Below are 242,921 nucleotides of genomic sequence, written 5' to 3' on the forward strand. Positions count from 1 at the left end.
ACTCAGGAAACATTGTTAATAATAGATTGTTTCAAGTGCTATTTCAAGAAGGTAGATGAACACTAGCTTATTACATGATTCATTATTTTCAGAAATCAGCAGCTGTACATGTACAGGTCTCTGTGGGGTTGTACGTGGGAATTTATTACATCTTCTCTCCATAGAGATGACCAAAGGATCTTAAGGCAGATTTGCAATATAAAAGAAGCCATTAGTCAACACTGGACATGGTGAAATTCCATCCTGTGCAGAAAGGCAGGATGCCTGAGAGCACTGTAACCAGGAACCCAGAGTAAGTCCAAATTTTCAGTCTGGAGAAGAAGGATGGAAAGAGGAATTTTATTCTCAGCAGCCTTTATGTGAACTTCCATGTGAATCACAGGTTGAATAAACTTTGGTTTTTCCATTTGAGATACTATTCAGAAGACCTGACACTTCTAAATGTGCAGACTTCAGTTCTCCCTAAAAACTACGCATTGGACAAAGGAAATTAAAGATCTCAGGAAAGACATTTTTCCTAACTATTCTTCTCTTTAACACAGATGCTTTTTTGCTCCCAAATATTAAAAACATCAGAAGGAAAACTGTCTTAAATTAAAAATTATGAGGTGGTAGAGATCAATTGTTGTATGGGTTTGAGGCAAAATATAATAAAAGATGCATAAGAGCAGATGCTTGGAAACATGTCAACAAGCATATTTCCATAACCACATATGGTACAGAGCTTTCATATACATACTACCTTAGTATTTACACTGAGTTAAATAATTCAAGATGGTGTAACCAGGAAGCCCCAGAAATGTGATAAAACATTTTAAATAAATTGGATTGTTGCCATAACAAATAACCTACGCAAAAGAAACAACAACCAAAAAACAACCCCCTTAGATAAGAGGAGGTGGAGAAGGTCCCAAAATGAAAGGTTCAGTATTTGCTGGCAAAACCTCAACGTACAAGATCATACTTTGTGGATCGACCCACAAATATATCTTAAAGAAGCCACCCAGTCGTAAATGTAAAAATGACTGCTGGTCTTCAGTGTTTGTCACTATATGACTCAGTATTACCCAGTGCCACTGCTAAAAGAGAACTTCAATAAAACTCTCTGCAGAATTTCCTCAAACTGTCCACTCACCTCATAAGAAAATGTGTCCCCTTACTTTTTAATCATGTGTAGATTCTCGTGATGTGCATTGCCCAAATGAACAGGAAGGTGTTGAAGGGTTGAGGATGAGCAACTTCAAATCAAACTGTATTGCTTTGCCAGAAACACACTTTTTTAACAAGGGACAGGCAGCATTGTGATATGCTTTTAGAGGGAAGGAACTGGGGGTGAGGGAGGGCAGAAGGGCCCACTGGAGGAAAAGCTGAAGAATGAGAAAGAAATTGTGGTTGACTTCTACCCCTCTCCAGGAATTCAAAGCAGGTATCAATGTACTAAAAGCTGTATGGAAACACTCCAGGAAAGACACCTGTTTAACTTGGTTTAACATAACCTTTCTCAAACTGACTTGACAGCAAATCCCCTTCCTCACGTAACAACTTTTAACATCCCAAGCCTTCAGGAGGTGTTTTAAGGAAAGTGTTAGCCTAAGTTAGCTCCAAGATGGCCCCTCTGATTCTCACCTTCTAGGAATCACACCTCTGTACAGCCCCTTCCCACATTTAATAGAGCTGACCAATATACAGAAAATGATACTGCAGAAATGAGATAGTGTGACTTCTAAGGCTAGGCCATTAAAGACACTATGGCTTTCACCTTGCACCCTCTTGGATTGCTCATCCTGGGAAAAGCCAGCCACTATGTCATAAGGACACTCAAGCTGCCTTTGAACAGAATCACATGTAAAAGGACTTAGCACCATGGGAGTGAGCTGTCGTGGAAGTGAATCCTGCAGCCTCAGTCAAGCTTTCAGATGATTTCAGCTGCAGCTAACATCAAATTTCAAACCACAGAAACTATGTGAAATCATAGACATTTATTGTGGTTTTAAACTATTAGTTTAGAGGTAATTTATGCAGTAGATAACTCATACAGGGAATATTGGGCTTCCCAGATTGCTCAGTGGTAAAGAATTCACCTGCCAGTGCAGGAGACACAGGAGACATGGGTTCTCTGAGTCAGGAATATCCCCTGGAGGAGAAAATAGCAATCCACTTCAGTATTCTTGCCTGGAAATCCCATGGACAGAGGAACCTGGCAGGCTACAGTTCATGGGGTCACAAAAGTCAGACATGACTTAATGACTATTAATCTAAAGCACTGAGTATTAATCATTTTGGTTTGTCATGTAACCATCATGAAGCTATAGTGTGGAATGTGCTTTTACACTACTCCACCTCTCTAGACACAGTTAACTGATTAAGGGATGGATTCATACCTGAAGTCAAGCCAATCAGGATCATTCCGTAGGATTTCTGTAGCTGCCACTGGACAAAAAGATTTATTCTCTGGTGATGAGGCCAAGTATATGGGACTAAGGAGCTGCCAATGGCAATATTTCAAATTTCAAATTTTTATTTCTAAGGAAAAGAAGTTGACAACACAGAGAGAAGCAGGGTTGAGAGATTAAGGAAAAAATACATAGTAATATTCAAGTTCTTAATTCCAGAGACCCCTGATAGCACCTGCCCTTCACCCTTCTCAATGTGAGCCTTCCAGCAAGTTCTCCTTTTTGCATAAGTCGGTTTCAGCTGGGTTTCTAAACCTTGCCTCCAAAAGAATCTTGACTGATACACCCCGACACAACTTTATGCTTTCTCTAGCACGGCACTGGTGACACTGGGCTGTAACTACTGTTGCTTATCTAATTCCCTGTCCACAGAGAGTGCCTTCAGGTTCACAGCATCTGCCCTTCCCTGCAAACTGCACTCAAGAGTGGAGGCCTCTGACCACCATGTCTGTATTTCATCACCTTGGGCCCTGCACCATAGTTGATTCACTCAAGATGGACCAATCGGATTCTAGGAGTTTGGCACTGAGACCTACAGACTCCGGACACAGAAACCCCTTCACACCAACAACAGCATTCTCAGAGAAGACTGTAACTCTAGCCAGTAAGGTGCCCCAAGCTGCCGTAGTCCCTGCTCCTTCTGTGAAATCTCTAAGAGCCTCCAGAATTCTTCTAACAGTCTTAAGCCTGGGTCACTTCTGCTCCCCAGAGCCAAAAGAAACTTGACTAGTGCATGTTCCCATTACAGAATTCTCCATGCAATCAGGAGAGCTCACAAGTTCATCATTACATCTCCAAGGCCAGCACAGCCCCTCGGATGGACTCAGAACTTGATAAATATTTCATGAATGACCAAATCTCACTGCCCTCAGTGGTATATCCTCTTCCTCCCACCTAGATGGGAGCATCTCAATTCGCTTATTCTCTTGCCTTCCAGGTAATGAAGTCTTCTGTCCTGGCCTTAGTTTTCCCTTGTGCTACCAGCTACAGGGACCAGTAAGTCCTTTGTAGGTAGCATATCACATCCTTGATCAAGGAAATATGTTAGAACTGGAAGTTCCAGACCTCCCATCATCCAAGAAACTTGACCTGTGACTGCACACCCAGGGTCACAAGTCCCACCACTTGCTTTTACTGTGTACCTTGTCTATGCTGACCACATGCTTTCCATGGCCATTGCTGGAGTTATTCTGCATGCCATAAATACAGGTGGTTCTCACCTTCAGATGTTATTACTCTTCTGGTCCTTGTTCCCAGCACTGTTGCTGTGGCTGTTTTGCAGCCCCATGGACTGGAGCCTGCCAGGCTCCTCTGTCCATGAAATTTTCCAGGCAAGAATACTGAAGTGGGTTGCCATTTCCTTCTCCATCCCAACACTGAAAAAGAGGCTTTTTATCATGACCTCACTGCTTTGGGTTGGACAAAATGAGTTCCAAGGAAATTTCCACCTTCTTATAGAACCATCCTTCTAAAAACAGACTTTGTGTATGATATAGAATGAGAAGAATTGGTGGGGAATGGGACAGAACAGAAGGATTATTAATCAAGTTCAAGAACTTCCAACTGCAAGAAGAGTCGTTAAGAAATCATGACTATGGGACTTCCCTGGTGGTCTCATGGTTAGGACTCTTGAGTTTCCACTGCCCCGGGGCACAGGTTTGATCCCCAGTCAAGGAAATTCTGCATGCCATGTGGTGTGGCTAGCAGAGAATAAAGAAGCGAAGTGCAGTGAGCAATTGTTGAGTTGACTACCTAAAACTTCCCCTTTCTAAAAGTACTCAGAGTTTCCTTTGGGGAGCTCCTTCTCTTCTATGCTTAGTGATAGGGGAACTGATACCCCTTCAGCTCCAGACCTAATTAGCCTGAGCCAGTCACCTTTTACCTCAGTGATCTATCATCATGTAGCACTTCTCTGGTCACAGCAATTACTGACATGACCCAAAGTGGTTTAATGAGAATGAAGCCCAGCATTTTATTTGATATTTGGAGGAGAAAGTCTATCTTTCTCTGACACAAAAGTACATAAGTCCAGGAACTATTGACAGTCATCTTGAAACTATATGGGCAGGAAAACTTTGGATAAAGCTGGCACTTGAAAGGTGAACTTGAAAAGTGAACCAAGTCCCAAGTGACATAACTGAGCTCCCAGATCAAACTAACCCTGAAGGCCATTATACCTCAACTTTGCAATGCCATAGAAAAGCAGAGATATTACTTTGCCAACAAAGGTCCGTCTAGTCAAGGCTATGGTTTTCCCAGTGGTCATGTATGGATGTGAGAGTTGGACTGTGAAGAAAGCTGAGCACCAAAGAATTGATGCTTTTGAACTGTGGTATTGGAGAAGATTCTTAAGAGTCCCTTGGACTGCAAGGAGATCCAACCAGTCCATTCTAAAGGAGATCAGTCCTGGGTGTTCATTGGAAGGACTGATGCTGAAGCTGAAACTCCAATACTTTGGCCATCTCATGTGAAGAGTTGACTCATTGGAAAAGACCCTGATGCTGGGAGGGATTGGGGGCAGGAGGAGAAGGGGACAACAGAGGATGAGATGGCTGGATGGCATCACCAACTCGATGGACATGAGTTTGAGTGAACTCCGGGAGTTAGTGATGGACAGGGAGGCCTGGCGTGCTGTGATTCATGGGGTTGCAAAGAGTCGGACACGACTGAGCGACTGAACTGAACTGAACTGAAGCCAATAAACCATCTAACAGGTTAGATGAGTTTAAGTTCAGCTTTCTGTTGCTTAAGACCTAAAAGGTATGAACCAGTTCACAAGGGCTAACTAGCAGGAGCCACAAGCTAGACTCTGCACAAAACTACGGGGATGGTTTTCTATACTTCTCAGCCCTGCCCCTGAGTGGGTAAAAACCTACTGGTTTTAAAAGGGTGGACTTATAGCTACTCTCTCAGAGCTGTGCTTTGTACAGTCTCTTTTAGCAAAGCTAAAAAATGTTTCACCCCCCTGAATCATCTATACTCAGTTTTTAAAAAGGTGTGGTATGTACATATATGCAATGTAATTTTATTCAGCCATTAAAAAAAGAAGAACTCCTGCCATTTGCAAAAACATAGATGGTCCTTTAGGGCATATGTTAAGTGAAATAAGTCAGATAAAGAAAGACAAAGAACTGTATGCTCTTTCTTACATGAAAGTGAAAGTTGCTCAGTTGTGTCCAACTCTTTGATACCCCGTGGACTACACAGTCCATGGAATTCTCCAGGCCAGAATACTGGAGTGTGTAGCCTTTCCCTTCTCCAGGGGATCTTCCCAACCCAGGGATCAAACCCAGGTCTCCCACATTGCTGACGGATTCTTTACCAGCTGAGCCACAAGGGAAGACTCTCTCTTAAGTGGGGAATCTATAAACAACAGCAGCAAATAACCAGGCTCACAGATACAGAGAACAGATTGGTGGTTGTCAGAGGAAGGGGGTGGAGGGTGGAAGAACTGAGTGAATGGGGTCAAAAGGTACATACTTCTAGTTATAAAATAATTAAGTCCCAGGGATGTAATGTACAGCATGGTGACTACAGTTAATAACCCTGAATTGCATATTTTAAAGTTGCTAAGAGTAGATCTTAAAGGGTCTCATCACAAGAGAAAACAATTTTTTTAACTATGTAACAGATGTTAACAACTTATTGCGGTGATTATTTCAAAATATATACAAATATCAAATCATTTTGTTACACATCTGAAACTAATATAATGATAATATACGTCAACTATACCTCAATAGAAAAAAATTTTAATTAAAAAAAAAAGAGCTACCCCACTGCTACAACACAATGTAAAAAAGATAGTCTGTTCCCTGCGAGAAAACAGTGAGGCTCTTTTGCAGTTAACAGTACAAAGAATTGCAGTGAAATTTCCCCTTTAGGTCCTACAGAATAAACATGACACTGGACACTTGTCTCACTAAATTCTACGTTTCCATAATGCTGCACACTTAAGACATGCACAAGTGCAAAAACTACTGGATTTATTTTACTCTTGGACCATTTTATATACTGTCCTATCAAAACTTGAGAACTCTGTATAAATTCAGCAGATTTATTTAGAACACTATTTCTTTAATATTAAGACAATAAAAATTGGATTGTGTTTCCACATTTTCAAGGATTTGAGATGGAGGAAAATATTAGCAAACAGTAAGGAAATTAGAGTAATATAATTTCTTGCAATCAATTTTTCTTGCAAATGGTATTTATGATAATAAATATGTTTCTATCCTGCTCATTGTTGAAACTTTAAAAACAATCAATGAATATAAACCTTTGGAAATCAAAATGCTACTTAGGTTTTGTTTTGATACATAGGTCTTAAGATCCTACAAAAAAGTGTATATGTATATATGTATACATACATATACATATATATGTATATGCATATACATATGTTCATATGTATATGTATATGTTCATATGTGTATATGTGTGTGTGTACCTGTGTGTGTGTGGGTGGGTGGGCTTTCCTGGTGGCTCAGCTGGTAAAGAATCTGCCTGCAATCTGGGAGACCTGGGTTTGATTCCTAGGTTGGGAAGATCCTCTGGAGAAGGAAAAGGCTACACACTCCAGTGTTCTGGCCTGGAAAATTCCATGGACTGTATAGTCCTTGGGGTCTCAAGGAGTCAGACACGACTGAGCGACTTTCACTTCACTTAAATCAACAGGTTACTTAAGAAAAACATATCTGTTTTTCCTCTCTAAAAGGTTCCCTTCTGGATGACTTCCATGACTTAATCCTGGTATTGTACTGATTTCAGCAACCTGGGAGCTTCCTCTGACTCTTCTTTTATTTACACTTTCCAAGTTTTAAAACTTGGTTTAAAACACAAAATCAAAACCACATATTCTCCTTTCCCAGAGCTCTCCTTAAAAATCTCATTTATCCTCAAGGAGCCTGGCATCTCCAAGGGAACTTCCATTTTCCTCTGTGTTGGGTTGTCCAGGAGTGCCAAGCTCTCCCTCATAGATGATGTTGGATAGTCATGTCAGCCCGGCGGCAAGAACTTGCTCTGGGCTGAAGAAATTGCCATGAGGCTGCCAAGAAAAACAGCACTGCCATCTCCACTCCTTCGGGGCTTCTGTGGGCCTGAACCAGAACTGTAATCTGGGCTAGGATCTAAACTTCTAGCTGAGGGCAAACCAAATGCTCCAGGCCAAGCATCTAGAATCTGTCCCACCTACAAGTGACTCAGGAGTAGGCAAGTTAAAAATCCACCAACCTAAAGGCTAACCTAAACCAGGGGCTGCCTCTGAAACCAAACCAGCATTTACTCTTCCTCCAGTGATTTCATTAGCCTCTGAAGTGAGTTATAACTCTACCCTTTTTAAATACACACCCTGAATATCCTATTGGCAATATATACCAATGTTTGATTCAGTGCTATTGTATCACACTAATTGCAGTTACATCCTGCTGCTGCTGCTAAGTCACTTCAGTCATGTCCAACTCTGTGCGACCCCATGGACTGCAGCCTTCCAGGCTCCTCCGTCCATGGGATTTTCCAGGCAAGAGTACTGGAGTGGGGCGCCATTGCCTTCTCTGCAGTTACATCCTAGGATTGATTATTTGATTTAAAATTGTGATTTGCTACACCTGAATTACATGGATCAGAAATTTTAATCATATAAGTACATTTTACTTCTTCAGAGTATAAAGTTTAGAAATACAAACCAAAAGAAATGGAATATCAATGGGGAAACAGGCAGGGTGGGAGGAATTGGGAGATTGGGATGGACATATTTACACTACTGCTGCTATGTATAAAATGGATAATTAATGATGACCTACCATATAGCACATGGAACTCTACTTAATGTGCTGTGGTGACCTGAATGGGAGGCAAGTCCAAAGGGAAGGGATATATGTATATGTATGGCTGATTCATTTTGCCATGCAGTAGAAGCTAACATATATTGTAAAGCAACTATATGCAATTAAAATTACTAAAAAAATTTTAAAGAACTGGAAAAAAAAAAAACACAAGATTTTCTCATCATCCAAATGTACATCATTCTCTTTCTTAAGCATATATAGCAGGATGATATATAAAATATTAACTGCTTTGCTTTCGAAGACTGTGTTTGTTGCTCCTGCCCCCAGCTAGATGGGTAGGCACCCATTACTTTAGAGATTTTTAAGAGAGGTACTAAAAAGAACATACCACAATTTTTAAAGACCAAAGCCACATTGCAGTATAAAACAAAGGATTGGAAAGGATATGTAAACAGCTGAGAAAAGTATTTCCTGGGCACTCCCCCACTCTCCCTCCTACTCCCTACCTGGGGAAGGACCTTGGAGTTGGGAAATGGGCAGGGGCCGGGTGGGGGAATTCAGACATAAATTGAAAGGAGTAGAGAAAACCACTAGGTCATTCGGGTATGACCCAAATCAAAGCCCTTATGATTATACAGTGGAAGTGATAAATAGATGCAAGAGATTAAATCTGATAGAGTGCCTGAAGAACTATGGACAGAGGTTCGTGACACTGTACAGGAGGCAGTGATCAAAATGATCCCTAAGAAAAAGAAATGCAAAAAGGCAAAATGGTTGTCTGAGGAGGCCTTACAAAAGGCTGAAAAAAGAAGGAAGCTAAAGGCAAAGGAGAAAAGGAAAGATATGCCCATCTGAATGCAGAATTCCAAAGAATAGCAAGGAGACATAAGAAAGTCTTCCTAAGTGAACAATACAAAGAACCAGAGGAAAACAATAGAATGGGAAAGACTAGAGATCTCTTCAAGAAAATTAGAGATACCAAGGGAACATGTCATGCAAAAATGGGCATGAAAAAGGACAGAAAATGTATGGACCTAACAGAAACAGAAAATATTAAGAAGAGGTAGCAAGAATATACAGAAGAACCATACAAAAAAGATATTAATGGCCCAGATAACCACAATGGTGTGATCACTCACCTAGAGCCAGATATCCTGGAGTGTGAAGTCAAGTGGGTCTTAGGAAGGCATCACTATGAACAAAGTGGAAGTCATGGAATTCCAGCTGAGTTATTTCAAATCCTAAAAGACGACGCTATTAAAGTGCCACACTCGATATGCTAGCAAATTTGGAAAACTCAGTAGTGGCCAGAGGACTGAAAAATGTCAGTTTTCATTCCAGTCCCAAAGAAGGGCAATGCGAAATAAAAAAATGTTCAAACTACCACACAAATGCACTCATTTCACATGCCAGCAAGGTCATGCTCAAAATCCTCCAAGCTAGGCTTTAACAGTTTGATCACAGAAAAAAACAAGAGAATTCCACAAAAACATCTACTTCTGCTTCACTGACTATGCTAAAGCCTTTGACCGTGTGGATCACAACAAACTGTGGAAAATATTTAAGGAGATGGGAATACCAGACCACCTTACCTGCCTCCTGAGAAACCTGTATGCAGGTCCAGAAGCAATGACCCAGACATGGAACAACAGATTGGTTCCAAATTGGAAAAAGAGTACTTCAAGGCTGTATGTTGTCAGCCTGCTTATTTAACTTTTATGCAAAGTACATCATTCGAAATGCTGGGCTTCATCAAGCACAAGCTGGAATCAAGATTGCCAGAAGAAATATCAATAACCTCATATATGCAGATGATACTGCCCTTGTGGCAGAAAACAAACAGGAACTAAAGAGCCTCTTGATGAAGATGAAAGAGGAGTGTGAAAAAGCTGGCTTAAAACTCAATATTCAAAAACCAAAGATCATGGCATCCAGTCCCATCACTTCATGGGAAATAAATGGGGAAACAATGCAAATGGTGAAAGACTTTATTTTCTTGGGCTCCAAAATCACTGCAGATGGTGACTGCAGCCATGAAATTAAAAGACGCTTGCTCCTTGGAAGAAAAGCTATAAACAACCTAGACAGCATATTAAAAAGCAGTGACATTACTTTGCCAACAAAGGTCCATCTAGCCAAAGCTATGGTTTTTCCAGTAGTCATGTATGCATATGAGAGATGGACCATAAAGAAGGTGGAGTGCCAAAGAACTGATGCTTTCAAATTGTGGTGTTGGAGAAGACTCTTGAGTCCCTTGGACTACAAAGAGATCAAACCAGTCAATCCTAAAGGAAATCAACCCTGAATATTCATTGGAAGGACTGATACTGAAGCTGAAGCTCCAATATTTTGGCCATCTGATGTGAAGAGCTGACTCATTAGTAAAGATCCTGACACTGGGAAAGATTGAAGGCAGGAAGAGAAGGGGACGACAGAGGATGAAATGGTTGGATGGCATCAGCGACTCAATGGACACGAGTTTGAACAAGCTCCAGGAGCTGGTGAAGGACAGGGAAGCCTGGTGTGCTGCAGTCCATGGGTTTACAAAAAGTTGGACATAACTGAGCGACTTAACAACAACAGGAGAGGAAGCAAGAAGCTCAAGCACAGAGTATGTGGGGTGGCAGGGAGCAACTGGGCCCTGCAACAGACTCTGCTGACTGTGCTCTGATATCCACCCTCTTTCTTACTCTCAGAAGCCCAATTCTGTCTGGGTGCCATTTTCCCAAACTTCTTTGCAGTAAAGCATGCCCAGGTGACATAGTACTAGCCAATCAGATATAAGCAAAAGTCTGCTAGCGATTTCTAGGAAATGTTTTACTTCTGTGATATAGACTTCATCTTCTCCTTCTTCCTTCCTTAAGTGCAGACTTCATACCTAGCATGCAGCAGCCAGTTTGTAACCATGAAGCAACAAGCTAACAGGCTAAGCTAGGTTATCAAACAAAAAGATAAAAGCCCAAGATGTACACCGTCCAATAAATAGCCACTTGTTACATGAGGCTACTAAAGAATTGAAATGCAGGAGTTCACATAAACATGTGCTATAATTGTAAAATACACAGTGAAATTTGAAGAATTAACACCCCCAAAACCTAAAACTGACTCCGTAGTGATTTTTATACTGATTGCATAGTGAAATGAAAGCTTGAGGATATGTGGATTAAATTATATTATTAAAATCAGTTTCAACCTGTTTCTTTTGTTCTTTTTAATGTTACTACTAGAAATACTAGAAATTTTAAAATCACATATGCAGCTCTCACTATATTTCTGTTGGACAATGCTGCCCTGGAACATGGACATCATGGAGTCATCGCACAACTCTTGCTTGTAAGAAAAATAAAGCCTTATTGATTTAAGTTGCGGTAAGTCAGGTTCTCTGTTTCTTGCAACCAAAAGCATTCCTGAAAGATATAAGAATCCTTAAGGTAGAATTTAGAATGGGTGGCAATTTTTTAAAAAACATTTAAAATTTGGGGAACCCAGAATACAGAAGATGCATAAGTTAACTGCAAGCTGGTGAGGTACAGAGGAGCAGCAATCAGAGAGAAGAAGGGACAGAGGGGCATGTCCATGTATTAAAGGAGCCCAGTCAGCACCCTGTATCTCCATGGCTCACAGGCTGTCAAGCAAGAGCATCCAAAATCTCACCAGGGCCTGAATGGTGCCTGGAAATAAGCTGAGAGAGGAAAAGAACAGCCCAGAAGAAAAGATCATCTTTCAGCCCAGACAAGAGACCACCACAGTGGAAGGATATGAGAGACTCGCTGCTTTGAGTGTGTGTTGAAGATGAGGCCCCATTTCCAGAGAGATCCAGCATTAGGAAACCAAGTGGAACCAAGCCAGAGTCTTCAGGCTGATAGGTGGGCAGAGAAACATCTGATGCAGGATGTCGTGGGCAAGATGAAAAAGTAGGCACCCCCTTCCTGTTGCTGATAAAGTGGCATTTACACAAACTCCTGTTAAATCAATTAAACAAAGAGGCCATTAGACTGATGTGGCTCTAAAGTCCTGGTGGCCAATGTAAGCAAACTAAAATCTAAGCCTGTAAATGCCTGGTGGTTACAAAATCGGAATGCTATGGACAAGCAATCACAAACAGCCATCTGGGCTTTAAGCTGTAATCAAATAACTTCCTTCCTTCGCTTCTGCACCTTCTCTGTACATCTATCCCCTGGCTCCTGTCCACAGAGAACTCCTAACCACTTTCTGTTTGGCACTGCCCATTCGGATCAGTTTTTGCTCAAATAAACTCTTAAAAATGTTTAACATGTCTCAGTTTTTCTTTTAACACTCCCCAAGGGTTACCATCAACTCCAGGGGTGGTGAGAGGAATACAAAGAGGAAACAATTCTCAGTCTGAAAGAACTTTAATGCTGAAGTGACTGAGAAACCACAAAAGTCAATTGGGTTCATCTGGAAGCAACTAAGAACCATTTTCTGTATCAGGCAGAATGGGCAGAGATGGACTCTGGGGGTGGGCATATGGAGTTAATAGTCAAAAATTGAGTTTTAGAAAATAATTAAGTCATATTTCTAGCACACTCAATTTCTGTGGCCTTGGTATATGATACCCGCTACAGACACATGCATGTATTCACACACACATGCATGTATTCACACACACATATATTGAGTTTTGCATATTCTAAACAAAAATAGAACTGTATTGTACATGCTGTTTTATAATCTGCTTTTCTTGTTCAATAACTCCTAGAACATTTTTACAGGGACCAAATTTTCATGCCAGGTCGAAATGTACTCAATCTCTGGGAGATAACATTTTCCAAAGGGGCCTCAATAACATCTCCCATCCCATAAGCTCTTCTGCAATGTGAGCCAGCCGCTCCACAATCAAGAACTGGAGGCTAATTCCCCCTCCTCTTGATTCTGGGATAGCCTTACTGACAAAAAGCCCTTAGGCTTGCTGAAAAAGGTCCGTCTAGTCAAAGTTATGGTTTTTCCAGTAGTCATGTATGGATGTGAGAGTTGGACTATAAAAAAAGCTGAGCCCTAAAGAACTGATGCTTTTGAATTGTGGTGTTGGAGAAGACTCTTGAGAGTCCCTTGGACTGCAATTAGATCAAACCAGTCAGTCCTAAAGGAAATCGGTCCTGAATATTCACTGGAAGGACTGATGCTGAAGTGGAAACTTCAATACTTTGGCCACCTGATGGGAAGAACTGACTCATTGGAAAAGACTCTGATGCTGGGAAAGATCGAAGGCAGGAGAAGGGGACGACAGAGGATGAGATGGTTGGATGGCATCACCGACTCAATGGACATGAGTTTGAGGAAGATCCGGGAGTTGGTGATGGACAGGGAGGCCTGGCGTGCTGCAGTACATGGAGTCACAAAGAGTCAGACACGACTGAGTGACTGAACTGACTGCCTTAGTGACTCATTTATACCAATAGGATATGGCAAAAATGACGGTTTTGTGACTTCTGAGACTACGTCAGAAAAACCATGCAGGGCTTCCCTGGTGGTCCAGCGGTTAAGAATCCACCTAGCAATGCAAGGGACATAGTTTGAACCCTGGTCTGGGAAGATTCCACAAGCCACAGAGCAACTAAGCCCATACACCACCAACTACTGAGCCTGCACTCTAGAGCCCGGGAGCCACAACTACTGAGGCTGTGTGCAGCAAGCTGAAGTCCGAGCGCCCCTAGAGCCTGTGTTCTGCAATGGGAGAAGGCACTGCAATGTGAAACCTGCACACGTCAGTGAAAAATAGCCCCCACTTGCTGCAACTAGAGAAAGCCCACATGCAGCAAGGAAGACCCACTACAGACAAAAAATAAATAAATAAATAATAAAATTTGAAAAAAAGAAAAGCCACACAGCTTCCCCCTGGCATGCGTGTTCACCATCTGGATGCTCTGTCTTGGCACCCATTCACTCTGCCGCAACAAGCCTAAGTCTCATGCGGAGGCCAAGTGTAGGTGCTCCAGGTGACAGCCTCAATTAAGTCCAGGTCAGGCACCAGACGTGTAAGTAAAAACTCTGCAGCCGCTCACTGATTGAGTCATCCTTAGCTATTCAAGTCTTCCCACCAAAGCCCCAGACACTGGAGAGCCGAGGCAAGCGATCTCTACAGTCCCACTGGATTCCTGGTCCACAGAATCTGGGAGCATAAGATTTTTATTTTCTACCACTAAGTTTACAAGGGTTTGTTCTGCAGCAATAGAAAACCAGGCCACAGATCCAACAGTATCCAGGGGGGCTACGGACAAAATGCTTATGTTCCCCCCAGAAGTCATATGTTAAATCCTAACCCTCAATGTAATAGAATGAGGAGGTGGGCACTTTGGGAGATGATTAGATGATGAGGGTAGTGCTTTTATAAAAGAAACCCCAGGGTTTTCCCTGGTGGTCCAGTGGTTATGACTCTGTGCTTCCACTGCAGAGGGCATGGGTTCAACCCCTAGTTGGAGAATTAAGATGTCTTAACCCTAACCAAGACCCTGCATGTCTTGTAATGCAGCAAAAAAAAAAAAAAAAGATAAGACCACAGAGAGCTCCCTTGCCCCTTCCACCATGTAGACCACAGCCATCTATGCACCAGGAAGAGAGTTCTCACCAGATACCGGATCTGCCACAATCTTGATCTTGGACTTCCCAGCCTCCAGAACTCTGAGAATTAAATTTATATTGTTTATAAGCCACCCAGTGTATGGTACTCTGTTATAGCAACCCAAACTGACTAAGACACAGGGAAAACCTACTGTTACCAGCCTAAAACTAATTAACAAAACAAATTCTTTATAAACAGCTAAAGCAGTACAGTGAAAGCCAAGCCCCAATTTAATGCTTTAAAATTCTTTCTGCTGCCTTTCCCCTTTGTCAGTGTATAGCTTCATCATGTGTGGCTAACGCACATTACATGTCAGACACTTTACTAAAGCACCAAACACACTTAAACCTTTCATTTAATCCACAAGAACCCTACTTCATTTCCATTTACAGATGACAAATCTGAGGCTCAAAACAGTTACTCAGTTAATACATGGCAGAGATTTACATGCCAAACTTTTGGCCCCAAAACAACGCACTCTGCCCACTATCCTCTAAGAGACTTAGTGAAAGGGAAGTTGCTCAGTTGTATCTGACTCTTTGCAATCCCATGGGCTGTAGCCTGCTAGGCTCCTCCATCCATGGGATCTGGAGTGGGTAATTTCCTTCTCCGGGTGATCTTCCCAACCCAGGGATCGAACCCAGGTCTCCCGAATTGTAGGCAGATGCTTTTACTGTCTGAGCCACCAGGGCAGTCCCCTGGGAGAGTTGGCTGTGTAGCAGATGCAGAAAATCTTACAGAGCATAGTAAAGCCATATTTTTACCACTCTCCAAATAATAGAGGGAGGATTTCAGTGAAATTTGGTCATGGAGAGGATTCCACTGCCTCACCCCTAGTTCCTTTTTATGATGGTGTACTCTCACAATGCATCCACTCCTGTTTTATTTCACTGAGATGTTTAGATAAATTAATATCCTTTTCTCAGCCAGTTTTTCGTCAAACCTGTTTGTTAACATATACACAGATAAGAGACTCCCTCCACCAAGAAACACCAAATGTTAACACTGGCAACACCAACATGCATTTAGCTGTTCTGCTGCTGCTGCTGCTAAGTTGCTTCAGTCGTGTCCGACTCTGTGCAACCCCACAGACGGCAGCATACGAAGCTCCCCCGTCCCTGGGATTCTCCAGGCAAGAACACTGGAGTGGGTTGCCATTTCCTTTTCCAATGCATGAAAGTGAAAAGTGAAAGTGAAGTCGCTCAGTCGTGTTCGACTTTTAGAGACCCCATCCACTGCAGCCCACCAGGCTCCTCCATCCATGGGATTTTCCAGGCAAGAGTACTGGAGTGGGGTGCCATTGCCATCTCTGAGCTGTTCTTCTACTTTGATTTTTAAGAGGGCATATGCTAACTTATGGAGAAGGCAATGGACTAAGGTCCATCTGATTCCAAAGTCCACGGCTCTTAGCCCTGTCTGTCCTCTTTCCACTTGGCATATGCCCTCTTCAGGGCAGCCCAGCATCTATTTTACATTCTTTGCAGGTTTGGCTTTTTATCCACATTATAAGCACCACTCTCAAAGGTAGAAATCAGAAACTCACTTTCTTGGCCCTCTCTTGCAGCTAGGCTTGCCGACATGTGACATAGGCTTTGCTAATCAGATACACCCATATGTAAATTCAACTTGCAGAACAATAGGAGGCAACAGGTAGTGTACAGGATTATTCTGGGGGGGGGGGGCGGGGGGGGCGGGGAGGTGCCCAGCACAAAGGCTGCAGATGTCCCAGTGCAGGTGCTCCAGCAGGGTCTTCAGTGGCTGATGCTGTGAAGCAGTCTTCGGTATAATCTTTTCTTTCTGGCTGTGAGGCTACCACTGGTGGCTTAGAGGGTAAAGCGTCCGCCTGCAATCCGGGAGACCCGGGTTCAATCCCTGAGTCAGGAAGATCCCCTGGAGAAGAAAATGGCAACCCATTCCAGTACTCTTGCCTGGAGAATCCCATGGATGGAGGAGCCTTGGGAGGCTGCAGTCCACGGGGCCGCAAAGAGTCAGACACAACTGAGTGACTTCACTTTGACTTTGACCTTTGTGAGGCTACCAAGTCTGACTCGGACCCCCTCAGAGTTTCTCTGAGCTATCAATCAGACTTTAATAAGTTATGTTCCTACTGAAACTGGCTAGGGTAAGTTCAGTTACATGGGACTAAAAACCCAACTTGACACAATTCCTTCAGAACTTCAGAACAAATATTTCAAAAGGAACTACCATAACCTGTTTGTTTGGTTTTTCACAAGCTCCAATCAATTTTATCATTAATGATTTATTTTAAATGCACACAGCTTTTTTCTAAGTGGATGAGTCTTCAAATAATTCATCAAAAGCAGCAGGACTAGCTACCCTCCTCAGCTATGTAGAGAGGTCTACTGACTTTTTCACCAACTGAGAACCATTTCTTTCAAAAGCAGAAATTCCCCCCAAAACTTCAAATGTCCTATTTTCCCCTTTGGAAGTATTTTCTTTCTTGACTTTTTTGCTATTAATATTAATGTGATGTACCTGATTCCAGCTGTGAACTTAATCAAACTCTTACTCCATTGTCTTAACTTTATTCCTAAAGCCAAACTCTGCAACTTTTGCTGATTCTGGTCAGATATTTCATTCTTATAAAATATAATCCTTATCTTCTACCCCTGTTTTACTGATGGATTGATCACTGCACCTTAAATGATGTTATATAATTTTGAGACATTCAAAACACTTTTAATCTGATTTGCCTACTCCCTGTCAACTAATCAAGTCTTCAATGGTATATGTGGTGTGCTTATATCAGGAACATGGCCAACAATGTTGATTGTCTACTTGACAGCCCTCTTTCCTTATTACCTGCAAAACAACTGTATCAGAGTTTGGGCAAGAAAACAGAAGCTACTCTAAGGTACACAAATAGAAACATTTTAATAGAGGGAATCAGAGGTTTATACAACCAGAGTTTAGGGTGTGAAGATCAGGGGAGAAGCCACTGGAAGCAGTGCTTCACAGGACTCCATCTGCAAGCCATGGCTTTAATCGCAACTGGTGAAGGACCTGAGGGCCACCTCTAAGAGCTGAGAGCAGTCCCCAGCAAGAGCCAGCAAGCCAATGGGGATTTTAGTTCTACGGCTGCAAGGAAATGAATTCTGCTAACAATCTGATGCTGGGAGGGATTGGGAGCAGGAGGAGAAGGGGACAACAGAGGATGAGCTGGATGGATGGCATCACCGACTGGATGGACATGAGTTTGAGTGAACTCCGGGAGTTGGTGATGGACAGGGAGGCCTGGCGTGCTGCGATTCATGGGGTCGCAAAGAGTCGGACACGACTGAGTGACTGAACTGAACTGAACAATCTGAGGGTGTGTGGAGACAGAGCTTTCCCCAACCAAGCCTCCAGATAAGGATACAGTCAATCCACACCTCGATTTCAGCCTTACCATATCCTGAGCAGAGGAGCCAGCTAAAACATGCTGAGTTCCTGGCCTGTGGAAACCATGAGATGATAAATGTGTGCTGTTTCAGGCTGTTATATTTATGGGAATTTGTTACATGGCAGTAGAAGATGAACACACCAACCATGGTCTGATGTTTGGATGAGCTGAGGAGATTCCCTTCACCTTACAGAAGGGGTCAGTTTTGATATCCTCTAGAGCAGGGGTCCCCAACCCCCCAGCCATGGACTGCTACCAGCCTGTGGCCTGTTAGGAACCAGGCTGCAGGGTGGGCTAAGCATCATCTATATTTACGGCCGCTCTGTATCACTAGCATTACCACCTGAGCTCCACCTCCTGTCAGATTAGCGGCTCCCACTGATCCTTTATTATGATGAGTTGTGTAATTATTTCATTATGTATCACATTGTATTAACAACAGAAATAAAGTGCACAATAAATGTAATGTGTTTAAATCATCACGAAACCATACCTGCCCCCCTACAAAACTGGTCATGAGTACCAAAAAAGGTTGGGGACCATTGCTCTAGAGAGCCGGGGAGGGGCCATACAGGTAGGAAAGTATGAGAGAGAGAAGATGTCCATCGCCTGACTATGTTCCTGCAGATGTCTGTTACCTGACCTAAACTACTTAAAACTCCACCAGATGGTCCAACTGTGGCATATCCTGTGGTTCCCAGAACTCACTCTTGATCTGACCCCTGGCTTTCCAGAAGGAGCGCTTGGGTTCTCTCAGTTGCTGAAACCAAACTTGACCTGGAGATCTGTTCAGTTTATCTTCTGAGACCCTGCCACAATGACTGCACTTGCCACTCAGCTGTCAAAAATCTGAACAATATATTACCTAATGATACATACAGGTGGTAAACATATAAAGCAAATCAATGGGAAATTAACCCCCAAAAATCAGACTAATGGTTATCTGCTGAGGAGGAGGATGGAAAATACAATCAAAGAAGCACACACACAGGGAATTTCAAGTCACTGCAATGTTTCATTTCTTAACCCAGGTAATGGAAGTATCATTTTGTCATTATTCTTTAAACTCTCCATGTATGTTTTATACAACCTTCTGTGTATATTATACTTGCTACATAAGTGCTTAACAAAAGTAGCATTATTATAAAATGAACAGGTGTAAAGACATGAAGTTAAAGATTAAATTTTCATCCTGACTGCTTTGCCCTTAAATGCCTTTTCCTAAAATTTACTAAAATGTTAATAGTATTGGCTGTAGGAAATTGTTGTTGTTGTTCAGTCACTCACTCGTGTCTGACTCATTGCAACCCCATGGACTGCAGCACACCAGGCTTCCCTGTCCTCCACTATCTCCCGGAGTTTACTCAAACTCATGTCCATTGAGTCAGTGATGCCATCCAATCATCTCATCCTCTGTCATCCCCTTCTGCTCCTGCCCTCAATCTTTCCCAGCATCAGGGTCTTTTCCAATGAGTCAGCTCTTTGCATCAGGTGGCCAAAGTACTGGCAGGTTCAGTGTGAATCTTTCCAGTGAACATTCAGGGTTGATTTCCTTTAGGATTGAATGGTTTGATCTCTTTCTGTCGAAGGGACTTTCAAGGGTCTTCTCCAGCACCACAGTTCAAAAGCACCAATTCCTTTAGGAAATGGAAACCCTAAAATCCAGGAACACTTCAGAGTTTCCATTTTTGAGAAAAAGGTAGAATATTCAATAAAGAGGATTAGATTGGATTCATACCTGTGATGTTATGATTTGTACATTTCTCATATTTATACACTCATATATATTTATACATTTCTCATATATGATTTATACTTTTCTCAAATATGCTTCCCAAATAAATTTGGTCTTCATCCACAATTCCTGGCTCCCAGCTTCCCAAACCCTTGGAATTTCCTGAGCAGTAAGAGCAGTGGGATATTTGATCTCTTGTCCTCAGTTCTGGAAAAGGGGTCAGGGAAGGTGGTTTCTGGATTCCACCCAAGAATGGGGGCTGGTTGTCAGGAAATCCAACCATGTGATTAAAGGGTTGGAGCTTTCAGTCCCACCCCTCAACCTCCAGGGAAGAGCTACTGGCTGGAGACTGAATCAATCAACAATAGTCAATGATTTAATCAGTTGTGTCTATGTAATGAAGCCTCCAGAAAAACACAGAAAGCCAGGGTCCAAAGAGCTTCAGAGTTGATGAACAGGTGGAGATTATGGAGAGAGGCACCCCTGGAGAGGGCATAGAAGCTACAGGCCCTTTCCCCATACCTAGCCCTACTGATCTCTTCATCTGGCTGTTGATTTGTATCACTTAATATTCCTCATGCTGCTGCTGCTAAGTCACTTCAGCCGTGTTCGACTCTTCATGACCCCATGGACTGCAACCCACCAGGCTCCTCTGTCCATAGGATTTTCCAGGCAAGAGTACTGGAGTGGGGTGCCATTGCCTTCTCCAATATTCCTCATACTAAACTGGTAATCTAGTAAGTAAATAGATTTTCCTGAGTTCTGTAAGCCACTCTAGCAAATTAATTAAACCTGAGGAGGGAGTCACAGGAACCTCCAATTTATAATAGGTTGGTCAGAAGCACAGGTAACAACTTGGGCTTGCACCTTGTGGGCCTGAGCCCTTTACCCGTAGAATCTGGTTCCATCTGCAGGTAGATAGTGTCAGAATTGAGTTGAATTCTCAGACACCCAGCTGGCATCCAAGAATTGCTTGTTGATGTGGGAAGTCTCTACATACACACACACACTGAAATTGGATCTGGGAACTCTTTTGGAATACCTCAAATCTCACATCAAAATAAATTTTAGGTGGATCAAGATTTACACGTCAAAAAAAAAAAGAAAACCTTAAAGTACAAGATGAAAATACAGGAGCATTATTTTCCAATCTGGAAGTAGGGAAAGCCTTGGTGAACATGATGTAAAACACAGAAGCTATAAAAGACAAGCTAAGTCTAAAATACATTTTTTAAATTCTGCCTAAGAAAACAAAAATGCCAAAAACAAACTCAAAAGACATGAAGAACTGGGGACAACTATTTGCCTTCCTACAAATCGATAAGAAAAAAGATCACTAATGCAGTTGAAAATGGGCAAAGGATATGAACAGACACTTCCCAGGAAAGAAATTCCAAATGGCTTTTAAATATATGAAAATAAACTCAACCTTCTCCATAATAAGGGAAATATAAATTAAAACTACCAGATTGGCAGATACAGATTTTGATACCACCATGAGGATGGAGGTTAGCGAAACAGATGCTCTCACATATTGCTGGTGGGAGTGTAAACTGGCTCAATCCCTGTAGAGAACAATTTGACAATATCTATCAAAATCTAAAATGCATGTTTTGGCAGGCACCATGAGTTTACACCCCAAAATCATTCCTCCATGTTCCTTGCTAACAGAGTCCAGGTGCTCAGGTGGCAATGGGCCAAGCTCCAAGCACTAAGTTTATATGTTGATTCATTCATAATTATTAAGCACTTACTCTGTATTAGGCACTGTTCTGGGGATACAATATTGAATGAAGTCGACCAAACTTCAGCCTTCATGATAACCCTGCACCTACTGACTGAAATTCTGGAGAAGAATGGCAGCTGTGGCATTTTGATGTATATTTCAAGTAATAGATAACTGTATAATTTTTCACCCAAATCAAGACATTTTTGAAAGCAAATGACACACTATTAATAAAATGTACTGGGACAAATGGGAACAAACAAGGATAGTTCCAAGCAAACTGGGAAATATGGTCACTATTAGTAATTGTGAGATAATGAGGGTTCACCATCAACTCAGTTGCTGTTCTAAACTAACTCCACCAGGAAACTCTGTAAGAAATGTAGGATCCAAACTAGCAACCTCTTTAATTATGAGGAAAACTGGAATTAAGTCAGTAAAGAGATGCCTTGAAAGAACTTGAAATAAAGGATTTAGTCACAAGGCTTTCAAAACATATGCACCTTTGTGTGATTTGAAGTTTCAATGCAGTATGTAATTTTCCAAGCATAAATCTCCAGACATAAAACAGATTAAATAAAACATACTGCTAAATTAAGGAAAAGGAGTAATAAACTAACAGATTTCAGTTAGTAAAAACAGCTCAGAACACTAGAATACTAAAAACCAATATCGTATATGTATGGCTGAGTCCCTTTGCAGTCCACCTTTTTTTATATCACATTTTTAATCAGCTACACTCAAATACAAAATTTAAAGTTTAAAAAAAAATTAATACTGTAATCACTAACCATTTTTGCCAGATAGTTTTCCAGAATGTAACCCAACAGGGATGAGAAACACTGGGAAACAATGGCCAGAGTGCTTCTGGAGAGGCTTTCTTAAGGGAAAATTTCAAAAGGGGAGTTTGCTGGAGTTGCCTCTTCTCACGCTCCAACCCTGAAAGTGGCCATAATGCCCAGAGCTGCAACCATGCAGTGACGATAGTGAAAATGTTACATTAAATGTTGACCAAAGTCACCTGTCTTGGCCAGGCTCGGTAATAACCTCTTGCTTGAGTTGTCTCACAATGGTAGGTCCCAATAAGAAATAGGGTGCTGCTGCTGAAAACTAATGGGGAGAATTCAGGGCCAAAAGCAGGGAGGAGACGCCAGCTCATAATATGTCTTGAAGCAAAACTAACCTGGAAGAATTCAGGAAGGGCCAAAACGAGGGAGGACTCAGGTTCAACCTCTGGCTCAGAAAGATCCTCTCGAGTAGGAAGTGGCAACCTGCTCTCCATATTCTTGCCTGGAAAATTCCCATGGACAGAGGAGCCTGGTGAGCTACAGTACATGGTGTCACAGAGAGTCAGATATGACTGAGCGACTCAGCACACACACATACAAACTTATCAGTCCTTCAGTTCAGTTCAGTTGCTCAGTTGTGTCCAACTCTTTGCGACCCCATGAATCGCAGCACGCCAGGCCTCCCTGTACATCACCAACTCCTGGAGTTCACTCAGACTCGCGTCCACAGAGTCAGTGATGCCATCCAGCCATCTCATCCTCTGTCGTCCCCTTCTCCTCCTGCCCCCAATCCCTCCCAGCATCAGAGTCTTTTCCAGTGAGTCAACTCTTCGCATGAGGTGGCCAAAGCACTGGAGTTTCAGCTTTGGCATCATTCCTTCCAAAGAAATCCCAGGGCTGATCTCCTTCAGAATGGACTGGTTGGATCTCCTTATAGTCCAAGGGACTCTCAAGAGTCTTCTCCAACACTACAGTTCAAAAGCATCAATTCTTCGGTGCTCAGCCTTCTTCACAGTCCAACTCTCACATCCATACATGACCACTGGATCCTTACACACTTAAAAATATTGTCTATATTGATTGGATGGTTGATTTTTGGTGGCTTTTTTTTTGGTTGGTCGCATTTTAGTGGAAATACACTTTGAAAAAAAACATGTAATTTGATGAAAATGCCAAAGAACTAAATTATAGACAAAAAGAACCTTCAATATCAACTTTCACATTACACTGACAAAGGTTAAAGTGGCAGAAATCATTATCAGCAGTATTCAGACCCAGGTACTCAGACCCCTTTCATTGAATTTATTTGCACTCAATTCAAAGTACTGAATTTATGTTTTATTTTTATGTTTTAATTGTAGACAAAATGTGACTTTTTTAACGCGGGAGAAGCAGTATTCGATCCCTGGGTTGGGAAGACCCCCTGGAGAAGGAAATGGCTACCCACTGCAGCATTCTTGCCTGGAGAATCCCATGGACAGAGAAGCCTGGTGGGCTACAGTCCATGGGGTCGCAAAAAGTCGGACACGACTGAGCATCTAACACAGCACAACAAAATGGGACTTTCTTCGTTTTAGACCCCAAACACCTGTGCGGAATGCTTTGAGAATTTACGTTATCGGGTTTTTTTTAAATACCTACTTACATGCCGACTTTGTTTTTCAAAAATCACTTTCCACACCTATGGTTTCAAAGACTAAGCCTGCCAAGCTTGTTGGCGTATGAGTCCTTCCTCTGAGATCCCACACATCTCGTGTGCCGCACGGTCTCTAGGGAGAGCGCCGCGTGAAATGGCCGTGAAATTCCCAGGTTACTGTCTGGCTATACTTCACTGGGACACCAGAGGGCGCGCGGAGGGCCGGCACTTGTTTTTCTTTAAATTCTGAATCAAAGTCCTCGCAGAAAACAACAAAAGGCTGGGAACACGGCGGCCAGGAGACAAAGGGACGAAGAAAAAAAGCCGCATGCCTGTTTTACTGGCGTGGAAATCTGCTTCCTCATCCACCCACCTCTCTCAAGGAACTACATATAAACAACTAACGCTGCAAAATAATGAAATCTTGGACTGACAAGGACAATCAGAGAATGGATTACTTACCCGAGTTCTAAGAAAGACTATCACCAGGTGTGTGTTTGAGCCGTCTGCTTTGCCTCTTATTAGCGACTACCGGCCCACTCCCCGCCCAAAATATTTCTTGTTTTTCTGCGTTCATGAATAATACACGCACATAGTAGAAAATTTAGGAAATACAGAAAAGAAAAAAAGAGATCAACAGCATACTCTAACTTGGATACAATTACTTTGAACGTTTTCACCTATTCTTTCCAAACTTTTTTCAATATTTGAAATGCATAGAAAAATAGTACTCCCTGTAATTTTGTGCTGGCTTTCTTCTCTTTTATTATATCATCAACTTCGTTTCTATCAATAAATTCTGATAACATAAACTTACTAATCTCATGAGTGAATCACAGAAGAATAAGGAATGTAAGAAGGGCTACAGCTTTTTCCCCAAGATACCACCTTCAATGTCAAACCCAAGTTGTGCATATGAGGCAAGAATTTTTCTGTTGCTTTGCATTTAGAAGAGGAAACAGGTAAAGACTAAAGCAAAGAAACAGAAACTATTTCATCCCACCCCAAATAATGAACTTGTCCTTCCCAGTGGTCTGAGGATGAGTTCAAAGGGCCAGGGGAGAGAGTGGGTCACCAAGACCCATGGTCCTGCGGGTGGAGCCAGTACATCCCTTAAGGTCAGACAGATCTGTCTGCACAGCTACTAACCAGCAGGTCAGCAGGTGACCAGTCAGCCCGGGAAAAAGTCGGAAACAGCAAGCTCAGTGGCCTTGGGTCTTGGGGCCAGGGCTAGCAGATGTCTTCCTCAGAGATGGGAAAGGAAGCAGGGACCAGTCTGGGCAGATAACCACCAGGGAGGTGATGAAGATCCAGTGCCCTGGAACAACCACCCCCCACCCCTACTTTTACACCTAATCACTCAGTCCTCAGATTCCCTAGCATTAATACAGCAAGGGGAAAAAAGGGGGGTAGGAGCAGGGGGGAAGAGTGGTGTTCTCAGTCCTGGAGTTCTCTGGACCTCTGTCTCCATGTCTGTAGAAGTGAAAGGGAACAAAAGATCTAAGGTTCCTGCCAGTCCCTCAGAGTCTGTGATTTCTTACCATCCCCAACTGTGCACAAAAATGAGAGATGAAGATGGTCCCCGCCTCCTGCAACCCAAAAGTAGCAGCCCCTCTCTTTCCAGGTGCCACAAGTGGTAAAGGATCTGCCTGCGAATGCAGGAGATACAAGACACACAGTTTCAATCCCTTGTTCAGGAAGATCCCCTGGAGAAGGAAATGGCAACCCACTCCAGTGTTCTTGCCTGAAAAATTCCAAGGACAGAGGAGGCTGGAGGACTACAGTCCATGGGGTTGCAAAAGAGTCGGACACAACTGAGCATGCATGTATATGTATATACGTATAAATCCCCAAACTCCTTCACAAGTTCTGTACTTTAGCACTTAGTGATTCTGCCTTGAAGAAGTGCTGGAAAACATTCCTCCTTTTCTTTCAAAGTTCATCATCGTTTGCACACCCAGCTAGGTTTTTTCCACATACCTGAGGCAGAGGTACTCCTTCCTTCACTGTGATTCCGTACTATTTTGCACATACTTCCATCACTTTCTACCTGTGTAACCGTAGCCTTCCTATCTGTTTCCTCATCTGTAAAAGGGAAGAATTATTGTACCAAACTCAAAGAATTATAATAGGATTAAATGGTTAACAGATGTAAAGCACTTAAAGCAGAGCCTACACTTATCAGGCCTTAAGAAGCATCCCTACGAACAAAGTTAGTGGAAGTGATGGAATTCCAATTGAGCTATTTCAAGTCCTAAAAGATGATGCTGTGAAAGTGCTTCACTGATTATGCCAGCAAATTTGGAAAACTCAGCAGTGGCCACAGGACTGGAAAAGGTCAGTTTTCATTCCAGTCTGAAAGAAAGGCAATGCCAAAGAATCCCCAAACTACCACACAACTGCACTCATCTCACACGCTAGTAAAGTAATGCTCAAAATCCTCCAAGCCAGGCTTCAATAGTACATGAACCGAGAATTTCGAGATGTTCAAGCTGGTTTTAGAAAAGGCAGAGGAACGAGAGATCAAATTGCCAACAACCGTTGGATCATCAGAAAAAAGCAAGAGAGTTCCACCTGCTGCTACTGCTGCTAAGTCGCTTCAGTCGTGTCCAACTCTGTGCAACCCCATAGATGGCAGCCACCAGGCTCCTCCGTCCCTGGGATTCTCCAGACAAAAACACTGGAGTGGGTTGCCATTTCCTTCTCCAATGCATGAAAATGAAAAGTGAAAGTGAAGTCGCTCAGTCGTGTCCAACTCTTAGCGACCCCATGGACTGCAGCCCACCAGGCTCCTCTGTCCATGGGATTTTCCAGGCAAGAGTACTGGAGTGGGGTGCCATTGCCTTCTCCCAGAGAGTTCCAGAAAAACATCTAATTCTGCTTTATTGACTATGCCAAAGCCTTTGATTGTGTGGATCACAATAAACTGTGGAAAATTCTGAAAGAGATGGGAATACCAGACCACCTGACCTGCCTCTTGAGAAATCTGTATGCAGGTCAGGAAGCAACAGTTCGAACTGGACATGGAACAACAGACTGATTCTAAATAGGAAAAGGAGTACATCAAGGTTGTATGTTGTCACTCTGCTTATTTAACTTATATGCACAGTACATCATGTGAAATGCCAGGCTGGATGAAGCACAGGCTGGAATCAAGATTGCCAGGAGAAATATCAATAACCTCAGATATGCAGATGACACCACCCTTATGGCAGAAAGTGAAGAACTAAAGAGCATCTTGATGAAAGTGAAAGAGGAGAGTGAAAAGTTGACTTAAAACTCAACATTCAGAAAACGAAGATCATGGCATCCAGTCCCATCACTTCATGGCAAGTAGATGGGGAAACAGTGAAAACAGTGTCAGACTTTATTTTTGGGGCTTCTAAATCACTGCAGATAGTGACTGCAGCCATGAAATGAAAAGATGCTTACTCCTTGGAAGGAAAGTTATGACCAACCTAGACAGCATATTAAAAGCAGAGACATTACTTTGCCAACAAAGGTCATCTAGTCAAGGCTATCGTTTTTCCAGTGGTCATGTATGGATGTGAGAGTTGGACTATAAAGAAAGCTGAGCGCCAAAGAATTGATGCTTTTGAACTGTGGTGTTGGAGAAACTCTTGAGAGTCCCTTGGACTGCAAGGAGATCCAACCAGTCCATTCTAAAGGAGATCAGCCCTGAATGTTCATTGGAAGGACTAATGCTGAAGCTGAAACTCCAGTACCCTGCCCACCTGATGCGAAGAGCTGACTCATTTGAAAAGACCCTGATGCTGGGAAAGATTGAAGGCAAGAGGAGAAGGGGAGGACAGAGGATGAGATGGTTGGATGGCATCACTGACTCAATGGACATGAGTTTGAGTAAACTCTGGAAGTTGGTGATGGACAGGGAGGCCTGGCATGCTGCAGTCCATGGGGTCGCAGAGTTGGACACAACTGAGAGACTGAGTGATTAACTGAACACTTACCAGGTTCTCAATGAGCCTGGCCTATGCCTCCACCAGAGCACTTAACAAACTGTATTATAACTGGATCAGTCAAAGGGTCTACCTCCTGCATGATCTGAGTTCCTCAAGGTAGGATGTGAGTCTTATCCATATCATTGTCCCCAGTGCCTAGCTCCATGCCTGGCACAAAGAATAAAGCAATAAGGGTCGGTTGTGCCTTTTAATATATATTTTTATTTATTTCACTGTGCTGCATCTCAGTCGCAGCATGCAAACTCATGTTGAGACCTATGGGATCTTAGTTCCCCAACCAGGGATCAAACCCTGGGATTGACCCTTAGTCACTGAACCATCAGGGACATCCCCATGGGTGTGTTTTTAATGAGAAGGAAAAGGCTGATTGAACTACAGGGGGCACGCTTTTGTTTCTCAGTTTTAACTTTGGATTATTTGTTAAATAAATCAGGCCAGGAAAAAGTGAAGTATGCTTTTTTTTTTCCCCTTAATAATCTAAACATGTACCCATCTAGGTCTGTCTTCCAGACCCAAACCATAAACATTAACTTTGAATTTTAATGTTTAGGGAGGGTTAATTCTCATATTTGCATAGGAAGCTCAGTGATTTAATATATAAAAATAATGTTTCTGTGAATGAACGATTATCGAATCCAAAAGCTACCCAGAAGCAATTTAGACTCTTCTTTAATTGTGGTAAGGAGGGTAGGGAAGAAGAAAGGTTGAGCAGTGAGTTAGCCCAAGTTCTTATTTACATTATGCCCAAAAGTTGGGTTGAGAAAGTGAGCATAATAGAGAAAAAAGGGAAGAGACATGAGAAACCAGGTCATGCATGCTATGAAAAAAAAAGTTATTAAAGAGAATAAAAATACAAGACATTGACACCCATATATATCACACATATGTTACTATTTCTCAAGACATATATCAGATACGATATATCTGATAAAAAGACTAGTAATCAGAATGTACAAAAAACTTTCAACAATTCTATAATAACACAACCCAATTCTCAAATGGCCAAAGACTTGGATACACAAATAAATCCATGAAAATATGCTCAGCACCATTAATTAAGAGGGAGAGTCACATTAAAACTATAGTGAACAGAGGGTCGGGGAGGGTTGCATTAGGAACTTGAGTCTAGCAAACGCAAACTATTATATATAGAATGGATAAACAACAAGGTCCTATTCTATAGCACAAAGAACAATATTCAATATCCTGTATTAACATAATGGAGAAGAATGTGAAAAAGAAAATAGATATATGTGTATATATATGTATAACTGAATTACTTTGCTGGATACCAGAAACTAATACAACATTGCAAATCAACTATACTTCAATTAAAAAAAAAATTAACATCAGCATCACAAAAAAATTAACTACAGTGAGATCCCACTACACATCTATTGCTGTTGTTGTTAGTCACTCAGTTGCGTCTGACTCTTTGTGACCCCATGGGCTGTAGCCTGGCAGGTTCCTCTGTCCATGGGATTCTCCAGGCAAGAATACTGGAGTAGGTTGCCATTTCCTTCTCCAGGAACACGTCTATTAGAAAGGCTCAAATAAAAAATACAATAGCAAGTGCTGGCAAAGATATGAGACAATAAGAACTCTAATATACTGTTGATAGAAATGCAAAATGTTACAGCCACTTAGGAAAACAGTTTGGTAGCTTCTTGTGAAGGTAAAACCCTAAGACTCAGCAGTCCCATCTAGGTATTGACCCAAGAGAAATGAATATGCATGTTCACACAAAAACCTGTACACTACTGTTTGTAATAGCTATTTTGATACTAGTCAAAAACTAGAAAAAATGCAAATGTCCATTAACTACTGAGTGTATAAACAAACATCCATACAATAGAACACTAATCATCAATTTAAAAAATACTACTGATACACACAACATAGATGACTCTCAAAAGCACAATGCCAAGTGAAAGAAGCTATATTCAAAAGGCTACAAGCTGCACAGGTCCATTAATATGACACTCTGTAGAAATGAAAATCTGACCCGTGGTGCCTGGGACTGGAGGCAGAGAACTGACTGTAAAGGGCCATAAGATGACTTTCTGATGAAAGTGATGGAAATTGCCCATAACTTGATTGTAGTGAAAATTCATAGAATGGTATGCCTAAAAAATGAATTGTTCTGTTTGTAAATTATACCTCAATAAATCCCAAAAATAATAAATAAATAGTAGTGAATCAGAAAAACATCTACTTTTGCTTTATTGACTACCCAAGGCCTTTGACTCTGTGGATCACAGTAAACTGCGGAAAATTCTTCAAGAGATGGGGATACCAGATCACCTGACCTGCCTCCTGTAAAATCTGTATGCAGGTCAAGAAGCAACAGTTAGAACTAGATATGGAAAAACAGACTGGTTCCAAATAGGAAAAGGAGTACATCAAGGTTGTATGTTGTCATGCTGCTTATTTAACTTATATGCACAGTACATCATGTGAAATGCCAGGCTGGATGAAGCACAGGCTGGAATCAAGATTGCCAGGAGAAATATCAATAACCTCAGATATGCAGATGACACCACCCTTATGGCAGAAAGTGAAGAAGAACTAAAGAGCCTCTTGATGAAAGTGAAAGAGGAGAGTGAAAAGTTGACTTAAAACTCAACATTCAGGAAACTAAGATCATGGCATCTGGTTCCATCACTTCATGGCAAGTAGATGGGGAAACAGTGAAAACAGTGTCAGACTTTATTTTGGGGGGCTCCAAAATCACTGCAGATGGTGACTGCAGCCTTGAAATTAAAAGACGCTTGCTCTTTGGAAGGAAAGTTATGACCAACCTCAACAGCATATTAAAAAGCAGAGACATTACTTTGCCAACAAAGGTCTATCTAGTCAAAGCTATGGTTTTTCCAGTAGTCATGTATGGATGTGAGAGTTGGACTATAAAGAAAGCTGAGCACCGAAGAACTGATGCTTTTGACTGTGGTGTTGGAGAAGACTCTTGAGAGTCCCTTGGACTGCAAGGAGATCCAACCAGTCCATCCTAAGGGAAATCATTCCTGAATATTCATTGGAAGGACTAATGCAGAAGCTGAAACTCCAGTACCTTGGCCACCTGATGGGAAGAACTGACTCATTTGAAAAGACCCTGATGCTGGGAAAGATTGAAGGCAGGAGGAGAAGGGGCGGACAGAGGATGAGATGGTTGGATGGCATCACCGACACCATGGACATGAGTTTGAGTAAACTCCAGGAGTTAGTGATGGACAGGGAGGCCTGGCGTCCATGGGATTGCAAAGAGTCGGACATGACTGAGCAAATGAACTGAACTAACTGAATGAATCAGAGGGCAGTTCTTAACATAGCTTAAGAGACTTTGTCTCACTTCCACTGGCCTTTCAGCCTTGTCTCTTCTGTGACCTTCCTCATGCTCCCTGGTCAAGTTAGCCTTCTTTCAACCCCTATGCTCACCACATTTCCTCAGTTCCTATAACCTCTCCACATCCAGTTCCACCTACCAAGAAAGCTCTTTCTTCTGCATCTTCTTCTTAAAAACTGTCACAGTTGTAATTTTATATTTTTTTGTTGTTGTTATTGTAGTTATTCTGTGTCTCCACTATTAAAATGGAAGCTCCGTGAGTTCAGGGTCTGTCTTTGTTCATCACCATATCTCCTGCCCCTCCACACTGTGCTGGTACAATGACCGGTACAACGAATATTCAACTATTACATTCAACTGCCTTCTGTATGTCTCAGTCTTAACACATCCCAAACTAAAATGCTTCTTCTCCCCCAAAATACCACTGCACTGGCAGAGTTGCCATGTTGCAGAATTCAAGGAACAATGGCCATGGCCACAGTGTCCAAGGTGGCAAGAATACACAGAAGAACTGTACAAAAAAACTTCATAAATAAAATAAATAAAATTTAAAAAAAAAATCTTCATGACCAAGATAATCACGATGGTGTGATCACTCACCTAGAGCCAGACATCCTGGAATGTGAAGTCAAGTGGGCCTTAGAAAGCATCACTACGAACAAAACTAGTGGAGGTGACGGAATTCCAGTTGAGCTATTCCAGATGATGGAATTCCAGATGATGGCCTGCCTTATTACCAGCTGTGCTCCTGACATTGGACTCTCCATATGGATAATGTGCTCTGAAGTTGAGTGTTATTCTTCTTGACTTCAATTGATGGTAACTCTATTCTTTCATCAGGCCAAAAATTTTAGAAGTGTCTTTGATTCCTCTTTCACTCTCACACCTCACAGTAACTTTACCAGGAGATTCTATTGGCTCTGCCTCTAAATTATATCAGCTCTTTTCACATTCCCGACCACTCCCACCCCAGCATGAACCACTATCACTACTGCAATAGACCTCTTGTTCTCCTTGCTGCTTCTCTTGTCCATGATCGTCTACTCGCAACTGAGGAGCTAAGAACCCTTTAAAACATAAACTAGAAACTTCCCTGGTGGTCCAGGGGCTAAGATTCTGTGCTCCCAGTGCAAGGGCCCAGGTTCAATCCCTGATCAGGGAACTAGATCCTGCATGCTGCAAGTAAATATCCCATGTGCCACAACTAAGACCTGGTGCAACCAAGTAAATATTAATTTTTTAAGTTAAATAAGTTAAAAAAACACATAAACCAGACCATGTCATTTCTCTGTTCAAAGCCCCATAATAGCTCCCTATTTCTCCTCAGAATAAAAGCCAAAGTCTACAATGAACTTTAAGGTCCCACAGGCTTCCCAGATAGTTATGTAACTACACCTCTTACTTCCCTCAAGTCTGTTCAAATGTTACCTTCTTAAAATGAGGCTTACTTTGACCATTCTATTTAACTTGCCACTCTCCAAACCCTTTACAGTGCCATTTTTTTCTATTTGCACTCTTGTCACCATCTAACATATTTATTTATGATCATCATCATTTTTGGTCTGTCCTCCTTCTGTTAGAATATAAGCTCCACAAGAACAAACCTGTTCTTATTAATTAAAACCTTGTGCATCTAAAGCAATGTCGGGGACATTGGAGGCTCAATACTGAATGAATAGCTGCAGTGTCTGCTAAGGAATAGAGATTAATAAATATTAGTATAGGAATAAGTGTGACATACAAAGTGATAGAAGCTTTTCTCCCCATGACTCATATTTCTTTGTTAATATACATATATGTGGAACTGTGCAGCAGGGTAAAAATTGCACAAGATTTGCAGTCAAGGTTTAAGTGATTCCTGGCCTCTCACCACTTCCTACCTGTATAACTACACAAGATTCTCTTACTGGAATAAAACACTCGCCCTGCGACCTCACGGGGCTTGTTGGGAAGATAAAATAAATGTGAATAGTTTTGGAAGCTATCCAAACAGTTTAGGAAGGCAATATTCAAAACTTTCAGTAACATCAATTGCCATCACACTGTTTACCTCCAAAGAGAGTTCTGTGCCCTCTGTACAGTCAGTCCCATTTTAGCCTTTACTTTCTCCCAGTGCTGACACTGAGAAACCTCTGAGCTCCCTTACCCTGTTCAGGTTAGTTACCCTCTCTCTTCCTTTCCATTTTAGGAAGATGGACAGCAGGTGTGGAGTTCCCTGCTCCACGACCTCTGCTGACTCAGGCTGCTTCTTCCTGTCCCTCAGGAGGATAAGAGAGGAGCAGTACAACACATGGGTGGCTCCTGGCATAGCTTTAGCTGAGGTGGAGAGGATGGTGTCTTTTCCAAAGGGACAAAGATTAAGGGTCTTCTTCCACAGTGTGGCTGCTGCTGCTGCTAAGTTGCTTCAGTAGTGTCAGACTCTCTGCGACCCCATAGACAGCAGCCCTCCAGGCTCCCGGTGCAAACAGTTCTGGAGACCTGGTTTCCCATTGCCCTGCAGCCCTCCAACTGAGAGATCTGAGGCAAGTCCCTTCAATCTTAACCAGAAAAGGACATCATCATAGTTATCACAGGGCCCTTTGGACTTCGCAAGAGTTATTGGAGGGTCAGAAGTAGGAGGAGGCCCGGGGACACTGAGTTTTATTGAAGCTCTGGGTGTATTTAAGAGTGAAAGAAAGAAAAAAGCGCCAAAACAGGTTTCAGAAATTATCATTTTTTTAATGTGTTTAAATCCAAAATCACTTTTATCAGATGGAAAACACCATGCAACTTGTGCTCTATAAAAATACACTAATTCACAGTACAAGGACTGTGTCTTAAGAGACATAAATTTAAGTTCTATAATAAAAACTTTTAATCATGTAGGTTTGTAGCTATATATTCACTTATTTAGAGTTACCATCAGAAGTTTGTAGGTGAAGCCCTCTTGATTCTCCTGAGAACGGGGTTGGTCCTGTTTAAGAAAAGGCTCAGGATAATACAAATTAACGTTAGTGTACTTTCCTAACTCTATGTTTAATCAATGGCACATCCTTGGTTTTGAATTATTTAAGTGTATTATTATTTAACCATGTAAGTATTTGTCATTTCCGATTAAACTGTAGATGCCTCAGGAAAAAGACCTAAATACAAGAAAAATCAGCGAATACAATTTCCTTTGGCCTACGTGAGTCCTTTTGTGTCTCAAAAGCTCACAAACTGTTTGAAGAGGCACTGGACCATAGAGCAACTCTGACTGCCCAGAACATCTGGCAACCATATGATATTCTTGAACGTCGACTAAAGAAAGAAAATATAAATTTGTGGAAGTAAAGCTCTGCTTCCTGAAACATTATAAATCAACTATACGCCAATAAAGTTAAAATTAAAAAAAAAAAAAACCCTCTGGTTCAACTCACGTATTCTTGGTGACTAAAAACCTAAATTATCAAAACAAAAACCTCCCACCAGAAACCTAAATCATCTGGAAAGCATGAAAAATTCCGGCAAACTATGTTCAACAATTCGCCATCACTAAAACTTGAGGCTCATTTTGTTTCATTTATTCTAAATCATTTACTCTTTTCACTGAGAAAAGAGTCCAAGGTGCCCAGAACAGATGTGAGCAGCGATAGACCGACTATTGGGGGTGTTCACATTTGCAGGTGGTTGGCAGAAGAGAGAGAAATATTACTTTAAAGGAACACTTGTGAGGAACCTAGAAGGCAGCTCCTCGTTAGTATAGTGGTTAGTATCCCCGCCTGTCACGCGGGAGACCGGGGTTCAATTCCCCGACGGGGAGGCTGGTAGCTCATTTTTACTAACCACCACAAATACTTCCCATATTTCAACTGCCCGACACAGCTAACAAATACAACATGCTCTTATTTTCTGTAAGTGCGTCTTTTCAAAATGATAACTTTTAAGCTCACCGTGAAGTAAAAGCCAACACTGAAGGTAAACGCTTTATACTGTTTTCAGAAGGATTAAGAAGTAAATATTTGGAGAACTCCCGCTGCTTGCTTCCAGCAACAAGCTGAGTGGCAAACGCCTGCGCAGTAGCGCCCCGCCAAATTCCAAATGGAGGTCACGAACTCGGCCTACGGAACCAGGAGAGGGTAGAGAGAGCCGAGGCTCCGCCCCTAACCAGGCGGATTGGAACGGAAACCGCTTACAGAAGAAGGGGAAGGACCGGTTTCCTTTTACCCCGGAGATTCGACTAAACGAGAAACTCCATTATCCCGTGTCTGTTAACCCCATCCTAGCCTAGGTAGAGGGCTAGCTATGAGGAAAATCTTGCAGCTAAAGGAATCGGTCTCCGATGGAGAAGCAAGGAAAGAATGGAAGGGAAGGCGAGGCTCTCCCGGAAGAGACGCCATTTTGCCGGGGTCCTAAGAAACTGCGCGAGCTACAGCCCAGCAGGACCTCGTGGCGCAACGGTAGCGCGTCTGACTCCAGATCAGAAGGCTGCGTGTTCGAATCACGTCGGGGTCATGGCCTTTTACTTTTAGGCTTTCTGGTTTCTATGAACTAGATGTATTCAAGCTAGACGTGTTCCCGCCATTTTCTGGAAATGCCTTTCATTGCAGGATTAAATCTTCTTTGTTCAAATGTTATCCCAGTAATCCTTAGTCTGCAAAAAGACAAAGATCACCTTAGTCTGCCAAAAGACAAGGATCACCTTAAAGGTGGTGGTTTTGGTCTTTTTTTTTTTCACCGTTGAGCCTTGTGAATTCTCTGTCATTGAACATTCATAATGCATAGTGATGTGGCTGTTACTGTTGTGCATTAGTGAGCATATTAGCTGATGGTGGTCCGTAACAGGGTACGTACAATACATAAACCGTACAAGCTGTTTTTCCAAAAACAATTTTGACCTGTTTGCCTTTGGAAAGCAAGTCCAACAAGGTACAATTTCTAACACTGTGCAATAGTTTACATCAACATGTGCATGCTGTACACTCTTACAGGTGAAACTGTGGCACACGGAATAGTGACTAACCCAAGACCCTGAACCTGGTGAGTGACTCCTGATCCCAGTCTTCACTATCGTCTATTAAAGTTTGAAACAAACTATTGAAAAAACTGCCTAGAAGCCGTTGGCCCGAAGTGATACCAATGCATCTTTTATCTTTTCACCAACTAATGCAAGTAGTAATAAATTAGGTACCACTTTCAACTATTAGTCTCATAGCAGGAAGCAAAGCTTACTCATTCACCTTTGTAAGTTCCAGGACTCTTAGTACTGAATAGTGCCTTAGAGGCATGTGTCAAATATTTGTTGTACAAAAAGCGAATGGCAAGACTATGAGACATTATTAGATTTGGAGTTTTTTAATTGGGTATATTCTATGCAAGTCCCTGAGTTTTCTTGCTCAGTATTTTGAATATGGCAAATACTAATTTCTTACATTTCAGCCTATTCTAACATTGGACATCATGTTTTTGTGTGGTTCTTTGCTTTCTTTTTTGGTTGGATTGAGATTAGATCATACATTTCAACAGATGTTTATGGACCACTGATACTGCAGTAAACACTGAGGAAGAGATTACACCCAGTAAAAGTGTTTTTTTGAGCAGCAGAAAAAAAGATACCTTAAATACCCAAACACCATAATATATTGGCGTGAGTGGCATGAACAGAGTGGTGTGAGGGTGCTAAAATATGGCCATTAGGTAGTTCAGAAAGTCTTCATAGAGGAAGACCTTGAAAAATAATGAACGCTTCTGTGTGACTTTAAGGCATTCCATCCAGTGGACATATGTGAATGCCTTCCAAGAGTCAAGCACTGTCACTTAATATCCCTGGGATCTGACATCTTCCAACTGTAAAAGTTGCGGTTTATATGTATTAGCTTCCTGGGGCTGCCACAACAAAATACTGCAGACTGGGTAGCTTTTAAACAACAGAAATTTATTTTCTGACAGTTCTGAAGGCTGGAAGTCCAAGATCAAAGTGACAGCACAGCTGGTTTCTTCTGAAGCCTGTCCTTTGCTCATAGATGACAACTTTCTTGCTATGTCTTCACATGGTCTTTCCTGCATACACATACATCCCTAGTATCTCTGTATGTGTCCAAGTTTCCTCTTTCAGGACACCAATCAGATCGAATTAGGGCCCATTCATGGCTTCATTTAACTGAATCACCTCTTAAAAGGCCTTACCTCGGAAATACAGCCACATTTTGAAGTACCAAGGGATTAGGGCTTCAATATATGAATGAAATCAGGGAACACAAGTCAGCCCATAATGGAAGTAATGGTCATTTTTTTCCCCTGGCAACTTTGCATATGCAGCATAACAAGACACTTAATCTTAGCTGGGACTAAGGATGGTATCTCATTTGTACAAAATTATACTCTTGTGAGGCAGACAGAGCAGTTTGTATTACGTTGTAAATCATTTTATTTGGCAGTCCCAGAAAACTAATACAACTTCTTTGGAGAACTACTATTAATAGTTATTCATTATTGCTGGAGAGGAAGAAAGAAGTAAAGCTATAAAGGTAAACAGGAGTCAGATCACCCAGGACCTTTTGTGCCATTCTAACTAATTTAGATTTTATTCTGCAAGCAATGCAGAGTTATTATTTTAGAATGTGACAAGGTCAGCTATGGCTTTACAAAGAACGTGAAAAATAGCCTAAAACTGCTGTTGCTGGACCAGCATCCTGGAAACAAGTTAAAAATGTAAAATTTCAGGCTCCACTGCAGACTCACAGACTCAGAAAACTCTGTGGGTGGGCCTACCAACCTGAGTTTTAACCAGGCCTTCCAGGTGATTCTGATGCAAGCTAAAATGTGAGAATCACAGGCCTAAAGAGCAAGGCTGGACTGGAGGCCCCACTTACCTCACAGAGTAAAGAGAGTCACATAAGATAAAATACACAGGGCTTCCTTGGTGGCTCAGTGGTAAAGAACCTGCCCATCAGTGCAGGAGATGTAAGTTTGATCCCTCATCCAGGAATATCCTACCTGCCGAGGAGCAACTAGGCCTGTGGCCACAACTACTGAGCCTTTTTGCCCTAGAGCCAGGAAACCGCAACTACTGAGCCCACGTGCCACAGATGCTGATGCCCACACACCCTAGAACCCATGCTCTGCAACAAAGAAGCCACCACAATGAAAAGCCTGTGCACTCCAACTAGAGAGTAGCCCAAGCAACAACAAAAACCAGCATAGTCAGAAACAAAAAAATATTTTAAAAAAGTAAAATACGTAAACGTGCCTTCGATGTTGTAAAGTTCATTAAGATATATCGTTGTTTAGTTGCTAAGTCATGTCTGACTCTTTCGCAACCCCTTCATTAATATTTGTATCAGCATCTGCCTGCAATGCAGGAGACCTGGGTTCGATCCCTGGGTTGGGAAGATCCCCTGGAGAAGGAAATAGCAACCCACTCCAATATTCTTGCCTGAAGAATCCCATGGACAGAGGAGCCTGGTGGGCTACAGTCCACGGGGTCACAAAAAGTAACTAATTGGAGAAGGAAATGGCAACCCACTCCAGTGTTCTTGCCTGGAGAATCCCAGGGATGGGGGAGCCTGGTGGGCTGCCATCTATAGGGTGGGGTTGCAAAGAGTCGAACACGACTGAAGCAACTTAGCAACATTAGTAATAGTTCTATAACTCTAAAATAGTCACTTTACATGTTTTAGCTTCTTTCCCAAGGCTGAACATTTGTACTCTTTCACAATGGCCCATTTTACTAACTTGATGTCACTGTGAAATAACCCAAAATCCAGCATGTCGTTTAAACTTCTACAATCATTATATAGGAATGATATAAGGAAAAAGGATCTGGAATACACAAATTGATATTTGAATTCTCAAATTCTGACACTTAATGGCTCTGTGATTTTTGTTCTATTTCATTAACAACTTTCCAGTCTATCATGTATTCTTACAAATGGATTTATCCCCAGTACAGAATGCTCTGAGCATGTTTCACCCATTTAATAAGATAGCTTTCACTTTTGAATTATTTTTAATCAGTTACTTAGGACTGATGTACTTGGAGGAACTGATAAAATGGAGCCTTTGGAAATGAAAACGAAAAAACACGTTGTGAATTGATAAGACAAGTGATTTCCCAATTTCTCATACTAATTCAAAGTAGCTATGCTTATAAATCATAAGTAGTTATGATTACAAAATACAAAAGTAGTTATTATGAAATTATATGTGTTCACTGTAGAAATAGAGAAAAACATAAGAAAAATCATCTGTTCCCATCCTAGAAGAAACGACTATGAACATTCTGGTCTATACTCATTTAGTTTATTTAAATATACACATATCCATACACATCTGTTCTTCATAAAACTGAGATCTTACTCTAATATGGGTCTCTTTTTCTTTTCGTATTTTATTTACAGCTGTGCTATAAACATTTTCTCATATTCTTAGATAAATGTCATGTAGTATTTCATCATCTGCTGTTTCAGGTGACATCCTTAAATTCACAACCAAGTCCTATACAAAACAGGGTAATGAAACATAAAAAAGTCACCTGTATGTTAATAACATTAAGAATTCCAGAAAGGGAGATGAAGTGTTTCCAATTGTTTTAGAAAAACAAAAAATTGTAAGAGTTTTCTGACAAAGTAATTGCATTAAGTCTGTGGCTTCACATAGAAATATCTTTCCATTGTTTCCCAAAGCTTTGGGTATCAGAGCTGTAACATTAAAAAAAAAAAAAATTTTTTTTAAACCTACTACCTGTTTTGACATAAAAGATAATTTAAAATTTTTTTACATTGGATGAATGTAACACAAGATAAAAAATTGAGTCTCTTTTTTAAATTCAGAAATTTCACAGATGACTGAAAGCATCAAGTCCTTGAGGAGAGAAGGCCGAGACCCACAGTACAACTGATAGAATTCACTCTGATAGGACACCACTTCAATTTAAACAAGAAAGATGCAAAAGAAAATGTGTGCAGACTTTGACTATCTAAAGCTGAAGCATTCCCCACAGATGGTTTTTATGTTCTCAATTATGAGACAAGATCACCAGCTAGCTGAAAATCGGGACAAGTTGGAGGAAGGGATGTGAATAATTTGAGAGAGGTGAAAGTATGAATGGTTAATCCAGAGATTGTCAAGTGCTCCTGTGAGGTCTGAGGTCATGAATTAAAACCAGCTGGTGTATGATTTTTTTTTCCAGCCATCTTGGGTGCAAGTAATGAGAAAGCTTGTTCCAACAAGGTTCAGTCCAAGCAAGGCTCCAAGTTCCTCCAAGCAAGAAAGAGACACTGGTGTGAGAGAATTGAAAATGTTTGCCAAAGAGTGATTGTTAAGGATTGATCAGGGAATCTCAATCAGTTGAATTGGAATGATTACATGATTGCAGAAGCAGGAAAAATAGACTTTTTTTTTTTTTAAGTACTGGGGTTAATGAATTGGAGGTCATCGAGAATATGACAAATGAGCTGAGTAAAATAGGCTACTCATTGACCATTGGGATACTTGAAATTGAGATTTATTGAGTTATTGATGACAGGGTTCAGAGTCGTATCACTGGAGTGGATGGATGAGATGGAGTAGAGGAACAAGTAATTGGAGATGAAGAGGTCAAAGACCTAAGAGGCTCAGTGTTGGTGTTACATGGGTCATGCTGAATTCACACACAATGCAGACAAAACCTACAGCAAGGAGCAATGGTCTAATTTCTGAGGGAGAGTGCCCAAGGGGTTGATAAATTTTAGCTGTAAAGATGATAAAGGGATATTTGGCCAGACGATATGAACTTCAAATGTTTTTGAAGGAGGAAAGAGGAGAAATAGTTTGTAACAAGTCATTAGGAACAAAGGGGCCAAACTCTGTAGCCCAACGTCTTGGCCTTAAGGTACACAGAGTATGAGAAAAACAAATAACCTATTGATAGCACCTTACTTCAGAGCTCTACAGAAGAATTAAAAAAGCAAAATTACCTTAGTCACTAAAAACGGTAGTGCTGGGGATATACCTGGATGCATCTAGGCTAATTCCAAGTCTGAATTTGATAACTCACGGCTTTGGGGATGATGTAGAAAGGTAGTCTGACACCTTATGACATCAACCACATTTCTGGAGAAATGTAGAATCTGCAAATAACCTCCTGTTGATAGTACCCAGTGATAAGAAAAGGAGAGACAATTAATGAAAGGGAATGAAAATTATGTTTCGCTCAGAGAACACTGATTTCAGGCACCTAGAATTCAGTTCTTTCTGAATTATATCTTTAATGTTGGCCTATAGGGTATAGATGGAGAAGGAAACGGCAACCCACTCCAGTATTCTTGCCTGGAGAATTTCATGGCCAGAGGAGCCTGGTGGTCCACAGTCCACGGAGTTGCAAGGAGTCGGACCCTTCTGAGTGACTAACACAACATAGGGTAAAGTATTGTCTATTTAAAAGAACTTTCAGGTTTGATGCATGAGACAGGGTGCTGAGGGCTGGTACACTGGGATGACTCTGGGGGATGGGGTGGAGGGAGGTGGAAGGGGGGTTCTGGATGAAGAACACATGTGCACCTGTGACTGATTCATGTCAATGTTTGGCAAAAACCACTACACTATTGTAAAGTAATTAGCCTCCAATTAAAATAGATAATTTTTTTAAAAAAAAGAACTTTCAGAAGACATACAGATGGCCAACATACACATGAAAAAGTGTTCAGTGTCACTAATCACTGGGGGTTCACAGGTGGCTCAGTGGTAAAGCATTCTCCTGCCAATGCAGGAGCCGAAAGAGATGCAGTTTCGGTCCCTGAGTCGGGAAAATACCCTGGACTAGGAAATGGGAACCCACTCCAGTATTCTTACCTGGAAAATTCCATGGACAGAGGAGCCTGGTGGGTACAGTCCATGGGGTAACAAAAGAGTCGGTTGCAACTGAGCACAGACACATCACTAATCGTTAAGAGAAATACAAATCAAAACCACAGTGAGAAAACACCTCACACCTATCAAAATGGCTATTATCAAAAAGAAAAGTATTGGTGAGGACGTGATTAAAGGGAATCCTCGTGCACTATTGATAGGAATGTAAATAGATGCAGCCACCACGGAAACAGTATGCAGGTTCCACAAAAAATTAAAAATAGAGCTACCATATGATCTAGCAATTCCACTACCTGAAAACAATGAGGAAAAAAAGCACCCCTATGTTTATTGCAGCATCATTCACAACACTGAAGATATGTAAGCAAACCAAGTGTCCATCCAGAGATGAATGGATAAAGAAAATGTGATATACATTGATACAGACACACATTCACACACAAACACACACACACTCTCTCACAGGAATACTTAGCCATAAAAAAGAATGAAATCTTGCCATTTATAGCAACATGGATGGACCTGGGAGGTATTATGCTAAGTAAAATGTTAGACAAAAACAAATACCATGTATTTCACTTTTATGTGGAATCTGAAAAACAAAACACAGGAATAAACAAAACAGAAACAGCCTCTCAGATACAGAGAACTGGTGGTTGCCAGAGGGCAAGGCAATTAAGAGGTACAAACTCCCAACTATAAGATAAATCATGGGGGATGTAATGTGCACATAAGTTAATAGTAAAAAATATTTTACCAACTTTGTACAGTGATCATTTCATAATGTATAAAAATATAGAATCACTATGTTGTACACTTGAAATTAATAATATTGTATAGTAATCAAAAAATTAAATAAGACAGCTTTCAGATTCAACAGGTGACTTTTTTTCTTTTTTGGCTTGTGGTAAAAGGGAGGATTAAACTGCCTGGAAATTTTCTAGTACAAAGGCCCTACGGTAAAAAAGCATAGTATCCTGATAGCTTTCCCATATGGCTCTCTGATTCCATCATTGTATTTGCATAGTTTACGTAGGTTTTTATTTTCATGTGTCAGTCAGTGATGCCGCCTCCTCTGAGAAAGCACGTCAGGATCCACTAGCTACCAGAGCCTGGAGATCCTTCTATGATCTACTCTCCTCAGATCAAATCTAGCCCTGGTAACTCTGACCCTTTCAAAACAAAACCTATCTTTTAAAATCTGTAAGTACAGTCAGGCCAAGAGCCAAACCCTTCAACTAGTAAGGTAAACACTTAACAGGATAATTTGCTAATTTAAGTAGGGTAGAATAAACCGATTAATTGTGGCCTTGCAGAGATTATGCTCAGGACTTTTGCTCCGCACATTTTAAAGTTAAGACTCTACGGAAAGAAGTAACTGAACTGTGGGGGGGCACACCACAGACTGTAGTCTCATCCCACACTCACGGAGTACGTTTGTGGGGTTACCAGTCACTGCAAAATCATGGTCGTTTGCCTGTCAGCTCAGTTCACCCTCTTAAGATAAAACACTTGTTTCTGTACTCAGCGAAGCTGGTGGTAGGGGTTGAGGTAACTTTTACACTGCGATCTAAAAATCTTCGAAACAACTTGATAATTAAAACACAATTTTGAATTTGCATTCCTGATCTTAATATTGCTCAAATACATGTAAATTTTAAAAATTTTTAGAAAATAATTAGTAAAATTGTCTCTAGGTTAGAAATGTCTCCATTTCAACAAAATAAAATGGCTTGATTCATAGGAAACATTTTTGGTGAAGGTTCTTTAAATTTACAAGAACTTAACCATGCAGAAATCAGATAAATTTTCTTTTGAGAGGAGCTTATAAAGCATAGTCTGGAGGTCAGAATTTGGGAAATGATTAAGACAACCTAATTCTAAGATCACCTTTCTTTTCTTGAAACATATAAATTGGTAAGGTAGACATGTATTTGTTATCAATGGTATTTGTTTTCAAGAAGACATTTTTATCTTAACAAATTTCTGAGACTCCACCAGGTTTTAACTTGGATCCTTAATATGGCTCTGATTAGTGTTTCCGGCCTAATTATAAAATCACTAGGCTTCCCCTAAGATTAAAATCTAGAATGCACCTATTTCAGTAATCTTAAATTGCCTATTAAGGCATTTCTAAATCATTTCATTTCGCTGCATTATTAAGCATTTAGGTTTAAGTTATGGTTTAAGATACTCACGGGTGGAGGGATCCAACCCATAGACGGCTCTCAACAAAAATGCAGTTGAGCCCAAAAAGCTAAATGAAATTCTTTAGGAATGCCCCAACCTTCTTTAGGTTAAGAGGCAAGTGCAGTATTTGGCAAGACAATTTCGTCACAAATTCAACGGCAGGTTAAAGTGCCCTGTAGTCGAGGTCTGGTTTTTCCTAAATTTCAGGAACAAAAGAAGCGTTCGCAAGCAGACAGGGATTAAACTCCCGCTCTCCCCCCTAGTAAATCAAATCGAGGAAGATGAGCGTCCACGAGCACGCCTCGCTTCTTTTCTTTCCCTTCAGGGCTAGCGTTTGGGGAGGAAAGGCTGCGGCTCTTCTTCCAGGGATTGAGACAGGCCCAGCCCCCAGGTCCTCGCAGCTGCCCTGAAATTCGGCCCGTTAGCGGCGACTGACCCCGGAGAGAAAAACATCTTCTCCAGCAGGGGGAGAGGAAACGGCGCACAAAAAGCAGTGCGACTTGTCCCTTACCGCCGTCTAAGGGTAGGGAAAAAGGAAAGAGAAACGGGCCACACTCAAGGGCTCCCGCCCGAGCGGCTTTTAAACTGCGTTTCCACCACCTCTCGCAGGGCGCCGCGGCTAATGGAACCCGCGCGAGGCGTCCCGCCAATCACCGCCGCGCTTCCTCCGGCCGCAGGCCAATGGCGGTGCGCCTTCTTGGGGCGTGGGCGAAGAGAATCCTCTCCCCTGGCCGTGGTGTGTGGGCTGGGGTTGGTTGCGGACTCCTGGCTTGGCCGCACTGGGCCGCACTTGTCCTGCAGGGGCTTTTGTGTCCGCCTTTGGCTTGGCTTTGTGTGCGCGGGTTTCCGCTGGGCTTCGAGGCGCCAGTCCCGGCCGGGAGCCGTGAGGCTCGGAGGCGGGAACGCGGCGCCCCCCACCGCGGGCGAGGAGCGAGCGCGCCGGCGTGAGCGGAGGGTGTGAGGGCTGCGGGGAAGGGGATTCGCCGCCGAGATGCCGGAGTTCCTGGAAGACCCCTCAGTCCTGACGAAAGAGAAGTTGAAGAGTGAGTTGGTCGCCAACAATGTGACGCTCCCGGCCGGGGAGCAGCGCAAAGACGTGTATGTGCAGCTCTACCTGCAGCACCTCACGGCGCGCAACCGGCCGCCGCTCGCCACCAGCGCCAACAGCAAGGGGCCCCCGGACTTCTCCAGCGACGAGGAGCGCGAACCTACCCCGGTTCTCGGCTCCGGGGCCGCCGTCGCGGGCCGCAGCCGCGCCGCCGTCGGCAGGGTAAGGACGCCCGGCCGGGGCCACAAAGGCGGGCGTTGAGCGGTGGGCGCCCCCTCGGGTCTCGGCGGCGGGATAGGCACCCCACCCGCCCAGGGGGCTGGCCTCTGGGTCTGCGGACGCCCGACTCGGCCTGTTGGCCTCGGGCTCTGAGAGGGGAGGAGCCGGAGCGGAGAGCCCCGAAGTTGGGGCCGCGGGGCGCGCGTCTTGGCCGTGGTGTGTCGTGGGCTGTGAAGTTAGCTTTGCCCTCGGGTTGCGTGCGGACAGGTCGGTGTCCCTGCACCCCCGGCCGTCGGGAGCGGGTATTGAGACCGGGACTTCCCAGCCCTTTTTGAAAAGCCCTGAGAAGGGTTAGCTCGAAACGGCTACAGGTTACGCTCGAGCGTTTTCCCGCTTTATTAACCGAAATGACTGGTGAGCGGATCTCAGAGCGCTCCCTGGAGGGCAATTTGTGACATGCTGATATCTAACCAAATTTTTAAATAAAGAAATTCCCGCCTTTTTATGTTTCTTTGCATAAGGAGGGCTTTTTGAACGATTTGTGTTTTTCCTGTTGGGGTTACTCCTTGCTAGCACCGGGCTGTTTTTTGGCGGGGCAGCATTACTCTAAATTCAGCAAACTTTTAAAAATGTATCTTTGAAAGACTATGAGAGACGCTCAAATATTTGAAAATCCTAGGTACTAATGGTTTGGGAAGGTTGGTTGTTTTGGTGTATTTACATGAAGAAAGGAGAGCCTTTGGAATTAGGAGAAATGTTTATTTCGTGACATTCTGCTTTGTTGGTGTTGCAGTTTGAAATATTTAATCCCGAATTCAGATTGGCTCCAGCAAATGCGCATTTTGTTTGAGAATAGTTTGGGTTTTGTTCGGTGGGTTTTTATGTGCTGTTTTGTTAGTATTAATAAGCCTGGTTGTCACTTCAAATCATAATAGGATATGGTTAAAACTGATTGGTGTAAAGTATAGTGCTTTGTAAAACATTAAAAGTGGAGTTTGGAGTTGTTGGTACTAATTAAGGACTGCTTCTTTCAAAGTTATTTTAACTTTAGTTTTAAAAAACTTATCCAGTGTGTTTTCTGGACTACCTATATGGAAGTGAAGGAAAGGTATAATACACACATGTAGATTTAACTAAATCTTAAGCCTGGGCTTTAGAGAAATTGAAAATCTTATGGCTTAAATCGGTATTTGGCCTATGGTAGTGCCAAATAAATATTGGTTTGATAAATAAAATTAAATCTCAGCTTATTGTTTCTGATGCCTTATTTTTGTGGATTTGAAAAAAGCCACTGTATTTCATAAGAAGAAATTTATTTTTGAAATAAAGGATATCCCTTACCTGTTTTTTCCCAGCCCCTCAGAAAACAAAAGTAATATTTTAGTAAAAATTTGGTTGAAAAATGAAATATTTTCCATTTAAATCAGCACTTTTTTCCTTAATCTTATATAGACTCCTATGTTGGTCTTCTGTACAAATGTATCATTCTTGAATTGTGGAAGTATTTGGTTGTATATGTGTGATAGGATTATTTCCTCTTATTCTGATGATGATTTGTTGTCGACAGAAACAACCATCTCAGTTTTGATGTTTTTTCTCCAACTTTAGAAGAGAGTATGTCCCAATGTGACCTGTGTTTGGGGTATAAGAAGACCTGAATGTAAAAATTTTTAATTTCAGTTCAGTTATCCAACATTGTTGAGTTCCTGTGATGGGCTCTTAACTACAAGAGTTTGTTTCCTGTAGACCTACCAACCACTGTAATTAATTTCTTAGATTAGCTCAGTAAATTACCAACTTTATCCAAATTAGTCAGCACAATGCAAATAAATAGACTTCCCAGGTAAGCTCAGTGGTAAAGAATCTGCCTGCCAATGCAGGAAACACTGGAGACTAAGATTCTGTCCCTGGGTGGGGAAGATTCCTCTGGAGGAGGAAATGGCAACCCACTCCAGTATTCTTGCCTGAAGGATCCCATGGACAGGCTGCCAGGCAGGCTACACAGCCCATAAGGTCGAAGAGAGTCAGAAGCAGCTGAGCACACGCACATGCAGATAAACTGAGTGAAAGAAAGTAACTTTTTAAAAGAACCTTTGTCCAGTAACGTGTATCTCAATTACTGTTTCAATCCTTATAGAGAACAACTGTATCATAGACATAGCTGTAAGTTTTCTCTACCTTGTGCATTTAAAACTCAGAAATGTGTACCCTGGGTTGGACTCAATGGTATCAACAACTTGAGAAGGTTAACAGTGGTAGTTGGTTAGCAACATCATTTTCTGTTTTAAAGCACATTAAGTGAAAAATGAGTTCTATTTTAACTGAGGGGTCTGGTTGATTTTTTTTTATTAGGCATAGGAAAACATATATTGAATTTATAAGAATACTGTATGCTATTTATAATTGGTATATGAAATTATTCTCCTTTTTTATACAATTATTCCTCTTGTATATACAGTGTTTACGTTCCAGTCATTTTTAGCCCTATGTGTAATAACAGTATAGAGTCAGGTGTTTTTTGTTTGTATTGTTTTAATTTTTGGCCCCACCCTGCAGCATGTGAGACCTGAATTCCCCAACCAGGAATCCAGCTGGTACCCCCTGAATTGGAAGGCAGAGTCTTAACTCCTTGACCCACTGGGGAAGTCCTTAGAGTCACATTTCTTAAAAGAATATTTATAACTTAGGAGAAAGCCAAATTTAATGGTGAATTTTTTAACATTTTAAAACAAACTTTAATGTGGATTTGGCCAAGGACATAGTGTATACCTTCTATTTTAATATGGGTTTATGTAGAGTATGTTTAATTAAAGGAGTTGTTTCATTTCAGCCACTGCCATGAGCAGGTTCACTTGTTGTGATAGGACAGAATGTTTACATGTTCAGAATTTGGTTTTTGTTTTTAGTTTTCTTTTTTCTAAGCTTTCTGTGTCATCCATCTTGATGGTAACCAGTATTTTCTGGTGATGGAATTACTGATATTTTCGACAAAAATAAACATTTACAGAGGTGATGGTCTGCCTTTCAGTTCCAGGGTGTAAAACATTGTAGCTATACGGGATCCAGGAGAGCATGGCATTTTTGAATGGTCTAATCTGTTGAATTATGAATTCTTAACAAATACTTAATGACATGGAGCAGAACAGTGAGGAGTATGTTATATAGTAAATGTTAAATCATAAATGGACCACCTACAGGGAGGTGTTAAGGGTACAGGCTTCTGATTCAGAATTACAGATTCAAATCCCAGGTCTGCCCTTATTCAGGTGATCTCAGACAAAGAACAGTGCCTATCAGATGCTCAATTTTCATCTGAAATAGGAATAATCTAATAACTCTTTAGATTGAGGATTACATGAGCTTGCATTTGTGAAGGCATGTAGTACTCAGCAACTGTAGCACATGATAGCTGTTACAACATGGGATTTCTGAATGTTGTTGCCTTTAGTGCCAGAGCAGTACAGTTTTACCATAATACATTGAGAATTGGATGAGGTAAGTTTGTGAAAGTGATGTATACAAAGTCTGCTCAGGTGTTACCATATAACTTAGTATGCAGATTGCTTGAGTTAACTAAACAACTTTGGGCTTCAGTTTCCTTTCTTGTAAAGTGGAAGTATCTATTGCGTAGGATATTTAGGATTCAGTAAGTTGGGCTTCCCTTGTGGCTCAGACAGTAAAGAATCTACCTACAATGCAGGAGACCTGGGTTTGATCCCTGGGTTGTGAAGATCCTCTGGAGAAGGGAAAGGCTACCCACTCCAGTATTCTGGCCTGGAGAATTCCATGGACTACTAGAGAGTCCATGGGGTCACAAAGAGTCAGACTCAACTGAATGACTTTCAGTTTCTTTCAAGTTAATACGTAAGGCACTTAGAACACAATTTGGTATATAAATGCTCAGTAGAATCTGTTTTATAGTAATAAAGTTATATTAATACTTCCCGGGTGGCTCAGACGATTAAGTGTCTGCCTATAATGCGGGAGACCCAGGTTTGATCCCTGCCTCGGGAATATCCTCTGGAGAAGGAAATGGCAACCCACTCGAGTACTCTTGCCTGGAAAATCCCATGAACAGAGGAGCGTGGTAGGCTGCAGTCCATGGGGTCGCAAAGGGTTGGACACGACTGAGCGACTTCATTTTCACTTTTCAGCATCTTTGCTGGTAATGGTAGAGATTTAAATGAGTGGCTCATTAGGTGATATAGAACTTTTGGATTTTAAAGTTAAAAAAAAAATTAGAGATCATCTGGTAGTTGGGAAGAAACTAGAGAGTGGTGCCTGGCACCTAATTGGTACTTGATATTTTTGACCAAAGGAAACAGATTACATACTTACTTAAAGGAACAAAGCTCGTTGGAGGCAGAAATCGGTGCAGCTAATGATTCCTTCTTCCTGGTTGAAACTGCTGGTTTGATAAACATGTATACTGCACTACTTGGTAAATATGTATGCTCCCAATTTTTATATTCTCATTAAATCTGATATTTCATAGAATGGCATTACTTTTCTGGGACTTTTTTTTTTTTTCATTAAAAGTAAAGCTCAGGTGCCGTGATACGAACACCTGCGCTATTTGACTTACCTTATGCCAGTTTATTGGCCTCTTACTCAGAATTTCTTTGTACAGCTGTAGTTTTTCACTGTTTCAGGAAAATGTAAGGAAGCTGGTTTCCTGCTTGGGTTTGCTAAGGCTTTGTTCTTTCTTAATAAGAAATTGATTTTTTTTAAATAAGTGGCTGATTTCCCCTTCATTGGATGGCACTTTGATTCATTCATTCAACGAAACATCTATCAGGTACCTTTTCCTATGTCAGGCACTCTTTTTAATTTCAGATGCTTGGGTTACAATATGACAGTACTCCTGTTTTGTGTTATCCTCTTAAATGCTGCATCCAAAATTATCTAAACTACACATTAGAATAAAGATTCTCAGGCCCATGATTAGGACTCAGAATGGAGTAAGATTTTTTTTAATAGGGGCGACTCTTCCAAAAGTTCTGAGATTTTGCTAACAAACCAGACTGAAGGAGTTTATCATCTGGAAAAAGTAAAGCATATGTGCAGATAACTAATAGAAACTAAGTATTGAATGTGATGAGCACCAAAGATAGAGTTCTTGAAAACCTCAGGCTGCATCCAGACGTTGAAATTCATAGATTTTAAGAGAATTTGAATATCCTTGTGGTTGGAGGAATTTTTTTCTACAAATGATCTATACCTAAAGTATTTATGTTACACAATGGAGTTTTTCTTCCCAATCTATTTGGAAAATTCGAGTAGGTGACAGGATTAGGTCTTTTTGGGTTTTTTTTAAAGCCTTTTGTAAAGAATTCAAGGATTTGATATCTAGAACTCCTAGTGACTCTAGGAAGCTCTTTTGATACCAGGTGTAGGTTGCTTGAGATTTTAGTTTGATGATCCTAGATGAGTACAATTTTAAAGCCTCCTAAAAGTACCCTTGGTAATTTTTCCTGACACTTAAAAAATTGTGTTGACAATTTCTTTTGTGTTGATGACATTGTTCTTTTTATGCTCTTTCAGTTCAGTTCAGTTCAGTCGCTCAGTCGTGTCCAACTTTTTTCGACCCCATGAACCGCAGCACACCAGGCCTCCCTGTCCATCACCAACTCCTGGAGTTTACCCAAACTCATGTCCATCGAGTCGGTGATAACCATCCAGCCATCTCATCCTCTGTCGTCCCCTTCTCCTCCTGCCCTCAATCTTTCCCAGCATCAGGGTCTTTTCAAATGAGTCGGCTCTTCGCATGAGGTGGCCAAAGTATTGGAGTTTCAGCTTCAACATCAGTCCTTCCAATGAACACCCAGGACTGATCTCCTTTAGAATGGACTGGTTGGATCTCCTTTCAGTCCAAGGGACTCCCAAGAGTCTTCTCCAACACCACAGTTCAAAAGCATCGATTCTTCGGCGCTCAGCTTTACTTTATAGTCCAACTCTCACATCCATACATGACTACTAGAAAAACCCACCTTGGCTAGACAGACCTTTGTTGACAAAGTAATGTCTCTGCTTTTTAATATGCTGTCTAGGTTGGTCATAACTTATGCTCTTTATGTAAAGTTATTTCACATTTTTTTTGGTTGAAAAACAAATTCTAATACATTATTTGCCTGGCTTTTCTTTCCCTCTCTGCATCATTGGAAAGTAAACAGCCCATACAATTCTATGATTTTCACCATTTTGCATAAAGTATTTCTAGGATGCAGTATTGACTCTTGTGCCTTAAATAGTAATCTAGGCCTACAGTGACTTTGATATTTGTGGCCATTATTTAAACAACCATTTATATTCAGTACTCTGATGCTTTCTGGGATTACTGAGCCATTTGTGAAGCTATTTGCCACAACCCTAAAAGGTAACCAGACTTTCACTTCCTTCCCCTGTTTAACCTTGGAAGTTTATATAGTTTTTCCAGTAAATAATGCTATTCCTTAAATTATTTTAAAAACCCTTTAAATTTTTTTCTCTGCGTTTGTTCCACATTTTTCAGCTAGTCTTAGTGAAATGGTCATGTAGATTGTGTGGCAACAAAGTAGTAACAGAGGTGATAGGTATTCATAAAGTCTGATTTCCTTCATGTGTCAAAAAACTGGCTACTAAAGTCACTGTATACAAAAAGAATATCCGTTTGGGCTTCTTAAATTCCAGTATGCTTGTTTGAAAGCAATCATTTTTATGCATAACATGATTAAATCTTTATGGTAAAGTCTTAAAGTTTGCTGATTTAAACTGTCAAGAATTATTGAAAAGCCAGTAGTAAATTGTAATTTACGAATATCTGAATGAAAATGTTCAGACCCAGACTTGCTCTTTGAAATTTTTGGTACCATCACCTCTTCTTAGATAAGTTAACCAAAATTGACTGTTTTAACAGTAATAACTAAAATTTGAGTTACTTGCTTGCCTTGTTATGTTTGTATAATTATAATTGAACTTACAAAATACTTTTGAATAATGAGTTGCTTTTGAATTAATCAAATTGCTAAGCCCTACTATAGTATAAGTTAGCCTGAAGATAAATTTGCATGTTTACTATATGCACTGTTATATAGTAAATGAAAATTTCTTAATTTGGAAATTTTAATTAGAAATTGATAACTGGACTTTGTTTACAGAAAGCCACAAAGAAAACTGATAAACCCAGACCAGAAGATAAAGATGATCTAGATGTAACAGAGCTCTCTAATGAAGATCTTCTGGATCAGCTTGTGAAATACGGAGTGAACCCTGGTCCTATTGTGGGTAAGCTGATTAAGTTTCAAGTATCTTTTTATGAAGCAGTCCCCCAAATTGTTTTCCCGTCTTGTCTAGCAGGTAGTTTTTGTTCTAAGGGCCTGTCTGTCATTAATTATTTTTATGACCAGGATTTCAGTTTCCCTAAATGTAAATATAGATGGGGGAAAATATAATTAGATAACTGAACTATATAATCCTCAAGATTACTCTGTTGTGATTGTTTCGTTTTGTGCCCACATCATATTGCTTGGTGAGACATAATGGGTCTTATGTAACAGTTGAGGAAAATCTGAGGTAACATAGCTGGCCAGATTAATCCAAATCAGTAAGTTACTGATAGACTTGTTAATATAACTCAAGTTATTCAGTTCCCAGCATAGTACCCCCTTTTAGTTACCATTAAAAATGCGATTTAAAAAGTCTTATCTTAATTGTAATTCAAGAAGGATACCCTAAAGAACAAACTGAAAAGAGAAAACTTGAAAGTAAATACCCTGGATTTTCATCATTTGGTTATTGTTAAGTCATTAAGTTTGCAAGGCTGATATGCCTTAATTTTGGAGGGTGTTGGCAATAAACTAAAGATGAGAAAGTTCTATTTGATCTTCTAAGTTATATAAAATTTTGATTTCTATAGATTTGTGAGTTTTTATCTATAGGTGTAGTTGCAAATAAGAATTAATGTACTGCTTCCAAATGGATGATAGTAAGCCTGTTAATATAATTAGAAACAGACAATGAATACACTTTTTATATTTTTCATTTAAAATTGTAAAAGGAGATGCTGGAACCTGTGTATTGTGTATCAAGCATATTAAATTACATGTTGATATGCCAGTTGTTTTTTTCCCCAGCTTTATTGAGGTGTAATTGACAAACAGATGTTGTACATATATGGTATACAACTTGCTGTTTTACTGTACATTGTGAAATGATCACCGTAATCAAGCTAATTAACGTATCTGTCACTTCATATGGTTTTCTTGTATGTGTGGTGAGAGCAGAGATCTACCTTCTTAGCAAATTTCAAGGATGTGATACAGTATTGTTAACTATAGCCCAAGCCATACTTAGATTTCTAGAACTTATTTATCTTATATAACTGAAACATTAAGTACAGCTCTCTATTTCCCCTTCCCCAGCTCTTCCTCTTAAGACTGCTTTTATACATAGCATTCTGAGATGCACATTGTTTCTAGAAAACATGTTTATCATTTTATTCCTCTTATAGAAATCAGGGAAAGACATACATTAGTGTAAAACTATTTTTGGTTTTAAGTTGTCACTGATGTTTAAATTATTTATAATCAATTTTATTTTGCTATCTAATTGGTGTGTAATTTCTGTTTATAACGCATTTTCCATAAAAGGTTATTTTTACTGCAGCAGTATATTTATGATTTAACATCTTAAGTTTACTGTGTTGTGTGTCAAATATATTGAATTTTAAAAAATCTGACTTACAGGGCTTTTTCCATAACTGAATGGCCTTTTATAGGCATATTAATCTCTTCGAATTGTGGGGTTTAAATCATAATAGTTTAGAGTACAGTCTGTTTATAAACATTTTTCTACAAAGGCAAATACTACGGTGGCGCTAGTGGTAAAGAACCTGCCTGCCAGTGCAGGAGATGTAGGAGATGTGGGTTCTATCCCCGGGTCGGGAAGACCCCTGAGGAGGAAATGGCAACCCACTTCAGTGTTCTTGCCTGGAGAATCCCATGGACAGAGAAGTCTGGTGGGCTGCAGTCCATAGCGTCACAAAAAGTCAGACACGACTAAAGTGACAACACTCACTACATAGTACTAGAAAAATTACACAAAGTTCAAAGCTTTTCAATCAAAGGTACTCAGTCATATGTGGCTCTTCAGTAGTAGGATGTCCTTAAGAGCTAAATCAATCTATTGTGTATCCCATGCTACTAAAAAGAAAAAAACATTGTTATGTATTAAAATCTCAGGAAAAAAACCTGTTTTAGAAAATACTTTAAGCACTTAAGTTTAGAAGAAACAGCGAAAAGTAACATTTTAATGTTTCTAAAGATAATGTCTAAGCTGAATCTTAAATCAAGACAATACAAGTAATAAAGCAAGTTCTGCCTTAATGCAGGAACAACCAGGAAACTATATGAGAAGAAGCTGTTGAAACTGAGGGAACAAGGAACAGAATCTAGATCTTCTACTCCTCTGCCAACAATTTCTTCTTCAGTGGAAAACACAAGACAGAATGGAAGTAATGACTCTGACAGATACAGTGACAATGAAGAAGGTAAAATTTTGTGATGTTAATAAACTATATAATCAAAAAAATAAAAATTTTTCAGATTCATCAGATATGATAAACATGAAGGAGGTAAAATTTTAAATAATATTACCAAGATATATGTAGATTTTGCTCCTATCATTAGTCCTCCAAGTAATTTAATACTTTTTTTGAGAATTCTAAGAAACAGGAAAGTACAGATGTCTGATTTTTGTCACATAAAATTGCCAAGTATCCTTATCTTTTTTGCTGCAAGTCTCATCTTTCTAAGAGGAAAAAGTGTTACAAGTAGAGACAGTTTCCCCGCTTACCCCTTTCCGAGTAACGTCTCCACAGAAGCAAACACTATCATTAATTTGATCCTTATTTTTGCAGCCTATTTTTAAATACTTTTTCATATACATCTGCCTGTGGTATTATTTTGTACTTTTTAAAAAATCAATGTGGTATCATGCTAAATCTTGCCACTTGTTTTTCTTTATTCTGTGTTATATTACTAAAATCTTTTCTTGATTTATTACATATGTCTGGTTTATTTCTCATATAGCAGTAGTATTTACATATGGCATGTTTTCTCTGTTCTCTATTGATACGCATTTAAATTTGTAATTTTTGCTAGAAGATCTGATTTCAAGACAACTATAGTAAATTTGACATATTTTTTGTGGGCTATTTTAAGGAAAATTGGCCGTGGTATATAAATATTTTTCAAGTAGTATGTGAAATAAACAACCTTTTAAAATATGACAACTTGACACTTAGAAATTTTTAATTCATATGACTTGTTTGTTAACTCATGACTATTTAATGACTCAAATTGCTTATATCTCTATAAGCATTGCCTGTCAGGGCGCAATCTGTCAGATTGGTTGTTCTGAGTATGAAATATAGTCTTTTCCTTCAACACCACTATGTTAGCAAAGAGGCAAAGAGTAGAATCAGATTAAACACAAGTAATGCTTAAACTTCCTGCCTCTTTTGCCTCTACAGGAAAGAAGAAAGAACACAAGAAAGCGAAGTCCACTAGGGATTTTGTTCCTTTTTCTGAACTTCCAACTACTGCCTCTGGTGGATTTTTTCAGGCTATTTCTTTTCCTGAAATCTCCACCCGTCCTCCTCTGGGCAGGACAGAACAACAGGCAGCTAAGAAAGTACATTCTTCTAAGGGAGACCTACCTAGGGAACCTCTTATTGCCACAACCTTGCCTGACAGGGACCAAAAGTTAGCCTCTGGAGGGAGGTTTCTTTCCTCCAAGTCTAGCCATGATAGATGTTTAGAGAAAAGTTCTTCGTCATCTCCTCAGCATGAACTCGCTGCCATGTTGGTCTCTGCTGCAGCTTCTCCTTCACTGATTAAAGAAACCACCAGTACTTGCTATAAAGACACAGTAGAAAATATTTACTTTGGAGAGAAAAGTGGAATTCAGCCAGTATGTACCAAGAGGTCCCATGGTTCAGATCATTCAGTTCTCTCCAGTGAAAGGAAAGCACTAGAAGAGTCTGAGCAATCACAAGTAATTTCTCCACCACTTGCTAGGGCAATCAGAGATTATGTCAATTCTCTATTGGTCCAAGGTGGAGGAGGTAGTTTGCCAGGGACTTCTAACTCTACACCCCTTCTCAATGTAGAAAATACATGGAAGAGAATTGGTCCATCTAATGTTCAAGAAACTGAACCGTCATCTCCTCCACGAAAATTACCGAGATTCAGTGAAAAGTCAGTAGAGGAAAAGGATTCAGGTTCCTTTGTAACATTTCAAAATTCACCTGGATCTGAACTGATGTCTTTTGCAAAAACTGTTGTTTCTCACTCGCTCACTACTTTAGGCATAGAAATGTCTAAGCAGTCACAGCATGATAAAATAGATGCCCCCGAACTATCTTTCCCCTTCCATGAATCTATTTTAAAAGTAATTGAAGAGGAGTGGCAGCAAATTGATAGGCAGCTGCCTTCATTGGCATGCAAGTATCCAGTTTCTTCTAGAGAGGCAACACGGATATTATCAGTTCCAAAAGTAGATGATGAAATCCTAGAGTTTATTTCTCATGCCACTCCACCAGCGGGTATTCGAGCAGCTTCTACTGAGTCCTGTGATAAAGAGTTGGACTTAGCACTTTGTAGAACCTATGAAGCTGCAGCATCAGCATTGCAGGTTGCAACCCACACTGCCTTTGTAGTTCGGGCTCTGCAGGCAGACGTGAGTCAGGCTGCACAAATTCTTAGCTCAGATCCTAGTTGCACGCACCAGGCACTTGGATTGCTAAGCAGAGCATATGATGCAGCCTCATTCCTTTGTGAAGCTGCCTTTGATGAGGTAAAGATGGCTGCCCATACCATGGGATCTTCCACTTTAGGCCGCCGACATCTCTGGCTAAAGGATTGCAAAATGAGTCCAGCTTCTAAGAATAAGCTGGCTGTTGCGCCCTTTAACGGTGGAACATTATTTGGAAGAGAAGTACTCAAAGTAATTAAAAAGCATGGAAATAAACACTAGTAAAATTAATAATAAAAACATCTATGTAATCTTTAATATGGGGAACTTGGCAGCTTTTCTAGGAATTTGAAATACTTTTATGCCAAACTGTCAAACTTCTACCAGTTAAATTGCACTCTAAAGGTAATTGCCTTCATATAACTGCCTTTTTTTAAAGTTGGATATATAGAAAGCCTGAGACTAACAATTTAAAGCTTTTCTAGATCATATTTTTTTTCTCAAATAGTTGTTGTTCCTATTTTAAGATTTTAAGGTTTTCTTATAGCTCTTTAAGAAAATTCCATTAACTAGATTTTAAGTTGAGTCTTCATGGTTTAAATATTACTAAATATCTCTTTGCTTTCCAGAACTTATCTACATATTTTCTCTTCTCACTTGTGTTGTTTTTGCTGATGTCTACAGTATTGTTCATAATATTCCAAATCAATGCAACTCAAAGTGCCAGTCTACGAACTGTTACTTATCCACAGATAAGATAAGCATGTACCAGAATTTGAATCTAGACCAATGACAGGGTTTATTTTTGAGGTAAAATTTTATTGAGAAAGACAGAGTGCTGATTTACATTCCAGTGCAAATGCCTCATTTTTTCATGGACTGGTAGCAAACAGTTGGTAGACCACACTTTGAGAAATACTGCTCTAGACCAATAGTATTCTGGGATACTGCAGTCTCACCATAACTGTAAAACTATAGTCAGGTGAATTAAGAAAGATGGAACTTACACTCGTAAGGTGTATAGTAATTCATGGATGATTTGGCTTAATCTAAGCTAAATTTTCAAAGCAAATTTATTAGCTTTTTTTTTAAGTTATAAGAAATCATACTGTATACCAGTTTCTGTGTGTCAATATAAAGCAGTATATTCTTTGTTTTCATTTCTATGATTGTAAGATGAGAGAGTCTAATTGTAGAAGCACTTGATTATTGAATTTCTTTGTATTTTTATGGAAAATAGTAGATTAAGTATAAGCAAAATGCAGTCTCTTGGGACTTACAGCTATTACTATATTCTTAGATTAACCTGTCCATCTTTGCAGCTTACTGGGAGTAATTTTGTTATTTGTCTTTTGAAATGTACATGTATACATGTACCTACTAAGTACTCTGTGATTTTTTTTTAATGTGTAACTGTAGAATGCTTTTGCAAATTCAATAAAGTTGTTAAATTGGAACAGTTTTGTGTGGTCTCCACAAACATGTTGTATGTGTGTTTTATTCTTGGAGTTGCAACAAGTTAGATATTTGTGGATGAACACAGCTTTTCCATTTCCTCATAGAAACTCACTTGACATTCCAGTGGTATAGCTGAAAATATTCAGATAGGTTTTTTTTCCTATTTGAGGACCGTGGGTTTTTTTTTTTAATTGAAGTATAGTTCATGAGGATCATGTTTTTTATCAGCTATTGAAATTTAAGTTTGTAAGAGAAATTAGTCTGTAACCAGATGACTAATTTGTGTAACCAAATTTCTGCTAACTACTGTTGGGTTCTTTACTTCATGCTTTCTAATTCTTAAGATTCTGAGTTAACGGACAAAAGACTTTGTTAAGGATTGTCCCGTAGATAATAGAGCCATTAATAGAATTACTAGGAAGTGGGGGATGGAGTTAATACGTTAATCCTAAATAAAGATGGAACTATCTGAACTGACATAGTAAAAAGGAAAAATCACTATTTTGGGGAAACTTGAAGTAGACTGGAGTGACTAGTACTAGTCTAAATAGTTAGCAAGGCACATACTTCATGGAAACAAAGTTTTTGTTTTAAGAATTGACTCCATTTCTGTCTCTGATAAGAAAGTAATTATTTTTTTGTTAATAGAAGTGACAACATTAATTTTGTTACACTGATAAATGGCCGCAAAAGTATGGAAGCTACCTAAAATTTTTATCAGTCTCTTGAAAAATCTAGCCCCTCAAATGGTGATAAAATCAAGACTAGGAGAATGGGATTTTGAACCATATAAAAAGATACATGTATTTAAATTCTTATGGTAATAACCATCATGGTGATATGCTTAGTAATATATACACTAGCTTCTCTTCAAAGAAATGTTACTTTATTATGGAAAGAAGGAGAAGTGACTTATGATTGGTTGTACTTTTCTGTGAACAAGATACTTCCTTGGGAAAAAAAAAAGTTACTCACAAAGTGTCCAACTCTTTGCCACCCCATGGACTGTAGCCTACCAGGCTCCTCTGTCCATGGGATTTTCCAGGCAAGAATACTGTGTTAGCAGCTTGATACCATACAAGTTTTTCTCATTCTTCAAATTCTTATAGCACCTTCCCTTCCACATTCTAAATTTTAATTTAAAAACCTTTGTATAGTAATAATGCACTGTATCAAAACAAATGGTAACTATGCATTTTTTAATGTCTTTTTCTCACTTCTAGATTGTTTTCAGTGAAAAGCCTCTGGAATTTTACATTGTTTCAGACTGTTAGTCCCAGGGGAGAAAAAAAGAGTAAATAGGAAGAAGTGGTGATCATATTATGGAGTGGATGACATAAAAATGGAATAAAATAAGGATGAGAAAAGTTTTTAAAGACAGATATTGCAGTTAACCAATTTGGGTCTATTGAGATAATACCAATAGAGTTGTTTTACATATCAGTGAAACTACAAACCAGGGTTCCAAGTAATGTTAGGATGACACAGTTTATGGTGTACTTCGGAGAGTAACAGTTTCTCCAATGTTATTTCCAGACTCTAAAATAGAGCTCAAGCTTGAGAAGAGAGAACCACTGAAAGGCAGAGCAAAGACTCCGGTAACACTCAAGCAAAGAAGAGTTGAGCACAATCAGGTATTTCTAGCTTTATGATCACTGTATTCAGGTGTAAGTAATCTGCTACAACACTTAACTTGCCTGTGTCCCAGCCTGTAGTTAATAGTTGACACCCAGAATCCAGCACATTCAATAATAAAGTATTCATTAAATAACTCTGGAAGACTAAACTTTTTGTGTTCTGTCAGTAGTGTATCCTGTGTTTACTGCAAAAGCTGTGTTTAGCAAATGTCTCATTTGTGTTTGATTCTGTGCTAAGCATGGTTCAGAGCCAGGCATGTTGCTTTTTTAAGAGAAATGCCAATATTTTTAAAAGGTGGAAACCCCTGAGGAATTCTGATATGATAAAAGGCAGGGTAATGGTTTCATATTTGTGTCTGTTTCTAGGTCTTTGATTTTGCTTTTCTTTTTGTCTTATATTCTGTGGCTTTCCCCTTAGTTCTGAAGCTAGTCTGGTCCTAAGACCATACTGTTTTCTTTCCTTATTCTAGATGAAAATTCATTTTATAGGGGAGGTAAGGTGCAGTTTTCCAAAAGGAAAATGTAGAAACTAAAGGAAAATTAAGCACAGATATAAATGAATTCAGTTTACAAAGTATTGACTAATCAAGGATTGATCTATCCCTAGAGTTCTTTTCCTTATCATTTTTCTGTCTCATTGACTGTTTATCTTTTTCATTCTTCCTTTGTCATTTTTTAAGTCACACATCCTCAGTGGAAGTGTTATTGATTTCCTAAGCCCTGTTTCTCTTAGTTTGATGTAATTAGGTTGAATATCAGATCTGTTTGTTAGCAACAAGCTTAGTGACTGTATGGACAATATATAGAACTTTGAATGAAAGAAGATTTTGTTTAATATTGAACAAAGACTGGAATAAATATTTTGTCCTTTTATCTGTTATGGCCAGGGAAAATAAGGAAATAACAAAGCAAGAGAAACTAGGAAGATCTGGTGAAGAGCACTGAAATAGACAGACATGGAGAACTTTGGTCCAGTTAATGTAGGCAAGATGGTTTAGTGCTAACAAGAATGCATTGATTTGTCAAATACCAGGTTAAAAAGAGGTTGAGGTTGGGAGGATGGTATTAAATATGGTTCAAGGGGTAATTGTTTGATTTGAGGCATCTAAATCAAAGGACAGGATAGATAGTGAAAGGAGAAAGTACATTTAGGAGATGGCAGGCAGGATTTGGATGATGGCTTTATTATACGAAATTTAAATTGTATAGAAAAGTAGAGGAAAGAGTTTAATTGACCATTCACAGAACCTCAACAGTTAACATTTTACCAGTTTTATCTTCATCTGCACCCTGCAGTGTTTTTTAGTTTTTTTGGTTTTGTTGTTTGTTGCTGAAGTGTATTAAAACGAATCTCCAACCACCTTTCATTTCACACATTAAAATGTCAGTATTTCAGTATATATCTCTAAAAGATAATAGCTGGATTTTATTTTTATTTGGAATGATAGTGGCATTGTGTGTGTGTGTGTGTAAATAATTCTTTCATATCTGTGTTCAAAGCTCTATACGTTCTTCATACAATCACCTCCAGTTTCAGAAGTGTCTCTTTTATGATTGAATTACTCGAACTAGGTTGCATACAAACTCCACATATCACTCGGTGTTTTAGAGTTTGTCTTAAGTCTGTAGCTATTTCCGCTGTAACTGTTTTCCCTTCCTCCATTTATTTGGTGCTGAAACAAGATTAGTTCTCTACAGAATTTCTCACTTTGTGGATTTGGCAGGTTGCTTCTTCAAGGGTCATTATTTTATGTCCTGTATTTCCAGTAGACTGGGAGTTAGACTTTTAGTGGGGCTATGTAACAGACCTTTCTGTAATGATGGAAATGTGTTATATCTGCTATTCATTAAGTAGCCTCTAGCCACAACTAATACTTGGGATGTGACTTGTATTTTTACCTATATAACTAGAATTCCTTTATAAAGAACTTCCCCTTGTGAATTGCTTAGTTACTTAGAAATAAAATTCATGTAGGAGAGCCAGGATAACTGCTTACATGCCTTTTATTTGCCAGTTTTCAAGTTAAGTGCCCTAGTCATTTTGAAAGGTGATCAATAATATGTTTTTACTAATATGGTTTTTATTTATTTGATACATGATCAATTGCAGTCATTATTTTTTTCAGTGTTCAAATTATGCCATCTGTAGCTGCTGGGAATTACTGAGTTGGTTTCTCTCTTTTATTGACCCCATTTGTCTTTGATAATTTCTTGTTTTCTGGCACAGTCAGAAGTCCTGGGCTCATTTATATTTCCTGCCTCTTATAAGTCAGTCATTTTTTCCAAAGAATTCCTAATCTTTTTAGTGAAAAATATTATTTGGGACCTACCTACAACCTGGATGCCAGGGAGTTCTTTCCTGCTGGGTTGTCATTGTTATGGGCGTTTTCAGTGAGTAGAGCTAGTGAAAGTGTGGAAGTGTTAGTTGCTCAGTCGTGTCCAACTCTTTACGATCCCATGGACTGTTGCCTGCCAGGCTCCTCTGTCCATGGAATTCTCCAGGCAAGAATACTGGAGTGGGTAGCCATTCCCTTCTCTAGGAAATCTTCCCAACCCAGAGATCGAACCCAGGTCTCCTGCATTGCAGGCAGATTCTTTACTGTCTGAGCCACTAGGGACGCCTGAGTAGAGCTAGGAATACTTATTTTTTAGAAAGAGAAAATAGATCATGAGTTTCTCAAGTTGAGAAACTTGAATGTAGGCTATTTTCTAGGTCTTATAAACTTCTGACTCTCTTCTATTATGCTGAGTATCTTGGTTCTTAATAGCTTCTTATGTAATTTTCACTATGTTTCTAAATAACACTATTTACTACTAATAGTAAAACTGCTAATTACATTTTCAGATTGGGGGCAGTTTTTCTTATGTGAAGGATATAAAATCAAAATATGCTTAAAGTCACTTGAAAGAATTTTTTTGTCCTTTGGTTTTTTTTTTTAATTATTGAGAATATATGTGGTTTTATTTGGGCAAAAGAAGAGTCAGAAATCTGGCTTCTGTCTTTGTTCTTTCTATTCATAGGTTACTATTTCTATTAAATTTTGGTTATTTTTTGTTTCTTTTTTAAATACAGATAAATAATACATTTATCTCTTTATTATTATATACACTTGCCTCCTTATAAAAAAGACAGCCTACACTGCACATTTCTGTCTTTCTGTTCTTAATCTGAACACATCCTGGGGAGTCACTTCATAACAGGATATAGTAGAGCCATCCTCTTCATTGCTTTGTACCACTGCATGGTGTTGCGTTTTATTGATTTTCTGTAATTTATTCAACCACCAGCTTTCCTTTTGGTGGATATTTGGATTGTTTTCAGTTATGTGGTATTCTGAATAATGCGAAGGTGAACCAACGAACATGTTTTAGTCAGTTTATGAAATCTAGAAGTGAAATTACTGGGCAGTTTTTCTAGATGCTAGCAAATTCCCCTGTGTAAAAGTTGAAGCATTTTCAATTCCCACAAGTACTGTGTGAGAGTATCTTTCCTTCCTGGAGGAATATGGTGCCATTTTTGCTTTGTTTTTTGATGTTAATATGAGTAACCATATTGGTCATGTTTTACCTAAATCAGTAGTTCTTAGTAAGGTGGATTTTAATTATCCTGATTATCTTTTTTATAAACTAGTTATAAATTTGTTTAGAGCTTGTATTTTTACTGAGTGGGATTTATATAGCCTCCCTTAATAACCTAGTTCCTGCATTCTCATGTGCCTCAACTACCTAATGTCTTCTGAATAACTTTTTACCTGATAGATTTTTTGTTTGTTTGTTTCTTCCTCCTGTTGTCTCCATGATAAATTGACCACTTTCTATAGAATATCTTGCTGTACATAGATGACATTACAATTCTTATCTTGACCACAGAGCATATAGCAGTCACATTAACTACTAATTTTACATAACAATGAGTTTCTTCAGTCAGTAATTATTTGGTCCATCTTACTTGAAGTAGTTATAATACTGAATGTAATTTGTTTTTATTTATACTTCTGAAAGTCACTTGTTTCATAGTGGATTCTGGTAGAAAAAAATTTTCTTTTTTTAGAATTAATCATCTTCACAGAAAACTAACTTTCACTGTGAAAGATAGTGTTCTGTGAAGATGATTAATTCTAAATAAATTAGATAGTGATAGTCAAGAACTAATAAAAATTGGTTTACAGTCCTCAAGCAGAGAACTTAATAAACCTGATCCAGAGAAAGCATAAATAATTTATAGTGAAGAATGTCCTTCCTTACCCTGTTGCCAGCTATTCCCATAGGCAGCCAATAAGTTTCTTGTGTTTTCTTCCAGGAAAGAAAATTTATAAATCTTTAAATGGAACTTGGCCTTTACTGTCAAAGATAACTAATTTTTTAAATGTAAACTTTTTTTTGTATAAACTGTAATAGTTTCAGTAGATGTTTGGTAAAATTTTGATGAGATTATCTCAGTTATTTATTCGGAATAAAACAAATGGAAAGTCCTGGAATTTGGTAAATAACCAGTTTTAAGGGAAAAGGATGATTCTTCACTCATTTACCTTCATGGTTATTGGTAAAATATTTGGTCTTTTTAAAGTACTCTTATTATTTTTATTGGCCTTGAGCAATTAATTGATTATTAAAGCAGTAGCAGTGTTGGAATTAGTTTGAAAAAAAATACTTGACTTTGAAATGCATAATAAGTCAGTTACATTGTCTTAAACCAGTTATTCTCAACCCTGGCTACAGATTAGAATCCCTTTGGAGCTACAAAATTTTGTTAAGCCCAGGCCAGTCTAGAAGCGATTCTGACTTAATTGGTCAAAGGTGGGGTTGGGGCATTTGGTGTTTTTTAAAAGCTTCCTAGATGATACTGTGCCACCAGGATTGAGAACCTCAGATTAAAACTGGTGTTCCATGCTACTCAGATAACCAGAAATTTTAACTATTAAGAAGCATCTATGGACAGAGGAGCCTGACAGGATACAGTCCGTGGGGTCATAAAGTCAGACATGACTGAGCAACAAAGCACATGCACACACATTATATATGTGTAATTTGTTTACAGATTTGTCTTTTGACTGACATTGTTTACATTCAGCAGATTTTTCCTATTGGTAGTAGGAAAAGAAACCCAAAGGTTCAGATTATGAGTCAAAGGGGAAAAGCTTATAAAGTCAGTTCCAAATAGAGATAAATACAAAACCAGGTGTGTGAGACAAAGTGTGTACCTTGTGGTGTTTTGGTAGTAATGCTTCCAGCCAAATGAACTTACTTACTGGATGACTATTCTTGTCCTAAGATAAGAGTTATTTCTGTCTTTAAAATCAGTAGACACTAACTTGGATATAAAAACATCAGTTATCTATATAAAATATTAGCTTAAAAGCAGAAGTGACAATTTAGGCATATTCTAGTATAACTAATCATTTATGGGCGTCCCCTAGTTAAAAGAATTTAAAAGAATCCTCTGGTAATAGAGGTTTCAAAGTTGAATAAGATGATACTTGGAATGTAGACTCTCAAACCTTACTCCAGAGCTACCAAATCAGACTCTACATTTTAACAAAAACTTCAAGTAGAGGCACTAATCTAGTGCTTTTCACGTGATTCTATTTAAATAGTCCTAACCACACAATAAGACTAATGTTTAATCTGTTCTAACAATTATGAAATGTATGTTTTGTTTTTAAAAGGAAATTAGCTTCTTATATATAATAAATGACTTTCTTACAAGTCGTGATCAGCCTGCTTTTTGTTTAGACAGCCAGAGATGCAGCTATGATACTGGAGCCATATAGCGAACAACACATCACAAAAGGAGCCAGTGATAAATTGATGTGTTCCCCCACCCTCACTTTTATTATAATGTGTGAGCTCCTTTAGTTGGACTCTACCATATTTTCAGTGTTTTCTGGTGCCTGCATATCTGTTCAGTCATTACATTTAGTGATACTTGGAAGGCAGAGCGTTATTTTCAAATGCTGGCATTTAGAAACTTAATGGATTCTTAGTGGGCTAATATGGCCATCATTATTAAGGTTTTGATGTTAGAATATGACTTTTTAATGTGTCGATGCTTGAATAGAGCTATTCTCAAGCTGGAGTAACTGAGACTGAATGGACAAGTGGATCTTCAAAAGGCGGACCTCTGCAGGCATTAACTAGGGAATCTACAAGAGGGTCAAGAAGAACTCCGAGGAAAAGGGTGATGCAAGGCTTACTGCCTAGAATTGGGTTTTCAGATTGGTAGGGTCTTAGTGGTTATTTTATATTTATTGTTTTTTTATTTTGTTTTCAAACTAACAGGTGGAAACTTCAGAACATTTTCGTATAGATGGTGCAATAATTTCAGAGAGTACTCCCATAGCTGAAACTATAATGGCTTCAAGCAACGAAACCTTAGTAAATATGTTTCATAATATACAAGTGGTATTTTTTGTAAATTACCCTTTAATTAGAATTGGGGAGGTGGTAAATTTTGACAAACTTCAAACTTAAATGTTTTTAAGCCTATTTTAAATTAATTTCCCCCATATAAATTCTGAATTTTAGAATTTTTCAATATAGCCACTTAAATATGTATATAGTTCATTGTTCAAGAATCCTTAAGTGTTATAAGGATACTTTTTTGCTAACATGTTTAAAGAATGATAAGGCTTCCTTCACATATGAAACACTGAATAGTTATTTTAGGTTTTTATGCCTAAATTTTTACTAAGGGAAAGTTTCAAATATTATAGAAATCAACTATCTTTTTTTTTCTTTTAACGTTGTCTTTGTTTTGTTTGGATAATTCTGAGTCTGAATAATTTGAATCTTGGCAGGTTGTCAATAGGGTGACTGGAAATTTCAAGCATGCAGCTCCTATTCTGCCAATCACTGAATTCTCAGACATACCCAGAAGAACACCAAAGAAACCATTGACAAGAGCTGAAGTAAATGAATAAAATTTAGATCGATGCTATCATTGATCTTTTAATAAAGAAATATTTATATTTGTTGTTTGGAGTGGGAGGGAGTGGCGCTTTCTTAATTGGGTGGGGTGTGTGTGTCTGTATATGTGCATATATTATCTTGAAGGCATACTTTATTAGTGACAGTGAAAAGTAACTAATATAGTATGACATGCTAATACTATCCTCTTGCTACTATGTGCCTCTTTAAGTTCCATTTTTCAAGGGAGTGGTTATTTATGTGCTGCTTCTAATATGTCCTCTTAAAATGGATCTGAGTTGAAGGTGTTAATTGGGCTATGGGGGAAGCTATACTATCTTTCCTTGAAAGGTCAGGTAATGGGACTTTACAGTGCCTTTGTATAATACTTGAATTAACTCTTATAAAATTAAGCTTTAAAGTACTAACTGCATGATATAATTTTAATGATTCTTCATCAAAGGTTGTTTTGATCTGGGCATAACGGTAATTTAGCAAAGCCACTGGGTTGTTTAAAAAATCATTTTGTTTCTTAAGTTAGGAAGACTGGATTGACTGTAGTTAAAAGCATATACTAAAATTTGTTAAAAGATCTATCTTAATTTTATATAATCTATATTTGATCATTTGTTTTATTACAAAATTAACAGGAAGAAACAATATACTTTTAATGCTAATGAAAAGCATCAGAGGGAACTTAACACTGCCATATTAGCTATTGAATTTTATTTTTTTGTTTTTGAATGTGTGATCCCTATTACAACATAAACATATCTTCACATTGAGGAAATTTGAAGAGCTTTGGAAATGCATGGATAATTAAGCAATAATGAATTTTAAAATGGCAGTTGTAAAAGTTGGATAGATTTAAGTGCATTCTGTTCTCTGTAACTTCTGTTTAAAATTATGTTGTAGTCATTGTGCATTTACATTAAATTTTAACTTGTGGTTGTTTGTTTCTTAATAGGTGGGAGAAAAAACAGAGGAAAGAAGAGTAGAAAGGGATATTCTTAAGGAAATGTTTCCCTTTGAAGCAGCTACACCAACAGGAATTAGGTATTCACATACACTGAAACAAGTATATAACGTATTCTATTAGGGCATTGTTATTTATTTATTTGTTCCCACCTTTATTGAAGTATATTTGACACATTAAAATTGTATAAATTTAGGGTATACAACATAATTATTTTATATATTCATATATAATTGGAAATTTTAATTCTTCACAAAATTATTGTGCCTCTGTTCTCAGAAGTAAAATGTTCTTTCTGGGAGCTCTTTAATTCTTCTAAGCACTAACTAGTTCATATTCTTGAAAGTTGAGTCAATTCCAAAATTAAATTTGTTAAGCTGAAGGGTTCTCAGTAAATCAGTTTACCTATTATTTAATTCTTATTTTTAAATCTAAACTGAAAGCAAACAAGAAGGAAATCAGTTTTATTCCTGAGTGTTTCTCTTTACTAATTGAAAAGACTGCTTTTAGATAACTGTTGAATTATTTCCTCACAGGGGAATCACAACCAAACTATCTTTTTTTTTCCTCTTAATCTCGTAAATGTATTAGCTCTGAAAAACCTTTAAAAAGGCAAATTTAGTGACTATTTATAATACTCTGAATACTTATTTTCTAATAAAACATGAATCTAAATGAAAAATGTATAGAAGTTTTAAATAGGTTGACTGATGACAGTTTTTTACTATTACCTCAAAGAATGTGTTTGAAGTTAGGAATGATAATGACATTTTATATTATTTAGGTCATAACTTTATCTAATATTTATTTTTCTCTTCCTCCTTTCACTCCCAACAGTGCTAGTTGCCGCAGACCAATCAAAGGGGCTGCTGGCCGGCCATTAGAACTCAGTGATTTCAGGATGGAGGAATCTTATTCATCTAAATATATTCCTAAGTATGTTCCCTTGGCAGATGTCAAGTCAGAAAAGACAAAAAAGGGACGCTCCATTCCCATGTGGGTAAAAATTTTGCTCTTTGTTGTTGTGGCCGGTTTTTTGTTTCTGGTCTATCAAGCTATGGAAACCAACCAAGGAAATCCATTCTATAAGTTTTTATCCAATGACTCTAAAAAAGTCAACTGAATGATATGTCTTTGGCACATTCAACTTGGTCTCCTATTTTTAATAACTGTATTAAAAAAACATTTGTGTACACTTGTTGACTCAAGAACAAAAAAAATGTGATTTCACCTCAATAAATGTAGTATTCCATTGAAAGCAAGCAAGATATATAAATGGACTTCATTTAATGTTTTGGAACTTTGGACTAGTAGGAGATCACTTCGTGCCATATGAATAACCTTTTTTAGCTCTGGAACTTTTTTGTAGGCTTTATTTTTTTAATGTGGACATCTTTATTTCTTTTTTGAGAAAAATGTATATTGTTTTTGTGTATTTGGGAAACAAGAAGGGCAAAACATGGCAGTATAATGTGAAGCTACACGTTTAAATACTTTGAATTCTTACAGAAAAGATTTTAAGAACTACTCTCTACTGTATTAAAAACTAGAGGTAGGGTAAATGTGAGATTCAGTAAGAGAAAAAGTAACTTGGGATTCTACTTTTTGTAACTGCAACAAAGTTTGATGGTGTTTATGGGGGAAAGTACTGGGATAATCTCTTCTGTAACCTTTCTTAATAGTAATGTTTTTGTTGTACCCTATTGTACTCACTTTTTAAAAGATAACTAGTATCATGAACGTCCTACTTCAGTAAGACCCATTTAAATGACGTTGATTTTAGCAGGAGTCTATCAGTGCAACATATGTGTCTTTTAGAGAACTGTTAGCTAGCTGTACATGTTTTTAAAGACTGTTTGGCTAGCTATAAGGCTATAATTGGAAACTTGTACTTCTTATTTATAAGACATTTATTCTATCAATTCAGTTCATTACCAAAATACTTTTTAGATAAATAAGTGTGTGTGTGTGTGTTTAGAAGTTAGAAATTTTAAACACCAGTCTTAATTTCCATTTGGATTCATTACTGAATTATCTTCTGTTACCAAAAACAAATTTTGCCAAGGTTTTTTGCCCTGTATTTCCCAACATAATTTGATTTGAAAGTGCAAAAAGGATGTGCTTTTAAGCTACATTACACACTTTCCTTGGATACACAGTGGTGAACACATAAATTTATAAACTCTGAAATTGAGGCGGGCATTATGATTTTTGTTTACTCTTTAATGGTTAATTTTATCCTTGTGGTTGATTTATTTTTTTAGCTAAAACTTACCTCATGTATAACTTCAGTAAAGTAGTGGGTAATTGATATTTCTATAGAATCAAGTAAAACAAAAATTTTGATTTAATCATTTGTTTCAACTTTACAGTCATTGACAATAAAGCACATTAAAAATGTAAGTTATTTTTAAATATCATCTGAAATAGATACTTTTTAAAAACAAAAAGCTGAAGATGTATATTTAGATCAGCACACAATTTCGATTTGCATCAGCCCTTGTGTGACATTTAGCTTTTAGATATTTTGTAGTCATTTTCCACTCACTTTGCAGTTGACCAGAAACATTTTCAGGTCTGGTCTCTGCAAAGCCAGTGGGAAACTTACTCCTAGGTGAGAAATGCTTGCCTCTCCAAGTAAAAGTATTTTGAGATGAGCCACAGAGGGAGTACGTTTTATTCAGCGTTGCCTCTATACAGTAATAGCAGTCTACTTTTACTTACTTTGTTTGTAAACTATGTTTCCCATCTTTTGTTTATAATTAGAAATTGTGAGAAGCTGCATTTAATGTTCAGAAATGTGGGAGGATAAATCAGACTTAACAAGTATGTGAGATCAGTTTTCTAGTAGAAAAGGTATGGTCCAAACTAGCAAAAGTAGGACCGGGTAAAACATATAGTCTTTTTTTTTTTTTAATGTGTACTTGGTCTTTTGTCTGTGTCTGTTTAATTCCACTAGAATAAATGTGTCCTTGATGTAAATGCAAAGCATTTCTTCCTGATGAAAATTGTAGATGTAGACTTTACAATATAATTAAATAATAAAAAAATAATTAACCTCTAGTTTTGTCATTGCAATAAATACTTTTTCAAATAGCACAAACTGTAAGGTTTCCTGGTAACGTTTTGTATGTGAGATTTGTGTATTGACTTTTAGTTCTCATTTTAGTCTACTCCTTTATGTTTTGCTTCTAGTTGTAATAATCTGGTCCTCTTGTTCCTAGGTAAGCAGGGTATAGCTATTATACTCACAGAATGATGTAAGGAAGCAAGCTCTCAGAGGTACCTCTCACTCTCTACATAAAGCATTTTGCAATATATTGTCTCTTGATGTCTCATTTCTCTTCCATTCATGTGGTCAGTGTGTCACTTTGAATTAACAGTCATCAAAGGCTGTTCAGAGTTCACATAACATCTTTCCACCAAAGATTTAAGAAGGAAGCAGAGGAGACATGGAATCTTTAGTGTGGGGAGACCCAAAACAGTTTGGTTCTGTTATGTTCTGGTATAAAAGCATTAGTTGAACTGACACTTCATGACATTTATGCTATGTTCACAGCTCTTTGAAATTGCTTATAAGATTTTACTGCCCACTTGAACAAATATATATTCAGTGCCCCTTCTGTGCCATGTAAAATGTTTGGAAGTGGATGAATGCAGTTTTAGAAATATCTTTGGGGAAAGTAGCTTTTTGTTTTTTAAAGGGAAAACATTTGACCATCCAATTAACTAATAGCATAGGTTTATTAGGTGTTGATTATATTAATTGTTCTTTAGCTAATTCCCTTGTAGCTCAGTCGGTAAAGAATTTGCCTGCAGTGCAGGAGACCCAGGTTTGATCCCTGGATTGAGAAGATCCCCTGGAGAAGAAAATGGCAACCCACTCCAGTATCCTTGCCTGGAAAATCTCATGGACAGAGGAACCTGGTGGATTGCAGTCCATGGGGTCGCCAAGAGTCGGGCACAACTGAGCAATTAACACGACACACAGTAATGCTTAACCCTTGTAAGCCAAAGAACCAAAAATTGGTCAGCTTATTTGGAATAAATCAAAGCTGACTATGCAAATACAGTCCTAATCAAATGTATACTATACCACTACTGATTCTATTGTCCAGAATTGAACGCATTGATCTTGTGATAGTGAATAATTTGAAATTGTGAAGCAGTATAAAGTATACTTGTTTTATTTGTTCTAGTGACAAAAATTGTAGTCAGCTTATGGTTTGATTGGGAGAAGAAATAAGTTCTCTATTGCTCAATAGCAATTAAGCAACCTCAAAACTTAGCAGCTTAAAACAATTGTAGTTTGCATGTGTTCAAAATCAGGAACGTGGCTGTGTGGTTCTGGCTCCAAATCTCATGACTTTTGTAGTTAAATGTAATCTGAAGGTTCAGCTGAGGTATAATGTGCTTCCAGGCTCATGGGGTAGTTGACAGGCCTCAGTTCCTTACAGGCTGTGACTAGAGACATCATAGGTTACCTGAGTGCCCTCGTGATGTTGCAACCAGCTTCTCCCAGAATAATCCAAGAAAGTGTACCTATGATTAAAGCCACAACATTTATACAACCTAATCTTGGGAATGATGATACCATCATTTTTGTCATATTCTATTGGTTTTACAGGCCAAATGGGGAAAGGACTACACAAGAGTAAATACACAGAAGGTGAGATGATTGAGGCTCATCTCGGAGTTTGGCTACTACAGCTATCTTAATCTAAGGGGTTATATAGATATTTAACTTGGCCATTCCTTAGCATTTGAAAACAATGTAAAATATTGCTTTGGAATATATGGGGACATTTCTTTGGAGTCTAGTTTGATCTGCTCATCATTCCAAAAAATTTATGTCAAATTAAATATGAATGAGTAGCAGTGAGAACTCCAGAGAGAGATTTATCCTGCGTAGGTAAATTTAACAGACTTGATTGCTTACTAAAATATGGGCAGAGATAAGAAGAAAAATTACCTGCAGGTTTTTTATTTGGCTGGCCTAGTAGAAGGTAGGGCCAGTCATTGAAAGAATTCTAAAGGATGACTAAATATGCAGGAAAGAAGATAGACTTGAGTTTGACTACAGTGACTATTCTGTGAGAAATTGTAGCAACAATATTTGACCCATAGTAAGCACTCAGATACTGTGTGAATAGATCCAAATGGATATACGTTGGCAGTTAGGTAACTGACTAACTGAATCTTAGGAGAAACGAGAGAGTTGAAAGTCCTTAGCAAATAGATACTTCTGAATGATGGGAATATATTAATGTAAGATTATATACAGATTTGGAAGTGACAAAGAGCTAAAGATGAGTATCAATATTGAAGGGATGGTAAGTAAGGAAGACCAAGAGAATGCAGCGTCATTGAAGAGAGTGTTTTAAGAAGAGTGGTCAACAGTTATGCTAAGTAAAATGTAGGCACAGAAATGATACCTACTAAATTTACAGTCAGATGACTGGTGAGAATAATTTCAGTGTTAAGGCAGGGGCAGACATGCAGACAGCTCTAACAAAGAGACTAGGGCAGTAGCTTGAGAGTTGGCAGTATGTCAAGGAAGCCTTTTCTAAAAATGGGAGACCATGCAGCCATACATAGATCAAGACGCCGTATTACCAGTCCTGCAGAGATCCTCATTTCTCTGCTAGTTTCTAGCCCTCTACCTAGAGTAACCACTATGCTGACAATGCCATGGATTTTTGTTGTTGCTTTATTAATAAAACCATACATTATTTTCTCCTTTGAGTGGCTTTGCTTTGTGTTTGTAAAATTAATCCATGTAACTATATATAGTGATAGACTGATCAGTGTCACTGCTGTAGTTCATTGTGTGGATGTAGCGTAACATCTACTTAACTTTTAATGGGCATTTGGGTATAGTTTGAAGGTTGGGCTCTTAGCAAAAATGCTGCTGTAAACATTTCTGTACAGTGTCCTCTGGGTGTATATGTGTGTATATATACACACCCTGTCTCTCTTTTACAGGGTTTACTTATTATGTACCAGGAGGCCATCTTTCATAATGATTTGTAGAAGTTCTTTTGTTCTGTATTCTAGCCCTTTTCTCAGTGTGTCAGATTCTAATCAGGGGGCAAAAATGATATCAGTTACTTGAACAAAAATAATTAAAAGAATTACTGACCATGCAGTTAGGTAACTGAAAGAGTAACAAGAATTTTGAAGTATTATGGAAAGAGCAGCTGCGGTAACTATTAAAACCTAAGGTCGAGAGAACAGAGAAAAGGTTGGAATATTAAAACTTAGAAGTTTGGGCCAGGTTCCCTTGGGACTGAAACTCAGACCTCTGAAGAGGGGATGCTGACAGCTGAAGGGAGAACAGAGTCCATACTGCATTCAGCAGCTGATACAAGAAACTGCAGCACCACATAGAAGAGGCATCACTGAGTTGGGAGAGAAACGGCAAGAAGACAGTCCGCAGGAAAGACAAGTCTTTCTCGAGCCTTTGAGTCTCTAGCAACTGCTGTAAGCAGAGCCTAACAGGAAACCAGTCTACAAAGCAGAAATGTGGTTGCAGAGTCCGAAACAGCATTACAAAGCAGAGTATGGGAGAGATTGCTTTCAGAGCCCAGAGATAAGAATTGATAAAAGGCAACTAACTACAATTAAGAAAATAATAGTACTATATGTTAAGATGAATGTCTAATTGTAAACCACACACATAAGACTCCATGATAGAATTCACTAATGAATTCTAGGGAAAAGATTAACCTTGTCCCCTAATTGACACTATGCAGAAGAAATAATTTGAGATGAATCATGGATCTAAATGTGAAAGCTAGATCAAGCTTCTAAATAGAAACCACAAGACCCCAAAAGCACTAACAAATTGGTAAGGTGGATTACTTAGAAGTTTGAATCAAAAGACACTTCGTAAACAGGTAAAGACTGGCAGGAAATATTCCCAATACATGTATCTGACAAAGGACTTAATCAGAATGTTTTGAAAAGTTCCACAAGTCAATAAGAAAAAGATAACTAAAAAAAAACAAAACCCTGAAAATCTCATCACGAAAGGAAATGCCCAAATAAGCATTTGAAAATGAAAAAGCTAATGGAGCAGCCAGAAACTGGAACAGAATTACGCTGGAATACTATTTGGTGATATCTACTAATGGGGTTTCCCTGGTAGCTCAGCTGGTAAAGAATCTGCCTGAAATGCAGGAGACCTGGTTCAATTCCTGGGTCTGGAAGATCCCTTGGAGAAGGGACAGGCTGCCCACTCCAGCATTCTTGGGCTTCCCTGGTGGCTCAGGTGGTAAAGAATCCGCCTGCAGTGCAGGAGACGTGGGTTCGGAAGATAGGAGGGGGCACAGCAATCCACTCCAGTATTCTTGCCTAGAGGATCTGCATGGACAGAAGAGCCTGGCAGGCTCCATGGGGTCACAAAGAGTTTGAGTCGACTGAGTAACAGCACAGCAGCTAATGATCAACGTGCCCATCCTGTGACCAGGGCAAGACAGAGCCTTTGAAAGTCTCTGTAGAGGAACAACATGGACCTGTAGGTCTGAGCGTCACTCCTCAGCAAAAAACAACTGACTGAAAACCCAACTGACAACCCAATAAACAGAAAACCATTTCTGAGTTTTTCAGAGAAAGAAAATAGAAAATATTTTAATCCTCTTTAAAAATGAATAGAAAGGAAGGAACACAGACCCACTAATGCTCTTGACAGTGATGCTTCCCCATGTTGTTGTTTTTTAATTTTTAATATCTACCTCCATCTTTGTGGTTTTCATTTGTTCTCTTGATTTTATAAGCATCCTTTTGGCTTTTGGCTCAAAATATCCCGTAAATAATTGCTGCACAGATTTTAATAGATAAGGTAGGTGATTCACCTACAGTTGAATGCTGGACACGTATTTTCCTTTCGCTTGGACAAATACTGAAAATGTAACAGCTGAGTCTTATGGTAAGTGTATGTTAAAACTATGAACATTGTCCCACTGTCTTCAAATGACTAACATTTCACAGCCTTTAAAGTACTGCCATTAGTATTGTCAGTCTGTTTTGGCTTGTTGACTAGAAATACAAAAATACAGTCTAAAAGTTGTGACCTATGTTTTATTTGGCAGACTTTCTGAGGACTTAAGCCCAGAAGACAGCCTCTTAGATAGCTCTAAGGGACTGCTCTGACGATGTAAGGGAGGAGCCAGGCTTCATAGGAGTTTTTGCAACAAAAACCAGGGAGACAGAACATCAAAAGACTCAGTTCAGTCGCTCATTCATATCCGACTCTGCAAGCCCATGGACTGCAGCACTCCAGGCCTCCCTGGCCATCACCAACTCCCAGAGTCTACCCAAATCCATGTCCGTCGAGTCGGTGATGCCATCCAACCATCTCATCCTCTGTCATCCCCTTCTGCTGCCCTCAATCTTCCCCAGCATCAGTATTATCCAATGAGTCAGCACTTCACATCAGGTTGCCAAAGTATTGGAGCTTCAGCATCAGTCCTTCCAGTGAAAACCCAGGACTGATCTTTACAATGGACTGGTTGGATCTCCTTGTAGTCCAAGGGACTCTCAAGAGTCTTCTCCAACACCACAGTTCAAGAGCATCAATTCTTCGGCACTCAGCTTTCTTTATAATCCAACTCTCACATCCATACATGACTACTGGAAAAACCAAAGCTTTGACTAGATGGACCTTTGTTGGTAAAGTAATATCTCTGCTCTTTTAACAGTATTTTACTCCTACTCACCTGAAAGATGAACTCCCCAGGTTGGTAGGATCAAAAGACTTTGTTAATTATAGAAAATCTGACATCTCAAGTTAGAATTTAGTGTTTTTCCATGTAGTAGAAGATGCAGATGACTTAACTGTTCAGTAACTCAGTGTGTCTGAATTTTTGTGACCCCATGGACTGCAGCATGCCAGGTTTCCCTGTTCATCACCAACTCGCAGAGCTTCTTCAAACTCATGTCCATCGAGTCAGTGATGCCATTCAACCATCTCATTATCTGTCATCCCCTTCTGCCTTCAGTCCCCCGCATCATCAGGTGGCCAAAGGATTGGAGTTTCTGCTTCAGCATCAGTCCTTCAGTGAATATTCAGGACTGATTTCCTTTAGGATTGACTGGTTGGATCTCCTTGCAATCCAAGGGACTCTCAAAAGTCTTCACCAACACCACAGTTCAAAAGCATCAATTCTTTGGTGCTCAGCTTTATGGTCCAACTCACATCCATACATGACTACAGGAAAAACCATAGCTGTGACTAGATGGACTTTTGTTGGCAAATGAGTATAGGCTTATTGAAATCATTCCTTTGGAATGCACCTTAACTATCCAGGGCCAGTATCCTCCTGTTCTTTCCCATCCTGAATCCCCTTAGGGTACACTGTTAGGGGTGACTGTAGTGGCTAACAGGGCAACCTGTTTGTCTCCGTCTTGAGGTCCCTCAGGGCTCACAGTGAGGGCAGCCATACTGGCTGACAGCTTGATTGCAAATCCTTTGCTGATACGGTAGGCAGCATTCTTCGTCCACAGGCATAGTAGGTATGTAGCAATATCTAGCTGGAGAAGGCAGTGGCACCCCACTCCAGTCCTCTTGCCTGGAAAATCCCATGGACGGAGGAGCCTGGAAGGCTCCAGTCCATGGGGTCGCTAAGAGTCAGACACGACTGAGCAACTTCACTTTCACTTTTCACTTTTATGCATTGGAGAAGGAGATGGCAACCCACTCCAGTGTTCTTGCCTGGAGAATCCCAGGGATGGGGGAGCCTGGTGGGCTGCTGTCTATGGGGTCGCACAGAGTCGGACACGACTGAAGCAACTTAGCAGCAGCAATATCTAGCTGCGGGCTTAATTTCTCTTACTCTGGTGACTATGTTGAACATCTTTTATGTTCTGATTGGGCATTTGTATACTGTCTTTTATGAACTGTTTATTTCAATTTTTTGCCCATTTTGGGGGTTGTCTTCTGAGTTGAAACAATTCTTTATATATATTCTTTATATATATATAGGGTGCATCCCTATTTTAAACACCTATTGTGTCTTCACCTATTACATTACTTCTTTATTAGTCAAGAATATCTGATATTTTCACTCAGGTGACTTCTAATGTCACAATATTGGACAAACAGTTTTCTGTTTTGTGTACAGAGGTCCCTTCTCTACCATTTTATATTATATCTTGAGTTCGGCAGCTCTGAATTGAAGCTCTGAATTAAAACTTATGGATAAACTCAAAATTTCCCAGTTTTTCTTACTATAAACTATGTAAATTTTATAGTAAATTTTTAGAGCAACCAAATGTAACTATTTTTATACTGCAGTCAACTACAGTAGTGAGTTCTAATCCAGCGATAACATGTACAGTGAGAATCCCCCAAAATAACATTTTGCAATGTAATCGAAAAATTCACTTTACTCTGAGCCAACAGAAAAGCCCCACCCCCCCAAAAAAAATCCATAAGTATTGGTAGGCAGATTTTCCTTAGACTGTTTACTTCAGGACTTTATAAATAATGCCTAGTCTTATGGCCACAAGCTATCTCAGAAATAAATCCCACCCTGGAGAAGGAAATGGCAAGAATTTTCCATTATTTTTGCCTGGAAAATGCCATGGATAGAGGAGCCTAGTGGGCTACAGTCCATGGGGTCACAAGAGTGACAGGACTGACCACACACACATACTTGCTTGGCAGGAAAAAGTGTCTGATACGTCATTTCTTCTGTAACAATTGGTTATGTTCTCTTTCAGGCCAAGACTATGTCTGTTCTATTATCTAGATTTGTTTTCACAGATTAATTGGTTAATATACAAATAATATCTTGAACTGTACCCAAAGTAAGTGTTCAGTAAATGGTAAATATCCCAGAATCTAAACAATTGTACCAAAAGGAGGCACTAGATGTCGCTGTGAAACTCACTGTAATAATTCCTACTACCAGAGAGTTTTACCAGGTACTCTCACTTTCCTAAATGTTGAGTTGATACTATTGTATAATGGATGGAAAATACAATTACGTTTCAGTCCTTTTGTTCATATCACTACACGAAAATGAGCATGAAGGTAGAGTAATAGAAAATTAGTAAATAGGAAATAAGTGGCCTTAATTTGAGTTTATTTCCAATACAGCTTGACTATCAAGGTTTAGGATAATCAGTTTAGGATAATTTACTTTGTATTGATAGCACTACTCAACAGGAACCCTTTATGTTACCAACTTCCACATAGTAAAATCTGAAATATCCAGAAACATGCCAGTAATAATTTTGTTTCCTTTTTTTAAAATTAAAGATTTGAAAGAATCTACATAAATGGTTTAAAAGTTTAAATATATAAAAACTTTTCATTGTTTTCCTCCTGCCCCTCACCTCCAGCTCTTCAGTTCTCCACGTCACAGGCAACCAATGTTAAGTTTTGTGTGCATATCTTTTCAGAGATGTTACGTAGACACAAAAAGACATTATCCCCTTTTACACAGATGGTACTATGTTCTTTATATACTTTTTCATTTAACAGTATTTTGCAAATCTTTATACATCAATAAGAAGGTTCCAGTTTTGTCTATCTACCTATCTACCCATCCACAGTTACAAAGTATTCCATGTGTGTCTGCACCATAATTTCTTTTTTAATCATACTGGTATATTTAGTGCATTGTTTCCACACCATTGTCTTGTAAGTAATGCCCCAATGAATCGTTTTGTATGTGCGTTATTTTGCATGTGTTACAAGTGAGACAAAAATTCCTAGAAGTGAGGTGACTGAAACAAAGGCTACATGCATTTGTGATTTTTAACAGATGGACATTGTCAGGACAATATGTCTTGATAGCTAAGGGAGTCTCACTCTCTTGCTCTTCTCTACACCCCCTTTTGTCCTGTGTGTGTGTGTGTGTGTCTAATAAACAAAGATATATATAACCAGGTACCATGTAAAGTTCTTTAGTTCTACGCAGGGCTGGAGCCAGCTGTATATTTTTAGTTCGTGGTGGTTTTATTCTTGTTTTTCCCCTTATTATCTACTATTTGTCCCTCCTTTTGGCTGTCAATTGATTTGTATATAACCATTTCCTAGCTACCCCTTGATTTTCAGGGGTAGGTATTCTGATATTCTGACCCTTCAGTGCCTTAAAAAGCAGATTGACACGTTTATTAGGTTTCTGTCAAGAAAAAAATCAAAACTGCATTTACTAACTGTATGATTTCTCAAACCAGAGACTGAATTAGAATTCTGCTTCAAATTTGTAATCTGAGTTATTCAGCTTATTTATATGTATCTCCACAATAAGACAGCTCTATATTTTAACATTTTTTGAAATCACTGCCTACTTTAACAAAAGCTGAACATAAAGAACTGAATTTATATATGCAACAAATCAATCACATGGGCCTTTAAATGTTCTGACTATAGTATTTTAGAGTTTGTACTTATCAGAATATTAGACTGCTTTCTTTTTTTTTAAGATTTTTCTTTTTTGATGTGGAACATTTGTAAAGTCTTTATTGAATTTGTTATATTTCTTTGTTTTATGTTTTGGTTTTTTGGCTACAAGGCATGTGGGATTCATCTTAGCTCCCTGACCAGGGATCGAACCCACACCCCCTGCATTGGAAGCAAAATCTTAACCAATGGACCACCAGGGAAGTCCCTATATTACAGTGCTTTCAAACAGAGCTTCTATCATTGCTCTTTACCAAAGTAACAGGCAAATTTGGCCTTGGAGTACAGAATGAAGCAGGGCAAAGGCTAATAGAGTTCTGCCAAGAGAACGCACCGGTCATAGCAAACACCCGCTTCCAGCAACACAAGAGAAGACTCTACACATGGACATCACCAGATGGTTGACACTGAAATCAGATTGATTATATTCTTTGCAGCCAAAGATGGAGAAGCTCTATACAGTCAGCGAAAACAAGACCAGGAGCTGACTGTGGCTCAGATCATGAACTCCTTATTGCCAAATTCAGACTTGAAGAAAGTGGAGAAGACCACTAGACCATTCAGGTATGACCTAAATCAAATCCCTTATGACTGTACAGTGGAAGTGAGAAGTATATTTAAGGGACTAGATCTGACATAGTGCCTGATGAACTATGGATGGAGGTACGTGACATTGTACAGGAGACAGGAATCAAGACCATCCCCAAGTAAAAGAAATGCAAAAAAGCAAAATGGCTGTCTGGGGAGGCCTTACAAATAGCTGTGAAAAGAAAGTAAGCGAAAAGCAAAGGAGAAAAGGAAAGATACACCCATTTTAATGCAGAGTTCCAAAGAATAGCAAGGAGAGATAAGAAAGCCTTCCTAAGCGATCAATGCAAAGAAATAGAGGAAAACAAGAGAGATCTCTTCAAGAAAATTAGAGATACCAAGGGAACCTTTCATGCAACGATGGGCTCAATAAAGGACAGAAATGGTAGGGACCTAACAGAAGCAGAAGATATTAAGAAGAGGTGGCAAGAATACACAGAAGAACTGTACAGAAAAGATCTTCATGACCCAGATAATCACAATGGTGTGATCACTCACCTAGAGCCAGACATCCTGGAATGTGAAGTCAAGTGGGCATCACTACAAACAAAGCTAGTGGAGGTGATGGAATTCTGGTTGAGCTATTTCAAATCCTGAAAGATGACACTGTAAAAGTGCTGCGCTTAATATGCCATAAAATTTGGAAAACTCAGCAGTGGCCACAGGACTGGAAAAGAAAGGCAATGCCAAAGAATGCTCAAACTACCGCACAATTGCATTCATCTCACACGCTAGTAAAGTAATGTTCAAAATTCTCCAAGCCAGGCTTCAGCAATACATGAACCGTGAACTTCCAGATGTCCAAGCTGGTTTTAGAAAAGGCAGAGGAACCAGACATCAAATTGCCAACATCTGCTGGATCATCAAAAAAGCAAGAGAGTTCCACAAAAACATCTATTTCTGCTTTATTGACTGTGCCAAAGCCTTTGACTGTGTGGATCACAATAAACTGTGGAAAATTCTGAAAGAGATGGGAATACCAGACCACCTGACCTGCCTCTTGAGAAACCTATATGCAGGTCAGGAAGCAACAGTTTGAACTGGACATGGAGCAACAGACTGGTTCCAAATAGGAAAAGGTGTATGTCAAGGCTGTATATTGTCACCCTGCTTATTTAACTTATATGCAGAGTACATCATGAGAAACCCTGGGCTGGAGGAAGCACAAGCTGAAATCAAGATCACCAGGAGAAATATTAATAACCTCAGATATGCAGATGACACCACCTTATGGCAGAAAGTGAAGAAGAACAAAGAGCCTCTTGATAAAAGTGAAAGAGGAGAATGAAAAAGTTGGCTTAAAGCTCAACATTCAGAAAACGAAGATCATGGCATCCGGTCCCATCACTTCATGGCAAATAGATAGGGAAACAGTGGAAACAATGGCTGACTTTATTTTACTGGGCTCCAAAATCAATGCAGATGGTGATTGCAGCCATGAAATTAAAAGACGCTTAGTCCTTGGAAGGAAAGTTATGACCAACCTAGACAGCATATTAAAAAGTAGAGACATTACTTTGCCAACAAGGGTCCATCTGGTCAAGGCTGTGGTTTTTCCAGTAGTTATGTATGGATGTGAGAGTTGGACTGTGAAGAAAGTTGAGCGCCAAAGAATTGATGCTTTTGAACTGTGGTGCTGAAGGAGACTCTTGAGAGTCCCTTGGACTGCAAGGAAATCCAATCAGTCCATCCTAAAGGAGATCAGTCCTGGGTGTTCATTGGAAGGACTGATGTTGAAGCCAAAATTCCAATCCTTGGCCAGCTGGTGCAAAGAGCTGACTCATTTGAAAAGACCCTGATGCTAGGGAAGATTGAGGGCAGGAGGAGAAGGGGACAACAGAGGATGAGATGGTTGGATGGCATCACTGACTCGATGGACATGGTTTGGATAGACTCCAGGAGTTGGTTATGGACAGGGATGCCTGGTCTGCTGTGGTTCACAGGGTCGCAAAGAGTCAGACACGACTGAGCAACTGAACTGAATTAACAGAATTGACTGTCTCTTGGCTCCAAACCCACTCCTCTATAACTCTATGCCTCGGATTGAGACAAGCAAAAAATATTTTAGGTTCCACTAATAGGGGATGCTAGAATCAAGAGGAGGGACCTCACCGTTGCTCCTGTTGGAATCCTTCACGTCTTGACTCCCGTCACTCCAACAGCGCGCATGCCTGCTCAGTTTTGTTCGACTCTGCACCCTGTAGCCAAGGAGTGTAACCCACCAGGTTTCTATAGGTCCATAGAATTTTTCAGGCAAGCATACCGGAGTGGGCTGCCATGTCCTACTCCAGCAGCAGCACCAGTTAACTCCTGTCAACAGCTTCTAGCATTTCTAGAATTAGCCTCCCTGAGACCCTGTGGGAGATACCAGCAGCAGCCAGGCAAGCACCTTCTCACAGGTTTGGGTTCTGGTTCCACAGAGCCCCTTCCTGCAACTCTTAAATCCTAATAACCCCAGCCTCTTTAATTTGTTCTGAGGCAGGAGGTAGATGGGCTCTAGGCTAGGCATTTGCTACTGGCCTCCTGTTTACATTTCTTGGGACGAGAAAAAAGATGGGCTTCAGGTCAGACATGTACAACTAGCCTCCTGTTTGCATTTCCTAAGACAGGCGATAGGTGGTCTCCAGGTACAATCAGCCTCCTGTTTGCTCTCTGAAATGAAAGTAACAGAAACAGGGTTAATAGCCAGGCTTTGTCTCCTGAGGACACTTGAAGATAACAGTTGTGGCAGGAACAGAGAGGGGCTAAACCTTATCTAAGTAAACGGATCAAGAGATTTCACATTCTCCCTCCTTGGGGCAAGGGAGACTACACAGGCACAGAAAGCCTCCTTGGGGGTTAAAGGTCGGGGGATGCCAAGCCGTAATAAGTCTTGCTTTTTTCACATGCCTTTGCATTGAAATCCATCTTGGCTGAGGGGTACTTGCACACCTAGGGGAAGGTCCTGAGATAAATTAGCTGAGTGGGTTGACGGGGGTGAAACACAAGACGACTGGCCAGAGGGAAGACAAAGACAGGAATACTACTGCTTTATAAAATATTTTAACTTCCCAAAGGCACAATTCTCAAGACTCTCACTGAGTTTGCCCATGTGTTTTCCTGTATGTACTCTGCTTTACTTTCTCTTAAAAACATATCATTTTAAAATCTTTGTTTGTTTGGCTGCACCAGGTCTTCATTACAGCACACAGGATCTTTAGTTGTGGTGTGTGAACTAGCTGCAGCATGCAGGATCGAGTTCCCTGACCAGGGATCAAGCCCAGGCCCCCTGCACTGGGAGCACAGAGTCTTAGCCACTGGACCACCAGGGAATTCCTCCACTGCTTTTCCAATAAACATTTTACTTTTCTCTTTACCTTCTGCCTCCTTGTCAGAATTCTTTCTTGTCAAGGTAGGCAAGGACTGGGGCTTTAAGCCCTAGCTGCTGGCCCCTGGTCTAGCAATTAGACGTCTGGTCAGGGAACTAAGGTCTCACTTCCAGGTACTGCTCACCGCTGTTGTGTCTGAAATCAGCTCCTCCAGCATTGATGGCAGTAACTGCTTTCTGCAGTTATTTGTTCGACTCGTTTTCTTTGTGCCTGTTTACCCAAATCCGATAGTAAACAAATGCTTTGTTAAAATAACTAGTGTTGTTCCTTTTTCCTGACTGACTATGACCTCAGTTTTATCAGAGGAAACAAGCATAAAATACTCAACTATTCATTGTGAATTAACACCTCAGACTTTACAGTACCATCTCAGTCTTCATAAAAAGAAATGACATTTATGGAAACCATGGCCTAGTTATTTAGAAAATCATGAAGACAGGACAGTCTTGAAAAAGGGACACTGAAAAATTTTGGTTCAACTGTTGACTCCTAAAGGTTTCTAATATAATACAAAACATCAAGGTAAACAGAAGGACACGTAAGTCTATTTTAAGCTACCAATCTGTAGCATAAGTGGCCATAACAAATGAATGCAAAAAAATGTAAGCACATTAGTGATCCTTGAACTTAAACCTGGAACTATATCTCAAATAGATTTCTCTTGGCAGCATGTAAACCGTTCAGCAAATGTTTATGGAATACTTTCTTAAGCATCTCTGGCACTGTATGTGCTGAGAACCCACTGATAATCAAAACAGATCCTTGTAGAATTTAGGATCTTACAGAAATGTGAAGGAGGTAAATGCTTTCTCAGCCGGAGCAAATGGGACCTAATTCACTTCTGCAATTAAGACCGTCCAAATCATTTTAGGTTCAATAATGTAAGCCCTTCCTTAAGAAAGGACTAGGTTCCTAAATACTATTACTCAGTACAAGGAACCAGGGATTCATGGAGAAATTACTGATTCAAAGATTGAAAAATGTGGGGAAAAAAAAAAAAGCCAGAATATCTTATCTTGAAAAGTAAGGATGTGTGCAAAAAAGTGATGGGACATTTTAAAAGAACAAGAAGTCATCCTAAAGGGGCTCTCACTAGGATAATTTGAACATCAAAATAACCATAATGTATTATAACCCAGAATCCAGAGTCTATATCAATAGGAAATAATTTTTTTAAAAAAGGGAATCTCATTCTTAGAGTAGAATAGTCAACTAAAAAATGTAGAAGGGAAAATAACTTTAAAAATTACCATTTTTAACTATTGTAGTAGTCTTTGACTCAGGCAAGAATCATCAATGGATGTGAAAATGAGTCGGTATGAGATATTTCAGAAACGGTATTGACACAGTCTCAAAAGTATCTCCTCTCAAGAGAAGGGAACCTTCCTGCACTGTTGGTGGGGATGCGAATTGGTACAGCCACTATGGAGTTCCTTAAAGAACTAAAAGTAGAGCTGCTGTATGTGCGTACTAAGCCACTTCAGTCACGTTCGACTCTGAGACCCCATGGACTGTAGCCTGCCAGGCTTATCTGTCCATGAGATCCTCCAGCAAGAATACTGAAGTGGGTTGCCATTTCCTTCTCAAGGGGATCTTCCTCACCTGGGGACTGAACTTGCATCTCTTACCTCTCCTAGAACACATTGGTAGGTGTGTCCTTTACCACTAGCACCACCTGGAAAGTTCCAGAGCTACTGTGTGACCCTTCAGTCCCACTCCTGGGCATGTACTCAGAGGAAAAAATTGGTCTAAAAGGATACATGCATCCCAATGTTCATTCAGCAGTGTTTACAACAGCCAAGACATGAAAGCAACCTAAATGTCCATCGACAGAGAAATGGATAAAGAAGAGGTGGTGTATAAATAAAATGGAATATTACTCAGCCATTAAAAAGAATGAAATAATGTCATTTGCAGCAACATGGGTGGACTTAGAGATTGTCATATGAGTGAAGTAAGTCAGACAGAGAAGGAGAAATATCATATGACATCTCATATACAGAATCTAAAAAGAAATTATACAAAAGAATGTTATTTACAAAACAGAAACAGACTCATAGACTTAGAGAATGAACTTATGGTTGCCGGGGGGTTGGGGGGTGGGGGGGAAATGAGGAGAAGGGATAGTTAGGGATCAACATGCACACACTGCTACATTCAAAATGGATAACCAACAAAGACCTACTGTACAGTACATGGAGCTCAGCTCAGTGTTATGTGGGAGGCTGGATGGGAGTTGGGGGAGTTGAGGGAGAATGGATACATGCATGTATATGGCTGAGTCCTTTGCTGTTCACCTGTAACTATCACAACATTGTTAATCAGCTATACTTCCTTCCCTAAATGCACAACTTTAATCATGAGGAAACATCAAAGAGGGAAATCTTACAAAATATCTGAACTGTTCTCTTTAAAATTGTCCATGTCATGAAAGATGAAGAAAGACCGAGAAACTTACAGAGTAAAGGGAACTAAAGAGACATGACCCCTAAATGCAATGTGTCATCCTGGATTGGATGTGGACCAAAAAAAAAAAAAAAAAGCCATTACTAAAGGACATAATTGGGATAATTGGTAGATTTTGAATGGGGATTGTAGATTATATTATCACAGTTAAATTTCCTGATTTTGATCATCTTACTGGAATTGTGTAAGAAAATAATGCTTCTTGAGAAATACACTCAAGTATTTAGGTAAAAGTATAAGTCTGCAGCTTACTCCCAAATGGTTCCAATTATAAAGATGGATGGATGGATGGACAGAAAAGAATCTATTAAATCAATTGTGGCAAAATGTTAAAAACTGGTAACTCTAGATGAAGTACACCCTTTTACTATTTCATCTTTGCTGTAAATTTGAAATTATTTCAAAATTTAAAAATAGTTACAATTAAGGAAGGAAGCACAAGGCTGCACCTTTACTACAGTTTTTTAATCCAATTTTCTGTTGATGGGTGGAGCTGTGTTCTCTCCCTGCTATTTACCTGGGGCCAAACCCTTACCCTACTGCTCTCCACCCGGGTGCCCTTTCCCAATAAAATCTCTTGCTTTGACAGCACATGTGTCTCCTCGGACAATTCATTTCCGAGTGTTAGACAAGAGCCCAGTTTCGGGCCCTGGAAGGGGTCCCTCTTCCTGCAACAAATGGCAACTCTGGTGGGACTCTTCTTCACTGAGACTGACATCCTGACCACTTGGGATACTTGGGGGCCAACTTGCCTGCCAATGGACCAGACCCAGCGGCCGCAACTGGGACCCTTTTGTCCCTGGTCTCCTCCTGATGCGGACAACTGGCCAGAGTGCCCCGACTGGTAAGGAACAAAAGACTTTGTTGACCTCTCTCCTCTCCCCTCTCTCTTTCGTTTCCTTAACTGTTCCTATCCTTCCCTGTTTTTCTAGTCCCCCGGTCCTGGAAGCAGGAATCTGGTCAAAGGGCCCTCAGCCTGAGCTGAAGATTGGAGACTGATCACCTCCTCTTGGCAGAGAACTCAAATTCTGGTTCTGGTCTGGTCTGATTTCTGGTAGGGCCGAGTTCCAGTCCTCCCTTCTCTGGAGACCCAGGGAAAAGTCCCATAACGCCTGGGTATCTGTAGCTGGCAGGAGACGTCTGTAAGGCCACCCCTTTCGCCCCACCTCTCCCGCCTCCTCCCCCTTCTTCTTTCAACCTGGCTTCCTTTCCTCCCTTGAAATCTTTGATGTTAGTACTTAGATTCTTGTATTTAAGGGCTTCCCTGATGGTGCAGAGGTTAAAGCATCTACCTGCAACGTGGGAGACCTGGGTTCGATCCCTGGGTGGGGAAGATCCCCTGGAGAAGGAAATGGCAACCCACTCCAGTATTCTTGCCTGGAGAATCCCATGGACAGAGGAGCTTGGTGGGCTACAGTCCATGAGGTCGCAAAGAGTCGGACACGACTGAGCGACTTCACTTTCACTTTCACTAAACTACAGTGGAGGTAATGAAGATAATGGTGAAGTCGCTGTGGTCCTGGTGCACACAAGGTTTGTTTGAGCCACTAAGCATCTCTGGCAGGAATGGAGTTTGATTCTAAACACGAATTCACCCCTCCTGTTGTCTTACTGGGGCTTCTCCTTTGCCCGTGGACGTGGGGTATCTCCTCATAGCTGCTCTAGCACCTACCATCTTACTGGGGTTTCTCCGACTTGGACTGCTAATAATCGAGATACTCACAAGGACCACCAGGAAAGAGTATGTTAGCCTTTGGACTAAGAGTAGCTATTATAGAGACATGATCCTGCTAACTGCTAATTACTACCAACTGCTAGAAAACATATCTTTGAATCAGACAATCCAATAATCAGACCATCAGAGAAACGTGAGCTCACCAAACAAGGATTTCAGTTTAGATTTTGTCTTTACCAAATGAAGTTAAAGGAACAAATGATTGTTAAAGTTTGAATGGAAGAGCCTGCCATTGTTCTTCCACATCTGGTTGCTGCTGTTTACCTTCCTTTGTTGTGTCTACACCTTCATAAGCTTTTCGGCAGGTATATGTTAAACACCAGTTTCATGGTCAAGACAAGTTCAGAGGCCATGGGTACGAACAACTTACCTGTCTGTTTTCTTCTTTTTTCCATGACTATATCTACTGCCTCATCTTGATTTACAAGCAAAACCTAGAAAATCAACAAAAATAAGTGTTTTGTGGTTTATCTAGGAATAATATAGAGAATATTGCTGTTATTTTTGGTGAAGAAAATCAGTTTTGCATAGTTTCAGTTCAGTTCAGTCGCTCAGTCGTGTCCGACTCTTCGCGACCCCATGAATTGCAGCACGCTAGGCCTCCCTGTCCATCACCAACTCCCAGAGTTCACTCAGACTCACATCCATCGAGTCAGTGATGCCATCCAGCCATCTCATCCTCAGTTGTCCCCTTCTCCTCCTGCCCCCAATCCCTCCCAGCATAAAAGTCTTTCCCAGTGAGTCAACTCTTCGCATGAGGTGGCCAAAGTACTGGAGTTTCAGCTTTAGCATCATTCCTTCCAAAGAAATCCCAGGGCTGATCTTCAGAATGGACAGGTTGGATCTCCTTGCAGTCCAGGGGACTCTCCAGAGTCTTCTCCAACACCACAGTTCAAAAGCATCAATTCTTCGGTGCTCAGCCTTCTTCACAGTCCAACTCTCACAACCATACATGACCACAGGAAAACCATAGCCTTGACTAGACAGACCTTTGCTGCTTTTCAATATGCTATCTAGGTTGGTCATAACTTTTCTTCCAAGGAGTAAGTGTCTTTTAATTTCATGGCTGCAACTACCAACTGCAGTGATTTTGGAGCCCCAAAAAATAAAGTCTAACACTGTTTCCACTGTTTCCCCATCTATTTCCCATGAAGTGATGGGACCAGATGCCGTGATCTTCGTTTTGTGAATGTTGAGTTTTAAGCCAACTTTTTCACTCTCCCCTTTCACTTTCATCAAGAGGCTTTTTAGTTCCTCTTCACTTTCTGCCATAAGGGTGGTGTCATCTGCATATCTGAGGTTATTGATATTTCTCCCGGCAATCTTGATTCCAGCTTGTGTTTCTTCCAGTCCAGCGTTTCTCATGATGTACTCTGCATAGACGTTAAATAAGCAGGGTGACAATATACAGCCTTGACGTACTCCTTTTCCTATTTGGAAACAGTCTGTTGTTCCATGTCCAGTTCTAACTGTTGCTTCCTAACCTGCATATAGGTTTCTCAAGAGGCAGGTTAGGTGGTCTGATATTCCCATCTCTTTCAGAATTTTCCACAGTTTATTGTGACCCACACAGTCAAAGGCTTTGGCACAGTCAATAAAGCAGAAATAGATGTTTTTCTGGAACTGTCTTGCTTTTTCCATGATCCAGCGGATGTTGGCAATTTGATGTCTAGTTCCTCTGCCTTTTCTAAAACCAGCTTGAACATCTGGGAGTTCAGGTTCATGTATTGCTGAAGCCTGGCTTGGAGAATTTTGAGCATTACTTTGCTAGCGTGTGAGATGAGTGCAATTGTGCAGTAGTTTGAGCATTCTTTGGCATTGCCTTTCTTACTTCAACCTAAATAAAATGTGAATTTTGTTTAAAAAAGTTAATAAAGCATATAACTAATCCAAAACTGAAATCATTTTTATAGATGACTGCTGTATTTAATAGTATATATCCAAGGGCTATGTATAATAAGTTTATTCATTTTTTTCTCATTGTTATTCTCCAAGAATATTCATCAGGAAGCTACATTGTTATCTAGATATAAATAGAATCTGTGCAAATGTGTCTACATTGGATGTGTTAGTCATTCAGTCCTGTCCAACTCTTTGAGATCCTATGGACTGTAGCCTGCCAGGCTCCCCCGTCCATGGAATTCTCCAGGCAAGAATACTGGCGTGGGTCGCTGCTCCCTTCTCCAGAGGATCTTCCTGACCCAGGGATCGAACCTGGGTTTCCCACATTGCAGGCAGATTCTTTACCATCTGAGCCACCAGGGATGCCCAATGAGTCCTTGAATATCCATATGCTATTACCTCTCTCAATCCTATACATCTGGGTGATGTCATAAGATTATTTCTCCATCAAGGAACATGAGCAGAAGTGATGTTTTCCTTTCATTCTGAGGCAGCTGAGAGAGGGTGTGCCTTTTCCTTGTTGCAACTCTGTCCTTTGGCCAAACCGGCAGTCGTCATGTGTTGAGATGGCATAGCCATAAGTTTAAAGCACCTTTGATCCATGAGTCACCACTTGGAAGAGAACTTCCTGGAGAACCATTCAGTCAGCATTAAGCATTACAGAAGCAAGAAGTAAACTCTTACTGAGTTATACTGATACAAATTTGGAGTTAATTTGTTAATAATGATAGCCAAGGCTGTTTTCCATTCCTCTTCCTCTTCTCCCTATATTTTTCTTTTCCTTAAAAAACATTGGTTTGTGTCTTTAATTTATTGGTTTCTCTTCTTCATTTCAGGTAATCAGGGCCAGTGGGCCTGTAAGGTTTATGCCAGGGAGACAGTGGGCAGGATTGAGAAATTGGTTCCAGAAGAAAGGGATAAGCAAGTAAGAGACTATATCGAAGGTAATGAAAACCAAATAAGGGTACCGTAAATGTGGAAAGAAAAAGGCTAGAATGAATTCTGGGGAATTCTGATTTGGAAGTATTTGTGTGCACTCATGGTTTTTAAAAGAACATATAATCAGGGACTTCCCTGGTGGCTCAGTGGTAAAGAGTCTGCCTGCCAACTCAGGAGACACGGGTTCGATCCCTGATCCGGGAAGATCCCACGTGCCATGGAGCAACTAAGCCTGTGCACCACAGCTCCTGAGCCTGTGCTCTAGAGCCCAGGAGCCACAACTGCTGAAGCCGCCATGCCCTCAAGCCCCTGGTCCACAGCAAGAGAAGCCACTGCAATGAGAAGGCTGCATACGGCAGTTAGAGAGTACCCCCTGCTAACCACAGCGAGAGAAGAGCCCAAGCAGCAACAAAGATCCAGGACAGTCAAAAGTACATGAAAAAATAACTTTATATATATAAACCAGATGAGTTGTTGAAGCAAAGAATAGCAGTTAAAAAGGAAGAAGATATAATCAGACTTCCCTGGTAGTCCAGTGGTTAAGAATCCCCTTGCCAGTGCAGGGGACACAGGTCCATCCTTGGTCCAGGAAGATTCCACATGCCTTGGAGCAACCGAGCCCGTGCTCTGGTGCCCACATGCTACAACTACAGAGCCACATGGCCTAGAATACGTGCTCCACAAGACAAGCCACAATAAGAAGCCTGAGCAAGGCAACCAGAGAGTAGCTCGTGCACAGCAATGAAGACCAAGCACAGAAAAAAATAAATTATTTAAAATTTTAAAAATAGAAGGTATAATCAATGATGGATGGATTGATAGAAATGCGTATGTATGTATGTATGTATGTATATACACTGAGAAAACACCTCAGAACATTAACCATATTTTGCTCCCAGATTTTTGTTTCTGTTATTCTCGTAAACAGAACCAAAGCTCTTAGGAGAAATGGCTGATTCCAGGGCTGGGGTAGAAAAAGTATAAGGTGAGCCTGGAATCTCTTGCTGCACCAGAATGTAACAAAGTCCTCAAAAAATGATGGGGACTTGTAGAAAAAAATGTAAGGTCAGCTTAAAGGGGTTCCCAGTGGTCAAATCTGGGACAAGAGAAGCATTAAAAGAAATAATGTTGGTATTGGATTATAATTTGTTGAATAACATGGGGATCCATTAGTCCATACTGATACAAATAAATGAACTAAATAAGAGGGAAAGGAAAGCACTTCCTAGTAGTAGAATAAATGTAGGACTGATAGAGTTAGAAAATCACTATTTGGCAATTATCACAATAGTAATTGATTCAAGCAATAATCACTGACAAATGTGAAAATTAGTAGTTGAAAGTTTGTTGTAGAACAGAATACTTAGGTAGTCTCAAATGCTGTACTGTGCTAAGTTGCTTCAGTTCAGTTCAGTTCAGTTCAGTTGCTCAGTCATGTCCGACTCTTTGCGACCCCATGAATCGCAGCACGCCAGGCCTCTCTGCCCATCCCGAGTTCACTCAAACTCATGTCCATCGAGTCGGTGATGCCATCCGGCCATCCCATCCTCTGTCGTTCCCTTCTCCTCCTGCCCACAATCCCTCCCAGCATCAGGGTCTTTTCCAATGAGTCAACTCTTCGCATGAGGTGGCCAAAATATTGGAGTTTCAGCTTCAGCATCGGTGTCCAACTCTGTGTGATGCCATGGACTATAGCCCACCAAGCTCCTCTGTCCATGGGATTCTCCAGGCAAGAATGCTAGTGTGAATAGCCATGCCCTCCTCCAGGAGATCTTCCCAATCCAGGGATCAAACCTGGGTCTCCTGTATTAGCAGGTGGATTCTATACCACCGAGATACCAGGGAAGCCCAGTCTCAAAGTATCTCCCCACAAACTACATATTAATTACAGACAAAAATAGTAACCTTACAGTAAAGAAACTGGGCAAATGCCAACTTGATCAAGTGATCAAAGTTTCACTCATCAGTAACACAACAAATCAACATAATGTGCCTTCTGATATGACACTCCAAAAAGAAGAAGGAATCATTCCTATGATGCTCCTGCCCTAAATGTATACTCTAAATCCAGTCCTGAGAAAATATCAGAGAAGCCCAGTTTGAACAACATTTTTCAAAATAACTGTCTTGTACTCTTATAATGCCAAGGGCATGAATGACAAAGAAAGTTATAACTGTCCCAAATTGAAGAAACTTAAAGTGACATGAAAATTAAATGCAGCATGCACCTAGACTGGATAGTGGACTAGAATAAAAGGTATTCTTGGTTAGTTTTTATTATTATTATTATTATTATTTTGCTATAAATGACAGTATTGGAAAATTTAGGTAGGACCTATAGATTGGACAGTAGTATTATATCACTGGTCATATCCTGATTTTGATGGCTTTTCTTTATTGTTTGGGCTTCCCAAGTGGCTCAGTGGTAAGGTAATCTGCCTGCCAATGCAGGAGATGCAGAAGATGTGGGTTCTATCTCTGGGTCAGGAAGATCCTCTGGAAGAGGGCATGGCAACCCACTCCAGTATTCTTGCCTGGAAAATCCCATGGACAGAGGAACCTGGCGGGCTACAGTCCATGGGGTCGCAAAAAGTCAGACATGACTGAGCAACTGAGCACGTACTTTATCTTTTTTGTGAGTAGGCCTCTTAGTTGCTACAGGAAAAACATCCCAAGTGGCGTGAGACTTGAACTGTGATAAAACTACATTTAAATTTAGGTGTTAGATATAGTCTGTACCATCTAAGGATAAACAAAACTATTTCTATTCCTTTTAGTAAGGCTTAGTTCCTTCTTTTTTCTTTGGCTTGCAGGATCTCAGTTCCTCGACCCTGGACTGAACCTGGACCATTGCAGTGGAACCCTGGAATCCCAACCAGTAGGCCTCCAGGGAACTGCATAGTCTCTTCATTTTATACTCATTATTTTTCACATTTGCTATTCTTCAGGTATATAAATTTCTCTCTAAAATTTCCTGTATGTTACCAAGCACGTGGCTGTCTGTATTTAAGCAGCTGATATTCTCCTGTCTCTTTTTATACTTCTCTTACTTAAGGTGCTTGAGTTTTTATGGGGCACTGATGGTGTGCACTGCAGCCTTGCACCTTGCTCTTCCATGTGGAAGATCAAAGTCAACAGTCAGTCTGAAGCAGACCAGCTCAGCAGAGATTCCTTTCCAGTAACTGAGCATTTTACAACCGTGGCAAACTAGATAATTCAAGATGCTGTCACTGCTGGGGCAGGCCCATTTCAAAGGCTCCAGCCTCTCTCTGAATTTCTTAGATCAGCAGTCCCTACACCTGGCTATTTTAAGAATAACCTTGGAATCTTATTTAAAATGGCAGTTTTTAGGACTCTTCATCCAGAGAAGGCAATGGCAGCCCACTCCAATACTCTTGCCTGGAAAATCCCATGGACTGAGGAGCCTGGTAGGCTGCAGTCCATGGGGTCATGAAGAGTCAGACATGACTGAGCAAATTCACTTTCACTTTTCACTTTCATGCATTGGAGAAGGAAATGGCAACCCACTCCAGTGTTCTTGCCTGGAGAATCCCAGGGACAGAAGACCCTGGTGGGCTGCTGTCTATGGGGTCTCACAGAGTTGGACATGACTGAAGCGACTTAGCAGCAGCAGCAGCAGCAGCAGCAGCAGGACTCTTCATCAGACTTATTAAAGTAGAATCTTTTGAGATCTGAGAACATCTGTATTTTAAAAGCTCCCCAGGTGCTTTGATGAGAAACCAGATTTGGGAAACAAATTTGTGATATGACCAACCTAGATAGCATATTAAAAACCAGACACATTACTTTGTCAACAAAAGTCTGCCTAGTCAAATCAATGGTTTTTCCAGTAGTCATGTATGGATGTGAGAGTTGGACTATAAAGAAAGCTGAGCGCTGAAGAATTGATGCTTTTGAACTGTGGTGTTGGAGAAGACTCTTGAGAGTCCCTTGAACAGCAAAGAGGTCCAACCAGTCCATCCTAAAGGAAATCAGTCTTGAATATTCATTGGAAGGACTAATGCTGAAGCTGAAATTCCAATACTTTGGCCACCTGATGCAAAGAACTGACAACTTAGAAAAGACCCTGATGCTGGGCAAGATTGAAGGCCGGAGGAGAAGGGAACAACAGGTTATGAGATGGTTGGACAGCATCACTGACTCAATGGGTATGAGTTTGAGCAAGTTCCAGGAGTTGGAGATGGACAGGGAAGGCTGGCGTGCTGCAGTTCATGGGGTCGCAAAGAGTCAGACACAATTGAGTGACTGAACTGAACTGAACTGAATTTGTAATAACCAAGCCTCATAAAATCTGTCCAGGTGATGAACGGTAGCCACTGAGTGATTAGAGTGCCACGTGGGTGTGCACCTTCCATGTGGACTGTTTTAGGTTCTGCCTTATCTAGGTATGCCTCTCCTCTCTGGACCAAAGCATATTTTATGCTTTTAATTGCAGAAAAAAGGAAATTTCAAGATTACAAGTGATAAAGACTGGGTAACAGGATTCACCTGCCTATTATTTCCTATAAAATAAAACGTCTCTGAATATACAGCTGTAACTTTCACTGTGTTCAGCTGCACACACAAACATGGGTGACTTCAAGAGTCTAAGCCTGGCCAGCGAGGGGCAGGGGCGGGGGGTGGGGGCCACTTTCCTGGTGGCTCAGTAGTAAAGAATCCACCTGCCAATGCAGGAAACACAGATTGGATCCCTGGTCCAGGAAGATTTCCCACATGCCACCGAGCAGCTAACCCCATGCACCACAGCTATTGAGTCTGTGCTCCAGAGCTGGAGAGCTGCAACTACTGAGTCCACATGTTGCAGCTATGGAAACCTGCACACCCTAAAGCCCATGCTTTGTAACAAGAGAAGCCACCACAATGAGAAGACTGTGCATCACAACTAGAGAGTAGCCACTGCTCTCCACAACTAGAGAAAAGCCTTTGCAGCAACAAAGACCCAGCATAGCTGAAAAAATGAAATAAATTAAAAAAAAAATTTTTTTAAGAGTCTAAGCCTAGTCTTCAGAGCTAGGTCTGCTTTCTTGGGGTGCACTATGGTAGTGCTCACAGCTAGTTTTACAGCCAAGGTAATTTAGGCTCAACCAAGGATGCTGTTTCAAAGAAGGGATTTTAAAACTTTCCAGAATGGAAATTACAGCCTCAAAAGTAAAGCCTACTTTAACTTATTTCAGATATGTAGAGACAAACTTCTCTCTACTGTTTATGAAGTCACACAAAAATATGAAAAAGTAAAACCTACCAAAAAACAAGATTTCTAATTAAGAAAACAATAAATAAGTGAATGTCATCCTTTTTTCCTCAGGGTGGATATGAAAATGGACTTTTGTCTTCCTTGCATAATTTTTTATATCTTTTTATTACATGACTGTGCTAGGAATTATTTAAGGCCTTTCTGGTGATTCCCCATGACAGAGAAGATCATCAAATCTATAAAAGCAAACGACTTTTAAATCTAAATTTCTCAAATGTGGCAAAGTTTTCCTTGAACTTTCTCTCTCTCTAGTATCTCAAAGTTTAACTGTTTATCTCCCCATATGAGCCTGAGTTAGGACTGGTCACAAGGGAGATTTGTGCAAGATTCCAAAGGCAGAAGGGAAGCAGCAGTCATCACACTCTGAAGGTCAGTGCAAGACACGAGGTGCTGTGGCCGCGTGTGCTCATTGCTGCTGATTAGCTGGCTCGCCTTAGATTGGGGCGGAAGCCAGGTATGGCGCTCCATCGCAGAACTCCTGGCCCTCCCTGGTTTCTCCTGAGCCCTGGGCCAGATGCATAGCAGCACTGTGCTCCCATAAGCACTTGCGCCATGGCTCCCATGAATACCCACACCACGGCTCCTGTAGGAACCCGCACTGTCGGTGATGAGACAGACTACGGTCTCGTTTGACTTTGTGGGTTCTAGTTTGTCCCTGCTCACTCACACTTCACGTCCAGCTTTCCTGTCTGGCTGTAAGTCCTACCAATTAACAGTAATTTCAGATCCAACCTCAGACATAGAGGCAAATTCTTCTCCAGCTCCCATAATTTCATAAGGTCGAATCCACCAAATAAATCTTGTATTCCATATGACTCAGTGCCTATGCTTCTCTGATCAAACTCTGATATAGACAGTAGGATTGGAAGCAATTCCAGGAGAATCAAACCTTAAATGGGTTTCTTGGGAATTCTCTGGTGGTCCAGTGGTTAGGACTCATCACTTTCACTGCCCTGGTCCTGGGTTCAATTTTTGGTTGGGGAACTAAGATCTCACAAGCCCCATAGCACAGCCAAAAAAAGAAAAGAATGGGTTTCTCTGAATTTGTTCTGAGTTATCTGGTCTTATTGAATTTAAAGGCATTGGTAACCAGTTGTCATAATTGTGACATGGTTGTTCATGGCATGCATTAGCAAAAAAAAAAAAAAAACAAACTTATGATCTGTGGACATCATTAGCCATTGGCTAAATAAGGCAAAACTTTGGGTGACCAAGTAGATGATTCCAGAGAATATTTAAGTGAAAATAAGGACTACAGTGGGGTTGTTTCTTTTCCTAATTATGTTGGATAACTAGGGGAAAGGAAATGATGAACTTAGGGTTTTAAACTCAGTTTAAGATGAGAAAAAGGACCAGAAAACATATATGACTGCCTTCCTATATGCACTTCTAAGTGTGAAAGTCGCTCAGTTGTGTCCAACTCTTTTCAAACCCATGGACTATAGAGTCCATGCAATTCTCCAGGCCAGAATACTGGAGTGGGTATCCATTCCCTTCTCCAGGGGATCTTCCCAACCCTGGGGTTGAACCCAGGTCTCCCGCATTGCAGGCGGATTCCTTACCAGCTGAGCCACAAGGGGAAGCCCATAATCTCTGAAAAAACCAAACCAAACCTGAAATCTAATCCTGAATTACAATGCAACTGAATTTCCAATCTTGCGAGCCTCGTGTTAAAATAAGGTGTGTTTTTTTTATTTGTTTTTAGTAGCGTAAATGGGAACACACAAGAAGATTCAGATGACACTGGGATCATGAATCTCTAAATCCTGTTGAGCCTCCTTTGCTAGTAGAAATAGCCCTTCTTCCCTTACCTGTGCAGCCTAGTTGCTCCTTTCCTCAGAAAGATTGTAATAGACTTCCCTGAGGTAGTCGCCTTGTAGAGTGTGTTAGGCTTTCTCAAAAGCAACTGGCAATACCTCCCACTCCTTCTAGACCTTGATGCAGGAGACCCTAGAAGGTAAGACAAAAAGAGTACAAGATTTATGTTAACAGAAGCCTGGGCAGCATGCCTGGGGATGGAGGCCAGGCATGTCTGTTTGGATGTGTAGTAGTTAACTTCTAGTTAACTACTAGAGGTTAACTAAGTAGTTAACCAATGATCCCCACCTCTCTTCCCACATCATTTTCATCTGCATGACCAATAAAATACAGAAGTGATGCTGTGTCGCTTCTGAGATTAGACATAAAGGACACTGGAGCTTTTGTTGCTCTTTCCTTTTTGAATTACTCACTCTTGGACAGCCATGTCACGAGTAGTGCTATGGAGAGGCCCCTGTGATGAGGAACTGAAGCAGTCAAGTTTGTGGTCTTGGAAGCAGATCAAGTCTTCAGAGACCACAGTCCCAGTCAAAAGCTTGCCTACAACCCCATGACAGTCCTTGAGTCAGGCCACATGGTTAAGCCATATCCAGATTCCTGGCCCTCAGAAAACATGAGCTGATAGTGTTTGTTGTTTTATGTCCCTAGATTTTGAGGAAATTTGATAAGTAGCAATAACTAAAATAAAAGGGAAGGAATATAATGGTAGACCAAGCCAAGTTAATTGATATGAGTACAGTAAAGACCGTGTCCCAGTGCACTGTTTTAGCTCAACCTGCTGAGAGTGTCTCTAAACAGTTTGGCTGAAATTTTAATCCAATGGTGGCCTATATGAAATGAAATTAAAATGCCAGACTGCCTTGGTATACTACAGGAAGGCACGGACGAAGACTCTCTCCTTGACCAAACTGTAGTTACGCTACTCTGAGCCCTTTTTCCACTAAGCCCATACTTGGGCATAATCATAAGGAGCCCAAGTGTAGCAAGAATTCTGCAAATCAGTTTAGCTAGAATCTCCCAAACTTGGTAACTGATTATCCTCAATACCTAATCAAATTCCTCATCTCTCAAGTGATATCCTTCCTTCTTCAGGAATCCTGTTACATCAATTTAGCAAGAATTACCCTAATCTCTTAGTAACTTCTCATCCACTAACACCCCACTCATCCCAACTCTGCTCCTTGGCTAAAAACCTCCACTTTTACAAACTGTTTCACTGAGAACTATGAGAACAGACATTTCTTTTGCTTAAGCCATGCAGTCTGAGGTACTTTGTTATAATAGCCTCTAGCAAACTAATACAGCAGATTTTGAACTAGTGATGAGTGATTAGAAAACCAAACAAATGTTGAAAGTGACAATTATTACCTTTGGAGGATAATAAATTATTCAATATTGGAAATATACCATTTACCATCGCTTACTATAAGTAATAGTCATAAAAATGTGAACACTAAATATTGATCTCACCAAAATTATTACTGAACTCTAGTCAAAGGATGGGAAATTGACAAGAATGAAGCCCCTGATATCTACTTTTGAAAGGTTTGTCCAGTTTTTTTCTTAGGATGCTAGTAGTGAATAATTTTCTAATATTGTAATGCTAATTTTCTATAAAAATCTTGCATGCTTATATAGGAATGGAATTTTAGTCAATATTGCTACCATTAGTATACATGACTTAGCTTAATTTTTCAAGTCCATTTAATCAGACAAAAATGGAAGAAAAAAAAGATACTATCTCACTGAGTTTTCACAAACTCTGCAAGAAAGGTATGACTCCTGTCCAAGACCAGTTACATAATCTGCAGGATCCAGTGCAAAATGAAAAACACAGGGTCTCTTGTTCATTAAGAGTTTCAAAACGGTGACAACAGAAATTAAACCAAGCATAGGTCATGTATAACTGTACAGGTAACGGGCCCATGAGGCCAGCTCTGTTTCTACCATTTAACAGACAGGTGCACAGAGATTAAGTAAATTCCCAAAGTTAGTTTAGCAATAGCTAGGGAAATGCGAGAGCCAGAATTCTAGCAGAGGTTTGACCTCTACTAAATTCTTCTTAATTAAAGTAGGTCTTTGTTTAAATAAAGCTAAAGAAGATTTTCTAAATTTATTAGACATTAAAAATCTGCAGCCAGTCACTTTCACTCTAGTTCACCCTTGAACTCCCACTTGTTAAAAATAATTTATTTAATGCTATCATGTGCGTGCTTGCGTGCTACGTCACTTCGCTCCAATTGGACTCTTTGCAACTCTACGGACTATAGCCCAGGAGGCTCCTCTATCCATGGGATTCTCCAGGCAAGAATACTGGAGGGGGTTGCCATGCCCTCCTCCAGGGCATGTCTTAAGATCATCCCTACCCAGGGATAGAACCTGAGTCTCTTATGTCTCCTTCATTGGCAAGCATTTACCACTTGCCACCTGGGAAGCCCCAGTGCTGCTATATGTTATATACACTATTGTGATGAAGCAGCAAGCAGTCTTAAGAATTCTTATTACACGTTTCCTTTTAAAATACTTTCCTAAAGTCTGATGGAAAATGCAGAAAGTCTATGTGTAATGTCAATGGATGCAACTTAAAAAAAAAAGTACCGTAATGGCAGAAGTTGTGACACAAAATACTGTAGTGACATTCTAACACCGAAATAATGTATCATCATGTATCCACATTTTTTTAAAGTGACTACTATATTGGGACTCATTTAAATGAAAAGAACGGCAGCCAGAGAGACGTTTGAAGGTGAAGGGACAAAAAAAGAAGGTCACAAACACGCTCCCACACAGCTCAAAAACCCAGCCCGGAATGCGCGCAAGCGCAGAATGAATCCTCCTGCGCAAAGGCCGGGCCGGAAGGGCTGGGGTGAGTGGGGCGGGGATAGGGTTGCTAGGAGAACGCGATGACGTTAAGGCCTCGGCGTTCTTCTCCGCCAATGGGTGCTATCTGCCGGTAGTGACGCGCTGTGTGCGTCGCGCTGACGACGCGCGAAGGGCACAGATCTAAAGGCCCGGAGGACGTTCGGCCTCTGTGAGCTGCAGCCTTTCCGACAGACCGGTTGTGTGTTCGCCATCTTAGGGAGTGAGTGTGGTTTGGCCTTCCCCGCTGAAGGTGCAGGGAGCAGAGCCCGGGTGGTGTGCTCCTTTGGCTGTAGGCGCGGTGGACTTTCTCCTTTTGGGAGGCCGCTGTGACCTCTTCAAGGGCGCGGAGACGGGAAGAGGCCAGGCCCGTGTGGGGGTTCCCAGCGTGCAGGTGACTTTGGCGGGCCTTCCAGCCCTTTTGGCCTTTCCTCTCACCACCGCTTCCTCTTCTAGGAAGATGTACTCGTCCGTGGTACACCTGGCGCGGGCGAACCCCTTCAGCGCCCCTCATCTGCAGTTGGTGCATGATGGTCTCGCGGGGCCCCGCAGCGACCCCGCCGGGCCCCCGGGCCCACCCCGCCGCTCCCGCAACCTGGCAGCCGCGGCTGTAGAAGGTGAGGTCAGACCCTGTCCCTATACGGTCGGGAGGTATACTCGTGGCCCCCTCGGCTTTCGTGGCCTGGCCCGGCCTGGAGGACAGGGAAGGACGCGTCAGCCCTTCAGGACGGAGCCCAGTTGCTTTGTCCGAGGATGTCAGCCCTTTCCGCCCTCAGCCTGGTGTCGGATCCTTGGCTCTTCCTCAAGGACGTGGAAGGGCCTAGGCTCTGTTCCTCCGTGACCTCCACGTCCTCGATAGCCCAGAGGCCGTGACTAGCTCCTTCTCTTCTCCGCGGTGAGCCCGTTCGGTCAGCAGACAAAGTATTGGGTAAAGCCTTCTTCCGAACTTCTGGCCGCAGTAGTTCTACCTGTATTATCTGTTCTTTGATTTTGCTGTAATTTTCTTAAAAGTACTCCCTCCCTTAGTTGTTCCTTTATTCCCTCCCTTGGGTGTTCCCGGGGTCTAATACTAGTAGACACAAGCTGCCTGAGATAGCTGAGTCTTTTTTAATGCTCCTGATCTTTAGCCCTGGAGAGACCACAGAAAGGAGATAAGAGTTGATAGGAATACTTTTGATCATCTCGGTTTTCTTGATGCTTAGACACAACTTTATTTTAATCCTTTGTGTATTAAATCCCAGTGGAGTGTATATACAGAGAAACTTGACAACCAAATTGCAAGAAGAGTACTGAAAATGTTACCTACCTTGCACTTGTAAACTGTATAAAGATTTAGTGTGGGTAAAAAACCTTTACATGATCAATTGGTCCTTCAATTTAGAAAGTTAAATCTGTGGTCATTTGTGTAGTAAATGTATTTGACTGGAGAAATTTGCTTATCTAGTTTTACACTATAGGAATCCATAAGTGGGAATAGTATTGGTTAGTGGTTGGGGTAAGAGGTTTGCAAGCTTTTACACGATTTGAGTTTGATTTGTACCTCAGAAATGTGTTCTTATCAGCCAGTAATAATCTGAAGTTTGGTTTTAATTGGAAGAGCTATTAATGATGTAGAAAACTTTCTTTAAAATTAATATGGCATAATGAGAGGGGGATAGTATCTCACAGATAAGAACCTTCATAATCTTTAAACGATTGTTTTGATTTTGGCAGTGGATTTCGTGTTCACACCAGGTGGAAAATTATCTTTGTTTACTTGTAAACCATGGCCAGAGCTGTTAAGTTGTGATTGTACTTTTTCACAAGGAAATGTAGTTTCTCTTGCATTTCCATGGCCTTAGTCATCTCTGAAGAAATACTTACTTGATTCTTTTTTTTCAATCAAACAGAGCAGTATAGCTGTGACTATGGATCTGGCAGATTCTTTATCCTTTGTGGACTTGGAGGAATTATTAGCTGTGGCACAACACATACAGCATTGGTTCCTCTAGATCTGGTTAAATGCAGGATGCAGGTTTGTTTTTGCATGTTGGACTAAATAAAACATTGTTGAAGCATGGCTGTTATCTACTAACAAGCTGTGTGGAAACCTAACTGTCCAGGAGGTAAGTTGATAACCAGTAACATGAGTATTATATTAAAATGCATGGTGTGTCTTGTCTTATTACAGAGTACAGTTGTGAATATGGCTCCGCGAAGTTTTATGCACTGTGTGGCTTTGGTGGGGTCTTAAGTTGTGGTCTGACACACACTGCTGTTGTTCCTCTGGATTTAGTGAAATGCCGTATGCAGGTTTGTATTGAGATGACAACACTGAACATCTCTTTTGTGTATGACTTAATTCCAAATAATATTAAGAGACTTCACAAGTGAGAAGAATTTGAAGACATTACAACTGCCAGAAATTTTAGTAGGAAACCAAACTCAAATTTCTTTTACTCAGTAAGATTTTTACTTTAGTGTTTTAAATCCAAGAAATACCTCTTTTAAGATAAAGCTATGTGTTTTTTTCTTTTTTGCTGCTGGGCTTAATTCTGCCTAGAGCTCTTAAAGGCCTGCTGATTTTTTATGCTCCAAGTAACATTTTATAAGCAGTTATGTGTCGTAGCAGGCTGTCATTCTTTGTGTACTGTATGTTGTGACTTCATATCTCTTATTTATTGATAAGATCAAGGCAGAGAACACTGTAGATTAAAAAAAAGGACAGTGTTTGAGTATTTAAAATTTGCGGGCAAAGCTTCTTGCATACTTACATAAAAAGATTTTCTTTTACAATTAAAATGTCTTAAGTAGGATTATTGAAGCAAAAATAATCAAACATCAAAAATTTATTTGTCCCAAATAGGATTAGAAGTCTACTTACCTAAAAGAGAAAGGAAGTTGAAATATTAGCAGGGAGAGGAAGGTGATGTATGTATATCAGCCCTTATAGTACTGGCAGAAATAGATAAGATTTTTACCCCTGTTAGTTAATAGAGTGAATATTAAGTATCCCTTTGCTAGAGTGTTTTATGCATGTCTCAAAGTGAATTTAAGTCAAAAGAGAATTATGTTGATGTACCTTTTTAATTTGCATTTAATTTGATTGTCTTAAGTTCACAAAACTATAATTAATGAGCTAGCATATTTCAAGGATGTGGACATGATATATTGTTTATAAAGTAGCTTTAAGACTAATTTTTAAGCTGTTAGAAGAGTTGGGTGGTGGAATAATCTCTTAAAGTGTCAGTTTTATTGTGTATTTTTATAGGAATTTTATTCTCTTAATAACCTATTAAGACTTAAGTCTCACTGAAAGCTAGACTTTAATGTACAAAAAGTTACATTTACAAAGATAATTACAGACATTAAGTGGATAACATGGAGTGAACTTGTATTTACCTAACTTTGTATAGTTACTAGAGATTATATAAGAAAAAACTAATAACAAAATTATCTGTGAGAAGTGTTATCCCTTTGGTACATTTAATTTTTTTTTCTTCTCGTTTTATGTAAAGGTGGACCCACAAAAGTACAAGGGCATATTTAATGGATTTTCAGTTACACTCAAAGAGGATGGTTTTCGTGGTTTGGCCAAAGGATGGGCTCCGACTTTCATTGGCTACTCCATGCAGGGACTCTGCAAGTTTGGCTTTTATGAAGTCTTCAAAGTTTTGTACAGCAACATGCTTGGAGAGGTATGTAATTTAATTTTGAAATGGAAAGTTCTAAGCTTTTAATTTAAAGGGTAAGACCAAGGTTTAATCCACCTTGTTTTAGAGCTGAAAAAATAGTCTCAGAAAGAATGAATATGTTTCAAATCATAAGGCTATTTTAATAGAGACAGAATAAGATAAACTGCATTTCACTAGATTTCAGTGCTTTTTTTTTTAATGCTGTGCTGCTTTCCAAGGAAGTTGGATTTGAGTTTAAAAATATTCACAGTGTACTATGGTTGATGTTCAGTTCAGTTGCTCAGTCGTGTCCAACTCTTTGCCACCCCATGGACACCAGGCTTCCCTGTCCATCACCATCTCCCGGAGCTTGCTCAAACTCATGTCCATTGAGTTGGTGATGGCATCCAACCATCTCATCCTCTATTGTCGCTTTCTCCTCCCATCTTCAATCTTTCCCAGCATCAGGGTCTTTTCAAATTAGTCAGTTCTTTGCATCAGGTGGCCAAAGTATTGGAGTTTCAGCTTCAGCAGTAGTCCTTCCAAAGAATATTGAGGATTGATTTCCCTTGGGATGGACTGGTTAGATATTCTTGGTGTCCAAAGTAAACACTAAATACTGAGAAGTATTCAGTGGTGTGTGTTATCTGTGGACTGTGTGATAGAGAAACACTTAAAATACCTGAAATTTACCATTTTCTGGAACTGTGTCTTACTGAGAACAGCCAATGCAACAGCAATTCATGTTCCTCCTTGTGTTTCTTCATTCAGGAGAATGCCTATCTGTGGCGCACATCACTGTATTTGGCTGCCTCTGCCAGTGCTGAATTCTTTGCTGACATTGCTCTGGCTCCTATGGAAGCTGCTAAGGTTCGAATTCAAACCCAACCAGGTTATGCTAACACTCTGAGGGATGCAGCTCCCAAAATGTATAAGGAAGAAGGCTTAAAGGCGTAAGTAAACATTTGCCTAAATATGTAGTATAAAATACTCATTTGATAAAACTGTATTTGTTAGCACATTAACTCTCAACTTAGGGGTTGGAAAGTACCCTTGTTAGAATTCCTGCCATCTGTGTTCACCGTTAAGACTTGGTATATGGTCAGGCCACACATGCTTCCTTAGATCCACCTTTGTGGATGCCAGTCTTGAGCTGAGTTCTACTTGTAAACTTCTGGTTTCTTGTAGTTCCAGTCAAAGAAACATCCAGCAACTTTTTTGGTTGTGTAGTCAAAGGTGCTTGAGTCATTGGCATGTAAGATGAATATACCTGCATGTTAGTCTTAGGTTCTGATAGAAATGACATGCAATTGTGCTGCCATTTTTTACTATCAGGACTCGACTGGTGTGCGGACACTTCTGTTAGTAATGAAAAACTCTGCTAGATGAATATGTGCAACTGAGTGAAATAAGTCTTCTGATTTCCTAGGTTCTACAAGGGAGTTGCTCCTCTCTGGATGAGACAGATACCATACACCATGATGAAGTTTGCCTGCTTTGAACGTACTGTTGAAGCATTGTACAAGTTTGTGGTTCCCAAGCCCCGAAGTGAATGTTCAAAGCCAGAGCAGCTGGTTGTCACATTTGTGGCAGGTTACATAGGTATGAACTACTTAGAACATGTTTGTGAAATGAAGAACAAAGAATCAGTTCCATTCTTGACTTCTTTTGTGAGGGAAAAATATTCCAAAGAAGTTTTACCTTTCTATTGCATTTGATATACTCATAAATACTTGCTAATTAGTTCCTAAAATAATTATTTTGTCGTTTGCATGTCATAATTAAACTTGGGAATGTATTGACTTCACTGCTACACCTTTTTTTGTTAGTTTTTCCAAGAACAAATTTTTAATACAAGAGAAAGTGTTGGTTAAAATCTGAATATAACTTGCAGGGTGGTTGTTTTACATAGGATAGACTGCTTTATAATTTGTCAGTCTTGCTCTAAAATACGGTTTTTTAAAAAACATAAAATTCTACTACTCATGGAAAGGTCATCTATCATGTGAAAAAAGTTTTTTTAATTGACTCCATAATGGGTCATTTGTCTTGACTTTTTTTCAGCTGGAGTCTTCTGTGCCATTGTTTCTCACCCTGCTGATTCTGTGGTGTCTGTGTTGAATAAAGAGAAGGGTAGCAGTGCCTCTCAGGTCCTCAAAAGGCTTGGATTTAGAGGTAGGATTTGTTTCCTCCCCTCTAAAGAAAGAGTAACACTTGGGAGTATGGTTTTCACTTACATTTCATGTTTTATCCAGGAGTATGGAAGGGACTCTTTGCCCGTATCATCATGATTGGCACTCTGACTGCACTACAGTGGTTTATCTATGACTCCGTGAAGGTCTACTTCAGGCTCCCTCGCCCTCCTCCACCTGAGATGCCAGAATCTCTGAAGAAAAAGCTTGGGTACACTCAGTAGATAAAGCAAATATGGACTGAATCTGCGTGTTGATCAGTGTTTGAGGAAAATGCAGAAGGAACTTTTATATATTTGACAGTGTGGGAAGTTGTCTATTCCTAATATAATTACTGTAGTACTCTTGTCAAAACAAGAGTTTCAAACTTAATGTGGAAATAAACCCAACTGTACATGATTTGTCTGTGATTTGATAATTATTTTTAAAGCTAAAGAATTAATTCTAAGGTGGAAAGAATTATGCATACATTAAAACCTCAAGGAAAACTATTTACTGTTGGTTGAATACTGTGATCCCTGTTTGTAAGTTGTCATATGTCTCAAGTTCAGTCACTCGAGAGAGTGCTTACATTTTTAAGAACCATGCCCTAAATTTTTAAAAACTTGATTTAACTATTCAATTTGAATATGGATAAATATTCATTTGTAGTTATTATTTTGACCAACACATTTCAGTATATAATCAAATTTTTACAACACTTAGTATACTTTTAAAAATCCTCATTAGTTTACTAATCCTTATTTATTTGTAAAATAATTTAAATTAGGCTAATTCTGAGAATGATAAAACACCAAAGCTATCGATAGCTAGAAAGTATTTCAGGTAACTTAATAGTCCTTGCACAAATCTGACTTTCTGAGTTACAGAAAGTTTACCTTAAACTATTTTCAGTATAGTTTTTCACAAAGGTACTTACTTGACAACTGGATTAGGTGAATGCTCTTGAGAAAGTAGCACTTTATATATTCACGCATCTGTAATTTGATTTAAACCCAAACTGATTTTTCTAAAAACTACTAAGTTTCCCCTTGTCTTTGGCTAGGAATTGTAAAGCCCAGTCTACAATAAAGTTTGTTTTCAAGTCTGATAACATTTTACCTTGAGGCCTTTGGGTATAATAATCTGAGTTTGCAGCCCCTGTGTAAATTATGCAGATGGGACCTCAGGAAAAAACTTCTAAGCAGTCTAAACAGCAAGAGAAATGTTCTTACTACAAACCCATGTAATAAGAATCAGTGAACTAAGTTTAGAAAACGAGTGTATCTTACTGCATGTTAAACTTCTGTATATTATCATCACCAGGTTTAGTTTAAGGTTCCAGTCTTTGTTTTACCTGTGTTGCAGACGAAAGGGAAGGGTTATGCTTATAAATTTGGACCAAACTGTCAAAAGGTAGAGCTGCAGTCTGAGCTCAAGCAATGATGGCTGTGACAGTTGGTGTCACCAGTGTGTATTAGTTACTGTTGTGTGACTAATCATCTGAAATATATTGGCAAGAGACAATATGATCTCAAGCTTTTTGTGGATCAGGAATTCAGGAGCATCTGTTGGACCCTTCTGCTTCTGGGTTTCTCCTGAAGTTAAGAGATGGTAGCTCTGGGGTCCTCTCCAAAGGGTTTTTCACATCCAGGCTAGGAGTGATTCTTTGAATATCTCCCTATTAGTGGCTGAGCCTTTCTTGAAAGGCAGCTGGACTTATTTCAGGACTCTGAAGCTAGGTCTTTTTTAGGACTTAGTCTTGAAAGTGATCACCTTGGTCAGCAGGTGGTCAAGGTGATCACTATACTCTTGATCACCTGAAGTCATAGAAGGTCAAATCCCAGCTTCAAAGAAAAGGAACACTGACTCCACCTCTTTCTAGGAGGAGGGTCAGTTACATTGTAAGAGCCTGTGGGATTGGATATGTATGAATTGTGTGTGTCCAGTCAAAGGTGGTCTTTGGATTTAGAGTATGTGGTTCAGCCAAACTTCACCATGAGATGGATTTCCACTGCCAGCCTTGTGGGATTCAATTTTTTATTTTCAAGAGAGGAAATAGGTTTTATTTGTGGATATTGACATAAAGTGTGCTTGTTCAAGCTGTCAAGAATTACTTGCTGTTTATAGTTCAGAGATACTTGAGAGCTATTACTAAGGTAAAACCATTTCATCAAAATTCAATTAAAATGACCACTTAAAATATGAATTTCTACTTTATATTTTAAAATTGATTCATGCTGAAAATATTCTAGTAAGGAAGTTTTAATAACATTGTTTTCTCACATTTAGTTTTAATAAAACTTCTGTTCCACAAAGTAGAACCCAGTGGAATGAGTATATATGATTACTAGTTTAATTGGATTATCAGAAAGTTGATTTTTGCTGAATTATACTTGTGGCACAGCTGGTAAAGAATCTGCCTGCAATGCAGGAGACCTGGGTTCCATCCCTGGGTTGGGAAGACCCCCTGGAGAAGGGAAAGGCTACCCACTCCAGTATTCTGGCCTGGAGAATTCCATGGACTGTATGGTCCATGGGGTCGCAAAGAGTCAGACATGACTCAGTGACTTTGACTTTCAGTGATAGATACAATGAAATTGAAGTTACAGTTTAACCAAATCTGTATCTTGTGAAAGTTTTATGAACTGTTTTGATACCATTTGGGGGAGTGTCCACAATATTCAAGTTTGGTGCATGGCAGTCAGTCTTCCTGCCAAATTAAGAGTTATATGTTGTTTCTTTAGCACAAATTATATAATCTTCAATGTTATGTGCCAACTTGGATGGGAGGAGGTTTGGGGGAGAATGGATACATGTATATATATATATGGCTGAGTTCCTTTGCTGTTCCTCTGAAACTACCACAACATTGTTAATCTGCTATACCCCAATACAAAATAAAAAGTTTAAAGTTAAATTATGTAATTTTTTTACACAATATTTTTATTATTTGTAAGATAATTCACAAAATAATTGTTAAAAATCCCAGATACAACGTGGATAAGAAACTGATTTCAAGCTTTGATGAATCTAGTGCCTCTCCTGATACATCAAACGAGATATCTTAATAACTAGCTACTCCTAAACTGAGCAACTGAACTGAACTGAACTGCAACAGCCCTTACCTCAGGTATTACCTGTTGAATCATTTTCTCTTTTGCATGGCAGCCTTGACTTCACATCCTCAGAAGTTATAGAGATGTTGATCTCAACATTGATATGGTTCATGTATCTTGAATTTCCTAGAAAGTAACTAAGGTTTCATGAGTGGTTTTTACAGACTCTGAAAGTGCCGTGCATGCAACAGTCAGGTTGGCTGTACTGAAGGGCTTCCCAGGTGGCCCTAGTGGTGAAGAACCTGCCTGCCAATGCAGGAGACACGAGTTCAGCCTCTGGGTTGGGAAGACCCCCTGGAGAAGGAAATGGCAACCCATGCTAGTATTCTTGTCTGGGAAATTCCATGGACAAAGGAACCTGGCAGGTTACAGTCCCTGGGGTCACAAAACAGTTGGACACAACTTAGCGACTAAATAAATGGAATGGAGTTGGCAGGAAGTGGAGAGAACTAAGAGGGAGATTAATAAGAGGTGCAAACTTCCAGTTACAAAGTGAGTCATGGGTATGAAATGTAGGGTGGGGAATATAGTTAATAAAAATGTAGTTATTTGTATGGTTTTGGAAGGAACTAGACTTACGGTGAGCATTTTGAAATATATAGAAAAATCACTATGTTGTGGACCTGGAACGTATGTAGTGCTGCAGGTTAATTCTACTTCAAAGACAAAGTCAGAGCTCAGATTTGTTGGTATCGGGTGGGGGGGGCGGGGAGCGGGTAGGAAGAGGGGATTAGATTGAGGTATTCAAATGGTACACACTTATATTGTACATGTACATGATGTAATGTACATGGTAAATACAATTAACATTGGTGTATGTTATATATGAAGGTTAAAGAGTAAATCCTGAGTACTCAGCATAAGGAAAAACATTTTTCTATTTCTTTAATTTTATGTTTACATGAGGTAATTAGGTTCACTAAAAAGTGGCAATCACTTAATGAGGTAAGTCAAATCATTATGCTGTACACCTTAAACATACGGTACTACATGTTGAATATATATCAGTAAAACTGGAAGAAAAAAAGGCATAAACATCTTTTTGAGGTAATTAGCTGTATACATCTAGATACTGTTCATGCTAGGCATCTGAAGCTAATGTTTGTGGGTGATTTTTGTTTTTAAGATTATTATATTGTACTTTTTTTCTTTGGCTGTGCCATGGGGCTTGTGGAATCTTAGTTTCCTGAGCAGGAATTGAATCCAGCCCTGGCAAGTGAGAGTATGGAGTCCTAACTATTGGACCGCCAGGGAATTCCCTGTATCGTACCTTTTTTTTTTCCCACAACTTCATGAAGGAATAACTGATATACAGTAAACTGCACATATTTATTAAAGAGTACAATTTGATGAGTTTGACACAAGTATATATCTATGAAACCATCATTGCAATCAAGATATTGTAATAAATATCCTTCACCCCTCAAAATTTGCTTTTCTAAAAAGCTATGTTTCCCAGGCAACCGCTGATTTATTTTCTGCCTCTATAGATGAGATTGGGTTTTCTCATGCTAATGTAATGCTGTTTTAATTATTTTTTAAAGTGGACCATTTTTAAAGTCTACTGAATCTGTTACAATATTGCTTCTGTTTCATGTTTTGGTTTTTCGGCCAGGAGGGCCAGGAACATGTGGGATCTTAGCTCCCAGACCAGGGATTGAACCCTCACCTCCTGCGTTGTAAGGTGAGGTCTTAACCACTGGACCACCAGAGAAGTCACCTGTAAGGCTATTTTAAATGTTAGAACTCCCTTCTTTGCTTTGGCCACTTCTGGTCACATCAACACCATACATGAGTCGTGTTGCTTTGGAGCAGCTTCTGTATGAGACTTGGCAAGCCCTCTGAAATGTACGCTGCCCCCACCTCCCGAACCCTACTCTGAGTTGCCACTTCCCTACCTCATTTTAGGTGCCCTTTCCCTATTTCCTACAGCCATGAAGGACCCAGGAGGGCCTACATGATTCTTTTCCTGCAGCTCCCTGGTTGTTGTGACTTTTCTACTGATGGTTTTGCTGACTCTAAATGGATAATGCATGCTACAGCCCTGATCCTGATGGACAGTTCTCCAGATAAGACACCACTTCACATACCATGCTCCTTGGCAGTCAGTGAGAGCCAAGTGGGCATTCAGATCCTGCCTCATCTTGATTTCCCAATGCGAGACTGGCAGACCATGAGTGTGTGTACATTTGTGTGTGTGTGCACACATACATGGGCTTCCCAGATGGTGCTAGAGGTAAAGAACCCACCTACAAATGCAGGACATGTAAGACACTTGGGTTTGATACCTGGGTCAGGAAGATTCCCTGGAGGGCATGGCAGCCTACTCCAGTATTCTTGCCTGGAAAATCCCACAGACAGAGGAGCCTGGAGGGCTATAGTCCATAGGGTCGCAAAGACTCACACAGGACTGAAGCAACTTAGTATGCATGCATGCATGCATGTAAATGCATGAGTTTGTATATAAGGGGAATGCATAAGGTCCTTGCTATATAAAGTTGCAAACACGTTTTGTATAAAGTTCTAAACATGTTTTAGCACATTTATTTTGGTAAATCAAGTGCTTAGTCCTTCACAAATTTTTATTTTTACTGTACAAAATAGAACCTACTACAAAATAATATTTACTCCAAAATTTCATTATTTCTGGCTGTCAGTCTTTTTATAACATGACAGAGGTCCTACTAAAAAGAGTTATTTCAGTCTACTCTAAATAATTTGTCTAATCCATATCTGAAATGTGTTTTATCTCATCTTTCATATCTTTAATCTCAGCTCGGACTGTTGTTAAATTAGATATTTTCTCTTTTAAGAAAGCAATTTCTTTCTCTCTCTGTTGTAAGTCAGTAACCAGTCTCCCAATGCGTAGTGTTAAATCATTTACCAATGGTTCCAAGCGGGAAAAATCCTTCTTTAGATTATACACCTTTGGTTTTAGATCATTTGCAAAAGTCACTGTCTTCAGGACTTTTGCTCTGTCACTTTCTAAGCTTAAAAACCTATCTGTGTGCTTGTTGAAATCACCCTGTAGCTCAGAAAGTATCTTCTTAACAGAATTAATTCTTTGTGAATTTTCAGACGCTGTCTTTCGGAGCATTGCTGTTCGGTCAATGCTACTTGAAAGAAGGTCACCTATGTTTTTGACTGTATTTTTTTCTACTTCTTCTATTTTATTTTCCAGTTCTTGTACAGAATCTGTCAATGATGTTACATCAGTTACTAAACCTGACATACGTCGTATGTCTGTTTTAATCGTTGTAATCTTGAGACCCACATCTTTTGCCATGGAAGCTGTACTTTGGTCTACTTTTGCAACATCTTGAGAAACAGTCGTCAGATTGTTGTTCAGTATATCCTGCTTTTCACTTATCCTGCTGGACCAGGTTTTCACTTCATAAATTTCTTCCTGTAGATGCTTTAGATGAGTAATTGTTTGAAAAGCCTTCAATTGTTCTATGATAGCTTCAGACTTCTGACACTGTAAGAAAATATAGTACCAGAATAATTAAATTGATTAAAAACTCAACATTTAAGATACAACTTAAATTTTAGGCGACATTTTAAACTATAAAGTTACTACTCTTCTGGAAAGCATTTGGTAAAAGATGCATTGTGTATTGTTAACGAATAGGAAGGAAAACATTAAAGAAATTTTATGTTACTACAAATGGCATTTTCCAGTTCTTTTTGCACCTTCAGTCCTCAGCATAGAGACAAAATGAGGGACAATGATGTTTTTTCAGTTGCTGGAGAAGGGAGGAGGAAGCCACCTGTACATAGGTACGTGTGTGTGTGTGTGTGTGTGTGTGTGTGTGTGTGTGTGTGTGTGTTAGTCGTTCATTCGCGTCTGACTCTGTGACCTCATGGACTATAGCTGGCCATACTCCTCTGTCCATGGAATTCTCCAGGCAAGAATACTGGAGTGGGTATCCATTCCCTTCTCCGGGGGATCTTCCCGACCCAGGGATAGACCCCAGGTCTCCTGCTTTGCAGGCAGATTCTTTACTGTCTGAGCCATCCGGGAAGCCCCTCCTGCAGGTGAGCTGTAGTAAATTTGAAAGGTCATACACTGCGAAGAGTTGACTCATTGGAAAAGACCCGGATGCTGGGAGGGATTGGGGGCAAGAGGAGAAGGGGAGAGGATGAGATGGCTGGATGGCATCACTGACTCGATGCACAGGAGTTGGTGATGGACAGGCAGGCCTGGCGTGTTGCGATTCATGGGGTCGCAAAGAGTTGGACAGGACTGAGCGACTGAACTGAACTGAACACTGCTGACACTATGTATAAAATAGGTAGCTAATGAGAACATGCTGTGCAGCACAAGGAACTCTGCTTTCTACACTGTGGTGATCTGTATGGGAAGGAAGTCCAAAGGGGAGGAAAGTGGCTGATGCATTTTGCTGTATAGTTGATATTACAACTATACTATACTTCAGTAGAAATTAATTAAAAATAAACTGGGGGGATCAAGACAACACGACCTCTGAAACACAAGTTTGTAGGTATAACAAGTGCCAGAATGAAGGGACTTTATTGTCGAATTACTTTCATGAAAACTTTTTTTGGGTATTGAACTAATTCCATTTAATTAGTGATCTCTGGAGAAGGCAATGGCGACCCACTCCAGTACTCTAGCCTGGAAAATGCCATGGACAGAGGAGCCTGGTGGGCTGCAGTCCATGGGGTTGCTAAGAGTCCGACACGACTGAGCGACTTCACTTTGACTTTTCACTTTCATGCATTGGAGAAGGAAATGGCAACCCACTCCAGTGTTCTTGCCTGGAGAATCCCAGGGATGGAGGAGCCTGGTAGGCTTCTGTCTATGGGGTTGCACAGAGTCAGACACGACTGAAGCGACTTAGCAGCAGCAGCAGCAGCAGCAGTGATCTCTAAGTTCCTAGTATGTTGTTAGGCATGTGAAGTCTGAGGGACATAAAGATGAGCACAGCTTCAGCTGTGGCTTCAACTCTGTTCAGTAGTTAAATAATAGAGATGATGGATGTGTAAAAACAAAACAATAAACAAACAATTATCTCCAAGGTTCTAAAATTCCATGCTTCCAAATACAAGTCATTCTCACCTTTTTGGTTTTTCAGTGCCATCATCCTTCCCCACCATCCACTGAAAATTGATGTCTCTAAACTGTTTTGGTTTAACTTGGACACATTAGCTGATGACCATTTTGAGCCACACAACTGCCTGGAAAAACTTCAAGTTGTTATTTTTGTTGTTGTTGTTGTTGTGTATATGTGTTATATAGTGGTTTGGGGGAAGCTGAGTTATTTTATTGTATTTTGAATATTTGAAGTTTTGTTGCATTGTGCTATTAGTTAATAAAGTTAAGAGGAAAAGGGGAAAATTGAAGTGCTGATTATGGTGATAAGATGGGTAAGTATCATGAACAATACAAAATTGAAAATTAAAACATACATGCTCAAAATCCATCCATGTTGTCATAAATGGCAGGATATCCTTCCTTCTGATGACTGAATATATAAATGTATTAAAGTATCATGCTGTGCACTTTAAATTTACACAGTTATATGCCAAATTTATTTAATTAAAAAATAAAACACGTCAGGCTTCAATTAAGTTTCAATTAGAAGATTAACTTACGCCTGTGTGCTGTGTGCTAAACTATGAAGAAAAAAAATTAACAAATTTAAAACATATTTTCAAAGCCTGTGTCCAAACAGATATACACTGTGATTACATTGAAAAAAGGAATTCCATTTATAACATTAAGAGTCAGTTGTTCAACTTTAGCACATTTAACTTTCAGCTTGTTTCCTAGGAAAGCATTGTTTTAAAGTGGAAACTGTCTATCAGTTCAGTTCAGTCGCTCAGTTGTGTCCGACTCTTTGTGACCCCATGAATTGCAGCACACCAGGCCTCCCTGTCCATCACCAACTCCCGGAGTTCACTCAGACTCACGTCCATCGAGCCAGTGATGCCATCCAGCCATCTCATCCTCTGTTGTCCCCTTCTCCTCCTGCCCCCAATCCCTCCCAGCATCAGAGTCTTTTCCAATGAGTCAACTCTTCGCCTGAGGTGGCCAAAGTACTGGAGTTTCAGCTTTAGCATCATTCCTTCCAAAGAAATCCCAGGGCTGATCTCCTTCAGAATGGACTGGTTGGATCTCCTTGCAGTCCAAGGGACTCTCAAGAGTCTTCTCCAACACCACAGTTCAAAAGCATCAATTCTTCGGCACTCAGTCTTCTTCACAGTCCAACTCTCACATCCATACATGACCACGGAAATTGTCTATAGTTTCTTACTAAAAATCAAAACCAGCTTCATTCAGCAACATTTATTTACTGTGCTGATATGTACTAGTTTGATCAGTAGTTTCTGCTTTCAGGAAGTTTGTCACTTAGTTTGGGAAAGAAAAATAATGTAAATAGATTATTTAAAATTCTGAAAAAATAAGGAATAAAAACCAAATATGCAGACTGAAAAATTTTTTAAAAAAATATGCAGTTTAAAGTCAGCAAGTTTTTTCCAAAATAATTGTATTTCTTCGATATGTTTTTTATGAATTGTCTTTCTTAAATTGCATTTGCCTGGTTCACTCAGGTAATCTGCTAGAGTTATTTTGGTGACATTACCTTAATTCTACTTAATGCAAATAAATATTTAATATGCTTGGAATATTATTTTTATGGAGGCTTAAAAAAGGAGCAGTCATATAGTTGCAAAGAAATGACAAGCTGAAATGGGGCAGTAAAAAAGTTAATTCAAAGCCTCAATATCCCCTTTTTGCCCCATCATATATATTTGGTTCCAAAATATATTTTAAGATGATTCTCAATAGTTCTAGGCAGTGTTGATTAGTGGTGGGGAAGGTGGCCCAAAGGTTTTTTTCTTTTAATCTTGGTAAAGAAGTTAAATTGTGAAAATGTTACAGTGGGTTTGACAGTAACAAATAGCCACAGCTAGGAAGGAAATCAAGCAGTAGTTGCAAAACCTTAAGTTTTATTTTTTAGGGGAAATTTTTGCAACAAATTATATTTGCTAAAAGAGATTCTCAAAGGTGAAAGGAGAAGGCTTACTTTCATCTGTTTCATTCTAGGTTATCATTTATTAAAGTACCTATTCTGGTAGAGTAGATGGCACCCCACTCCAGTACTCTCACCTGGAAAATCCCATGGATGGAGGAGCCTGGTAGGCTGCAGTCCATGGGGTCGCTGAGAGTTGGACATGACTCAGTGACTTCACTTTCACTTTTCACTTTCATGCATTGGAGAAGAAAATGGCAACCCACTCCAGTGTTCTTGCCTGGAGAATCCCAGGGACAGCAGAGCCTGGTCGGCTGCCGTCTATGGGGTCGCACAGAGTCGGACATGACTGAAGCGACTTAGCAGCAGCAGCAGCAGACATAACAGTATTAAACAATGAAGACATCTCAGAAAGGGCTAACTTTATTCTTAGAAGTATTAGATCATTAAGAAACTGCTAGTAAGCTTCTTTGTTTCACTTGTCAGCTTTAAAACAGTATATTATGAACTTCTATTGGTCTTCACTAAAATAGAAAATCAATACAGTATAGGAATAGCCTAGAAATTACTTCACTGAATTATGTTTATTATTACACAATGGCTTGTTTAAGCTATTTGTCTAAGATGAACAGTAGAGTTGGAGTCTATCAGCAGCTCAAAAGATTCACCCAGTAATTTAAATATTTACTAATATTCCTAGTCTTATCACATAAACAAGGTACTAAGCTAGATACTTTCAAATTGTGGTGCTGGAGAAGACTTTTGAGAGTCCCTTGGACTGCAAGGAAATGAAATCAGTCAATCCTAAAGGAAATCAACACTAAATATTAACTGGAAGGACTGGCTGAAGCTGAAGCTCCAATACTTTGGCCGCCTGATTAGAAGAACCAACTCAATGCATGAGATCCTGATGCTGGGAAAGATTGAGGGCAGGAAGAGAAGCGGGTGACAGAAGATGAGATGGTTAGATAGCATTACTGACTCTATGGACATCTCTAGGAGATAGTGGAGGACAGAGAAGCCTGGCCTGCTACAGACCATTGAATTGCTAAGAATTGGACCCGACTTAGCGATTGAACAAGAAGCAGCTAAATGCTGCCCTGTAATGTTAAACATTGTCTTAATCTTCAAGCCAAAGCAACATGAGTCAAGGGAATGATTTTTGGATCCAATCAGCCTTCCAAAAACTTTGCTAAAGGATTTTTGAACCATACTAAGAGACCTGAAAATTTTATTGATCTCTAGAATTTAAAACCACTTAACACCAGAAGGGGCTTCCCAGCTGGTTCAGACAGTAAAGAATCTGCCTACAATGCAGGAGACCCAGGTTCAACCCCTGGGTTGAGAAGATCCCCTGGAGAAGGAAATGGTGACCCACTCCAGTATTCTTGCCTGGAGGATCCCATGGATAGAGGAGCCTGATGGGTTATGGTCCATGGGTTCATAAAAGCTGGACATGACTGAATGACTGACTCTCTACACTGTAAAGCCAGAAGAGATTTTAGAAATTATTTGGTACAATTTCCCCATTTTACAAATTAAAAAACTGAGCCCCCAGAGTGCCCCAAAACACGCAGAGTTAGTGGCAAAGCCTAGATTAAAAGATTCCAGTCGAAAGTTTTTTTCTCTTCCACTGCTTTCTCAGTCTTCCTAAATATCTACTGATTCCTTCTTACACCCAAGGCCCACATACTTTTAGGTCACAGTTAAAACTTTTGAGGGACTTATATATAGTTTAATGGCAACATAGTAGTGAACACATTTGGCTGAATTACAGCTTTTTGAATTCTCAAGATAGTGCTACTGATAGCCGATTTCTTCTTTTCCTTCTTGGTTGAACAGCAGCAGGTACAATGGGAGGTGAGCGGCCTCTGGAGTTGGACAGACTCAGCAGCAAGACTGTAAGATTTGGAATCTTTTGATCTGTCTCCTCATTTGTAAAAGGGGTCTCTTAGCTAGCAAAGCTGTGGTGAGAATTTGCAATAACACATGCATAGTGCCTCGCACAGGGACAGGGACAGGGACAGGTAGGTACTCAATATGCAGAGCTGTTAGGATGATAATGGACCGTAGGCCTCCTAGCAGTGGGACACACAATAGGCTCCAGAAGGCTGGTTCTGTCTTCCTCTGCTCTATAAAGCCAGGATGGAGGATTTTGACTTGTGTGAAATTAATAGTTCATAGGTGAACTGAAACAGATGCTGGGTGAATTTGCAGAGCACACCAAATGTGTTTGGTGAATTTGGAGCATCATTAGTTTATAACAACATCATAATAATCTTTGCTCAAGATTATAGTCATACAAAGACCTACAATTAGGTTAAAATTAAAATAATGCTATTGGGAATTCCCTGGTGGTCCAGTGGTTTAGGACTCCTCACTTTCACTGCCAAGGGCACTGGTTCAATCCCTGGTCAGGGAACCAAGATTTCCCAAAAGTCACACAGTATAGCCCGCCCCCACCCCGACCCCCCCAAAAAAAACCAAACCAAATACATTAACTTTGTATCTTACAAATTTAGTTTTCTATCAAACCATACAGGCTAATAAATCAACATTTTTCATTGTAAAATATAAAAATTCACCGTTAGTCAACAGCTTCTCATCTTAACACAAAATTTAAGGAACTATTACTACAAATATACTTTTTTTTTTGCAAACAAATAGGATTTATTACAGAGAAGGCAATGGCACCCCACTCCAGTACTCTTGCCTGGAAAATCCCATGGGTAGAGGAGCCTGGTGGGCTGCAGTCCTTGGGGTCGCTAAGAGTTGGCGAATGAGTGACTTCACTTTCATTTTTCACTTTCATGCACTGGAGAAGAAAATGGCAACCCACTCCAGTGTTATTGCCTGGAGAATCCCAAGGATGGGGGAGCCTGGTGGGCTGCCGTCTACGGGGCTGCACAGTGTCGGACACAACTGAAGCCACTTAGCAGCAGCAGCTATCAGCATAGACATTGAGGGGGGTAAAGAGTCCCCCCAAATTCACTTTTAAACTTAAAAAAAATTAGGTGCTTATTTATAAGTGATTTATATGTGCTAATGAAAAAAGTGACACAGTATTCTAGAAGAAACTGATATAAAATTTATTATTAATTACAAAGATACAAAAATGTGTCTCAGAACATGGTAATCTTCCTTAAAGGAAAGACTAATAATGTAGCTTAATATTTGATACATTAGGGAACTTTCGGAAATTTAGAGGTTAAAGCGTCTGACTCCAATGCAGGAGACCTGGCTTTGATCCCTGGGTCGGGAAGATCCCCTGGAGAAGGAAATGGCAACCCACTCCAGTATTCTTGCCTGGAGAATCTCATGGACAGAGGAGCCTGGTAGGCTACAGTCCCCGGGGTCGCAAAGAGTCGGACACGACTTCACTTTCACTTTCTTGTGTTAAATAAATGAATTTAAGAAACACAGGAAGACAAATTAGGTACATTTAAATCTCTATACTTACACTTTTTAATAGGAAAACACCTGAATAAAGGAATATATACATGTGTACATACATGTGCACAATATTTTCTCAAGAAATACTTGCAGAAGTGTAGCTTTCATATTCCTTGTAACTGTCACTATAGAGCTCAGTGACCACCTTATTTCCATTTTATTTTCTGTAACCATCACTATGACACATATTCCAGTAAATAATAAAGATGTATCATATCTGGTGACATGCCAAAAAATAGGTAAATATATAAAACTGAAGAGTGAAAGAGATCATATCTGTCCTGGCAGGATGGAGGCTGAAACGAAACAGTTTTGGCTAACTTTATAACCTATTTTATGAGTGTGAAAATAAAGAAAACAAATACAATTTGACAGTGCACACAGATAAGAATTTAGACATTTAGAAGTCAAGAAATTTAATGTTAAGATTCCAGAAATTAATGCTATGCTCCTTAATAGTAGCACTCTTTCAGGCTTACTTTTCTGGCTGTTTACTATAAATCTTCCTAATCCCAATGTAGCATTCATTTGGAACTTTTCCACAAATGTACAAATTTACATAATAAAACCACCTAACCACACCTATCGTTTGTAACTGACTGCTTTCACTAATTCCACTGAAATTGCATTACAAAACTGGGACTATAATTGGTTATTAGCAAGAAGAAACAAGAAAGAACTTTACTTCTGTGTGCAATTTTTGAAAATTAACTCAATTTTCAACTCCAACCTTGGACACTTTTTTTTTTTTCAGTTTCTTTCTTTCTTGAAGGATAATTGCTTTACAGAATTTTGTTGTTTTCTGTCAAACCTCAACATGAATCAGCCATAGGTCTTGATACATTAGTTTACCAATAAAAGTCTTATATGCTCCCCCAAACCTATACGTTTCTGATTATCATTATTGCAAAAATCTGTCTAGGCCTCCCCTTAATTTCACTTCAATATGCCCATGTTTTATTCCTTGTGACTCTATTATATAATTTTGTGTAAATTAAAATTTTGTGTATGCTGTACAGTAGAAACTGACACATTATAAAGCAACTATATTCCAATAAAGATTAATTTAAATATAAAATAAAAAAATAAAATCACTGTGTGAAACAAATTTGGTTGGGTGATTGGTTTGGGGACTCTAAATGACATACTTTTAATTACCAAAATTATCACATTATTTCTTATTTTGCTGCTTTTTCCTCTTTAAAATATGCCACAGGTTTACTGGTATATTTTTATTATAAGCAATTTATCTAGTGATCATGCACTAAGCAAACTCAAGAGTCTATAACACAGTTAGAACCTTAAAAAAAATAAAGGTATACAAAGATGTTCCCAAAGTCCATGCTTCAAAGGATCCACACTTAATTCAAAGGGAAATTCTTCAAAAAGAACAGGTTTACTCTTTTTTTAAAAAGTTCTTACAATTATCTGTAACAGTTTAGAACCTTAACAAAAAGTAAAAATGTTTCCCAGGCTCCTCAGTTTCCAAAAAGTGCATTATCATTTCATTGCAAAGCACCCCAGGCATGTTTTATTTTGGACAAAATTGTCTGGATTCTTAGCCTGAAGTAAACTACAACAGAAATTAAGAACTGGCGGAGGCAAACACATTACTGATCAACCTGATGGTAAGATCAGGTCAGTGCGACACTTTTTCAGGTGACAGAAAAGGTATAAGGAAGAGACATTAAGACTTGAAAAATAGCAAACTGAGGTCATTGAGTAAGGACATGAACACCTCTCAATAGCTCCTAGGAACAGTAATATATTTGGGTCCAATATAACAGATGAAATTCCTAATAATGTCCGTTAACTATTAGAAAGGGGATTCCCAAATGATGCTAGTGGTAAAGAATCTGCCTTCCGACGAAGGAAACACAAGAGACTCAGGTTCCATCTCTGGGTCAGGAAGATTCCCTGGAATAGGAAATGGTAACCTGCTTCGGCATTCTTGCCTGGAAAATTCCATGGAAAGAAGAGCCTGGTGGGCTACGGTTCATGGGGCCACAAAGATTTGGACACATCTGAGAGACTGAGCAGATACACAATTATCAGAAAAACATTTAAAAATATTAAGTATATACTTCAAAAAAGCAGAGAAACATTTTTAAAATATCTCTATTTAAAATGGTTAAAATGAAAAATTTTATTGCTTAAAAAGATAAGGTTTGATTATTTGGATAATCCATTTTTGTGGTGTCTCACTTACTTTCTAATAATTTAGGATGAAGTGAGGCATATGGAAATAACTCAAAAGCCTGGAGCTAATCAGCGTGTGCATGATAGTGTGGTTCATCAGAATAAATGCAGTGCATTTAGAAATCACTATCACTTTCTTTATTTTCTAGATTGTATTCTTCTGGAGTCCCCTTTTCTCTTGTGCTTGAATATACTATAAAATCGTGAACTTTTCCTTTGAGAACATCCAGGTCATTCTGCATCTTTAATATGCTATTGTCATACTGAATTCCTTCCAGGGTCTTCTGCATCTCCATGATTTCAGATACTGCTTTCAGCATATCATCTTCCATGTTAAACATCTGAAGGGTCAGGTCTTCCATTTTCTTTTCTGTCCCGATCAGATCCTGAGAGACTCTCAGAACAGAGCGAACAGCACTTTCAATCGTCGGCAAATGTGTCTTGCATTCTTCAACTCTGGGTTCGTAGCTGGAGAGTTTGTTAGTCAGGTCTTCATCTCTGGCAAAGAGAGCATGCTGCTCCTCCTCTAACTTCTCCACCGCTTTTGTGTCGGAGCCAAGCTGCTCCTCTACTCGCAGAAGATCCTCTTCTTCTTGTCTCTGTATAGTTCTAATATTTCTTACTGTGCTATCTTCCAAATCTTTTAGCCTTTCAGTGAGCAATTTTATTTCCTGTTCAGCTGAGTTAATTTGGACAGTGACTTGAGAATGTATATGTTTTGATTCTGATTTGAAAATGTTTGTATTAACGTTCATTTCTTCTAGGCTTCTCTTCCAGAAATCTGTAACATTCTGGAATTTCTCATTAAGGCTTTTCATCTTTTGGGTGAGCATCTCTTCACTGGTTTGAATGTCATGCATGATTCTTTGGAGGGTGGCTACTTCCTGCTCAAACTGGGTCACCAAAGACATGGAGGATGTAGCTTCCTGCAGGATACTTTCAGTAGAGGCAAGCTGCATTTATAACACAAAACAATTCCCAAGGCTACTTAATAACTTTTATATTAGGGAAACACACTTTAGCAACAATGTGCCAAGTTCAAGTTCTGAAGATGTCTAAAATATCCAAGTACATCAGAATCATGCAGACAATAATAATTATTACTTAATAGTTTTTTAAAAAAACATTTAAAACACATTTAATAGATTAGGGCTATGGTATAAAAATACAGCTGTTTCTCATCCCTTGGTATGCACCTGTGTGGGACTGGTTTCCCTGTGGATACTGAAATCCATGGATGCTCAAATCCCTCATATAAAACACTGTAAAATGGCACAGTGTTTGCGTATTATAAACTAAATCATCTCTACGTATAATTCCTAATACAATGCAAATGATATGTCAAGAGTTGCCAGTGAACGGCAAATTCAGATTTTGTTTTCTTAAACTTTCTGGATGTTTTCTTTTCAAGTATTTTTTGAGACATGATTGAACACTTGGATGTGGAACCTATGGATATGGAGGGCAAACTATAAACATTGGAACTTCTAATCCTCAATATTGATTACTTGTACACTTTCAAATATTCCAAATAATGTTAAAGAAGCCTGAAATATACCACATTTCCTTTTTTAATTCCAATGTAAATAAACTTAATTGTCATTTTAAGAGTTACTTGGCTTTTTAGAAACTGATTTAGTTACAAAATTTGTTAACTTTCCTAAGTTGTATGACTCTGGAAGACTTCCTGCCTGAAAAGAAATTTGCTGACTGAGTTTTTGCAGGAAAGGTACCAGAATCAGATCTTATAGCTATCACAAAGGCAAAGAGTGAATTAAAAGATCAGTTTACAGAGACAACTCATGTCAAATAGTAAAGTGTTCTAAGTATCTAAAAATTATGGTAAACAGCAAATATCTAAAAGTATAAATATGTAAATATCTATAAATTATGGTAAGCTCCTGGCATCTGCTACTATATCCAGAATATAGAAGAATCAGGTTGAGGACCTCTTTCTTAGTCTACCCTCACACACAGATAACAGCCTTAGAGACAACAGGAAGGCCTGGAAACAATCTTTAGTTTAGCAAATATCTGCAGCATGATGTTAAAGACATAGCACTGTACAAAACATAGTTCTGCCCTTGCACAGTTTAGTTTAATTGGAGAGAAAGTGAAGTTTACATATGCTTAACAGGGAAAGAGTAATGGAAGCAATTACATAGGGTGTCCAAACAGAACTTCAATGACCAAGGACAATGTTATAGAAATAATATCTAATACCTGCTTCTAGTCACTTCCTCTAAATCATCCTACATACTACAGCCCGATTTAAGATTTTAAAAACTGCTGTGTACATCATGTGTGTGTGTTAGTCGCTTAGTCATGTCTGACTCTTTGTGACCCCATGGACTCTAGCATGCCAGGCTCTTTTGTCCATGGAATTCTCCAGGCAAGAACACTGGAGTGGGTTGCCGTTTGCTTCTCCAGTGCATGAAAGTGAAAAGTGAAAGTGAAGTCGCTCAGTCGTGTCCGAGTTTTAGAGACCCCATGCACTGCAGCCCACCAGGCTCTTCTACCCATGGGATTTTCCAGGCAAGAGGACTGGAGTGGGGTGCCATTGCCTTCTCTGGATGTACATCATGGTACAACATTAAAGAAAACCTCTCTTCAAGAAAATTAGAGATACCAAGGGAACATTTCATGCAAAGATGGGCTCGATAAAGGACAGAAATGATATGGACCTAACAGAAGCAGAAGATATTAAGAAGAGGTGGCAAGAATACACAGAAGAACTGTACAAAAAAGATCTTCAAGACCCAGATAATCATGATGATGTGATCATTAATCTAGAGCCAGACACCTTGGAATGTGAAGTCAAGTGGGCCTTAGAAAGCATCACTATGAACAAAGCTAGTGGAGGTGATGGAATTCCAGTTGAGCTGTTTCAAATCCTGAAAGATGATGCTGTGAAAGTGCTGCACTCAATATGCCAGCAAGTTTGGAAAACTCAGCAGTGGCTACAGGACTGGAAAGCGTCAGTTTTCATTCCAATTCCAAAGAAAGGCAGTGCCAAAGAATGCTCAAACTACCGCACAATTGCACTCATCGCACATGCTAGTAATGCTCAAAATTCTCCAAGCCAGACTTCAGCAATACGTGAACCGTGAACTCCCTGATGTTCAAGCTGGTTTTAGAAAAGGCAGAGGAACCAGAGATCAAATTGCCAACATCCGCTGGATCATGGAAAAAGCAAGAGAGTTCCAGAAAAAACACCTATTTCTGCTTTATTGACTATGCCAAAGCCTTTGACTGTGAGGATCACAATAAACTGTGGGAAAATTCTGAAAGAGATGGGAATACCAGACCACCTGACCTGCCTCTCGAAAAATCTATATGCAGGTCAGGAAGCAAGTTAGAACTGGACATGGAACAACAGACTGTTTCCAAATAGGAAAAGGAGTACGTCAAGGCTGTATATTGTCACCCTGCTTATTTAACTTATATGCAGAGTACATCATGAGAAATGCTGAACTGGAAGAAACACAAGCTGGAATCAAGATTGCCGGGAGAAATATCAATACCCTCAGATATGCAGATAACACCACCCTTATGCCAGAAAGTGAAGAGAAGCTAAAAAGCCTCGTGATGAAAGTGAAAGAGGAGAGTGAAAAAGTTGGCTTAAAGCTCAACATTCAGAGAACGAAGATCATGGCATCTGGTCCCATCACTTCATGGGAAATAGATGGGGAAACAGTAGAAACAGTGTCAGACTTTATTTTTGGGGGCTCCAAAATCACTGCAAATGGTGACTGCAGCCATGAAATTAAAAGACGTTTACTCCTTGGAAGAAAAGTTATGACCAACCTAGATAGCATATTCAAAAGCAGAGACATTACTTTGCCGACTAAGGTCTGCCTAGTCAAGGCTATGATTTTTCCGGTGGTCATGTATGGATGTGAGAGTTGGACTATGAAGAAGGCTGAGTGCTGAAGAATTGATGCTTTTGAACTGTGATGTTGGAGAAGACTCTTGAGAGTCCCTTGGACTGCAAGGAGATCCAACCAGTCCATTCTGAAGGAGATCAGCCCTGGGATTTCTTTGGAAGGAATGATGCTAAAGCTGAAACTCCAGTACTTTGGCCACCTCATGCGAAGAGTTGATACATTGGAAAAGACTCTGATGCTGGGAGGGATTGGGGGCAGGAGGAGAAGGGGATGACCGAGGATGAGATGGCTGGATGGCATCATGGACTGGATGGACGTGAGTCTGAGTGAACTCTGGGAGATGGTGATGGACAGGGAGGCCTGGCGTGCTGTGATTCATGGGGTCGCAAAGAGTCGGACACGACTGAGTGACTGAACTGAACTGAACTGAACTTACTACTTCCTCATACTCCTAGGAGAAAGTGCCAAATTCTATAACCCCTCTATATCTATTTTCCTTCTACTTTGCCTAGCTAAGTTCTTTCCTTTGTTCAAGACTCAGGCCAGGCCTCCCTCAGCTCCTCAGTGCAGCTTTCCATCCTGGCCCTCACTCTGAGAGCCTGAACTCCTGTAGCACCTATTGTACTGCATATTTACCACTTATTTGGTACTTAGCACATATAACTCAAGAATTCTTGAGTGTTCACGCTATACCATACTTGAGCTAGACACTGAATATAAAAATACAGATAAAGTACAGTCCTTGACTTCACAATTTGATAGGAGATATAGTGTTTTGGATCTTCTATGTCATGTATTCTGGATTCCTAATAAGATGTACTGAGTGTACTCTGCTTCACTATTAGGAACTAAGGATATAGAGAAAAAAGACAGCATTTGCTCTAAGGAGCAGTGAAGGAGATAAACGAATTAACAACAACAATACAAATCACAGTAGATGATTATTTGTGCCATGCCAGAATTAGCACGGGGAGAAGGCATGCTTAGAGGAGAAATCAGAAGTCTGGAGGAAATGAAGAGGTTTAGACTCTCAAATCCGACTCTAATAGGCTGATAAATTAAACAGGTGAAGCTATGAAGGTTTCTAAATTCCTTAGAGGAAGAGATCATGTTTTATGCCTTTTTGTAGTGCTCATATCTCAGGGTCTAAAGAACATGTTTCTTGATGTTTAGGAGGAAAACCGTCCAGGAAACCTGAGTCTACCCCAGTCAGGACCTGAAGCAGTTCTAGGTGATAGTACTAGGTGATTGTTTGATTGTTCCCAAACAAGGCACAAACAGTGCCATTCTGAAACCTTGTTTAAAAATTATTTTTAGGTCTGGGGAAGAGGCGGCAGGCGCCATGTCGGGCCATGAAAGTGGCAAGAAGAAGCCGCTGAAGCAGTCCAAGAAGCAAGCCAAGGAGATGGACAAGGAAGATAAGGCACTCGAGCAGAAGCAGAAGGCGGAGCAGAAGAAACTCGAGGAGCTAAAAGCAAAGACCGCGGGGAAAGGCCCCCTGGCCACCGGTGGAATTAAGAAATCTGGCAAAAAATAAGCTGTTCTTGTGCCTGAGGCAATGATGACCGTTAGCTCCATTTCTGTTTAAATACCTGGATTCCCTGCCATAATATCTGTTGCCACCTATAGCTAGAATCAAGTGTTGTCTTGGAACCTATTGTACATTTAAGAATAAACTTTTGTAAAAAAAATATATATATTTTTATTGTACACTTGTAGACATAATGCAAGTTAGTTTAAAAAGCAGTTCTGAGAAATACTTGTACACTGGTAACAGTGTTATGTTTCGTTATCTTATTAGCAGCACTTTGAAGAGACAAGCTTATCTTCATCCAAGGTAATTTCTTGTTTGGGCTTCCCAGGTAGAGTTAGTGGTAAAGAACCCTGCCTGCCAATGCAGAAGACAGAAGAGACACTATTTCAATCCATGTGTTGGGAAGTTCACACAGAGGAGGACATGTCAACCCACTCCAGTATTCTTGCCTGGAGAATCCCATGGACAGGGGAACCTGGCTGGCTATATAGTCAATAGAGTCACAAAGAGTTGGACACGACTGAAGTGACTTTGTACACATGCAAGATAATCTCCTATTTAAGCTGTTCACCAGAGTTTCACTATAACCTAGAGGCAGTATAACCCAGGAGATTCCAAGGACAAGATCAACTTCTCAGGATAATAAAGGTCTCAAGATTTAATCTGCAATTAATGAGTGACTGGTACTCACACCAGTCATGTCTGACTCTTTGCAACCCTATGAACTGCAGCCCACCAGGCTCCTCTGTCCATGGGATTTTCCTGGCAAGAATACTGGAGTGGGTTGCTACATTTCCTGTATCACAGGCAGATTCCTTACCGCTGAGCCACCAGGGAAGTCCTGGAACACAATAGTTAGCATTTATGGGCTGTGAATATATTTTAATAGTTTTTCATTTTTTAAAAAAAGTTAAATTCTTAAATTTATTACTGCTTGAAAGTTTTCAAAGAGTTTGCATATATGTTGTATCTCATTTGATTTTAATAAAAGTTTTGTTACTCTCCTTTAACAAGTGATGAAATGGAGGCCAAGAGAAGTTAAAGTGATTTTTCCCAGGTCACACAGTTTTGTGAGAGCCCATGTCTAGCTGTTTTCCCTCCTACTGTATGAAGCTGGCCTTTAAGGGCCTGCTCTGTAAAGAGGCAGCTATTGTTAAATTACTCCTAGGGCAGATTGGGAGAGAAAGAGCTTTGTGAAGATGGAATATTTCTTGAATCCTAGGATGATAATGGCACCCCACTCTAGTACTCTTGCCTGGAAAATCCCATGGATGGAGGAGCCTGGTAGGCTGCAGTCCATGGGGTTGCTAAGAGTCGGACACGACTGAGTGACTTCACTTTCACTTTTCACTTTCATACATTGGAGAAGGAAATGGCAACCCACTCCAGTGTTCTTGCCTGGAGAATCCCAGGGACGGGGGAGCCTGGTGGGCTGCCATCTATGGGGTCATACAGTGTCAGACATGACTGAAGTGACTTAGCAGCAGCAGCAGGATGATATTTTAAATATCTGCTTCAAAAGCATTTATTTATTTACTTTTAATTGAAGTATAGTTGATTTACAATTTTATATTAGTTTCACGTGTACAATATAGTGATTCAATATTTTTATTTTTTATTTATTTATTTATTTTCAATATTTGTATAGATTATACTTCATTTGAAGTTATTACAAACTAATGGCTATATTTCCCTGTGCTATAAAATATATTCTTGTTTCTTGCAAAATCTTTTTAATTGCTGCCAAATTTTTTCATTTAAAAAGGAAATCTTTGGGACTTCTCTAGCAGTTAAGAGTCTGAGCTTCCACTGCAGGGAGCAAGGGTTCAATCCTTGGTCAGAAATGAAGATCCTACATGCTGTGTGACATGGCTGAAAAGAAAGGAAATCTTTCTTCAATAGCATTTAAGTACATGAAGTTTCTATTTCTTGGAATTTTTCTATCATGTTTGCTCTGATTAGAGGGCCCTAGATAACTATTTTGGAGAAGGCAATGGCACCCCACTCCAGTACTCTTGCCTGGAAAATCCCATGGACGGAGGAGCCTGGTGGGCTGCAGTCCATGGGGTCGCTAAAAGTCCGACATGACTGAGTGACTTCACTTTCACTTTTCACTTTCATGCATTGGAGAAGGAAATGGCAACCCACTCCAGTGTTCTTGCCTGGAGAATCCCAGGGACTGGGGAGCCTGGTGGGCTGCCCAGTCTATGGGGTTGCACAGAGTCAGACACAACTGAAGTGACTTAGCAGCAGCAGTAGCAGCAGATAACTATAATCAGATTTCATCTTGGGCTCTAGGTCAAAATACAAACTCTTGCAACACCTTTGCAGAGGCCCCTAAATTCATGCTCCATGCAATTCACTGGCATGTGTGAGGGATAATTTTCATCCACGATTCTTTTCTTCTGGGGGATTTTAGGCTCATTCTGCGCATCAGGCGGCAGGAACTTAGGCCATCTATTTAATTTCTATTTTGCAACCTCCTTGTGTATCCTGGTGCCAAACACAAGTCCTTTTTTACCTTATGACAGGAGCAAAGGTTTAGTGAATGAATAAATGAAAAAAACAAGCCATATTTCCCAATGATAGCTTGGTCCCTGGTAGCCAGATAAGGCCCAGCTGATGCCTTACTGGTTGCACCTGACCCTCTTTTGAGACAACTAGGTAGTAAAAAATTTATCTGTCTCACATTTCTAAAAATCACAGTAATAATGCATTTACATTTACAGCTTGAAGAACTACAACATAGATTTGGATTTTAATTTTCATGTGGCTATAAGCAATATTGATTTGAGGTTTGTTGTTGTTTAGTCACTAAGTTGTGTCCAGTCAACTGTTTTGTGACCTCATGAACTGTAGCCCGCCAAGCTCCTCTGTCCATGACATCTCCCAGGCAAGAATACTGGAGTGGGTTGCCATTTCCTACTCCATGGAACCTTCCTGACCCAGAGATAGAACCCGCATCTCCTGAATTGCAGGCAGACTCTTTACCATCTGAACCACTGGGGAAGCCCCTTCTTTTAGGTTAGTCATTCTTATATGCATATGAATATGTATATACTTGCCAAGTAGAAATAAAACAAAAACCGGTGGATCTTTGCCCAACAAGAGCTACTCCTATTCTAAGTTTATACCTAAAAATCAATTATATTTTCGGTGCCCTAGACACTTCATATTTAAATAGAGAGTTGAGGTCACATCAATATAAGAAGATTGGTCCTTTTAAACAATAACAGTTGTTATATATTAAGAAAAGTCTTGTCCTTTCAAAATGTAATCTAAGGTTAGCTTAGACTGAAGGGAGAATGTGAACAAGCAGGAAAAACAGCAATGGTTAAAGTACTAATGGTCTAAAAGGCAGGAGAAAATAATTTATGAATGGGGTAGAAGGGGGGCAATGGGGAAGAAAAATGGTAAAATCTTTCCAAATATGTCAATTAATAATTACCTTTTCTGAAATTAAACTGATTTTACTTTGAAGTCCTTGGAATTCACTGGTTTCCATCTTCAGTAACTGGTATTGGTTTTCCACCTTTGCAAACTTTTCTGACTGCTGAAATACAAACCTAGAAAAGGTGAAAAACAGGTCATTACTTTCTAATTCATACCCACTAAAGTCTGAATGTTAAAGCAGTATTTTTGCCCACTTCTGGTATTGCTACTGCTACTGCTAAGTAACTTCACATAGACGGCAGCCCTCCAGGCTCCCCTGTCCCTGGGATTCTCCAGGCAAGAACACTGGAGTGGGTTGCCATTTCCTTCTCCAATGCATGAAAGTGAAAAGTGAAAGTGAAGTTGCTCAGTCTTATTTGACTCTTAGCGACCCCATGGACTGCAGTCTACCAGGCTCCTCCAAGGACAACATAAATTCTGGTGTAGATAGTTTATTTCAACAAACATGAGTTTATTTCAGCAAACATTGGGAGAGCTTGATGTGTAGTTGGGTACTGGTTTAATTGTACATTCAAATAAGAGTGAAACACTGCCCTTCTTCAAGTTTACAGCTCAGTAAGTCAGATGAGGTAACATCTATAATAGAAATTACATGCAAGAAACATTTGGAAGAAAGAAATAATGAATTATTTAGAGTGAGATATGTGATCTCTACTATTTTTTCAAGGAGATATTTGAGTAATATCTAGAAAATAAGTGTTTTACACTGAGAAGTAGGAGAAGCAAAAGTTATCTAAGTTAAAAAAGCATTTAAGATAAAACTATAGGAGGAAAAAAAAAGCAGTGGAGTGGAAGAGAGAGGTGATGATTATTAGAAGTCAAAATATATCAGGAGTCAAAACTGAAAACAGAAATCATTGTCCATGTGACAATACAACACATGGGCTTTTCAAGGTGTATAATATGTACAGTTGATTATACCCTAAATTATGAGCTACAAGTGTCCTTTAGATGCCAGTCTAAAATTGGAATGTATTCTCCATCTGGTAAAAGGTAAAAGCACAAAAAAATTATCCCAATCTTAAAAACAATAAATAATCTTTTGTTTGTAATGGCTTGAAATGACCAGGCACAAAAGGAATGTTTTGGATCTAGCACCATTTTGGTTAAGTTATTTTGACTCAATTCTTTGGGCCCAGAAAAAGTAGCAGCTGAAATTCTTTGTGTATTTATTGTTATCAAATCACCAACTCGACAGACTGAGTCTGAGCAAGCTCCAGGAGTTGGGGATGGATGGGGAAACCTGGCATGCTACAGTCCATGGGGTTGCAAAGAGTCGGGCACAACTCTGAACTGAACTGAGTCATCAAAAAGCAGTGGCACAGGGAATTCTTTAGTGATCCAGTAGTTAGGACTCAGAGCTCTACTGCCGAGAGCCCCTGGTTGGGGAAGTAGGATCTCAAAAGTGGCAAACCCTGTGGTGTGGCAAAATAAAAAAGCAGTGGAGCAAAACCATAGGAACCGAAAGTGAAGTGACAGTCACTCAGTCATGTCCAACTCCTTGTGACCCAGGCCAGAATACTGGAGTGAGTAGCTGTTCCTTTCTCCAGGGAATCTTCCCAACCCAGGGATCAAACCCAGGTGTCCCACATTGCGCACAGATTCTTTACCAGGTGAGCCCCAAGTGAAACCCAATAGGAACTGGAGGAGTGACTTAATCAGAGTATGAGGGTCGGTGGTTCAAAAGCTTCACTGCATATTGGAGACAACTGGCAGCTTTAAAAATGCGTAATGTCTAGGTCCTACCACAGAAATTCGGACTTAGTTGATTTGGGATGTGACTTAGACATTATACATTTTCAAACCTCCCAGCCAAGCTGAGAATGACTAATTGACACTATTGTAAAAACAGTGGAAGACAGAGCGAAAGATAAACATTTAAAGGTTCCAAAACTCAATGGAGAGGTGAAAGACTTCTGACTTCTGTGAGTCAAACTCATAGTCATCATTAGGCTGTTACTTAAAACTGTACAAAACTAAAATGGATTTTTTGTGTTTTTAAACAAATGTTTACAGTGTTGGATGAAATAAATTTCTTTTGATAATGGCAAATATTTATCCTATGAGATAAGTGATTTAAGTAAGCAAGCTCAGGTTGCATAATTAGTACAGATTGACTTCTCCTGTGTGTTAATATGAACTTTTAAACAAAACTTCTAGTTGTTAGAAAACACTATTATCCTAATTTCAAAGAAAGATGTGTAGAAAACTCTTTTCTGATTGGCTATTTCATTGTTGACATTTAAGAGACCAGTAGACAGAGGGGGAGAAAAAAGACCGCTCTAAAGAAAAGCCTAATTTCAGGAATTGGTTTTATCATCCATTACTCCACAGTGTTAACTCATGGATTTTCTCTATAGATCAATATGTTCATTTAGAATAAAATCATTTATAGAGGGAACTTTTTGTGAAGGTTGATCCATTAAAGTTCATTACAGGACTTCTCATTTTATTTAATCTTTTTAATATTATCTCTGCACGTTTCAAAATCTCAAATATTAAGCAAAAACTTGAAAACTGTATTATATGAATGATCATTTCTGATAATTTGCAGTTCTTTTTTCATAGTTAGCTTCTCACCAAAACGGAAAAAAATTCATCATTTCTACATATGAATAATGCATATAAGAAAAAACAGGTATAAAGTTTATTTAGTGTGTAATGAAAATAATCAACAGTGGTCTGTATGATGCTGAGTTAAAATACATTTCTTTTTTGGCCACATCCCATGGCATGAGGGATCTTAGTTCCCCAACCAGAGATGAACCTGAGACCCCTACAGTGGAAGCTCAAAGCCCTAACCACTGGACCACCAGGGAATTCCTGGCTTATTTTTCACTTAGAAGTGCCAGACACTATTCTAAGAGCTTTGTAAATATTAACTCATTTAACATTAAGGAAGAGGATGATTTTCTAGAAGCCAAAAATGTAAACTGAGAGAAGGTGGTTTCAATTCTGAAACAGTAATTTTTGAAACTGGCATCCGGATAAGTGCCCAAGGTGCTTTGTTTCATTTTAGGAATTTTTAAACAGGAGCAGTTCAAAACCTCCTTACTCCCATCTTCCTTCCCTTAGATAAGACAACAGTTAGGGTCTGCTAAGGGATAGAAGAAAGAAAATGACTATAAACAATTCTGGGCTAGGGATTTCTATTTCTAGAATCTTGGCCTGTTTGTGGATTAATACTAAAGGTGGACATACTAAAGGAATACTAAAGGATTCAACATATTGGTTGAATGTGAAGCTGGGCAACTTTGGCACTGCTATTCGCTAGCTGTACAACCACCCTAGGCAAGTTATTTAATTTACCTTTGCTAGTTTCCGCATCTGTAAAGTGGGGATTAGGGTGTTGTAGAGATTAAATAGGTTTTTATTTATAAAGTTCTTACATTTCCTGGAACATAAAACATTAACTATTCTAAGTACCTTGACTTTTTCTTTTGAATTACTTTGTGTACCTGCGTTTCCCATCTTCAGACAAGCCAAGAGTGGTAAAACAGATCAGGGCTCTCTTCTACTTACTCTTGATATCATTACAAGCTCCAGGTCTGTTTGAACCAGCCTTGGGTTTACAGCCAACAAAGGATGGAATGAATGGATGAGATCCACTAAAAGGAAAAGAAGCACTCTCTTACCCTGTGTTTTGAGGCCTCATTTCACTATCATAGTTAAAAGATTTTAAAGGTATGGATATAGAGGAAAAGGCCCTAGATGAACTGGTTACCTTAGTGTAAGCCTTAACAAAAAGAATCTTTCTGACTCCTTCATAATCCATTGCAGTTTACAGAGGTCTCATATAGATTCAGGGCCCTTAGGAATAAACTATGCATTTCCTTGTGTTGGCAGACAGCTAATTGAGGATATATATATACACAGGATTTTCTCTGGCTCTGTTTCAATTAGTAATAAGAAAGAGGCAACCCACAAGAAGCTATTATCATGAACCCTCTGCAAGCGAGGGAGTTCCAGGGCGACTTCTAGGGTCAGTACCCATTTAGCCATGTTTCATACCACAACTTCATTTTTAACATAATACTGAATGTTCAGGAAAACAATGACCATATTCCATTAAAAAAAAATCAAAACAATTAAAGGATACCTCTTTTAAACTCTACTAATGACAAGAAAAGCTGAAAAAATGGAGTTAGCAAAGATTTTGCTGCATAAATGATTTAAAAAGTTGTATTAGTTGATAGAGGAAAAAAAATTCCTGAATTATCTGATTGCTGAAAGAGCTTTTGACTTTTGATATATAATTATCACAAATGCTATGGCAAACTTTTATAAAAGCAATTAGAGAATCTATTTAAATTTCCAGAAGGAACCTAAAATTTTACAATGGAACTTCTAGTTGACTAAATTTCTCTGTAATAAGATAAGCTTTTAAGACTTTGTGTCTTGTTTAGTAACTTCATAACCTTTAGAAACTTTTTGAAAGCATAATGTCTTCAATACTCTTATCTGGAAAATTTCCAAAAAGAATTTATAAATGAGGTATGCAAACCCAGCATTCAGGCCCTACAGCCCTGAGCAACTCTTACCTCTATCTTATTGTTAAGCTGACATAAGATGATTATCAGGACTTCATTTAACTGTGAAATGTTTAAGTACCACTATTTTATTATGCATTGTCTCTGTTTATTTTCCAAACAAGGATCCAAAGACTAAAAGTTTGAAGATCCTGAAACAGAGATGCCTTGAAATCCTCCTCGGACAGTGCCAAGGGTTCAAATCTCTGCCCTTAGACTCACTCCTAAACTGTATTTAGGCGCACATATTCAATTTTGTATTTAAATAACTAGGACAGTCAGTACAGTAAGCATTTTCAATACAACGATCTTTAGGTACTAATCCTAGTGGTAAAAATGCCAGTGGCTTAGTTATAATTCCAGTGTGCTTTTTAGTATTTTCAGATTCTAAATATTTTTAGAAAATTCTTCCTGTCTTAATAATTTGTTATTCCCAAATTTATCACAAATAGCTATTTGCTATCATGACTGAATTTATACTTCAACTCTTGTGGCAAAAGATTTCACCAGAGCAATGACAATTATTGAATTTGTCCATTTTAGAAATAATGTTTGAGCATTGTTTTATTATGTTGCAGACACAGTTCAAATAAAATCTTCCTACTTGAATATAATTGTTTGTTTCTTATTGTAGGCACTAACAGTAAATTCCTGAGCTGAAGTGTCTGCTTTTCAACAGCTTTTTCCTTTATAGATTCCTATTAGTGAGCCTTCCCAGGATAGTAACTAAATTATTGAAAAGCTGAACATTTTCTGAAGTAATTTATCTCATATGAATATGAATTTCTGGATAGTTAATAAGAATTAATGAATGCAGTAACTAAAACCAGTTGTTTTAGGTTCCAGAAAGAAGCAACCTATATATTTTAGCCTACTAAGTTCTAGTTCTGAACAACTTTGCCAGCAGTTTTTGATTTACCCAAAGAAACTCATGCATTTTAAGACATAAAACCAGTTTATTTAAAATAGTAAATTCTGTACATTTAAGATCAAAATATTCAATAAACAAATATACTATATTAGTAAGATAACAATTTATCTCTTTGAAGAGTATTTAATAATCAACATTTCACTTTATTGTATTAGTAACATTTTATTGACTTCGACTCAGGATGAGTGATTAGTATACTTCAAAATTTACTAGCATCAAAAATAATCTAGACGAAAGGACATCTGGGGTCGCTTCTAGAATCCAATTACTCTTGAACACGAGTAACTATCTTCTAAACACTTCAAAAATCGGTGAAAAATGGAGGGAAACTCTAAAGTATCCGTCTCGTTAGTAAAGTGAAAGAGGTTAATCCTAAAGGATATGGTTGAGGAAAATAAGTTGGTTGTAAGGTTATTTCTTAATATTCATTTTTCCTATGACATCAATATATCGCTATTTGCTTGGTTTAAAAACTATATATATGTACTTTTAGGTGAACACAATTTCTATACTTTTGTAGCTTTCCAATACTAAAATTCAGTCCGTAACTTAGGAATAGACTTTGAACGCATGCACATTGATTCAAATATGAGCACTCCTCCAAAATTTGATATCAAGAACGTTGGTTCTTTAAGATCATAATGAACTTTTTCCTTTTCAAGTTGTAAACGTTGCCACAAGGCATTGATGGGGTGGAGCAAATTTGTCCCAAATGCACAGTGGACAGGAAGCAACGTGCTATAAAAACGGGAACGCTTCAGTCGTGAAGAATGCGCTTAATGAAGTTTGGCCGAACGTACGTTTCTTAATAGTCAAAGTGAAGTGAAAGTGTTAGTCACTCAGTTGTGTCCGACTCTTAGGGACCCCACGGACTGTAGCTCACCAGGTTCCTCTGTCCACGGGATTCTCCAGGCAAGAATACTGGAGTGGGTTGCCATTCCTTTCTCCAGGGGATCTTTCCAACCCAGGTCTCCTGCACAACTGGCAGATTCTTTACCATCTGAACCACCAGGGAAGCCTCTTAATGGCTGCCTCATTCTCAAATATTAGCCTCAACTCCAGTTGGGCGATCAGGCACGCAGGCAGTACAAGAAATGAGCGAAAGGGAAAATAAAAGCTGCGCCGTCCCTTCTTTGGGGTTGATGTAGAGAAACAGAAGCGGCAAGTTTGGGAGCTGGAGGTCAGCAGGATGCCGAGCAGTGCGGGGCTGGGGCAGAGGCGGGAGCCCAAGGAGAGGGCAAGCACGGGAGGCCAGACACGGCCCAGCGGCCTCAGACCACTTACCAGGCCAGGCCCAAGCACGTCCCCAGCGACAGCAGGCTCACGCCGGTCCGGGGGTCGGCCCAGCCCCTGCCTCCACCACCCCGAGCCTCGGGACTCTTCCCGCCCTCGCTCCGCTTCCCAGGCTCCGCCGGGGCTCCCTTCGTCCCCGACTTCTTCCGGCTCTTCACCTCGGACATGTCTGGAGGTCCCCAGGACAAATGGAGGGACGCCTCTACAATCTTGGGTAGCGGGACGTGGCCGCCTCAGCCGCTGTGAGAAGGCTCGGCGCTGACCGCGCCCCCTTTTAGACTTGGCACCGCCCAGAGCCAGCCCCCTTTCCCTCCCTCCCCGCCATCAACTCGCTGCTCCACAGCATCTCCCAGCCACCCGCTTTCGAGTCCGGGTAGGAGACATCCCTCCGTCGCCCAAACCTCCGCTTTAGGAATGCAAGCCCGAGGATACCGTGGCTCCCGGGAGCGTACTGGCCGTCAGGACGCCAGGGGGCGGGGCGGGGAGGGGCGAGGCAGGGCCGCGCGCGCCACGTCAAGCGCGCCGCCGCCTGGGCCCTCCCTTCTATGGAGTGCGGAGCGCCAGAGGGGCCTAGCCGCGCGCCCGCAGAGGGTGGGGCGGAGGCGCTTTCTCGTGCGCGCGCGGGCACAAGATGGGGTAGAGCGCGCGCGGCGGCGGCCTTCTCGTGAATTTCCGGGTGTGTTTATTTGCATGCGCGGGGCCGCGACGTTCCAGCTGGGCCGGCAGGCGGGTTTTGAATGCTCTGTGGTCTTGAGGCGGAGAGGCTGCCTTTATTTTTGTGCGGAAGGAGTATGGGAGCCGGCCGTGAGGAGCCTGAGCGGTCAGCGCCCCGCGAGGACTTGAAGTAGCCGCAGCGGCGGAGTCCAGAGTGGCGCCAGGCTCCCGCCCGGCTGCAAGTGCAGCCTGAGGGAAGGAGCCACAGCCCTAGTGACCCTCCTTCCTTTGTGTCTGGGTTGGAGTGATCACCTCGGCGCCGCGGGACTGCGACGGTCGCCTGTGGGGGTGACGGCCCCTTCTCCTCGGGTCGGAGGTTCGCGGGGGGTCTCCAGGTACCCCTTGCTGCGGACGCTCAGGTGAGACATCGGTGAGGTCCGGACCTACCCCGGCCTGTGTCCCTAGCCGGGCATTTTTGTCTGGAAGCCCTGTTGCCTCTGTACCAGCTTGATTTCCCAGTGAGACCCTTGTGCGAAGGTTTGGCTAAGTTTGCGTCTCGCTTTTCTTTCAGAATTGGGTTCTCCGGAGGTTCAGTAGCCAGTTTAAGGGACTTAGAATTCTCGTTCAAGGGATACTTGTTAATCACTCTAATACTGTACCAGGAAGAGAAATGTCTAAAAAGGAACTGGTCAACTGTTACTGTTTTCCTGGATGAAACTGAGCTTTATATTTCACGAGTCCTGACTTTACGTTGATGTGGTTACAAAAGGTGGGACGCTGAGAATTTGTTCATAATGTTTCAATGGGCACAGAGTTTAGGAAAACAACAACATATGAAACTTAATTAGTTTTAAGTTTTCTTTAGTTTTAACTTAATTTCTTTAGTTTTAATAGGGTAGGTAAAGTTGAAAATTAGTTATAAGTGTTCAGTGTCTTTTGCCTTAGTTATTGGAGCTAACCTAAAAAGTTTATTTCTGTTTTTGACAAACCAAATTTTGTTACTGTAAAATTAAGGGACATTTTATGTTTGAGATATCCTCCGTCCATGGGATTTTCCAGGCAAGAGTACTGGAGTGGGGTGCCTTCTCCAAGTTAAATACTGCTGCTAAGTCGCTTCAGTCGTGTCCGACTCTGTGCGACCCCATAGACGGCCTCCTACCAGGCACCCCCGTCCCTGGTATTATCCAGGAAAGAACACTGGAGTGGGTTGCCATTTCCTTCTCCAATAAAAACATAATTGAACACTTAAAAATTACCGTAGCCCTGGTCCTAACCATAGCTTTTTCTTTTATCAGGCAATTTCGTGTCAGTACTGGGAATTTTGTGAATTGACAATAATGGGGAAATGCTTTACTCACCTTTGTATGCAGCTGACACATGTGGTCTTACTTTTTAATCAATCTTGAAGCTTAATCATTATTACTCCTCTTCTGTGTGCTCAAAATTACTTGTGCTTATCTCTCTGCATTCAGTGCATCACATAGTTATCTGCATTTTCCTCTTCTTCCAGCTAGTGAATTCCTTCATGGATATGATTTAATTTCTGTAGATTCAGGGCCCTACACAGGAGGGACTCAAATATTTATTGACTAAATACATTAATAAGCACATTTAGACACTCACTGTAATACATTAGTAGATTCTCTTTAAAAACTTGCAAACATTGTGATCTGGGGTTTATACTCATTGAAAAATTTTCATCATATTTGAAATAAAGTTGGTAGAACTTTGAGTATTATACTATGAAGAGTATTATTCTGTTTTTATGTCCTCCTAATCTAAGAAATGACATCAGAGAATATTTTCTGTTGCTTTGTCATACTTAGCAGCTCAGCTGAAACTCGTGGAGTAAGCCCATGAGAAATGTGTGAAGGCATACCAGCTGACGTCCATCTTGACTGAGAACTAGTACTCAATACTGAGAATGCTCTATTTAGTTTTATGATGGCAAAGAAATCAAGTTTGTAATTATTAGGACTTCGGTATGATCATTGTTTATAAAGTCTTAAAGTAAGTTTTATAATTGTACAAATGATAATGAGTATTGAAAAAAATTAAGATAGTATAGAAAAGAACAGAAAAGAAAGGGGAAAAAGTCCCTAAATCTTGATTCTTGGAAGTAACCCAAACATTTTGTTGAACAGACTTCTAAACATCTCTGTACGTATTTAGATGAGACCAATACATATTTTGTGCTACACATGGGATCATATTTAAAATTTTTTCAGTGATGTGTCATGAGCACCTTTCCATGTCAGTACATGGAGGTGTGTCTTATTTTAAATGGCTGTATAATAGTCCATTGTATATACATACTCTAATTTTTTAAATCCATACTCAGAATAATGGGCATTTAGTTTGTTTTAATCTTTTTAATCTTATCTAAACACTCTTTTAACTCTTTGTGGATATCTTTTGCATATATATATATGACTATCTCTTTGAGGTAAACTCCTAGAAGTGGGATTTCTGGTTTAAAGAGAATACTTACTTTAAATACATCATACATGGCCTTCCAGAAAAGTTGCATCCACTTTGTACTCCCCTCAGGTACTTTTTTTTTAAACTTTTTATTTTGTGTTGGAGTGAAACAGTGTCAGACTTTATTTTGGGGGGCTCCAAAATCACTGCAGATGGTGACTGCAGCCATGAAATTAAAAGATGCTTACTCCTTGGAAGGAAAGTTGACCAACCTGGATAGCATATTCAGAAGCAGAGACATTACTTTGCCGACTAAGGTCCGTTTAGTCAAGGCTATGGTTTTTCCTGTGGTCATGTATGGATGTGAGAGTTGGACTGTGAAGAAGGCTGAGCACCGAAGAATTGATGCTTTTGAACTATGGTGTTGGAGAGGACTCTTGAGAGTCCCTTGGACTGCAAGGAGATCCAACCAGTCCATTCTGAAGGAGATCAGCCTTGTGATTTCTTTGGAAGGAATGATGCTAAAGCTGAAGCTCCAATACTTTGGCCACCTCATGGGAAGAGTTGACTCATTGGAGAAGACTCTGATACTGGGAGGGATTGGGGGCAGGAGGAGAAGGGGATGACCGAGGATGAGATGGCTGGATGGCATCACTGACTCGATGGATGTGAGTCTGAGTGAACTCCGGGAGTTGGTGATGGACAGGGAGGTCTGGTGTGCTGTGATTCATGGGGTCGCAAAGAGTCGGACACGACTGAGCAACTGAACTGAACTGATAGCTAATAAACCAACCCATTCTAGTATTCTCGCCTGGAGAATTTCGTGGACAGAGGAGCCTGGTGGGCTTGAGTCCATGGGGTGGCAAAGAGTTGGACGGGACTGAAGCCACTTAGCACACAGACACATAGTTAATTAACAATGTTGAGATAGTTTCAGGTGGACAGCTAAGGGGCTCAGCTACACATACACCTATATCCATTCTCCTTGAAATTCTCTTCCCATCCAGGCTGTCATATAACATTGAGCAGAGTTCCCTGTGCTATACAATAGGTCCTTGTTGGTTATCTGTTTTAAATATAGCACTGTGTACATGTCTATCACCAAATGCCCTATCTCTCCTCAGGTATCTTAAAAGAATACTAATTTCCTCACATTTTTGAAAGCATTGGATTTTGTTTATTTTAAAAAAATTTTGCAGAAATAAGATTCTTTCTTTATATTTTTCAATACCAGTGAGGTTATACCTCTTTTCATATCTTTATTTGCCTGATAAGAATTTGATGTTTTGCCTGTAGCTCATGGTTGACAGCTCAGAGAAAGAAAAAATTGAGGGAAGATGGATGCAAAAGCTCGAAATTGTTTGCTTCAACATCGAGAAGCCTTGGAAAGGGACATCAAAACATCCTACATCATGGATCACATGATTAGTAATGGAGTTTTAACAGTGTCAGAGGAGGAAAAAGTGAAAAATGAGGTAAAGCCCTCTGAGGCAGTCTATGCTTTCTTTTTGATTTTTAAAAAATTCAGTCTGTACTTTCTTAAAAATTTTTAGAATTTATTTCAAAATTTGTACTGGTGTCCACTAATTTATGTTGCAAATATATTCTTTATAGTATACTGAATTACTTTTTTTTTTTTTAAGCCCACCCAACGGCAACGAGCAGCTATGCTAATTAAAATGATACTTAAAAAAGATAATCATTCCTATATATCATTCTACAATGCTCTACTTCATGAAGGTTACAAAGATCTTGCTGCCCTGCTGCATGGTGGCATTCCTGTCGTCTCTTCTTCAGATGGCAAAGATTCAGTTAGTGGAATAACTTCATATGGTTTGTATCCGTGATGCCTTCTATCACAATGGCTATGTGGCTGAAGTTTTGTTTTATTATAGATGGTGTCTGCTGGAGAGACTTATCAGTTCAGTGAAACGTGCAAAAATTATAGTCTTGTTTTCCAATTCAGATGTTTTTATTTGTGTCCATATTACTTTCTCATTTCCTTACCCAGTGAACTATCTACTGCTGAGATAATAATATACCTTAATTTTTAGAGATAATAAGATAATTTATAAGCCTTTAAATTTTTCTCCAGTTGTGTGTTTACCAAGTTCGAGCATAGGAAAGAGCAAATCTTTAGAAATCTATGTTCTTGAAAGCAATTCCATATTCCTTCCTTTACTCTCTCTTCTCAATCTTTAGTATGAGAAAAAGATTGGAGAGTTAGAGAGGGAGAGGATGAGTAAGGGCAGGTATAAATGGAGATTTTCCTTGCTCTGTAGTCATCTTGAAGGGTGTATCTTTTGTTCTGAGAAATCAGAAAGTTAAAGTTAATATGCTAGCCATGTTTTCTTCTGTTGAAAATTCTGGCGGAGATCTCAACCAGAGATCTTTTTGGTTTTTATGGAATTACTTGAGTAACCATTTCAAAGTTCTCGTCATTCATGCTTGTTTTGTTTTGGATTTCAGTAAGGACAGTCCTGTGTGAAGGTGGAGTACCACAGAGGCCCGTTGTTTTTGTTACTAGGAAGAAGCTAGTGAATGCAATTCAGCAGAAGCTCTCCAAACTGAATGGTGAACCGGGATGGGTCACCATATATGGAATGGCAGGTTGTGGGAAATCTGTATTAGCTGCAGAAGCTGTTCGAGATCATTCTTTCCTAGAAGGTAAGTTTTGACTACCATTGCTGGCTAAGAAGATATTGTTTAGGTGTTGCATTAGCTTCCTATTGCTGATATAACAAATTACCAAAGCTTTTGGTGACTTAAAACACACAGATATTACCGTTGTAGTTCTGGAGGTCAGAAGATCAAATAGCTCTTACTGGGCTAAAATGAAAGTGTCAGCAGTGCTTAACTCATTTTTGAGGCTCAGGGAGAATCCTTTCCCTTCCATTTCCCTCCTTCTAGAGGTGCCCTGCATTCCTTAACTCACAGTCCTTTTTCTTATTTTCAAAGCTGGGAGTACATAACATCTTCAGATCTTTCTCTCTCCTCTGATCTTTGCTTCTGTCATCACATCTGCTCTGACCTTCTTGCCTCCCTCTTACAAGGGCCCTTGTGATTATATTGGGCCAAATGGATAATCCAGGATAATGTCATCTAAAAATCCTTAATTTAAGTGCACTTGCAAAGTCTCTCTTTGCTGTGTAAGGGGCCATATATACAAATTCTGTGGAATAGGTTGTGGACATCATGTGGAAGGGAGGGGCAGTTTTCTACCTACCACAGGGGATTAAATTTGAATTTAATTTTCTACCTCACCTGTCACAATGAGGCTTGACTACCCAGGCCAGTAAGTTCATGTGTTATCATTTGGCACTCATTAACCCTGGAATGCGGAGAAGGCAATGGCACCCCGCTCCAGTACTCTTGCCTGGAAAATCCAATGGATGGAGGAGCCTGGTGGGCTACAGTCCATGGGGTCGCATAGAGTCGGACACAACTGAGCAACTTCACTTTCACTTTTCACTTTCATGTACTGGAGAAGGAAATGGCAACCTACTCCAATGTTCTTGCCTGGAGAATCCCAGGGACGGGGGAGCCTGGTGGGCCGCCATCTGTGGGGTCGCACACAGTCGGAGACGACTGAAGCGACTTAGCAGCAGCAGCAGGAGCAATCCTGGAATGAAACTAGTTCCCTTGTATCTTAATTGAAATTTTTAAAATTTATTTGGCTGTGTAGGGTCTTAGTTGCATCATGTAGTATGTTTCATTGTGGTGCATGGACTCTAGTTGTGGTGCTCAGACTCAGTTGTGTTTCTCAGATTTAGTAGTTGTGGTTCATGGGCTTAGTTTCTCCTTGACATGTGGGATCTTATTTCCTCGATCAGAGATTGAACCTGAGTCCTCTGCCTAGCAAGGTGGATTCTAAACCATTGGACCACCAGGAAAGTCCTTCCCGTTGACTGCCCCCCATCTTAATAATTGAGGGAATTGTATGGTTGAAAAAGTGTCTTGACAGGTTGTCCAGCTTGTATCCTTGCCTTTCAACAGTACTGTACTAACATAGCTTCCTGGCAGTCCAGTGTTCTTGCAGAGTGCTGTAGGGAAGATTGTTGGAAACGCAGTTCAGTTAACGCCTTCCTGGGGTGATTCTTGTATTTGGCATCCTGAATCATTAATATGAATTTCCTTTCTGCAGTTAATTCTATCATTTATTTACCTTTAAAAATAAAAATCTTTAGTAACTTATCTTATGTGTAACTCCAAGAAAAAAAAATTGGAAGTTGACTGTAGCAACCAATGAATTTTTCCAGGCAGGCTTTATAGATTCATTAGCTATCTGGCAACTGATTTTCCTTGCTTCAGATATTCATGTAGTCAGTAAGTGTTTGAGAATCTGTTACAGATTTTGGCATTGTTTTGGGCAAAATCCAGAAAGAAAGCATAGCCTATGCATCTAAGAAATTTACTTACAGTCTGGTAGGAGAGGAAGACAGGTTAACTATGATATATGTGATAAACTGAACATTAGAAACAAGTATAACGTACCTACAAAGTTAGAATAAAGGAAGGACACTTTCCATCAGGGGAGGAGAATGAGCAGGCCAGGATGAGATGACATTTTAGCTGGAGTTTGAAGAATAGAAACAAGTTTGGCAGGCGAACTCAGCAAGGATGGGAGAGTGGAGAAGGTGGGAAGGGAGTTGGGTAGTTACCAGACTGAGGAAGGTCAGACTGTGCTGCAGAGGGCTTAGGACATGTGGCAGGTGCACTGCTGACCCAAATGAGTCCCGGAGGTTCTCAGGGTATTCCCTAGCAGGAATTTCATATAGCGTCCTCAGTCTTTGGTTGCCTCCAGCCATTAGTGAGTTATGGGGAATTTAAAAAGATAGTTCCCGACTTCTAGTGGTTAAGCTATTTGTTGTTGTTGTTTACAATATGTAATCACCAGTTAAAATAGTCTGTGAGGAGGACTTCCCTGGTGGCCCAGTAGTTAAGAAACCATCTGCCAGTGCAGGTGACGCAAGTTTGATGCCTGGTCCGGGAAGATTCCACATGCCGAGGAGTATCTAAGCCTGTGTGCCGTGGGACCTGTGCTCTGCAAAGAGAGAAGCCACCACGGTAGAGGCCTACACACCACGCCTAGAGAGTAGCCCCTGCCCACTGCAGCTAGACAAAGCCTGAGAGAAGACCCAGGGCAGCAGGAAAAAAAAGCAAAGAAAGTTTATGATGAGATGACACAATGAGTGGCGTAAATGGTAAGCACCTGAGAGTTTTAGAAAGTTGGAGGCTGGGGCACAGCTTTTGTACACACCTGGTTTTAATTTATACGTCACAGCCTTTGTTAATGGTGTTGATCATACTCTTGTCAGAAATATGCCTGATTCCTAAACCCTGGATCATACTCTTGTCAGAAATATGCCTGATTCCTAAACCCTGGTTGTTTTGTTTTCATAGAGAAGTTTTAGGTGACTCAGAGCTATGCAAATCTCAGGGCCAAGGATTTATTTATTCACTTTTTTTTAACCTCTCCTGCAAAGTTGATCACCAAGGATATTTCAGGATAAAATTGGTTAAATTTGTTTAGTGTGAAGTAATGGTTTTTGTTTCAATATAATCATAAATTTCCTTTAAAATATACCAATTTTTAGGGTTAAAAGTGCTCTTTAGTGCTATTTAAATCACTCAATATTATTGGGGTGCATTTTTAATTTTAGGGGTTAAAATTGACCAACAACCTATGGAATTAATTACCTAAGAATCATATTATATAAAAGGTAGTCTTGGAATAGATTTTAACCACTTTGTTTTGAGAAAAGATCAGGGATACTGGCAATTTTCTAGTGTATAATGAGCTTAATTTGTATTCCTAATAAGCATTAGTGAGATCTCAAGTACAGAGGGATGAGTAAATCATATTCTTTAATTTACAGCTTATTTTCATATTAAGTCTATCTGAGTTTCTTAGTGTGTACATTTCCTTAAAAAAAAAGTCCCATTCTCATTTCCCTTTCCCTCCTCTAAAGGAAAACGCACTCCTCCTCTGTGTCTCCTCTATGCAACTACAACACTACTTCATTTCTGACACTAGATATATCAGTTTTCCACATATCCAGCAATTCTTCAATACCTGCTGAGAGTCCTATGGTTGAATTCATTTCTGATGCTACCTACCGGAGATAATATCAGATCACACCAGCCTCCCCCACCCCAACCCTTTCAGATGACAGTTGCCAGTCCAGGTTGTTACCTGTGCTTCTGAACTATACCTACTAGATTACTGGTTTATTAGACAAGCATAAGGGGCTTCCCAGGTGGCTCTAGTGGTAAAGAAGCCTCCTGCCAATGCAGGAGATGTAAGAGATGCAGGTTTGATCTCTGGGTTGGGAAGGTCCCCTGGAGGAGGGCACAGCAATCCCCTCCAGTGTTCTTGCCTGGAGAATCCCATGTACAGAGGAGCCTGGTGGACTACAGTCCATACGGTTGCAAAGAGTCAGATGTGACTGGTGGGATTTAGCACACACGCATGCATATAAGCATAAAACTCTGGAACAGCCTGACGGAAGAGAAGTGTCAGGCATGATGTATGGGAAAGGCTGTGGAGTCCCTGTGCCCCATGTGGATGCATCACTCTCTGTGTTCTCCCTGTTTTCACCAACCCACATGCTCTGAATCTTACACTTTTGGTTTTTTATGGAGTTTCCAGTTACATAGGTGTAGTTGATTAAATCATTTGTGATTGAATGCAATCTCTAACCACTTCCTTCTCCCCAGAGGTCTGGAGGTGGGACTGAAAGTTCTAGTACTAATCAAGTGTTTGATTCCCCTGGCAAGGTTCCCCTAAATCCCTGGGTATTTAGAGACTTCCCAGAAATTACTTTATTAACATAAACTCAGGTGTAGTTGAAAGGGGCTTATCATATGAGCATAAGACACCATTTCACTTTTATACTGTGGAACAGTTTCAAGAACTGGGAATAAAACTGTTAAAAGATGCACCTAAGGCTCTCACATGGGAAATTATAAGGGATTTAGAGCTATGTGCTAGGAATAGTGACAAAGATCAAATATATATATATTTAATCACAGAATCATACCTCCCCATAGGTGATCATTCTGATGTATTTAATATATGTGTGCATGTGTGCGCTAAGTCACTTTAGTCATTTCTGACTCTCTTAGACCCTCTGGACTGTCATCGTCAGGCTTCTCTGTCCATGGGATTCTCCAGGCGAGAAAACAAGTGGGTTGCCGTTTCCTCCTCCAGGGGATCTTCCTGACCCAGGGATTGAACCCACATGTCTTATGTCTCCTGCATTGGCAGGCAGGTTCTTTACCACTAGCACCACCTGAGAAGCCTACTTAATCTATATTCTTTGTAAATATACAGGATATATAAATACCAGATTTGATTGCCCTCCTATCTGCATTCCTATCAGTAACATGTGATTACTATGTCCTCACTTCCTAGTAATATTAGGTTATCTTCCATCTTTGAGATTATTGACAAGCTATCAGATGTGAAATGATATCTTAGTTTATATTTCTGTGATAACTTGAGCTTGACCATTTCTTTATAAGTTTTTTAGCTTTTTGAGTTTCCTTGTTATGAAGTTTATTGATACCAGTTGTGATATCAATGATACCACATCTTGCTACCACATTTTTTCCCATCTTGTTGCTTTTAAGGAGTTTCTTGAATACTATAGATAGTAGGACTTACTGGGTTTAGACTTGTAAATACTTTCTCCTTGTATCATCTGTATTAACTTTGTCCTGGATGTCCTTGATAGAAATCTTTAATTCTGATGTTTTTTCCATCTTGTTGCTTTTAAGGAGTTTCTTGAATACTATAGATAGTAGGACTTACTGGTTTTAGACTCTGTAAATACTTTCTCCTTATATCATCTGTATTAACTTTGCCCTAGATGTCCTTAACAGAAATCTTTAATTCTGGTGTAGTCAGATTAGTCAACTTTTTTTGCCTTTTAATTTGTGCTTCCTGAATTTTAAGTAGTCCTATTATCCAGTATTATTATTATTATTATCCAGTAATCAGGTATGGATGTGAGAGTTGGATCATAAAGAAGGCTGAGCACTAAAGAATTGATGCTTTCTAATTGTGGTGCTGGAGAAGACTCTTGAGAGTTCCTTGGACAGCAAGGAGATCAAACCAGTCAATCCTGAAGGAAATCAGCCCTGAATATTCATTGGAAGATCTGATGCTGAAGCTCCAATACTTTGGTCGACAGACTTGAAGAGCTGACTTATTGGAAAAGACCCTGACTCTGGGAAAGATTGAGGGCAGGAGGAGAAGGGGGTAACAGAAGTTGGGATGGTTAGATAGCATCACCAACTCAATGGACATGAGTCTGAACAAACTCCAGGTGATAGTGAAGGACAGGGAAGCCTGACATGGGGTCCATGGGGTCACAAAGAGTTGGACACAACTTAGCGACTGACAGCAAGAGTCCTATTATAGTCTTACCATTCATATTTAGCTCTTTAATCTGAAGTCTGCTTTTGCATATCCACTAGTTCAAGAGTAGATACTTCCCTAAAGGTAGAGTTGGACATGACTGAAAGACAACAACAACAAAGATAAATTTTTATCTCTGGAGTTTATGTCTGTCCTAAAATATATGAATATTAGATTTTGCCATTGTTATAAAACCTTATTTTTTCTTTTGAAAGTGCAGGTAACTGTATGGGTTACAAATTTCATTAAAACTGGTTTCTATAGAAACTGTTACCTTAGGGTGGTGTTCGGTATAAATTGACGAACACTGTTAAGTTCTTAACTCTTTTTGTCTATATATTTTTAAGAAACCCAGTTTCCTTTTGAAAGTTCAGCCATTTAATTTGACAAATTAAAAATTAAAAGAGTTGATGAATTTTTCCACCATTTACATGATTGTATTTCGGTGCTGAGTTTCTAAGGACATGAAAGTTTTCTTTAGAGGCTGGCTGTCTGTTTCCTTCCTTCCCAGGACTTCCCTGATGCTATTAGATTATTAATTGCTACCTCAATAAACCTCTTGTGAGATTAGGATGGGTTAATTTTCTCTGAATAAAGGCAGTTTTTTTTTTTGCTTAAATTTCTCTTGAGTAAATTATAGGTACAAGCCTCATTCAAGGCTAAATTGCTCCCTCTTGTGCCCACAGTCAAGATGTTTGGATTCTTTCTGAAATGTGAAATTTATGCTCCCAGTGATAAGTTTGCAGATCAGTTGGTCTTTTGGTCTTTTTTTTTTGCCCTGACCACACCATGAAGCATTCAGGATCCTAGTTCTCTGACCAGGCATCAAACCTGTGCCTTGGAGAAGGAAATGGCACCCCACTCCAATACTCTTGCCTGGAAAATCCCATGGATGGAGGAACCTGGTAGGCTACAGTCCATGGGGTCGCAAAGAGTCAGACACGACTGAGTGACTTCACTTTCACTTTCCTGCAATGAAAGCAGAGAGTCTTAACCACTGGACCAGCAGGGAATAGTCCTGTTTGTCTTTCTCTCCAAGCAATAATTTATTATTTTTCTTGCATGTTAGTAATGCCCTAATTTACTTCTAAGGTTAGGAGAGAGACCTTTGATGTAGATAGTAGGTATTTTGGAGAAGGCATTGGGAACCCACTCCAGTATTCTTGCCTGGAGAATCCCAGGGACGGCAGAACCTGGTGGGCTGCCATCTATGGGGTCGCACAGAGTCAAACACGACTGAATCGACTTAGTAGCAGCAGGTATTTAAATTTAAATCTGCAGAGTTCACTAGCCAGTTGTGTCTGGCTCCTTTCTTTACCTTGTCTTGAACCCCAGGATGAGTTTGAAAAACCTTGAGTAGAAAGCACAAATTAAAGAAAAACCACTTAGGAGCAGCATGTAGTTTAAAACTGTTTTAAATAGTACAGTAGTAGTATTTTCATTTAAAATGAAGTAAAATTTCTTTTCACTTGTCCTTCTTTCCTTTCTCCTAAATTCTTCACCAGAGGTAGTCATGGTTAACAGTTTAGAGTGAGTTTTTCCAAACTTTTTTTTTCCTGTGCATTTACACACATGTACATACACAGAAGAGCTGGACACAACTGAGTGACTGAACACTGTCACCAACACAGAACACAGCTGTAGCACTAAGCAAGGCCCCAGGGATTTACTGTTTCATAACTGTTGACTTTAAGAAGCCTAGAGAACTTCAATAAGCTTTCAGGAGGAAAGAGTAAGACTTATTGGAATTTCCCTGGCAGTTCAGTTGTTAAGAATCCACCTTCCAGTGGGGTTCAATCCCAGGTTGGGGAACTAAGATCACACATGTCTTGAAGCAACTAACCCCGTGTGCTGCAACTACTGAGCCCTCATGATCTAGAGCCCATGCCCTGCAACAAGGGAAGCCACCCAATGAGAAGGCTGCACACCGCAACCAGAGAGTAGCCCCCAGTGGCCTGCATGCAGCAACGAAGACCAAGCGCAGCCAAAATAAAAAACAAAGTGTGGGACTTGTTGTTTACCTTCATCTAAGACATAGGCACTGGTAATCAAACCATGCCTAACAGCCCTGCCTTACCTCAATTATGTAGAGTTCTTTCTTCTGGTCATTTGTCGTCTTTTAGATTCTCATGTAGTTACTACCCATTTCATTGCCAAATTCTGATCTAGGTCCTTTCCTCTCATTCCCAAGCCTCTGCTGTGCCTTCTAGACTTTGTCCTCTGTGGTCAGGAAACTCCTCTATATCATCAACCCTTCTTAGACCTCCTTGTCATATGTGAAATGGGGCCAGTTTTCCTGAGGATACCTCCTTCTCTGTAGCCTTTTTCAGTGGTGTGGTAACCCTTTTCCCTTTCTATTTCGCATATTTCAGCACCAAGAAATGGGTGGATGCTTTTTTTGCTCTTTGTTGCCTCATCTGGGCCTTTAATACTCCTTTCTCCAGCTAAATTTTTTGTCCTTTGAAGTTCGTTTTTCTAATCTTTCCCGGTTATGTTATAGCACTCTGATTGACTGATAATTGGAGTTCTTAGTTATAAATTTTATAAGTCCTCCTTCTGCTGGCGATCTTAGTGATTTATTTGATATCTATGTGGATGAGTCATCCAAAACCTTGACCTCTCAGTTCCTTGATTTGTGTATCTACAGTGACCATTTTCTTCACTCCTCCCTTCAGCCATATAATTTACTGATCACAGGTTGGATCCTGGCCTTTGGCATTACCAGAAATGATACCACTTTTGAAATCTTGACTATAAAATTCTATTCCACCCTGCCTACCTCCATCTATTCTATTTTTCAAGTTCACTACAGTTTTCTGAGTCTTATCCATTAATAGCATAATATCCTTAGCGTTTGTCCCATCAGCCCCCTCTCAGCCTTGGGCCTAGATTTTTATTGCCTATTATTCAGTTGCTCCTCAGTACATACTCTTTAGTTCTCTCCTTATCTTGAATGAAAGCTGATGCCTTCTCTGTGCTCCCTGTTGCTTCATCCAGACTTTATTTCCGTCTTCTTTGCAGAAGAAAGTCACCTGACTGAACTTCAGTTTAAATTCATGATCATACTTTGGCAATTTTACTTAGTTTATTTAGTAATTGTGTAATCATTGTATTGGGCTTCCTTGGTGGCTCAGTGGTAAAGAATCCACCTGCCAGTGCAGGAGACATGGGTTCAGTCCCTGAGTTGGGACAATCCTCTGGAGAAGGAAATGGCAACCCACTCCATTGTTCTTGCCTGGGAAATCCAATGGACAGTGGAGCCTGGCGGCCTTTGGCCCATAGGGTTGCACAGAGTCAGACGTAGCGACTTAGCACACGTGGCTTGATTAACAAAAATGATGACGATGTCAAGTTGACAGTACCAGTAATAATAATGTCTGTTCTTATTATAATGCTTACTAGTTCAAAGCTTAATTATATGAAAGGTGGTCTCATCCATATCACTAATAATCCTGTCATAACCTTTTAACATAGCCAAATCACATATATATTAATTTCTTATAGTAACTGAAATAGGCAGGGGTAAACAGTCTTTTTTTTTCTTTTAATTTAAAAATCTTTAATTCTTACATGCGTTCCCAAACATGAACCCCCCTCCCACCTCCCTCCCCATAACATCTCTCTGGGTCATCCCCATGCACCAGCCCCAAGCATGCTGTATCCTGCGTCAGACATAGACTGGCGATTCGATTCTTACATGATAGTATACATGTTAGAATGCCATTCTCCCAAATCATCCCACCCTCTCCCTCTCCCTCTGAGTCCAAAAGTCCGTTATACACATCTGTGTCTTTTTTGCTGTCTTGCATGCAGGGTCGTCATTGCCATCTTTCTAAATTCCATATATATGTGTTAGTATACTGTATTGGTGTTTTTCTTTCTGGCTTACTTCACTCTGTATAATCGGCTCCAGTTTCATCCATCTCATCAGAACTGATTCAAATGAATTCTTTTTAACGGCTGAGTAATACTCCGTTGTGTATATGTACCACAGCTTTCTTATCGGTGAAGGTCAGCGTCTCAGATCCTGAGAGACTAGCAAGGTCAGGGGTGGGCAGGCAGGTGCAAGGTTATGTCTTCCACAGACTTGGAACCCTGCTCTGCTCCGGCATTGAGGCGTCCAGCGGCAGCTGATGGGGGGCTCCCGCTCGGGGCACGCCAGTGTGGGTTCCCGGGCTTGCTCCTCAGTGTGGTGGGGGAGCCGAGGGGGTAGACAGTCTTATTCTGGTATTGTATATGAAATTGAAGTTAGTGATTTGCTAACGGTATCATAGCTAGTAAGCAGTAGAGCCAGACTTGAGCCTGACTTCTTACTTGAAGTCTCTATATGAGAACCATAATGAACTAGTCATGTGTTCCCAGGAACCACATCAGTGGTTCTCAGTCAGAGGTGATTTTTTTCCCCCCTCAGGGGATATATGACAAACTTCGGAGACATTTTTGATTGACATAACTGGGGGGAGAAAGTGCTGCTGGCATCTAGTGGATAGAGGCCAGGGAGGCTGCTAAACATCCTGTAGTGCTCAAGACAGTTCCCTCACAACAAAGAATTATCTGGCCCAAAATGTCCAGAGTGCTTCTGTTGAGAAACTCTTACACAGTAATCATTGAGGACACAGGACAAAGATTTGAAATTTTGTTTGGTAAGATTTTACTGATATGTAGCAGATTAACACCAAACTTCAGATTATTCACATCTTCAACTTTTCTTAGATTTGGGCTCTGAAGCTCAATAATAGTCCTACAAACAAAATATATACTCTGAATCAAGAGAAGTTTGAAGATGTGATGAAATCGAAGATTGGAACAAATCTTTACTGCTGCTTATCAGTAAAATCTTTCAAAGGGGGACTCCTGTTTTAAGACCTTAAATTTATTTTCCTTTTCCTCACTAGATTGTTTCCCAGGGGGCGTGCATTGGGTGTCAGTTGGGAAACAGGACAAATCTGGGCTTCTGATGAAGCTACAGAACCTTTGCGCACGATTGGATCAGGATGAAAACTTCTCCCAGAGGCTTCCACTTAATATTGAAGAGGCTAAAGACCGTCTCCGCATTCTGATGCTGCGCAAACATCCAAGGTACAGATGGTTGTATTCAGTTGATGTGTGAAGTCCCAGTGAGACTTTACTGACATCTGGAGAACATCATAACCTTTTGCTCTTGGGTAGAAGACTGAAAGAGAACCATTGCTTTTCTGCTCTTTTTCTTGTATTTAAAAAAAAGAAGTGGTTGCCACTGGCGTTTGCATGATACCTGCCATGTTCTCTCTTGTGTACCATTGTAGGCTCTTAAGAGATATTTCCTAAGTAGGTGGTCTTTATTAGAAAAATGCAAACGTTTTACCTTGAAACCGTTATTTCTAATAGATTAACACAGAACAAAGGGCAGAATAAATGTAGGCGACTTGTGAAAGACGGAGTCAGGAAAGATTTTTATTTAATGGGATCCTTCTGTTGTGTTATTTCAGTTTTGGGTATACATGTAACTCTCCTACGTCCCCACACTGTAGTAGTTTCTTTTATTTCAATACTTTCTTAAATAAATACCATTATAATTATGTGCCAGGAAGTATTACCAGCTATTCCATAATTTTCATTAACCAGAGGGAGACAAGCTTAGTTGTTGCCTTTCTTAAGAGTTAAAGGATTTAGTCAACAATTTGGTTTCTGTGATCTAGCAGCCCTTCTTTCATTTGTTCATTTAACCAACAGTGAGTGTTGTGCCAGGTTCTGGGTCAAGTGCTACAAGTACAAAGATGAATAAAGCATTCCTTGTGAGTGTAACATTGAATTGGGTGAGAATTGGGTAATGGCTCTGAATATTTTTATTGCCCTGATGCAGCTAGTGATGCTGTATGCTTTCATGTGTAACGGGCTGGAGTACGGCAGTGATTCCCAAATTGGTAAGAGGATTCATATCAGGATATTGGGGAAGGGGAATAATTTTTGGAAAAAAACCTCCTAGTGATTATGATCGTACTCACTACAGAGAGCAGACTCTCCTCTCTCTGGTTTCTTTACTAGATAACTCCATTATCTTGCCCTTGCCTTGATAGTCACTAGTATCTGTTTTCATGGAGAAGTAGGATTGAGACCACTAATCACTTCCTTTTTTCTTGCTCAGTAACTTCTTCTTAGTCCTTCTTTCTTTCTCTGCAAAAATAAAAATGATTTCTGTTTAGGAAATTACTGTAACCACTCTCAGATATATCAGACCATGTTATATAAAGGTAGTCATTTTGTTACTCAGCATCATTTTGGTTTATGCTTTTGTAATTTTCCAACCTGTGTATATTCCTAGAGTCTTTTTTTTGTAGTGTATAGAAGTAGTGTGCCAGCCAGATAAAAATGCTAGTGTATAATTATGCTGTCAGGTTTTAGTTGTATTTTTTCTCTATTTGTTCTGGTGAGTATAAAAGAGTTTTTGGAGGGACCAGTTAGGAATTAGCACAGAGGTTCTTTGTCATTATGCATAAACAAATTGATTTCTTGGATGGAAAACAAAGCCCAAGTGAAAAATAGTATTTGCTGATGCATTCTGTTAGGTTGGAACATATGAAATTGCTAATTTTATAGGTAAAAAATGGTCAAATATTGTCATTGTTCTGTGATGCTTTCTAATGCTAACCTAAGCCCAATTCTTGTTTTGTTTGGGTGTTTAAAGTCAAAATTGGAAAAATCTCCTTATTTGGATAGTTCTTTTTAGATGCTAGGAGGCTTCTTTCTAATATTTACATGGTATTCACAGTTCTCTTTTTGTAAGTCCCTTAACTTTAATATGAAATGATTTGGGGTGGAAGGAAGGGGAAGTCTCTAAATCTTTTTCTTATTGGTATATTGTATGAGGGATACCAAAGAGAAGAACAACCAATATAGACATCTTTTTAAAAAAATTTTTGTAAATTAGAAAAAAAACGAAACACACTGGCATGCTCTTTCTTTTTATTTGAAAGGAAGTTTAAAATAAATGTCATTAGTGGCTCAATACAATTTTTTTCTTATTAAGGTCTTTATTGATCTTGGATGATATTTGGGATCCTTGGGTGTTAAAAGCTTTTGACAATCAGTGTCAAATTCTTCTCACAACCAGAGATAAGAGTGTTACAGATTCAGTAATGGGTAAGTATTATTTTCTTTTTATGATGATTCAATTACATTTAAATATGTGGCATACCAAATTTCTTACTATGTCTTGGTGATTTTGCAGGTCCTAAATATGTAGTGCCTGTGGAGAGTGGTTTAGGAAAAGAAAAAGCACTTGAAATTTTATCCCTTTTTGTTAATATGAAGAAAGCAGATTTGCCAGAACAAGCTCACAGTATTATACAAGAATGTAAAGGTATAATTATTTATTTTGTGTATGACGGAGTTAATAGAGATATTAATTTACCCTTTTGTAAGATAAGCTAATGAACAAGACAATTTACTTTTTTTTTTTTTTTTTTACAAAAATAGGATACAAATTCTATTCAAGTTCCCACAGACTATAAACTAAGAGACACTGAGATATACCCAGGGACATAAAAAACAGTACACAATTTCATGGTCTAAAGATATTGAAATCATACAGAGTCTGTTCTCAACACTATAGAATTATGTTAGAAATCAATATCAAAAGGTATTTGAAATAACCCACATATCTTCAAGTGCAATGTGACATTTACCAAGAGAGATCTTTGACTTAGTATTGAAAGTCTCAATAAAGTTAGAAGACTAAAAAAGCAGAGAGAAGGTGATTGCAGAGAAGAAAGTTTTTAAATGAGAAATTAATACCCAAATGAGAAATTAATATCAAAGATATTTTTAAAAAATCCTACGTATTTGGTAATTAAATGTCTACATTTAAATGATGGGTGTATCTAAGAATCCATAGCAAGGAAAATTTAAAATTATTTTTAATAGGATAAAAATGAAAAGAGAATTTACCAGTATTTGTTGCATGCAGCTGAAGCTGTTCAATGCAATTAAATACAGTGTGGAGTCTTGAATAAGCTGTGAAAACAAATGATGGACATTAGCATAAAATTTTGTGAAATTTGAAGAAAATCTGTATTTTAGTTAATACTGTCACGTTAATTTCCTGTTTTGTTTTTTTTTCCGCAATGGTAATTCTTTATCTTCTCAGAATTGGATTAAAAGTTTTCAAGCCTCATTTTGTTTTTTAAATCGCTAATATAATGCATTTTCTAGACTTTTAGCAGTAATTGTTGTTCAGTTGCTCAGTCGTGCCTGAACTCTTTGCAACCCCAGGGACTGCAGCACTGCCAGGCTTCCCTTTCCATCACCAACTCCCAGAGCTTGCTCAAACTCAGATCCATTGATCTGAGTGATGCCATCCAACCATCTCGTCCTCTATTGTCCCCTTCTCCTCCTGCCTTCAGTCTTTCCCAGCATCAGGGTCTTCTAATGTCAGCTCTTTGCATCAGGTGGCCAAAGTATTAGAGTTTCAGCATCAGTCCTTCCAGTGACTATTCAGGATTGATTTCCTTTAGGATGGACTGGTTGGATCTCCTTGCAGTCCAAGGACTCTCAAGAGTATTTTCCAACACCACAGTTCAAAAACATCAATTCTTCAGCGCTCAACCTTCTTTATGGTCTAGCTCTGTTGGACCATGAGTGACTACTGGAAAAGCCATAGCTTTCACTCTATGGGCCTTTGTTGGCAAAATAACATCTCTTCTTTTTAATATTCTGTCTAGGTTTGTCATAGTTTTTCTTCCATAGAGCAAGCATCTTTTAATTTCATGGCTGCAGTGATTTTGGAGCCCAAGAAAAGAAAGTCTCTCACTGTTCCCATTGTTTCCCTATTTGTTTGTCATGAATGATGGGAGTGGATGCCATGATTTTTGTTTTTTGAGTGTTGAGTTTCAAGCCAGCTTTTTCACTGTCCTCTTTTACTTTCATCAAGAAGCTCTTTAGTTCCTCTTCACTTTCTGCCATAAGGGTGGTGTCATCTGCATATCTGAGGTTATTGATATTTCTCCCGGCATCATGATTCCAGCTTGTGCTTCATCAAGCCCAGTATTTTGCATGATGTACTCTGCATACATGTTAAACAATCAGGGTGACAATATATAGCCTTGATGTACTCCCTTCCCAATTTTGAACCAATCTGCTATTCCATGTCTGGTTCTAATTGTTGCTTCTTGACCTGCATACAGGTTTCTCAGAGGCAGGTAAGGTGGTTTGGTATTCCCATCTCTTTTTAAGAATTTTCCACAGTTTGTTGTGATCCCCACAGTCAAAGGCTTTAGCGTAGTCAATAAAGCAGAAGTTGATATTTAGCAGTAATACTAGATGCCAAAATACATGAAACTACCGCAAAGTTTTGAGTGACTATGAACTAGAAATCTAGCATTCTATTCATACCAAGTCAAACAGGTGGAATCAAAATGTCACAAATTTTTGAGCTAGGAAAAAATTCATAATTTTTATAAAATATATATTAATGCATACTATTTATATATGTATACAAAAGCTTTTCTACTATACTTGATAAAGGCTTGAGAAGACTATAACAAAAAAGATGAAATTGGAAAACATAAACTAAGTGAAGTGGAGCACTGAATATGAAATAGAAAAAGTGAAAAACTAGGTAAAAGTAAGAGGTCATCACATAGTCCAGTTGTTTTTAAATATGACTTCTCATTAGAAACACATCTGGAGCTTTGGCGAAAAAAAGCAATACCTGGGCATTTGTATTTTTCAAAAAATTCCTACATAATTCTGATATGTATCTGAATTTTTAAAGTGATTATAGGTTTTTCTATTAAATGGTAGTTTTAGTGATAATAGAATTTTGTTATTTTCTGTTGACTAATCATGTTACAGTGGTATTAAGTGAATAATAGTTACATAATTGCAACAGTAAAAGTTCTTTATCAATTTTCACAATCAATAGCCAGATGAAAAATAACAGATAATTGCAACTGCAAGCCATAGTGGAAACATGATTAACCTAACAATATAAAATAATTACATAAAATTTGGGAGGGTTATGTAGAATGACGTAAGTGCCAATGCATACATGCTCAGATTTTCATCTGCCCAGCCAGTCTATGTCTTTTGGTTGGTGCATTTAATCCATTTACATTTAAAGTAATTATCAGTATATATGATCCTATTACCATTTTCTTAATCGTTTTGGGTTTATTTTGTGTAGGTCTTTTCCTTCTCTTGTGTTTCCTGTCTAGAAAAGTTCCTCTAGCATTTGTTGTAAGGCTGGTTTGGTAGTGCTGAATTCTCTTAACTTTGGCTTGTCTGAAAAGCTTTTGATTTCTTCATCAAATCTGAACAAGAGTCTTGCTGGGTAGAGTATTCTTGGTTATAGGTTTTTTCCCTTTCATCACTTTAAATATATTGTACATTCCCTTCTGACTTGTAGTTTCTGTTGAGAAATCAGCCGATAACCTGATGGGAGTTCGCTTGTATGTTATTTAGCTTTTTTCCCTTGTTGCTTTTAACACATCATTGTCTTTAATTTTCATCATTTTGATTACTGTGTGTATCAGTGTGTTCCTTCTTGGGTTCATCCTGCCTGGAACACTCTGGTGTTCCTGGACTTGGTTGACTATTTCCTTTCCAAAATGTTAGAGAAGTTTTTAGCTATTATGTCTTCAAATATTTTCTTGGGTCCTTTCTCACTCCCTCCTATCCTGGGATCCTTATAATGCTAACATTGGTGTGTTTAATGTTGTCGCAGAGGTCTCTCAGGTTCTCTTCATTTTTTTCCACTCTTTTTTCTATATTCTGTTCTGCAGCAGTGATTTCCACCATTCTGTCCTCCAGGAAATTTTTCCATTCTTCTGCCTCCATTATTCTGCTATTGATTCATTCTAGTGTGTTGTTCATGTCTGTTCTTTAGTTCTTCTGCGTCTTTGGTAAACATTTCTTGCGATTTCTCCATTCTGTTTCTGAGATCCTGGATCATCTTCACTATGATTATTGTGAGTTATTTTTCTAGAAGGTTACCTATTTCCACTTCGTTTCATTGTTTTCCTGGGGTTTTATCTTGTCTCTTCTGGCACATAACTTCTTGCTTTTTCATTCTGATTAACTTTCTATAATGTAGTTTTTGTTTTGGAGGCTGCGAGATTGGGTTTCTTCTTGCTTCTTCTGTCTGCCCTCGAACATGACAATTTAACACATGACATTCAGAAACTTTACTAGAATATTTAGTATTTAGGTTCTTCTGTGGAGAAGGCAATGGCACCCCAGTACTCTTGCTTGGAAAATCCCATGGATGGAGGAGCCTGGTAGGCTGCAGTCCATGGGGTCACGAAGAGTCAGACGCGACTGAGCAACTTCACTTTCACTTTTCACTTTCATGCGTTGGAGAAGGAAACGGCAACCCACTCCAGTGTTCTTGCCTGGAGAATCCCAGGGATGGGGGAGCCTGATGGGCTGCTGTCTATGGGGTTGCACAGAGTCGGACATGGCTGAAGCGACTTAGCAGTAGCAGCAGTGGTACCCTAAATGGATAGTGATATTTTGTTGTTCATTCATTAGTTAAAATAATAGTTAATGAAGACACATATGTTAGGGGTAAGATGAAGACATGGCCTTTGCTCTCAAAGAATGAAAAATATAGTGAGAGTCAAGCTTTAATTTTTTTTTTGGATGGGATTTTATTTCTTTTATTTTTACTTTCTGGCCATGCCTTCTGACTTGTGGGATCTTATTTCCCTGAATTATTTTGCAGGGAGATAGCCCATGCCCTTGGCAGTCAGCATGGAGTCCTAACCATCAGACCATCAGGGAATTCCCATAATTTTCAGTCTTATCCATTTAATGGCAAATCTTGAGCATTTTTCTGTCATTAAAATCTTTTGAAAAAAATTTACCAGTGGCATAATATTGTGATATACTTTAATTTATTCAGTCATTTCCCTGTTATTATTTAAAATTTTTTTACTATCTTGAGCAATGCTGTAATTAACATCCTTAAATGAAATAGTTCTTATTTTTAGTGACTTCCTTAGAATAAATACTTGAAGTGAATCCAAGAGTTATGTATTTTAAGGCTTTGGATAGAATGCAGCAAAAATTCTTTCTTTGAGGACAGATTGATTCTTAACTTAGTGGTAATTTGGAAATGATACAGTATTAACACAGTGATTTTTTTTTTTAGGTTCCCCTCTTGTAGTGTCTTTAATTGGTGCACTTTTACGAGATTTTCCCAACCGCTGGGAGTACTACCTCAGGCAACTTCAGAATAAGCAATTTAAGAGGATAAGAAAATCTTCATCTTATGACTATGAGGCTCTAGATGAAGCCATGTCTATAAGTGTTGAAATGCTCAGAGAAGACATCAAAGATTATTACACAGATCTTTCCATCGTTCAGAAAGATGTTAAGGTGCCTACAAAGGTAATAGATGGATCAACAATCTTTGTCATCCCCTTATTTGTGGCATGTAAGCTTTGGCTTAGTACTGAGGATATTGTTACAGAGGATATCAGCAAGATAAAACCTGTGTGCCTGAGGAGGTAGGGTAGAGGATGTAGAAATCCCAGTACTCTTAGTTTTCTTCAAGGATTTGTTGTTGAACTCAGGTGAGTTGCCTGTTTCTCAGTGATTTTCATGAACCTGGAGAAACATTTGACTTCTTCAGAACTTTCTCTTTTTTATCTTGATGCATATTTGAACTTCTTATCAAATGGAGATATTATTCAGGGATTTAAATACATGATTTTTTTTTGTGTTAATCTCTTATCTGCAATCCTGGTTCACTGTACATTGTGGCACATTAAATGCTTAAAATGATTCCTAGGTGTTATGTATCCTCTGGGACTTGGAAACGGAAGAAGTTGAAGACATATTACAGGAATTTGTTAATAAGTCTCTCTTGTTCTGTGACCGGAATGGAAAATCATTTCTTTATTATTTACATGATCTGCAAGTAGATTTCCTTACTGAAAAGAATCGCAGCCAGCTTCAGGTACTTGCATCTCTGTACATTTCTTTTTTTTTTTTTTTTTAAAGTTTTTATTTTGAAATGATTTTATACTTAAGTCTTACAGAATTTTAGTATAGAAAATAGTATAGTTTCTGTGCATATACCTTTACTTAGCTTCCCTCAGTGTTAACATCTTAATAACTGTAATACAGTTATCAAAGCCAGAACATTAACATTGACTAAGTACTGTGACTTACTTTCCCTGGAGATGGGAATGGCAACCTACTCCAGTATTCTAGCCTGGGAAATTCCACGGACAGAGGAGCCTGGCGGACGACAGTCCATGGGGTCACACAGAATCGGACATGACTGAGTGACTAACAAGAACAAGAAAAGAACTGTTAACTGATACTTTATTTGGATTTCGCCAGCTTTCCCATTAATGTCCTTTTTGTACATCAGATTCAATTGTTTCCCATATTACATAATATTGTCCTTTCCTTAGTTTACTCAAATTTAGGCAAATGCCTCAGCTTGCTTTCTTCTGCGGTCCCTTTGGAAGAGTACTCACCAGTTATTTTGCACAGTGTTCCTTAGTTTGGGTTTGTCTCATGTTTTTTCTTGACTAGAGCAAGGTTACATATTTTTGGCAGTAACACTACAGAGGTGCTGTGTGTCCTTCTCAGTGCATCATACCCAGGGTGTTGATAATGGTTCATCAGTGATAGTAACATTGATTACCTGGTTAAAGTTTCTCCGCTGTAAAGTTATTGTTTTTTCCTTTTGTAATTAATGTGTATCTTGTGGGGAGATTCTCTGTACCTTTTCTTTAATATATAGTTTTATTAATTTTTGTTTGTTTGCACGGGCTTTCTCTAGTTGCAGCAAGTGTGTGCATGGGCCTCTCCTTACGGTGGCTTCTCTTGTGGAGTATGGGCTCTAGGTGTGCGGCCTTCAGTAGTTGCAGCTCATGGGCTTGGTAGTTACAGCTTTTGACTCTAGAGCCGAGGGCTCAGAAATTGTGGCACATGGGCTTAGTTGCTCAGTGGCATGCAGAATCTTCACAGATCAGGGATCTAACCCATGTTTCCTGCATTGGCAGGTGGATTCCCATCCACTGTGCCACCAGGAAAGTCCTGTACATTCTTAAATAGCTTTGGAAGATGGGGTTTCTGTGATGCTTGGGTTATGAAATTGCTTCTGTCTTCTGACATGTTTCATTTGGGTTTCAGGATCTCCACAAGAAGATGGTCACTCAGTTCCAGAGACATCACCAGTTACATTCTCTTACACCAGATCAGGAGGATTGCATGTATTGGTACAATTTTCTGGCCTATCACATGGCCAGTGCTAATATGCACAAAGTAAGATGACTCATTAAGAAACATTATTTTCTTCGGTCTGACTTTTTTTTGTCTCATGTTGAGAATTTTCTTTTACTAGTAAATATAGGGTTATACCCTATGTAAGTAATGTAGTTTTTGTTAACTGTTTTTATCTGCAGTTACCTTAGTAACTGTAGTAAGTTAACCCCCTAAAAATTAACTCTCTTCATACCAGTAACTATCTTTGTGGGTGATACGGATTTGTTTTTAAGTTTTGAGAGGAAATGGAGGCTGGGAAAGTATATTCATTCAGTAAATGTTTATGGAGTGCCTGTTGTGTACTGGTATTATTCTTCATTATGAACAACATACCACGGGCACGAAGTCCCTGCTGTCATTGAACTTACACGCTGGGGAGATACTGATACAGGACAGATAGATTTCTCCCATGTCAAGGGATAGTAGGCGCTCAAGAAGGAAAAAGCCTACATGGAGAAAGGAAATGATGATTTTGGTGTTGGGATCATCGTGATTTGCTGAGAATTTGATGTGTATCATAAGAGAAAGAGGAGTCAAAGATAACTTCAAGCTTGTGCAGTGGAAAGATTGGAGTTGCCGTGAGCTGAGATGGGAATAGCTGTGGGTCAAACAAGTATTTTTCCAGGGATGATGGGAAGATTAGGAACTCATTTGGAATATATTAAGTCGGGTGTACATATTAAGATATCTGACTGAAAATATTGAGCATATAGTTGGGTATACCAACCCGAACCTCTGGGGAAAGTTAGGTTATAAAGATAAAATTTGGGAATCATCAGCACATAGATGGTATTTGAAGTCATATTCAAAATGTTAACATTTTAGAAAACATATGTACTTTGAATAATTTTTCTATGCTAAGGTATATTGTCTCTTGATTATGAATACGGTGTATTGTAGCCTATTTTTTTCCACCTAGCAAAATGGTTTGTTTAATAATCAACATTGGAATGATGGTATTCCAGTAAATATCTGTGCTCTAACTTACTTAGCCAAACTGTAGTTGTTGAACATTTAGGTTGTTTTCAGTTTTTTCCCCCTTTATGATGATGTAATGAAATTCTTGTTTGTCTTCACACCTGTATTATTTCCTTTGGAAATGCCCTGAAATGAAATTACTGAGTCAATGCACCTTTTAAAAACATTTGATATGTATGATAGTGTCATAGTGTCCTATCCATGATAGTGTCCTTTCATTTTTTTTAACCTTTTTTCTTTGGAAAACAGAAGAAAAAATTAAATGAAGATCACAACCATTGCTAATGCTTTTGTGTGTGGTTTTCTAGATCATTTTGCTGCTCAGATACACACACCTGTTGTTTAAAACCAGAATGGGATCTTGATAGGAATATAGTCTTATATTTTATTTTTTCTACTTAATTGTATTTTATGGTTATCTTTTTATGCCAGTTAATATAGACTGATACGAGCTAACATTTTTTATATGCTTAAAAAATTATTTATTTATTTGGCTGTACTGGGTCTTAGTTGCAGCCTGGGAATGTCTTAGTTATAGCATGTGGGAGGATTTAGTTCTCCAATCAAGGATTGAATAGTCTTTAAAAATCTGATAATAATAAATTGTAAATCTTTGTTGTTTCCCTTTGATTATTGGTGAAATTCATGACCATTTGTATTTTTTATTTTGTGAGTTGGCTCTCATCCATTGCCTTTACCTATTTTTCTATTAGAGTGTTTGTCTTTTTCTTGTTATAATTTTTATAAGAAAAGATAAGTTCTCATCTACCATACATTTGTAAATAAATTCTTTTCCTGTTTTTTGTCTTAAATTTTATTTATATTTATTTTTAACGTACTGAAGATTTGAGCTTATATGTAGTTAAATGCATCACGGTTTTTCTTTCTGATATTTTGTTTTGGTGTCATGTGTATGAAAATTTCCTTCACCCCAGGGTTACAAAAATAGTAAATATCTGTATCTTCTGGTGGTTTTTGAAGTTTGTTTTATATTTAAGTCTTAATAGTCCAACTGAAATTTGAGTTAAGCTGTGAGGTTCATTTTCTGTTTCTTTGGAATTATTAATGATATGTTCCGTTTTGTCCTTAAATTCTAGATGTCTGCTAAGTTTCTCTCAGTAGTGTTAGGATAGTGATGGTAGATTTAAAATGCTTTGGTCTCTTTAACAGTGCTCCTGATCTTACTTTCTTTTTTTTTTAAAGGAACTGTGTGCTTTAATGTTTTCCCTGGATTGGATTAAAGCAAAAACAGAACTTGTAGGCCCTGCTCATCTGATTCATGAATTTGTGGAATACAGGCATATATTGGATGAAAAGGTATATATTAATATTAAAAATAAGTCCTTAAAGGACATACATTTAATTCTAGATTTAATATTGGGGATGAGCAAAATAGAAGAGGTGAAGAGCAATAATTTCCTCATGTTAATCTAGATTAGTCTGATTATTTTGCCTACTCTCCTACTGGGAGTGTGGATAGGATTGAGATTTGAAAGCTGGGAAGTAAACTGTTCAGTGATTTTCTTCTTTTTTTCTAGGAAAAAGAATGTGTTAGAGCAGTACTTTGATAATGAGATTTTTTTTACCCTGTGTTTAAAAGTCTGAAGAGGATCACTGTGTATTTGTTACCTAATGGTTGGCTATTTAATTTTAGCTCATATAGAGAATATTTAAGCCTTTAAAGTGACAAGATCACAGAAACAGAAAAATATCTGATCTTGGCTCTGGTTATGTTTCTAAGCAATTCTATTTTGTTCATAGGATGGTACAGACTGTGAGAATTTCCAGGAGTTTTTATCTTTAAATGGGCATCTTCTTGGACGACAGCCATTTCCTAATATTGTGCAACTGGGCCTCTGTGAACTGGAAACTTCAGAGGTTTATCGGCAAGCTAAGCTGCAGGCCAAGCAGGAGGTCGATAATGGAATGCTTTACCTGGAGTGGGTGTAAGTAGGTTAGGAGAGAAACCAGAGGGAGCAGAGTGCTGACTATGTCATTATTTCTCAGGTAGCGAATACATTCACTCCAGGAAGATTTAACTACTTTCTAGAAAGGGCTCGAACTTTTAATAAGCATTCTTTCTTATTGACAAGTTTTAGAAAAGTAACCATATGTTTTCAGAGAGTCTGTTGAAACAGATGCTTGCCTATAAGTTGACTTTTGACAAGTCATCCTAAATATTGGTATAAATGCTTTACTTACTGTAATTACAATGTAGTAGCAAAGAGCATTGTTTTTGAAGCTGCAAACATGGGTTTGTGACTCAGTTCTGGAACCTTAAGAGTTTTGTGATTTTTGAACAAGTTACAGGTTACTTTCCTGTTTCATACATCAAGTAGTGATAACAAACCTTTAAAATAAGTTCTATTTTTGTCACGATTCAAATGAGATATTGGATATAAAGTGATGAGTACTTTGTCTGGCATATAGCCCTTATTGGGCTTCCCTGGTAGCTCAGCTGGTAAAGAATCCATCTGCAGAGTAGGAGACCCAGGGTTGATCGCTGGGTCAGGAAGATCCCCTAGAGAAGGGAATGGCTACCCACACCAGTATTTTTTTTTTTTTTATACAAAATGACAGTTTTATTTTCCACAATTGTAGTGATCTGATTTTTGTGTTTTTTAAATTGATTAATTTATTTTACTTTACAATATTGTATTGGTCTTGCCATACATTGACTTGAATCCGCCATGAGGGTACATGTGTTCCCGATCCTGAACCCCCCTCCTACCTCCCTCCCCATCCCATCCCTCTGGGTCATCCCAGTGCACCAGCTCCGAGCACCCTATGTGATGCATCAAACCTGGATTGGTGATTCATTTCACATATGATATTTTACATGTTTCAATGCCATTCTCCCATATCATCCCACACTCGCCCTCTCCCACAGAGTCCAAAAGACTGTTCTATACATCTGTGTCTCTTTTGCTGTCTTACATACAGGGTTATCCTTCCTTCTTTCTAAATTCCATATATATGTGTTAGTATAGTGTACTGGTATTTTTCTTTCTGGCTTACTTCACTCTGTATAAGAGGCTCCAGTTTCATCCACCTCATTAGAACTGATTCAAATGTATTCTTTTTAATGGTTGAGTAATATTCCATTGTGTATATGTACTACAGCTTTCTTATCGATTCATCTGCTGATGGACATCTAGGTTGCTTCCATGTCCTGGCTGTTATAAACAGTGCTGTGATGAACATTGGGGTACACGTGTCTGTTTCGATTCTGGTTTCCTTGGTGTGTATGCCCAGCAGTGGGATTGCTGGGTCAAAAGGCAGTTTTATTTCCAGTTTTTTAAGGAATCTCCACACTGTTCTCCATAGTGGCTGCACGAGTTTGCATTCCCACCAACAGTATAAGAGGTTTCCCTTTTCTCCACACCCTCTCCAGCATTTATTGCTTGTAGACTTTTGGATAGCAGCCATTCTGACTGGTGTGAAATGGTACCTCATTGTGGTTTTGATTTGCATTTCTCTGATAATGAGTGGATGTTGAGCATCTTTTCATGTGTTTGTTAGCCATCCGTATGTCTTCTTTGGAGAAATGTCTGTTTAGTTCTGTGGCCCACTTTTTGACTGGGTCGTCTATTTTTCTGGAATTGAGCTGCAGTTGCTTGTATATTTTTGAGATATATTGAGATATTTTGAGATACATATTTTAATTCTTTGTCTGTTGCTTCGTTTGCTATTATTTCCTCCCATTCTGAAGGCTGTCTTTTCACCTTGCTTATAGTTTCCTTTGTTGTGCAGAAGCTTTTAATTTTAATTATGTCCCATTTGTTTATTTTTGCTTTTATTTCCAGTATTCTGGGCTGTGGGTCATAGAGGATCCTGCTATAGTTTATGGCAGAGAATACCCACACCAGTATTCTTGCTTGGGGAACTCCATGGACAGAGGAGCTTGGCGGGTTCTGGCTCTAGGCTGCCTGGGCTTGACTCCGAGCTTATGCTGATTTTCAGTTGTGTATTATTGGAAGAGAATTACTCAGCTTCTCTTGCCTAGTGGTACTATTTCATAGCATTATTGTGAGGATTAAATGAATGTGTGTGTATATGTAAAACATAAAATTGTTGGTTGCTTAGAATAGTACTTAGATCTTAGAAAGTGCTCCATGAATATTAGTAGTTGTTATTAAGAATAAATAGCATTTCGTATTTTGCCTGGTTTATATCATTGGTATAATATATACAGTTGAATTGGTGTCTTAGTGACTAAAATAGAATTGTAATACTTGGTCTCATAATCAGATGGACATAGATTTAGTTCTTGTTCTCTTTTGAATTGTTGATTTTGTTATTATTATTATTATTTTTCATTTCATCAGTTGTATTTCAACCCTCTGATGCTTAGTCATTCATACCTATATCATTGTTTTTTCTTTTTTTCTGGCTCTGTGGCTTGTGAGATCCCAGTTCCCTGACCAAGGGTGGAATCTGCCCCCTACAGTGGAAGCATGGAGTCCCAACCACTGGACTGCCGGGAGTTCCCTTTATAGCTGTATTTTTTAAATTAATAAATTAATTATTTTTGGTTGTGCTGGGTCTTCGTTGCTGCGTGGCTTTTCTCTAGTTGCAATGTATGGGCTTCTCATTGTGGTAGCTTCTTGTTGCAGAGTACGGGCTCCAGGGTGCACAGGCTTTAGTTGTTGTGGCCCTGGGGCTCTAGAGCTTAGACTCAGTAGTTGTGTTGCACGGGCTTAGTTGCTCCACAGTATGTGGGATCTTCCTGGGTCAGGTATAGAGCTCAGGTATTGGCAGGTGGGTTCTTTACTACTGAGCCACCGGGTAAGCCTTAACTGGGTTTGACCAGGTCATGTTCAAAGAAGCTTTATTTTTCAGTACTAGAAAGATTTTCTGTTCTTTCTGTAGAAAGTTTAGGTTCATATAAACTTAATGTAACTGAGTTTCAGCTTTCAAAGAAATCATTTATTCGTAGATTCATTTGTTATTTAATACTTTTTGGCTATATGTGGATCATTGTGACTGGTCAGTTTCTGAATTTTGAGAAATTGAGTAGATAGTGGAAAGTAGTTTCTTAATCTTACTCTCTAAACTTTGCTGGTAACTTACCTGTTTATCCTCTGGATTCTCATCACTCTAGTTCTTGTAGCTTGTTTTTTTATCACTTCTAGTGAAGTTTAATACTTCCTAGGCAAGATTTAGGAGAAGGCAATGGCACCCCACTCTTGCCCGGAAAATCCCATGGATGGAGGAGCCTGGTAGGCTGCAGTCCATGGGGTAGCTAAGAGTCAGACACGACTGAGCGACTTCACTTTCACTTTTCACTTTCATGCATTGGAGAAGGAAATGGCAACCCACTCCAGTGTTCTTGCCTGGAGAATCCCAGGGACTGGGGAGCCTGGTGGGCTGCCATCTTTGGGGTCCCACAGAGTCAGTCAGACACGACTGAAGTGACTTAGCAGCAGCAGCAGGCAAGATTTAAGTCTGATTTACCTTTGTGTTCCCTTTTTTCCTTTGGTCTATTTTGTGTGTGACACTTGCTTAGAATAGGTATCTTACTAGCTTACGTTATTTGTGTAACACATCCAATAAGTAGTAGAACTAGGGTGGCCTTTTAGGTTTGTCTGACTCCTAACCTTTGACTCTTAAGATGATACCATTTAACATACTTACTGTGACTGGGGTGTGTGTGTGTGTAATTCAGACACTGTTCTAATACTTTCCCCTTTTAAGTATGTGCATTACATTCCTTTATCCTTTAGCCCTAAAGTAATATATATAGTCGTGGAGTAGTATTTAGTAGATTAAGATGCAAAGAAAATGACTTTTTTTCCCTCTATATTGTAATAATTAGAGAAGAGCAGTTTTAAAGTGCACATCATAGTGGTGGGTGTAATGTCATATTTTAGTTAGGGAATGAGCTTCATTTTGGTATAACTTTCCTTTTAAGAAAGATGGAGATTTTTTTGAGGTTTTTCCTTTCATAATGTTTTCTCTGCACATGTTGTTATTAATGTATCAGAGGAAAAAAAAATGACGTGTATTTGATTAACTGATTATTTATAATACATGATAGGTTGCTTGATATAGGGTAACTTATCTTAAAATGCTACTTTCTGTTATGCTTTTTTACTTCAGATGATTTCTGCTGTCATTTACATGTTGGTAATGTAAGAGATTTGTATTTTTTGGAGCATAACTGTGTTAAAAGAGTTTATTATGGAAAGAAAATGATTACTTTTATTTATTTGGTTTCTGTTCAATTTTTTCTTATATTTAGAAACAAAAAAAACATGAAGAACCTCTCCCGCTTGGTTGTCCGCCCCCATACAGATGCTGTTTACCATGCTTGCTTTTCTGAAGATGGTCAAAGAATAGCTTCTTCTGGAGCTGATAAAACTTTACAGGTAAACCTCTCTCTTGAGAAAAATTGAGTCATGTACCTAATACTGGGTGTATTTCTTTTTTTTTTTCTTTTTTTTTTGGCCGTGCCACATGGCTTGTGGGATCTTGGTTCCCCAACCAAGAATTGAGCCTGGACCCTGGCAGTGAAAGTGCCGAGTCCTAACCATTAGACTGCCAGGGAATTCCTGTGTACATATTAGAGTATATTTCAATTCTGAAACTCAAGAAAATTACACATTAGGAGCAGAGGAACATTCAGATCTCTTAAATATCTTATGAAAGGTTTCTCTATAGATTTAAAAGATATGATGGTGTGTCTTCATAATTCTAAACTTGCCAAGTGTTGTAGAAGTGCCTTTTACCTTAGCATTCAGTTACTGTCACCCATGTGCCAGCTAATGGTAATGAGGAAATGATCACTTGGTTAAAGGCCAGAAGGATGTCACAGTGCAGTGAACAGGGCTCTGATTAAAAAATGCTGATTAAATCAAATACCTGTTTTATCACAGGCTTGGGAAAATTTCTGACTGTAAATAGGAATTGGACTAGACTATTTCCTAAGGTGCTTGAAGGTGCTTTCTTTAATTTCTCATTTGTTTTCAGACAGCATGATGGAGTGGTTTTCTTTAAATTAGTATTGAACCTTTTGATTTTGAAGGAAACAAAAATTAGTTTAAAACACTTAAATTTAAGATTACAAAGGACTTCCCTGGTGGTCTAGTGGCTAAGACTCCACATTCCCAGCTCAGGGGGCCCAGGTTCGATCTCTGGTTGGGGAACTAGATTCCACGTGCTGCGACTAAGAGTTCATATGCTACAACTAAAAAAGATCCTACATGCTGCAAGTAAGACCTGGTGCAGCCAAATAAATAGTATTTTTTAAAAAAATTAATCTTGCAAGACTGTGATTGTAAGCCTTACTTCTATATGTGTACTTGATTACCATGCGTATTAATTTGGCTTTTGAGCCACAGAAGCATATTGAATAATTTGTTTTCTGTTGATTGTTAAGAATTTGCTAAGCTGTTTTCAAGAACTGAAGCTCTCCTGTCAGTTCTTTTTATTGATGTTATAAACATTTAACAAGAGACAATTTTCTTTTTTATGTAAAGGCATACAAATTCTGACAAATTTTGACTTTTTTTGAATTGATACTGCCAAGGTTCACTTCTCTTGCAAAATAATAGTGTTTAAGATCTTTCAAAGAAATACTTTTTATTGAATGATGACCCATGGGTAAGCAGTTATAGTAAAAAGATCTTATTGTTGTGCGTATAGGTATTCAAAGCTGAAACAGGAGAGAAACTTCTAGAAATCAAGGCTCATGAGGATGAAGTGCTTTGCTGTGCATTCTCTGCAGATGACAGATTTATAGCAACCTGCTCAGTGGATAAAAAAGTGAAGGTATGAAACGATTTTCTCTTGAGTTGTAACCACCATAAAATTGATTTTCTTTTTCTGTTACTGAGGGACTAGAATAAGTTGGGTTAAAGGACTCTTGCCTGTTGATCTACTCACTTGAGGCCAACCAGTTTTTATCCATTATAAATTAATGCTATATAAAATTTTTTATTTATAAGCACCAGCAAAAATGCCTAGGTTGATCAGCCCATGATATTTATCAGGCAGCTGGGAAAAACCATTTCAAATTAATGAATTTGCCTGCCATTTATTCTTAAGTCTGTGAGTTAAATATCAGTTGAAATCTCTGAGTGTATTGTGATCAGAAGTGTTGTTGCACAAAATTATTGTCTGAGTTGATTCCTGTTGTAAAATATATAATCTGTGAAATGCAACCCAGATTTTTTATCTTTATGAACTGTCTTGTATTCAGTGCAAAACTAGATGAATAAACATACTAACAATCAGGTTACTAGTCTACAAAGTAAATAGAGAAAAGAAAACCTATTGATTTTTAGCTTCAGTTATCACTATAAACTGTGGAAAATTCTGAAAGAGATGGGAATACCAGACCACCTGACCTGCCTCTTGAGAAACCTGTATGCAACTCAGGAAGCAACAGTTAGAACTGGACATGGAACAACAGACTGGTTCCAAATAGGAAAAGGAGTACGTCAAAGCTGTATATTGTCACCCTGCTTATTTAACTTCTATGCGGAGTACATCATGAGAAACGCTGGGCTGGAAGAGGCACAAGCTGGAATCAAGATTGCCGGGAGAAATATCTATAACCTCAGATATGCAGACGACACCACCCTTATGGCAGAAAGTGAAGAGGAACTAAAAAGCCTCTTGATGAAAGTGAAAGAGGAGAGTGAAAAAGTTGGCTTAAAGCTCAACATTCAGAAAACGAAGACCATGGCAAATAGATGGGGAAACAGTGGAAACAGTGTCAGACTTTAATTTTTGGGCTCCAAAATCACTGCAGATGGTGATTGCAGCCAGGAAATTAAAAGACACTTACTCCTGGGAAAGAAAGTCATGACCAACCTAGACAGCATATTAAAAAGCAGAGACATTACTTTGCCAACAAAGGTCCATCTAGTCAAGGCTATGGTTTTTCCAGTGGTCATGTATGGATGTGAGAGTTGGACTGTGAAGAAACCTGAGCGCCAAAGAATTGATGCTTTTGAACTGTGGTGTTGGAGAGGACTCTTGAGAGTCCCTTGGACTGCAAGGAGATCCAATCAGTCCATCCTAAAGGAGATCAGTCCTAGGTGTTCATTGGAAGGATTGATGCTGAAGCTGAAACTCCAATACCTTGGCCACCTCATGTGAAGAGTTGACTCATTGGAAAAGACCCTGATACTGGGAGGGATTAGGGGCAGGAGGAGAAGGGGATGACAGAGGATGAGATGGCTGGATGGCATCACCAACTTGATGGACATGAGTTTGGGTAGGCTCCGGGAGTTGGTGATGGACAGGGAGGCCTGGTGTGCTGTAATTCATGGGGTCACAAAGAGTCGGACACGACTGAGTGACTGAACTGAACTGAAACTTTATTCTCTCTATTCTCTTCAGATTTGGAATTCAATGACTGGGGAACTAGTGCGTATCTATGATGAGCACTCAGAGCAAGTCAATTGCTGCCACTTCACCAACAACAGTAGTCACCTTCTCTTAGCCACTGGTTCAAATGACTACTTCCTTAAAGTAAGTGTGAATGAGAATCATGTAAATAAATTTGATAGATACATCAGAACATCTCCTTTGATTTTTGCTTTTCATATATTGTGTTAATCAAGGATCTTTTGGTTATAGGGATAGAAACTTTCATGTTAGCTCAAGCAACAACAGCAAAAAGGATATTACTGGGTCTTGAAACTGGAAAGTTTGAAAGGAGCCTGTTGTCAGGCATAGCTGATTCCAGATGCCTAACCTACATTCTCAGGCTCTTAAACTCCTCCTCCATCTCTGGATCCTGTTTCCCTTTGTGTTGATTCAGGCATATTCTGTCTGTGTGGCGGGAAATATGGACATCCGTAGCTCCAAGTGTGCATGGTTACTACAGCTCATAATCACAGAGTAAGGGCCCGTAGTTTTCCCATAGAGAAAACTGTGTTGTACAATAGATCCTTGTAGCTTATTTTATACGTGATAGTTTGTACCTCTTAATCCCCTGCCACTATCTTGCCTTCCCTTCTTTCTCCCCACTGGTAACCACTAGCTTGTTCTCTGTATCTGTAGTCTGTTTCTTTTTTGTTATATTCACTAGTTTGTTGTATTTTTTACACATATAAGTGATATCATACAGTATTTGTCTTTCTCTGACTTAATTAAAATTAATCCTTCTCAAGATGAAAAATTGTTTGGGATAGATATACAACAAATAATCTGTGAATAACTTTTGACATTTCCTTTTAAAATTTTGTAGGATAAGGAAGTTCGTATTTCCTTTTTTTAAATAATAGACAAAATTCTCTAAGATGTGGGAAGTGGTTATTGGTTGGTCAACCATTTTAATTAAGGACAAGTTTTACTTTAAAACCTGTCATTCCCACCTGCATTTCCATGAGGTCTGTCAGAACTTACTTCTTGTGCTTTTTGAACTGAGAGAAGTCAATGAAAAGATGTAAATCTGAAGTTGCCCCCGTGTAACTTGTGTTATCTACAGATTTGGGTTTATCAAGACTGGGATTAAAGGAGCCCAAAATGGAGATGGACATAAAGATCAGGACTTAACCTCATTTACTGATGATTCCCAAAGGATTTTTACCAAAATTAATTTTGGGAGATAAAGGATATCTCCTTCTTTGTTTAACCTAGATAGCATAAATCACCAGAAATGACTGTTACCTTTTGTTTACATTTTTTATACGTTTCAAACATACCCCAAAGGAGAAAGAATAATCATGAACCCCGTGGTGTCCATTGCTAGCTCCAACAATTATCAGCATTTTGCCAATCATATTTTATTCCCCTACCACCTCCCTTTTTTTTTTTTTTTTTTTTTGACTAAGCATTTTATAGTAAATCCCATCATTTCACTCAGAATGATGGGGTGTATACTTTGGCATGTATCTCTCAGGTATAAAACATAAATAGCATGTCATTATCATACCTAGCATAATAAACAATTTCATAGTATACTTGGTCCATATTCATTTTTTCTTGTTAGTCTCAAAACATCTTTCTACCATAGATTTGGGCTCCCCAAGGTGGTGCTAGTGGTAAAGAATCTGCCTTCCAGTGCTGGAGATGTAAGAGATGTAGGTTCTGGAGAAGGAGATGGCAACCTACTCCAGTCAGAATCCAGACTTCAAGTGGCATTTGGTTGATAGGTCTGTTAAGATACTTTGATTCTATAAACGTTCTTCTTCCTGCTACCTCTTGTTTTATGCCACTGATTTGTTAGAGAAATTGAGTCAGTTTTCCTGTGGAATGTCCCACATTCTGGATTTGGTTGACTGCTTCCAGGAAGGGTTATTTAACTTGCTGTTCTGATCCATTATGTTTGCTGTCAGATGAATCTGTATCTATCTTTACAGTCTTGGTATTTTTGAATCATTGTTTAGAGTGTTAATAGATTTTAGCCTAGTTAGTAGACTGAAGGTTTGTATCGGGAAATCTTAGCAATGACCGTTTATAGAGTTGGATAACTTAGCATCTCAAAAAATTACAAATAAAATGTAATTTATTTTACATATCACTTATTATAGAGCTGAATAAAAAAAAATTCAAACTGCTTTGTTTAAAATAAGCGTTGGCTAGTTTAGTGCTCAGATGAAAGCCTAAGTAAGTCTTCAAGTCCCTTCGATTTAGGTGCTGATCTAAGGGCCGCCTCATTACTTGTTAATCCCATGCTCACCTTTATGTTTGACACCTTGGTCAATCTGAATTGAAGATATTCCTATAACTGGAAAAGCTTAATTGGGAGGGAAGGAAGAACTTTACATGATTTCTAATTTTTCCCCATTCAGTGGTAATTTTTCAGTTATCTTTTTATGTTTCTCAAATAGCTCTGGGATCTGAATCAAGAAGAATGTCGAAATACCATGTTTGGCCATACAAATTCAGTCAGTCACTGCAGATTTTCACCAGATGATCAGGTTTTGGCCAGTTGTTCAGCTGATGGAACATTAAAGGTATGCTTTTGTTCATTGTTAAAGTGGATTTTGCATAACTGTATTATCTTATACTTGGGTTATGGAAATAGATTTCTGTTTTCCCATTGCTACAGAAAGCTTCTTCCTTTACCATCCAGGAGCATTTTGAATGTAACTGTAATTCCTTGTCATAATGATTGTTTATTAATGGTTTACTACCCTATGCTTTAAAGTTCATATAATTGAAATTCTTTGGTTTTTTTAGAAATGCATTTGTTTATTAATATTTATTTTTGGCTGTGTTGGGTCTTTGTCGCTCGTCGGACTTTTCTCTAGTTTTGGCAAGTGGAGGCTACTCTCTAGTTGGGGTGTGTGGGCTTCTCGTTGCAGTGGCTTCTCTTCTTTTCTTCGAGCATGGTTTCTAGGGCATGGGGAATAAAGTGGTTGCAGCTCTTGGACTCTAGAGCACAGGCTCAGTAGTTGTGGCACATGGGTTTAGTTGCTCCACAGCATGTGGGATCTTCCAGGATCAAGGATTAAACCCTCATCTCCTGCATTGGTAGGTGGATTCTTTACCACTGAGCCACCAGGGAAGCCCAAGTTCTTTAATTTTTAAGCATTATATTTAATTTATGATTTGTAAAACCTTTTGAGCTCTATGGTATCAAGTTTGTAAAGTTCTTGCTTTTATTTATCATTTACTTATTCTGCTTTTTATGTTCCTATATTCCTGTTCTTGAGAAATCATGGGGGGAAAAGTCAGAGCTAGGGGTAAAAAAATGTATTCAGCCTCCTGAAATTTATAGTGTTTAAAAAAACAGTTTTTTAAATCTCCACCTTCTCAATAAGATCCTAGTGTCACTTTTTTTTTTTTTTTTTGCCATTTCCTGTCTCTGCTGTTATTCTGGTCTTCCTTTCGTGTTGGATCCAGTCCTTCTTTGACTTCCTCATCTCTCTTCCTCATCTCCCTCCCATGCTCTAGTGTTTGCTCTGGTTCATGGTGTCAGACACTCATGTCTCATAGCAACCTTCTACCGTATATTTCCATCTCTCTTTATCCCCATACATAGCTGCTAGATGAACTCTCTACCTCTGTTTTCATCTTGCCTTTTTTAGCTGGAACATGAAAGTACCAAGTTTTAAATTTTATAAACCCAGGCTCATCAGACACACCTCTAAGGCTCTTCACCCTCATCATTCTTATCTCTGTTCCTATTCAATATTTTAATTGTCACTTCTGGGCAAGATAATTTTGGGTGCTTATTTCAACTACTGTCCCTATATATGTGTTTCATAAGTCTTTTTTGGAATTTTTTTTTTTTTGCCTCCAATTCACTTGTCTAAGTTTTTGATGACCCTCAACTTTATAAATTTAAACAGTAAATGCAAAGCCTTCTTCAGAAAGTGTTCTCTTATAACATCCATCCATCTGGTTGTGAGAATATATATACATATCTATCTACCTGTATCTGTATGTATAGATGGAAACTGCTTGATCTTCTGATTTCCACTTGTAAATTAAAAAAAAGATTTATTTTTAAAAAATTTTGGCTGTGTCTGGTCTTCACTGCTGCATGGGCTTTTTCTCTAGCTGTGTTGAGTGGGGGCTACTCTCTAGTTGCAGTGTGCAGGCTTCTCATTGCTGTGGCTTCTCTTGTTGGAGAGCATGGGCTCTAGGCATACAGGCTTCAGTAATTGCGGCACATGGGCTCAGTAGTCGTGGCTCCCAGGATCTAGAGCATAGGCTTAGCTGCTCTGTGGCATGTGGGATCTTCCTGGACTAGGGATTGAACCCATGTCTCCTGCATTGGCAGGGGGATTCTTTACCACTGAGCCACCAGGGGAGCCCTCTGCTTATAAATTTGTTGTATGGTTCAGTTCAGTAATTTTTCATGTGTCTTCTGTTTCTTTGATAAGGTTAAATATAGGTTTATGACCTGCAGAGACCTTGGCATCTTGTTGTAACTCTGAAGTTCATTGTACACAGTTGTATTCAAAACATGTGCTCAGTAAATTTTCTTGGCATGTACCTCTTCCAGGGAAATACTTGAACCCACCAGGTTCTGTTTGGCTTGTTAGAATCTCTAGAGATTTGTTAATGCTGCCAGGTGACTTTTAAGTTACAGCAAGCTAAACTCTCTTGATGCTCATCCTTTGGTTGAATCTTTAACCTCTCTTTGTTGACTGAGGATATCTCATTTTTGTATAGATTAGTTCAGGGGATCTAGGGATTTTCTGGGTAGAACATTACTTTATAGAGTTTCCTAGCATTTAGTAGATGTTGGGAGCATTCTTAGAACATTCAGGTAAATGGATTTGGCCTCTGTGACATGTTCTCTGTAAATACCAAATATCTGTGTTTTCTTTGGGATGATCCGTGTCAGAGGAGGTTTTTCAGAGGTCTGGTGAAGGCAACGTTGTTCTGAAAGATTCTTTCAGTCCTATAAGTTTTTGATTTTTACTTAGAGAATGAGTTCAGAAAGCATTTTATATCTCAAGGCAGGTTCTCCTTTTATCTCCATTGCTAATTCTAAGTTCTGGGAAGATTCCATTATTATTAGGTTACTTAATGTTGAAGAAAGTTGTGAAACCAGGCCATTGATCTGTTTAACAATTTCAATTGGTACAATTCAACTAGGCCTTCTTTGCTGCCAAGTAATAGTTTGTTCCTTGAATTAAATTCACCATTGTGCCTGTTCCAAACCTTTTTTGTTGTTCTTAAGCCCCCAACCCTGTCACTATATCTCTTTCATTCTATGGAGATAACTTTACCTCATACCTATTCAGAAGGTTGACACCACCCAAGAGCTACCCGTCATGAGCTCCCTCAGAAATTGCCATAAAAAACTCTACATGCGACACGCTAAGATGCTTCAGTTGTGTCTGACTCTTTGTGACCCTGTGGACCATAGCCTGCCAGGCTCCTCTGTCCATAGGAATCTCCAGGCCAAAATACTGGAGTGGGTTGGAGTGCCATGGAATACTGGAGTGCCATGCCCTCCTTCAGGGGACCTTCCCCATCCCAGGGATCGAACCTGTGTCTCTTATGTCTTTTGCTTTGGCAGGAGGGTTCTTTACCTCTAGTGCCACCTGGGAAGTAAACGGCTCTACTGCGCTTCTTTTCTCCCATCTCCATGCTCAGGAAGTCCTCTACTTGTGCCTACTGTTTCTTTTTCCCTTCTTCCTCTGACACCTTGCCCCATTGGTTATTTCTGTATTGCATTTTCAGTTTTTCTTTTCTTTTGAACCCCTTTCTACAGTTTACAGATGTTCTTGGGCCTTCCTAAGCATTATAAAACCAAAAAAGTGAAAACCCTTTGATTCTTCCTTGATTGTGTTATCCTCTGAAACATTCAGTTTTTCTTTCTGACTAGACCTTTAAATCACCTCCACTTGCCTCCACTTCCTATCTACTTGTTCACTGCTTAACCCTTTTTCAGCCTGGTCTGTCTTCTACGTATTCCCTTGAAGAGTAAAATCCAGTTTTATTTCATTTTCATTCTTTTTGATGTAAAATCTAATGCTCTTTGGAAGAGTGTGGGATCCAGTATTTTTCTTTATCCAATTTTTATTCTTTCCCATGTTATCACACTCCTGTTGACCACCTGTGTTTCCTTTTTGAAACTCCTCATTTGGCATCGATGTTTTCTTCTTTCTTCTCCTGTCTTTCTTGCTGTGTTGTGCTTAGTTGCTCAGTTGTGTCTGACTCTTTGTGACCCTGTGGACTGTAGCCTGCCGGGCTCCTCTGTCCATGTGGCTTCTCCAGGCAAGAATGCTGGAGTGGGTTACTATGCCCTCCTCCAGGGGATCTTTCCAACCCAGGGATCAAACCCAGGTCTCCTACATTGCAGGCGGATCCTTTACCGTCAGAGCCACCAGGGAAGCCTGTCTCTCTTACCCCTTCTTTAACTTTTCCCTTCCCATTAAAATATGGCCGTTCCTCAAGCATCTAGTCTTGACTACCACCTCCATCACCTTTTTTCTGTTCCATGTCAGCCAGTCTCATGGCTTTATCTCCTCTCTCATGTGAGTGTGTTTCACACGTGTTCTGTCCATCCCTCGTTTCTCTTACGTGCTTATGTCCTGCATTTTTAACTGCTCATTTGCTGTCACTTAGATAAAACACTGTACCTCAAACTCACTGTGCTCCAAACTGAACTCTTCATTTTTTTTTTCCCCACACTGACCTACTTTTTATGGTTCCTGTATGTTTTCATGGTTTTGATTAGATCATTGTTCAGGATTTACATCATCCTGACTGATCACAGTTGGGCCATGTAGTATATGACAATTTTTTTTCCCCCTCCTTTCTCATACAGTACTTTGTTCTCTTTGGGATTAAATGTGTTCCACAGTTAACAGTGTCATTCTGTGTTTTCATTTGCTAATTTTTTTTAATGTGCATATCACTCATCCATCTTCAAGCTATCCCTTGTCTAAGTTGCTCTTAAATAATTCAGTTTTTTGATTTGACATTTTCTCTTCTTAGAAATAACTTTCTTGGAGGCATCTGTCTTGTTCCATTGTGACTGGTGATACTATTTATCCCCAGTGTTCAGCTGCCATCCTGGGATCTCCTTTTGCTATCATCCTGGGATCCTCCTGCTTTTCTCTTGAGTTGAAACCCTTGTTTCCTGAATTTATTGGTTTAGTCTCACTGTGGTGGAAAATCTCCCCTAACTTTCTAAGAAAGCATCTGAGAGGAAATTTTTGAGACCATATCTGTCTAAAAGTGCCTTTATTCTAGCTTCATATTTAATTGATACTTTTGATTGCATATAGAAGGAAATAATTTTCTTATTAGAATTTTGGAGACATTGTTCCCTTGTCTTTGAACTCCCGAAGTTTCACTTGAGATGTTTGAAGACATTCTGATTCATATGTGATTTATTTTCCTGGTCTCGAAACTTTTAAGATCTTTATAAAATTCCCAGTGTGTCTCTTTTTAGAACTTTCATGACAGTATGCCTTGGTGTGGGTTTGTCTTTGTTTATTGTTCTTGGCACTTGGTAGCCTCTTTCAATCTGGAAATTCATGTCCTTCAGTGCTGGAGGTTTTCTTTAATCATTTGACTTATTCTCATCTAGTTTCTTTTTCTAGAATGTCTGTTTGGGATGTTTTCTTATTTTTCTCCCCTCATCCATTCGTCCTACTTCTTGGAAAATTTATTTAGCTTTGTTTTAATCTCCTATTTTGTTTTAAATTTCTGCTATCATATTTTTAAGTGTACCCATTCTTTTTTTGTTTTTAAATGATGATTAATGTTTTAAGAGAGTACTCAAAATATGCCTAGAGAGAAAAAGTCTCTTTACTCCTGTTTCATGTGGGTTTGGGGAGAGTATGGAGGTGAATATTTGTATTCTATCTGCAGAACCCTGTTTTGTTTCACTAACGCTATTGTCTCTTCTCACCTGTGCTTGAAACATGGGAATAATCTGTCTTTTCTCTTAAAATGTATTTACTGATTATTTATTAAGTATTTACTATGTGGCAGATTCTGTACTAGATGTTTGGTTTTTAGACACTTTAGAGAAAGAGTATATTTCCTGGCCTGAAGTTGTTCAGGGTCTAGTGAGGAGAAAACCAAGTCATAGACAAACCATGAAGATGATGAAAGTATGTGTCAGGGGGCTCAGAGCAGGCAGGGTTCTGTGCGGGAGCATGTAGACCCTTGCTGCTGCTCCTATACTGCCCTGTCCTCCCTTTGCCTTATCTCTGCTTCCCTATTTTGTACCTTCATTTATGCTGACCCCTTAGCCTAAACTCCTGGGTATCATTTTGGTATGGAAATTGTGTCCATCTTAAGTTGGTATAGCCCCTGGTGGCTCAGACGGTAAAGCGTCTGACTACAGTGCAGGAGACCTGGGTTCAGTCCCTGGGTTGGGAAGATCTCCTGGAGAAGGCAATGGCAACCCACTCCAGTATTCTTGCCTGGAAAATCCCATGGAAGGAGGAGCTTGGTAGGCTGCAGTCCATGGGGTCGCAAAGAGTCAGACATTACTGAGCGACTTCACTTTCTTTCTATTTTTTAAGTTGGTGTAGAGGCTGATCTTCAGGCAGGAGAGTGAGGAGGTAAAAAGTGTTTCCCCAAGCCCACAGGTTTGGTAAAGCATTTCCACTGTGTTGTGTGTTTCCCTTTCAAATGACTCATGTGACATATCTTGTGGTTTTATTTTTTTTAAAGGGGAGCATGTTTTTTAAAAGTCATCATTGAATTTGTTACAGTATTGCTTCTGTTTTATGTTTTGGTTTTTTGGCCCCAGGGCAGGTAGGTCTTAGCTCCCCAACCAGGGATTGTATCCATACCCCCTGTATTGGAAGGGGAAGTCTTAAACCACTGGACTGCCAGGAAAGTCCTGTTAGTCATTTATGTCCTTGTCTTACCTCCTTTACTGCCTCTAAACTCCTTGAGAGTAGTGTCTGTATCCGATTCATTTATATAATCTCAAAGTGACTCACATCATGTGAGCAAGATGATAAACCTTTACCGTGTCCCTTCAGATTGAATTAAGACTTCTCGAAACTCAAAAGAAAAACATTTTAAAAGTCTTCAGGGACAGGATTCTGATTTCATTGGTGAGTATCAAATGTGATTGTGGAACACAGAGCGCTAGCAGCAGGGGGACAGACATTACTGCACCCTGGGTGAGAACTGCTATGTTTGTGGCAGCTTTCCCACAGAGCTATTAAGCCAGTGTTGTTGGCTGGTTTGCACTGATACAGTGACGTGCTGTAAGCAGACATCCTGCAAAATGATGCTGGATAACAACATTTCAAGGTCAATGTCTTGTAAAGCTTTTATTTTCCAAAACGATGGAGAACTGTAAAATTATTTCTTGCTCCAAATGGCTCTGTAATCATCCAAGTGTTTTATAGTGTATCATGTTGATAAACGTGTGTTTTTCAGGCCCCGATGATAAACTGTTTCAAAATGTGAGTTTTATTTAGAAATTGCCGTTTAAACCACACAAGGGCCAGGGTGCATGTGGGCCCTGGATACAGGGCAATGACTAGCTCAGAATGAAATTCAGGTGTTTATTTGGTCCCTCGACATGTGGAATTTCATCACTCCTTGGATAGGAGCTAAAGTCAGGCCCACATGTAAAAGATGTAGTGAAATCGGGTTGTATTAGTTTTTTTTTCTTCCTTAAATCAAGGCAGTGATTGCTTTTGTTTTTCGTGTTAAGAGGGAAACCGTGTGATTTCTCATATAATCTGGCTGATGTGACTGAAGCTTCTGGCACTGGAGTTTAGATTTTCTCTCTTGAGTGTCAGGAAGGGCTAACAATACTTCAGAAGTCTCTTTGGGTTCATCCAGTTTATCTGAAGTTATTGCATGGGGAAAGGTTTTGGGTTTGGCTGTATTTCTAGTGTATATAATCTTTAAACTTGAGAGATTTAAACGTGTGTGCTCAGTCACTTGGTTGTGTCTAACTCTTTGTGACCCCATGGACTGGAGCCCACCAGGCTCCTCTGTCTGTGGGATTTCCCAGGCAAGCATACTGGAGTGGGTTGCCATTTCCTTTTCCAGGGGATTTTCCTGATCCAGGGATCAAACTTGTATCTACTCTGTCTTTGGCAGTGCAGGCAGATTCTATACCCACTGAGTCATTGGGGAAGCTTGTGTCTGGCCAGTCAAATCTGGTTTTACTCTCGGAGCTGTGCTTTGGAAGCTGAGTTGAAGCCTGAGGAACAGCTTTTTTGTTTGTTTGTTTTGTTTTAAATCCTTGTCCTCGACCAACGCTAGGTCTGTGTATGGCAGCCATTATCATTCGACGAAGCTGGGACACTGCACAGGCCAAGGGGAGTGAAGATGGATTAAAAAGTAGTTAAAAGTAATTTTTTGGCTGCGTCGGGTCTTCGTTGCAGTCCAAAGGCCTTCTCTAGTTACGGAGAGTGGGGGGCTCCTCTTTGATGTGTGTCGGCTTCTCATTGAAGTGGCTTCTATTGTTGCTGGAGCACAGGCTCTAGGGCACTTGGGCTTCCGTAGTGGTGACTTGTGGGCTCTAGAGCACAGGCTCAATATTTGTGCACAGGCTTAGTTGCTCCACAGCATGTGGAATTTTGCAGACCAGGGATCAAACCCATGTCCCCTGCATTGGAAGGTGGATTGTTAACCACTGGACCACCAGGAAGGTCCAAGATCTTTTTTGAAGCCCTTTGTTTTTCGGGCTGCTCAGGTGGCTTTGCTAGTAAGTGAGGTTAGGTCTTTTGTCTCCCACTCCCCAGGATCCGGTTATTTTAGAGACCCCTTTAGCCCCACCAAGTGCACAAGACTGCTTCCTTTCAGCATAGCTTTGTTTTGTATTTTCAGGGACTTCCTTATATCTCTGGATGCTCTGCTAGATTGTAGCTCAGCTTGGACTGGGTCCTGTGTGTCGCGTGCATGCTGTGCATACAGTAGACTGTGAGGCATGCCTCATGGCTGGCACAGCAGAGGGCAGCAGTGGCAAGTCGTGAGTCACACCTTCCTTCTTTCTTATGCGCTCATCCTGCTGTCAGCACCTAATCTTTGGCCTCCTCCACACCATGCAAGGCTCTTTTAACATTTTATATAGTTTTACATTCTTTTTTGGAGTGCTTTTATTTTTTTTTCTTTTTAGGAAGGTGATGAATGAAGCTGGAATACTTAATTTAAAAGCCTTATAAAAAGTTATGCATAATGAAAAATAATTCATTAAGTGAATTTGAATATTTTGTGTGACATTTAATCCAGGTGGGATTCTAGAGGTGTGACTTGAGATCAAAACAAATTTAAAACATTTTTTTTATTTTTGAAATTTGAAGCTTTGGGATGTGAAATCTGCAAATGAGAGGAAAAGCATTAATGTGAAGCAGTTCTTCCTGAATTCAGAGGAGCCTCAGGAGGATCTGGAAGTGATAGTGAAATGCTGTTCGTGGTCTGCTGATGGTGCTCAGATAATGGTGGCCGCGAAAAATAAAGTCTTTGTAAGTACTGGTATTTTAAAAAGCCAAATTTAGTCTAACTTAAAGAAAGTTGAAACACCTATTGATTGTTGCATTTTACACTGTTTACTGAGATAAAGTATAGCTGAATGTTTTTGGGGCAGATGCTCTAACCTCCTGTAATTCTTAGAACTATGCTTCAGGGAGTGTCCATAGGCCTTGTGAGAAAAGGTCTCCATGGTCAAACAGGTTTGGAAATGTTACGCATTACTTTCCCTATTAGAGGTACTTTCCCCCCTTTAGTGTATACTAATGTATAATATCTATGGCCTCTAGAAGTCCTACAATAAAGAAACAATTTATGTTGTTTACAACCAGTGTATCTCAAATTGGTCTAAAACATAGATGGAATGCTGGCTGCATCACTCAGCCCACTTCCCCCCACAATTTACCAGTACATTGGTTTAGGTGACTTTCAGAGTACTTTCTTAGCCTTAAAATATTATGATTTGGTGACTGATAGAAATACTTATCAACAACTGAAGTTTGTGATATTTCTATGAAGTAAATGAGGAAGATATGCAAAAGAAGGTAAATGCCTAGGAAATGCCTTCTTTTTTCAGTTCTTGTAACAGTTTACATTTGTAGTATTCAGAGTGCTCTTATATAGAATTTCTCTTGATACAACTACCCAAAGGACACAGCACATTGCAGTAGCCCTCTGGTAGTAATGTGTCCAAAGTTACACTGTGGTTTGGAGACCTAGGTCTTCCGATTTAGGGCCCAATGTCATTATATTCTGATGGTCATTTTAAAAACTTAATGAGCGATATTCGATTACAGTTTTATTTCATTTTCAGCTTTATTGAGGTATGATTGACAAAATTGTAAAATATTTAAAGTGTATATAACATGATGATTTGATACATTGTGAGGGCTTCCCTGGTGGCTCTGTGGTGAAGAATCTGCCTGCCAATGCAGCAGACCCAGGAGACCTAGGTTCAATTCCTGGGTTGGGAAGATCCCCTGGAGAAAGAAATGGCAACCCGCTCTAGTATTCTTGCCTGGAAAATCCCATAGATAAGAGGAACCTGGTAGGCTACCGTCCTTGGGGTTGCAAAAGAGTTGGGTGTTACTTAGCGACTAAATAACAACATACATCGTGAAGGGATTACTCTTGTTGAGTTAATTAACATATTGTCACCTGGCATATTTGTCTCCTTTTCTTCCTCCCTCCCTTCCTTTAAGATGTTAACATTTTACTCTCTTTTACAGTGCAATATCACCCATAGTCACCATGTTATACATTAGATCCACAGACCTTATTTATCTTGTAACTAAAAGTTTGTATCCTCTTGTCAGCCTTTCCCTATTTCTCCCACCCAAGAGATTCCAGTTTTAATGAACACAATTGAAGCATACATATAGTTGTATAAAAACTAACGGAGGGACTATTTATTATTATTGATCTAGTAGTTATGACCCTTGGATCTTGGTTGCTTATAGGTTTTTACCCCTTTAGCAGGAAACCAAAGAGAAATATATCCTTTGTCTTAAGTTTGTTAAAGTCTATAAACGCAGAAAGGAACCCTGCATTTGCAAGATGTGAAGATTTGTAAAATTTGCCATTTTAGCTATTTTAAAATACACAATTCAGTGGCATTCATTATATTCACAATGTTGCATATGCATCTATCACCATTTTTCCAAAACTTTTTTCATCAAACAGAAACACTGTAACCAATAAGTAGTAACTCCCTCTTCAGCCCCTGGTAACCTCTAAACTATGAATTTACCTTTTCTAGATATTTCATATAAGTGGAGTCATATAGGTCTTTTTGTGTCTGGCTCATTTCATTTAGCATAACATATCAGGGTTCATTCATGTTGTGCTGCTGCTGCTGCTAAGTCGCTTCAGTCATGCCCGACTCTGTGCGACCCCATAGACGGCAGCCCACCAGGCTCCCCCATCCCTGGGATTCTCCAGGCAAGAATGCTGGAGTGGGTTGCCATGTAGCATGTGTTAGAACTTCATTTCTTTTTATGACTGAATAGTAATCTTATATGGATATGCCATATTTTGTTTATCCATTTATTTCTTGTTGGTTTTCACCTTTTGGTTATTATGAATGAATGCCACAAGAACACTGGTGTACAAGTATGTGTGTGAGCCCTGCTTTCAGTTCTTCTGTATATATGTCTAGGAGCAGAATTTCTGGGTCATATGGTAATTCTGGGCTTTCGATGAACCACCAGACTTTTCCATAGTGGCTGTATCATTTTCTGTTCCCACTAGTAGTGTACAAGGATTCCAATTTCTTCACATCCTTGCTAACACTTGCTTTTTTCCATTCTAAAAAAATTATAACTATCATATTAGGTGTGAAGTGGCACCACATTATAGTTTGGTTTACATTCCCCTAATGACTGATGGTGTTGAGTAAAATTTGAACATTAAAAGATAGCTGTTCTAGTGAAAGAGGAAAATAATTTTATATTGTGTGAAATGCTTTTCTGTTTTAAAAATCTGTAGGCCAGCTCTGTATTTTACTGTGGTAAAACAAAGCTCTCCCCTGAGATCATCCTTAACCACACATAGATTCCAGTTTCTTACTCTTGGTCTCTCTATTATTTTCCTGTCTTTCTTTTGAACTCTTTTGTGTTATTAGCCCACTCCTGTTAATATGTCTTTTTCTTACCCAATAATTGGGACAACTGCCTGTTCTGTACTTGAAAAATTTCCTTTACAACTCTCAGCCACTAGTTCTTTTTTAAAAATTTATTAATTTTTTAATTGAAGGATAATTGCTTTACAGAATTTTGTTGTTTTCTGTCAAACCTCAACATGAATCAGCCATTGGGTATACATATATCCCCTCCCTGTTGAACCTCCCTTCCTATCCTACCCCTCTATAGCCACTAATTCTTAAGAACAGCTTGTCCTGGGAAGCATTTTAAGTATGAGTTCCTGTCCTTTACTGTCGGCCCCTGATGCTGTGCCGCTTGCTACCTCTGTATGTTCACAGGGCTGTGCATTCACAAAACATTTTCACGGCACCCACTGGAAATTCTTTCTTTCCTTCCTGAAGACTGTGCCTTGGTCTTAAATCATTATATGGTATATTGGTATAAACATTTTTATCATTTGGCAAAAACTTTGGAAGAGTATGTGTGCACACGTGCTAAGTCACTTCAGTTATGTCCAACTCTTTGCAACCCTAAGGACCCACCAGGCTCCTCTGTCCATGGGATTCTTCAGACAAGAATACTGGAGTGGGCAGCCATGCCCTCCTCCAGGGGGACCTTCCCTACCCAAGGATCGAACCATGTTTCTCCTGCATTGGCAGATGGGTTCTTTACCCACTAGTGCCACATTCAGCATTTAAAAATCTTTCAGAAATTGAAATGAATTTTAAATTACTCAAATTTGAATAGCTTTTTTTTTTGGTTCAAAAATGGGAAAATGACTGATAATGGAGTAATTTGGGCTCTGAAAAGAAATAGAAATGATTGAACTATTTCATTTTAGCAAGCCTCTGCTCTGTATTATTTTTATCATCTTCATTTATGAGCATGCATTTTCCTCTTTGAATAAATAAGCGTTAGGAAGAACTGTTCTGTATATTAATTTGGCTAGTCCATTTGTATATTCACAAAGGTTTTATTTCTCCCTAAGCTTGCTTGAGAGATCATCTATGATAAGTTTTCTTTATAAGAAACAGATTTCAATATAAGCACTATTTAAAAACTATATATATTAATTTATATGTTTTTTATGACTTAATTATGTCAATTATTAGTAGTTGTTTTTTCTTTAGGACTTGTACTCTATGTTTGAAACGAGAGGGTATTCTTTTGGAAATAAATTTAGTTTCACTTTGGGTATAGCAGATATTTAAAAATATCTTACTTTTATAGACATCTCTCCGTTTTATGTTGACAGCTTTTTGACATTCACACCAGTGGCCTGTTGGCAGAAATCCACATGGGCCATCATAGCACTGTCCAGTACTGTGACTTCTCCCCCCACAACCATTTGGCAGTGGTGGCTTTGTCCCAGTACTGTGTGGAGGTGAGTAGTTGAATTTACTCTGTGAAGTCTGGGTCTCCAGAGGTACAAGAATGTCAAAGAATGGGTTGCTTAAACCATTGACTGCTGAGAATGTTTGCTTGAGAAATCATGAGTGTTTTCTTCATAGCATAATGGCCTCTAGCTTTAGGATATTAAGCCACATTGACAGCTTCAATATTTTAGCAGTGTTTTGAAGACTTGGCTTGACAGTATGACAGAGAATGACAGGCAGTATCATTCACTAAGCATTTACTGAATGGTCAGTATGTGCCAAGGTCTGGGGAAAACAGTGGAATGACCACTGGTTTCCTAAGCAGGAACATGGCATCTCTTAAATGTGGGCATAGACTCTTCTGTAAAAGAGATGATAAGTGAGTCCAGTTCAAATTTCTTAGATCACTGAGAAAGGTAAGATGGAAGTTAAATTTAAAATTGGTTAATCTAGGATTTTCATTGCTAAGTACTAATGAATAAAATGACTTCTCATTTATATTTATAATTTTGCCCTTAACTTAATAGATTTTATTGTACTTAGTGTCTGTACCTAGAAGAATTCTACTCAGATGAGCTGCTAATATTAATTTTTTCAAAAGCCGTGAGTTTCCTGATTTTTTTTCCTCCAAAGATAGTTTTTCCAAGCTTTGTTACTACTCATTCCTTAAGTGACTCTTACCACCAAGTAATGGAAGCCCTTGTGCTTGCAGCATAAGAAGATAGATATGGGCCTTTATTTGGAAAACAGGAAAGTTCATTTGGTTCACAGGCTCCCTTCGAAGGAAGCTTGACTATGGCAAGCATTTCTTTAGTGTTCCGTGCCTGTTCCAGCGATTTTTAGTGGGTTTTCCAACCTTGCCCTAATACATGAAGGTGTGGCTGGAGAGTGGCTGAGCTGTAGTTCTTCAGCATGCAGATACAGATTAAGATGGGAGTGAGTGGATGAGCTCTATAAGTTCTTCCTAATTCTGTGTACAGCAGTGCAGCTAACACTGAAGACCTTCCCAGTGAGAATCTTCCCCTTGAGTGTGAATGGGCTCCAGTCCCATTTGCAGCGGTGGTTAGGAGTAGGTGCTGTGAGCTGTGTTCTCTTCAGCAGAGACTTTGAATCGAAAGATTCAGAGCTACTAGGAGCTCTTGCACCTTACCTGTAGATCCTCAAGGTAGGTGTGATTGGAAGTTTCCTCTTCCTGGATATTAGGAGTGAAGGAGCAACTCTTCTTTTACCCTTTCCATCACTTCTAAAATCCTTACCCTCTGTTTTTCTTAAAAAATCTCCAAGGAGCATTGTCTTCCTTTTTTTAAAGGTAGGCACTTACTTGGTTTTGGAGGCTGTGAACAACAGAAATGATGAGAGAGAGCAAGAAGGGAAGAGAGGAAGGATTTTCAAGTGAGATTTTTCAGTTGTGGAACCCTTTTCATTTCTGGCCTTTAGCTCTGTATGTCTCAGCGTGGACTGAAGATAAGGCAGAGAAAATTTCCTGTAACTAATTTATAATTATAGAACTCACTGATTGAAAACCACTGGGCATGTGATGAAGTACTTGTTTTGCCCATGCTAGTTCTAAAATCATAAAGTAGGGGCTGTAATTCAGAGTGTAATGAGAGGAACTCAGGCACATATGGTACTTCATTAGACTGGAATATATTTGAGTAATTTGCAGCAAAACTCAGGACAAAATGCAGCCAGGCTAGAGACGGACATTGACAATTTGTAACAAGCATGAATAACAGGAGACAAGTATTCCTGTACAACTAGTACATTCATTTGTTGTAGGGTTTTACAGTCATTTGAAATGAAGATTAGATAACAGAGGAGAATAGTCAGAATATGAAACCCATTTAATGCTCATCCTGTTATTTTTTAGATTGATTTTTAAAAATATGTAAAATGTTTATATGATTCCAAATCAGAGCTTTATAAGTTTTATTCAGGGAGGTCTGACTTTCATCCCTAACCCTTCCACTCTGGTCCCCACCTTCTGAAGGTAACCAATTTTGTCTTAGCATCCTGATGTTTCTTTTTGCATGTATAAGCAGTATCTATATGTATAATATAGCCATATATGTCCAGCTATTATATATGTCACACTGTATCTAATACTATGCTCACGTTTATTTTTCATCTCATTTAGTATAGTTTGCATATATATAGTATTTATAAATATATATATACACACTTCTTCAAAAACGTATATACTGTTCTTTGCAACATATGCCATAGACTAGTCATTGTCAGAGTGTTTTTCTCATACTTTTTTTAACGGTTGCATATTGTCCCATTTTGTGACTAATGAGGTTTATTTAGTTCCCTGGTGATGGTCATTTGGGATTTTTGCTGTTAAAAACGATTGACGCAGTGAATAATCCACACAAGTTATTTTGTATTTTTGCTAATGTATTTTTGGGCTATAGTCATAGAGGTGAAATTGCTGGATCATTCTTGCTGTTTTTAATATGCTTGATATATTAAAAATACTTATTAATGTGATTTCCTATATATTGTGTTTATTCTGTAGTTGTGGAGTATGGACTCAGGTTTAAAAGTAGCTGATTGCAGAGGACATTTAAGTTGGGTCCACTGTGTGATGTTTTCTCCTGATGGATCATCATTTTTGACATCTTCTGATGACCAGACAGTCAGGGTGAGAAATATTGAGATTTTCATTTTAAACATTTAATGATGGTAAGCTTAATCTCCTACAAATTGAGAAATTGATGGGCACTATTGGGGGGAAGTAAAACAGAAACTGCTGGATTCACATTTATCCTTGAGAAGTGCTGGTATATGGACTGTAGCAGTCACATTCATTCAGTACATGTACATTGAGTGTTACCATGGCCCAGGTGCTGGAAAAATCCAATGATAAAACTGCACTTTGGTTAATTTAAATATATTTCATCAGAATAACTTTTGACTCCCTACCTTAAATTCCCACATCCAATTACTTGCCAATATTATTAGATTCTTTTACTGCTCCTTTCCCTGGGTCCTGGTGCGCACAAGGTTTTGTTTGTGCCCTCTGAGCATCTCTGGCAGGTATGAGGTTTGAATGGATTCTACTTTTTAATTTTCTATCATTTATTTCTACTTTTCCATTTCAAGTTTAGGTACTCATTACCTGTTGTCTTTCTTATATTAATCTCTTTGCAAGTCTTTTTTTTCTTGGTTTTCTGCATACTGCTTGTGAGATATTTTCCTTATGTACAATGCGGACGTGTCATTTTTGCTCAAAAAGATAGTGACTGCCTTGCCTACCATTTGGAGTTAATAAATTACTCTTAAAATTCTCTATGGTTAAGGCTATTCTATACCAGTCTGTCTTCTGATTTATTCCTTCAAGTAACCTACACTGGACTGCTCACATTTCCCTAGACACCTTGTGCTTCCCTGCTTCTGTGTTTCTTACGTTTGGAATACCCTACTTCCCTGTATCTCTCAGTGTTGAAATCCTAAGAATCCTACGAGTCCCCTCAAGCTTTCAGTAAAGCCTTTCCTAGTATTCTGATCAGAGGACTGTCTTTTCTCCTTCAGTGCCATGTAACTTTGTGTCATTTTCTCATGGTACTTATCAAATTCTGCCTTGATAAGAATTTCACCTCCTCACCTCTGATGTGTCACTACCCCTCCAACTTGTTCACACATTTTAAATTAGGCTCTTGAGCCTGGAGACCCTGGTCTGTCCAAGTAGCATCTTATGCAATATCTTGTACAAATTGTAGTTAAAATTCATTTAGTATTTACTGTATGCCAGACATTGGGCAAAGTACTGTGAATGTGTTAATTTGCTGATTCTCACAACAGTCCTTTTTGCAGCTGAGGAAGCAGTCACAGAAAGGTTAAGTCAGTGCTATTTACAGTGTAATAAGTCTCAATAAGCTTGAGCCAGAATGTAAATCAGCACTGCTTCCTTCATTAAGAAAGTCTTATTTTAAAAAATCAGCTGTATCATAAGCATACTGTTAACAGTGTGTTTAGTGATAGAGTTGATTCTCTTTCTGGTTCAGGCTCCTTATCTTGCTATCAGACAATTTGAGAAATAGCAGACTCTTATCTTTGAATAACACAGGATTAAGTAATATACCCAAAGTCACAACTTTCAGTAGAACTAGAATTCACACTAACGCATTTTGATTCTAGCAGCCATTGCTCTTAATAACGACTGCTTCTTACTATTCTTGTTAATAAGGTGGAGCTAGTGGTAAAGAGCCTGCCTGCCAGTGCAGGAGACGTAAGAGACGTGGGTTTGATCTCTGGGTCAGGAAGATCCCTTGGAGGAGGAGTTGGCAGTCCACTCCAGTGTTATTGCCTGGAGGATCCCATGGACAGAGGAGCCTGGTGAGCTATAGTCCATAGGGTCACAAAGAGTTGGATGTGACTGAGGCATCTTAGCATGCACTGTTGTTTAGTCACTCATTGGTATCTGCCTCTTTTGTGACCCCATGGGCTGTAGCCCAGCCAGGCTCCTCTGTTCATGGGATTTTCCAGGCAAGAATACTGGAGTAGGTTGCCATTTCCTCCTCTAGGGGATCTTCCCAACCCAGGGATCAAACCTGTGTCTTCTGCATTGGCAGATGGATTCTATACCTACTTCTTCCTATTGAATGCAGGGAAGCCCTGCTTCTTACCAGAAAAGAGCCACCAGGAAAGCCCTACTTATGCAATTAATAAATATTTACTGTTGAATTATAATCTAATTGAAAATTTTCTAGCATTGGAGCGTGAAGTATGGTTGTATACGGTTTTAAGACTAAGACTGTCTTTACGTTATTTCAGAGAATGCAGTGATCCTACTGTATTCTTTTTAAATCTCTTAATCAGCTCTGGGAGACAAAGAAAGTATGTAAGAACTCTGCTACAGTGTTAAAGCAAGAAATAGATGTTGTGTTTCAAGAAAATGAAGTGACGGTTCTTGCAGTTGACAATATAAGACGTCTGCAAGTGAGTATTTTTTAGAAAACAGTTGGAAAAATTGTTTTGATCAAACTCTGAATTCAAAATGGACTTGATCAGGCATAATTGTCTAGTATCTAAGAAATGCTCAGTAGATGTCAGTTGAATAAATATATAGGTTTTGAGCTTAGGCTCAGATAATGCTAGTATTTAAAATTAAACCTTGCTTTACCACACTCCTCCTTTTGTTAACTGGAAGGCAGGGAGCAGGAACATGCAAGAAAATGAGACAAAATATTGGAGTGGAACTGGAGTGGAGAGAGAAACAGAATAGAGAAGAGGAGAGGGGAGTGGAGGGAGCAGGCACATGGAAGGTGTGAGAGCTGGCAAGCTTGAGGGAGACTGGCGGGGGAGGCCAGAGCTTAAGTTCTGGAGCTGCAGAGCTCAGCTGGAAGTAGTAGAGGGAACAGTGACTGTTCACTCAGGAGACCCAGGTACAAGTTCAAGCTTTATCGTCAGCTAGTTCTGTGATGTTGAGTGAATTGCATCACTTCTCAGAGGCTCACTTTCTTCACCTAGAAGGTCCTTTTCATTTAAAAAAATCTGTAAGCTGGTTTATAAGGGTCATGTTGGAGTCCAAATACAGGAAGCAGAGATCTGGGAATAAATTGTCTACGGCATGTGGTAATTTCTCCTTGTCTGCTGTGAGGGTCAGAATCCAGCAGTGAGACACCTCTTAAATATAGCTTGTTCTGTATTTTACAAGTATTATTGTTGTCCTTAATGTGTTTATGAGGAACACCTCATGTCCTGTATTTCTGGTATGAATTGAAATGTGGAGTTAAACGTGGTTTCCTCATTACTGGTTTTTAGCAGACTGATTGTTCCAGTTGCGGTTTTTTCCTACTACAGTTTTCTTGTCAAGTTCAATACTTGTATTACCTTTTTAAAATTTGTATAACCTTTCTTTAGCAGTAATCGTAACTGTAAGACTTAAAGAAGTCATCTGACTATTAAAAGTATCATTTTATTATGTCATTGGTTGTGGAAGAGTTTAGAGAATAAACTGACCAGTAATCATTCCATTTAAGTGAACATGCAGTTTTTTAGTCACTACTTAAAAGAATATGAAAACTGATTTTTGAGGGAAAGATATTCGCCTTTTAATAGTTCAGTCTTCATTTTGAATGCCTAAGAGAACATGCTGGATAAAATATTGTAAAGAAAAAGCTACTTTGATTGATTGATCCTATAATCTTTGTCCCTGAAACAAAGGTGATTGCTTATTTCATATTGAAAAATAATTCAGGACTTTTAGGTTGTAATGCTTAGTTAGATTTATCCGACAGTTGACTTAAGCTTGAGAAATATTTTCCCAGGCCACATGTTTTAGTTGAATGATAGGCATTTTTATTAGTGGGATTTTAAAAAATAATCTTTAGTTTTGGTACAGATTATGAAATGTGATGCTCTTAGTTTATACCTTACAAGTCCAGCCACCCAAGTTGTGCTAATGGGTTCTTCTCCAGTGCCTCCTTCTCCCAAAAGAAAGAGGAGAAAAAAAAATCTTACTATGCAGTGTCTGGTGAAGAATTTGGAGGATGTAAAACCCAATTTAATTTTAATTTGTCTTTTTATATAATGTCTGTCTCAGTCCTGTTTCACCAAACTCCTTGAAAAATGAGAAGTGTATTTTAACAAACGATAGCACTATTAAAATGGGCTCTGTGAAGAAACGGGAAAGAGTGTGTGGAGCTAGCTGTGAGATTACAAATCAGGCAGATGTGTCTCAGGTGGCCGGCACAGCAGCTGCTTTTTAAACCTTTTAAAGCTCATTTTATTTTATGAAAATGTATATGAACCACAAAAGTAAAATGAAATGAAAGTGTGAAGTGCTAAATGCAGCTGCTGAGAATAGAATAGGGCTTTGTTGTTCCCCTGGGAGCTCTTGTTGGTTATTTTCTGTTTTATTTTTCCAGTTTATTTTCTGTTTTATTTTCCAATCTCTGTTCTAAAGAACAAAAATGGCTCTTACAGTCTAATACCTGATTGTGCCTTATTTTTCATTAGCTCATTAATGGAAACACAGGTCAGATTGATTACCTAACTGAAGCTCAAGTGAGTTGCTGTTGTTTAAGTCCACATCTTCAGTACCTTGCATTCGGAGCTGAAGATGGAGCCATTCAGGTATTCAGTTCTCGTCTGCAGAAGCATTCTGAGCAGTATAGTTTTTATTTAAAATTAAGTAGACACCTGGCTTTGTAGACTTACATAGTAAATAAATCTTTCTATGGTATATTAGTCATTCCTCTGTTAGATTAAAAATAATCTTAGAATCCTATGGTTGTATATTTTTCATATTGCTTTTATTGCTCTGTCTCATACTTTTTGTGTTTTTGTGTTCTTTATTCACTGCCCAATTGTCTTGCTGTTCTTGAATTATATTAAACATTCTCAGAGATTTAGTTATGCAAAGAGCATTTTTTTCTCTTCTTAGAAGCTCAGCCATATAGGGGTGTAAGTTGTTTCCATGTTGGTTCTGATCAGGTTTGTCAAGAATTTCAGTGTTGGTACCTTATATTTACTCACCTCACCAATCTTTGCTGTCCTGCTTTTGGTACTAGAAGTATACCTGTTTATCACTTGAAATCCTTAATTTATCAAATAAGATTAAATAAATAAAAATCAGGTTGAAGGAAAAAGGATAGTATAATGGAAATCATTTTGGGAAAAAAGTGATTTCATCACGAGTGAAATTCATCACAGAAGCATATTTTGTCTAGCTACGTAATGGTTCAGAGAACATGGTGGTTTTTCTCACTTTTTCTCACCTAGCTTTTTGGAATTATTTCTTAATTTGTTAATTATCGCACTAGCCACATTTATTTTACATTGGCTTCATTGTGATAAGGAATTATACAAATACTCTCCAGTTCCATTTGCCCCACAAAGAGGAGACTGTATATATACTTATATTTTTTGAGTTTTTTCCCCTTCCAGCTTTACTGAGATACAATTAACATACAGCATTCTGGTGGCTCAGTGGTAAAGAGTCTGCCTGCCAATGTAGAAGACATGGGTTCCATCCCTGGGTTGGGAAAACCCCCTGGAGAAGGAAATAGCAGCGCACTCCAGTATTCTTACCTGGGAAATCCCATGGACAGAGGAGCTTGGCAGATTACAGTCCATGGGATCGAACAAGAGTCAGACACTACCTAGTGACTAAATAGCAACACGGTGTATGTTATTTTAAGCTGTATAGCATAATTATTTGACTTACATTGTGAAATGGTCATCACAATAAGTTTAGTGAACATCTGCCATCTCATGTACTTACCGAATTAAAGAAATAGAAAATTATTTTTCCTTTTTGATGAGAACTATTAGGATTTACTTTCAGCAACTTTCAGTTATAATATACAGCACTGTTAATCACATTTATTATGTTGTACATTATATCCCTTGTACTTATTTAGGGCTTATCTGCTTTTTTGATGTGAATTTGACAGCCTTTTTGACATAGTCATTAGGTTTTGAGTTATGTTCTACTTTTCTTAATCTCTGCATTTGTCGTATTAATCTTTAGCCTTTTTAAGTCTCTGTAGTGTACTGCCTTCCAGCCCATTCATACCCTCTTTTCCTTTTCCTGTCTCTCACCATCCTTTATCTTTCCTTGTCTCTGTTATTTTGTAAAGAGATTGCCTTGTCTCTCATTGCGGATGTTTTTCTTTCTTCCTTCTCATCCATCTTAAATGTCATTTGCTTTTTGGAGGCTGAGCTTAGACTGCCATTGTTTGATGAATTGGGTAGCTGAGTACTCAGAAGGACCACTGGTTCCCACAGCTATCTGGTTATTTTTTTTGAGTGTAGATGTGTGTGCGTGTGCACAGGTGTGTCTGTTTTGTGCTATTCACTTGTGTGTCTTTAGTTAAACTGAAAGCACTATGAGATGCAAATTCTATGCCCTTCTGTAGTCTAGTTTTGATTTAATATTTTCAGAGTGTAATTCAGGTGTTGCTGAATATCCTTGTATTAACTTTCTGCGGTTTTCTGCTTTGTAGATTTTAGAACTCCTGAACAACAGAATCTTCCAATCCAGGAATGCACACAAAACCACTGTCCGGCACATCCAGTTCACAGCTGATGGAAAGACTCTTATCTCAAGCTCTGATGATTCTGCAGTTCAGGTGAGAAGGAGGTTGCCCTCCTAATGGGTGTAACGCTGACTCCAACAAGGGAACACTTTGGTTGTGACTCAAATCCAGCACATGTTTTAAACTTTCAGATGACTTTGGGCTTCCTTTTAGATTATGCACATGGACATAAATGAAACCCATTCTGTTTTGTATTTTTCTGTGCATGAGGCAGGCAGTTTGGCTTAGAGCCCTCTACTGGGAGATTGTTTACTTTGTCAATCAAGCATTCATTTGAATTCTCCCACCTGTATTGGTGTTTGGATTTGTGTCAGTATACTTCATGCCACATTTATGTAATTTCTGTTTATTTTTCTTTACACTAGTAAAATAGTAATTATTTTAGATTGAAATATTTTCATTGTTTCCTCTAAGTGTAAGATATTTATTATAGGGCTAAAATCTTGTGAAAAAAGAATTGTTTACCAAAGCTAAGGATTGTGGGTATAGAGATCTTAAGCCTACTGTATGTTCTTTTAAACTTTATTTTTAATCAAAGTTCTAGTACGTATACTTTTAAAACTCGAATAGTACTACAAGGCTCTTTAATAAAAGCAGACTCCCCCATTTCTCTTTCTCTTAAACCACCACTTTTAGCTTTTAGATGTTTTTTTGTTGTTGTTATTTATCTTCGTGTTCCCACAGTGCATACTTATAGTGATGATTCTTTATTTTTAGCTTTGACAATTTATTGAATTTTTCATATTAAGATGAAAATTTAGCTTTTTTCTCCTCCTGCTTACCTCCAGTGTGTGCACCCACCCTTTTATCAATCCCCCTCACCCCAACACAATCACAAAAAAGTTTTCTTTAGGTCATTGGTGTCACTGTTCAGACTAAGTAGAACAAGTGTACTATGGATGCCTTTTCTGCCTTAGTGCAGTTCAGGAAACACTTAACCTGGTTGTAGTTGGAAATTATTTTACCCTAAAACCTTGAAGACAATGTTCTATTTTCTTCCAGATGTTAGAGCTCATGTTGAGAAGTCTGAAGCCATTCTGATTCCTAATCTTTCTCTTTGGATGGTTTTAGGATCTTCCATTTGTCCTTAGAATTGTGAAATTTCATGATAGTATGTCTTAGTGTGTTTATTTCGTCCATTGTTTTGGACTTTCACTACCTTTCTCAATTTGGAAACTTACGTTTTTCAATTCAGAGAGGTTTATTTGAATTATTTCTTTGACACCCCCTGCCTTCCATATACTTTTTTTTCTGTTATTATTCCTTATTCAGATACTGGATCTCTTGGACTGATCATCTGATTTTCTTTTTCTACATTTCATCTTTTTGTATACTGTGCTCTATTTCTTGGGAAGTTTCCTCAGCTTTATCTTCCATCCCTTTCTTTGAGCTTTTCATTTGGTATATTTTTAATGCTGGAGAGCCTTTCTAATTTTATTTGTTCTTTTTGAGAGTATGTAGATATTCTTGTTTTGTAGATGAAATATCTTCTTCTCTGAGGATAGATGGATATGTAAATAATATATGGTGGTTTAATCGCTATGTCTGACTCTTGCAACTCCATGGACTGTAGCCTGTCAGCCTTCTCTGTCCACGGAATTCTCTAAGCAAGAATACTGAAGTGGGTTGCCGTTTCCTCCTCCAGAGTTTCTTCCCAACTCGGGTAGAACCTGGGTCTCCTGCATTGCAGGCAAGTCTTCATTGCAGAGAGGGCAGTGGCGACCCACTCCAGTATTCTTGCCTGGAAAATCCCATGGGTGGAGGAGCCTGGTGGGCTTCAGTCCATGGGGTTGCTAATAGTCAGATTCGACTGAGTGACTTCACTTTCACTCTTCACTTTCATGCACTGGAGAAGGACATGGCAACCCACGCCAGTGTTCTTGCCTGGCGAATCCCAGGGACGGAGGAGCCTGGTGGGCTGCTGTCTATGAGTCGGACCTGACTGAAGCGACTTAGCAGCAGCAGCAGCAGCAGCAGCTCCTGCATTGCAGGCTGATTCTTTACTGACTGAACCACCAGGGAAGCCCAAATAATAAGTAAATGATACAATATATGTTATATATAATTTTTCTGTCAAGATTTAATTTTCCTTCATAGTTGTCCTTCCCTCCAAGTTTGTTTTCTTTCTTTACAAATATATTTATTTGTTTGGCTGTGCTGGTTCTTTGCTGTGGCACATGGGATCTTTGATCTTAGTTGTGGCATGTGGGATCCAGTTCCCTGACTAGGGATTAAACCTAAGCCCCCTATATTGGGAGTGTGGAGTCTTAGCCACTGGCCCACAAAGGAAGTCCCACCTTATATTTTCTTTTTGGTTGTTTTGGCCTCTTATTTTAAAGGCTTTCCTGAGCTCAGTGGTGGTCATCCACTACCCCGAGATGGATGCTAAAATGCTGATTGGGATGCTCTTTGTTGACTGAGACCTTCTCTGAAAGGCGATCTGGATGGAAAACTTCGTTGTCTGCGTCTTTGGGTCTGTCTTGGTCTTGTCAGATTCCTAGAGAGGAGTCTCCCGTCTTCTGCCTGGAGGGTGTAGATCCCACAGACAGGCTCTAGAGCTCAAGGGGGGAAGGAGGAGGGGGGGCTGCAGGTGGCGCACTGTCTCAGCGCTTAGTGTACAGACCTTTGCCGCTCCCCCTGCTCTCACAACTGCAGTCCTACCCTCAGCTGTCCTTGAATCCAGAGAGTCTTCTTTCTAGTTTGTTTTAGGAGCATTATTCTGCACTACTTTATTCTCTTTTATTCCCCTCATAATGACTTTGTTTGGTATTCAATAGTGACTTGTTTTCCTGGGTCTACAAAGCCAGTTACCATGCTCCTGCTCTACAGCCTCTGTTTTGTTATTTTCTTTCTCATTCTCTTGACTTTGTCATTTTAGTGGGGGTTTAGAAGTAAAGGAGATAAATGCATATGTTCAACAGAAGTTCGTATGTATTCTTTTATATATGTATGTATTTCCTGCATGTATTTATACTATTAGAAACTATTTTGGAAAAAAGTCTTTTATGTCTTTGTGAGTCCTATATGATTGGAATGAAGTTTGCCTTTAGTACAGAGACTTACTCATTATGGAATCCCATGATAGTAGTGTATTAGCTGTGAAACTCAGTGTAATATTCACTTTTCTTCCTCTCCAGATGGCTTTGAAATGGGTAAAACTAAACTATATCTGATGAAATTCAGCTGAGACATTATATACTCTATAGCCTTTTTGTCAAAAGCTAAAGCCATAGGCTTTATGACCTGCTTGAAGATCAGATGTTCTCAGCCAGAGGGAGAAATAATATCTACGAATATTTTTAGAATCTGAGTTAAGTTATTTTTAGAAATGAGTTGTGTTTCATCCTCTCTTTCTGCTCTACTCAGAATACTTTTTAACATTTAAAAACATTTAAAATGTTTTAATGTGTATACATTCACGTAACAAAATTCTTGGTAGGTATTTCTAAGAATTGACTAGTTGGGTTTTTATTTTAGTTTTTTAGTGTTTTAGTCAATAATCAATTGGAGGTTTGGTTCCCCCACCCCCCAGCTTTATTGAGATTGAATTGACAAGACTGTAGTATGTTTAAGGCATATAATGTGATGATTTGATATCTGTATACATTGTGAAATAATTACCACCATCAAGCTAATTAACAAATCTGCAAATACCTCACACAGTCACCGTTTTGGAGGTTTATTTTAATCATTTTTGTATCCCTAGTGCCTATGAGGTAGTAGGGATTTGGTAAATCTTTGTCAAGCTGAACTAAAGTTATTGCCAAAATTTGAAGAATCAGCTCTCCTGATAGCACCTAGAGCTGTAAATATTGAGGTCTATTTTGGTAGTTTTTATCTTTTTACCTGGATGTAAATAAAGCCCAAATAGTAGCTGTGTTCACCTGAGATTGAAAATATATTGATTCTTACAGGTATAAAAGATTTCTTTAGCATTTTAAAACATTTAAATTTATATAGCTGAAAAAATTCTAGTGTACATACATTGCAAAAATTACAGCTAATGGTAGAGACATAGCCAAACTCAACCTTTATACATTTGACTAATGTTGGTAGAAGTTTAGCTGTTATATAAGATGATTCGATTAGCACAGGACATTTAAGTCCAACAAAAAAGTATCTTTGTCGTCATTGCCTTATCAGAAAGCAACTGCCAAAAAAAAAAAAAAAATCTGCTAAGGCTAGTCTCTTCACCCTCAGCGACTGTCAAATTCTTTGTTATGTCTGCTCAGGAGGGCTCTCTAACTTCTTGATGTGGAAGGTAGCAGTAAGAACCTCAGTCAGGAATGAACACTGAGTCAGACACGGCTGGGAATGGCAGTACCAGTCAACCAAGAGGAGCTGTTAATAGAAACCACTGATCTTGTAGTCTGCTAAAGCCCAGAAAGTTGAAGGAGGGAGCCAGAAACTTTCTATGACAGTGGTCTAGGGTATTTTATGTTTAGTCACTCAGGGTGCCTTTTTTTCTGATACGATTTGGGGAGCCAGAAAGCTTCTGTTTCTTCCTCTCACCTTAGCATATCTTATTGAGCTCTTAAAATACCGAAATTCTTAATTCATTCTCCTCAGAGTTACTCTCACTTCCAGCTCCTCTCCTAAGGTCCCTTGCTCTCATACAAGATAACCTTGCTTCCGCGAATGGGCACTCAGAGACAGAAAAGATGGAGATGTCTGAGAGCCAGGGCGTGGTGGAGGTGGGAGGGTGGCTGCTAAAAGTGGAGGATAGAGGAGTAAAGAAAGAGGGTAGTTAGTTCAGTCGCTCAGGAGATGTAATTTCTTTTACGGTTTGGCCTAAGCCTGATAGAAAAAGCCTCAAAGGGATTTCTACTGTTTAACCTTCACTAGTCAGAAACTAGACCCAGAATATTATTAATGTGCATATCTGAGATGGTGGCTGCTTTTTCTTTATCTTTTTATCTCTTATGTTAAAAAAGAATTCTGTGGGAGACTGACTAATTGCCTGAAGCCCAGAAGTCTAGCTTCAGGCTCTCTGGGCTGTTTCTTAGGATATCTTCTCAACCTTTCCCCACTACTGTTCCTTCTGCATATCCTGTACTCCAGCCAGATTAAACTGTGAGCAGGTCCCTGTAACCTTTCCACCTTTTCCTGCTCCTGTGCTTTAACTCAAGCATTCATAGTGTGTGTTTGAAATGCCCTTCTCCGTTTGTGAATCATAATTCCAGTTCATTTCTCAAGGCTACTTCGAATGCCCTGTCTCCAACATTGCAGTCTCTTCTCTTTCCCTCGTGTTATGAGGAGTTCTTCCTGGAGTGCCATGGGAAAAATGATCTACTGTATCACTTGTCATTTTGAAGATTGTATTGGGGGCTAGCTAAGATATCTGAAGCTCAGAAATTCTACAACCTGGTTTGAAGCTGCTCTGGTCAGTGGACCTTCACAGGCAGTAGGACCAGTAGGATTCAGTAGTTGAGCTGGAATCAGGGCTTGGCCTAGCTTGTGAGGTTCAGAAATCTATGAATATGTAATTGGGATAATTTTCTTTGGAAAATTTAATCAGATGGTGAGCTCACTGGCATATTGTGACTTTTCTCTATCTTCTGATATAATTAACTGCTCTCCAAGCAACCGAAGGAAACAAATTTTGTTTAGGAGGAAAAATATTTTATTTTGCCCTTAGTCAAGTTAATTAGCTCCAGCTTTTCTCTTCTCTCTCTGTAAAATGGTGATACCATATTCTTATTTGGTTCTTGTCTATGTTTTACTGAAGTGCCATGCAGATGAAAGCTTCAGACAAGGGAAATCTTCTCCCCTACCCTTCTAATGGGGTATTTTCAGAAAAGGGTTATAACAGACTTATTTCTTTGATATTCAGATATGGAATTGGCAGTCAGAGGACCCTTTCTTTCTCCAAGCCCACCAGGAAACAGTGAAAGACTTTAAACTCTTGAAAAATTCAAGACTGCTTTCCTGGTCATTTGATGGAACAGTAAAGGTAATTTGTAACAGACGTTTCTTTGTTAAGAAATACTCTACTATTGTATTGATTATATAGTGACAGCCAAAAGCAGATGGCTGATATGTAAATACTTAAATTTTTAAATTTCTAAAGTAGAAATGCCTGTTTTTTGTTTATTGCAGTCATTTACATCTGCTGTGTGTCTATGAACATTTGTACTAAAAGGCGCTTAAAGAGGTCAGAACAACCAGTGTGCTGAAGCTCTTGTTTTATAGCTCTCTTCTGGCTAATTATGCTCAGTAATACAAAATGTTTGAAAAGTGTCAACTTCTGAGTTTTTCTTTGAAGGTATGGAATATTACTACCAGAAGAATAGAAAAAGATTTTGTGTGTCACCAGGATACAGTTCTTTCTTGTGATATTTCCTCTGATGGTGCTAAGTTTTCTTCTACCTCTGCTGACAAGACTGCAAAGGTAGGTCAATTGGGTGAAAGGTACATGCCTAAACCTTGAGTGTTGGTTAGGTATTGTGAGTCTAACTAATGTGTAAAATACTTCCCTGGTGGCTCAGATGGTAAAGAGTACATCTGCAATGTAGGAGACTTGGGTTTGATCCCTGGGTTGGGAAGATCCTCTGGAGAAGGGAATAGTTACCCACTGCAGAATTCTTACCTGGAGAATTTCATAGACACAGGAGCCTGGTAGGCTACAGTCTATGGATTTGCAAAGAGTTGGACGTGACTAAGTGACGAACGCTAACTAATGTGTAAAAGAGAAAAATAATATTCTGTCTACATGTCTAAGTGATGAACGCTAACTCATGTGTAAAAGAGAAAAATAATATTCTGTCTACATGTCTGTCTCTTATAAATTTTTGGAGGATGACCATTGGCATTTAGTTTGTACCAAATATGTTAAGTGAATGACACTGAGTACTTTTGATTTCTCCTTTACTGATATATTTTTGTCTGTTAGTAATCAAAGGCAGCATCTACTGCATATTATAGAAATAAAAAGTATTGAAAGAGATTTACATTTAATTGTACACCCACAGTTAAATTTTTTGTAATTGATGTAAATTGATGCTTCTGAAAATCATATTCCAGTGAAATGATGCTGCCTGCTCGGGGACACTGAAGACTCCATCCTATTCTTTTTTCTTCATCTTTGTTAATGGGATTGTTATCTGTCCATCTTTCCACACTGTAAACCTTGGAATTGCCTGGGATTTTCCTGTCTTCTGTGTTCTGTTGATTACTACTCAGTGTCTCTTGGATCCTTATTCTCTTCCTTTTACCCACCCCTAAGACCAGGCTGTCCTCTTTCACTGGTGGACCTGCCACTGTCCTGCACCTCCTCCAGTTTATCTTCCCTGCTGCTGCCCAAGTGCCCTGTTGAAGCTCCTCTGAGACTTGGTGGTTTACAAGCCTATATCCTTAGCTCATCTCTGTCTCTTTCTGCTGAATTGTTTCCTCTGTGCCAGACTACTCCTACTTCCACCTTTTTGTGCACACTGTTATCTTCGGCTCAACTCAACCTTTTATCCTTTTTTGTATCAGTGCATCGTGACTCATGCTTTTAGATCAGCATTTGAGGTCAATTCTTCAGTGAACTCTTTCCTGGCCCTCAGGCAGGATTAGCTCTTCTACCTTAAGTGTTCCTATTACATGTTCTCATGTTAATCATTTACTTCATACCACTGTTCACTCAGCCATTTATGATTAAACTAGAAACTTTTCAAGGTCAGGGACTGAATCTGGTTATCTTTGTGCTACCAGTTCTTTGCTCAGTGTCTGGAACATTTTTTCAGTGTGTGCTTGTTAAATGGTGATGACAGAACTACCAGGGAGAATATTGGAAGGAAAAGAACAGCATCTTTCTGCCAAGATAGTAGGTTGGTATAGGGATTATAGTAGGGTCATGATGGAGAGTTCTGACAAATGGGGTCCACCAGAGAAGGGAATGGCAAACCACTTCAGTGTTCTTGCCTTGAGAACCCCATGAACAGTATGAAAAGGCAAAAAGAGGACACTGAATGAGGAACTCCCCAGGTCAGTAGGTGCCCAATATGCTACTGGAGATCAGTGGAGAAATAACTCCAGGAAGAATGAAGAGACAGAGCCAAAGCAAAAACAACACCCAGTTGTGGATGTGACTGGTGGTAGAAGGAAAGTCCGATGCTGTAAAGAGCAATATTGCATAGGGACCTGTAATGTTAGGTCCATGAATCAAGGCAAATTGGAAGTGCTCAAACAGGAGATGGCAAGAGTGAACATCAACATTTTAGGAATCAGCGAACTAAAATGGACTGGAATGGGTGAATTCAAATCAGATGACCATTATATCTACTACTGTGGGAAAGAATCCCTTAGAAGAGATGCAGTAGTCATCACAGTCAACAAGAGTCCAAAATGCAGTCCTTGGATGCAGTCTCGAAAACGGCAGAATGATCTCTGTTCGTTTCCAAGGCAAACCATTCAATATCACAGTAATCCAAGTTTATGCCCCGACCAGTAATGCTGAAGAAGCTGAAATTGAACAGTTCTATGAAGACCTATAAGACCTTCTAAAACTAACATCCAAAAAAGATGTCATTTTCATTATAGGGGACTGGAATGTAAAAGTAGGAAATCAAGAAACACCTGGAGTAACAGAATGAAGCCGGGCAAAGGCTATTAGCGTTCTGCCAAGAGAACACACTGCTCATAGCAAACACCTTCTTCCAATAACACTAGAGAAGACTCTATACGTGGACCTCACCAGATGGTCAATACTGAAATCAGATTGATTATATTCTTTGTAGCCAAAGATGGAGAAGCTTTATACAGTCAGCAAAAACAAGCCTGGAAGCTGACTGTGGCTCACGTCATGAACTCCTTATTGCCAAATTCAGACTTAAATTGAAGAAAGTAGGGAAAACCACTAGACCATTCAGGTATGACCTTCATCAAATCCTTATGATTATACAGTGAGAACTAGATTCAAGTGATTAGTTCTGATAGAGGGCCTGATGAACTGTGAATGAAGTTTAGTGACATTGTACAGGAGGCAGTGATCAAGACCATCCCCAAGAAAAAGAAATGCAAAAAGGCAAAATAGTTGAGGAGGGCTTACAAACAACTATGAAAAGAAGAGATTCGAAAGGCAAAGGAGAAAAGGAAAGATATACCCATTTGAATGCAGAGTTCCAAAGAATAGCAAAGAGAGATAAGAAAGCCTTCCTCAGTGATCAGTGCAAAGAAATAGAGGAAAACAATAGAATGGGAAAGATTAGAGATCTCTTCAAGAAAATTAGAGATACTAAGGGAACATTTCATGCAAAGATGGGCACAATAAAGGACAGAAACAATATGGACCTAATAGAAGCAGAAGATGGTAAGAAGAAGTGGCAAGAATACGCAGAAGAACTATACAAAGAAAGATCTTTATGACCCAGACAATCACGATGGTGTGATCACTCACCTAGAGCCAGACATCCTGGAATGTGAAGTCAAATGGGCCTTAAGAAGCATCACTATGAACAAAGCTAGTGGAGGTGATGGAATTCCAGTTGAGCCATTTCAAATCCTAAAAGATGATGTTGTGAAAGTGCTGCAGTCAATATGCCAGCAAATTTGGGAAACTCAGCAACGGCCACAGGACTGGAAAAGGTCAGTTTTCATTCCAATCCCAAAGAAAGGCAATGCAAAGAATGTTCAAACCACCGCACAATTGCACTCATCTCACATGCTAGTAAAGTAATGCTCAAAATTCTCCAAGTGAGGCTTCAACAGTACATGAACCATGAACTTCCAGATGTTCAAGCTGGATTTAGGAAAGGCAAAGGAACAAGAGATCAAATTGCCAACATCCATTGGATCACTGAAATAGCAAGAAAGTTAGTTCCAGAAAAACATCTACTTCTGCTTTATTGACTATGCCAAAGCCTTTGACTGTGTCAGTCATGACAAACTGTGGAAAATTCTTCAAGAGATGGGAATACCAGACCACCTTACCTTCCTCTTGAGAAATCTGTATGCATGTCAGGAAGCAATAGTTAGAATTGGACGTGAAACAACAGACTGTTTCCAAATCAGGAAAGGAGTACATCACGGCTGTATATTGTCACCCTGCTTATTTAACTTATATGCAGAGTACATCATGAGAAATGCTGGGCTGGATGAAGCACAAGCTGGAATCAGGATTGCCGGAAGAAATATCAATAACCTCAGATATGCAGATGACACCACCCTTATGGCAGAAAGTGAAGAACTAAAGATAGGCTAGGAATTTCAGTCCCCATTATCTCATTTAATTTTCACTTTACAGGTGTTACTATTCCCATCATACAGATACAGAAACTGAAGCCAGAGAAGCTCATGTGGTTGTCCTAGGCCAAGGAACAAATAAATTGTGGAACCAGCACTCCACTCAAGTCTTCACTCTGTAGACCATTTTGCTGTTCTTCCTTCTGAGTTTAAAGAAGTTAAGGAAGCTGTGACTTTGATCCTTATCCTGAAGTTTACTTGAATAATTAAAGGGAAACTAAAATATTAACAAGGTTGCTAATTGGCATTTGGGCCTCTCATAAAAGGTTATAAACTGCTGAATATTAGTACTTCATATGATTGAATTTATGTCTAACTAGCCAGTAAAGAATCTGTCTGCAATGCGAGAGACCTGGGTTCAAGCCCTGGGTCTGGAAGATCCCCTGGAGAAGAGAATGGCGACCCACCCCTGTATTCTTGCCTGGAGAATTGCATGGACAGAGGAGCCTGGCGGGCTACAGTCTATGGGGTTGCAGAGTCAGACTGAGCAACTAACACACACAGCACTCGAGGCAGGGTTTGTAGATGCTTATTTCGAGATTTCTAAACAATCTGAATTGCCTTCCAGATTTGGAGTTTTGAACTCCTTTCTCCTCTTCATGAATTGAGAGGCCACAAAGGCTGTGTGCGCTGCTCTTCCTTCTCTGTGGACAATACCATGTTGGCGACTGGAGACGACAATGGAGAAATCAGGGTAGGGTGTTTGCTGACATGAAAGCACTGTTTTTCTTATAGCTTTGGCTGATCCTCTGTACCACATCGGGGCCCTTTGTTAATGTAACAGGGAAGCACAGGCCATGGGGTTCTGGTTGGATGCAGCATGCTTTGTTCTGTTTCCTGTGCACGTTGTGTTCACAGCTGCACTCCACTGCAGAAGAGAATTTGTTTTAGAGTTAGAAGCGTTTCCTATGTATGTGAGAAGGCAGATGCCGTAGTTATTTGCGGTTGGCTCTCTGCTGTTAGCTTGAGAATGATTCATCCTAATTTTTGGATCTGAACCAAAGATTGTTTTTAGTGGCAGAATTTGAGGAGAATAATTTTTGTAAATGGTTATCTAGATTATAAATGAATTGCAATTCTGCTGTTTTCTGCACTGAAAGGTCTCTTTAGCACCATATCCGTTAAATAGTCAACATTTAGAGTACGGCCTGTTGCTGTCCTCATGGGGCTCTTTGCTGCTGGTTGTATTGGAAGCACTGGGTGGCTGAAAATGATTGAACATTGGGGTGCTTTGGTAACCAGTATAATTAAGGAGAGTCTTTTTTTTTTTAATGAAAGAGAAATTAAAATTCAAGGCATAGGTATATAATGTAGAAGAGTGAGACAGTATGCAGTTTGCTGGAACAGAGGCATTATCAGATAGGCCTTCCAGGAAAATAAGATTCTCTTGCTTAAGAACTAAGTAATCAACTAAGTAATCTCTATGCTATTCTCACAAATATCACACCTGCTGAAGGAGCAGGGCTGCTTTGGGAACATTGGTTTTGCTCTGAGTCCTCATCTCTGGATGAAAGGACCTCTTTATTGGTTATAAGACAGCGTTTCATTTTCTAGAAAGCCCTAAAGGTAAAAATTGTCTCTCTTTAAGTGCTATTCAAAAAATTTTCTTTAGTACATTAAAAAAATTTGTTTTTCCACTTGATTTTTCAAAAATACAGGAAAGCAGTTACTTTTATATATATATATATATCTTATATCTAGCTGTCTTACTGAATTCTTTCTAGTCAGTTTTCCATTTGATTCTCTTGGATTTCCCAGGGAGATATTTACAAATGATGATTTTTATTATTTTATTTTGCTGTTTATGCCTCTGTTCTTATTCTGATGTGTAATTTCTTTGAAAAATTAGAGTATTGCTGATATATTAAGTATCACTGGAAGTAAATGGAAATATTAGTATCTGTTAGTAATTAGGTTGTTTATAGGAGTTCGGTAAAATAATCTTAGTGAATGTTTATATGTTTGCTTCCTTATTTTATACATATAAAATATTAAAAATTATACATATGTATATTAAAAAAACTTACTGGACTTACTGTTTAAAATATGTATACTTTTTGTGCTTGTATTGTATCTGTTGTTATTCTAGATCCTAAACTAGAATTCTTTGTTCTTTTGAGGTAGTTTAATTTGTTAGGCCTGTTTTGTTTATTCCCTGCTTCTCTTATCATACTCTTTTTATTCAGTGAAAGAGTTGCAGTTTTCTAATTAATCACTCTTAAGTCCTTTTGTTATTTTTTTTTGGTGTATAGTTAATGATAAATATCATAAGTAATGCATTTTAATTGTATATATATTTTTTAATTTGAAAAAGAATATAATCTAAAAATATTACTAAGGTATCACTGAATTGTAATTATATTTTTAAGAAAAATTTCCAAATATGTTCCAGATGAGATAGAGATAAAACTTCTGAGTAACCCTGCTAATGAACTGTGTATCACTTTTGTAGATATGGAATGTCTCAAACGGTGAGCTTCTTCATTTGTGTGCTCCAATTTCAGTAGAAGGAGCTGCTACTCATGGAGGCTGGGTGACCGACCTTTGCTTTTCTCCAGACACCAAAATGCTTGTTTCTGCTGGCGGATATCTCAAGGTGAGGGATTCTCAAAGACTGAAGGAAAAGAGCAGCCTGTACCCTGCTTTCCAAGCTATTTTCACATCTTGTGTCTCAGCTGGGCCTCATACAGCCCATCAGAAAGGAGGGGCAGTTACTATTACCCTGTTTTAGATGTCGAGATGGATCTGCAAGGCTGCTTTCCTCAGGTCTTTTGGAAGTTCTGATGACAGTGTTAGGGATGTTCTCAGACCAGAGCTCTCATACCACCCCATATAAGTCTTAGACGATCAGAATGACTAGAAAGTAGGGCATTTAACTGGATTTGATTTCCTACTTTGCTAATTGTGAACTGTGTTGGTTGAAAGTCTTTAAAAATTTTTTTTATTTGTGAAATTTTTTTTCTTAAGTATTAGTGGTAATAGTAGTAATAATAGTATTATACTATCATTATAGTAGTAATAATAATAAAAATAGCAACAGCAGCATATTGCTTTATAGTTTAGAAAATGCTTTACTTACATCATCTTTGTAGCCAGCTTTGTGAGACTTAAATTTTATCATCTTTGGTTTGTAGGTGAGGAAAGTGATGTTCATAGAGGTTGTGAATTTCCTAAAATTGCTTAGTACATTTGGTTATACGAACCTAGTATTAGTAAATACTGAGGCCACTGTCGAGTATGTTGTAGTGCCTCAGGGTTGTTTTTTGATGCTTGCATCTTTTTTCCATCCCCTCACTAAGAATGTACTAAGTGCCACTGTGTGCTGACTCTCCTGTGTGGAACAGTGTTTTTTTTTTTTTTTTTTATAAACTTTATTTCATCTTAATAATACATTAATATAATACCACATCAACTAATACATTAATAATAATAAAATAATACATCTTTTCTGTTTTCCTTTCAACTTTACACTTTATCAAATATGTCCAAAGATTCTTGATTCTTCTTTACTCAGTCTTTCATGAAACAATGTCATGAGTAAGTCTCTGTATTAATTTTCTTTTTTTTTTTTTTCTTTTTTTTTTTTGCATGTATCTTTTTTTTTTTTTTTATTAAATTTTAAAATCTTTAATTCTTACATGTGTTCCCAAACATGAAACCCCCTCCCACCTCCCTCCCCATAACATCTCTGTGGGTGATCCCCATGCACCAGCCCCAATCATGCTGTATCCTGCGTCAGACATAGACTGGCGATTCAATTCTTACATGATAGTATACATGATAGAATGCCATTCTCCCCAATCATCCCGCCCTCTCCCTCTCTCTCTGAGTCCAAAAGTCCGTTATACACAGCTGTGTCTTTTTTCCTGTCTTGCATACAGGGTCGTCATTGCCATCTTTCTAAATTCCATATATATGTGTTAGTATACTGTATTGGTGTTTTTCTTTCTGGCTTACTTCACTCTGTATAATCGGCTCCAGTTTCATCCATCTCATCAGAACTGATTCAAATGAATTCTTTTTAACGGCTGAGTAATACTCCATCGTGTATATGTACCAAAGCTTCCTTATCCATTCATCTGCTGATGGACATCTAGGTTGTTTCCATGTCCTGGCTATTATAAACAGTGCTGCGATGAACATTGGGGTACATGTGTCTCTTTCCATTCTGGTTTCCTCGGTGTGTATACCCAGCAGTGGGATTGCTGGGTCATAAGGTAGTTCTATTTGCAATTTTTTAAGGAATCTCCACACTGTTCTCCATAGTGGCTGTACTAGTTTGCATTCCCACCAACAGTGTAGGAGGGTTCCCTTTTCTCCACACCCTCTCCAGCATTTGTTGCTTGCAGATTTTTGGATCGCAGCCATTCTGACTGGTGTGAAGTGATACCTCATTGTGGTTTTGATTTGCATTTCTCTGATAATGAGTGATGTTGAGCATCTTTTCATGTGTTTGTTAGCCATCCGTATGTCTTCTTTGGAGAAATGTCTATTTAGTTCTTTGGCCCATTTTTTGATTGGGTCGTTTATTTTTCTGGAATTGAGCTGCATAAGTTGCTTGTATATTTTTGAGATTAGTTGTTTGTCAGTTGCTTCATTTGCTATTATTTTCTCCCATTCAGAAGGCTGTCTTTTCACCTTGCTTATAGTTTCCTTTGTTGTGCAGAAGCTTTTAATTTTAATTAGATCCCATTTGTTTATTTTTGCTTTTATTTCCAGAATTCTGGGAGGTGGATCATAGAGGATCCTGCTGTGATTTATGTCTGAGAGTGTTTTGCCTATATTCTCCTCTAGGAGTTTTATAGTTTCTGGTCTTACATTTAGATCTTTAATCCATTTTGAGTTTATTTTTGTGTGCGGTGTTAGAAAGTGATCTAGTTTCATTCTTTTACAAGTGGTTGACCAGTTTTCCCAGCACCACTTGTTAAAGAGATTGTCTTTACTCCATTGTATATTCTTGCCTCCTTTGTCAAAGATAAGGTGTCCATATGTGTGTGGATTTATCTCTGGGCTTTCTATTTTGTTCCATTGATCTATATGTCTGTCTTTGTGCCAGTACCATACTGTTTTGATGACTGTGGCTTTGTAGTAGAGCCTGAAGTCAGGCAAGTTGATTCCTCCAGTTCCATTCTTCTTTCTCAAGATTGCTTTGGCTATTCGAGGTTTTTTGTATTTCCATACAAATCTTGAAATTATTTGTTCTAGTTCTGTGAAAAATATGGCTGGTAGCTTGATAGGGATTGCGTTGAATTTGTAAATTGCTTTGGGTAGTATACTCATTTTCACTATATTGATTCTTCCAACCCATGTGGACTCTCCTGTGTGGAACAGTGTTTAAAACTTGATTCTTGCCTAGGTGGTTGACAGTCTTTGAGGGAAACAGACAGTAAATAAAGTCTGTTAAGTGTAAGAGGGGTTCTAGGACATGTCTGCAGAAGGATATTGGAAGCACGAAGGAGACAACAGAGGGTTCCTGGGGAAGGGGTGCTGGAGCTGAGCCTTTTGAGTAGCAGTTGATGTGTAAAAGGGGTTTGAAGATGGTACTGTATATTGTACTGATCGCTTAATATAGAATGCTATTGAATTAGATCTTGTGATACTGTTTTTTCCTTCCTGAAAATGTTCAAGGGTAGGAGATGACTCTAATTGTCTAGTACAGTGTGTGTACTTCACATACGGTAGTGTATGTGTACTGTAGTGTAGTGTTGTGTACTTTACAGCTGTGCTTCATCGCCCAGTTGTATCTGACTCTTTGCGACCCCATGGACTGTAGCCCGTCAGGCTCCTCTGTCCATGGGATTCTTCAGGCAAGAATACTAGAGTGAGTTGCCATTCCCTTCTCCAGGGGATCTTCCCAACCCAGGGATCAAACCCAGGTCTCCTGAGTTGCTGGTGGATTCTTTAGCATCTGAGCCACCCAGGAAGCCCAAGAATATGGGAGTCTGTAGCCTGTCCCTTCTCAGGGATGAAGGACCAGGAGAACCAGCTGAGCTACCAGGGAAGCCCCCTGGCACAATATTGTTGTTGTTCAGTCACTCAGTCGTGTCCAACTCTTTGTGACCCCATGGACTGCAGCATGCCAGGTTTCCCTGTCCTTCACTGTCTCCTGGAGCTTGTTCAAACTCATGTCGATTGAGTCGGTGATACCATCCAACCATCTCATCCTCTGCGTCCCCTTCTCCTCCTGCCTTCAATCTTTCCCAGCATCAGGGTCTTTTCTAATGAGTTGGCTCTTTGCATCAGGTGGCCTAAGTATTGGAGCTTCAGCATCAGTCCTTCAATGAATATTCAGGACTGATTTCCTTTAGGATTGACTGGTTTGATATCCTTGCAGTCCAAGGGATTCTCAAGAGTTTTCTCCAACACCACAGTTCAAAAGCATCAGTTCATCAACGCTCAGCCTTCTTTATGGCCCAACTCTCAACATCCATGCATGACTACTGGAAAAACTATAGCTTTGACTAGACGGACCTTTGTTAGGAAAGTAATGTCTCTGCTTTTTAATATGCTTTCTAGGTTCATAGCTTGTCTTCCAAGGAGCAAGCATCTTTCAATTTCATGGCTGCAGTCACAATCTGCAGTGATTTTGGAGCTCAAAAAAATAAATTCTCTCACTGTTTCCATTGTTTGCCCATCTGCTTGCTATTTGCCATGAAATGATGGGACTGGATCTCATGATCATCATTTTTTTGAATGTTGAGTTTTAAGCCAGCTTTTTCTCTCCTCTTTCACTTTAATCAAGAGGCTCTTTAGTTCCTCTTCTCTTTCTGCCATAAGGGTGGTGTCATCTGCATATCTTATATGTCTCCCAGCAGTCTTGATTCCAGCTTGTGCTTCATCCAGTCTGGCATTTTGCATAATGTATTCTGCTTATAAGGTTAAATAATCAGGGTGAAAACATACAGCCTTGATGTACTCCTTGCCCAATTTGGAACCAGTCCGTTGTTCCATGTCAGGTTCTAACTGTTGCTTCTTGACCTGTATACAGATTTTTCAGGAGGCAGGTAAGGTGGTCTGGTATTCCCATCCCTTTAAGAATTTTCCCCAGTTTGTTGTGATCCATGCAGTCAAAGGCTTTAGTGTAGTCAATGAAGCAGAAGTAGATGTTTTTCTGGAATTCTCTTGCTTCTTTTTATGATCCAGTGGATGTTTGCCATTTGATATCTGGTTCCTCTGCCTTTTCTAAATTCATCTTGAACATCTGGAAGTTCTCGGTTCATGTACTGTTGAAGCCTCGCTTGGAGAATTTTGAGCATTTGCTAGCATGTGAAATGAGTGCAGTTGTGGTGTAATTTGAACATTAGCACAGTATAGATGTTCAAAAATGTCTGAATGACTGAATTGAAGTTTTTGGATATATGGCACCTATATAAATACAATTTTATTGAATGAATACTCTAGCTTGTAAAAAAGAGAAGTCAGAGGGTAGTGTTTAGCTCTATGAGAGGATGTGTATTGTGATTTCTTTTGCAAGTTTACATTGAAAGTACACTGTAGTTCACAAGATGTTGCTTTAGCCTATACCTAAATAAAGGCCCATAGGGTCACAGACATGACTCAGCGACTAAACAGTAACAACAAAGAAAGGCACACCTTTATTTAGTTATTGAGGGATTGAGATACTGTTACCCCTTGTCCTCCTTGAGTGTAGAGATAAACTGCTCCGAGGATAATTCTTAGGGGAGCAGCATTGCTGTTTTTGTGTTGGAAGCTGGGAGTCTTCAGCTATATTAACTGGTGAAAAACTTAACTGCTCAGCTTTGATATTGAACTTCTAGAGACTCTTTCTTTAGATTCTCTGGGCCCCATAGAAGACTATCACAGAACTGTGAGTCTGGCTTACAAGATAGAATAGAGATCAGTGACTAGATAGCCAGCGTTCCTAGAGAAGCACGAGATAAACAGCAGAATCAGCATCTGTAGAGTTATGTCTTGAGCATGAAAGAACCTATAGCCTATGTATTCAGTCTGTATATTTCAGTGACAGGCTGTTCGTTCTTCTGGTTTGGTTACCAGCATGGTTAAACTGATTATGATATAGCCCAGCCTGCATCTACCCAGCATGTTAATGAGACTATCCAAAAGCACAAAGCAAATTAAAAGTAAAAAGGAATAGCTGCTGTAGTATCCAAGAAAATAGGCCTTTTGAGTCTGTTTATAACCCAAGCTATATAAATTGAATGTTAGTAAGACAAAATGTGTATCCAGTAGCTAAAAAGCTCTTAGCTTTTAACATTATTTCTATTTATAAGTTAAAAATAATGTAATTTACTTGTGTTATGCTGCAGAGTACCTCCTGTTAGAAAGGCAAGAAATCCACAGTAAGTTATACTCGGGAGGAGAAAGGCTGATTTGAAATATTAAATACATGGTGATAAGTACAGGTTTGCCATTACTTAGAGGCAACAGAATATCAAGTTCAGGAGAATGAGCCCTGGGGTAGACTGCCTGAATTCAGAGCCTAGCTCTGCCACTCGTTAGCTTTGTGATCTTGCATAAGATGATTTCTCATCTATAAAATTGGTATAATAATAATACCTACCTCATAGGGTTGGGAGGGTTAAAGGAGTTAATACATGTAAAGTACATATACATGGTGGCACATCGTGTACCCTGAGTAAATGTTAACTGTTTTTTTCCGTTTTTAAAAAAGTGAAGTGTAGTTGATTTAGTGTTTCAGTTGTACAGCAAAATGATTCAGTTATATATATTTATAGTATAGATGTTGAATATAATTCTCTGTGCTGTAACAGTAGGTCCTTATTGCTTATCTATTTTATATATAGTAGTGTGTACCTGTTAGTCCCCAATTCCCAATGTATCCTTTCCTCTACTGCTATTTCTGAAAAAAATTATTTCTTAGAGCAAATTTAGTTTCACAGTAAAATTGGTTGAAAAGTACCGACTTCTCATATACCCCACCGCCTCCACATAGAAGCCTCCCCACTATCAACATCCTCCACCAGAGGGTACATTTGTTATAACTGATGAATGTTCATTATCACTAAAGTCCATAATTTCTGTTAGGATTCACTCTCGGTATTGTACATTTTATGAATTTTGATGAATGTATAATGATGTGTCCACCATTGTAGTATTATGCAGAGCAGTTTCACTGCCCTAGAAGTCCCCTGCATAAGTCCTGTTGAAGTGGTTAAGACTCCGTGCTTCCACTGCAGGGGGGCATAGATTCAATCACTGGTTAAGAAACTAAGGGTATGCTGTGTGGTATGGCCAACAAGAGAGTCCTGTTTAATATTGTCTTTTCATCCATGACCACATTAATGACTGTGGGGTAGTGTTTCCAAGCAGAGAGGTTTAATAGTGGGAAGGGTATGGGTGCACAAGGTTGGGAAACCAGATATCTGTTCCACTTCTGCCACCTGCTAGCAGTGTCATCCACAGTGACAAGGCCTTTCTTCTCTCTCAACCCTGGTTTCCTTACTTTTAAGGTAGGGCAGTTGGACCAGCTGATCTCTATGATTTGCCTTTAGTGGCTGTCCTCCGCAGTCTTGATTACACTGCTGTTTTATAGTGCGAAATTGTTAGTTCTGGAAAATTTCAAGTTAGTACATGTTGCTTTACTTAAGTCCACAAGGTATGCTTTTACCAGTTAGCATGACCAATAGTGAACATGAATAGTTGATCCAGTCACACGAGCAAGGCAGAATGCTGGGCATTGCCACGGATACAGAAGTGACCATTGCGTTTATAATTCTCAGAATCTTGATGTACCTGAGGCCTTTTCAAAAGTTGTTCATGGACATGGTCTCTTGCCCTTAGCTGTGATATATAGGTAAGCATCATGATCTCTATTTGGTAACAGAATATAAATATTATTATAATCTTAGCCAATTCAGCAATTGGGAGGAGAAAGGAAGGACTTGGTCTGAGAACCTCCTGCATTTGAATGTTCAGTATTTATTTGGCAAATACATGTATAGACTTTTTAAAACAAATTATCTTTTTATTTTTGGCTGTGCTAGGTCTTCGTTGTTGCACAGGCTTTTCTCTAGTTTTGGTGAGCAGGGGCTACTCTCTAATTGCAGCGATGGGCTTCTCATTGCAGTGGTTTCTCTTGCTGCGGAGCACCAGCTCTGTGACATGTGGGCTCAGTAGTTGTGGCTCCTGTGCTCTAGAGCACAGGCTCAAGAGTTGTGGCTTCGTTGCTCTGAGGCTTGTGGGGTCTTCCTGTATCAGGGATCTAACCTGTGTCTTTTGCATTGGCAGTCAGATTCTTTACCACTGAGCCACCAAGGAAGCCCAAATAAAAAATTTGGTCATGGGCTCTTGAATCACTCCTGGTGAAAGGATTCAGTAGAGAGAACCTATTCTGTTCTGCAGCTCCTATTATGAGCAGTCAAGACTACTTGACTACATAGAGGATTGTTCTTGCCATTCTACTGAGGATGACATGCAGACAGAATTCAGTCCAGCTGTGGCTGTAATGGGCTCTAGGGTAGCCTGTGACTGCAGTTTTGAGTAGGCTGTGTGTTTTTCCATTTTGCCTAACAAGGGGGTTAGTTAGGTGTGGGGTCGCTGTGAGGCACTCACCAGGGCTAATCATGAAAGGCGGACTGGGTTGATGATGCTGTATTTAGCATTAAACTATCTATAGACATCTTTCCTGGCATTAGCTTAAATTTGGGAGTAGGAGGGGCGGGGGCGAAGGATCCTGTTGGCACTGCACATTGTCTCACACTGTAATTACCAGCCTAATAAGAATTTTGTTTTTCTCTGCACAGTGGTGGAATGTTGTCACGGGGGAATCCTCACAGACCTTCTACACAAACGGAACCAATCTTAAGAAAATACATGTGTCCCCTGACTTCAAAACATATGTGACTGTTGATAATCTTGGTATTTTATATATTTTAAAGATTTTAGAGTAAAATAGTTAAGTGGTGATGTAAGTTGACCTCTTTTAATTTTGAATTGGAAAAAAATCCTAATGAAACTGTACTTTTATAAAGCTGTGAATTGTTTTGTAGTATTGCATTCATTACAAAAGTGTTTGTGGTTGGATGAATAATGTTAATGTAATTTTTCCCAAATGAACATGCCTTTAATCTTGTTTTTCATTATCACCATCATTTTTTAACAGTTTGTCCTTAAGATGCAAATGCAAATGTAAATATGTACCTAGTTATACCTTTGGTAAAATACTTCCATGCTGCATTCAAATTGGTTGACATAATAATGAAAATAATTGAAAGGAAATATATATATTTTAATACTATCATTGGTGCAGGCCATGCCTCAGGGTGGTGGTAGCCTGCTTTCTGAACCACACCCCAAGGGGGTATATAATTCTCCCAAATATAATCTCTGAGCCTCTTTGCACCCCTTAAAATTTGCTTTCAAAATATTGTGTCTATGTGCACAGTTTGCAACATTTTCTTTAATTCACTTGATAAGTGAGTCTTAGGTTTCAAAGTTCTCTCTGTGAAGCAAATGTTATGCATGTTGGAGAGAGTAGATTTTGTCTGTCTACCTTTTTTCCTTAGCTTGTGGCAGCCCCAGGCTGGACCTGGACTCTGTCAGTCTCTGGACTGGGCACTCTCCTGCTCTGTCTGGTTTTTTATGTACCAGACTTCCTACTTGACTGAACTTAACCTTTCTTAATCCTCACTTTTTCTCTTTTCTTAAAAGCAATTGTTCCACATTTAAATGTTAGTAAATTGGAATAATTGAGGAGGAGATAATTTTAATCATAGGTTTTAACAACAGACTTCTTCTAAGATATAGAAAATAGTAAATAATAATAATAATAATTTTCTTCTAAATTCCATTTACTTTTAGATGAATGGCATTGCCAGTGCTGTTCTCTTAGCGAATTTCAAGAGAATTCTCTGGTTTTCTACACCATACTGGAAGAGTCATTGTGACTGGAAGATATCACCTTTAACCTCTCAGCCAGTCTGTTTTCCTTCCCTTCTCTCCCTCAAAAGTTAATTAAAAAGAGAAATTAGAAAAGATAGTTTTTCTTTTTTTTTATTATGTATTTTATTTTCATATAAATTAACATCCTAAAAAAATTAAAATAGAAACACTAAATACAGTATTGCACAGAGCAGTCTCTGTTAAATGCCCATTAGATCATTGAAGTTCATATACACATGGAGGGACTAAAGGAGACAGGAAGATGGAAGCAGCTGCAGTGACTCATTTTTGTTCTGCTTTTCATTGGTCAGGTTTTCATGCTTATTTTTGCTTTAATTCCAGAGTCATGTCTTAGTTTTATTTTATAGAGTGATTTTCCCTTTTTCTGCCTACACACCTCTTCAGCTTCTTTTATTCTTTCTTGGAGAATAAGTTTGTTCTCTTTCTTCCAAAAGTCTTTAAAGTCAGAGCTGAATTCATGCCAGATACTGAAGAAAACGTTTGGGGACACTTCCTTCTTTCCAATTTTTGGTCTCATGAAGAAATAGGCTGTAGTCTCCAGAAAGCACTTAGGAGTCTCTGTCAGTGAGTTCTCATCTGCTTCTTGGTCAATTTTAGCTTGAATAAGAAAGTGTTCCATGTTTTCTTTGAAAGGCTAAATGTGCCCTTTTGAGGACACTTGGTAAACTTTCCCCACTTCAACTTCACAGGCTCTCAGGTCTTTCTTGAGTTTTCTGAGGTCTTTTGGATGGGTTTTGGATGAATCTATGGATGGCTCTTCAATTTTTTCCCAAATAAGTGAAGCACTGGCGTCTCTGGCCTGTCTGTGACTGTCAGACCAGGGAAGGGATGCAGGCGGTGGAGGCTGGAGGGATGGCTGTGCATCAAGCTGAACTGATATTCGCCTTGGAGACACGACCAAAGAGATTTCTGAGCAGAACTTGGTCTGAGGTCCCAAAGGCAAGGGCGGCTCCACTGATTCTCTATGTGCCGTCAAGGGTGGGGGGCCCACCTTTGGGGCTCCCCCAGGAGGAAGTGCCAACACACTACCCTCTTCCATCAGGGACGTCTAGATGGACTTGGCCTGTACAGTCCTTTCATATCTGACGTCATTTTCGCCCAACCTGAGGGCTTCCAGACCCACCTCTAGGGCGAGGTATTGCTTCTCCAGCTTAGCTATCCTGATCCTTGATGGTCTGCTCCAGCTACTGGATGACAGTGGCCTGACCCTCAGACTTCATGTCACACACTTCCTGTGTCAGCATCCTTAGGCCTATGTTCTTCATCAGGAGGTTTAGATGGTGGCCAAGCAGCTGGGACTCTCTTGGGAAACTGCCCTTCGATATAATCCAGTGAGTGTGTGGGTTGACTAACTGCAGCCCGGGGGTAAAGTTGATCTTGTCAGTGCAGAGGTCAAAGTCTCCTAACGCACAGCAAACACGGATGCTGCCAGCACTCAAAGATAGTTTTTGACAGGGAAAGGCATATCAATAATATCAGAAACTAGCTTTTTTGACCTCCTGATTAGGAATTTTATTTGCAGCTTAAATCCAAACATTTTCCCTGAAATATATTGTTAAGTGTTCGTAATAGATGTGGTTCTTACATAAAAAGACAAAAAATTTTTGTTGCTGCAACAACTAAATCAAGTGAATATCAGCTTTAATAGTAGGCAAGCATTGAGCCAGTTTCTGTTGTTGGTGCATATTAGTAGATGTGGGGCGGGTAGGGGGATAGACCACTCCAGATGTATTTTAGATTAGATGTTCCTATTTAGCACTTGAGAGAACCATAAGTAGAGTGAATAAAATACTTTGATTAGATTAGATTTTTTTTGTTGTTGTTGTTTTATGGTAGGTTGAGGAACTGATTTATGGGCTTACTGTGACTTAAGCAAATGTGATGTGAAAATCTCAATTTCATAAAAAGAAATTTCTGTAGTGGCATGTTCTGTGTAGAGTACCCAAATCATAATTTGATTTGCATACAGTGTTTAGGAACTCTATGTTTATAGCTCAGAGTAGAAGTTTTAACTTTTGGAATTAAGTCACTTGACTATGAAAGTATAGCAACAGATATGCCTTTAAAAATGCCTTGATTGGCCTTTATCTTACAAATAAAAAGAAAAATAAGAAGAAAGACCAGGTAACATGAGGGAAGAAGAAGAGCCTTTCAAGGCAGCTTAAGTGGCCAGTCAAGGGGAGGGTTTTGTTTTTTACTTTGGGACGAGCATTTTTCAAACATTTCTCCTTGCTTTATTATTTTTTAATTGGAAATACACAGTATTTTGTATGTGTAAGTTTTTTTTTTTACATTTGGTATGTTTCATATGTTTTGAAAACTTTTGTAATTGTGATATGCTTACATGATTTTTTTGCCTTGGTATACATTTTAATACATGAATTAAAAATTTTATAATAAAATTCCTAAAATATTTTTTAAAAGCATTTTCAGATTGTTTCAGACTCCTTGCTTGTTCTTTTTTGGTCAGAAAACACATATGAGAGATTCTTCAAATTAAAGCTATCAGCCTCTATGCTTTATCGGGTTATGTGTAATGCAGTTCTATCGAAATTTTCTGTCTCCTCAGTTTGTCTCTGATGCCCAGTGTGGCCAGCACGGAGAAGATCCTGTAAAGAATTCAATCATTCCTTCTTCATTCAGTATATATTTGTTGAGACCTCCCCTGTGCTTCACATTTTTGTTAGTATTGGGGATATAACAGTGAGCCAAGTAGGGTCCTTGCCCTCCTGCAGTTGGGGGCTCAGGAGAGGCAGACAAAGTCAAATTTAGTGATTAGCTTGTATGTGAGTAGGGAGAAGGAGGGTTGCGGTTACAAGGGGGCTGCTCATTCAGAGGGTGGCACTTGAGTTGAGACCTCAAAGGTGAGGTAGTGAGTTGGAGAGTGTCCCCAAGTGAGGATACAGCAAGTACGAAGACTTGACATTGGTCTGCTCCAGCACAGGCAAGGGGGCCACTGTGGCCAGAGAAGGCAGAGCTGGGAGCACAGGAGGAGATGCAACCAGCTCTTCAGAGGGTCTCCCAGGCCAGGGCGAGGACATCTCGCCTGAGACAGGAGCCAGCACAGGAGTGTGAACAGTGGAGGCATTGGACACAACCATGGCAGCTGAGAATCAAAAAAGCAGGGAGGGAATTGGGGAGACCACTGAGAAGCTTTTACAATAATTTGGGCAAAATGAAGGCGGCCAGACTGGGGTGGCAGCAGTAGAGGCTGTGACAAGCTGAATTCTGGATATATTTTGAAGGTAAGTGTTAATAAGAGTTGCTGATGGAGCAGATAAAGGTTTGAGAGGCGCAAGTCAAGAACAATACCAAGGTGTTGGCCTCTGACTTATGCAACTGGAAGAATATAGTTGCCATTTGACTGAGATGAGAAGACAGAGAAAGGAGCTGACTTTCGGACAAAGTAAGTTTGAGGTGAGTGTTAGGCAGCCAAGAGGAGATGTTGAGTAAGTGATTGAAGAAAAGGGTCTGGAGGGAATTCCCTGGTGATCCAGCTTTCACTGCTGTGAGCCCTAGTTGGTGAACTAGGGCTTTGATTCTAGCTGGTGAACTAAGATCCCATGGACTGCACTCCAACCTCCTCCCCCATCGCTACCCACCACTGAAAAAAAAGATCTAGAGTTCATGGGGGAAAGTCTCTGATGGAGGTAAAGAGCTGAGAGCCATCAGCCAGTTGATGATATTTAAAACCATAGGATGAGATGCAGTGAAATGGGTGTAGATAAGACAGAAGAAAGCCCTGGTCTGAGCTCGGCACAGTCTGGAGGTTGGTGAGCTGAGGGACCAGCATACAAGATGGAGAAGGACTAGCAGAGACTAACAATTGCAACCTAGTGTGGTAAGTGCAGTGGGCGTGGGGTCCTTCACTCGGTGTGCTCGTGAGTAAGATTGCTTTATTGGTTCATTCAGCCACCTGTCTCATCCTCTATGCCTTGATCATCTACTGTGCCTTATACTGTTTTAAGCAGCAGCGAAGGCAACAAACACATTTTAGTTTGGGGAAATGAGAAAATAAAATACCAGCAGTTGTCTCATCTGTAGAAGTTCCTCAGGATTGTTGTAAGGATCTAATAAGAATGTTCATAAAGTACTTACTGTCTCAGTGCTTGGACCAAGAAAGTGCTCACTGCACATTCCTTGATGTTATTTGGGTCTCTTCAGCTTTCTTGTGGCAGCAGGCACTTCCCTGGTTGTGCTCTCTCCCAGCAGTCCTGCCTCTGAGTGATCTTTCCAGACTGCTCATCTTATCGTGTCAGTTCAGTTCAGTCACTCAGTCGTGTCCGACTCTTTGCAACCCCATGAATCGCAGCACACTAGGCCTCCCTGCCCATCACCAACTCCCAGAGTTCACTCACACTCAACGTCCATCGAGTCAGGGATGCCATCCAGTCATCTCATCCTCTGTCATCCCCTTCTCCTCCTGCCCCCAATCCCTCCCAGCAGCAGAGTCTTCTCCAATGAGTCAACTCTCTGCATGAGGTGGCCAAAGTACTGGAGTTTCAGCTTTAGCATCATTCCTTCCAAAGAAATCCCAGGGCTGATCTCCTTCAGAATGGACTGGTTGGATCTCCTTGCAGTCCAAGGGACTCTCAAGAGTCTTCTCTAACACCACAGTTCAAAAGCATCAGTTCTTCGGTGCTCAGCCTTCTTCACAGTCCAACTCTCACATCCATACATGACCACAGGAAAAACCATAGCCTTGACTAGACGGAGCTTAGTCAGCAAAGTAATGTCTCTGCTTTTGAATATGCTATCAAATGTTGGTCATAACTTTTCTTCCAAGGAGTAAGCGTCTTAATTTAATGGCTGCAGTCACTTCTCTTTAAAACCCTGGACCTGCTGTGTTCTCTTGCTTCTGTAGTTTTTGTAGCTGTTCTCACTTCTACACTGCCCCTCCCCAACCTGGTTTTTGTTCCTAATTCCTCTTTGTCTTCTTCCTTTAGATAACCCTTCTGCTGAAGGCTCCCCTGTCCTCTTGTAGCCCTGTCTTTTCTCTGTCATGGATTTTATTGCCCTGTACTGTTTGCTTAATGGAGTCCCCCATTAGATTGCAAACTGCACAAAAGCCAGGTCTGCCAGGTGTTTTATTCCAGTCTACTGTAAGCCCAGCTTCAGTTGGTGCCTAAGTACCTCTTTGAGTGATTGGAATTCTCGTATACCCTCATGCCCACAGCGCATTCTTTGTTCTCCGTCTGCACTAGGATGTCACGAGGCTGTCAAGATGAATCACATCACCAGCATTTTCTTTATCTTCCTGTTGTAGTTTGGCACTTTATTGTGAAGCATCGTTAGGCGAAAGTAAAATTTTACTTGGATAAAAAAGATTTGCTTCCAGATTATATAAAATGAATAAACATATCCCTGGAGCGTTTCAGTTGGCAAGTATGGTGATCTATTCAACATATGTTCTGTGTTGTTATTATAATTTACTTACCAACTTTAGAGAAGGAAAAATGATTTTCTAAGAACTCTTAGTCTCTGAAAATGGTCACTTGAATGGATTCCCTTGCTTGTAACCCCTATCCTTCAGACTATAGATGTGAAAGTGAAAGTGTTAGTTGTTGAGTCATGTCTGACTCTTTGTGACTCCATGGACTGTAGCCTGCTGGGCTCCTCTGTCCATGGAATTCTCTGGGCAAGAATATTGGAGTGGGTTCATTCCCTTCTTCAGTGATCTTCCCAATCCGGGGATCAAACTCGGGTCTCCTGCATTGCAGGCAGATTCTTTACCATGTGAGCCACCAGGGAAGCCCAAGACTACAGGGCAGGAGCAGAAGAATTTGTGTCACATGGGGCTCGTCAGAGACCAGGCCTCTGAAGTCACTTGACATCAGCAGGGACTTACTGCTGAGTCAGATGACATTGTGAATAGAACAAGACTTGGGACATCTTCATTTCAGTTATGGTTCAGGAAAATGAGTCGCTCATGTTCATTGTAAATTCATTTATGACGTCAGGCCCTCAGAACTACTTAAGCACATGGAAGTGAAAGAAAATTTCTCATCACCAGGACTAGAATGAGTATCTTGAGAGAGCATTCTATACCTGAGTTCGGGTTTGGTGTTTCTGGGCATCTGATTGACCAGGAAACATCCAGTGGGTGAGTGCAACCTCATGGACTATAGCCTGCCAGACTCCTCTGTCCATGGAATTCTCCAGGCAAGAATACTGGAGTGGGTTTCCATTCCCTTCTCTAGGGGAGTTTCCTGACCCAGGGATCGAACCCAGGTCTTCTGCATTGCAGGCAGACACTTTACTATTTGGGCCACCAGGGAAGTGCCCTATCTTCACAGTAGTTGAGTACATTTGCAGACTCTACAGTCCTAGTATAAAGAGGAAGAACTACATCCCCCAGCAGTTAAGGCCAAGAACGGAATCTAAACCTGATTTTTCTTTTCTTTATGGAAATACCCAGACTCACTAAGCTACACATTGAGTGTTTCAGATGGGAGTGGATCCTCTTGGGTTCATGAGATGAAAACCAGGCTAGGGGTCAGTGTGCAGTTCAGCAGCTGGGGAAGACTTTTGAGGTCTGTATTTCTCATTTCTGATTTATTTGCTGTACTCTATCAAATGACTCCAAGACAGAAATCCTGTCTAGGAGGAAGGAAAAAGGAGCTACTGTTGTTTTTTAGGGCCTTTTATGCGTCAGGCCCCATGCTGGGCATTTTTCACACATTATTTAATTAAATCCTAATGACAAGGCTGTAAGGTGTTACATGTTTTCTAGATGTGGAAACAGGTGCAGAGAGGTCAAGTTACCAGGGCCCACAACCAAGGGGTGGAACTGTGGTCTTGGTCACAGTCATCAGTCTCCACAGCCCCTGGGCTGGAGGATCCAGGAGCAGCGTTTCAGCCCTACACTTCATTCATTGTTCATTTCACTCTTTCACTCAGAGGTTGTGCATGACTGGTCTTGAGTCCTGAGCTCCCAGAGATGATATTGGAGGTGGTCCCTACTCCTGAAGAGCTTCCCCCTCTGCCCCTTTGCTATCCTGGCAATCCATCCCTGTGCCTATAGGGATGGCTCTTTGAAAAAGCATCAGGGGCTGTTCTGATGAGGCTGAAGGAACAGCAGAGGTTTGGAGGTGGGGAGTGGCTTTGGATTTGCCAGCACTTGGCAAGATAGGTGGTGGCCCCACTGTGACCTGCTCCATGGAGAAACCTGATTCTACTTTGAAGCTTCTGCTGCTGCTAAGTCACGTCAGTCGTGTCCGACTCTGTGTGACCCCATAGACGGCAGCCCACCGGGCTCCCCCGTCTCTGGGATTCTCCAGGCAAGAACACTGGAGTGGGTTGCCATTTCTTTCTCCAGTGAATGAAAGTGAGAAGTGAAAATGAAGTCGCTCAGTCATGTCTGACTCTTCGCAACCCCATGGACTGTAGCCTACCAGGCTCCTCCATCCATGGGATTTCCCAGGCAAGAGTACTGGAGTGGGTTGCCATTGCCTTCTCCGCTGAAGCTTCTAGGGGGTTCATTTCAAATTAGCAGCAGCCCTGGGGTTAGTGGACACTTAGGTTTCTTCTGCCATCTTGATTTCATTTCTGTTTCTTTTTCCTTTCATTTGAAAAGGTGTCAACTCAGCCTGTTTCCTCCTTTGTCAGTAGGGACCACAGCATCTAAGTGACAGGTTTTTGTGAGGTTTGAAAAATACGTCAGACATCTGACACAGTTCTCAGCAGTGTTAGTCATCTTTTGTCCCAGTTGCCACCCCTCTTCCTTTGCTGCCCAGACTTGGTTTGCAGACTGGGATCGTGTGGCTTTTGCTCTGTAGAGCATGCCTCTCTCCAGATACCTTTCTCTCCCTCCTGGTGGATCTGTCCTCGTGGCTGTTAGCTCCCGGAGACAGACCTTGCTCAGCAGGAAAGCTGTTCCAGACTTCCTGGGATATGCTTGCACCCGTCAAGTGGTGGAGGATTGAGACTGGAAAAAAGACCCTGAGCCATTTGCTTTGACCTGTCAAATGGATCCAAGTTCAGATCCTGGCTGTCCTACCATCCTAGCTGTGTGGCCTTCAGCAAATCGTTTAACCTCAAGGGAGCCTCAGATGTGGGGGACTTCTCTGTGGGCTGCCCAGCTTCTCAGGGGATCTGGAGGACCTGGTCTACAAGAGTGAAACTTATCATCAGTCAGTTCAGTTCAGTTGCTCAGTCGTGTCCGACTCTTTGCAACCCTATGAATTGCAGGCCTCCCTGTTGATTACTAACTCCCGGAGTTCACTCAAACTCATGTCCATAGAGTCAGTGATGCCATCCAGCCATCTCATCCTCTGTCATCCCCTTGTCCTCCTGCCCCCAATCCCTCCCAGGATCAGGGTCTTTTCCAATGAGTCAACTCTCCGCATGAGGTGGCCAAAGTACTGGAGTTTCAGCTTTAGCATCAGTCCTTCCAATGAACACCCAGGACTGATCTCCTTTAGAATGGACCGGTTGCAGAAACTTATCATACATAGCTGTATAAAACCTCCTCAAACCCAGGTCTCACCCCAGACCTTGTTAACCCAGAATCCCCAGAGATGGGACCCAGGCATCCATATTTTTCAAAGTTCCCCAGGTTATTCTAGAGTTCAGCCACGGTTGAGAGCTTATACCCTCAGCTCTCGCCCTGGATGGCCTACCAACCCACTGCCAGTCTCACTCTTGAGCTACAGCCAGCTGTGCCTGTGATGTCTGCTTCTGCAGCGTGCTCTCTACACGTGCTCTGTCGCGACTCTCTCAGGAATGCAATGTCCAGAGCAGCACAGACGTTTGGTGTGCATATTAACACAGCTCAGGGGGATGTTTCCTGCTTGGATTTGATGGCTAGCTTATAGAACGACTCTGCCAAGGCTGAATTATTGTCATTTCCTCCTCCAGTCACTGATTTCTCTGTCCAGGTATTTCACCTGTGTCTGCTTCTTTCACCTTTTACCTAGCACTGTGACATTACCATTGTGGCAAATGCTGTCGGGGGCCATCCTAATATTCAGTCTTTCCCTTTTCCTAACAACTTCTGTATTCTTGCCAGCTTCAGTGTGCTCAGCTAAAATCGACAATAGCTATATTTTCCAACTGCTTATCTCAGAGTGGCAGATGTAAGCAGAACTTGTAGGGTGAAACTTCCAGGAAAGCTCCTGAAAGATTGCCTTACTCAGTTGTGAGGCAGGAGCCCTTTGGTCCTTACCATCTTTTTTCCTGTCTGAAATGTGGATATGTTGAATGATGCTCCAGCAACTATTTTGTGCTCATGAGGTGACTTTGCAGATGGATGCCCCTAGCTAAGGATGGCAGAATAGAAATACAGGAGGAACTTGGGATTTTGATAATAATTGTGGGGCTGCTATTCCAGCCCTGTACTATTTATCTCTGAAGTTCATGTTACATGAGAAGAAATTCAACCCCTCCCTTTGAAAAAAAAAGTTTTTTATTTGGTTGCCTTAGGTCTTAGTTGTGGCTTAGTTGCTCTGAGGTATGTGGGATCCTAGTTCCCTGACAAAGGGTTGAACCTGCATACCCTGCATTGCAAGGTGGATTCTTAACTGCTGGATCACTGGGAAGTCTCCCCTCCCTTATTTTAAGAGAGTCTTACTTCTGGTCTTTGATACTAGTCCCTAAGTTTAGTTCTTGATACTGCCTGACTAAACACTAGCATATTGGGCTTTTTGGTTTTTGTTTTTCTCTCAAAAAACTGTATTTTTGAGGAGTGGAGAGAAATCAGCCTGTCAAAGGTCAGAAAACAGCTTCGTGTGTGTGTGTGTGTGTGATAAGTTGCCTCAGTTGTGTCTGACTCTCTGCAATCCTATGAACTGTAGCCCACCAGGCTTCTCTGTACCTGGGGATCCTCCAAGCAAGAAAACTGGAGTGGGTTGCCATGCTCTCCTCCAGGGGATCTTCCTGACCCAGGGATTGAACCTGAGTCCCTTATGTCTCCTGTGTTAGCAGGCAGGGTCTTTACCCCTAGTGCTGCCTGGGAAGCCCTGATATTGCTTCTTACTTGGGGGCATCTCGGCTTCCCTGCTCACCTGTCTTACTGACAAGAGGCAACAAGGAGGGGAACTGCAGACCTCCCAGGGAGCAGCTTTTGGGCATTTGATTGAGGCACCGAGACATCCAGAGGATGACTGAGTGTTGAATATGGATAGCTTTGAATGGCTTGTCTTTTTCTAAAGATTTATGTGTTTTTATTTATTTTTGGCTGCACTAGGTCTCCGTTGCTGTGTGGGATTTTCACTAGTTGCAGTGCATGGACTTCTCATTGGGTGGCTTCTCTGTTGCCAAGCGTGGGCTCTAGGTGCATGGGCTGCAGTAGTTGTGTGCTGTAGAGCGCTAGATCAGTTGCTCTGCTGCGTGTGGGATCTTCCCGAACCAGGGCTCGAACCCACATCTTCTGCATTGGCAGGCGGATTCTTAACCACTAGACCACCAGAGAAGCACCTGAGTGGCTTTTATTACCATGTTGTGAACTGACTTTGGTTCTTAAGAGTGGCTCCGTGTCGGTTCACTCTTAATCTCAGTACTGAGACATCACTCCAAGTTTTCCTAAATGGCAGGACTTGCAAGATGCATGTTAGTGTCTTTGGGCTTGTGAAGTAACAGCTCCTTGGCTGTCTGTAGACCTCAGTGGCTGCACTGCCACCTTCGGCTGGGGTGACCCTCCTGGAGCCGTTAAATAGAGAATCTCTATTTCAATCTGGTGTGTGTAAGTCTTTAGATCACCAGTCATTAATCATGCTTGGAAAGTTAAAATGCCCATGCAGCTTTTACAAACATAGGTCTCCTGGGTTTTGGAGAGAAAAACAGAAACTGTTTGGATGATAATTTGTAGCTATGATTATTTATGAGTGACATATAGAGTACACTATGTTGAGCTGGGAATAATCATCTTTGCACTACCAACTCTAAGTAAAATGGAGCTGTGGTGAGTAAAGAGTGAGCTTTTGATCAGAGGATTGACTTGAGATGAAGACAGGAAGCAGTTAAGTGGAACTGGCATTCCCCAGGTCAGCACCAAAGTCTTTCGGTTAATTCCACTGCAAAAATAAGTCCTGGCCCTTGAGTACTAAATGGAGCCTCACAGGATGCAGAATGGTGATTGGGCAGTAGACCTAATGAAATTCCCTTTCTCTGGGAAGCAGGACCCAATTTTGGGGCCAGCTGGATGGAGTGTGGAAGAGGCTGATGGAGCCTAGGTTCACAAAGACTCTGCAAGCCTGTGTTGGTTGGTTACCAAATTTTAAGAAATGTGTTTATAACTGTCAGGTTGCTTAATTTTCATAGGAAACATACTTAGTGAATAGTTATATAATATAAAAAGAGAACTGAAAAACTTAATGTCTTTAAAAAAAAGGGGGGGCCTTCCATACAGACTTATGAACATGGTCATGGTATTCCAGTTCTGTGGAGAAAGAACTCTGGTGGCTAGCCCACTTATCAAATTTTTATTTCTTTTCAAAACTAGCTTAGGAGCAATGCCGCTTGGGGTCCAAGTATTAATTTTCACTGATTTCTGAGAATTTGGCCATGTGTTCACCATCTAAGCCTGTCTTCTGTCCCATAATATCCAAACATTATATGTACCAGCAATATTCCAAGTATTTCAGCAGAAAATCTGGTATGTCTTGAGAAAAATCACTTCCATGACTTATTAATGAACTAATGACATAATTTTCATTGGGTTCATTTACCCAAATTTATCATAGACTATCATTTAAGAAAAAAATAAATGAAGTAAAAGAATTGAAGTCTTTTTTGGAATAATATTAACATTCAAGTGTCTCCACCCCCCATGGATATTTCAGTTGCCAATGTCTCAGATTCCCCCTTCAAGAAAATTAAGTCCAAATCCCTTTAATACATGGGCTGGCTGTCTTCTGTTTGTGCCCCAGACTCATTCTTCCCCCTGCCTGCCCTGTTGTGTGACTCGTGGTGCCTTGTGTAGACCAAATCAATGGCACCTTGCCCTGCGGCTTCCAGTTGGTTCAGGTAATGCAGTGTGGAGAGTGAGATCAGGGTATTTTTTTTTTTTTTAAACTTGAGTATCATTCATTTACAATGTTGCATTAGTTTCAGGTGTACAGCAAAGTGATTCAGTAGGTATACACACACACACACACATAGATATACTTTTTCCATCACATAGTAGGTTATTGCAAGATACTGAATGTAGCTCCCTGTCCTTGTTGTTTATTTTCTATATAGTGTGTGTATCTGTTAATCCCATTATCCCTTTCCCCTTTGGTAACCATAAGTTTGCTACGTCTGTAAGTCTGTTTTGTAAATAAGCTCATATGTATCATTTTTTAGAGTTTACATATAAGTGATATCATAAGATGCTTGTCTTTGTCTGACTTCACTTAGTATGATAATCTCTATGTTTATCCATGTTGTCACAGGGAATTCTCTGGTGGTCCAGTGGTTAGCACTCTGTGCTTTCACTGCTGTGGGCCTGGGTTTGATCCCTGGTTGGGGAACTAACATTGTACAAGCTATGCGGTATGCCTCTCTCCACCCAAAAAGGAAAATAAAAGATCCATGTTGCAAATGGCATTATTTCATTCTTTTTTTTTTTTGTAGCCAAGTAATAGTCCAGTGTGTGTATGTGTATGTATATATCATATCATTTTTATGCATTCATCTGTGGATGAACATCTAGGTTGCTTCCATGTCTTGGCTATTGAAAATATTGCTGCTGTGAACACTGAGGTGCATGTATCTTTTTGAATTAGTTCTTATATTTCCCAATAAATGCCCAGGAGTGGGATTGCTGGATCATATGGTAACTTTTAGTTTTTTAGGGAACTTCCATGCTTTCTCCATAGTGACTGCACCAATTTACATTCCCAGCAATGGTATATGAGGATTCTCTTTTCTCCACATCCTCTCCAGTAATTTATTATTTGTAGGCATTTTGATGATGGTCATTCTGACTGGTGTGAGATGATTCCTCATTGTAGTTTTGATTTGCATTTCTGTAATAATTAGTGATGTTGAACTATTTTCATATGCCTGTTCCATCTATATCTTTTTTGAAGAAATGTTTATTTAGGCCATCTGCCCTTTTTTTTTTTTGATCAAGTTGTTTGTTTGTTTTTTGATATTGAACTAGCCTTTTCTATATTTTGGAAATTAATTCTTTGTTACATTAATTGCAAATATTTTTCCCATTCCATATTTTGTCTTTTAGCTTGTTTATGGTTTCCATTGCTGTGCAAGAAAAAGAAATGCAAGAAGGCAAAATCGTTGTCTGAGGAGGACTTACAAATAGCTGAGAAAAGAAGAGAAGCAAAAGGCAAAGGAAAGATAGACCCATTTGGATGCAGAGTTCCAAAGATAGCAAGGAGAGATAAGACAGCCTTCCTCAGTAATCAATGCAAAGAAATAGAGGAAAATAATAGAATAGGAAAGACTAGAGATCTCTTCAAGAAAATTAGACATACCAAGGGAACATTTCATGCAAAGATGGGCACAATAAAGGACAGAAACAGTATGTACCTAACAGAAGCAGAAGATATTAAGAAGAGGTGGCAAGAATACACAGAAGAATTACACAAAAAAGATCTTCATGACCCAGATAATCACAATGGTGTGATCACTCACCTAGAGCCAGACATCCTGGAATGTGAAGTCAAGTGGGCCTTAGGAAGCATCACTACAAACAAACAGAGGTAGTGGAGGTGATGGAATTCGAGTTGAGCAATTTCAAGATGATGCTGTGAAAGTGCTGCACTCATTATGCCAGCAAATTTGGAAAACTCGGCAGTGGTCACAGGACTGGAAAAGGTCAGTTTTCATTCCAATCCCAAAGAAAGGCAATGCCAAAGAACGTTTAAACTACTGCACAATTGCATTCATCTCACATGCTGGCAAAGTAATGTTCAAAATCCTCCAAGCCAGGCTTTAACAGTATGTGAACCATGAACTTCCATATGTTCAAGCTGGATTTAGAAAAGGCAGAGGAACCAGAGATCAAATTGCCAACATCCACTGGATCACAGAAAAAATGAGAGAGTTCCAGAAAAACATCTGCTTTATTGACTATGCCAAAACCTTTGGCTGTGTGGATCACAATAAACTGTGGAAAATTCTGAAAGAGATGGGAATACCAGACCACCTGACCTGCCTCCTGAGAGATCTGTATGCAGGTCAAGAAGCAACAGTTGGAACTGGACATGGAACAACAGACTGGTTCTAAATCAGGAAAGGGGTACGTCAAGGCTGTATATTGTCACCCTGCTTATTTAGCTTCTATGCAGAGTACATCATGAGAAACACTGGGCTGGAAGCAGCACAAGCTGGAATCAAGATTGCTGGGAGAAATATCAATAACCTCAGATATGCAGATGACACCACCCTTACGGAGAAAAGGAAGAAGAACTAAAGAGCCTCTTGATGAAAGTGAAAGAGGAGAGTGAAAAAGTTGGCTTAAAACTCAGCATTCAGAAAACGAAGATCATGGCATCTGGTCCCATCACTTCATGCCAAATAGACGGGGGAAACAATGGAAACAGTGAGAGACTTCATTTCTGGGGGCTCCAAAATCACATCAGATGGTGAGTGCAGCCATGAAAGTAAAAGATGCTTGCTCCTTGGAAGAAAAGTTATGACCAACCTAGATAGCATATTAAAATGCAGAAACATTACTTTGCCAACAAAGGTCCATCTTGTCAAAGCTTTGGTTTTTCCAGTGGTTATGTATGGATGTGAGAGTTGGACTATAAAGAAAGCTGAACACTGAAGAATTTATGCTTTTGAACTGTGATGTTGGAGAATACTCTTGAGAGTTGCTTAGACTTCAAGGAGATCCAACCAGTCCATCCTCAATGAGGTCAGTCCTGAGTGTTCATTGGAAGGACTGATCCTGAAGCTGAAACTCCAATACTTTGGCCACCTGATGCGAAGAATTGACTCATTTGAAAAGACCCTGATAGTGGGAATGATTGAAGGTGCAGGAAGAGAAGAGGATGACAGAGGATGTGATGGTTGGATGGCATCACTGACTCAATGGACATGAGTTTGAATAAGCTCAGGGAGTTGGTGATGGACAGGGAAGCCTGGCGTGCTGCAATTCATGGGGTCGTGAAGAGTTGTACATGACTGAGCGACCGAGCTGAACTGAACTTGCTGTGTGAAAGCTTTTGAGCTGAACTAGGTCCCATATGTTTATTTTATTTTTTAAATTTCCATTACTCTGGGAGACAGATTGAAAAAGATAACTGCTGCAATTTATGTCAGTGTTCAGCCTATGTTTTTTCCTCTAAGAATTTTGTACTGTCCAGTTTCACATTTAGGTTTTTAATCCATTTTGGTTTTGTGTAAGGTGTTAGAGAATGTTATAATTTCATTTTTTTACATGTGGCTGTCCAGTTTTCCCAGCACCATTTATTGAAGAGATTATCTTTCCTCCATTGTATAGTCTTTTTTTCATAAGTTAATTGACCATAGGTTCATGGATTTATTTCTGGTCTTTCTAGCCTGCTCCATTGATCTGTCTATTTTTGTGTCAATACCATACTGTTTTGGGGACTATGGCTTTGTGGTATAGTCAGAAGCCAGGGAGCATGATTCCTCCAGCTCCTTTTTTCTTTTTCAAGATGCTTTGGCTATTTGGGGTCTTTTGTGTCTCCATACAAATCTTAAGATTTATTTTGTTTTATTTCCATAAAAAATGCCATTGGTAACTTGAAGCAGCTTGCATTGATTCTGTAGATTGCCTTAGGGTAGTATAGTCATTTTGACTATATTGCTTCTTCCAGTCCAGGAACATGGTTTATCTCTTTGCCTGTTTGTGTGACCTTTGATTTCTTTAATCAGCATATTTTTTTTGTTGTTTAATTGAAGTATAGTTGATTTACAATGTGTTAATTTCCTCTGTACAGCAAAGTGATTAAGTTATACATTCCTTCAGTGATCCATTGGTTGTTTAATATATTGTTTAGCCTCCCCATATTGTGGTTTTTCCAGTTTGTTTCTTATAGTTGATTTCTAGCCTCATGGCACTGTGGTTGGAAAAGATGCTTGATATAATTTCAATTTTCTTAAATTTATTCAGGCTTATTTTGTGGGCTAGCATGTGGTCTATCCTGGAGAATGTTCCATGTGCATTTGAAAAGAATGTGTATTCTTCTGCTTTTGAATGGAATGCTCTATAAATACTGATTAAGTCCACTTGGTCTAATGTATTTTTAAGGCCAGTGTTTCCTTATTCATTTTCTATGTGGATGATCTTGTCCATTGATGTAAGTAGGGTGTTAAAGTCCTCTAGTATTATTATATTACTGTTGATTTTTCTTTTTATGTTTGTTAATTCATGTTTGCTAAATCACTTCAGTTGTGTCTCTTTGAGACTCTATGGACTGTAGCCTGCCAGGCTCCTCTGTCCATGGAATCCTCTGGAGTGGGTTGCCGTTTCCTTCTCCAGGGGATTTTCCTGACCCAGGGATCCAACCTTCATCTCTTATGTCTCCTGCATTGGCAGGCAGGTTCTTTACCACTAGTGCCAACTGGATTAGCCTTATAAATTGAGGTGCAGGATGCATATGTATTTGTCATTGTTATGTCTTCTTGGATTGATCCCTTCATCATTATGCAGTGTTCTTCTTTGTCTCTTGTAACAGTCTTTATTTAAAGTCCATTTATCTGATACAAGTATTGCTACTCCAGCTTTAAGAAAATTTTTTTTTCCATGAGTGGAATGCCTTTTTCCATCCCCTCACTTTCAGTCTGTGTGTGTCTCTAAACCTGAAGTGAGCCTTTTCTAGGCAACATATATACAGCTTTTACTTTTTTTATACATTCAGCCAGTGTATGTCCTTTGGCTGGCACATTTAGTCTGTTTACATTTAAAATAATTATCAGTGTGTATGTTCTTGTTGCCATTTTGTTAATTGTTTTGTATTTGTTTTTATGGGTCTTTTTCCTCCTTCTTTTGTTCTCTGGTAATTTGACTATCTTTAGTGTTATGTTTGAATTCCTTTTTATCTTCTATAGATTTTTTGGTTTGTGATTTCCATGAGGCTTTTGTGTAGCATCTATAAACAAACATGATTCTTGTAAGTTGCTGATCTCTTAATTTCAACTGTGTTTTAAACACCCTGTGTTTGTACACTCCTTCCCTCACTGTTTTCCTTCCCTGTTTTTGATATCATATTTTACATCTAATTGTCTTGTGTACCCTTAACTGCTTATTGCGGATACAGATGATTTTACTACTTCTGTCGCTTAACCTCCCTACTAGTTTTGAGTGTGGGTGATTATCTACCGTTACTGTATATTTGCCTTTACCAGTGAGATTTTCCTTCTGTAATTTTCTTGTTTCTAGTGATGGCTTTTTCATTTGGAGTCCTTCCTTCAACATTTATCATAAAGTTGGTTTTGTGGTGGTAAATTATTTTAGCTTTTGTCTCTAAAGCTTTTGATTTCTCCATCAAATCTAAATGTGAGCCTGATGGGGTAGAGTGTTCTTGGCCGTAGGCTTTTCCCTTTCATCACTTTAAATACCCGGCGCCACTCCCTCTGGCCTGCAGAGTTCCTGCCAAAAAGTTGGCTTATACCCTTATGGGAGTTTCCTTGTATGTTATTTGTTGCTTTCCTCTTGCTGCTTTTAATATTCTTTCTTTTTGTCCTGAAGACTCCAAGGCTGCTACCCACCACTGGCAGATGAAGCCAGGTCCTGGGTTAGTCCCAGATTACTGGCAGGCAGAGCTGGTTCCTAGAGTCTCACTGCAGGGCCCAGGGATCCCAGAGCTTATTTCAGATCATTGATCATTGGTGGTGATGGTGGTGGAGTGATGGTGTTTCCTGACAACAGTAGGGTATGAGGTCCTGAAGACTGTGTCTGTTAGTCTGCTAGAGGACTGGGCAGGGCCCATCTGCTCCCATGGTAGGGTCTGGACTGATGGGGGTGGGAAGCTGTGTTCCAGCCAGTTGTTTGGCCTGAGGCATCTCTGCACTGGCACCTACAGGCTGTTGGGTGAGGCCGGGTCTTAGTGCTAATGAGCCAAGATGTCAGCTGCCAGCACAGTGTTCATCTGTTTGAATGTTCCCCAACATGTCTGCCTCCAGTGTCTGTGTCCTCAGGGTGAGCTGCAGCTAGGTGTCCCCTGCACCTCCACCCTGCCTCTCCAGGATACTCACCGACAGGTGGGTCTGGCCCAGGCTCCTGTGAGATTACTGCTCTTGCCCTGGGTCCTGGTGCATGTGAGACTTTGTGTGTGCCATTTAAAAGTGAAGTCTCTATTTCTACTAGTCCTGTGGGGCTCCTGCAGTTAAGCCTTGTTGGCCTTCAGTTTCAAATGCTCTGGGGGCTTGTCTTCCTGGTGCCAGACCTCTGGGCAGTGGAGCCTGACATGTGGCTCAAGACTCACTCCTATGGGAGAATCTCTGCAATATAATCAATCTCCAGTTAGTGGGTCATCCACCCAGTGGGTAAAGGGATTTGATTATATTGCGAGTCTGCCCCTGTTACCTGTCTAGTTGTTCCTTCTTTATGTCTTTAGCTATAGAAGATCCTTCCTGGTAGTTGCTAGTCTTTCTTATCAATGGTTGTTCTGCTCATAGTTGTGATTCTGGTGTGCTCATGAGTGGAGGTGAGCTCAGGTCTTTCTATACTGCCATCTTGGCCACTCTCCCTGAGGTCAATATATTTTAACCCAGGCTCCCTTTCTGAGGCCCGTAGCACCTGTCTGGCAGCCCCTTCTACAGGCCACCTCTGTCCCCACTTTCCCTCAGGCTGTAGCAGCACAACGGATACTGTTCCCTATATGCAGCCAACACCTCTGTAAGTATTCTTATTAATCTCCTAAAATTCTCCCAATTGGAGGGTGCCATCTTCTTCATGCTGGGACCATAACTGATATAAATAAGCATCTTAATCCTGAGATAATAAGAGGATTGGGCTTCCCTGATGGCTCAGCTGGTAAAGAATCTACTTGCAATGCAGAAGATCTGGGTTTGATTCCTGGGTCGGGAGGATCCTCTGGAGAAGGGACAGGCTACCCACTCCAGTATTCTTGGGCTTCCCCTGTGCCTTAGCTGGTAAAGAATCCACCTGCAATGTGGGGATCTGGGTTCGATCCCTGGGTTGGAAGAGTCCCTGGAGAAGGGAATGGCTACCCTCTCCAGAATTCTGGCCTGGAGAATTCCATAGACTGTATAGTCCATGGGGTTGCAAAGAGTCAGACAAGACTTAGTGACTTTCACTTTCAATAAAAGGATTTCTGACCTTGTTAGAAAAGGGGCCAAATTAGCTCACGTAAAGCATTACTGTCTAAAATTCCAGCCCAAAGTTCCCATCAGGAAATCTGCCCTTCTACCTCTGTGAATGTTGCCTTATCTCAGGATGGTTTTACCCTTTTGGGGTTCAAAGCCATAGGCCTCTGCATATCAGGCTGGGAATGCCCCAAGTTTGGTTCGACATGTGTTTTGGAGAGTAACACACTTGCATCCAGCAGTGGGGAGATCTGAAAGTTATAGGATATGGAATGTGAATCATTGATTTTTCCAGTGTCTCTCTAACATGGCCCTTTTATCTTTTGACCCAGAGCTGGTACATGTGTTTTAGGAAAAATGTTGTTATGGAAAGTCTGTGTCCCCTCAGTCCATATGCTGATGTACTAATGCTCCACAGTGAGTATCTAGAGATGGGCTTTTGGGAGATTAGGGTAAGGTGGGAGCTTGCGGGTGGGGCCCTCATGGTGGGATTAGTGCCTTTATAAGAAGAGGTGCTCCCCACCCTCTGCAGGCACACATAGAGGAGAGGTCCTGTGCGCACACAGCAAGAGAGCAGCCACCAACAAGCCAACCCAAGAGAAAAAGCCCTTAGAATGGAACCTACCTTGCTGGCACCTCGATCTTGGACTTCCCACACCTCCAGAACTGTAAGAAATTTGTTTAAGCCACCCAATATTTTGTTATGGCAGCCTAAGACAAACGTGTAGGCCTGTAGACAAACATAAAAATGATCTAGTTTGGTGGTCCTTCCTCTTTAGCAGTTCTTTGTTACAGCCCACTTTACTATTTAAACAAAGACAATGGTGGCTTTATGGCCGAATTCAAACTGTAAAGGCCACTGCATCTTTCTCAGACTGGCTGAACTTGGAAGTGAACCAGTTTCAACAGTTTTGCCAAGTGAAAAAATTCATTTAACTATGGATGCTGAGAAGGCTAAGCCTTTGGTTCTTTCCTAGAAGTAGAACTGGGAAGGTGCTCACAGAATGATGCCAAGCACCAGCAGCTGTATAGTTTCCATTTTATTTTATGTGCTTTTTTTTAATAGGATATAAATAATGACAAAAATTACAAAATTTATAACTGGAAGCCCAAGCATATTTACACATATGTTTCCATTTCAGCAAAGCTACTGCTTACTTTGCTCCTATACAGTTTCCTTTTGGTACCATATTTTAGTGTTATTTTACTCTCAATTTACTACATACATATCAACAGTGAATAGGCAAAATATATACAAGGAACTGTTCAGTTCAAGTAATTTAATATTGTATTAAAATTCTTTAACACTGAACTAAAGCCATATACATTTGTCAGTTTGAAATAAAATTCTTTTCTTTCTTCAAAACTCACCAACTGATGATATAACTGATAGTCTCAGATTTAAAATAATATTGGTTAATTAAAAAAAACATTAAGACAAACCCACAATTTATCAGTATCGCTATAATGAACTTCAAAATGATTCACAATGTGATTGGTTAGAACAATATACATTAAAATGTTATTTTTTTCTATAATGATATTGGTACTGTTTATATAATTTGATTCTACATAAATATACATTATGGTATCATACAAATACTCCACAGAGACATTAAAAAATTAAAATACCTTAAAGAAATGTAAGTAAATTTTATTTAATCAAAGAGTAAGCAAACATTTATTTATTTTGTTTCAAGAAAGTTTTATTACTTTGGAATCTCTCTTTTTTTATTTGTTTGTTTTTTTTTTTTTTTCCTAGAAAAAAAGTTTTTTGCAATAGAATGTTATTAACACCTTTCTCAAACAAGGTTTCCATGACAGAAATCTTGACAGCAGGAGCCCTAGATTTTTTAACATGTTCTTTAAAACTGTGAAGATTAGAAAAAAAAAAAACATCTTTGCCGGCTTATGGCTGCGTCAGCATTTTCGGTAAGACGCCAGTCTGCTGTCTGAATCTCCTGCTCTTGGGAGTGG

The 242,921-nt window shown here is 39.6% G+C and overlaps 5 protein-coding genes and 3 non-coding genes across 16 annotated transcripts; 7 read left to right on the forward strand and 1 right to left on the reverse strand.

The window, feature by feature from the left end:
• Window positions 1-35,139: 35,139 nt before the first annotated feature.
• TRNAD-GUC (transfer RNA aspartic acid (anticodon GUC)) lies at window positions 35,140-35,211 on the forward strand. The gene has a single exon. It is a non-coding gene; the product is annotated as a tRNA-Asp (tRNA).
• Window positions 35,212-35,831: 620 nt separating this feature from the next.
• TRNAW-CCA (transfer RNA tryptophan (anticodon CCA)) lies at window positions 35,832-35,903 on the forward strand. Its single transcript has one exon. It is a non-coding gene; the product is annotated as a tRNA-Trp (tRNA).
• Window positions 35,904-45,302: 9,399 nt separating this feature from the next.
• On the forward strand, window positions 45,303-71,509 carry TMPO (thymopoietin). 5 transcript variants are annotated; one of them, XM_068969939.1, is made up of 9 exons: window positions 45,303-45,696; window positions 52,830-52,956; window positions 55,061-55,219; window positions 60,421-60,518; window positions 66,580-66,699; window positions 66,801-66,896; window positions 67,319-67,429; window positions 68,395-68,483; window positions 69,241-71,509. In XM_068969939.1, the coding sequence occupies exons 1-9, from the start codon at window positions 45,418-45,420 to the stop codon at window positions 69,524-69,526; spliced, it is 1,365 nt and encodes a 454-aa protein (XP_068826040.1). In that variant the 5' UTR covers window positions 45,303-45,417; the 3' UTR covers window positions 69,527-71,509. The 5 variants fall into 5 exon arrangements, with proteins under 5 accessions (XP_068826040.1, XP_068826041.1, XP_068826042.1 ...); XM_068969940.1 differs by lacking the exon at window positions 66,580-66,699; XM_068969941.1 differs by lacking the exons at window positions 66,580-66,699; window positions 66,801-66,896.
• Window positions 71,510-101,878: 30,369 nt separating this feature from the next.
• SLC25A3 (solute carrier family 25 member 3) lies at window positions 101,879-110,469 on the forward strand. Its single transcript, XM_068970259.1, has 8 exons — window positions 101,879-101,991; window positions 102,225-102,385; window positions 103,939-104,060; window positions 105,266-105,445; window positions 106,193-106,374; window positions 106,851-107,023; window positions 107,486-107,596; window positions 107,677-110,469. The coding sequence occupies exons 2-8, from the start codon at window positions 102,229-102,231 to the stop codon at window positions 107,835-107,837; spliced, it is 1,086 nt and encodes a 361-aa protein (XP_068826360.1). The 5' UTR covers window positions 101,879-101,991; window positions 102,225-102,228; the 3' UTR covers window positions 107,838-110,469.
• Window positions 106,532-106,779, forward strand: LOC138079430 (small nucleolar RNA SNORA53). Its single transcript, XR_011144901.1, has one exon. It is a non-coding gene; the product is annotated as a small nucleolar RNA SNORA53 (small nucleolar RNA).
• Window positions 110,470-112,088: 1,619 nt separating the features above from the next.
• IKBIP (IKBKB interacting protein) lies at window positions 112,089-139,207 on the reverse strand. Of its 2 annotated transcripts, none has more exons than XM_068970183.1 (3): window positions 138,983-139,207; window positions 132,234-132,351; window positions 112,089-114,189 (listed from the first exon to the last, which is right to left on the reverse strand). In XM_068970183.1, the coding sequence occupies exons 1-3, from the start codon at window positions 139,156-139,158 to the stop codon at window positions 113,434-113,436; spliced, it is 1,050 nt and encodes a 349-aa protein (XP_068826284.1). In that variant the 5' UTR covers window positions 139,159-139,207; the 3' UTR covers window positions 112,089-113,433. The 2 variants fall into 2 exon arrangements, with proteins under 2 accessions (XP_068826284.1, XP_068826283.1); XM_068970182.1 differs by lacking the exon at window positions 112,089-114,189 and adding an exon at window positions 120,311-124,317.
• Window positions 128,594-128,788, forward strand: LOC138077616 (translation machinery-associated protein 7-like). The gene has a single exon (XM_068969712.1). The coding sequence runs from the start codon at window positions 128,594-128,596 to the stop codon at window positions 128,786-128,788; it is 195 nt and encodes a 64-aa protein (XP_068825813.1).
• A 4,196-nt stretch (window positions 139,208-143,403) lies between the features above and the next one.
• Window positions 143,404-220,744, forward strand: APAF1 (apoptotic peptidase activating factor 1). Of its 4 annotated transcripts, none has more exons than XM_068971239.1 (26): window positions 143,404-143,541; window positions 143,710-143,899; window positions 144,536-144,733; window positions 155,387-155,570; window positions 157,498-157,610; window positions 157,699-157,830; window positions 162,622-162,860; window positions 163,264-163,431; window positions 164,622-164,753; window positions 166,935-167,048; window positions 167,493-167,677; window positions 171,976-172,102; window positions 173,379-173,504; window positions 175,083-175,214; window positions 177,521-177,646; window positions 186,395-186,556; window positions 190,458-190,586; window positions 193,100-193,225; window positions 195,403-195,522; window positions 197,545-197,661; window positions 199,536-199,661; window positions 205,462-205,581; window positions 205,894-206,019; window positions 210,421-210,546; window positions 212,305-212,448; window positions 220,598-220,744. In XM_068971239.1, the coding sequence occupies exons 1-26, from the start codon at window positions 143,404-143,406 to the stop codon at window positions 220,742-220,744; spliced, it is 3,747 nt and encodes a 1,248-aa protein (XP_068827340.1). The 4 variants fall into 4 exon arrangements, with proteins under 4 accessions (XP_068827340.1, XP_068827342.1, XP_068827343.1 ...); XM_068971241.1 differs by having other exon boundaries at window positions 143,710-143,866; XM_068971242.1 differs by lacking the exon at window positions 190,458-190,586.
• Window positions 220,745-242,921: the final 22,177 nt, after the last annotated feature.

This window comes from Capricornis sumatraensis, chromosome 4 (assembly GCF_032405125.1).
Source record: "Capricornis sumatraensis isolate serow.1 chromosome 4, serow.2, whole genome shotgun sequence".
NCBI classification, from domain to species: Eukaryota; Metazoa; Chordata; class Mammalia; order Artiodactyla; family Bovidae; genus Capricornis; species Capricornis sumatraensis.

Bases quoted from the DNA above. Each gene is read 5' to 3' on its own strand.
- TMPO (XM_068969938.1), top strand. From the start codon at position 45,418: ATGCCGGAGTTCCTGGAAGACCCCTCAGTCCTGACGAAAGAGAAGTTG. The intron at 45,697-52,829 runs GTAAGGACGCCC...CTTTGTTTACAG, and splicing joins GCCGCGCCGCCGTCGGCAGG to AAAGCCACAAAGAAAACTGA. The intron at 55,220-56,203 runs GTAAAATTTTGT...TTGCCTCTACAG, and splicing joins ATACAGTGACAATGAAGAAG to GAAAGAAGAAAGAACACAAG.
- SLC25A3 (XM_068970259.1), top strand. From the start codon at position 102,229: ATGTACTCGTCCGTGGTACACCTGGCGCGGGCGAACCCCTTCAGCGCC. The intron at 104,061-105,265 runs GTTTGTATTGAG...TTTTATGTAAAG, and splicing joins TAGTGAAATGCCGTATGCAG to GTGGACCCACAAAAGTACAA. The intron at 106,375-106,850 runs GTAAGTAAACAT...CTGATTTCCTAG, and splicing joins AAGGAAGAAGGCTTAAAGGC to GTTCTACAAGGGAGTTGCTC.
- LOC138077616 (XM_068969712.1), top strand. From the start codon at position 128,594: ATGTCGGGCCATGAAAGTGGCAAGAAGAAGCCGCTGAAGCAGTCCAAG.
- IKBIP (XM_068970182.1), bottom strand. From the start codon at position 139,158: ATGTCCGAGGTGAAGAGCCGGAAGAAGTCGGGGACGAAGGGAGCCCCG. The intron at 132,352-138,982 runs GTAAGTGGTCTG...CACCTTTTCTAG, and splicing joins ACGTGCTTGGGCCTGGCCTG to GTTTGTATTTCAGCAGTCAG. The intron at 124,318-132,233 runs GTAATTATTAAT...TTATAAATGCAG, and splicing joins TCAGTTTAATTTCAGAAAAG to CTTGCCTCTACTGAAAGTAT.
- APAF1 (XM_068971239.1), top strand. From the start codon at position 143,404: ATGGATGCAAAAGCTCGAAATTGTTTGCTTCAACATCGAGAAGCCTTG. The intron at 199,662-205,461 runs GTGAGAAGGAGG...TTTGATATTCAG, and splicing joins CTGATGATTCTGCAGTTCAG to ATATGGAATTGGCAGTCAGA. The intron at 212,449-220,597 runs GTGAGGGATTCT...TTCTCTGCACAG, and splicing joins CTGCTGGCGGATATCTCAAG to TGGTGGAATGTTGTCACGGG.